The 288358-nt window shown below is 40.0% G+C and overlaps 2 protein-coding genes across 11 annotated transcripts; one reads left to right on the top strand and one right to left on the bottom strand.

Moving 5' to 3' along the window:
- Window positions 1–129225: 129225 nt before the first annotated feature.
- supt20 (SPT20 homolog, SAGA complex component) lies at window positions 129226–223335 on the top strand. Of its 9 annotated transcripts, XM_069891692.1 has the most exons (26): window positions 129226–129398; window positions 137301–137447; window positions 140894–140980; window positions 148180–148215; window positions 148322–148380; window positions 148467–148533; window positions 149383–149509; window positions 149748–149851; window positions 151470–151586; window positions 152202–152255; window positions 159704–159843; window positions 164340–164496; window positions 164588–164644; window positions 165551–165622; window positions 168300–168466; window positions 170889–170921; window positions 171012–171129; window positions 184832–184940; window positions 186203–186358; window positions 196014–196326; window positions 201681–201835; window positions 205148–205206; window positions 217831–217950; window positions 220606–220705; window positions 221533–221636; window positions 222499–223335. In XM_069891692.1, the coding sequence occupies exons 3-26, from the start codon at window positions 140978–140980 to the stop codon at window positions 222619–222621; spliced, it is 2550 nt and encodes an 849-aa protein (XP_069747793.1). In that variant the 5' UTR covers window positions 129226–129398; window positions 137301–137447; window positions 140894–140977; the 3' UTR covers window positions 222622–223335. The 9 variants fall into 9 exon arrangements, with proteins under 9 accessions (XP_069747793.1, XP_069747795.1, XP_069747792.1 ...); XM_069891694.1 differs by lacking the exon at window positions 137301–137447 and having other exon boundaries at window positions 184835–184940; XM_069891691.1 differs by lacking the exon at window positions 137301–137447.
- Window positions 222769–285602, bottom strand: exosc8 (exosome component 8). 2 transcript variants are annotated; one of them, XM_069891702.1, is made up of 11 exons: window positions 285433–285602; window positions 280030–280066; window positions 279787–279850; window positions 256333–256406; window positions 251281–251326; window positions 241976–242081; window positions 241789–241834; window positions 231442–231538; window positions 229308–229428; window positions 224417–224523; window positions 222769–222987 (listed from the first exon to the last, which is right to left on the bottom strand). In XM_069891702.1, exons 1-11 carry the CDS (start codon window positions 285435–285437, stop codon window positions 222851–222853), a joined length of 840 nt encoding a protein of 279 aa, XP_069747803.1. In that variant the 5' UTR covers window positions 285438–285602; the 3' UTR covers window positions 222769–222850. The 2 variants fall into 2 exon arrangements, with proteins under 2 accessions (XP_069747803.1, XP_069747802.1); XM_069891701.1 differs by lacking the exon at window positions 285433–285602 and adding an exon at window positions 285184–285303.
- Between the last annotated feature and the right edge of the window lie 2756 nt (window positions 285603–288358).

Here is a 288358-nt window from a genome sequence, read left to right as displayed (position 1 = left end):
AGGACAGAGCTGCTGTGAATAATGTCAGGCTCAATGCTCCCAGGACTTGTCCCACTGAAGCAAGGTTTGGTCATGGTCTGTAAATCGCATCCAGTAGCAAGTGTTTAATTAAAATCATACATACTGAAAACAAATAACTACTAATGATAGAAATCTAAACTGAAAAAAAAAAAATCGCTGGGAATACTCAGACAACATCTGTGTAGAGAGAAAAAAAACCCCAGAGTCCACGACCCACCATCAGCACTGTTTCAGGTCATTAAATTTAGGTCATTAAATTTGCCTTATTCCCATTATTGCTCAGTCACCTGAAACATCAAATCTTTTTCTCTCCCGCAGATGCTCCCTGACATACTGAATATTTCCAACATTGTGCTTTTGTTTTAAATTCACACACTGCTCTCTGTGCCTCACTTCCAGAATGACATCATCCATCCAAAACATGTGTGCCCCACCACACACTCACCCTTTTCCAACAATAATATTCATGCCTAGAAATTGATGCACTAAAGAAACGATGGATGTATGCTAAAGGGCAATTGCAATATTGGGCCAAAGTATATACTAGAATCGTGCACTAAAATGGAAACTGTGCCATTACCACCAGGATGTCCATGAAAAGCTTGTACCATGCTGATCACTAGAAAGGGCCTCACACTTCAAATACTCATGACAACCACTGAACAGGTGCACAAAAAATTACTCTTGATTGGAAGAAACTCTAGGGGGAACAGAGAGAAGGTAATCTGCTGTGGGTCTGAGCAAGCTCCATCCGGACATGCTTCCAGCTCCACACCCATACATTGGTCTAATCCGATTGAGATCTACAGTGTGGGTGTCTTCAGGGGATTGCAAAGTGTGGGATGGTAAAGAAGGCAAAAGAATCAATATGTAGTTCCAATTTGATTTCTATAAAACGACTGTATTAAAAATAAAAGAACAACCAGTGATACAGTTTCCATTATTCCAACTGCTGAAACCTTAGGCTATGAGAAAGACATTTATCAATATTTCATTGTCAATTTTGGGAGTGTTGAACAAAAGTTACAGGTTGTGCTAAAGGCTCTAATTTAAGCCAGAAATTGAACCAAATCATCAGAAATCCAAAAGTGAACCACGTGTGTAAGTGCCCAGGCCTACTTCTCAATGGATGCACGTTCACTAACACAATCCAACAAAGGTCAAATCTATGTTACATGTTATTTGTGGATTTGCCAACATCTCCATTTCTTAAGCTACAGATTTCATAGCGACCAGCTATTCAACCAGGAAGGCACATCATGCATTATAAGGTACCACTGACATCCTACCCAATCTTAAGAAAGGGAAGTCAGTGCTAGAATTTGATGAGAAGCTGATAAAGTTGGCATAGAGAGAGGCTAGATGGTACAAAAGGGTGGAAGTGGGGAAGAGGGCAGAAGAATCCAGTGGGGAGATGGGGATGGAGGGGGTTAGAACCAAAGAGGAGTGAGCATGAGAATGGATGGGGATTGTGTGAGGGTGGCTGGGCAAGGGCCAAAAAAAAATAGAGGAAGAAAGGGGAAGAACAGAAGCCAAGTCAAGTGAACTTTATTTATCGTTTATACCATGCTGGCGCAGCAGGACAAGATAGTATTTTCCAGGACCACAGAGCATATTTACATAAATACTAGGAAAGCAGTTAACACATTAAAATATTAAGGTACTAAGACATATACACTGCAAGTCCACGGTGCAGACTGCACATCTGCGCTGGGAGTTCAGGAGCCCAGTTGGCATTGGGGAAAAAAAGCTGTTTCCCACTCTGGACATAAAGGCCCAAGTGCTACAGTACCTCCTGCCAGATGGCAGAAGGGAGAAAAGTTTACATGCGGCATGTGTGGAATCTTTCACAATGTTTATTGCTTTTCACCTGCATCGATGGTAGTAGATGACCTTCATGCTCAGAATGGTGTTTTCCATCGATTTCACTATCTTCTGTAGGGTCTTGGTACAGCTTCCAAACCAGGCAGTGAGACAGTTGCACAGGATGCTCTCAATACATCCTCTGTAGAATGTAGTGAAGATGGAGGGTGGGAGATAGACTTTCCTCAGTCTTCGCAGGAAGTAGAGGTGGTGCTGGGCTTTCTTTGCTATGGAGCTCGTATAAGGGGTACAGAAGAAGAGGGGCTCATTATTCAAAATTAGAATATTTTACACTCATATCACTGAGCTGTAGACTGCCAAGGCAGAATATGAGGTGTTGCTCCTCTAGTTTACATTGGGCCTCACTCTGACAGAGGAGAAGAGCCAGGACAGACAGTTTGGTGTGGGAATGGGAATAGATGGCCATTGCAGACAGAGTGTAATGGTCCTCAGTCTGCATTTGGTGTCACCAATGTAGAGAAGGCTTCATCAGGAGAACTAAATATAATAGATAATGGTAAAAGAAGTGCACATGAAGCTTTGCCTCACATGGAAGGGCTATTTAGAAGCTGGATGATGGTTGGGGAGCATGTGTTACACTTCATACGATTTCAAGCAAACATACCAGGATGATGGAGATGTGAGTTGGGAGGTATGAGCAAACAAATTATGGAGAGAGTGGTCTGCAGAAAAGGGTGGGGAGGGGTAATTGTCAAGTTGATGGAGGAAGATATGTTGAAGGTGGAGGGTGGTGGAGTGAAAGTGAGGAAAAAAAGAACCTGGTCTCTCCCTGTTCTGTTTGGGGGAAAGGGGTAAGAGTAGAATTCCAAGCACGATGAAGGAATTATGGAGATTGACCACAGTAGAGGGGAAGCCACATTGCTTGAAAAAGAAGGATATTTCAGATGCCTTGGAATGGAAGGCCTCAACTTGAGAGCAGATATGCGATGGCAGAGAAACTGGGAGAAGAGATTGCATCCTGACAGGAGACCATGTGGGAAGAGGGATCTGTGGGAGTCAGCAGGTTTGTATAAAACGTCAGTACATACCTTGTCTCCTGAGATGGAGAATCTAGAAAGTTATCAGAAATGGTCCAAGTGAGTGCACTGGAGGTGAGGTAGAAAGTTGATAAAATTGCCGACTTCTGCATGCATATAAGAAGCATCCCCAATCCAGTCGTCAATGTAAAACAGAAGAAGAGTTGGGAGGTGGTGCCAGGATTCCATCATCAAATTTCATTTGATAAAACTCTCGTGAAGAGCCTTAGATCATAGTCTTACACTGAGGATATATCCAAAGGGGTGTCACAGTGACACAGCAGTTGGTGGTGCTATCACAGGGCTCCAAGAACATTGGGTGGATTGTCCGCGTACCTGCTGTATTCACCTCACTTTCCATCTGATGCTTCTCTTTCCTCTGGTATCTTCCAAAGCTACACTTTTCAGTGTGTTTTGATGTGCATCTTGATGCTTCATTATCTGTGTTAAAGATGGCTTTATATCTGCAGGTGTGTTTGATGACCAGACACACAAGTGTAGTTTATATAGAACAAACAGACAAACAGCACAGAAGTAAGACTGCAATTCTTTCCTAAATTCTGTCCATAACATTTTCATATTTTATTACCTCCTGCTCATGCTCCAAATGAATCCATTTCCATCCTATCGCTTGTCTTTCCTCCACCTTGGGCTTCGTGTATTTCTTATGAATTGTCTCACAAATCTGAGTTTTTTTGAAAGCTGACAAGGGCAAAGCTTTAAATGTTGTACATATAGATTTCAGCAAGGCATTTCATAAGATTCTGCATGGTAAACTGCTACAGCGCACACTCCAGATTTTATTCAAGGTGATCCAAGGTGAACGCACACAAGCCGGTGGGACCGGACAACATACCTGGTCGAGTGCTGAAGGACTGCACAGATCAATTGACGGAGGTCTTCAGGAACATCAACATTTCACTGCAGCAGTCCATCGTTCCTGCAAGGTTCAAGACAGCTACCATCATCCCGGTACCCAAGAGGGCGACAATAACAGGCCTCAATAACTACCGCCCCATGGCACTAACTTCCATTGTTTTGAGTGTCGAGTGATGGAACTCATCAAAGCACACCTCCCGGAGATGCTGGATGCATTTCAATTTGCCTACAGAAGAAACCATTCCACAGATGATGCTCTAGCTTTGTCCCTTCATTCCAACATGCCACACCTGGAGAATGACGCCTCGTACTTCAGCTCAGTGTTTAATACGATCATTCCCCAGAGGCTAGTTGAAAAGCTGTTCTTGCTGGGACTCAACACCTCTCTCAGTAACTGGATCCTAACAGAAAGCACAGTCTGTCCAGGTTGGTTATAGACATCGAGCACCGTCACACTGAGCACTGGCGTACCTCAGGTCTGTGGTGCTTTGCAAGGGGTTACTGCTCCCCTGGAGTCTTCAACCCCTCCTGGTCCCTGCCCAGCATAGGCACTGTCATTTTGGGCACAGACCTTCAGGATTTTAAAAATAAATACCATTGGTTCCTTTACAAGCTGTTTAAAGCATGTATGGAGCTGTCAATATAGGGACCAGGTGAGAGGACCCTGCAGAACAGCGCACATCTCTGCTCCTGTTTTTCTGGGTCCATGCCAGTGGCAGTGCTACCATTTTTTCCTGTATAGTATAAAATTTTACGTATAAGGGTGTTGATGAGGCCCCATTTAGATTATTGTATTCAGTTTTGGTCAGTGTGCTGCCAGAATTTTGTTGTCCGTAATGATTTATGAGGACGTTGCCAGGACCCAGAGATCTGTGATTTTACAGGCTGAGGCTTTATTCCTTGGAGCACAAGGGGATGGGGGATGATCACACAGAGGTGTACAAAGTCACGAGAGGAATAGGTCAGTGAATATACAGAGTCTTTTGTCCAGAGTAGGGGAATTGGTAACCAGAGGACATGGTTTAAGATGAGGGATAACTTTTATTTATTTTTACACAGGGTGGTGCATAGAACAGACTGGTTGAGGCAGGTGCCATTGTAACATTTAAGAAAAATTTAGATGGATACGTGCATATGTTAATATTGAGGGACATGGGCCAAACACATGAGTCATTATGTTTAGCGTGGAAAAGTTGGGGCAAAAGGCCTGTTTTCATGTTGTTTGTGACAAGGATTTTATGACTGTGAGTGCAGGAAAAGAGATGTGCTCCTACACTTATATACTGGGCATGGTGAAACCATACTCTGAGAATTAACTACAGTTAGAGGGATGTGAGCCAAACACAGGCAGGTGGAACTGATGTTGATTGGGGTGGGTAAGTTGGCCAAAGGGTCAGTTTCCATGCTGTATAACTCTATAACCATTCCACCTTTATTATGAGAATTAATTTGTATTTGGTATCATTTAATGAAAGCCAACAGGAAACATACTGTAATCTACAGGAACAATGAATTGCTGGTGAGACAGCATCTAAGTCTGAAATGTTGACTGACCATTTCTATCCATAGAAACCGCCTGACCTCGGCAATATTTTGTCTGCTCAAGATCCCAGTTAGTCCTCGGAAACACAAGTATAAAACCATCTCATAATAGACTAAACTTTCAATCTCATCTGTATTTTATAGATTAGATTAGATGAAAACTTAATGTTTAGTCACAAGCTGAGCAAACATGCTTTTCAAATAAGATCAGCAAACAAAGGCGTTAATTTGTACAAAGATATGGCTGCAATTTTTCTGATCTCCTGTCTCTCGTTATAAACTTTTGTTGGTTGGGAGATAGTTCACAAAAGGTTTAGACATTGCAGAATTAAATGCTATTGTTTGCACAAGTGCAGCAGTCATTAATAAAATGCACATCAAACATCAAAACAGTATACGTGTATCCTGACAAAGTTAGAGAAAGTACACCAGAGAATTCCTGTTCAACCCAACTCTACAATAACTGAACATTATACAATAACAGCACAGTGGATTCATGCTGCCTCACTGAACACCTTTTTGTCCTCATGTGCCTTCTGGGGTCATGTTATTCAGGAAGCATTGGGATAAATGACTTCCAGCAGATGAAACAAACTTTACAGTTTACCTTAACAAGAATGCTATTTAATCAATGATTACTTCCCTAATTGTTTTAAGAGATGGCCAACATACATTGCATGGTAAACCAACCAAATGGCAGAAAATTCATTCTGCAACTAAAAGTAATCTAACTTATTGGCTAAAATATCAAGAAAAGAAAACGTTAAAATGCATACAAAACTAACAATCTTTAGATTTTTAACACTTTGGACTCTGACCATTTTTAACCTTTCATAATATATTCTCCGGACTGGGTCAATGGATAAACCTTTACAGCATGAACACCAATACAAACCAGCTGGTAGTTTGGTATAAAACCAGTCGAGAAAAACTGAGAGACAGAGTCCAAAGGGTTAATAAAATAATTCAGCTTGTTGGTAGTCCCGGAAAACCGGGACACTGAGTCCAAAGGGTTAATAATGTAATTCACCCTCAGCTCACAGTTGAGATGACAAATTACCGATATATCTTCATTCATAAACTGGATGTACAACAGCTTTAATTTTTGAATATCAGTATGTTATCTAAGATTTCCTTTGCAAAATCTGCTAACTTGCACAAAAATGGACCCATAAGGACAAAGATTGAGATTCTGGTCACAAACAGACTGTTGTCACAGGTGCAGCACACTTGCATTTGAAAAAATTTAAACCCATCTGCTCCAATAAGCAGTGATCAGTGTGAAGTTCAACTCAGAACCATGTTAAATGTTGCAACAAAGTTCAGGGAAGCTTCCTTCCTGTTAGCAATGACAAAACAATGGTCTCATATCATCCAAGCTTAATATTTTAAGGAACTGCTTATTTATCTGGCTCCAACAGTGTAGATGGTCCACGAAATATTTCAATTTGGATTGTAATAGCCGCCAAAGTGAAACTAAACCATTCCTCCTGAGTTGGTGGAAAGAGGCAGAGATTGACAGAACCAGAAAAGGGATGGCAGATGACGCTATCACAAAGTAAATTCAGCATTTTGCTGGGATTGGGCAGTATTATCCGCCTTAAAGTTGTCTAGAATGTGCTGGAATGAGGGGCACAACTCTGCAACTCTCTTCACAGTGACATTGCAAAGAGGGAATCTCAGGAAACTTTAATGTAACAGAAAATAGATTTGATTTTTCTACTAAAAGACAGTTGTAAATTCAGAGGAATGATCAGCTGTTTGAAGGATCAAAAAATTGCAAGTAACAAGGGGCAAGGTCTGGACAGGCTTTAAACATGAAAATCCTAATTATGTCATTTTGTGAGGTTAAAACCAGTGGAGCGCAAGAGTGATCAGCATACAAGATATGGAGTAGATTAAATACATACTGTATATCAAATGATCTGGTTTTAACGTGTTAAATGGGAGATCAGACAGCAAGGCAAACATATCAGGAAGACACAAAGCAATGGATATAGAGCATATAGTTGAAAAAGTGGCTAGAGGTGAGGGTGTAGTGTCAGTAAGTTATATGATATTCAGAACAATTCCAATTATCTGAAATCGGATTCTCCAAAATCTTCATTTATCCAATTTTTTAAACATTTTGGATAAATGAGGCTATCATAAACAAATCAGAAATCCTCATTTATCTGAAACTTTTTCAGAGCCGAACTGATCTCACAGGTTGAAAAAAAATTCACTTGACATGAAATTAGAATGACGATTGTCCTTGATTCATGTAACTCCCTCCCCTCTCTCTTTCCATTTCTTTTTTTATCTTCCCTTATTTACTTTTCTCTCCAACTCTCCCTCTCAAACTGTGTATCACTGTCTCCCAGCCAGAAGCGGTCGGAAGAATCCCCTGTCCCGGCATCATCAAGGAGAGGAGCCTCCCAGACAGGAGCGGAACCCTGGGCTCAGTGTTCCCTCCCCTCCTCTCCTATCGTCTTCTTTCCCTCCAAATCCTCCCCTTGGCTTACATCCCCATGTGCAGTAGGCCTAGGGGAAGATTTGGAATCAGGACTCTGGTGTGGGGATTGCCAGTGACTGGGGAGACTGGAGCCCACCGACTTACCAGTGAGTGTTCCACCACCCTGGCAAGCCTCCCCAGAGATCAGCAGCGGCGATGGGATCAGCAGTGGCAGTTGGGTGGTCTCGGTGATCAGTGGCTGTGTTAGGTGCGTTTTGGTGATTGGATGCAGGTGCCATTTTTTTAAATGAAAATTGAACATTATTTTAATGCTTAAAAAGTCTTCCCTTGTTTGTTGTTGTTTAAACATTGATATGTGATTTGCTGTTGTTACTGGGCTTTTTAAAAAAAAATGGCTAGTTCTCCAAAAAAAAGCAGTTATCTGACATAGGCCCGGTCCTGACCATTTTGGATAATTGGAGTTGTTCTGTACACACAATTAAAAGTACATACTCACTTTGTCTACAACATAAAATGGTATTGGCCTTCTTTATTCTTCTCCAAAAACACCATTTTTCATCTTCCATAAAACACCTCTCACCAAAGTCCTCCTGCCTTTGTCATTGGCTCTCAACAGGCCGGTGACTATGACGCTCCTAATCTCCTCCCCCTCCGACCCTGCACATGCAGGTGGTCCATCGTGCTGTTCGCACTCCCTCATTCTGACCCACACATGTGCATCACTGCTCTGGCCTTTCTGCAGCAGAGACTGACTCAACTCCCGACTCGCGCACGTACGTGACCGCGAAAGCCCCCCACCACACCTCAGCCCCCCGAGCCATGCTAGGAGGCAACTGACTGGATCTGTTCCACAATGTAAAGGGATAGAGGGCTGACATTCCAGCCCGATTAGGTCTGTTATTGCAAGGCAGTTGGTGGTAGAGGTCCAGATGCTTCTTCAGTATTGGTAATGAGGAAGAAAGCAGGTTGTCAATGTATGGCGGCTTCACACAGTAAATGGAGACAGAATCAGCCAGGTGACAACCTTTGAAGGATAACAAATGTAGCTCACTCGCATACAAATGCTGTGGTCCACAATACAGTGATTCTTCAAGTCCACCAGCAGGGAAAAAGGTGACAGAAAATACACTCCCACAATAGAATTTGCTACATTTATGACTGTGAAAACCCACCAAAATGGCTTACTGCGAATGAAATCCAGTATGAGTGACCTCTGGCCATCTGAACATGAGAATCATTTGCAGCGGACATAACACAGGATAATATTAAGGTGTGCGCACTCTTGAGGAGAAATGTCTGCTCTGCAATCCACAAGAAGTTGAGCACCCGAGTGATGGTCTTTGAGGAAATGATGGCAGTTGAATTGCCCATGAGCAACTGTTGCCTCTACTGTCAGGTCTTGTCGTTTCCCAGTTGCCATTTGTAGAAGTCTCAAGGTTGTGATGCGCTGTGGTAGCAGCAAGCAGACACAAAACACAAAAGACTGTACTACAGGCTTTATTCTGCTAAAAGTCTGTACACACCAGTTTCAGCTGTGGTGGCTCCCTAGTGACTGGTTCAGGAGGGGCCGGCTCAGGCTTATATTCGAGTCGGCTGATTGACAGCCGGCCAGGTGGTCCTTCTGCAGGTACAGAGATTGCCTCCTGCAGTAGGCTCATGGTCATATCACCACAAAGCTGGCTGCCATGACCAGACTGCAACCAGTGGCAGATTAACCATTAAGCTGAGTACGCTTAAGCCTAGGGTTCCAGAAGGGAGGGGGGGAGTTGCCGAGAGCAAAATAAAAGGTTTAATTGAGTGTGCTTGTGAATATTTTGGATGATATATCAGTACTTTTGCACACATTTTTATATCTGGAATATTACAAATACTAATTTGTTTTCTAAATTAGGCTCATAACACAAATATTTAGAAGTAATGCTTTTAGGACTTCATACTCCAGCCAAGAGATTGTATTTACCATGATGATGTTATTACATCACGAGTTGGCGTTAACATGTGCATATACTGGTTAAAGATAGAGAGCGAAGCCTATTGGAACATGGATGGCAGCGGCGAACAGCTATACTCCCGGCCCAAGTATGTGACCGTGACAAGTGGGTTTTTCTGTACCTGCGCAACGGGTTGTGGCCTTCTCTACATCGTTGGCTAGAAGAGCCATCTTATTCAAATAGAAAGACTCTCAACCTCCAACACCGTTTAAATGGTTCTCTCATATTATGTCATGTTTAAGTTCAGAAAAAAATTAGATATCATGTATTTGATTCATCGGTGAAATTTGTAGATAAATGGTGACCTTTTATGTCTCATTTTAATTTGATGTAAATGTTTTTAAATGTGATTAGATATCGTCTTACCTTTATTTCTTAATTCACGATATGAATCAAAAGCTACAAAATATAAGTAAATCTCAAGATAAGCTGTTCAGGTGGGTTTTCTTTGTCAGTTTTTTTTAAATAGAGTAGGTTAGGTGTTTTTTTTTAATATATATAATAATTTTGATATCTTTTCTGTCTTCATCCAGTGCAGTGGAGGGGGGACCGAATTATACTGTTTGAAGTTTTAAATATACACACACACACACACACACACACGATAGTGTATTTTCAGTTTCATTCCCTTCAATTTATTGTATTTATTATAAAAACCACTAAAAAAGATTGAAAAAGAAAGACAAGTGATTTTGCAATGGTAGAGTACATTTTTGAGTTGGAAAGAACATGAAGTTGAATATTTAGCTTTGGATCAAACAGAATACTGGTGTTTGAATGAACTAGATTTATCCAGAGCCTGTGGCTGGTAAGGGACTGGAAGGTATGGTTAAAAAAAAACTGTCAACCTTTCTAGCAGGGCTTAAGACTTACTGAGGAAATAGCATGTTACTTAACAAAGTATAACAGTCAAATAATGCAATAGCATAAACCACAGAGGGATTTAAATTGCTGTTTGAAGAGTTACAGATGGACATCAAATTCCATTAACTATCCTTACTTTAGCCTTCCTCCAAATGGGCTTGTTCAAGAAAACACGATGTACATGAGGTGTTTGGTTCACGGCAGAAACAACAGTCAGATCACCTTTATCACATCAAGATTACGTTGTGAACATCAAGAAACCACAGAAGATAAGAAATCTGAAAGTCAGAAAATGTAGTACATCAGGCAGCATTTTTAGAAAGAGACGCTTTTTTTTTCCCCATTTCCATGGGTGGGCTGCTGCAGGAGCACAGAAGGCTTTAAAAAGCAGCGGAAGAGGTAGGTGCACATTAAAATTTCTCCTTCGGATAATTAGCTGTAGCCAATAAAAAGAGGGGAAGTTTTTATGGGAGACTTCAGCTTCCCTAATATTGACTGGCACATCCTGACTGCAAGAGGGATAGATAGGGCACAGTATGTAGACCAGCTGACTAGAGGAGAGGCCATACTGGATCTAGTTTAGCATAGTTATGGACAAGGATAAAAGCAGACAAATGGGAAAGTGTTCAATTGGGGAAGGGCTAATTGCAATGGGATGAGGCAGGAACTAGAGAGAGTAAATTGGAAATGGATGTTCATGGGAGAAAACACTGAAGTAATGTGATGTTTAGGGACCACTTACACATGGTTCTGGAGAAGTTTATCCCACTGAGACAGGGAAGATGTGACAGGAAAATGGAACTGTGGCTGACATAAACCGTGAGGCAGCTAACAGTAAGGAAGAAGGAAGCAAAAAAACAGAAAGGGAACATGAAAATTATATTGTACCCAGGAAGGAACTTACTTAAAAAAGGACTTAGGAGAGCTTGAAGGGGGCATGAGAAGGCCATGGCAAGTAGGATTAAGGAGAATCCTAAGGGGTTCTATGTATATGTGAAGAACGGAAGGATGACGAGAATGAAGGTGGGGCTGATTCTGGAAAAGGAAGTAACATGTGCTTGGAGGCGGAGGAAGTTGGGGAGGTCCTCAATTAACACTTTGCTTCAGTATTCACCAGAGAAAATGACCTTGATCAAGGTGAAGTCAGAATAGAACAGGTTTGTGTGCTGAACCATCTTGAGATTATGTAAGCATTGGATCTTCTTAAAAATATTAAGATTGACAAGTCCCCGGAGCCAGATGCAATATAAACCAGGTTGCTGTGGGAAGGGAGGGAACAGATACCTGGGGCATTGGCTACGATCTTTGAGTCCTCCTTGACCACAATGGAGGTACCAGAGAATTGGAGAATGGCAATTGTGTTCACCTTGTTTAAACAAGGTGATAGGGAGAATCATGGAAATTATAGATTGGTGAGTCTTGTGTCTATTGTGTGTAAACTATTGGAGAGAATTCTTAAGGAAGGATTTATGAGCATTTGGAGAAGTGCAGTCTTCTCAGAGATGGTCAGCATTATATTGTGAGGAAAGGTCATGCATCACGAGCCTAATTGAGTTCGTTGAGGAGGTAACAAAAGAAATTTATGAAGGTAGGGTGGTAGATGTGGTATATATGGATTTTAGTAAGGAGACTTGTTCAGAACGTTGAGAGGTATGGATCCTTGACTGTGTGGATTTTAAAAAATTGCCTTACCTGTAGAAAGCAATGCATATTAGTGAACCGAAAGTATTCTGCCCGAAAGGTCAGTGACTTGTGGATTTCCACAGGGATCTGTTCTGGGACCCCTGACTTATGTGATTTTTAATTACCTAGATGAAGAAACAGAAGGATTGGTAAGTTTGCAAATGATACGAATGTTGGAGGAGTTGAGGGTGGTACTGAAGGTTGTCATAGGATACTAAAGGATATAGACAGGATGCAGAGTTGGGTGGAATTGTGGCAGATGGGAGTTCAACTTGGATAAGTGTGAGGTGATGCATTTTGGAAGGTCAAACCTGAAGGCTGAGTACAGGGTTAATGGTCGGATACTTAACAGTGTGGAGAAACAGAGGTATCTTGGGGTTCAAATCCATACATATTTCAAGGTTGTATCGCAGGTTGATTGGATAGTTAAGAAGGCCTATGGGATGCTGGGCTTCATAAGTCTGGGATTGAATTCAAGAGTTGCGGAGTCATTGCAATTCTATGAATCTCTGGTGAGACCACATTTAGAGTATTGTGTTCAGTTCTGGTCACCTTATTATAGAAAGGATGTGCAAGCAATGGAGAGATTGCTGAGGAAATTTTCCAGATTTTTGCCTGGATTGTAAAATAAGTCTTATGAGGCAAGGTTAGCAGTGCTGGGACTTTTCTCTTTGGAGCGATGAAGGATGAGAGGAGACTTGATAGAGGTCTACAAGATTATGAGAGGCAGAGATAAGGTAAACAGCCAGCGCCTTTTTCCCCAGAGCAGGAGTAACAAACATCTGGACAAGGTGAAGGGAGGAAAGTTTGGGGGAGACAACAGGGGTAAGTTTTTTTTTAAACTCAGAGTTGGAGGTGCCTAGATTGCTTTGTCAGGGGTGGTGGTGGAGTCTGAAATGTTGGGGGCACTTAAGAGACTCTTAGGCACATTGATGAAAGAAAAAGAGGTTATAAAGTAGGAAGGGTTTAGTGTTTTGAGTACAGGCCCTTCAGCCTAACATTGAGGGCTGAAGGGCCTGTACTCAGGGCTAGATTAAGCCCAACTGATGCCCTAAGCACAGTCCAACAATGGTTCTCTCTCAACCCTTCCATTGTCTAACTGACATTGATTCAATAAGTGCTGAATGTGAAATAACTGATTAAAAATTCAATTTTCTTCCAGGCCGGACCCCACAACTATATTAAATCTAACCTGGATATACAATTTTTTTTCATTTATTTTTCCCCTCCCCCCAACCTCTTTGTGGTGCCCAAGTTCAGCTGCACCATGGTAAATCCAGCTCTGGAAAAAACTCTGTCGTGCCCCCTTCCCTTGGTGACCTAAGCACGTGCTTATTTTTCTTAATGATTAATCCAGTCCTGCCTGTACAATGCTGCAATGTTCTATGTTAAATGCAGTTAATATTTCAGATTCAAGACACGATGTCAGAATGAAAAGAACAAATAACTTTTCAACATCTGCTCTGGCATCATTTCTGACAGCAAGCATGTTTTATTTTCAATAATTAAAACCTTATAAAGTTGGACAACATGAATTCAGAAGGGAAAGATTCTACCTGACCAATTTCTAACATTTTTCAAGAAGTGAATGTCATGGGTGCCAAGCACATTTGGAAGTGCTGCAAGAAAAAATACTGCTGTTTAAAATTAAAGTGGTAAAGGTTAGGACTAATACTCAGGAAATTGGTTTAAAAAAATAACTGGAAGATTTAAGAAGTTGATTTGATCCATATCTTAACTTTTCCTATAAGGTAACCTTCATTAGAGGGAGGGCATAGATAAGATTTAGTTTTAGGTGTTTTTTTTCTTTTTATTCTTTTTTTTAGATTAACTTGTTAAATATAGGTTGTCATAGATAATATCATTAAATTAGACAGAACATACCTTTTGTTTAGATCAAAGGATTTAGATCAAAGGATTGTCTAATGTAGTTTTACTTAATTTTATATCCATATGTATATGATATGACTTGCTATTTGTTTTATTAATAGACTTTGTATATAGGATTTATATGTTAATCTCAATAAAGATATTTTAAAAAGAAAAAATGTTTAAAAATTGATTTAATGCTCTTGGATTTCGGGCAACATGGGCCCATATTTATTTTTCATCTCCAAGTGGCCAGAAGGCAATATGAATAAACATTTTCTTTTATTAATTCCAAGTGTATTAACGTAGTCAGAAAGGCTGCAGAAACATTAAAAAATAAGATTAGGAGTAATTTCAGCTATTCAATATGACAATGGACGTTCATCCAAATACAGGACCCCGTTCCTGCTTTCTCTCCATATCCCTCAATCTCTTTAGCAAGATAAAATTAATCTAACTCAGTCTTAATTATATTTAATGTTTTGGCTTCAACTGCCTGCTGTGCTAGAAAACTTCAAAGGTTTACAATTCTTGGATTGAACAAATTTGTCCTCATTATAATTCAAAATACAGTAAAAATCCCAAGAATCCAGAATTAAAGCAACTGTCAAAAAAATTGAGGGAATAAATAAATAAATACATTTAAAATAAATAAAAATTGAAATAAAAGTTTAAAATTGTAAAAATAAATTTTCATAATCCCTTGGTGAAAATGGAGCAAACCTTTAGGCATGCCGCTCGTCACAGGCTTCCATCCTGACAGACAGTTGTCCACCATGACCCTCTGCTGTCTCTCCTCCAGCCACCTCTGAACCCATCTTACTATTTCTCTATTAATCCCTAGTGACTGAACCTTCCTTACTAACCTTTCATGTGGAACCTTATCAAAAGTTTTGCTAAAATCCAGATAGACTACATCAACTGCCCTACCTTCATCCACCTTTCTTGCCACTTCTTCGAAAAACTCAACAAGGTTCGTCAAATATGACTTCCCCTCCACAAACCCATGCTGGGTGCTCCTGATCAATCCTGCCTATCCAGATATTTATACACACCATTTCTAAGAATACCCTCCATAACTTTCCCTACCACCGAAGTCAAGCTTATAATTACTTGGCCGACACCTTGTTCCTTTTTTAAACAATGGAACTACATTAGCAACCCTCCAATCGTGCGGCACCACACCCTCCTCCAGTGATCGTTGAAAAATCACTGACAGTGCCTCCGCTATTTGCACCCTGACCTCCCTTAACATCCTAGGGAAAATCCCATCAGGACCAGGAGACTTATCCATTTTTACTGACCCTAGAAGCTCCAAAACCCTCTCTTTACTAATCCCTATCTTTTCCATAACTAAGCCATTTGCCTCACATAGCTCACATAGTCTGATGTCCTTTCCCTTTGTGAACACAGATGAGAAAAAAATTGTTTAATTATCTCTCCCATCTGATACGGTTCCTTGCACAGTTCACCGCTCTCATTTTCCAGCGGTCCTATTCTATCCTTAACCCTCCTTTTATTATTCACATATCTGTAAAAGCTCTTAGGATTCACTTTACCTTATACCTTATCAGCTATTGACACCTCATACTTTCTTTTTGTCTAATTTCCTTTTTAAGAATTTTTCTAAAATCTATGTAATAATCATAATCATACACCTTATCAAATTTTTCTTCTTAGATTTAGTATATGACCCCCTCTTATCCCAAACCAACTTCCTATTTTTTCCAGAAAACCACGGTTCCCTTGAACTTTTGGCCTTGCCTTTCGATCTGACTGGCATGTAAAGATCCTGTACTCTCAATATCTCTTCTTTAAATAGCCTCCAAATCTCCTCCACATCCTTTCCAGAAAAAAGATCAGCCCATACAATTTTCTGCAAATCCCTATTCATTTCTTCAAATCTGGCCTTCCCCCACTCAAAGACCTTCAACCTCAGACCTGACCTATACCTTTCCATATTTAAGTTGAAGCGAATGGACCCATGATTACTGGATCCAAAGTTCTCACCAACGCACACTTCCGTCACCTGTCCTATTCTGTTACCTAATAATAGATCTAACACTACCTCCTCTCTAGTGGGCACCTCAATGTACTGCTGTAAAAAACAATCCTGAATACATTGTACAAAGTCTAAGTCATCCTGCCCTCACACTGATTGTGTTTCCCAATCAATTTTAGGAAAATTGAAATCCCCAACTATCACAACCCTATTTCTACTACACAACTCAGCCATTTCCCTGTACATTTGCTCTTCCAGTTCCCTATCCTCTTTTGGTGGATAATATACCCCTATATTTGTAGCCTCACCTTTCGTATTTTTTAGTTCAACCCACAGAGCCTCCCGCGATGAGTCCTTCAGTCTATTTTGCCTCAGCACTCCTGTAATATCTTCCCTGACAAGCAACGCCACACCTCCCCCCCGTACCCTGCCAATTCTGTCACATCTAAAGCAGCGAAATCCCGGAATATTTAACTGCCAGTCGCAACCTTCCTTCAACCATGTCTCACTAATTACTATCACATTATAACGCCACGTGTCAATCCACACCATTAGTTCATCCACCTTGTTTAGCACGCTCCTTGCATCGAAATAAATGCATCTCAGAGATCTTCCACATTTAACTTTCTGCCTCTCACCCTCTCTACAATTGTTACGATGGCCACTATTTATTACCTGCTGCTGTCCCACCTCCAGTTTGTGTGAAAAAAACTTTTTTCTTTGCCTAAAGACTCTGTTCTCGCTCTCCTCCCTGACATGAATCCTTGCCCCCAACATTATTAGTTTAAAGCCCTAGCAAATGCCCCTGCCAGGAGACTGGTCCCTCTGGGATTTAGATGTAATCCATCCTTACAGTATAGATCCCATCTCCCCCAGAAACGGTCCCAGTGGTCCAAGAACTGAAAACCCTGTCTTTTACTCCACCCCTTCAGCCACACATTCAATCTCCACCTATTTTTGCATGTCTCCATCCACTATTTTCTTAAACATTACAATAGTACCTATCACAACCACCTCCTTCAGCAGCCCATTTCATACAGTCATCACCCTCTGTGTAAGCACTTGTAAGATTTTAAATTTTATTTACAGCACAGTAGAAGCTGATCTGCCCATTTAAACCCACTCCTTCCAATTACACCCAAATTAACCTACAACTCCGTGCATTGTGGAGGGAGGGAGGAAACCAGAGCACCCAGAGAAAATCCATACAGACACTGGGAGAACATACAAATTCCTAATAGGCAGAGCCAGTTTTGAACCATGTTGCTGGCGCTGTAATAGTATTGTGCTAACCATGCCACCTCTCCTTCTCTTGTGCACAAAGGAATGAAGCCCGAGACTGCTTAAACTCAGGCCTCCAAATTCCTGGCAGCATTCTCACAAATCTTCTCTGCACAATCTTCAGCTTGACAACATCAGTATTGTAGCACGGTGTCCAAAACTGCACACAATGCTCCAAATGAAGCCTCACCAAATGCCATGCTGAAATCCATGTAGATAACTCTGCATTTGTTAACCTTCTTGGTCACTTCTTCAAAAGACTCAATGGGACTTGTTTGCAACTTCCCATTTACAAATCTGTGCTGACTATTCCTCTCAGCCTTTGTCCATCCAGGCGCATGTATATTTTCCCTCTTACTCGAGCAACTCACCAACCACAGATGTTTGGCTCACTGGCTTGCAGTTCTCAAGTTTTTCCCTGCAGCCCTTCTTGAAGAGGCACCACATCTGCCACCCTCCAGTCTTCTGGCATATCCTCTTTCTGTGATGAATCTATTATTTGGTCTCCTAACCATCTGCTAAACTTGTGACCTTACTTTCATCGTATAGCACAAAAATACCCAGATTCTGCTGCAATCCCTTTTTACAAATCTGACAATGATCAGATAATAATTTGCCTTCTCATTTTTTAGCACCAAAGTAGATAAGATGACATTTGTCTACTTTGTACTGCATCAAGCAGATGCACTTACTCATCCTATCCAAATCACACTTGAATCTCTGTGCTCGTCTTCACAGCTTACTCTACCACCCAGATCAGTGGCATTTGCAAATGTTTAATTTCCTTAATTCAATCTATATATGAATATATATTATAGCTTATTAATGTGGAATGCCATGTGTCATTTAGAGCAGAGAGAATTAGTAGGCTCCTTTCCCAAAAACCTGTTCATGAACCAACATTTCACCAGCTTTAATGATAAAACATAGCCAATTTGAAACACTTAAAGTCACAATTTGCATTTTGCCTGTTTGTTACTCCATACAAGATGTGCAAGAAATCCATTTCCTACATTTTTTTGAGTCAACCCATCTGAAGAGTACACTGAACCAAAGTTTCAAAAAATGCAATTCAAACTTTCCCTGTTCGGCCAAATTCAGATCGTTCATTTCGATAGGTCAAATTTGAAGGTGGAATACAATGTTAGTGGGAGGACTCTGAGCAGTATGGACAAACAGATATCTTGGGGTTGATAGTAACATCAATAAGAAGGCACGTGGTGTGTTGGGCTTCAATAACCGTGGGATTGAGTTCCAGAGCCATGAGGTAATGTTGAAGCTGTATAGCACCTTAGTAAGACCCATTTTAAATATTGTGTTCAGTTCTGGTCACCTCACCAAAGTAAGGATGTGGATGAAAAGAGTGCAGAGGTGATTTACAAGGATGCAGCCTGGATAGGAGAGGGTGCTTTATAAGGATATGTTTAGTGAACTTGGTCTTTTTTTCTTGGAGCAACAGAGGACAGGGGCATATAAGATGATGAGAGCCATCAATCAGGCAGATGGTCAAAGGCTTTTTCCCAGGTCTGAAATGGCTAAAATGAGGGGCGTAGTTTTAAGGTGCTTGGGAGTAATACCTGGCCAAGGGGGTGGGGGCTGGGAGGAGGGATGGGGTAAGAGATGTTTTTCCCAGAGTGGTGGGTGCATAAAATGCGATACAAACAATGGTGGTGGAGGCAAGTACAATCTGATCTTTCAGGAGCCCATTAGATAAGTACATGGAACTGAAAGAAATGGAGGGTTATGCAGTAGGGAAATTCTAGGCAGAGTAGGTTATTAGATCACAACAACACTATGGGCCAAAAGGCCTGTATGGTGCTATGTTCGATGTTCACTATTCACCATAGAGAAGGACATGGATGATAATGTGGAGAATGCTCATATTTAAGGGCATTTTGAGATCCAGAAAGAGGTAGAGCTCATTCTTTTGAGGTGCATTAAAGTGGATAAATCCACAATGCCCAATGGGGTAATATCTCAGATTATTGAAGAGATCACTGGGACCTTAAAGATATTCATTGGCAACAGCTAAAGTTCCAGTGGATTGGAGTTAACATTGTGCCTTTGTTCAAGAAGGGAAATAAGGACAATCCTGGAAATATTAGGATGGTAAGCCTCACAAGCTATTAGAAAGAATATTTAGGGATTGGATTTATGGACATTGGGAAAAATATGGTCAGATTAGGAACAGTTAGAATAGTGAGGTCAGATCACGTCTTATGAATTTCAATTAGTTTTTTTTGAGAAGTTGACAAAGACTGTTGATGAGGGTAGAGCAAGGGATGTTGAATACATGAACTTGGTAAGGCATTTAACAATGTCCCTCATGATTGGCTGATCCAGAGTGAAATGATAGTTTGGATACAGAATTGGCTGGCTCATTTAGGGAGGTGGTGGTTGGCTGTTCTTCTGGCTGAGGCCCACGACCAGTGGTGTTCCACAGGGATCAGTGTTGGAAACTCTTGCTTGTGATTAATACAAATTACTTGGATGGAAATAGAAGTAGGTGGGTTAGTAAGTTAGCAGATGACAAAGATTGGTGGAGTTGTGGACAGTTCAGTGCTCTATTAGAGAAATAGCAGATTAAGTTTAATCTGGACGAGTGTTAGGTGCTGCCATTTGAAGTCAAATGTAACGGGAAAGCAGACAGTTAATTGCAGGTCTCTTAAATGCATTAATATATTGAGGGATCTGGGGATTTATGTCTATGCCTCATTGAAAGTAATCATAAAAGTAAATCGAATGGCAAAGAATATACTTGCCTTCAGTATGCAGGGCATTGAGTCTAAGATAAAGAAAGTTGGGTTGCAGCTATAAAAAACTTTGCCAAGGCCACACTTGGAGCACTGTGTGCACTTTTAGTCACCACATTACAAGGAGGATGTGGAGACTGGTCAGGATACAAAGAGACTTGGACTATAAGACATAGGAGCAGAAATAGGCTATTCAGCTCATCAAATTTGCCATATTATTGTCATGAGCAAATCCATTTTCCCACTCAGCCCCACTGCCCAACCTTCTCCCTGTAACATATGATGCCCTGGCTAATCAAAAACCTATCAATCTCTGCCTTAAATACACCCAATGACTTGGTTCCACAACCACCTGTGGCAACACATTCCATAGATTCACCACCCTGGCTGAAGAAATTGCTCTGCATCTCTGTTCTAAGTAGATGTTCTTCAATCCTGAACTTGCGTCCTTTGCAGAAGGTTGCTTAGTTTAGAGGATATAAGCTGTAAGGAAAGGTTGGATAAATTTGGTTTGTTTTATCTGGAGCACAGAGCCCAAAGGGAGACCTGATAGACATTTAGCAAATTATGAAAGGCACAGACAGGCAGAATCTTTTATTAAGGGTATGGTGGAAGCAGACATGATAGTAGTATTTAAGAGGCTTCCAGATAGACACATGCATATGTAGGGATTGAAGACTTTATTTAAAATTTTATATATATGTAGGGATTGGAGGGATATTGATCATGTGCAGTGAGAACAGAATTAATTTAATTCAACATCATGGACTGAAGAACCAATTCACGTAATGAACAGTTCTAGATTCTAAGTTGTTGCAAACCACAATTTTGCAACCATCGTATTTGATCCTTTGGAAGGGGCACTTATGAATAGCTCACAACTGATTCAAAATATTTACCAATGAGTGCAATCCAACACAAAAGCATTTGATGTTGGTATTTATTTTTGAAAATCACTTCTTTTATATATTATAGTTAAGGGCTCATTCAGCAAAAAAAAAAAAAAAAAATTCATTTTCATATACTGTATTATGTGATACAAATTAAATCTTGGGTAATCAACAGCATTACATTTAAATGTAATCCCTCCAGCACATTGAAGATTTATTTTTGGCTCTGTTTTTTTATTTCCATTGAGTAAGCTCTTGGCTACTAACATTCTACAGATTTTCTTGTTTTCTGTGGTATACAGTATTTATTGTGTTCACATTTAATGCATCAATTTTCACATTACACCATTCTTTCAACAGCAATATTTATTCAAAAATTATAAATATTTTAAATTTTTGTATGGATAAACTCATTTAATAAAAATAAATAGTTTGTGGAAAAAAGTTTTAATTTCACCTCTAATGCATTTGTAGCTTGTTTTCTCATTTTATATCTAACTTCTCAATTGTTGTTTTTCTCTGTGACATTTCCGACTTTAAAGTGTGCTCATATATTTAACCTTTTTTTAAAAAATCTGCTTCTTACTGATGAGGTGCAAGTGATGTAAGAGACCATAAGAGAAGACCGAATCAATGACAATTACTTTAATTGCATTGCAGGATATCAAATCAGAATCTGCTCTTTGCATCCAAAACCGAGGAGCAATTGAAACTGTCAGAACTGGTGAGCACTACCTCAAGTTATAATATCCATCAGCCATTGGAATAATATTTTAAGCCTTAGAATAATATTCTAAGATGTTTTAGTAGACAAAGGATTGCTGGAGAAACTCAGCCAGTCAGACAGCATCCATGGGTAGAAATGGTCAGTCAACAGTTTTTTGAGTCTGTTCACCAGTTCCTCCAACAACTCTTTGTCTGCTTGAGATTCCAGCATTGCAGCTTTTGTGTTTCTTTTCTTTCAATGTTCCCTTCCTAGTAGAAGGCAGCAATTGTCAGAAATTGATGATGTTTCATTGCAGTTCCTACTCGCTGATTAAACCAGAGAGAGCAGGTAATCTTTAAATTCTCCTGACAGGTTTCATGAACTCTAGAGCTCCTTCAATTTATTCTTGCCTTCTGCACACTGCCTTTTCCTCTCCATTTTCCACATTACAAACTTCCTTTTTGGCTTTCAGAACGCTTTGAGTACATTATCATTCAATACTGCATATAGATTCCCAGCACTTCCTTTTGTAATTCAATGTTTTTCCACATTTGTGGACTCTTTCAAGTTTTAAATTTATTTGTTACAAAATACTTAGTACAGTGAGAAGGGATCTTCTGCCAATCAATTAATAGGTTATCTCTATCATTCAATTGTTTAAAGAGTATGATTTACAGAGTATAGGATTACAATGAAAAGAAAGATCAAGTAGCACAAGGCAAGGGCAGCATGACTGTAATGTTATAGGGTTTATTTAGGAGCGTGATGTCTGTTGGCAATAAACTATTTAAAGTTTATTGGTATGCATTTTCATTCTTTCCTTTGATGGGAGGATGAAGAAGTTAGTGTGTCCAGATGGGATTAGTCTGTCAGTGTAGATGGAGGCTTATGGAAGGGAGAGAGTTTACATAATGTCCTGAGCTGCATTCATCATCTTCTGCAGCTTCATCCGATCTACAGCAGAGCAGTTCCTACACTGCAATGTGATGCATCCAGAAAGTATGCTTTGAAGGAGCTGTAGAGTTCATGAAACGTGTCAGGAGAAGGCAGAAGTTGATGAGGGCCAGAGAAAATGCTAAATTTCCTTAGTCATCAAAGAAAGTAGAGGTGTTATTGTGTTTTCTTGGCTGCCGCATCTACGTGCTTGACTCAGGTCAAGTCATAGGGTGTATAGAACTTGAAGTTCTCTATGCTTTCAGAACAATTAATGTGGACAGGGGAGTGAACTCTGATCCCTTTCCTGAAGTCAACGATCATCTTCATCTTACTGATGTTGAGACAGAGGTTGTTATCTTGTCACCATGCCACTTGACTTTCAGTCTTGTTCCTGTATTCCATCTCATCATTCTCTTTTTTCCTCTTCCTTCCATTATTATGTCAGCAAGAGCAAGTGTGTCATAGGTCTCCTCAGCTGACTTTCTTGTCACCACAGAGATAACATTATTATTTTGTAGGAGGGAGGGGAAGGGGTGGAGAGAAGAGACTATGCTTTTACATTCTAAACAATAAAGTCACTGGCCAGGAGGCAAAAAAAAAGACATTTCAAATAAGGTTCTTTGAGGAAGTTACCTTATTTGATGGCATACAAGACCACCCCTCCACCATCCTATTTCAGCAGGGAATATTGTTAGGAGTTCAGAAGACCCCAAAACCCAACAGCAATAGATATTCACCAAGACCAATGGTTTCTTAAACAAAAGTTGCTTTTAATAATCTTTAAACATGAAAACAGGATCACACTTTAACTTATCACTATTAACTTAACCTAACTTTAACCCCCTTCTAATACTAAGCGCACGTATATGTAATGTGTGCAAGTTCAGAAAAGTTCTTTGATTCACAGTCCAATCTCACTTCTCATTCCTCCAAGTTAACTAGTTGCAGCCAATTCTTATACTGTGCACAGAATTTGACATTTATGAAGTTCACCAAGTTTAGGGTACTTGAAGGGTAAATGGTTATCATTCAGGAAAGTTCTTGTCAGTTTTCAGAGAGATTTGTTGTTCGCTGGACACCCACAACTAATTCCTTTTAATCAGCCACTTCAGTATCTTTCCAAAGATACTTGTCCCATCAGGGTTTTCCAGATGATATCCTCTTTCTTTCAGGTCACCACATAGTTCCTTTTTGCTTTTCTTATTTCAAGTGAAACATTATGTAGCCAGTGCTCTCCTCTTGTATGAACCACAAGGGCTTTGACCAGGCTGAACGAAGCACTCACAACCAGTCTTACAAATGGGGTTTCTCCCACAAGCTTGCCAGCTTGTCCTGTTCCAGTCCCAGCTGCTGACTGTAAAACTGCAGAATTGATCTCTCTCTCTCTCTCTCTCTCCCTCTCTGAAAAGCCATTCACTCTGCTTGCAAAAAAAAAATGTCCCTCTTAGAGCAGCAAACAGCACTACCAGACAACCTGCAGCTCTGAACCTACTCCTCTGAGTTCGTTCATCTGTTGCTTTTCAAAACAATACATTAATAAAGTCTCTTGGGCAATTTACAAAGCTTTTGCAAAGGCTGTTGGAGCTAGCCTGTCTAGCTTGAGCAGAGCTCCAGTATTTTAAATGAGATGTTTTGAAGTGTTTGTATGTGACTTACACTAAAAAACCTGTCCCAATTTATCTCCAAAAAGCATATCCATAATCTGTCACAATATTAAGAATTTTTATAGCAACAGCACAGGAGCACTTGGGGGCAGGGGGGTGGGAAGTTGGCATTATGGTCAGCTGCACTCGGGGGTTAGGGTTACGAGCGGCGGCACTTGGGGGGCCTTCAAGTGGTGCCTTGGGCCCTAGGGAGAACCCTCTCCCTGATACTAGGCCCTGGCAGCAATACTGGGCAGACAGCAGGGGGATCCTTCCCTCCCTGATACCAGTGCCAGGCAGCAAATATAGGTGCTCAGCAGGGGATCCCTCCCTGATATCAGGGACAGGTGGCAATACCATGCTCTCCAAAATGTCACCCTCTCACACAAGACATGGAGGTGGGGGGGGGGGGGGAAGTTGAGGGCAATTTTTGGGGGAAAAAGTGGATCCTATATGCTGTCAAATATAGCACTCAATTTTGTTGGTCAGTAAGAATTGCTCCTTTTGGGAAAGTCCAATACTTTGCCGTTATGTAGATACACATATCAATTGAACTCCACATTTTGGAGTATTCAACAAAGCAGTGAACCAGTGGCTGTATTTGTCAATGAATTTCACTCATGAAAAATGTGACCATTCCAAGAATATGCCCAGACGACACCCTAGTAGCATTACACAGATCCCCCAAATGTCTGAAATGGGAGAAACATTATTGTCAACTGTGTCCTTTCAGGGCTTTAATTGCAAGAGGGTGAAAGAACATTCTGATGACCCTGAAAGATTTCAGGATATTGGAGGCAGGTCCTGTTCACAATTATGGAAAAAAAACAAATTTTTTCTTTGCCAAAACAACAATTGATTCTCCATTCTTGAGACATCAAGCTAAAGCTCTTCCAACAACTTCAGTTGCCAATATGCACAAATTATTAAGGCCCCCCCCCCCCCCCCACTGTCAGCACACTAAGCTGCTTGAAGATTATCTTTGCCAGAGTTACAGCCAACACCAAGAATCACCCCAGCAGGAACAGATTCAGATTTAAGTGACAGGCTTGAAAAATATTAAAATTGTCATCTTAATGCCATTGATGCAATGTAAATAGCAATGTAATAGCAATGTAAATAGCATGTACTATTGAGATTTTCCATTTATGATGGAGTGTAGAGTCCCTGGTAATGTTGTTTAGTATCTCACTTAAAGAATGCACAGCACGTCATTCCTCACAGACAATGCCATAGCCTTGTCCCTTCACTTGAGCTGGCCAACTTGGAGAACGATGCCTCGTAGGCCAGGCTGCTGTTCACTGACTTCAGCTCAGCGTTTAATATGATAATTCTCCAGGGGTTGGTGGAGGTTGACCTCCACAGGACTCAACGCCCCCCTGTAATTGGAGAGAACCATAGTACACTTCAGCACAGAAAACAAGCTATTCAGATCTTCTAGTCTGTACCAAAACACAATTCTGCTAGACCCATTGACCTGCACCCAGCCCACCACCCTCCAGACCTCTCCCATCCAGTTCTCTATCCAATTTATTCTTAAAACTTGTTTGTCCATATTTACATCAGATAACAGCTTGTTCCATTCTCTGAGTGAAGAGGTTGCCCCTAAACTTTATCCCCTTTCACCCTAAAGCCATGTCCTCTCGTATTTATCTCTCTTAATCTGTGAAAAGAGCCTGCTCACATTTACTGTCTGTACCCCTCATCATTTTGTACACCCTCTACCAAATCTCCCTTCATTCTTCTACACTCCTAGGAATAAAGTCTCTCTATATAATTCAAGCCAAACAATCCTAATAACTTCCTTGGGAATATTCACAGGACCTTTTTTTAAAAATACAAGACATTTCTTTTTTCAATATTTTTATTGAATTTTATATAATAGTCCATGTAATGATGCATAAAACTAACTCAAACTGTATTAGTGCACAATAGGTCAGAGAAAAAAATTCTCATGCAACGGTATTATTTGAAAGCAAATTGAAAAGAAAATATACAATTTGCTAATCTGAACCCCAAACCAATCCTAAATTGCATGACAATATAGAAAAACTGCCAGTAGAATTAAGAAATGCATAATCACAAAGAGCATGATTAAGATTAGAGACTGTGAAAATAATTCAAAAAAGAACCGCAAAGAATAAGAAACTTTAAATTCGATCCACTTGTGGAACATCTTATTCTCTCCAAGGTTAAATTTGACATCATATTATGTAGCCATTGATTATGAGTGGGCAGGACAGCATCTTTCCATCAGATCAAAATGATTTGCAATAAGAGAGGCAAAAGGCTAATACATGGCATTGAAATGATTTCAATTTCACTACCCTCTATTCAACCATTCCAAACAAAGCCACCAATGGGTCTAGTGAAAGGTTAACATTAATAATTATTGATAAAATACAAAATACCTCTTCCCAATATTTGGCAAAGGTCAAACAAGGCCAAAACATATGAATTAATGATCCATCCTCGGTCTTACATCGACTACAGAAAGTTATTAGGGTAAATACTAGCTAATTTAACTTTAGACATACAAGGTCTATACACAATTTTGAATTGTGATAGTAACAGGCACAAAGAGAAGACGTATTAACCAACTTAAAAATGGAGATCGAAGAATCATCAGAAATAGAAATATGGTGTCCTGCTCCCATGTCTTTCTAATTTTAATCCACTGAAGCTGGTCTTGATTGTAAATGGTTTCCTTCAAATTCATTACAGGAACCTGCAAGAATTTTGAAGATTGAGAATAGAGAAAGTGTCTAATCGACAAATACATAAAAAGTGAGAATGTGGTAAATTAAATTTAAAAGATATTTGCAAGATTATTATCAATAAAAAAATCAAAATCATTTAATACCATTTCAGCCATTGCTGAAAAACAGAATCCATCAAAGGTTGAAAAAAAATACTTGGATAAAATAGGACTGAAAAGAAGAAACCTTTAAAGCCCAAAATGTTTTCTGAACTGAAACCAAATCCTCATTGTATGTTTAAATCACTAGATTATCTCCTCTATTTTTTGTGTGTCAGCCTTACATTTTTGAGAATAGGTGTTTCAATCAAGAAGCTAAATGCCTCTTGCTGGACTTGTGGTTTTTAAAAATTACTAATAAAAATAAACACTTACTCCATCTCAAAAAGCCCCAAGATATTTCACTCCAAACTATTTCCAGTAAGAATTGACAGGTCAATGTGGACATTAGTTTTGAAAATGATCTACAGGACTGTATATTCAGCCTAAGCTCCCTGAACAGCATACAAACACGAGAACTTAATAGTTTCAATTCTTTTAACCTTTTTAAAATATTGTAAGTTTTCTGTGTGTTCCTTCAAGGTCTTCCCTCAAATAACTGGATAGATGACTTCTGGATTCGTAGAGCCAGTGATGACGGTCTTGAAATAAGAAATTGATTACTCAGGGCAGAGGTGAAATTTTGTCATTCTCTCATTGAGAAGTTTGAAGGTTCAAATGTTGAGGTATACAAGACAGAGATTAACAGATTCCTGGAAATTGAGGGAATAGGTTTAGTGCGGAGGTAAAAGATCGTGCAGAATTCAATGGTGAAGCAGGAATGAGGGCCAAATAGCACATGCCTCCTTTCTTTTCCCAAGTTCTTTTTGGCATCTCATCACAAGTACTTTAAACAATGCCTTCCCTGTGGTAGGCATGAAAGCAGCTGTGAACACAAAGCATTTATTGCTCTATTTGTCTGACTTTTAATGAAGCCTGGGAATTGTCTCAACATGGAAACAAAGGCTAGAAAATTGAGTTTCAGGAAGGTGAGACCCTTGGACATGCTTTAGATTTAAAGATAGGTTAAAAGATTGCTGTTATTGAACCTATCTAATTTGTTAATCTGCCTTTCCGGAGGGAAGCTATGTGCAACCAGCCAAAGAGACCATAGAATAGTACCGCACAAGAACATACTTTTCAGCCCACCATGAATCTGCTGAACCTGAAGCCAAATTAAACTAAATTTTTGCTGCTTTCACAAACTACGTTCGCTCTATTCCCTCCATATTCATGCATCTACCTTGAAATCTCTCAACTATCACATCGGTTTCAATCATGACCCACAGCAGCCCATTCCAGGCTGTACAAAAGCTTGCCCCACACAAATCCTTTAAACTTCATCCCATCCTCCGATATTAACCTAGGAGTCCATTTGTTGAAGTTGTCTTCTGGAGATGATCACATTTTTAGCCACATTAATCTCCTCCAACCAACCCATTTTATAATCGCCACATTTCCAGATAAAACTACAATGTGATGATAGACATTACAGATATATCACATACTAATAATAAATATTCAGCTTCACACCACCCAGTAGAGCACTGAAAGGGACTTCATATCAATCATACTGACAACTCTTAGCATGGCTGCTCATGGATCATTGAAGAAACAGATAATACATCAGCCATTATGTGGAGCAGACCTGATGAGCTAAATGGTCCAGTTATGCTCTGAAGTCTTGATGTTAGATCACTAAAGAAAGGCAAGTATACAGACCCTGGTAATGAATTTTCTGAGATCATTTTGGATAGCTGGTTTGAACCAGAAGTCACATAGAATCCAAAACTGGGAATCTCCAGCACACTCTAGCCGAAAATCAGATGGAAGGATCAGAAATCGGAATCAAGAAGCAAACAATAAAAATACAAAAACAAGATTTTCATTCCATGATTTGCATTTTCAGGGGTTACCAGAAAAGTACATTTTGAGGAACTTAACTTGCAAGATTCTATTGTAAATAGCACAATCCCTCAATAATTTCAGTACAACAAAATCCTTCGTTTGATTAGAAAAATGGCATTTTCTGTACTGTAATATTATAAAGTATTGGCTTTGCAACATTGTTTTACTGGCTGTTCTTGAGCTTGACCTTGAATGATCAGGATTTCTATTTTCTAATCTTTAGGGAGTTATTACACCCATTCATCAACTCAAAAGCTAGTCTGAAAGATATGGAGTCTCTGTGGTGCTGATCAAAGATAATGGGGTGCTGTTCTCAGTAGAACATCATCTCAGGGAACTAGCAATTTGATCAGTGACAACACCATTTCAATGTCTGCAAAGTAAGAGGAAGGCAGGGAACCATGCAGAGGGGGCTCAGAAACTGCTGAAAGCAAATTAAAACACTGGAAACCCTATTTCAACATGCTGGCCTTCTACAATATTCCTGCCCAAGAGATGAAGAGCAGCATTGTACCAGGACTTATGATTAAAGAAACTATAATTTTGCTCACCAACAACAGAAGCTTATTAGAATATGGGGATAACTCAGTGTAACCATAGAAGGCATGGACACTACTACAAAAGACGTGCCACTGCTCTCCTTCATGACTAAGTACCCCAGTCACAAATGTTTCCAATATTATACAAAGAGGTGAAAGGACAAATAATCCCTCTCTGCTCCAATACATTGATGATCCCCATCTTTGATAAGCTTCATTCTCTTTCTGTTTACCAGAAAATTAATAGGCTATATAGGTGTGGTGATACATATGACTGTCAATGGGTGGCTTTCGCTTTCTCTTTCTCCCCCTCCCCCCCCCCACCCGCAGGTGACTCACTCCCTGGTAACTCTTCCTCTTGTGATCCTGGAATAAAGGTCAACCTCCTTCTCCATGTCCTCAGTCAAGCAATTGGAATCAGCCCAGCTACAAGTCTATCATCCCTCACTCTATGGCTTTGGAGTCATTGATAGAGCGTATCAATAGGTTCAGGAACAATTGATACCCCTCCACCATCATACTCCTAAACAACAAACTCAAAGACTCAGACAAGGTCCTTTGCTTTTCATATTATTACTACTGAATTTTTTTTTTTTTTTACTGTATTGCAGTTTGCTTACATTTCTTCCTTTGTTTAGATTTTGTCTATGTATCTTTTTCTTGAATGTTCACTATCGAAAAGTAAAAATCCTGCCTGCAGGAAAAAGAATTTCAGGGTTGTAAATGAAGTGATGTTTGTGCTGACAATAAATCTGAACTTTGAACTATTGCTATGACAACCCAAATCTTACCTCCAGGATCAATAGCTTGAATGTTATGCGTCCACCTTCCAATCTCCTCCTCCTGAAAACACATCTAAACCTCTGATGCCTGATTCTTTTCTCACCATTTTATTCACTCATCGAATCCGTTCTCATGAACCTTCTTGTACAACTGCAACTAGAATTTTTAATTCTTACCCTTCAAAGCCACTATATTACCTATAAATTTTGCTCCTTTCCACTCAGAGTCCACCATTTCTCCTCTCAGGCCTATTACATACATTACCCACTCCCATTCATGTTTAAACCACCAGACCTTGTGCTCCAAACTAAAGAACCTTCTTTCCAAACTTTATCCCTTATACTTCTGTTTTCCATTGACATGACCCCCTGAAACCAACTTAATAGATCACACATTCTATTTGATCAAAGCTGTCCTAATGTGCCCTTCCTTGGTTCCATGGCCACTTCTATCAGATCACAATTCGATAAAGCAACTGAGAATGATATTATTCTATATTGTTGTAAGTTATCTTAATGATTATTGTGGTTCATCCTCAACATTCATTGGAGCAACTTCATCTCCAACATCGAAGTACTTGAGATGGCAGAGGCCGACAGCATCGAATCCACGCTGCTGAAGATCCAACTGCGCTGGGTAGGTCACGCCTCCAGAATGGAGGACCATCGCCTTCCCAAGATCGTGTTATATGGCGAGCTCTCCACTGGCCACCGAGACAGAGGTGCACCAAAGAAGAGGTACAAGGACTGCCTAAAGAAAGCTCTTGGTGCCTGCCACATTGACCATCGCCAGTGGGCTGATATCACCTCACAGTTCGGTGGGTAGCAACCTCCTTTGAAGAAGACCGCAGAGCCCACCTCACTGTCAAAAGACAACGGAGGAAAAACCCAACACCCAACCCACCAATTTTCCTTTGCAACCGTGTCTGCCTGTCCCGCATCGGACTTGTCAGCCACAAACGAGCCTGCAGCTGACGTGGACATTACCCCTCCATAAATCTTCATTCGTGAAGCCAAGCCAAAGACAAAGAAGATTGTGGAACATTTGTTTATCATGCTTTCATAATCCTTCAATTTACTACTACTTTGCTTCAATTGGTAATTTGTGAAGTATTCTGGTTTTTCTCTGAAAAAGCTTTCATATGTTCAAACCAGGGACAGAAGTCCTATGGACTGGGCAGAGGTGGGAGGCAAATTCAAAACACATTTGTTCTGTACATCACTGGCAGAAAAAGTTGCTGACGAATGAATGATAGAGAATGTTAGGCACTCGGGTTCATTGGCAGAAAGATGCCTGTAGAATTCAGTTTTTGTTTTCTTGTCACTTTCCATGTCCCTTTGCAGTTCAGCAACTCTGGTACTCTTCAAGACAGAAAATATCTGTGACAGTTTACAGAAACCAATGTGTGGTATTCTCCTGATGGTGAGTCTTGACTTTCATATCTGAAATATTGCTGGCAGACAAGAAGGTTTTCAGATTATTGATTTCTGCCTAATTTATCTTTTCTTTTCCAACCCATTCTTATTTATCAATTTTGGTCCTTAATCTGGAATATTTGCCAAGTCCTGATCCACCTGGAGAACAATGCCTCATACACTCAGCTGCTGCTCATTGACTTCATCTCAGCATTTAATATGATCGTTCCCCAGAAGCTGGTAGAGAATCTGTCCTCGAACTGACTCAACAACCCCCTCTGTAACTGGATTCTGGACTTCTGTCCAGGACAGTAGCAGAACATCAAGCACCATCACACTGAGCACTGATGCACCTCAGGGCTGAGCGTACACCCCACTTCTGTTCATGCTATTGACCAATGACTGCAATGCCAAATCCAGCTCCAACAGGGTCATTAAGTTTGCAGATGACCCCACAGTCGTTGGCCTCATCAGCAACAATGATGAGTCGCACTACAGAGAAGAGGTGGAAAATCTCATTGTATGGTATGAGAGTCTCAACGTGGACAAGACGATGGAGATTATTGTGGACTTTAAGAGGACCAGGAATGACCACCCTTCACTTCACATCAATAACTCTGTAGTGGAGAGAGTACCAAGTTCCTTGGAGTGCATTTAAGGAATGATCTATCATGGACACACATCTCCTCACTTGACAGGAAGGCACAGCATCAATTGCACTTCCTGTGAAGACAAAAGCAGGCATGGTACTGGCTACCGTCATGCAACATTCTACAGGAGCTCTATCAAGAGTGTCCTGACTGGCTGTATCATACTTTGGTACAGTTGCTGCAGAGAGGTCAATCCACAGAATCTCAAGAGCAGCAGAGTTGATCACTGTAGTCTTCCTCCACCCTATCAACAATCTACCGGGATTGTTGTCTGAAGAGGGCGTGCAAATTTGTTGAGATCACCTTCCACCCCACACACAGCATTTTTCGACTAATCTTAATGGGAAAGAGAAACAGGAGCATCAGAGCCAGCACCACCAGGGTGAGAAACAGCTTTTTCCCCAAGAGCGGTGAGAATGCTGAGCAATCAAAGGAACTGCTCACACTAACCATCCAAGACTCTAACATATACAAAATAAAATTTATTTATTTATTTGTATACACGAATTCTTGTCCTGCATACGTATTGTTTATTTGTATGCATGTTATGTCTGATTTTGTGTCTACATCGAAGACTGCCATTTCATGAGGTTGTACTCGTGCAATCAGATGACAATAAACTTGACTTGAAATTTGGAGTAATGTGTGCAGCATTAGTCTTCCAGCTACAGGAAAGATATCAATAAGATTGAAAGATGGTTTGGGTGTGGGTCAATGGGACAGGCTGGGATAAACAGTTCCACGTGGACGAGATGGGCTGAAGGCCCTGTTTCTGTGCTGTGGAATAATGGGAGGAGAAAGTTTGTTTCTATTTCACCTCTTTGACTGACACTCAGATTCATTATGGTATCTGGATAATTTTCACTTGGAAATTCAAGGACAATAAAAGAATCAATGTCAAGATTTCTCCTTTCTCCAATAATTCTGACATTAGGAAAGGTTCAGTGTTCTGACATCGGGAAAGATTGAACTCTGAGCATAATCTCTCCTTGCAATCCACCTCAGTGTTTTCACTTTATTAATAGGCTTCAAACAACTCAGTAGCTTAAGTTTACTAAGGTCTTGTTCTGCTTTTAAGAAAACCGTTGATGCCACAATTTTGCTATCAAACTCATTGAACTAAAAAGTTCCCACACAATGTCACAATCCATTCCAATGAGAATCTTTAAAGAGAAAAACAGAATTAATGTTTCGGTTACATGACTTTTTAAATCAGAACTGGGAATAATTAGAAATAAAACACAAGGCATTGAATAAAGGGAGGGAAGAAGAAATGAAAGGAAAGGTTTGTAGTACAATAAACATCTGATTAAGTGATAAAACAGCATTGTGCAAAGAACAAAAAGCTAGAAAAGGAGCAAATTGAAAATAATATGGAACAGTACAACATAGGAACACACCCTTTGTCCCACATGTCTGGGCTGAACATGATGTCCAAATCAAACCAAAGATCTGCTACTTTCACCTGATAGGTATCCTTCCATGCTCTTCACATACACACATCTATCTGGAATCCTCTAAAATACTACTATTAGATCTGCTTCCACCACTTCATCTGGCAGCCTGTTCCAGCATCTCCCACTGTGTGTGTAAAATAGAAGTATTTGCCGTGGACATCTTCCTAAAATTTCCTCCCCTCCCCTCAAGCATTGCGTGTGATGCTTTTGCCATGGGGGGAAAAAGATTTTGAATGTCCACCTATCATGATTTTATACACCTCTAATAGGTCACTCTCCAACTTCCTACGCTCAAGAGAAAACAACTTTGTCCAGTCTCTCTGCATAACTCAACCTGACAACCTCTTCTGTACCTTTTCCAAAGCTTCTACATTCCTCCTGTAACAATATTCAAAGTCTAACCTAATTAAAGGTGCAATATGACCAGAGTACTTTGATACTCACTGCTGCTTCCAATGAAGCCAAGCCATATGGTGCACCTTCTTTACCATCCCATCTACTTGTATGGCCACTTTCATTGAGCTATGGATCCTGACCCCCAGATTCCCCTGCACATCAATACTTAACATTAAGTGTATACCCTTACATTTGATCTCCCAAAGTGTCAACCCTCACACTTGTCACGATTAAATTCCCATCTGCCATTTCTATGTTGAAATCTATAACTGATCTATATCCTGCTATATCATTTGATAACCCTCTGCACGGTTTATAATTCTACCAATGTTTGTATATGCAGCAAACTTTCTAACCCACCCAGCTACATTTTCATTCAATTCATTCATGTGCATATCAACAGGGGTCACAACACCAATCCCTGCAGACCATCATTGATCACAGGCCTCCAGCCCAACCAATACCATTCCACTGCTACCCTTTATTTATTTGTTTTTTTTGGGTTTTTTTTTAAGAGCCAACTAATTACATATTTGACAGCAATACAAGACCCACTGCCCCCACCAAAAAAAATCCCCAAAAATAAACCCACACCAGGTCTCGTATGCCAAGTTGAAATTGAGCAGGTCGTCAGCTACTCGCCCAGGTTCAAGAAACCCACAGAAGTGCTATGGCCGTTCAGGAAGTGGGCCCGCAGCTTAGTGGACCATCTTCTCTTGGGTGGCCCATGCTTTCCAGAGTCGTCGCTCACTTCCCCCGGTGAGAAGGCTGACCACGGCAGGCCTCACAAGCAGCTCAAGAGGAATCCATTTGCCAACTTACCTATAAATACAGTTTAAAAAAAACCTTAATATTCCCTACTGAAATGAGAGGTGGGGGTGTGAAACTTGTATGCCCATGGGTCTTACATGCCCACAATATCAACACCATGGATCTCATACATCTGCAACTTCTGAATCAGTCTACCATGAGAGACTTGGTCAAATGCCTTACTAAAATCCATGTAGACATCCATCGTATCCCTACCCTCATTAACTATCTTTGTCACCTGCTCAAAAACTCAATCAGATTGTAAGACAGGACCTGCCCTTCACAAACCCATGTTGACTGTCCCCAATCGGAGCATGATTTTCCAAGTATGCACAAATCATATTCTTAAGTAACCTTTCCAATAGTCTCCATACTTTTCCTGCATGAGTAAAAGTACAAAATTAACCACCCTCAAGTCCTCTGCAAATTCACCTGTGACTAAAAATGATGCAAAGATATTTATCAAGACCCAGCAATCTCTTAAGGATCAGAATTTATTGTCATGAACAAATCACAAAATTCCTTGCTTTGCAGCAGCGTCACAGTCCAAACATTCATCTAAACCACCTCACAACAATAAAAATAGACCACAAAAAGTCAAAGGAAGGTAGTGCTTCAGTTCATTGATCATTCACGAATCTGATGTAAGCAGGGATGATGTTGTCCTTGTGCCGCTGAATACTTGTCTTTAAGCTTCTGTACCTCCCCCCCTCCCCCCCATGGTAGCAGAGTGAAGAGGGCATGCCCTGGATGGCATCCTTGAGGATGGAGGCTGCTTTCTTAAGACACCACCTCTTGTAAATGTCCTCAATGGAGTGAAGTCTGGTTCGCATGATGTTGTAGGCCGAGAAAACAACCTTCCAGTTTTTTCTTGTCCTGAGCATTGTCCATACTAGACAGTGGTGAAACCAGCCAGAATGCTCTCCACAGTATATATGTAGAAGTTTTCCAGAGTCTTCAATGACATACCAAATCTCTTCGAACACCTAACAAAGTATAGCCACTGGTGAGCCTTCTTCATGATTGCATCAACATGGAGGCTCTTCACTTGCCTCTTTCAATAACCAGGGATAACCATCAGGCCCAGGGGACACCCACCTAATGCATCTGACTCTAAGCACAAGTTCCCTCCTTTCTCGGTAAGTAGTCCTGTCCTCTCCCTTGTCATTCTCTTACTATTAATGCAAGAAGAAAATACCTTGAAATTCTCTTTAATCCTGCATGCCAAGAACACCTTCTGGCTGCTTTGGCCTTTCTAATGCCTGCTTGAGCTCTTTCCTGCAATCTTAATATTCCTCCAGGACCTCATTTGTTAATAGCTTCCTGAACCTTCCATTTGCCTTCTTCTTCTTGACCAAGTTCACAATCTTTCTCCCATCCAAGTTTCTCTTACCTTGCTATTCCTGGCTTCCTTTTGCACTGGAACATTCTAGTCCTGAGCTTAGATGAGTTGATCCCTCAACAACTGCCACATGCTAGTTTTGGGCTTGCTTGATAACAGCTGTTTTCAATTAACTCCCCCTAGCTCCTGTCTAATCATATATAATTTGCATTCTCCCAATTGAGTATTCTTCTGCAAGGCCTGAGGCCCAATGCAAAATTATTTAAGTCTTCAAAGATAAGTGAAAAAAATGCTTGAAGTGTCACTAAAAATGCTGGTCCTCTGAAAGTTGAATGCAATGATGAGTTTGGAAAGCTGTAACGTAAATGGTCAGAAGAAAACACCCTGTCTCTTAGGCTTTGTTGAAACAAAAGGGTCAGAGTGGGAATGGGGTAGAAAACAAAGATACAGTGGATTAAATTACCAGACAGGTAATGTTACAATCCAGAAATTAGAATTCAAATCTAAATTCAATTAATAATGTGAAATTTGAAACAAAAAGCCTTGTAAAAATAACATCTGACTCTCTGATACACTGAGGGAACAAAATCGATCATCTGACCCATCAACATGGCTGATTCTAGCAAAGCTTTTCAAGGATAATTAGAATACTGGTTTTGCCAGTATTTTCCATATCCTGAAAAATGAATACATTTTAAAAATCGTTAGAGACAATAACTCAAATTCATAGGGATCAAATCTGTAGATTTATTAGTGCTGTTCTGTGAACTAGTCATGAAATGTCTGTTGGATCCCCAATGTAGAGGAAACTGCATCATGAGCAAAGAAGCACAGTAGCACAGCAGAGTACAAGCCTAATCTTTGCTTTGTGTAGTGTTTGCACAGGTTCTTTCTAGAGTTGCACAGGTGTCCTCCAGATGCTCAAGTTTCATCTTATATTGCAAACATTCAATGGTTGGTTAATTTACAGCTGTATATCACCCCATACTAAAGTTCAACTCCGATTATCCGTAATGGTCAGGATTGGGCCTATTTTGGATAGTCTGTAGCAAGTTGCTGCAGCAGTGAGTGTAAGAATGACACACACTCAATTCAGTTATTGACAAGTTTGGTTTATTGTACTCTCTATCCCTGATTATATAGGCCCAGTTTTCCACCATTGTGTCTGGTTTTAACCACCGTTGTCGGCAGGAGTGATGTCAGTGGCACTGATTGGTCAATGTTCCTGCCGTGCGAGCAATCAGCTGAGGAGAAAGGCCATTAGCCTATTCAGGCCTTGTGCGATCACCACGTTTAACTACCATTTTATGTGTCAAGCCGCCTCCCAGAAGCAGGCCACTACACCACACCCCCCCCCATCCAAATCCAGCAATCCAAGTATTGACCTTTACCTTTGGCAGCCTGGTGCCTATGTGTGCTGGCTTGAGGCAGTAGATAGTGAAAGTCTCTTCCTTACCGCCAATATCCAACACGCATGTGAACCCATTGTGCCTGGTCACTCAGTAAGGTCACAGGTGTTGAAATCCTCCTTTGGTTCTATGTGGATACCCAGGAGGACTCATGGTACCATATATGTTCAATGCGGTCCCTTAAGTCGAGCCATCAGACCTGCCTTCAGGTGCCTGTGGAACCACTCTACAAACCTGTTGGCCTGTGGGTGATATGCTGTTGTGTGGTGGAGTTAGGTTCCCAGAAGGTTGGCCAGTTCCACCCAAAGCCCTGAGATGAATTATGCACCCCTATCAAAAGTCATATGCTTCGGTACTCCAAACTTTGCCACCCAGGTGTTGATCTGGCATAGGATTCGTTAGTTGTTTCCCCCAATGGAACCATTTCTGGCCACCTTGTCGACCATGGTCAAAAGATACCTTGCCCTTCAGGAGACTGGCAGTGGTCCTACAATGTCAATATGGATGTGACTGAACCTTTGCCTTGATGGTTTGAAGATTTGGGGAGGTGCTTTGGTGTGTGTTTGCACCTTTGACACCTGACAGAGTGCAGTTCTTGCCCCATTGACTAACCTGCTTATGGAGGCCAAGCCAGATGAACCTGCTGGCTACCATCTTGACAGTGGTTCTGATGGCCAGGTGTGCCTAGTCGTGCACTGTTGAAAGCCTGCCATCTTCAGGATGCCAGTTTGATGGGGTGGGGTTTTCCCATGTTGCATAGAAGCGTCTGGTTGCCTGGGCCAATGGTGACATCCTTTAGCCTGAGCCCTGAGACCGCCGAAATCTCAGGGTCTGTCTGTTGTGCTTTGAACAGAGCCGCATAATCTATCCCCTGGGATAGGGTCTGGATGGCCTGAATCGCCGGTCATGGCAATGCATTGGCCACTACATTGGTTTTACCAGTGATGTGTTCTCTGTCTGTGGTAAACTCGGATATGTAGGACAGATGTCTTTGTTGCGTGGCTGACCACGGGTCTGATACTTTGTTGAAGGCAAAGGTTAGCGGATTGTGGTCTGTGAAGACTTTGATAAAAAGTATCTAAAGTGTCGGATTGCCAGGTATAGTGCTAAGGATTTGCAATCGAAGGCTCTGTATTTGAGTTCAGGTGGCCAGAGGTGTCTGCTAAAAAATGGCAGGGGTGCCAATGTCGTTCATTCAAGCACACCGCTGACCACCATGTTGGAGGTGTCTACTGTGAGGGCAATCAGGACATCTATCTTAGGGTGCACCAGAAGTGTAGCATTGGCAAGTGCGTCTTTTGCTTTTTGGAATGCCTCTGATGCTTCCTTGTCCCAGATGACCTCTTTTCATTTCCCTGCCATGAGTGTGAATAGGGGGCACATGATGCATGCTGCTGCCAGTATGAAATGGTGATAAAAATTGATCATACCAGCAAATTCCTGGAGGTTCTTCACCATGTGGAGTTTAGTGAAACACCTGATGGCCTCTACTTTTTTAGGCAAAGGTGTCGCCCCTTGACTGTTGTTTCTGTGGCCCAGAAAGTTAATTGTCTCTAGCTGGAACTGATAATTTGTGCTCTTTGCAATTGCAGCTGGCTATTGGGATATCGTCCAGATAAATGAACTCAAACCTGAGGTCCCGGCCTACTGCATCCATGAGTCTCTGGAAGGTCTGAGCTTCATTCTTGAGCTTGAAGGGTGATGATCACAATTTTAGAGATGTCATCGGGAAGAACCCATATTTGATGATAGCCCCAGATAAGGTCGACCTTGGAAAATATTCGCGCCCCTTGTAGATTTGCAGTGAAATCCTGTATTGGTGGTACAGGATATCTGTCTAGTGTGGTGGCTTTATTGAGGCAGCAGTAGTCTCCACATGGCCTCCACCCTCCCACTGCCTTTGTTAGGGGGGAGGCCTAGGGATTGTCGGAATGCCGCAACATTCCTAGTTCCTCCATTTTTATGAATTCCTCTTTTGTGAGGTTGAGCTTCTCGGGAGGAAGGTGGCATGCCCTGGATTGGAGTCGCTGTCAGGATGTGGTGCCCTACCCCATGCTTGGGTTTGGCTGAGGTAAACTGGGGGTGTCATGATGGAAGGGGATTTGCCCAGGATGCATGTGAACTCGTTTTTGGATACAGTGACAGAGTTAAGATAGGGGGCCCAAAGTCTGGCCTCACCCAGGGAGAAAGTCTGGAAAGTCCTGGCATGTACCAACTGCCACCCTTTGAAGTCCACTAGCAGAGAGTGGGCTCAGAGGAGTGGTTGTACCACCACCACCAGTGTAAATGTCCATGTGAACCAGCTGTTACCAAAACAGAGTGGGATGGTGCGGGTGCCGAAGGGCCTTATGCTGTTTGCCATCCTCAGGGTCAGGGCTGGTTTCGTAAGCTGAGGGGGGAAGGACGTTAACCTCAGCACCCGTGTCGACTAGGAACCGCCATCCTGAGAGGGAGTCACAGACGTGGAGGAGACTGCCTCGTTGACCATCCGTCGTAGCCATTAGCAACAGATGGCCACGGTGTTTCCCTGAAATGCGCAGGGGGGAGGAGGCATTGGCGGGCCTCCATACCCCATCTCTGATGGTAGAAGCAGTACTGATCAATGGGGGAGTCCACTTGCCTTTCTGATAGTTGGTGTGGCCTTAGCGTTCTCTGCAAATGTGGTCTAGCAACCTGTTCCACCATGGATCTGCCATCCCTTTTTGCTCTCCAGAGCATGTCGGCGAGTAGTGACTTTCCTGAGATCGCTGAAGTCCTCATCGGTGAGCAGCAGTCGGATATCTTGAGGCAGCTGTTCCAGAAAAACCTGTTCCCCAAGCCATCCATGTGCAACAGTTGGGCAGCACGCTCATGCCGTGAGAGTCCGAAAGTTTGAGTTAAAAGCTCTTTAAGGGCTTCATATTTGCCTTGTTCTGGAGGCTGCCGTAGGAAATTGACAACTTGTGCTGCTGTCTCCTGGTTGAGAGAGCTTACCACATAGTAGTACTTCGTGGCATTGGCAGAGATCTGTTGGAGCTGGAACTGGGCTTTGGCCTGCTCGAGCCACACCAGTGGCTGCGCTGTCCAGAATGTCGGCAGTTTCAAGGAAACTGCGTGTAGGGTTGACTGGTCGGTCATCTTCGGGACCAAATGCCATTTGGGCCGATTGTGGTCACCAGTGTAGCGAGTTGCTGCAGCAGAGAGTGGAAGAATGACACACATTCAATGCAGTTATAGACAAGGCTTGTTTATTGGACTCTCTGCTTATATAGGCCCAGTTTTCCTGCTATTATTGGTGGGAGTGACATCACCAGCTTTACGGTTGTTGATTGGTTGATGTTCCCACTATGTGGGCAGTCAGTCGAGGAGAAAGGCCATTAGCCTGTGCAGGCCTCGTGTGATCACTATGTTCGACCACCACTTTGTGTGTACGGCCACCTCCTGGGTAGCAGGCCGCTACAAGACGATACTTTTGGATAACTCGTCATTTTTTTAAAAACAGCCCAGTAGCGACAGAAAATCACTTGTAACAGTGTTTAAACGACCACCAACAAGGGAAGGCTTTTAAACATGAAATAATGTTTACTTCTTACCAAAAAACAACCTGAACAAAATTAGAAAAATCCAACACAAAAACTCAAAATTCTACTGAGAGGCTTTTCCAAATTTTTTCAACCTGTGATGTCAGTGAGGCTTTGAAAAATGTTGGATAACTGAGGATTTCTGATTATTTCAGATATCCTTATTTATCTGGAAAAGATTTCGGAGCCGAGCAGACGTCACTTCTGGGTCCAAAAAAATTTTGGATAACTGAGGATTTTGGATAATCCGATTTTAGTTAATTGGAGTTGTATTCTCTAAATAAAATAGCAAAACAAGTTAGGGAGAATTGATGGGCTAAAGAGAGGGTGCATAAGTTGCGTGGGCTCAGGAGAGTAGGAAAATAGGAGGTGAAACTGCTTGGATTGCTCCCATTTTAAGCCAGCATTGACTTAAGGCTGTAGTTGAATGGCATTATGAGTATAGGAAAACAGTATACCAAATTGAAAGAAATTAATTACTGCTGCACATGGAAAGAGCATTTGGAGACCTGAACGTAGCAAAAGGGTAACTATAGTATTCTATGGGAAGAGGAACATGTATCTGCAGAAATTTGTCCTGACCACAATGATGTTTTTGGGACCTTGCTGTGTGCATATGAATTGCATCTTTACTATGTTATATAATTTGATGAAAAATGTTTGGGCCAGCCTAGGCTTTGGAAATCATAATATAAATGCCAACCTATCAACTCAAATGTCATGTGCTAATTACCACTCATTCCCCATTTGCACTGAGATCATATTTAAAAGCTTTTCTTAAATTATATATTTTTTAATTTACACGGACAGGAGGGTAACAGACCATATCGGCACACGAGCGCATGTTGCCCAATTACAGCCCTGGTACATTTATGAATGGTGGGAGGAAACTGGAGCTCCTGGTGAAAACCCATGCAGACATGGGGAGAACGTACAAACTACTGACAGACTGCGTGGAATTCGAACCCCAGTCCTGATCGCTGGCTCTATAACAGGGTTGCACTAAATGTGCCGATTTTAAGGGTTCCAGCACCAACACACATTTCCATGTTAAATGCAATCTTGGCAAATAAAGTCATCAATGGTTTCATCAGGATGAATAGTGAAAAAAAAGACAGGCAAGCAGGAATACTTTGTTGTCTGATGACAACATCCAAAATTTCCAAGAATCAATAAATTTCAGAAAAAGTAGGTGAGAGAAAAAAATGCAAGGGCTCGTGATTATCTTATTTCAGTTCATGGAATTTTGTGTGTGAAATGGTTGCCATATTTCCCTATTCAAACTTGGCTTCAATCTCTTTGGTTGTTAAGCACTTTTCAGTCTTCCTAAGAAAGAACTTTATGGACACAAGTCCTTCCTTCAATTCATTGAAGTTACCATCAAATATCAAGCACAATTCTTCCATCTGGTGGTTGTTTTTGTAATGTGGCCAGAGTTTCACCTCATTTTTGCTTCACACTAAAAATTAATTTTATCCATCACAAGATAATTTACTAGTACGTGTTGACAGAGTGAACAGCCACACCTGCAAACTCAATGGATTTGAGAGAATCTCCAGTGATTTAGGAAAACTGTCAGAAGACCAGCAAACCTCCTCTTGACTATGAATGGGACAATCACACCACCAAAACTCACATAACCAATACTGAGATAGGGCTATGTTCAACAGTAAAAATATTGCAGATTTTTCTTTAAAATAGTCCCTGTTCATATTTTGTGGAGCCAGCATTTCATCAACCATCCAGGAAGTTCCTTGCTGAACAGGTCCCGTATCCTCTGCAAAGATCACATGCCAAAAACTCTCCTAATCAACACCAAGGGCCCGTACAAAAGCCAACAGAAAATCTGCAAGCAAATTTAAATATAATGAAATGTTGGTTGCATCCCATTCACTGCTGAGAGCAAAATTTGGCCAATTTCAAACTGAAAGTCATATTAAGCGAGAATGGAAAATGTTCTTAAAGATGATAACAGAAGCAGATTAAATAAAGGTCTGAAGGAATATAATGAGACAAAGAATGACCTCTATTGGAATTGCAGAGCAGTACAACTCAGACAGATGAATGGAAAGTTGTCTGGAAGGAACATCTTAAAAAAAGGCTTAAGCTCCAGCCATGAAAAAATAATAAAACCTAAATTGGCCAAACAGCTTTTATGGGCTCATTAGAAGTCCCAAAATGATGGAAAAGATAGCAGGTATCAAACAGAATAAAAGTTTTAATCACCATTTGTCATTAGAAAGAGTGCTGATAGCCATATGGGCAGATTCTTCTGGACTGTCAAAGTCAAATAATTCAATAGATGTATTTAAGATGGAGGCAGATATATCTTTGAAAGACCAAGGAAATGAGATCTAACTCAAAAGAGGAAATGAGGCCTGGGTAGATCAGTCTTGATCATTTGAACAGTGAGATTACATACATACAGTATGGTAACAGGCCCTTTCGGCACACAAGCCCGTGTACCCTCTGGACCTACAACTCCTGATACACTTTAAACGGTGGGAGGGAACTTGAACACCCTGAGGAATCCATGCAGATAGGAGTAGAATGTACCCCTAGAAGTCCTTACCGACAGTGCAAGATTCAAACCCTAGCCATGATCGCTGGTGCTGTAACGGCGTTGCACTAAAAACTACACGAACCATGGCACCTCCAGGTTGTAAAGAGGGACCAAATGATTTTCTCCTGCCCCTGTTTTCCTCTGTTCATTTATGCCCAACCCATCTGAGATCTACGATGAGACTCTCTCACAGATGAAGAGGGAGTCAGTGCCTCATAGAAGGAAAACAAATTGAGTCCTTGACACTAGTACGTATGAATCCATTCCACAAGAAACAATCCAGAACAACCTCATCACCACCCATAAAAATATAAGAAATAGGATTTGGCTGTCTTCACATTACCCTTAAATCACTGTATTTGCAAAGTTTTATCTAATTCTGTCTTAAATATATTTAATGAGGCACCCTCTACTGCTTCCATGGGCAAAACATTCAAAAGATTCATGACTCTCCCTGAGTCTTTGTCACATAGTTTTATTGTTATATACCAGTGGAAACAACTTTCCTGTCTCTATCTTAACTATCCTTCTCAGAATGTTATATTTCTTTATTAGATCCTCTCTCATTATTCTGAATTCAGTGAGTACAGTTCCAGGTAACTGAATCTTTCCTCACAATTTAACACCCTCATCTCTGGAGTCAACCTGATGAACCACCTCTGCACTGCCTCTGAAGCTAATATATCCTTTCCCAAGTAAGGAGACCAGAACTGCACACAGTACTCCAGGAGCAACCTTGCTAGTAGTTTGTACAGTTGCAGAAGAACTTCCCTGCTCTTAAATTCAATCCCTCTGACAATGAAGGCTAACATTCCATTTGCCTTCCTTTTTTATATTTTTTTTATTTTTCACACTATGAACCATACTAACCAAAGTACACACAAACATTTCCCTCTTGAATATACACAGTGTCATTTTCTCCCCTTTTTCCTCCCTCCCTTCCCTCCCTCCTTCACCCCCCCCCTCACCCACTCAAAGTTCAACCTATATGATACATTAAACCCATTAAACAATGTCATCACACAATGAAAATAAACAAGAAATTTGTGTCATCTACTTTTACACACTGGGTCAGTTCATTTCGTCTTCTTCTCCTTCTGTCATTTTAGGTGGTGGAGGTCCGCGGTAGGACTTCTCTGTTGTGTTCCATGTACGGTTCCCAAATTTGTTCAAATACTGTAATGTTATTTCTTAAATTATACATTATTTTTTCCAATGGAATACATTTATTAATTTCTATGTACCATTGCTGTATTCTCAGGCTATCTTCTAATTTCCAGGTTGACAATATATATATTCTTGATAACCTGCAGCACCTCCAAACCAACATTTTGTGATTTGAACACAGGCACTCCCAGTCTCTCAATTCTGACACCATTTTAATAATAATCTGATCTTCTATCTTTCCTTTTAACGTGGATGTCCTTTCAATTATCAACATTATACTCCATCTGCCACACTTATCTACTCACCTAACCTATCTATATCTCTTGGCAGACTCTCCAATTCGTTTGTCGGATTTCCTTTTCAACTCAATTTGATGTCATCACCAAACTTAGTACACTGAGTGAAAAGTTACAGGCCCAGCAATGGGCCATACAGTGCTCTGTTCAGCACTGATTTCCAGCCAAAGAACCTCTCATTTATCCAAACTCTATCTTCTATTGATTGGCCAATAAATTCCCTCCAACTTAATTCTTATGTCATGATGATGTCTTTTATGCAGCACCGAATCAAATGCCAAAGGATGTGCAGATCCCTCTACACTTTAGAATTCTGCAGTCTTTCACTTTATAGATTAACATATCTTTTACTCTTGGCAATAAGGAACTTTTCACATTCTCTCGTTATACTTCATGATCCACAACAGTAAGTGATCACTTGAGATATTTCTATCTCTTTGCAGGCTCCTCAAGTCATCTTCACAACTTACTTTCCTAATCATATATGTTTCATCAACAAATTTAGCAACCATATCTTCAGTCCCTTCACCCAATCCATTATATAAATGGCTCTAAGAAATAAAAGTGGTTCCCCATTCTCCATCTTGCCATTGACTTCTTCCATCTCCCATTGTATGATCATCAACATTCCCTAACTCTTCTAAGCATCAGCTAAAGCAGCCATTCTCAATGGCAGCCCTACAACTGACTCCACCCCACCCCCCACATCTGGGGGCCTGTGGTGGTACACCACCAGCCTACTGTAGGGCGCAACCTCTGTACCTGCAGGAGTGTATGGGGACAGGGGAACACCTGGCCAGCTGTCAATCAGTCGATCTGAATGGATCAAGCCCCACCCGGTCGGGTGTCAATCACCCTCCGGGATATAAGCCTGCCCCGGCCTCCCGAGGCCTCACGCAGAGTTGCTGCAGCCACAGCCAGCCTGGCTCCGTGGAGGTCTTTGTGGATTAAAGCCTGTTGTACAGTCTTTACCTTGTGTGTGTCTGATTCTGTCTAACAGTGCACCACAGGGCCACAGCACATTTAAGTTAAAGCCTTGTTTTCTTTTCACCTTCATCATTCTTTCTTGAGACCACATTTTGGCAAGTCAGATCACTTGGCTGTGCTCCTACCTTCATACAAACAAAGCCTAAAAAGAGATGCTCTGGAGATCAGGATAGCTAGAAGGTAGTTGTAGGAGGCTAAAGAATGGTTACAGGATTTTCCTGAGTCAGCGGATTGGGCGGTGTTCAATGACTCAGCTAAGGATCTGAACATTTACACCAGGGCTGTCACAGACTTCATTAAAACAGTGTGCCCCTACCAAATCATTCAGGGTTTTCCCCAACCAAAAGCCCTGGATGAACAATGAAATCTGGAGTAAAAACACAAAGCTGGAGAAACTCAGCAGGTCAAGCAGTGTCCTTTATATAGCAGAGGTAAAAATACATAACTGATGTTTCGGGCTTGAGCCCTTCATCAAGGTATGGAAAAATGTCGGCAGGATCCAAGAAAATGGTGGCAGTAGTGAGATTGGAGAGATTGGAGAGCTCCTGTTGAAAAGATTAGAAAAGAAAGATTAAGATGTAGAATTTCCCCCAGAAGAACCCACAGAAGAGAGATAGAATAGTTTAGAATGCGGTGAAGAAACAAAGAAATGGAGAAAAAAGGCAAAAGTGGCAAGAGGAGAGAGTGAAAATAATTTACCTCATGGCAGAGAAAACAAAGTCGAGGAGGGGTATAGAGCGCATCGAAAGAATCAAAGGCTTGTTGATCCAAACCAAGGCTTTTATTAATTAGAAGACTGGAGCTTATCACATGTAGGTTGACCAGTCCAGAATGACCTGGTATGGCTAGGAGCAACCCTTTAAGACCTGCCAGTAGGCATGGCTACACTCTCAGCCAATCACAATCCTACACTATCATCTTATCATATACACATTGGTGATAAAATCTGTACTATCACATTCACCCCTTCTTTGAGAACTGACCCCAGGGTGGATGGAGGGCTGTAAAAGCAAAAAAGGGCCCGGTGGAGGTTAGGGGCCTGACCATCTGGCATGACTGCCGTGGTGCCGAGATTGGGGTCGCTGGAGTCGTGTTGCCACAGGGTCATCGGGTGCGGCCACTGCTTCGCTCAATTCCCCAACGGCACTGTCAACAGTCTGGCCTGAGCTGGTGGGGTGGTGCTGGTCCCTCTGTTCGAGCACATGACTTGGAGAAGAAGGATTTGGGGGAGGTTGGGTTGGAAGCACTGCTGGGCCTGATGCGGCTTGGGCTAGGTCCCTTACCAAGACTGTGTCCTCCTGCCCGTCCGGGTACTCAATGTAGGTATAATGCGGGTTCTCGTGGAGCAGAGTCACTCGGTTAACCAAGGGGTAATTCTTTGAGTACCGGACATGGCATCGCAGGAAGATCGGCCCGGGAACCGTGAGCCACACCGGTATAGTTGTTCCCGATTCGGATTTCCTCGGGAAAGAGAACATCCTTTCATGGGGAGTGGCATTGGTCGCGGTGCATAGGAGGGAGTGGATGGAGTGTAGGGCACTAGTGAGCATGTCCTGCTAGTGAGAGGTGGGGAGACTTTTGGACCAGAGGGCAAGCGTAACTGCTTTTCAGAAGGTGGCATTCTCTCTTTTGACCTGCCCATTACCACGTGGGTTACAGCTGGTGGTCCTGCTTGAAGCAATACCACTCTCCAGAAGGTACTGCCACAGCTCCGCGCTCATAAACGAGGACCCCCTGCCACTGTGGATGTAACTGGGGTACCCGAAGATGGCGAAGATGCTGTGCAGGGCCTCTATAACTGAAGAGGCGGTAATGTCCGAGCAGGGCACAGTAAACGGGAAGCGGGAGTACTTCTCAATGGCCGTAAGGATGTAGGTATGATGACTGGTCGACGATAGGGGCCCCTTGAAGTCCACATTGTGACGCTCAAAGGGGCGGGTGGCTCTGATGACGTGGGTGCTCTCCGGACGGAAGAAGTGGGGCTTGCACTCAGTGCACACCGGGCAGGCTCGGGTCATGGAGCGAATCTCTTCAACCATGTAGGGCAGGTTGCGAGCTTTGACTAAGTACACGAACCTAATGACCCCTGGATGACAGAGGTCCTCATGGAGTCTCTCCAGCCTATCCAGTTGTATGTTGGCACGTCCCCCTGGAGAGCGCATCTGGCGGGTTGTTGAGTTTACCAGGCCAATACAGTATGTCATAATTAAAGGTGGAGAGTCCGATTCAACACCTGGCGATTTTGTCATTCTTGATCTTACCTCGCTGGGTATTGCTAAACATGAAGGATACTGTGCTTTGGTCGGTCAGCAGTGTAAAATGCCTGCCAGTGAGGTAGAGTTTCCAATGATGTACTGCTTCGACTATGGCCTGGGCCTCCTTCTCGACAGAGGAGTGTTGACTCTCAGGACCCTGGAGGTTTCTGGAGAAGAAGGCTACGGGCCAGCCGGCCTGGTTCCAAGTGGCTGCCAATGCAAAGTCAGACGCATCTCTTTCGACTTGGAATGGAATGGACTCATCAATGACGTGCAGCATTGCAGCAGTGATGTCCGATTTGATGCTGTCGAAGGGCGCTCTGACTTCGGTTGACAGGGGGAAGGAGGTGATCTTAATGAGTGGCCGTGCCTTGTCGGCATAGTGTGGAACCCATTGGGCATAGTAGGAGAAAAAACCCAGGCAGCATCTGAGTGCCTTCTGGGTGTGGGGGGGAGGGGAGGAGAAAGTCCATGAGGGGACGCATATGGTCAGGAACCGGCATGACCATCCCGTTCTCCACCACACAACCCAGAATTGCGAGCCGAGTGTCCAGAAGACACACTTGTCGAAATTGTAGGTCAAGTTCAGCTGAGTTGCAGTCTGAAAAAATTTCTCAAGGTTAGCATAATGATCATCCGTGTCATGGCCACAGATCATGACATTGTCCAGATATGGGAAAGTAGGATCGGTAGTTGATGATAGGCCGAACATAAGTCAATGGTGGAAAATACACGGTATTGGGCGATCTGATTCACCACATCCGTGATCCGTGGAAGGGGGTACGCATCCAGGAGTGTGAAGCAGTTGATTGTCTGGCTGTAGTCAACCACCATTCGCTACTTCTCCCCGTTTTTAACAACCACCACCTGGGCCCTCCAGGAACTCAAGCTAGGTTTGATAATGCCATCGTTTAGCAGTCTGCGCACCTCGCTTGTGATAAATTTCCTGTCTTCATAACTATATTGCCGGCTTTTGGTGGCCAAAGGCTTCCAGCCAGGGATGAGGTTTGCAAAGAGCGCTGGCGGAGCAACTCTGAGAGGTCACAGGTGAGGCCCTAGGGCGTGGGGGCGGGTGGCTCGGGCTGCCGCTGGCAGGAGGCTTCTGGGGTAGAGTGGTTACAGACAGAGAGTGGAGCGTGAAGCCCCCCAAAGTGCAGGGAAATGGTTCGGAACTGGCACTAAAAATCCAGCCTCAGCAATACAGGGGCGCACAGTTGGGGAAGGACTAATAGTTTGAAGTCTGGTCACCACACAATACCCCTTTATCCCGTCGAGTGCAATCTGGTCGCCAATGAAATCCTCTGGGCAGTGGGGAGAATAGCCAGTCCGCAACGGTGGGCCAGGTCTGGGCGGATAAAACTGTCAGTTGACCCTGAGTCAAATAAGCAATTGGTACGGTGTCCAAGCACTTTAATCAGTTCCATTGCTTTTGTGAGGGGATGGGGACAGTTCTGGTCTAGGGTTACTGATGCAGTGACTTGTAATGGGGACAGTGGAGTCCTACGTGATGACGTCATACAACGTGTGCATGGTGACGTCACAGAAACAGTCAGGCCGGAGCAGTCAGCATCGAGGAGTTGGTGCTGCTGCCTGCAGCCTGCTGGGGGTATCGGCCAGCCAACGGTAAGTGCTAGGGGTCGCTGCTTGCTGTTGGCAGTGGGGCAGTCAGTCGGGCGGTCAGCGGTGGAGGGTACTGGGTTGGTAGCATTGATCATGGTGGTGTTTCCCTGGTCGGCAGCATCAGTAGCGGTGGTGGGCGCTCGCGGCGGCGGGTACCTGGTCGGCTGCCTCAGTGATGGTAGGTCCCCAGTCAGCAGCCTCGGTGGTGGCAGGTCCCCGGTCGGCAGTATTGGTGGGTGTGGTGTGTCCTTGGTCAGCAGCGGCGGCGGATCCCTAGTTGGCAGCGTCGGTAGTGGCAGCGACGGGCTCAGCAGTGATGGCGACGGCAGGTCTCTGGTCGGCAGTGGTGGTGGCCATTGAAGTTGGTCCTGGGGCCTGGTTGGACGTTGCTTCATGAGGGAGAGTGAAGCAGGCCAATGTCATTGCGGCGAGGGTGGGTTGTACTTTCCGCGCTCAGCGTCTGCCTCGTGACGTCAGGCACTGCCGTGCGGTGGAGCCCTTGCTCTCATTGGATGAGAGCTCTGAGGAAGAAATGTTTGAATGGAAGGGTGGCGGTTGGGCTTCACACGAGGCACTGTGGCCATTTTGGAGTGACAAACTACAGCAAATTGGTCGTTTTTAAGGCACTTCTGGCACCTGGCTTTTCTCGTCGGGCACTGGAACCTGCTGTGCTTGTCCCTCCTGCAGAAATAACACTTCAGGGTCGCATCAGGCAGCGTAGCGGCAGCCGACAGGCCGTCAGTGTGCCGGGGGGTAGTAGGGTTGAGGGAGGGCATCCTACTCACATCAGAGTGTGGGGTCCAGCGCTGAGAGTACACGTCCATACTTAAGACCGCATCCTCCATTGTTTCTGTGATCCGGATCACATCCTCTAGGTTTTCTCCCCCATGCTCTAGCAGGCCCTGCCTCACCTCATTCGATCGGACCCTGGCCACGTAGGCATCCCGAATGAGATTGTCTGTGTTCTCCGCAGCAGTTCTGTCTGTGCAGGCACAGTCCCTGCCCATTGCCCTTAGTGCTTGAATATAAGCTCTACAGGACTCACCAGGCTGTTGCCTCGTTGTCGCTAGTTTGTACCAAGCGTGGACCCTATTCACCAGTCGCTCGTTGAGCCCTTTCAGCACCTTCATGGCTGCGGCATAAGTGGTCGCGTCCTGGATGCTCTGGTAGACTCTTGAGGACACCATAGTCATCATTATCAGTAGTCGATGGTTGTCCTCTGTGACGGCAGGGTCAGAGAGTTGAATGTTTCAAAGCACCTCACCCAGTGCTTAAAGTCATTCGAGGCTATAGGCGACTGGGGGTTCAATGTCGAGGTGTTCCAGCCGTAGCATATGCTCCATCCCTTTAAAACTTTCTAGTTTATAAAATTTTAGGGCGCGTCGAAAGAATCAAAGGCTTGTTGATCCAAACCAAGGCTTTTATTAACTAGAAGACTGGAGCGTATCACATGTAGGTCGACCAGTCCAGAATGACCTGGTCTGGCTAGGAGCAACCCTTTAAGACCTGCCAGGAGGCGTGGCTACACTCTCAGCCAATCACAGTCATCCTACACTACAATCTATACATATACTTATTGGTGATAGAATCTGTACTATCACAAGGGGACGACCCAGAGGACGAGGATGGCAACGGCTGCAATGATGGCACCCAAGCAGGGGCCTCCCCATCGAGAGGAGAACACACAGGATGAGGTGAGTGAGGGCAATCTGAAAGAGTCTAGCCCAGGAAGGCACCCCGAGAAGACTGTGATTGAGACAGCAGGAGCACTGTCGGGTGTAAGAGGTTCAGTAGCTCAGGATGGAAGAAGTTAGGCCAGGACAGAGAGGACGGCAACAGCAGTAACGCCAATAACGATGATGACAGGGAGCCTCGAAGCTCGAGGTAAAGGGAGCTGAGCTGAAAAGGAGAGGGCGACGATATCAGGCATGGTGATATGAGGGCAATGGATCTGGCCTGAGGTTGAGATGGCGGTGACGACAACACCAGAGGAAAGCCCAGAGGCGCAAGGCTGGAGGAGACAGGCCAAGACAGAAATAGTGGTGACATTGGCAGTTGGCGAAAAGAAGGAGCCCACGAGCTGGGAAGAGAAATACAAGAGAGAGCGAGGACTTACCTGGCGGACTCCAGGGGCGATGCAGTCAGAGAGAGAGATCAGCAGGAAAGACGCATGGTGAGGTGACCCTGGAGTTGGAAAGTAAGGTGTAGGAGGAGGAAGAAGAGGAAGAGCGAGAGGCTAAAAGAAAGACAGCATATGGAAGTGGAAGACAGCATATGGAAGACGGCTTGATGCCAGCAAAATATTGGAGGCCATTGGACAAATTTAAAAGGACTTTGAGGACACTGGTGGCAGGGCAAGGGGCAATTAAAGAAAGGCTAGATATCTTAATGGAAAGGGTAACAGAAACAGAGGAGAGAATTGAGAGGGTAGAGGAAAGATTGGATGGGGGAGAACAAAATGGTTGCGTGAGGAAAAGATAGGGTAAAGATGTGGGAGAGAGGATAGACATGTTAGAAAATATTAATAGGAGGAACATGATTAAGATTGGGGTGAAGGAGTGTAAGGAGGGGAGAGACACAGTGGAATTTCTGCAAAAGTAAATCCTGAATGTACTGAGGAAGGAAAAAATGGGAAATAATTTGGAAATAGAATGGACCCATTGGTCTCTCACTCCGTGCCCAGGGCCACATCAACAGCCACGCTCTATCCTGGTGAAACTCCTGAGCTATCAGGATAGAGAGAGGATTTAGCAGGCAGTGGCAGTGGGGGTGGGGGGGGGGAAACAAGGGGAGTCTGGTGGAATATGAGGGAAAGGAGGGTGAGAAGGTCTTATTCTACCCAAACATAAGTACGACATTGTTCAAATGCAGAGGGAATTTGACCTGGCAAAAAGATCTTGAAACAAAAAGGAATTGAGTTTACCCTCCTTCACCCAGCAATACTGATGATAGTAAGGGCAGGAGGACTTTGTAAGATCCCTGCCACTGCTTCAAGACTAAATGTAAATGTAAATAAAGGGGAAAGAGGAATTCAGGGGAAGAAAAGAATGTAAATATTGAAAGTGTGAGGACTTCGGGAGGGTTATGTTTCATTACATAGTGTCAATGTTTGAAGGGGATTGTATATGTTAAGTAAAGAAGAGATATGGGGAGCTCATAGAAAGGGAGGGAAGTAGCTGGAGGATGGGTGCATTGTCCACTTCTCAAAATGGGAGGTGGGGGTTGGATTGGTACCAATAGCTTGGTTATTGGTGCCGGGGTTGGTAGAGGTCAATTGGGGGGGTGGGGGGGTGGAAGAGAAAGAAGAGGATGTTTTCTTCTGGAGGGGTTTTTGTTTTGTTTTGGAATGTGTGTTTTAATTTTGTTAATTTATTTAGTTTTTGTTTGGAGCCTGATCGCCTGTGCCAAGGATTTACGGAGGAGAATCAGGACAGAGGCTAAGTATCAGGGGATAAACAGGAGGGGGAAGGCAATAGACAATAGACAATAGACAATAGACAATAGACAATAGACAATAGGAGCTGGAGTAGGCCATTTGGCCCGTCGGGCCAGCACCACCATTCATAATAGAGTGGTCTGAAAGCAATGGATAAGTCAATTAAATTTGTTCGTTTAAATGTAAATGGTATAAACGGGTAAATTGAGAGAAAAAGAGTCTTGGCGCATCTAAAAAAGATGCAGGTGGACATGATGTTTTTCCAGGAGACCCACCTTAAAGAACAAGAGCATTTAAAGTTAAAGAGGGGGTGGTGGGTGGTTCAGGTGGCAATGTCCTCCTTCAATTCCAGGGCCAGGGGAGTGGCCATTTTAATAGGAAGAATGTTCCATTGATGATCAAGGATATAATCGCGGACTCAGTGGGGTGATTCGTAATGATGCATTGTCAAATATACTCGAAACCCTGGACATTTATGAATATTTACACCCCAAATTTTGATGACAAAAATTTATACAGGAAATATTTTTGAAAGTATCAGAAGGGTGTTAGAATGTTTTGATTGGAGGGTATTTTAATTTTTGTCTGGATCTGGTCATGGACAAGTCAGCAAAGTATGTTACAAAGGCCAGGGCAGATAAGTCCACCCTGTAGTTGATGAAAAACCTTTATCTTGTATATGTCTGGAGAAGGCTGAATCCGAGAGAAAGGGATTACTCCTTTTACTCAAGACAACATATTCCTACACTAGAATTGATTTATTTTTGGCATCAGCTCAATTGGAGGGTAGGATAGTGGAAACAAAGTACATGGTGCAGCTACTGTCGGACTACTCTCCCTTGATTTTTATGCATCATAATGCCAGATAAGCAGGCCTTGATGTATAGATGGCACCTAAGTACGCTGCTGTTGGGAAAACCAGAATTTTGTAGCTTTGTTATGGCCCAGATAAAATTGTTCTGTGAGATGGACTTCCCCTCTACTGAGGACAACTTCTTAATAAGGGACACATTCAAGGCTTATTTAAGGGGCCAGACCATTGGATATACAAAAAGGATCAAAAATGCCCTAGAACAGGAGATAGATCAATTGTAAAGGATTATCAAAGAGCGGGTACAGAAGAAAAATATAGGAATTTGTTGAATAAAAAGCTCAAATATAATATATTACAAACATATAAAATATAAAAATTGACTTTAAGATCTAAACAGCAGTATTATGAGCTGGGGGAGAGGGCCCACAAACATTTGTCCTGGCAGGTGAGGGCGGAAGAGGCCTCAAGAACAATTAATGCAATTCAAACAGGGAAGGCAAGATCTCATATAACCCAAAAGAAATAAACAATACATTTGGAAGATTTTACAAGGAATTATATAAATCGGAATCAAGGGTTGATCCTACCAAATTAGACAATTTCTTGCCCTCATTGAACCTACCAAATTTGGAACAGGAAGGGCAAGAGGGGCTGAGTGCCCCTTTCTCTAAAGAGGAGATTGCATAGACCCTGAGCTCTTTGCAGGCTGGCAAATCACCGGTGAGGATAGTTTCCCCGCTGAATTTTATAGAGTTCAAAGATCTGATAATACCCATTTCTATGAAGATGGTGGATCAGGCAGTGGAGACACATACCCTCAGGGAGTCTTTCTCCACAGCAATCATCACAGTGACTCCCATTGAGCCCCACCTCATATAGATCTATCATGTTATTAAACACATTATAAAATCATTGCAAAAGCATTGGATAATAGGTTAGCAGAATATTTACTGAAATGAATAAATCCAGATCAAGATGGATTTGTAGCAAGGATTTGTAGCAAACAATATAGTTAAATTGCTTAATATAGTATATCTGCTACAGTCAGGAGTGGATGTGGGAGTGGCTGTAGCTCTGGATGGGGAGAATGCCTTTGACAGACTGAAGTGGGTGTTTTTGTTCAAGGTACTGAAGATGTTTGAATTGCGTCAAACATTTATTAATTTGGGTGAAGACACTAAACCATAAACCCCGAGCAAAATTTATTACAAATGGGCAGATGTCTCCAGTGTTTCCATTGAGTAGGTCCAGTAGGCAGGGTCTCCTGTCTCCAGCGCTGTACATACTGGCCACTGACAGAAGCCATTCAGCAGGATCCAGACATAAGGGGGTTCAGGGTGGGCCAGGTGGAACACAAAATCAAACTTCTTGCTGATGATGTGTTAGTGTATTTGACAGACCCCAAAGGGTCATTGCCCAGGTTGAAGACCACACTGAAGAATTAGGGGAAGGTCTTGGGGTATAAGGTAAATCTGAACAAAAGTAAAATTATGCCTTTGACGAATGGGGATTATAGACAATATCAACAGGGAAGTCAATTTAAATGGATTCAAGAGGGCATTAGTAATTGGGGGTAAAAATAGATAAAGATTTACGTAACTTATACAAACTTAATTATCTCCCTTTGCTCCAGAAGATTGAGGAGGACCCTGATAGTTGGAGGACTCTGCCCATAACATTAGTGGGCAGAGGTAACTGCATCAGAATTAAGATGATGACAAGGCTCCAGTATCTTTTTCAATCATTACCCATTTCATTGTCCCAGGGTTTCTTTAAGACACTTGGCGAGTGTGTCAGAAGGTTCCTGTGGAATGGTAAAATGGCTAGAATCTCCATGGAAATCTTGACATATTACAGGGGGATTACAGGGGGGGGAGGTGTTAAAATTACCAGATTTCAAAAAATATTATTGAGCAGCCCAGGCAAGTTTTATCACCTCACTCTTTGAGCGAGGGTCCCATCCCCCTTCCTGGGCACGAATTGGATTTTAAGTGGTAGGTGAAAAGATAGCAGGAGAATTTATATACAAATGGGACAATAAATTAATTTCAAAGAAAACAAATATCCCCATACTAGAGCATAAAATTCAGATATGGCAAAGGATGAATCAATGTATTGGATGGGTGGTGGGGATATTTCCTAAAACACCTTTAACCCAGAATAAGTTAATACCCTTGACTCTGGGATATAAAATCCTGGACACCTGGTGCTAGAAAGGGATCAGGTGTATTGACGACTGTTAAAAATGAAGGTAGCTCATGTCATTCAAGCAGTTGAGCAACAAATATAGTTTGTCTAATAGAACATTCTTCTGCCATCTGCAAATAAGATCTTTCTTAAGGGAAAAATTAGGACCATCTATGACCCTGCCTAGATGTAGCAATGTGGAGATTCTAATTCGACAGGGAATGTTTTACATATTCCAAAATGAGCGCCCGAAGCTGGGCTTACACAGATTGAGGGAGATATGAGAGCTGGACTTGGGCACATAATCAATGAAGAATGGTGGCAAGACCTATGTCTGGATAGCATGACTGGGATCATTAATGCCAGATATAGGTTGGTGCAATACAACATCTGTACTTCACATCACAAAAATTACATAAATCAAAGCCAGAAATTTTAGAAAGGTGTTTTAGGTGTTGTGTGGAGATTAGAACCTTTGACCACTCCACCAGGCTATGTACAAGGGTGAGATCCTTCTGGGTGGACCTCGGTAACATTCCGAAAAAAATTACAAAGATAGATTTTCCACAAGATCTGGAGTTGTACCTTCTGGGAGATATTAGGGACGTGAGTTTTAGACTGCCAAAAATCAAATTTGGTTTGTGAAGATCGCCTTGGGGGTAGCCAGGAAGTTATAGTGTTTAAATTGGAAATCTGACACCCAATTAAAAACCACACGATGAAATATGGAAATACAGATTTGCATTCCCTTGGAGAAAATCACTTACAATCTAAGGGGGAAACATGACATATTAGTTAAAGTGTGGCAACTCTACATGGGCATGTAGATTGACTAGTTCCCCCTCCCTTCAAAATGTGTCCCAGCAGGGAAAGGTGTGGAGTGAAGGAAGTGGGGCATGGTGCAGGCAACATGCATTTTTTTTAGTTTTTTTTATTCCTTACCTTTGTTATTTCATTAGCTAGGTTGTTTTTTCTTAGGTTTCAGTGCGGACTGTGAGCCCCACTAGTATTTGTCTTTGTATAATTTGTATGATTATGTTTTGGGGCAAGGAATGGGGAGGGGGTATAAATACAGACTCTGTACATTATATGAATGTTGAAAAAGATTGTATTGGCTGTTTGAATTGCTTTATGAGTCTATGAAAACCAAAAATATTCAAAAAAAAGAAAAAATATCACCAGGCATCTGAACAAAAGAGGAGGGAGGGCTCCAAACATGCCTTTAAAGTGAAGCAACTCTTTACTTGTGCATCCGCAGGACTGATGTACTGCATCCAGTGCTCCCTTTCTGGCCTTCTCAACATCGGAGAGACTGGTGCAGATTGGGAGATCGGTTCGCTGAGCACCTTAGCTCTCTCCTCACCAGTGACAAAGACCTCCCAGTAGTCAACCATTTCATTTCTGTGTCACACTCACACATTTGTCCATGGCCTTATGCTTGTCCAAGACAACCCGCAAATTGGAGGAACAACACTTGATTTTCCATCTTGGAACTCTCCAGCCAGATGGCATTAACATCGACTTTTCCAGTTTCTGCTAACCTGCTCTCCTCTTCCTCCTCCCGTTCCCTTCCCCTTTCCAGTTCTCCTCCCTTCCTTCTCTTCTATTCACCTCACCATCTCTCCTCCCCTTGATCGCTGCTGTCCCCTCCCCCCCTTTTCTCTTATCATCTCCTGCCTTTGCAACCACACCTCCCCCTATCATTTTGTTTTGACACCTGCCAACATTTCTTCATACCTTGATGAAGGGCTCAACATCAGTTATGTGTTTTTCATTTTTCTACATAACAAACACTGCTTGACCAGCTGAGTTTCTCCAGCATTGTGTTTTTACTTCAACCATGGTGTCTACAGATTTTCGTGATTTACCAATTAAATCTAGAACCTGCTGAGAGACAATCACAGGCATTTAAGTCCAGAGATCCAGATCACTTCAGAAGGAGCAGGTATGACCTATGAAAAGCTATCTCCTAGGCAAAGTGGAGATTCCAGATGAAAATGAAAACAACAAAGGATACCCAACAGCTGTGGCAGGGCCTAAATGACATATCTGCTACAAAACCAAATCTGGTGCAGTAGCAGAAGGCAAAGCTTCACTCGAAGAGGAACTCAATGCCTTCTATGCCCGATTTCACCACAGTAACAACAAAGAATCAACTCTCAACACCCCACATCCCCTGATGATCCCATCCTGTCTGTATCTGAGGATGACGTGCGTGTTGTCTTCAGGAGAGTGAACCTGAGGAAAGCATCTCATCCGGACGGAGTACCTGGCCGAATATTAAAAATCTGTGCTGACCAATTTACCAATGTATTCACGGGTATCTTCAATATCTCACTCCAGCAAGGCGTGATACCCACCTGCTTCAAACAGGCGTCAATCATACCGATGCTCAAGAAGTATGCAGTAACCTGCCTTAATGACTATCGACCAGCAGCACTTACATCAACAGTGATGAAGGGTTACGAAATTCTGGTGTTGAAACATATCAGCTCCTATCTGAGTGCTGATGTGGATACATTCCATCTTGCCTATTGTAGCAATATATCTTTGGCGGATGTCATCTCACTGGCTCTACACAAAGCCCTGGAACACCTGATAGTATACTTCAGGATGCTCTTTCTCGGCTAAAGTTCAACATTTAACACCACCATCCCCTCAAAACTGATCAGCAAACTCTGACCTGGGACTCAATACCCCACTGTGTAATTGGATCATGCATTTCCTCACTTCCAGACCACAATCAGTGAGGATTGGTAAGACCATCTCCTCCACAATCTCCATCAGTGCCGGAGCACTACAGAGTGCATTCTTAGCCCCATGCACTACTCACTTTACACCTATTTCTGTATGGCAATAACACCATCTACAAATTTGCGGACGATACCACGGTAGTCGGTTATATAAAGAAAGATGATGAGTCAGCATACAGGAGGAAGATTGAAAACTTGGCTAAATGGTGCACCAAAACAATCTTGCACTCAATGTCACCAAAACCAAGGAGCTGATTGTTGACTTCAGGAAGGGAAAACCATTTTCCTTTGTGTGAAAATATTATTTTATGGTTTTATTGTATTGTATATGTTAATTATTTGTGGGTATTGGAGGGGGTGGGTAGAGGGGAGGGGGGAAAGTGGGGGGGGGAGGGAAGAAAAGACCACCATGTACATTAAATGAGATAGATTTGTACATATTTTGGTTGATATGGTTTACAGTGTGAAAAATAAAAAAATATTTAAAAAAAGGAAGGGAAAACCAGAGGAGTATAATCATTGGGGAATCAGAGGTGGAGAGGGTGAGCAAATTTAAGTTCTTGGGAGTCATTATCTCAGAGAATCTTTTGTGGACCCAACACACTAATGGCATCAGAAAGAAAGCACATCAGTGCCTCTACTTCCTCAGGAGTTTGTGGAGGGTTTGTATGAACCCTGGCAAATTTCTACAGATGTGTGGCGGGAAGTGGGCTGACCAACAGCATCATGGTCTGGTATGGGGACAAAAATACCAATAGAGCGTAAAGCCCTCCAAAAGGTAATGGACAAAGCCCAGAACATCACAGATAAAATCCTCCCCACTATCAAGAACATCTACAGGGACCGCTGTCATCAGAGAGCAGCGGCAATCATCAAGGATCCACACCACCCAGCACACACTCTGTTTTCACTGCTGCCATCAAGAAAGAGGTTTAAGTGCCCCAAGACTCACACCACCAGGTTTAGGAACAGCTGCTACCCCTCCACCATCAGACACCTCAACAACAAACTCAATCAGGGACTCATTTGAGGACTCTTACCTGTGCACTTTATTTATTTATTTTATTCTCTCTGAATTGCACAGTTTGTTTATATTCATTGTCTGTTTACAGTTCTTTATTTGTTTCTGCTGGAGAAAGAATCTCAGGATTGTGTTATGTCATGTATGTGCTCTAAACATCAATGCGAAATCTGAAAATCTAATTTTTTTTAGCATTTTTATATAGTCGGTAGGAAAGAATTACAGAAGAAACCAAAAGTTGACTGCTTCATGGGGAAGGGGGCTTGTAAACTTTGAGCAGATTACTAAGGATGTCATAGCCAAAAAAAGTTGAGAATGGCTGAGCTAAAACATACTTTATGTTCTAGACGTCCCACTGCCACGCGCAACAGAATCTCAATACTCTGGCCTGCTCATAAGGTTCAGCAAACTTTAACTAAACCTTCACCCACATTACTTTTCACCCATTGAACTCAAAGATAGAACTGCATTGCAATTGGATGAGTTAAAAGTAAAAATGTCAGCCTGAACAATTTTCTGTCATTGTAGATGCTAACCTATGGTAATTATTTTCTAAAAGAGAGACACAATACAAGATATTTACTCTCTGTCTAAAACATGGATAATTCAACCATTAATGCTTACATTAACAAAGCTTTACTGAAGGAAACCAATCATTTGAGAAAAATCAACTCGACTTATAACACACTCAGGGGCCATTCAAAACATTACAGCAAATTTTCCATGAGGCTTATGGGCCACACACAGCATCTCAAGAAATGTCTTAAATATTTATGTCTGAGTGTTTGCAGATGTAGCTGCACTGAGCTAGGTTAGAATTAGAACTGGAAATGTACTGTGGGATGGCATGGTCAGATTTCTATGAAGTTCACTCAAGTCAAAGAAGTATAAAGCATAGAAATAGGCCCTTTGGTTCAACTCATAAACAAGTTGCATTTTTGTTCCATTTGACTATTTTCTTCAAAGCTTAGTTCCCAAAATACAACAAACATTCTTAAGTCACAGAGTTCAAACAACTGAGAGCACCATGTAATCTAAGATCAATCAGATAGGTACTGAAAGCATGGGAAATCCCAGTCATAAATATAAGGGGTACTTTTTGTTTGCAACCAACTTTTTTGTACTGAATAACAAAACAAATTAAATCTTGCTAATTCTCCACCTTTGACTTACCCAACTCGATTCAGAATATAGATAACAGGACATAATCACAGTAGGGAATGTTAACTTTCCAAATATTCACTGGGAAAGTCATCGTGCATAAGGTTTGGATGGTGAGATTTGTCGAAATGTGTTCAGGAATGTTTCCTCCAGAAATTAATATAGTCCTAGATGGGAGAGAGCATCTAGTCTTGGAAAATTGGAACGAAATGTGGTTGAGTCTTTGGGATCCTGCGACTATTGTTTTATTAGGTTTAAGATAGTTATGGAGAGAGACAGGCCAGGGCCACTAGTTAAAATTCTTAATTGGGCAAGGCCAACTTTGAAGGTTTAAGATGAGAATGACCTCAAATTAATTGGAACAGGTTGTTTGAAGGAAGAGGAATATGGTATGCTTTTAAAAGTGTGCTGACAAGAATCCGGGACATATTAGAGTGAAGGGACAAACATGCAAGCATTAGAGAAACTTGATGAAGAAGGTAATTCATGCTCTGGTCAAGGGCAAGAAGGAGGCATGGAAGAGGTAAAACAGCCGGGATCAAGTGTATGCCTGGAGCAGTTTCTGGAACTGAGGATCAAGCTTAAAAAAGAAATCAGGAGGGCAAAAAAAAAGGAACAGGAGCAATATTCCCTTAATTTTCAGTAGTCAGTGTACGCAAAAATTTTGTATTGTGCAAATTTCTTTCCTGTGATAAAAGTATGTGCACGCTTTAAATTGTTTCAAGATCATTTTGGCACAGCCTCTCTCTCTCGTGGCTAATAAAACTGTATTGGCGTGGTTTAATATAATACAAGTAGGACTGGATTCTATGAAGTAACGTATTTAGTTAAGATTTTATTCTAGAACTTTGAATCAAGAATCAGGATTTATTGTCATGAACAAGTCACAAAATTCAGTGTTTTGCGGCAGCGTCATCGGGCAAACAATCATATTATGAACTATCTTACAACAACAATAGTAATAATATAAAACTAGGTAACTAACCTTTTGTGCACGCATTAGTTTCCTTTGTATGCTGATTGCAAAATGTGTTTGCAAGCACACCCATGCCAGCTTAGAGGTTACAGTGGACAGGAAATAGTTCTGGCAGATAATACTATGGATAAACTGAAGAAATTTTTTTAAGAGCATAAAGGGAATAAAGGGTAACCTGGGGGAAAAAATTGGACCTCTCAGAAATGAATGCATTCAACTCTGTCTGGATCCACAAAAAGATAACGAGCATTTTCTCTTCTGTTTTGTCTGTGAGGGAAGTCATGAGGATTTGAGAATTTGGGACAGTTAATGGTACTGTCTTGACAACAGTTAGTATTATGCTTGAGTACATGTTAAAGGTTCAGATGTGTATGAAGGTAGATAAATCTCCATGGCATGATCAGACACATCTCAGGACATTGTCATAAGCAAGAAAGAAAATTGCAGCTCCCTGGCTGCGATTGATGAGTTGTCACTAAGTACACATGAGGTGCCAGAAAATTGGAAGATGGAAAATGTTGTGCTTCTGTTCAAGAAAAGCTGCAGGGAAAAGTCTGGGAGCCTAACATCTGTGGCTGGTAAGTTACCAAAGAGTATTTGGAAGGAGAAGATGCACAGTATATCCACTGAAAAGGATGAGGCCTGAATAAGGATAGTCAACTCAATTTTGTAAGTAGCAAGTCATGTCTCACAAATATGGCTGAGTTTTTTTTTTAAGATATAACCCAAAAGATTGACAAACACAGAGCTGTAGACATTGTACAAAAAGATTCTGCAAGGCATTCGATAAGGCTCTGCACAGGCGGATGTTCTGAAACATTAGATTACATAGGATCCAATGAGGGAGGGCAGAATGGTTAGAAAATTTACTTCACGAAAGAAAACAGAGGATGACAGTGCAAGTTTGTTTTTCAAACTGGATGCCTATGCCCAATGGTGGGTCACATGGTTTGATCCTGGGCCATTACTGTTTATCATCCATATCAATGATTTGTATGAAAACATGCATGGACTGGTGAGCAGGTTTATGGTTGACACTAAAGTATCTGGTATTGTAGGATGTGAAGATGATGGCCAATGTTTGCAGCAGGATATTGATCAGTTGAGCAGGTGGGTAGAGGAATGGTTGATGGAATTTAATACAGAGAAATGTAAGGTGTTGCATTTTGGGAAGTCTAAAAGGACTTATGCAGTGAATGGTAGAGATGTGGGGAATGTTGCAGAGCAGAGGGATCTAGAAGAAGAGCTACATAGCACATTGAAAGTGGGGTTACAGGTGGAAAAAGTGGTCATCAAGGCTTTTGGTACATTGGTCATGTTACAGTTGTTCAAGACAATAGTGAGGCTCCATTTCAAGTATTGTGCTCAGTTTTGGTCATCATGTGCAGGAAAGATGTTGTCAAGCTGGAGAAGGTGCATGCAAGATTTATGATGATGTGGCCAGGACTTGGAGGCCTAAGATTATGCAGGCTCGGGGTTTATTCCTTGGAGTGCAGGAGGATAAGGAAATCCATTCCAGATATGCATCATTCTCTTACATTTAAAAAAAAAATCACCTCAACTTTCCTCCATTCACCTTAAACATATCTCCTCTGGTATTGGCCATTGCATCCCGGGGTAAAAGCTGGTGTCTGTCCACTCTATCTATGCCTCTCATAAGCTTATTCACCTCCATTTAGTTGCCTCTCATCCTCCGTTGCTGCAAAGCGAAAATCCCTCGCTCCTCAACCTTCCTTCATGAGATATTCTCCAATCTAAGCAGCATCCTGCCAAATCTCCTCTGCACCTTTAACAAAGCTACCTCATCCTTCCTGTAATGAGGAGACTATAAATGTGGTTTAAGTGTGGTTTAACCAGAGGTTTATAAAGCTGCAATATTACCTTGTGATTCTTGAACTCAATCCCCTGACTAATGAAGGCCAGAACAACATATGCCTTCTTTAGTGCCTTCCATGCAAACCTTGAGGGATCTAGTTCAAGTTCAAGCTTATTATCATCCAATTGAATAAGTACAACCCAACACAACAGTGTTCTCCATTTCTCGGTGCAAAAACATGCAAATACTCATCCAAACATAACATACATACAAATGAAATATATGCAGTATGTATATAGATATATAAAAATAGTTCATATGAGCACTTCATTTCAGTTCCCACTGCTCGTGAGAATAGGCTGTTTCTCAGCCTAGTGTTTCTGGTTCTGAGACTTCTGAATATCTTCCCTGATTGGAGTAGCTGAAAGATGCTATGTGCAGTGGTAAGGAGTCCTCAACAATTTTATAAACACACTTCAAACAACAATCACATGAGATCATGTCAACGGAGGGGATAAACCTCAGTGATCATCTCTGCCCCTATAATGGTCCTGTAGATTGATCTCTGATCCAATACTCAGCAGCAGGGGTGTCCAAACTATGGTCCATGAGCTAACTGTGGCCTGTTGCCCAGGGCAAATTTTAAAAATAAAATGAAATATGGCCCATTAGAACATAGACTCTAACAATAAATTTAGATTTCAGATCTGAAATCTGAAATTGCACTGTATGTACATTGCATTTCTTAGTTTCAACACTAGGTGTCGCTGCCATTTTGAACAAATACTAGACCAACTGTTGAAATGTTACTCATTGGTGAAAACATTTAACTCAGTTAAAAAAAAAATTGTTTATCTCAGTTGATTAATCATGGCAGAACCAAAAAAAAAACAGAAAATAGCAAGGAAGTGCTGAAAATTTCAGACATGGTTGGAAAATAAATACTTTTCTCACAGAAGTTAAGGGGAAAATGTGTTTGTTTGATTTGAAAGGATTCTGTTAACATTAATAGCCTGTCTTTAATGGCCTATCTGCAGATTTACACATTGCATCATAAGGTGGACAGTTGGGCCAAGAACTGAATTCCCTGAGAGTTGTGGAGGAAGGTTGGAGACTGCCTTCTTGATCTCCTGTTCTTATTTTGCATCCAGTTTTTTTTATTTTGAGACTCAGGTTATTATTCTTGCACCATATCACCACTATTTTCCACCTCTACGAACTTGGACCCCATAATCCCCCCTGTTCCTCCACACTGTGAGAATCTTACCATTAACTTCATGTTCCAATTTCAAATTGAATTCAAAGTGTATCATCTCACTCTTTTCCTAATTGAATTTCAACTGCCATTCTGCTCATTTCCACAAACGTAAGACATAGGAGCAGAAATAGGCTATTCAGTCAATCAAGTCTGCCCCGCCATTCAATCATGAGCTGATCCATTTTCCCACTCAGCCCAACTCCCCAGCCTTCTCCTTATAGCCTTTGATGCCCAGGCTAATCAAGAACCAATCATTACTGCCTTAAATACCTTGGTTCCACAACTGTCTATGGCAATAAATTCCACAGATTCACCATCCTCTGGCAAAAGAAATTCCTCTGCATCTCTGTTCTAACTGGACACCATCAATCTTGAAGTTGTTCCCTAGACTTTTCCACCATGGGAAACAACCTTTCCTGATCTACTCTGTCCATTCTTTTCAACAGTTGAAATGTTTCAATGAGATACCCCCTCATTCTCCTAAATTCCAATGAGTACAGGCCAAGCGGTCCTCATACGATAACCCTTTCAGTCCCGGGATCATCCTTTTGAATTTCTGTTGAACTGTCTCTAATGACAGCACATCCATTTTTAAATGAGGAGCCCAATATTGCTCACAATACTCCAAGTGAGATCTCACCAGTGCCTTTTGAAGCCTCAACATCACATCCTTTCTCTTATATTCTATTCTTCTTAAAATGAATGCCAGCATAGCATTTGCCTTCCTCACAGCCAGCTCGACCTGCAAGTTTACCTTCAAGGTATCTTGCATGAGAACTCACTGGTCCCTTTGCATTTGGGAATTTTTGATTTTCTCTCCATTTGGAAAATAGTTTGCTCATTTATTTCTTCTACCAAAGTGCATGACTGCATACTTTCTGACATTGCATTTTATTTATCGCTTCTCTTCCCATTCTCCTCATCTGTCTAAATCCTTCTATAGGCCCCCAGTTTTCTCAACACTACCTGCTCCTCCATTTACCTTCATACCATCTGCAAGCTTAGCCACAAAGCCATTTATTCCATAATCTAAATCATTGATTTCCAACATAAAAATAAGTGGCACACAACACCGACCCCTACAGAACACCACTAGCAACTGGCAGCCAATCAGAATATGATCCCTGTATTTTGTCTCTGTTTCCTGATAATCAGTCAATCCTCTACTCATGCTTGTATGTTTCCTGTTACACCATGGGCTCTTATCTTGTCAAGAAGCTTCATGTGTAGCACCTTGTCAAAGGCCTTCTTAAAATCCAAATAAACAACATCATTTGCATCTCCCTTCACCAGCCTACTTGTCACTTCAAAGAATTCCAGTAGGTGTGTCAAGTCAGAATTTCCCTTAAGGATACCATGCTGGTTTTGGCCTATCCTATCATGTGACTCCAAGTACTCTGTAACCTCATCCTTGATAATTGACTTCCACATCTTCCCAACCATTGACATCAGATGAACGGGTCTATACTTTCCTTTCTGCTGCCTCCTCCTTTCTTGAATAGCGGGAGGATGACATTTGTGATTTTCCAATTCTCCGAGATTATGCCAGAATCTAACTGATCTCTGAAAGTTCATTACCAATACCTCCATAATCTCTACCACTACTTCTTTCGCAACCTGAGAGTCAAACTATCTCATCTGGGAGACTTATCTATCCTTACACCATTCATCTTTCTGAGCACCTTCTTTCTTGTAATAGTAACTGTACTCATTTTCCTTCCATGATACCCTTAGACATTTGGCATATTGCTAATATCTTCCATAGTGAAGACTAATGCAAAATACTCGTATAGTTCCTCTACCATCTTGTTACCTTCCATTATTTCTTAAATGTCATTTTCTAGTGGTCCTATATCTTCACTTAACTCTTTTAATTTTTATATACTTGAAGATTTTTGCTAGCCTACATCATCTTTTCCCTCATTAGATTTTTAGTTGCCTTCTGCAAGTTTTTTAAAACTTCCCAATCCTCTATCTTCCCACTAATTTTTGCTTCCCTGACTTTTCCATTTGAATAATTCTTCTGTTTTGGTCTGTATTTATCCTGCACCTTCCTCATTTCTTGCAGAAATTCATCCATTCCTGCTCTGGTGTCCTCTCTACTAGTGCCCCCCTCCTACTTTGGCTAGTTCTGCTTTTTCTTGCCATTGCAATTCCCTTTACTCCACTGAAACACCGACACATCTGACTTTAGTTTCTCCTTGTTAAATCTCAAATTGAACTCAATCATATTGTGATCACACACCCCACCACCCACCCACCCCCACCCCCACTCAATGATTCCTTTGGTCACAACATCACACCTGCCATATATGTAGCAGGTTTTTTTTTTGCTGCTTGTATTTAAATACAAAACCATTAGCCCTTATATTTTACATTTTTGGATTCTGTGTCCCTGTTACATTTAAATTCATTCCCATGGCTGCCATTTTGCCCTACCTGTCTGCCCTTCCACACAAACTCCCTAAATGTGCGCCGCCATCTCTTCCTCTGTCTCTTCACTTGAGTTTCCACTTCCTTATGAATCTAGTTTAAACCACCCCAGCCCCCACCCAACAGCATTAGAAAACATCCCTACCAGGATCTGGAGTCCCCTTCAGTTCAAATGCAACCCGTCCCACTTGTACAGGTCACCCCATACCTAAAAAAGATTCCAATGATCCAAGAACTTGAAACTCTGCCCAATCTCATCAGCCATTAATTTTTCTGCACTATCTTCCTATTCTGACCTTCCCTAGCTTCTGGCACCAGAAGTAATCCAGAGATTACCACTTTGGAGGACCTTCTATCAACCCCTTTCCTAACTGCCTAAATCTATATTGCAGAACCTCTACCCCACTCCTGTTTATGTCATTGGTACCAATATGTATCACAACCTTTGGCTGCTCACCCTCCCCTTGAAGAATATTCTGCAACCTGGACCCAAGCACCCGCGAGGCAACACACTACCCTGGAGTCTCCTTTGTAGCCACAGAATCTCCTATCTGTTCCCCTAACTAATGAGTCCCCTATAACTATTGCTCTGCCTGACTTCACCTTCTTCCTCTGAGGCTTAGACCCAACTACAGTGCTAATGGTCTGGCTGCCACCTTGCCCAGATAGGGGCATGTGCCTCAGCAGTATCCAAAGGGGTATGCTTGTTGCTGAGAAGAATGGCCATGGGGTGCTTCACAGACTGCCTCTTCCCTTTCCATTTCCTAACAGTCACCCATTTACCTGCCTCCTGCATCTTAGATGTGACCGCCTTTCTATTGCTTTTGTCTATCACCCCCTCTGCCTCGAAAACGATGCGGAGTTCATTCAGCTCCAGTTCCATAACACGGTCCGTAAGGAGCTGCAGCTGGATGCACTTTTTGCAGGCTTAGTCATCAGGTATGCTTGTGATTTTCCAGATTTCCCACATCCTGTCTTTCTCCCCTTCTGCACTATGCACAATGCTTTCAATCCTCATGTTACTAACCCACCCCTTTCTTTCTCATCCAAATCATTTTTATAAATTACAAAGAGCAGGGGTCCTAGTACAGACACGTACAAAACTCCTCAAGTAATCGATCACCAGGCAAAATACTTCGGCTTTCTTGGGGTAAGCAAATTCCAGATCCATACAACCAAGTTTCCATGAATCCTATGCCTGGTCTATAATTCCCAGGATTATCCTTATTGCCTTTCTCAGACAACAGAATATTTGCCACTTTCCAATTCTCTGGTACTATTCCAATAGCCAGGGAGGATGCAAATATCATCAACACCCAAACAATCTCTTCCCATGCTTCCATAATCACCTGGGATATATCGTGTTCAACTCCTAATGTTTTTCAGAAACTCCAGCATCACCTCTTTCTTAACCACAACATGCTCCAGCACATTAGTGTATTCTTTGTTCACCTCAAATTTATCAAGATCCACCTCCCTGGTGAACATTGAGGCCAAGTATTCATGAAGGTCTTTTCCCTACTGCAGTTGTGTAATGAATTACAGTAGCAGGCATGTTTCCCCTTTTAACCTTGAGTGGGCTAACCATCACTCTAATCATACTCTTTTTCTTAATTTGCATGAGGAACACTTGGGTTTTTCCTTAATCCTACTTATAAGGTGTTCTCATGTTCTCTTCTAGTTCTCCCAAGTCCCTTCTTAAATTCCTTCCTAGCTACCTTGTAATTCTCAAGAGACCTGCTTTATTTTTGCTTCTTAAACCTTAAGTGTACTACCTTCTTCATCTTTAATCACCCTTCAAACATGATTCCTTTACCCTATCATCCTTTCCCTCTCTCAGTGGGACAAACTTGTCCAGAACCCTATGCATGCACTCCTTAAAAATCCCCCACATAATTGCTGTGCATTTCCTGGAGAATATCTCCTCATAATTTATGCTTAAATTCCTATCTAATATCATAATTATCCCTCCTTCAGTTAAATGCTTTCCCATGTCATCTGCTCCTATATTTCTTTGAATAAACTATCAAATTAGAAATTTCCTGCGCCATGATGTCACATCCACTTTGATTTCAATTTGACAAGCCATGAACAGCTCTGCTCTCAGATCCAGGAATTCACCCCATCATCCACCCTATCTCAGTCATCTGTACAGTTCAAACTGTACACATTAAATTTAAATTTTGTATTAAATTTTTTAAATTAAATTTAAATATACAGTACAGTAACAGGCCATTTTGGCCCATGAGTCTGTGCCACCCAATTTACACCCCATTAACCGACACCCCTGGTACATTTTGAATGGTGGGACGAAACCAGAGCCCTCGGAGAAAACCCACACAGACACGGGGAGAACATACAAACTCCTTACAGACAGCATGGGATTCAATGCTGTAAATGTGTTGTGCTAACCGTTACTTCAACCGTGCTGCCCACATATCTGGCAAATTCTCCCAGGGAACCAATTTCATGCACACGTCTCAAGAGCTCTTGCTAAAAATTGGCTTAAGCTTCTTTCTGTTGTGAATGAGCAGGTGGCAGTTTTTAAATGTTTGGCAATTACCCAGTTACCACATCAAACCAAATTTTAAAAGTTCCTTTTTTTTAATCAAGAGTCCAGGAACTGAAACCTTATCCCAACTCCATGTCTCAGTGGTAAATCTATTTTGAACCAGGTTAGGCAATGCATTTCTTCCTGGCTATCTGGATGCAAGAAATTTATGTGGAATCTAAAATGCATGTAACAAAGGAGATAATGATATCATGAGTACAAAAAATAGTAAGTTCATATTTTCATTTTGTCCTATTAATAGTAAAATTCGATTTTATGCTTTTGTTATATATTTTAAATCAGGTTTTAGTTTAGTAATGGAAGGAAAAATTACTATACAAAATTTAGATGCTTTGCAACTTCAACCCTCCTACCAGCATAATCTTGGAAGAGATTCATTAAAATACTGGGGGTATGCTTTATTTTCAATGGGGTTGCTATTTTGGATGAATTGTTGTCAAGGCTCAAGTCTTATGTACTCAAGTAGCAATTAAATATTTTGCTTTCACATTGATTGGCCATTCTTTTGTTCTGAGTTTTTAATCTCAAACTGTAATTCATTACACAACTCAACAGGGAAGCAACACTGCTGTGTACTTGCTTTGCTCTAATAGCTAATGAAAACAGTTTTGGTTTATTATCCAAATATATTTTAAAAACTATCATAATCCTTTTGAAGAAATACTGTTTTTAATTGTTACACCACCTTGTGTCTATTGCAGTAAAAAGAAACATACTGCTGCATTAAAATGCCAAGAATTTATGGGATTATGGAATGCATGGTACTTGAAGAGGCATATGAAAATTTGTAAAAATTTTATCTTCAGTCCAATTTAAATGTACCTAAATTTTGAACCACACAATCCAGGAATATCTTAGAGCTTTGATTCTTGTCGTGCAATTAAACCTTGTTCCCATTGGTGGTAATTTGCTGAAATTAGCCTCCATATTTTGGGGAGAGGTAAAAAGAGAATTTCTGCTCATGACTGCTATCCAATAAGCTCTATTAAAATTTTCATACATGTAAAATTTACTAAAAATGACTGAAAGTATGCATAAAAACAGAATTTATTGTGCATGAACTATGCTTGCATTAGATAACCAAACCCCAAATTGTGTCAGAAATTGACTAATCACTTTCTGACACAATATTCACCTTTTGCACTAACACTCTTGAGTGATATGAGCTTGTAATGGCTCTTGAAATACCTGAAGGGACCATTATTCAAAGGAGCCCAGTTCTCAGCAGCTCGTAATATTGAAGTAGGCTGCCCCATGCTGGAAACAGTTTTATATTAAGCATAGAAACTAATCAAAAGTGACATAATCAATACTTCTCACTACATACATATGTGACCCATTGCTCATGCAGTAATGTTTATAAAATTTATAAATTATAAATTTTATAAACTTGGACATAGAACACAATATGCTATAGGGGGAAGGAACTAGAAAGCCTCTCTCTTTTTTTGAATATTTTATTTAAGATTTCCACGTGTAGTAGTTATAATTATTATAATACGATATCAATAAACAAATTAAAATTACATACATGATGGTTTTCACTCCCCCACCCCCAAAAATCCCAAACCCCCTACCTCCCAACCACCTCCCTCATTAAAAAAAATATAACTTTATAGGTATAAAAAGAATAAAAAGCAAAATAAAAGTCTTTTGATTGCAAAAAAAGATGTCGTCCAGCACAAATCTCCAGATCTATCATAAACACTCAGATGAGAATCTCAGGGGTCTAGAGGCATAGAAAGGACATCATTACAAAATTTAATCCCATTATTTGGGTATACAGGTGCCAAATTTGTAAAAACATAGGGTATTTATTCCTTAAATTATAGATAATTTTTTTCCAAAGAAATACAACTTTGAATTTTGGCATGCCACCTTGGCATAGCCAAAGATATATCAGATTTCCAAGTGATTGCAATACATTTCCTCGCTACTACTAATGCTAATTTAAGAAATTCTAATTGGTAGATTGATCATTTTAGTTTAGGTCTTGTACCTTCAATAATTCCTAATAAAAATAAATCAGGACTTTGCAGAAATGCAATTCCTATAACTTGTTCCAAAAAATTATGCAAATCTGCCCAAAGGGGCCTTACTTTAGGACAAGACCACATTGAATGTTTAAAAGATCCTACATCTTCACCACAACTAGAACATTGATCCAATAAATCTGATTTCAATCTGTTCAACTTCTGTGGTGTAAGATATAGCTGATGTTAAAAGTGTATTGGACTAGTCTATATCTTACATTAATAGTATTAGTCATACAATCCCTACACACATTCTCCCATATTTGTTCGTCAATTGTAATATTTAAATCTGATTCCCATCTTTGTCTAAATAAATAAACTCCTGGTTTGGGAGTTCCTGCTTGTAATAATGAATATACCAAAGAAGTCAATTTTTTAACAATTCCACTCCTAATAAGAAGTTCTGCTTTGGTACAACTAGATAAAAACATAATTCATCCAAGCTTATCCCTCAGATATCCTCTTAAATGAAAATAATTTAAAAAGTGTATTATGGGGTATGGCATATTTATTCCTCAATTGCTCAAATGACATTAATTGACCTCTTTCATAACAATCTTCTACATTAACAATCCCTTTACGAAACCATATGTTCAAGAACTGATTATCCCTTGAGAAAGCTATGAGGATTTTAGATCAAAGGCATTTTAGGCAATATAGACCCTCGCACCAGTATCATCATTTATTTTATTCCAAATATTAAACAAATGTTTTAATAATGATGTCTCCTTGTCAGCAACATCAATTTCAGTTCCCACTTATATATAAATTCTTCTGGTTTCCTTTCTCCTATTTTATTCAATTCTATATTTTATTAATCCATGTCGAATTTTTACTTTCATTTGCACCACTTGTTAATAACTTCTAAAGTTAGGAAGCTATAGACCTCCCAGTTCATATCTCCAATGTTAACTTTTCTATAGAAACCCTTAACATTTTACCTTTCCAAAGGAATTTCTTTACATGTTTATTTAATTCTTGGAAGGTTTTTTGAGCTATTAAGATAGGAAATGTTTGAAAAAGTTATTGTATTCTTGAAAATATATTCATCTTTATATAATTCACCCTTTTCCAACTAAAGTTATAGGTAAATTAATTCATTTTTTAAGTCTTCCTCAGTCTTTTTAAGAAATGATAAATTATTCAATTTATACAAGTTCTTCAAATTACTATCCATGCGTATACCAAAATATTTAATACTTTCTTTTGGCCATTTAAACTGAGTATCCCTTTGACATTGAGTAAAATCACCTTCCATTAATGCATAATTTATCCCAATTTACTTTATAACAAGAAACTTTTTCATGTTCTTCTAATTGAGCATGTAATCTTCGTAAGGATGGCTCAGGGTCAGTCAAATATATTCGTAATATGCTGTTCAAGAAATCTCTCACGGATGCATTCTACAAAGTACCCCTCAAGCCTGCCTTGACCAACTTGATTTTCCCAATATGCAAGTTAAAAGTCCTCAAGACAACTGCTGTTTCATTCTTACATGCATTCAGATATTTCTTGGTACATGGCTGTGCCACTATAGTGTTATTATTTGCTAGCCCACACACAACTTCCAACAGTGATCATTTCCATTTATTAATCCTAATCTCAATCCAGATGAATCCAATATTTTGGTCTCTAGATCTTGCATCTTCTCTCACTATTGCACTGATCTCATTCATAATTAAGAGTGGTACCCCATGTCCCCACATCCCTTACTTTCTTGCCTATCATCCCACATTACCTGCTACCTTTGGATATTTAATTCCCAATCATTTTCACCCTGTAACTATGTTTCTGTAATGACCACTAACTCATACCCCTTTGTACTGATTTGTGCCACAAGTTTTGAATACTATGGGCATTCAGATGAAGTGCCATAGCACTCATACTTCTTTTAAAATACACCTTTTGCATTTGACTTGTTTTTGCTCTGCTCTTACTTTTCTCTTTTCTCACTTTTGCTTTGGTCTCTGCTTCACTTCCCTCATCTTTCTACCTGAATTCTCATCCTCCTGCCATATTAGTTTAAACACCCCCCAATAACACCAGCAAACAATTTCCCAAGGACATTGATCTCTATCTTGGGCAGCTGCAGATTGTCTGGTTTGTACCGATTTTACCACTCCCAATGCCTCAAGAATCTGAAACCCTCCTCCTGTACCTCTGCACAAGCCACATATTCATCCTACTTATTCTGCTATTCCTTCTCTGACTAGCATGTAGTCCAGAGATTTTCCATGGCAGGGGTGCTCATGATGGAATGGTGGAGCAGACTTGATGGGCTGAATGGCCTATCACTACTCCTATATCTATTAGTTTTAAGGATGTCTAAAACAGAGGGTGCACATATAAGGTGAGAGGGTTATTGGTTGACCTTAACATTGTATGCACTCAGAGATCTCCATTCTTCCAAAGTGCATCACTTTTCTGGATTGAACTGCATCTGCCATTTCTCCACCCACTCTACATCCTGTTGTAATCTATCACAACCTTCTACACTATCCATAACACCTCTAACCTTTCTGTCATCTGCATACTTACTGACCAAACCCCTACACTTCATGATCCAAGTCATTTATAAAAATCACAGAGCATGGGTCCCAAACAGATCCCTGCAGAATACCACTCGTCGCTGACCTCCAGGCAGAATTTGCTTCATCTACTACCACTCTGTCTTCTGTGGGCAAGCCAAATCCAAATTCATGCACCAAAGTTTCCTTGGATCCCATGCTTCCTGAGTTTCTACAATAGGGAACCTTGTCAAATACCTTACTAAAATCCATACACCAAACTCATTCCCTTTAGTTTTATAAACATACAACAGGCAACTGTTTTCTACATTTTACCTTGTCTAAGCTCCACACAATTTGCATACCTCTATCAGTCCCTCCTCAGACTCCTCTGCTCCAAGGAAAATAAACCAAAAGACCGTAACATATGAGCAGAAGTAGGCCAATTGGCACATTGGATCCACTCCGCCATTCCATCATGAGCTGATCCATTCTCCCACTCAACCCCAATCCCCATAACCATTGGGAGCCTGACTATTCAGAAACCTATCGATTTCTGCCAATTTGGCCTCCATAGCCCCATAGTAGCAAATTTCAGAGGTTCACCACTCTCTGGCTAAAGAAATTCCTCTGCATCTCTGTTTTAAAAGGGAGCCCTTCAATCTTAAAGTTGTACCCTCTTCAAGTTCAAGTTTATTTATTGTCCAATTGTGACAGTACAACCCAACGAAACAGCATTCTCTGCTTCAAGGTGCAAAAACAGACAAATGGTACATATACACAGAACCTATGTACATATTTGATATACATATATTAAAATAAATATTATCAATAAATAGTTAGATCATAGGGAGATACTTTAGCAGTCTCACTGCCTGTTTGAAGAAACTATTCCTCAGCCTGGTGGAATTGACTCTTAATACTTTTGTATCTCATTCTCAACAGGAGTAGCTTGAAGATGTGTATGGGGTAGCAGAGGTTCTTATAATTTTTTCCATCTCTCTTTTAACAATGATCCTGGTCAATCTCATCAATGGTGGGGGGGGGGGGGAGAAAGTGGGAGGGAGACCTCAGTGATCCTCCCTGCTACTTGTATGGTTGTGTAGATTAACCTCCAATCTGATGTGTAGAGCTCGTCGAAAGAACCAAAGACTTGTTGATCCAAACCAAGGCTTTTATTAGCAAAAGACCGGAGCTCTTCACAGGTGGCCGACCAGTCCGGAATGATCCGACCTGGCTAGGGACACAACCCTTTAAGGCCCAAACAATAGGTGTGGCTTAGCTCTCAGCCAATCGCTGTAAGCACAGTCTAGATACAGTAACTATATACACTATGTACATTGGTGATAGATCTGTACTATCACATGATGCTTTACAGCAACTGTACAACACTGATGCAACCAACCAGGATGCTCTCGATAGAGCTCCTGTAGAAAGTTGACTGCCTCAGCCTTTCAAGCAAGTGCAGTCACTGTGGCACATTCCTGACAAGTGAGGTGATGATGTGTGTCCTCTTGTCCTAGACTCCCCTACCATGGGAAACATCTTTGCCACATCTACTCTGCTCAGGGCTTTCAACTTTCAAAATCCTTCCACGAGGTCCCTCCTGTGGTGTCAACACTGTGTGTATGTATTTTGTAAGCTGGCCCACCCCCTGAACCTGTGACTCCTCCATGTTGCACCCAAACTCTTCCCTCAATACCTGCCATGGAACTGGGTCAGCAACATATGAAAGGTGTTGATGTCTTAAGGTGATTAAAGCCTATTAATCACAACTTTCTGTCTAATGTGGTTGATTGATAGTGCTACAATTTAATGACCTTAAACTTTTGGGCCATGGACAAGGCAATACGGGTGGATAAACTGGACACCGACCCTAAAGATCCAAAGGCCTCAGTTCAATTTAATCAATGGTTGATTTGCCTCAACACTTCCATGAGATGCAATGACGTGCAGAGTGAGGAAGACAAATGAGATCTACTCTTCACTCAGTTCAGTTACCGAGTTTTCCAGATGATAAGGGACTGCACTACTTACTCAGCTGCAATGGAGCTCCTGCAGAAACAGTATCGGATCCTGACTAACGTCATCCATGCCAAATTCCTCCTGGGCAGTCGAAGACAAGCACTGGTGAGTCAGTCGACAAGTACATGTGGGTCCTGTGGGAGCTGGGATGAGCTTGCAACTGCAGAGAAGTCTCTACTGCTGCCTATCTAGAAGGCCTCATAAGCAATGCATGTGTGGCTGGATTCAACTCTGAGCACAACACAATGCCCCAACCCCAGACTGAACAACCTACAGTCCTATTAACCCTCCGCAGCCACGGGAGGCACAGCGTGTTGTGCAAGACATTACCCAGGAATGAGCAGCTGAACCACAGCATACCTTACAATGGTCACAGCGACAGATGAGACCACCAGACAGGCTGAGCCTGTAATGAACATTGAACCACTTCACCCTGCCGGACTTTGTTTCAAAAGAAGGGGTGAATGTAGAGCAACTACTATATGTATGTTTGGCCGCTCCCTGAACCTACAACTCCTGGCCTCCCCTACCCCCCAGAAATCCCTATAAAGGCTGTTACACCAAAATTCTTCCCTCAGTACCTGCCTTGGAACCGGGCCAGCAACATGTAAGATGTATTGATGTCTTAAGGTGATTAAAGGCTATTAGTCATAACTCTCTAATGTGGTTGATTGATAGTGCTACACCTCCTCATTCTTCTGAACTCCAAGTTACAGACCAAGAGCATCAAATGTTCCTGTGACATTCCCCCCATTTTCCCATTCATTTTATTTGTGTGTGACTGTCCCTTTAAGAGACCAAGTTTAGCAAAAGTTTGCAGGTTTCAGAAAGTAATTGTGAACCAGCAGACTTTAGAGACAGCGTGTTCCTTACTTGATACATTTTGCACAGTGAAGGGGAGAAGCCCTGAAGCAGAGTCCATGTCACCAGCTTCTTTAAAAAGTCAGTACACATTCTGTTCAAGAGGCCATGTTAAGAAGACAACACAAGAGAAACATCTCTTCAACCTGCTTTGTGGGATTGAGAAACCCACTTGCCTCATTATGTAGCTATAGACAGAATTGTCAAATTTCCTACTTTTGCTGACTGAGGGATGAGAAACTGCTTCGACTGAATGGTATCTGTTATACACTGAGGAAACCTGGCATTATTTTATGCTAGAGTATGAACACTAACACTGTAAGAGCCACATCACACTTGAGAGTGGTGCATGCGCGGTGAGAGTCATTATATCTATACACGACCCAGTAGCTGAATGTGAGTAAAGAAATGTGCTGCAAACTTATAAGTTCATCTACTGTTTATTAAGACTTCAGATGGTATGACCCGGGCACATGGAGGCAGCGGTAGGATCGATCAAAACCTGCACCATATAGAAAAAAATCTGAAATAAACACAGAGAGAAGGAAACAAAGAAAAAGCACCATTATCTGATTATCAGAGTCGGAGAAGAAAATGGCTGCCACTGCAGTAGGAGTGCACTCAGTAATGGACGGGGAAACCGATGACATCATAGAAGCCATCAAAAAGTTCAAGTAGAAGTGCAACGTGGCATTCAAATGTTTCCTCAAGGGAGCTACACTAGAGGAAAAGGTTAGTTAATTCCTTCTTTGGACAGGGGAGCGAGGACTAAATCTGTTTAATAGCTGGGTGCTGGCTGAAGAGGAAGAAAATAACCCAGAAAGGATATTTTAAAAGTTTTCCTCTCATCTGGAACCACGATCCAACCATAGAATAAAGCAATACAAGTTCTAGGGATTAAAACAAGAGCTTGATGAGTCGGTAGATAATTTCCTCACAAGGCTAAAGAATATTGCTGTGAAATGCAAATTCAAAGAAATATAGGCAAGAATAGTCGACCAACTAATTTGGGAAAGCACTCATCCCAAAGTGCAGAAAGCTCTCATAGGAAAAGATATCTTGAAACAAGCAGATGCTGTAGATGTAGCTCGGGCCTTTGAGGCCACCAGGAGGCAAATGCAATCCCTCTCTGTGCAGGCCAACACGCAGCACAGTGATAGAAGGTTCAATGCCATAAAGCACACACAGAGAAAGCCGCAGACATCTGAGAACTGTAAGAGGTGCAGCAGACTACACCCCTTTGATGACCGCAAGAAAGGCCCATATGGTTCGAAGTGCAGGACCTGTGGGAAGGTCAGTCACTGGGAAAAGATGCGTGGGTCTGGCATGAAAAGAGAGAGAAAACAAGAATACAGAAGGAAAGTACACCAGGTCGAGGGAAGAAACAGCAGTGACTCCGACAAACTGACGCTCAACATCAAAACAATACTCCTACATGAGACATCTAAGAAAGGGAAGAGAGAAAAAAATTAATTGCACATCACGATCCAAGTGAAGAGAAATATCAGAAACAAACCAACAACATTCAACTTGAAAAAAAAGTTGGACACTGGATCACAAAGCAACATCCTCCCGCTCAGACTGTACCGTCAGATGTTCCCTGAGAGCACTAGAAGCTGTAAATGTCACACTCACAGCCTACGTGGCCCCATAATTAAACAACTAGGAAAAGTCCAAATAAAAGGCAGACATAAAGAAAAAAGCATCATATGCACATTCTTCATGGTTGATGCTGACAGACCAGAAATCCTAGGCCTGAATAGTTGTCAGGAATTACAGCTGATCTCTGTAAACAATGAGATCAGGGAGAAGGAAGTGTCCAAGAGCATCAATAGCGACATTCCGTTTGAGCAACGTCCTCCAGTCACAAACAAGGCTGAGCTCATGGACATGCTTTGATGACACAGCGGGTGCTTCAGAAATTTTGAATACCACATAACCATAGACCCAGAATGCAAACTAATAATCTATGCTCCATGGAAGGTGCCAATAAAGCTGAAACAAAGGCTAGAGTAGGAGCTTGAAGAAACGGAAGAAAAACGAGTGATAGCGAAAGTGTTAGAGCCAACCGACTGGGTGAATTCCATTGTAATAAAGGAAAACACGAATGGCCGCCTGAAGATAAGTCTGGATCCCAAAGACTTAAACCAAGCAATCAAAAGAGGTCACTATCCAACACCAATAATGATGAACTAACAAGATCCAAAGTCTTTATAAACCTAGATACAAAGAATGGATATTGGAATGTGAAGCTGGATGAAGAATCGACACTGCTCACAATGTTCAATACTCCATTCAGCCAATACAAGTTCCTGCAACTACCTTTAGGCCGAAAGGTGAGCCAACATCTTCCAGCAAAAGATAGATGAGACCTATAGGGGATGCAAGGGCGCTGTCAGCACTGCAGATAACATCCAGATCTTTGGTATAGATGGGAAAACCCACAACCTTCATCTACACAAAGCCATGGAGAGAACTAGAGGGGCCGGCATCAAACTCCATGCAGACAAATGCATCATTAGGAGAAGGAGTGCCAATTCTTCGGAGTAGATAACACACCTGATGGGGTCAGGCCAAGCCCAGAGAAGGTAACAGCCATTGCTGAAATGGATCACCCAAAGGACATAAAGGAACTAAGAAGCTTCCTCGGCCTGGTCCAGTACATGAGTTCCTTCACCCCACACATGGCAGACAACACAGCCAACCTCAGAGAGTTGCTGAAATAGAATGTGGAGTTACAGTGGTCTGCAGAGAAAAAGAACTGAGCTACTATGTCAGAAAAAAAGCTGTCACATTACAAGTAGACACTTCCATCAGAGGCCTTGGGGCAGCATTGGTGCAGGATGGAAAACCGATAACCTTTGCCTCAAAAGCCCTGACAACAGCAGAGACCTGAAATGCCAATATCGAAAGGGAGCTGTTGGCAGTTATATGGATGAGAAAAATTCCACAAATTTTATGGTAGACAGTGATCATTACCTGCTGGAACACATCCAGAAAAAGACCCTCAGCAAGGCCAGACTACAGAGGCCACTCCTCTGGCTCTCATGGTATGACTTCAACTTGAAGTACAGACCAGGGAAGGAAATGGTGCTCATTTATGCCTTATCACATCTTTCCACAAACAAAAAATATGAAACAAAAGACATGGCAATCAAGGTACATCACCTCGTCAGAGTCATCAGTAACAAACTAAACCTGATTAAAGAAGAAACTGCAAAAAAACGAAACGCTGCAGCTGCTCTCGCAACAGGTGATACAGGGATGGCCAGAAAGGATAAAGCAGGAGCAGCCTACAATACGTCAGTATTCGTCTATCTGGGACGACATATCCCTGGAGAACAGTGTACTGCTGGCAGGGTCTCAGCTGATAATACCAGAGAAAAGAAATTCTCCAGAAAATACACCAAGGCCACACGGGAATGGAGAAATGCAAACTTAGAGCAAAGTCAGCAGTTTACAGGACAGGTCTGTATAAGGTCATCGAAAAAATAGTGGCTACATGTCCAGCATGCCAGAAATACAGAAATACACAACAAAAGGAAGAAATGATTCTCGCTGAAATACTCGCCAGGCCCTGGCACATTGTGGGAGCAGACCTATTTACAGAAAACCAAGACTGGTATCTCATTGTGTCCTGTTACTAATATGTGTCCAAATTCCCTTTCATCAGGAAAATGAAGGACCTGAGAGCACCAACCATCACTGCTGCAGTACGAGAGCTCTTCATGGAACAGGGGATACCCGAACAAGAGATATATGACAATGGGACCCAATTCACATTGCGTGAATTCAGAGAAATAGCTGCAGAATATGGGTTCATCATCACCATATTACCACAAGGGCCATGGATTCATTGAGTGGCATGTGGAGACAATTAAACACACTCTCATTAAGTGTCAAGAGACAAAGGAAGACCCTTACCTTGCTCTTCAGTCACTGTGAGCAACACCTTTGAGACCCAACATGAAGTCCCCAGCAGAGCTTCTGAATGGCAGAAAGTACAAGACCACCTTGCCAAGCAAAATCTATCCACCAGACAACCAAGAGGAAATAAGAAGAAAGTTGACTAACATACAAGAGGAAAGTTGTCAACATTATAACAAATATGCACAAACATTACCCTTCACAGGGCAGCATGTGCATATTCAAGAGCCAGTGATTAAAAACCTGGAGTCCACCAAAGATTGTTAGAAAAGCTGAAATGCCAAGGTCATACATCATTGTGACAGAATCTGGCAGGCAACTGAGACAGAACAGGACCCACATTCGCCCGACACCAGAACTGACACAAAAAGCACGAGAAGCATCAGCAGCTTCTGTAATTCCAACAGCTTGTGAGGGAACACGGGGCAAAACCCCAACCAGCAACGACTGCACAGCAAGCAGCAGGAGAACTGTAGAACCAAACACTGGCTATAAGGTCTACAAGGTGGAGAGGCAACATCTTACCACTAGTGCGATTCCACTGAAAAGAATATAGAACTGCAAATGTGCAAATAGAATAGTTAATTCTTAATTGCAATTGCAGATAAAGAAGCAGTAACGATTTATTTTTAAGAAATCTTAAATTGTAATAATTTTAAAAATGTTAATTTTTTTTAAGAAGGAGGGATATTATATACTGATGAAAGCTGGGACTATTTTATGCTAGAGCATGAACATTAACACGGTAAGAGCCACATCACACAAAAGTGGCACATGCGCGGTGAGAGACATTGTATCTATACGTGACCCAGTAGCCTGATGTGAATAAAGAAATGTGCTGTAAACTTACAAGCCTTTCTAGTGTTTATCAAGACTTCAGATGGTACAACCCGGACACAACAGTCTCCACAACAGTATACAGTATGTTTCCGAATATCTGAAACACTCAGGACTGGACATGTATCAGTTAACTGCATTTTTCGGACAACTGAGAAATGGCTTTAAGCAGCCCAGTAGCGTCAGCAGAAAACTTGTATCAGCCGTTGCCAATCCCAGACACAGCCCCATTGCCGTCACTGAACCTTTTCTCTTAGTTGGTCTCTGTTGCTCCAACTGCAGATGTACTACTCCAACTGCCATTCTGAACTGCTGTTCTGAACGTTCCATTCTCTCTGTTTTCACAGCTCAACCCAGCTGCACAAGTCACACAGAATTCCCAGCAGAATTTCAACCTTTATGTCAGTCCACAGTCCAAAAAGTCAGACAATGGTCAATAATACCACCCAACCACAAAGAAAATTTTGGGCTGCAAGGACAAAATTTCATCAATTAATTAAGGTATCACAACCATAATATAAAGCAAAACACTGTTTATACACACACACACACATACAGAAACTAATTTAATTTACAAAATTTAGTATATAGAAAGACAATCAGCAATCACATTATCCTTCCATTTATGGGTGTTATCATCAAATCATAATCTTGTAAAATTAAACTCCAATTTAACAAGCGTCTATTCTTATTGTTCAGAAAAGAAACAATGGATTATGATCAGTATACACTATAAGCGGTTTTTGAGCTGCAAAAATGTAAACATCAAAATGTAGAGCCAACATAACAGCTAACAACTCTTTCTTGGTGGTGGAATAATTCTTCTGACGATCATTAAACTTCATCGAGAAGTAGGATACAGGATGGACAATATAATCATCATTCTTCTTCTGTAACAGCACCGTACCCACAGCTTCATCACTGGCATCCACAGCTAAAGAAAATGTTTTCACTAAGTCAAATGACTTAAGCACAGGTTGGTGGCATAAAATTGCCTTCAGTTTTACAAATGATTCTTGGCAACATTTTGATCAGACACATTTTTCTTCCTTCCTAAGTAGTTTTGTTAGAGGTAGAATTATATCTGCAAAGTTTTTACAAAACTTGCAATAGTAGCCAATCATTCCCAGGAACCTTCAAAGGGTTTTCTTACTAATTGGAACAGAGGACTCAGAGATAATCAAAACCTTTGCCTCAACTGGTGCCAACTGCCCCTGTCCTACAACATAACCCAGATAAGTAACAGTCACATGACCAAATTCACTTTTACTTAAATTACTGAGATTTGCTTTTGAAAGTTGATTAAACAATTCTTCTAACTCAAGGATATGCTCTTCCCATGTGTCACTAATTATAACTATCTCATCAATGTAAGCACCTGTGTGCTTCAACCCATGAATTACAGCATTAACCATTTTTTTTTAATGTCCCAGAGCATTCTTCATTCCAGAGGGCACGACATAGTAATCATACTGCCCAGAAAGTGTTACAAATGCAGAAATACCTTTGCCCCTATCTGTTAAAGGAACACACCAGTAACCTTTCAGCAAGTCAATTTTAGTAAGAAATTTTGCCTTTCCCATGTTGCCCATACAATCATCCACTCTAGGAATAAGATAAGCATCTGTCTTTGTCAAAGTATTGACCTTCCTACAGTCATTCTGGCTTAGGCACTAAAACACAAGGTGAACTCCAATTTGAAATAGACTTTCTAATTATACCATTCTTCAACATGTGGTCAATTTCCTGATCTGCTACTCTGCACTTTTCCACGTTCACCAGATAGGGATGTTGTTTAATAGGTTTAGCATCATCTACATCAACATCATTGTAAGTTAGGGAAATTTTCTGAAGTACATCTGGAAATAAATTCTCAAATTTTAAAAGTAACTGTCTCATTTTTTTTCTGAAATTTGGAGATGAGCTAACTTTGTTTCGAGGTCCTGCAAAATCATAGAATTTTCCAACCTCAGGCTTATCAATTTTTGAGTTCCATGACCTTCTCTGAAACTCATTCCATTTGTCTCATCATTATCCTGGTTGATAACCATCACGTCTAGTGAAGGTTTAATCTCACCGTGAAGCACCTGCTCAAAATAGGGCTTAATCATGTTTACGTGACAGACCTGAGTTTCTCACCTGCGATTAGTTGTTTCAATAATATAAGTGACCTCGTTAATTTTAGACTTAACTTCATAGGGTCCTGAAATCCTAGCCCTAAGAGGATTTGAATGTTTAAAATTTCTTATCTTTGCCTTGCAATCATACCGAAGCTTCATCTTCTATTGAGTGGCCTTTAAATTCTCCTTTGCCATTTCACAAACTTTATTTAACCAATCTTTAAACTTAAAGGCATAATTCAACAAATTTAAATGCATATCATTTAATAACAGGAAAGGACCTCTCACCTCATGTCCAAAAACCAACTCCAATGGATGAAAACCAAGTGATTCTTGGACACACTCCCTCACTGCAAATAAAAGCAAATGAACCACCCCTTCATCCCAATCATTTTCATTCTCAAAACAATAAGTTCTCATCATGTTTTTCAGGGTCCATTCAAACCTCTCCAAAGCCCCTTGAATCTCTGGATGATATGCAGAAGATATGATCTGCTTAACTCTCAATTCATAAATTACTTGTTTGAATAAGCCTTACATAAAATTACACCCTTGATCTAACTGAATTTCTTGAGGCAGGTCAACTTGAAAAACTTTAACAAAGCCTGAATAATTGCATTTGCTTTAATGTTTCTCAGAAGAATGGCCTCTGGAAACCTTGTGGCTGCACACATAATTGTCAACAAATATTGATTCTCAGATTTAGTTTTTAGCAATGGGCCAGCACAGTCCAAAATCACTTTTGAGAAAGGCTCACCAAAAGCAGGGATAAGTTGTAAAGGTACCTCTGGGAGATCTTGATTATGTTTACCCACCACCTGACAAGTGTGACATGCCCACCAAAAGTTTACAACATCCTTCCTTAAACTGTTTCATCGTTTGATCCATAATTTTCTTCACCCCAAGGTGAGCATCAAATGGTGTGCAATGAGCCAAAGTTATAATTTCATCCCTATATACTTTAGGGATTGCAGCCTTCTGCACTACTGCCCAATCTTCACTGGTAGGAACATCCTTTGGTCTCCACCTCCTCATCAATACTCCATCTTTGACATAAGAATCCACTGGCACTTTATTAATCTCCTCATCAGAGAGAGCCTTATCCCTCACCTCAGCAAGATCAGGATCTTCATTTTGCCTTGGTATCAATTCCTGTCTGGATAACGACAAATCTGTACTCTTAGGTTTACTATGAGTGTTTGAGTCTAATCTTTGGCTTGGCTTCGCGGACGAAGATTTATGGAGGTCTAATAGTACTGACAATAACCACACCAGCAATGCGAGCTTTAATAAACTAATATGTATACTAAGAGGTCTTGTCTCTCTGCAAGACAAACCTGGAAGGCTAGACTGTAGCTCTGGACTATTTTATGGACAAGGTCACTAGGGTGACCCCTGGTGACCTAGTCTTTTCTCTTTCTTCTTTTGCTTGGCTTCGCGGACGAAGATTTATGGAGGGGGTAAAAAGTCCACGTCAGCTGCAGGCTCGTTTGTGGCTGACAAGTCCGATGCGGGACAGGCAGACACAATTGCAGCGGTTGCAGGGGAAAATTGGTGGGTTGGGGTTGGGTGTTGGGTTTTTCCTCCTTTGCCTTTTGTCAGTGAGGTAGGCTCTGCGGTCTTCTTCAAAGGAGGTTGCTGCCCGCCAAACTGTGAGGCGCCAAGATGCACGGTTTGAGGTGATATCAGCCCACTGGCGGTGGTCAATGTGGCAGGCACCAAGAGATTTCTTTAGGCAGTCCTTGTACCTTTTCTTTGGTGCACCTCTGTCACGGTGGCCAGTGGAGAGCTCGCCATATAACACGATCTTGGGAAGGCGATGGTCCTCCATTCTGGAGACTAGGGTGACCCCTGGTGACCTAGTGGTGTAATTACATATCACCACACTAATAAAGGAGATTGCTCATCCTTTATCAGGTCATTTCCACCTGGATGATGTTTTTGACTATCACAGACTTTTGTTGCCTGTTTAATCATTTTTCACAGCCTTATTTCCATTGACTATTTTTTTAGACATTGCCCTTGTTATAGCACAGGCAGGATAAATATCAGAGTCCCTCTCTGACTCTTCAATAATTGGCTTAGGTTACATTTATACTGCAGGAACAACCTTCCTCTCCACCAAGTCATTGCCTAGCAACAGTGAGATTCCTTCCATTGGCAAATAGGTTCATTAACCAAGGCTGATTTTAACACTATTCTGTGCAAAGGAATGGGCTCAGTATCATCTCCAATACCTCTAATCAAATTTATTTTCTGGTGTCAGTTTCTTTACCAAATTCCAAAACACTGTCTAACACAAATGACTGAGCAGCCCCAGAATCTCACAAGATTTTCACTGGCACTCTTTTTAACCCTTCTTTAACTGAAACCAAACCTTCAGTCACAAAATGTTTGAATACATTCCTAATTTTATTAGTAACTTTGGAAATCTCTTGGTTTTTATACCTCTTCTCACATTGAATGCAAGTATTTGGTGCTACCTGTTTTTTCTCTCTTCTTTTTCACAGGACAATGTGCTATCAGGAACACATCTTTTAATCTCCTCAATTATTATCAATTCTTCCAATTGACTATAATCATTGTTTACCGTCTTCGATGTGCATCACTGGTCAAAGCATACAACCTTTTTATAAGCAAAATCTGTATCAGATTGAGTTGTTAAATCATTTTTTATCTTTTGGAATTTTTAGAATTAAATAGTTGTTATTTTTTAAATTCCTGAACTTTTGTCTGTAAGCCTCTGGAATTAACTCATAAGCCTGGAGTTTTTTTCACAATTTCATAATTAGCACCTTGCTCTGTGGTCGGGGCAGAATAAGCTTATTGAGCTTTTCCTTTAATCACACTTTGTAACATAAGAGACCATTTGTTTTGTGGCCAAGCCACTTTCTCAAGGTGCTGAAAATATTTATCTATCTCAGCTTCCTCAAATGGAAGAACTAACCTAACTTCTCTACTGGCCATAAACCCTTCACCAAGACCAAGTATTTGATCTCGGGTCCCTTCTTTTCTCCTCTCATTTTCCATTCTGATCTTTTCCAGCTCATGTAGCCTAATTTTCTCATATGCCTTTAGTTCTAATACCTTCAGTTCCATTTGTATATCCAATTTCTTCTGTTTCTCAGCTGCCTCCAATTCTAATTTCTTTAATTCCAACTGTATTTTCTCATAATTTTTGCTCTTGGGAAACTGCTCTAACATTTCTTTGTCAAACTTTCCTTCTTCTATGTAGTATTTTGCAATTTTCCTCCCAAACTCCACCATTTTCATTTGTGGTTCTACTGAAGCAATTACCAACTTGTTGACAAGAGTCACCAACTTGTACTTTTTAGCCTTTTTCAAATTCTCAAGAGAGGATAATGCTAAAAAATTCCTCTATATCCATGACGGCTGGTTTATTGCTGTTGATTTCACACGTACTCTAGCTTTTAATTATTTTTAACCAAAGGAATTTCCTAGCCTAGACTGGAATTTCCTCAATCACCAAATTCCAGCTTTATTCAGACTCAGATGACTGATCACTAACCAATCAACATCAGCTCACAAATTTGTTTAGATCCCTTGAATAAGCCCCCATTTTGTTACACCTCAAACCAGCATCAACAGAAGACACAATTCAAAAGGGTTAAATAATAACTCTAAATTTATTTGTGATATTAATAGTATAATGTCTTAACCCAATTAACTCCACTATAAGTAACTATAACTAATATACAGATATATTTTCATAAAAGGTGTGTATGTAAAAAAAATAACCCAGACCATTGCAGACTATGTCCAATATTCAAAAATAGAAAAATCCCCCCTCCAAAACCCCCAGGTCAGTCAGTCAAGTAAGTCAGTTTGAAAACACAGTCCACAGAATTCAATCCCAAAGCTCAATGTCCAAATTCAGTTCCCCCAACTGAATAACAAAAGGACGTCGTATTGAACATTGGAGAGAAAAGAGACTGATGTGAAGTTGCCATAAGTTTACGTATTCTTTTACAAGGCCTCCTTGGATGACTTCCCTCGGTTCTCAAATTGTGGTTTTTAATCCTTCATTATCTCATGAGGCATGTGCCATTCACACATCTCTCTTGGATGGTCTCCGCCACTCCAACTGCAGTTCTGCTGCTCTGAACTGCCGTTCCAAATGTTCATTTTTCTCTCTCCGTCTGTACAGCTTGACCCAGCTGCACCACAAGCCACACGGAGTTCCCAGCAGAATTCCATCCTCATGAAGTCAGTCCACAGCTCAAAAGGTCAGTCTATGGTCCAAAACAGCACTAACAGCGAGTCAGAGTCCTACTTGAGCACAGAGGGTTAAAAAAATGTTCAACTTGTGAGGTCATGTCATCTGCCGAAATTCTTTTCAGCTAACAAAAAATTTTGGTAGTAGTTTTTGGATAATCGGAAATATACCATACTTCTTGCTGAGGGGAATGGCCAGGGATGCTATGCAATGACTGCCTAATCCCATCCCCTCTCCTAACAATCACCTAGTTACCTGTCTCTTGCCTCTTGGGTGTTACTTTCTCCTTATAGTTTCTGCCTATCACTCCCTTGAATGATGCAGAGTTCATCCAGCTCCACATCCCTAACAAGGTCTGCAGTTGGATGCACCTCTTGCAGATGTAGTCATCAGGGCACATGTGCTGTCCCAGATTACCCAAATCTTGAAATTTGAGTACAGTACAGTACCCAATATCTGAAATGCTTTTTGGGCCAGATGTTTTTCAGATTTTGTGGGATTTATTTTGGTTTTTGGAACAATGAAACTAAGCAGCACAGTAGCGTCAGCAGAATACTTGTGGTTAAACAACAACAACAAACCAAGGCAGGCTTTTTGAGTGCCGACGTGACACCACAAGTATCTGCAGGCCTTTTTCCCATTTTCAATTATATCTTTGTATACCAGAGCTCTGCTTTTATTAAAATGATGCCAACAGAGCATCAGAGTCCCACATGGACAAGTAAGGTGGTGAATTTTTTTCAACTTGTAACATAATGTCAGTGCTAAAGAAAATGTCAGTTTTTAGATATTTTTCATTTTTGGATCTTCAGATACAGGGTGCTCGACCTGTCTATCATTCCCATATCTAGATTCTCCACTACCTACCACTGTTCACTCTAAGCTGTGCGCATGTATGTATGCGCATACATTTAGCAAGCAGCACACAAAGGAAATTAATGTGCACACAAAACTGAATAAAGTTCAAAATATAGAATAAAATCTTAAGTAAATACATTACTTCATAGAATGAAGTCATGCTTGTATTATATTAAAACATGCCAATACAGTTTTATTGGCCATGAGAGATAGGCTGTGACAACATGATCTTGAAACAATTTCAAGTATACATTTGCACAAGCCTTCAGTGCGCACATACTTTTGTTACAGGAAAAGAAATTGCACGGCGTAAGATTTTTGCTCACACTGACGACTAAAAATTAAAGGGAACATTATTCCCTGGAGCATAGAAGGTTGAGGGGTGATTTGATAGAGGTATTCAAAAGTATAAGGGGAAGCAGTGAGATCGATGGTAATATTCCAAGAAATGTTGGATGGATAGATAGATGGACACGATAGGTGTGGAGGGTTATGGGCTGAATGCAGGTTAGTGGGACTGGGTGGGAGAAGATGTTCAGCACGGACTAGTAGGGCCGAACTGATTTGTTTCTGTGCTGTAAATGGTTATATGGCTACTTTATTGCTGCCTTCTCTGGCTTTGTTTGTAAAGATCTACCTGACCTTTCCTGTAGCACAACCTCAGACTCTGCTTGCAGATGCCTCTCGAGCCAAAGCCTCGAACTCAGCCAATATCAATGGGGGCCCTATGTGCAACTCCCCACTGCCCTCCTAAATAAAGTAAAAACTTTACTTTCTTTTCATTTCACGTAACTAATTTTTTATGTTATTGGTAAAAGAGAAGTACAAAAGAAACCAAAACTTGAGTGCTTCAGAGGGAAGGAGGCCATAAACTTTGAGTAGAGTCCTACAGGGGGGGCCACATAGACAACAAAAGGATGAGAATGGCTGCTCTAACTCAGCAGTCCTACACTGGGCCACTCTCACACTGGTGGCTCTGCTTGTGTCTGCTTTACCTTTAGTTGTTCCTGCCAATGAATTGTGATTCAATTGGTCCGCTAAAGCGCCGAGCCCTGCAATTGCTCCTTTTGAACTCTTCTCTCTCTCTGCATAACTCTCTTTCCTTGCAATTCAATTGGTCTGCTAAAAAGCCAGCCTATTCCATCTGTCCTTGTATCTGAAATATTAGAGCCCAGGTAATATTCTGGTGAAACATACAATGCCAAAATTTTGAGTGAAAAATTAGAAGCTGGAGGGACTCAGCTGGTCAGGCAGCATCCATAGGGAGAAATGGTCATGACTTTCCTCTCCCTTTTTCAATACAATCACATTCTTTCTACTCCATAGCAACTAAAACTGGAGACAGCACTTGAGTTGCTCCCTAACCAATGTTTTATAAAGATATACATTCTTGTTCTAGCCCTGACAAATCAAAGCAAATTTCCTGTATGCCATCTTCACCACCTAATCTATCCATACTGCCATCCTCAGGAATCCTTGGAGTTATATATCGAGTTTTTTTTATTCCTCAATACTCTCTGGGTTCCTACTATTTCTTTGTGTTCAAACATTATTAATGCTTCCAAATTACATTATCTCACACCTAAGATTAAATCCCATCTCCCAATGCTCTACATCCTACCAATTATTTCATATTTAAATAAAAAAACTAATTTACAAGAATATGAATTACTTTTAGATTTGATTTGCTAGATTCTTTGTTGTTATTAGACATCCTTGAAAAGCTTGATTTTAAAATAACCAACTCCAACAACACACTCTAAATTGCATCAGTGACAAGAATGCCAATGGAACATTACAGCACAGTACAGGCACCTCGGCCCACGATGTTGTGCCGACATATAGACCCAAAAAAACTCTCCTGACCTCATAAACCTCAATTTTTTCTTTCATCCATGTGTCTGTCTAAAAGCGTCTTAAATGCCCCTATTGTTTCAGCCTCTATCACCACCCCTGGCAATGCATGCTGAGACATTAACACAATCCTGGAGCCAGAAATGGTAGAGCAAGAAATATCTGTTTGACTCCTTGATTCTTAACATCTGCTCTCGTGCTAACTTTCTCATAAGTCCTATGTACATCATCCTATTTCTTTAAATTATTTATTTCTTCAAATCTTATTCTGCATCAACTTCAATAATCATTTGTGTTATATTGCCTCTCATGTGAAAAACATATATTCTTTACAATTCAAGCATAACTATAATATATTAAAAGCGCATAGAATATATTTAAAATCAATGCTCACTTGCCCTGACAAAATTAACGAGTATAGAGTTACATCATCTATTTGACTTTCACATATAAATCGCACACAGCCAAGAGGTTTTCATATGGCAGTCTGTGATGATGTAATCAGTGGCTAGACGAAAAATGTTTTCCTACGAAGGAAATCACACATATAAAGCAAAAAATCTGCACTACAGATGTGTAATTTTGTATGTGTGTTAGAGAGAACGGAGACAGACAGAGACAGAGAAAGGGAGTGGAAAGAGAATGGGAGAGAGGGGGAGAGAGAGACAGAGGGGGGGGAGAAAAAGAGAGAGACAGAGAGGGGAAAAGAGAGAGACAGAGGGGAAATGACAAGATGGGAGAAGAGAGAGACAGAGAGGGGAAAAGAGAGATAGAGGGAGGGAAAAGTCAGAGATGGGAAAGAGACAGAGAGAGGGGGAAAAGAGAGAGGGGAAAACAAAAGACAGAGAGGGGAAGGAGAGAGACAGATGGGAAGAGAGACAGAAAGGGGAAAAGAGAGAGGGGAGATAAAAGAGAGACACAGAGAGGAGAAGGGAGAGAGGAATGAGAAAGAAAAAGAGAGGAATGAAGGAATGGGAGGTAGGAAAGAAAGAGATAAACAGAAGAAAGAGAGAAGAGAGAGGAATCACACATGGAATTAGTTCCCTGTTGTAACTGATAACCAAATAATGTTATTTCAGAATTGCATAACAAGCCCACATATAAAATAAATGAAAGGGCTAACCCACAGTTCACACATCCACACATGCTTAGTGACCTGATATGATATTCTAAAGCTGAGAATCATTATCGATACAATCAGTATTGCAGTAGCATTGACTAACAAAAGTGTAACCACCAAATAACAAAATGCTGATTTTGGTTCAATAGAAAATGGCGTCAGAATCAGAATTCATTGTCATGAACATGTCATGAAATTTGTTGTTTTTCAGTAGCATTATGGGTGCAAGATTGCTATAAGTTACTTTTTTTAAACAAATAAATAGATTAGAGCACAAGACGAGAACATAAGGTAGTGTCTGTAGTGGATTGTTCATTCAGAACTGTGATGGCAGAGGGGAAGAAGCTGTTTCTGCAGCGCTCAGTGTTCATCTTCATGCTGCTAAACCTCTTTTCTGATGGTAATATTGAGAAGGGGGCATGGCCTGGGTGGTGAGGGTCCTTGAGGTTAGAGGCTGCTTTCTTTTTTAAATTTTTTTAAATTCTATAAATGTTATTAATAAACAATTAAACAAAACAATAAATGTATTAATTTTATAAAATTTCATTTATTACATGATGATTATAACCCCTTCCTTTCCCTCCCATACCCTCCCTCCCCATATCCTTTACCCTCCCAAAAAATAAAATAAAATATATGAAAAGAATATATAGTAATATAAAATAAAGAACAGAAAGATAGCATCATGATTTGCTCAGAGGATCGCTTCCAACAGACAAGACTCTAACAAAGTTCATATGATCAATTTAAGGAAGAAGATTAACACAAATCTTGAGAAGCTGGAAGAAAATCTCTACATATTTATATATAAAATTGCATATACGGGCTCCAAACTTGCAAAAATATACCCTATTTATTTCTCAAATTATATGTCATTTTCTCCAAGGGAATACAGCTTTGAATTTCTGCATTCCATCTTCCCATACCTAAATATGAATCCGATTTCCAAGTCATAGCAATACATTTCCTTGCCACTGTTAATGCTATTTTAACAAATTTCATTTGATATATTGATAGTTTCAACTTAGGTCTTGTTCTTTTTATATTTCCTAATAGAAATAAATCTGGGTTCTGTGGAATACAATGCCCATAACTTGTTCTAAGAAATTTCCTAAATCCACCCAAAAAGGTTGTACCTTGGGACATGACCAAGTTGAATGCAAGAAAGTACCTATCTCTTCACCACTCTTAAAACATTGATCTGATAAATTGGATTTCATTCAATTCAATTTTTGTGGTGTTAAGTATAACTGATGTAAAATAATTGTATTGAATTAATCTATATCTTACATTAATAACATTTGTCATGCAACCATTGTGATATTCAAATCCAATTCCCATTTCTGTCTAGATTTATACACTCCCTGTTTAATAGTTCCTGTCTGCAATAAAAGGTACATTGCAGAAGTAAATTTCTGTATTTCCTCTCCTAATAAAAGTTTCCACCTCACTTCAAGTAGATAACAGCATCATTGGACCTAACTTTTCCCACAAACATCCTCTCAGTTGAAAATAACAAAAAAGAGTATTGTTAGTTATTCTGTATTTATTCTTTAATTGTTCAAATGACATCAAGTGACCTTGTTCATAACAATATTCAATATTTTTAATATCGTAACCGAACCAAATATTTAAAAATAGATTGTCCTTTAAAAAAAGTACAAGTTGATTTTGATTCAAAGCCATCTTTGGCAATATACTTCCTTTTATTCCAATTTCATCATTTATCTTGTTCCAAATAGTAATCAAATGTTTTAGCAATGGTGTTTCTTTAACATCAGTTAATGATTTTGAATCCAATTTATATATAAATTCCTCTGCAAATCTCTCTCCTATTTTATCCAATTCTATTTTAACCCATGCTGGTTTTTCTATTCCTTCAAGAAAAAGAAGAAAGAAATCTCATTTGAACCACTTGATAATAGTCTTTAAAATTAGGGAACTGTAGGCCTCCCAGTTCATATTTCCAGGTTAATCTTTTTAAAGAAACTCTTGTCATTTTTCTTTTCCAAAGAAATTTCCTTACATGTTTATTTAATTCTTGAAAAAAAAACTTTTGTGCTAATAATATAGGTAAAGTTTGAAAAAGATATTGTGTTTGTGGGAATATATTCATTTTAATACAATTAACTCTTCCTACTAACCTTATAAGTAAAATCAACCATTTGTAACCACTGATGTTGCAGTGAGTAATTCAAGTGGAGAGAGTAATGAGACACAGTTGAGAGGAAGTTCAAACAAAACTGTTTACTTTACAGACACGTGCAACCTTTATAAAAACCCCTCATCACATGGCCAGATAACGTTACCACGTCGTGACGCCATAACGTTTGGCTGCCAGTTTGCTGGAACTTGTAGTGCCACTACATGCCCACTCCTCCCCAGAACTGGCTCAGAAAGGTCCAGTTCATTTGTCTTTGGCAGCCAGCCACACCGTGGAACTATTGGGTGAGGCACAGGCTGTTCTAAGTCAATGTGTGAAGATTTTAACCAGTCCACTGTGAATGTTTGAGGTTGTAAAGTCTTGTAGGTGGAGCACAGGATAGCGGTCTGCTATTGTTGCATCATTTAGGTGTCTGTAATTGTCGTAGGATCTCTAGGATCCCATAGCTTTGGGCACCATATGCAATGGTGACGCCCTTGGGCTATTTGACCTGCATATTATACCTAACTCTTCCATTTTAGTGAACTGCTGTTTCGCAAGACGCAACTTTTCAGACGGCTGTCAATAGGCTCTGGCATATACAGGCGGTCCTTGGGTCAAACTATGGTGGCTTACATCATGTTTCACAGTAGCAGTGGAGAACTGGGGAGTGATAACATCAGCAACATCTTCGATGGTAAATTCATTCTTCGTACATTTGAGGGTGTACAAGTGCGGGAAGGGTAACCATGAATCTCCGAGGTGGAAGGTTTGGAAAATTGTGCTGTCCACCAAGTGGCGTCCTTTCATATCCATCATTAGGGATTGGGCGCGGAGGAAGTCTACTCCCAGCAACAGCTGGGACATGGCAGCAAGAGTGAACCTCCATGTAAACTTGCTGCTGCCGAATTTCACAGTCAGGTTCTTAACCCGTATCTATGGACAGTGCTGTTATTTACAGCTGTGAGGTTGGGACCTACTCCTCTGGTACGAGTGTCAAACCCTGAAGGAGGAAGGACGCTAACCTCTGAACCAGTGTCCGTGAGGAATTTTCACACCGAGAGCTTGGCCCAAACATAAAGCAGGCTGTTTTGGTGCCCAGCCATCATAGTCATTATCAATGGCTGGCCTGGGCATTTCCCAAGAAACCATAAGGAGCAAATCCACTATGGTACAAGTCAGATGGATTCTACCACAAATGATTGATTCTGACAGCAAAAGTAAAAATTACCTCCATTATATATCACACTTACTTCCTTAATCATAGCCTCCAGACCTCAATCAGTGTAGATTGGCTTCTCCACAATTTTCATTAGCACTGGAGCACCACAGGGGTGAATACTTAGCCCCCTGCTCAAAACCCTTTACTCCTAGGACTGCATGGCTCAGTACAACTATACTATTTACAAATTTGGTGATACATCAGAGGTGGGCTTTATAAAAAGTGAACTAGCATACAGGAAGGAGATTGAAAACTTGGGGCTGAATGATGTACTAACAACAACCTCTCACTCAATGTCACCAAAGCTAAGGAGCTGATTGTAAACTTTGGAAGGGGAAAACTAGAAGTGTATGATCCATTGACCATTGGAGAATAAGAGGTGGAGAGGGTGAGCAAATTTAAATTCCTAGAACCAACATACTCAGGAAACATAAAGAAAGTATAGCAGCACCTCTACTTTCTCAGGAGTTTGTGGAGGTTTGGTATGCCATTGGAGACCTTGGCAAACTTCTACAGATGTGTAGTGGAAAGTGTGCTGACCAGCTGCATCATGGCCTGGTGTGGGATAACAATACCTCTGAGCAGAAAGCCCTACAAAAGGTAGTGGACATAATACAATACATCACAGACAAAACTCTCCCCACCATCAAGAAAATCTAAATGGAACACTGCCTTCAGAGAGCACCAGTAATCATCAAGGATCCACGCCAACCAGGACATGCTCTGTGCTTGCTGCTGCCATCAAGAAAGAGGTATAAGCTCCACAAGATTCATACCACCAGATTCAGGAACAGTTGCTAACCCTCCACCATCAGACTTCAAAACATTCCCAATCAGAGACTCATTTAAAGACTTACTTTGCACATTATTTGTTACTTAATATTTATTTTCTTCTGTATTTGCCCAATCAATTTGTTTATATTTCCTTCTTTTTTTACATTTCTCCCTTTAGTATACATATTTTTTTTCTTGAGTACAGTTTACACTACTGATAAGTAGAAATTCTGCCTGTCTTGCAGGAAAAGGAATATACTCTGACTATAAATTTGAACTTGATTGTCATTTGAAAAAAATATATAAATTTGGTTCTATTTTTCACTATTTTAGTATTGTGGCTGTGGTACAAGAGTGCAGCTTTTGGCAACTAAAAATATGAATGGTACATTGTCTCAATTTTCTCCATATGAGCATGGTGAATATCAGAAAAGTCTACACTCTGATGCACAATTCTAGATCAATAAATATCAATTCCAAATCACTTCCTTCAAATTCCTATTATGTAAATAACTTGTTTACCACCAAAACCTACTATGTATGTGTGATCTCCGTCCAAGCAAGGATGTTGCAATCAATTAATTATCTTGGTGTTTTGTATTGAATATAATTAGTCTATAGTAATATCATAATTAACATGCAAACAATTTAGATGAAATACAACATTTTTAAATTTATCTCTGTTACATAGACTGCAAGTCACATGGTTATACAACCCGGAAGCAAACTTTGGGCCCAAAGTTTATGCCAACCAAGGTTCCTACCTGAGCTCACCTTTTTTGCCTGCATTTAGCCTGTGGACTTATTTAAGTTCCTTTTAAACAGTACACTTGCTTCTCCCTCCATTACTTCCTCTGATATCATGTTTTATATACACACCACCTTCTGTGTGAAAAACATTTCACTTCACCTTAAACCTATGCCTTCTAGTTTTAGAATTCCTTACCCTGGTGAAAATAAAACTGTGACTACCTACCCTATCAATGCCCCTCCTTAAGGTCACACCAGGAAAGAGTCCCAACCTATCCAGTCACTCCTTACATCCTAAGCGTTCCTTCTGAATCTTTTCTGCACTCTCTCCCTGTGATTGTGTTGAATAGAACTGCAGTCTCACCAATGTCGTGCAACTGTAATGTGACATCCCACCTCTTGTACTCAGTCTCCCAACTGATGAAAGCTATCTCCACCATCCTGTCTACCTATTTCACCATTTCCAGGGAATTATGAACTTCTACCCCTAGATTCCCCTGTTCAATGAAATTTCCCAGGGCTCTGCCATTCACAGCATATGTCGTCCCCTGGTTTAACTTCACAAAATACATCACTTCACACTTTTCTGAGTTAAATTTAATCTTCGCTTCCTTTTCCCACTTACCCAACTGGTAACCTTGTACTGCTGTCATAAATCTCGTTGTATAACTTGTACAATGACAATAAAAAGCTGATTATCATTATTATTATTATTATTCTTAGTTCCTGCCAGAAACTTAATCAATCTTCTCACTGTCATGGTACCACCAATTTTCAAACCATCCAAAACCTTATTAACCATACCACCTCCATTTTTGTCTAAAACATGAATAGATGTGAAAAACAGTAAGGGACCCAGCACCGATCTCTGAAGCACACATCTGCCACAGACCTCCAATTTGAAAAAAAAGCCTTCCACTGCTATCCTGTGTCTTCAATGGCCAAACTTACTGCTTAACTCAATTTGGATCCCAGGTGCACAAATTTTAATTGGGACTTTTTTTTTGTAAAATGAATAGATCAATAATGTATTGGAGTTCTTGTCAAGGAGAACATTACTTACCAAAATACTTTAAAAGTTTATCATACCAGAATACAAACCAAACTCACATTGTCTCATCACTGTTCAATGAGAGCAAAGGAAGAGTGCCAGGCAAATTATTATGATTGGCTTGAGTGATGAATCCTGGAGCCTGGTTTCACACATACATTATATCCTGCAAGAAAAATTATTCAGCAAAGCCTTAGCCAATAACAATTTAAATTAAATCCAAAATTGGTTTCATTTATTTTGTTGTTCTACCTGGATACTGTGTATAAAGTATGAATTGAAAACGTTAACAATGAATAGGTTTTTTATAAGAACTTTAAGAGCAAAATTGGCAATGTCAAATATCCAAAAAATCTAACGTATAATTTCTTAATCAAATTCATTGAATACAAAGAAAGATTCTGTTTCTTCAACAGTTCCCAGGATCAAGGGTGACTTACTTTCACTCCAATTCTGGAGGTTCTAAGGTGGCTAACATGGTCAGGAATTGATCGATGGGGATTGATGAGCCTATTTTTGGCAGTTGTTGAGATCCTTCTGCTGTTTGAACTAAGATTTTGTAAGCTCCTGACAATTTTACTCATGGTTCACAGTGCCAGCCCAAATACTCTTTCCCTACTTTGGACAGTTTTGAGAACATCCTTGAATCATTTCTGGTAATCTCTTGGCTTGATGGAGCTATGCACATAATGTCTTTTTCAAGAATTGTTATTGAGCAGGTGAACAACATGTTCAAAAAGCCATGTTTGAAGGACTTTGGCAATTTCCCTGTGGAACACAGCAAGGAAACCTCTCTTTGGTTATCACAATCCAATTTTGCGCACTTTTTGAAGCTGGTCCTGTCTGCAGCATCTGTGAGGTCCACTGGCAGGACCTCCTCTTCTCAGCTATAGGAGATGAGGTTATAAATAGATTTCGAGTATAGTTGGAATTAACAACCTATATCATGACTGTCTACAAATTGCTGGACTCTCTCCAATTTTTCCATCTTTATGTAGCTATAGAACTATTCCTCTTCTTTTTTAGACATCAGGTTGTAAACTAAGGAGGGTTGGCATTAATTAATTTATCTTACAGATTCCCATGGTCATTCTCTTCATACCAGATCCACCACTTTCTAGAAGTGAAGACAAGGCACAGATGCTACTTCTGGTAGACTAAGAGAAATTCAGAGATTGTAAACAACATGCACCTTCTGTTAATTTGGTGTCATCAAATTGTCTTTGAGGCATAGTCTGAGGAGAGGTATCCTTGTCAGCTCCTCGAGATCTTCAACATAGTGGTAAACCATTGTTATGCTATGATTGGCTGCTCCCGGCTAGATATGCCTCCCGAGACCGATCCTACCCATAGCCCTTTGCATGCTCCCCATTCCACTCTGCCTTGATCAGTCAATGAGGATGATAGCTATTCCAGTATATTACCTGAAACCTGAGAAGTTCAACATCTACCCTTGATCGCTGGTCGCCCCAAACATGTTTGAATTCTGGCTACATTGTTTTGAGGACTTTCTGGCAGCGGCTGTGGACATTATCACCACGGATGCTAACCAACTAAGACTACTCTTCTCACAAGTCTAATCCCAAGTATTCCCAATGATCAGCTCGAACCCGGCAGCTATGGAGATCCTGAGGGCCCAATTCGTAAGAAAGTAAATGAAGTCTACGCCAGGCACCTCCTGGCCACCAGAAAGCAGTGACCTGGGGAATCAAGCAATGAGTACCTGCGGGCCCTCCGGAGCTTATGCAGAACATGCAACTGTAAAGCTTTGATGGCCACCCAGAACCCTGAGGACCTCATATGGGATATTTATGCTTAGAGACTCCTGGAACAAAAGGTACTTGATCTACAGAGAGCGATTGAGCTGACAGAGACACTGGAGGTGGCCCTCCAAAATTTGGGCACCATTATCCTGGGATGGTGCTTATCCTGTGCTGTGAGCAAATGGTCGTTCATACTGTCCCACTCCTCTAGTGACATGACTTTGGCCACCGTTACGGGTGATCTCCCCAATTACTACTTCTGCGGGCAGGGTAAGCACCCGAGGAAACACTGCCCTGCCAAGGATGTGGTATGCACTAGGCACATGAAAAAAGGGATATTATGCCAAAGTTTGCCAGTCAAAACTGTGCAAAACCTAGCAGTGCCACATGCATACAGTCAACACTCTGGACAGCGCGATCAGTGCTATCTCCTCTATGAACCAGTGATGCCATGTGCGAATCATGGAGGCTGCCATCTTGGACTATTTGGCTAATGCCATCTTCTCAGGCACACAACACCAGGAGGGAACAGTGATCTTGGGATCAAGGGCGACCAAATAGACAGTGACTCTATACTGGCCTCAATCACCCTGAACCAAGAGGAACCACATGAACTCGCCAGGTCCATGATAGATGTCCAGGTAAATGGGGCTGTTACCAACTGTTTATTTGATAGAGGAAGTACAGAAAGTTTTGTCCACCCCAATAGCACTAAGCACCTATCCCTTAAAGTATGCCCCACCAAATACAAGATATTACTCGCATCCAAATAACACACACAACAGCCATCCATGGGTCCTGCGTGGTGACCCTAACCATTGGAGGTATAGTTTACAAACATTTCAGGCAACTTTTCATGCCACAACTCTGTGCCCCCTTGCTACTGGGGCTGGACTTCCAGTGCCAACTTCAGAAAGTTACATTGAAACTTGATGGGCCCCATCCCCTCCTTCCTCACCATTTGCAATGAACAATTCACAGACGGCCCTCTGCATGCAACCTGTAGCCTCTCAACCCTCAAGTTCGACCCCCCCCCCACCACTGTTCACCATCCTCACCCACGACTGCAAGCTGGTGGTCACCAGGAATAGGAAGTACTGTGTGCCAGACAAGGTGTTCATTAAGTCGGAGGTTCAGTGCTTGTTAGGCAAGGACATCATTGAGGCCAGTAATAGCCCTTAGAGGACCCAGGTGGTTGTGGTAAAGAACGGAGCAAAGAATAGGATGGTCACAGACTACAGCTTGATGCATATCTCCTTCCCCACATAGCCAATATGGGCAACAATATGGGTATTCTCCACGAATGACCTGAAGTCGGCACATCACCAACTCCCATCCGCCTGGAGGACCGCCAGCATACTGCATTCAAGGCAAATGGCCACCTCTAACACTTCCTCCCGGTCCTTTTTGGCGTCACAAATGGGGTCTCCATCTTCCAGCAAGAGATGGGCTGCATAGTGGACCACTATAATCTGCAGTCCACCTTTCCATACCTAGATAATGTAACCATCTGCGGCCACAACCTGCAAGATCATGATGCAAATCTCTGTATGTTCCTCTGGGCAGAAAAATGCCTGAATCTTACTTATGACAAGGACAAATGTGTGACAACACGACCAGCCATCCTCAGCTGCGTGGTCAAGAATAGTATAATTGGCCCCAATCCTGACTGCGTGCATCTGTTGTTGGAGCTACCTTTCCCACATACCCTCAAAGCATTGAAGAGGTGCCTCAGGTTCTTATATTATGCTCAATGGGTCCCCAACTATGCAGACAAGATTCACCCATTGGTCAAAGCCACCACATTTTCCCTGCCGACAGAGGCCCAAGTTGCATTGGAATGCATCAAAGACGTCATCGCCAAAGCAGCCATGTATGCCATAAATGAGTCTACACTGTTCCAAGTGGAGGGTGATGTGTCTGACTTTGATCTGGCTGCCACACTTAACCAAGCGAGCAGATCCATCACCTTTTTCTCACACACCCTCCAGGACCTTGAAATTGGTCACTCCTCCATCAAAAAGGAGGCCCAGACCATCGTGGAGGCAGTGCACTACTAGAGGCACTACCTCACCAGAAATCAATTCACTCTCCTCACGGACCACAAACATATTATTATGCAAGTTTAATAATAAGCAAAGGGGCAAAATCAAGACGATAAGATCTTCAGGTAACTGTCCACTTACAATTACGACATCCTCTACCAGTCTGGCAAACTTAATGAGTCCCCAGATGCTCTATCTCGTGGGACTTGTGCCAGTGTCCAAGTGGACAAACTGCAGACTCTCCATAATAACCTTTGTCACCCTGGAGTAACTAAGTCTTTCCATTTTATCAAAGCTCAGAGGCAACCATATTCCTTTGAAAATGTCCGGACAATGACTAAAAACTGTCAGGTCTACGCCGAAAGCAAACCACAATTATACTGACCAGACAAGGTCAATGAAGATCAAAGCTACCCACCCATATGAGCACCTATGCATTGATTTCAAGAGGCCCATCTCCTCCTCCAACTGGAATGTTTACTTCCTTACAATCATCAACAAATATTCGTTTCCCTTTCGCCATCCCATGTCTGGACATGATCACAGCCACAATTATCAAGGCCCTCCGCAATATCTTCACACTCTTTAGGTACCCCGACTTCATCCACAGTGGCCATGGGCTCTCATTCATGAGTGATGAGCTGCGGCAGTACCTGGTGGCCAGGGGCATCGCCACGAGCAGGACCACTAGCAACAACCCTAGGGTTAGCAGGCAAGTGGAAAGGGAGAATGCCATGGTGTGGCACTGAGATCACAGGGCTTCCTGTCTCCCAATAGCAAGAAGCCTCCCAGACACATTCTACTCCATTTGGACACTTTTATGTACAGCCACTAACAACACACCTCATAAACAGATGTTTGCTCTCCCGAGAAAGTCTGTGTCAGGGACTATGCTGCCCCCCTGTCTTACCTCCCCGAGGCTGGTTTTGCTCCAGAAGCACACCAGGCAATCTAAGTCTGAACCTCTGGTCAAGAGGGTCCACCTCCTCCACAGTGACCCCCCCATATGCTGATGTTGTCTTTCCTGACAGGTGTGAGGACTCGGTCTTGATCCAGGATCTGGCACCATTGGGCACCTTTCCGACACCACTGACCACCAACAGACACTTTCCCCCACTTCTCCCTGAGCATGTGGCTGACCACTCTCCACCCCTGGCTACTGTTGTCACCAATGATGCACTGGCATCACACTCCCTTACGCCCTCTCCTTTTCTCCCACCTCAACAAACTGTAACCGATGACAACAGGCCAACCCCACGAGCTGCTCAGGTCACTACGGCAGTGCCTCAACTATTACCATGTCGTTCACTGTAAAATATATATTTGTTTCATTTTTTTTCTCACCTGGCAGGACTCTTCTTAAAAAGGAGGGGTGAATGTGGTAAACCACTGTTATGCTATGTTGGCTGCTGCAGGCTGGACATGCCTTCTGAGACCATTCTTACCTATGGCCTTTGCATGCACCCCATTCCCCTCTGTCTTGATCAGTCAATGAGGTTGATGGCTGTTCCAGTTTATCATTAATAAAAAGCCTGTCAGTTTCACAACTTCAGTTTTTTGTGATTATTGATGGTGCATCAAACATTAAATTTCTTCTGGCAATTTTTCTGATCCCATTGCTGTTTTTGAGCAAGGCTAATGGAAATAACAGAAAATGGGCAGTGGCCAGTCATGGTGCAGATAATGCAGAGATCCTTGCAGTCTTTCACTCAGAAAATGACATAAACTGACATCACCTGGATTAGGGTCATGGCTGTAGGACCTTATGTTCACCCCCTGACAAACCATGTTAATGATTAGGTCAAGACTGCATTCCAAGCATCATATTAGAAGGATTCCTTTGAAGTTAGAGTTCCTTATTTCAGAGCAGCAGGGACCCAGGTTTGTACCAGAATCTGTGTTTTATCTGTCTAGAGTTGGCATAGTCTCACTTGTCTGTGTGGGTTTCCGTAAGGTTCTCTAGTTTCCTCCCACATCCTATGTGGTGTAAGGTTAATTGCTTACAATAAATTATCCTTTATTGCAGTTAATAGGTAAGTTGGAGAAGAATCAAAAGGAGAATGTGTGTGTGTGTGTGTGTGTGTGTGTGTGTGTGTGTGTGTGTGTGTGTGAGAGAGAGAGAGAATGAGTGAGTGAGAGAGAGGAGAGGAAGGTGCAGAGAGGGATATAACAAGTTGTAGGGATACAGGGAAATGAAAGGATGAATGGATTTAATGGGACTGCTCTGTTGGCATAAAGAATAAGTGAATAGCCTCCTTCTTTCTTGTTCCAAGTTCTACATATTGAAAAGTTGAAAGGTGCTATGAAATGAGCTTGAAGTACTTCTACTTTCATGGAGGGTTGGAGTGGGAAAATTCAAAATATATTTGAAGGCCAGAGCATTCCCAGAGATACTTTCATTAGAATAAAAGTCCAAAGAATCCAGATTCTATTATGAATTATAATTATGGGCAATTTGAAAGGTGCTATAAGATTTATGTAATGGAATGAGTGACACAGAAGTAAAAAAGGTTTAATTATATTAGATATTAACCATATGAAAGAGGTTAGACTAATTATTTTCCCTCGGGTAAAAGCATCATATATTCGAGGTCATGAATTTATGTGAGGAGGGTGGGTGGGGGGCAAGGTTTAAGGGAGATGTATGGAAGCTTGGAAATGTTTGCCAGGAGTAGTGGTGAAAGCATTTTAGAAGCTTCTAGATAGACACATGAATATAAAGGAAATGGAAGGACATCTATCACGTGCAAGGGCTGAGTTTTTAGTTTAAATTGGACATATCTATCTATAGATAGATGTATTCTTAGAATCTTTCTTTTTCAATTCTCTCATTGTAATTTGGGAATTGGATTAAGAGTTTTGTTTTAGTTGTGTAATTACAATTTTGTGAAATAAACTTACAGTTATAATCTGTATATTTCAGTAGCTATCTAAGGATTTATATGATTCTATTAGAGACCATGTCTCTAAGCCAAAATTTCAGGTGAAGTGTGAATATGGATACTCTTTGTGTGGACTGCTTCCCAAGGGGAGTGGATTCCTAAATATTTTTATAACAAAGGTTCCTTTATTCCCATGTAACAATGCATTAACAATGTAATATACATATCAGCCGTAATGCAAACAAAGAGTCACTGTAAGCACTGACTGGCGCCCCTAACAAAAGGAAAACAAGAAACAAAGAATCCCTTCAGAGACACTGACTCTCCGCGGATTTGCCTCCTGCACTCCCACAGCCACTTCAGCCGCGGACTCAAATTCAAACCATCTTCAACCCAAGCTCCAGATCCAAACCTCCAATAGGATCAGGAAGCTTTCAGCACACAAGGTCCTTTAGGAGTCCTTCTTGCCCTCAACACCCGCTCGAATCCCAGTTCCGATACATTGTTCCCAAAAGCCAGTCTCCAGCAGCCTGCTACCTGTGTGGGTCTTTCAACCACAGGTCACCAGTAGCCTGCAAGCCTGGTGACTCCTTCGAATGTAATTTGCCAACCTCTCACAGCCTTGTGGATCCTGGAACCACTGAGCCCCTCGCTGGTCCATTTACATCAGGGTTTCCCAACCAAGGGTTCTCACACCCCTTGGAAGTGCGAGATAGCATTCCAGGGGGTGCAAGATAGTATTCCAGGGGGTGTGAGATAGCATTCCAGGGGGTGCGAGATAGCATTCCAGGGGGTGCGAGATAGCATTCCAGGGGGTGCGAGATAATATTTCTGTTTTTTTTGTTTATATTAAGGGTACTATCCTATATATTCAAGATAAAAATATCAATTTTTTTTTAAAGTCCAAATTAAAGATGGGGATGTCCTCTTTTTTCACTATTCAATAGAATGAGATTCTCTATGAATTTTAGCGCGTTTCGACGCACTGTTTCCTTTTAAATGGCATCACCCTATAACTTTTTTTTAATTGGTACATTTAAAATGGGGGCCAAACTTGTTGTTTCGTGTTTTGTAGTGAATTACATTCGATTTTTATCTTATTATTTATTTGTGTTATGTAAATTATTAATTAACCCTTCATTATGTCAAAGAGGAGGAAATGAAATGATGATTATGTGCAGTTTGGTTTCACTTGCACTGGAACAACTGAGGATCTGCAAAAACCCCAGTGCATGCTTTGTGATGCTGTCTTTTCAAACGCAAATTTGAAGCCATCTAAGCTGCAGGAAAACTTCAACAACCGGCATGGTGGAGCAGATGTTGCAGGCCATGATGTTGAAAAAGCTAAAAGGGCCTGCTTTGATTCTCAAGCAACCCTTGCAAAATTAAGTTTTATATCTGCTGACAAACCACTGCTGATGGCTTCATATCACGTGGCGTATAAAGTAGATAAATCCAAGAAGCCCATACAATTTCAGAAGAGGTGATAAAACAGTGTGCATTAAAAATGGCAACAATTGTTCTGGGAAAAGAAGTCTCAAACAAGCTTAAATTAGTGCCGTTATCAAATAATGTTATTCAGAGCCGAATTGGTGATTTGAGTTTGGACATTTTGGACCAAGTTATTGCAGATATCAGGGCTAGTCCCTTGAAAATCTCTCTCCAGTTGGACAAAACAACTGATGTTGCAAATTGCAGTCAACTCATCGCATTAGTGAGGTATGTCCATGATGGTGTCATAATGGAAGATTTCCTGTTCTGTGAAGATCTGAAAACAAGCACAAGAGGAAAAGATGTCTTCCAGTATGTGAAGGACTTCATTGCAAAATATGACTTAGATATCCAAATTATTGGTTCTGTGTGTACCGACGTTGCCCCTGCTATGCTAGGAAATAAAATTCCACATTTGCAAGGTATCCACTGTTTTCTTCATCGACATGCTTTGGCATCAAAAACATTGCCTCCAAAGTTGAAAAAGGTCCTTGACACTTCTGTGAAGACCATCAACTGGATTAGGGGTCGTGTTCTGAACCACCGGATCTTCAAGTCGCTTTGTGAAGATTTTGGAAGTGAGCATTCAGTTTTGGTTTTCCACACGGAAGTCCGCTGGATGTCTCGTGGGAGAGCTTTAATGCGCTTCTTCGAACTGCAAGAAGAAGTCAAAGCTTTTCTGAAGGAACGTGACTATGATCTGCCCGGAGAAATGGAATCACAAGAATTCAACCAAATTCTAGCCTATTTGAGTGATATTTTCACTCGTATGAATGACCTGAGTGTATCTATTCAAGGGAAAAACATAAACATATTGAAATGCTACGAAAAGTTAAATGCTTTCAAAGAAAAGTTACATCTTTGGTGTCGACGAGTTAAAAGAGGGAATTTTTCAAATTTTCCAACACTTGAAGAAATGGTTGATGACGATGAGTCCCTAATTCCAAGTGTGTATGAAGAAATTGTGGATCATTTGGAAATACTATCAAAATGATAGATATTTTGGAGGATGAGAATTGGAAACTTCTGAAGAATGGATTATAAATCCATACTCCTTCAATTTGGATAATATGTTGGATGATGAAGAGCTGAAGGAAGATCTTATTGAACTGCGCACAAATAGTGTTCTTGAAAGGCAGTTTGAAAGCAAAACTTTGGAACAATATTGGTGTTCGGCAATGGGTATGTTTCCAAGACTTTGTGAAAAAGCACTAACTGCTCATCCCATTCACGACGACATACTTATGTGAGTCTGGATTTAGGGCCCTTTTGTCAATCAAGACAAAATCTAGCAATCGCTTGGGTGCACAGGCAGACACGCAGATTACTATCAGCAACAAAGTGCCACGTTTTGAAAAACTCTTAAGCAATAAACAGGAACAAAAGAGTCATTAAATTAAAATTGGCTTATGAACATTTGAACATTAATTCTTTAATTTTTTTAAACAAATTTCATGCATGGATGAAAATTTAATTTTTTTGTAGGGTTTGTGCAACTTTTAAGTTGTTGTAATATTTTTTTATTTTCCATACGTTTCATTTTTGTTTATATATTATTAAAAATTGATTATACAAATTTGTTTTGGTAACCTTCACCTTTATTCTTAAATAAATTATTACTTTAAGGGGTGCGAGAATATATTAAAATCTTTTAGGGATGCGGGGCATAAAAAAGGTTGGGAACCATTGGTTTACATGGTGGGGGGGGGGGGGGTTCTTCTGTTTCTGTGTCCTGTGCCAGTCTGCTGCTCCCTTGAAATCCCCCTCTTATACAGGCACCCCCATCTTGGGCACACATCCCATGGCTGCAGGCTTTAAAAATAAAGCACTGTTGGCACCTTTAACAGGCCGTTTAAAGCCTGTACAGAGTTGTCGGCAACAGGACTGGGAAGTTGGACCCTGTGGTGCAGTGTTGTGTCTCTGCTTCCCATTCTCCTGGGTCTGCACCAGGAGGAGCACTGCCATTACAGCAGTTCCGGCAGCGCCACCATATTTTTTTATCGTTTTGTGGCCAAAACCAACAGCATAATTGCTCATCAATAAATGCTGCTTATTGTCAGTTCAACGTAAATTTTAATTTAAACTCATTTGCACTTTGAAAGAAAATAGCCGTTTATTTTAATGACAAAGAGTCATTAGGATTGCTATTCTCATTGAAGCACATCTTCATAAGGGAAAAGCCCCATCTCCTTTCCAATAGGTATGGGCCTATCACTGATCTGGAGATAGAAAGGAAACACTAGGTGGTTAATGCAAATTCAACCACCCAAAATCTCTCATCCCCTTCAAGAAAGTAAGATTAAAATTGAATTCCGGCCCCAAACTGGACTCCAAGTTATTCTGTCTGTCAAAGAAAAGGTCAGAAAACGTGAGTCACATCTGTTAGAATCATTTGCTGCAAACATTCCTGAAGAATTGCCATTCATAATAAATTAGCCTAAACAAACAATAAAGGATATAAATGTTCTATATTGACTGATCTGTTGGGTGAGTTAATTCCTCTCAATTTCAGTGTTGGGCCAGGATGCCTGATAGATTTGTCACAGCTGTTTACTGGATATCAAAAATGTACAAGCTAAAGTTATTTGGTCTCGCTTTATTGATGACCTTGCCCTTATCATGTGTTCTGAGATACGTCCTCTGCAGATTTGTAGAAACAAACTATGGCAGATCAATGTCAATAAGGCAATTGAAATGTTGAGATCCTTTACAGGGTAGCCACAAACTGCCATCACTCATTGGAATTCTTAATCTATTTGTTTTTCTGATCTGTATGTGGAGGTTTTTATCTCGCATGAGAAATTTCTTTCTAAATCCTGGCACGAGGTTTTAGGCAGAATGAACATACCTAATGATATTCTCATATATTCTCATAGGGACCCTGAGGGGACTCTCTTTTGCTTCTCTTTCTCTAACTGTAGGAGGTGCCTCAGGAGACAAAGTCAAATTCTGTGTATTACTGCATTGTTTTTTTTTTACATGACAATAAGGAATATTGAATCTTGAGATTAAACCCCAACCCCTCTCAGTAAATTCTGATCACAAATTATATCCCACTCCTCCCTCACACTGAATTCTGGGGTCACAAACTAAGTCCTTTTAATGATAACAGCTACTCTCAAATTAAAAGCAATATCCTGTAAAACAATGCATCAAGCTCGTACTGCACGGTACAAACAAGACCTTAAAAGATAAATTCACATGGATGCAGACTGCACTTTATGTTATTGCTGGACATTGCATATAAAGATGGATGTAAAATTCCAAAAGAAAATGTAGAAAATGTAATATTTATTTGAATGGTTCCAAGAACTTCAGTTACAAGGATAGAGTTGAGAAGCTGAGGTTAGATTAGAGAAGCTTGAGACTTCTGAAAGATCCATTAATTTTCACAGGTCTGAATAGAGTAAGTTGAAAGAAGCTACTCATAATAGCAGAAGAGTAAATGTCTAAAGGACATTGATGAGAGCAGATGAAGACCCAAGGATAGCATGAAGGAAAACCTCTACATGGTGAGTAGTTATTAATGCACCATCAACGACTCCAAAAGACTGAGCAAAACTGATAGGCTTTTATTTGCAATAGAATGAAGGCACATCCATGCTGGTTGACTGTCCTGAATTGAGGAAGGGGCTGAGGAACAGTCACCTTTATTCAGAAATCTATAGGAGGCGCCAGAGGTAAGCCAAACAAAGTGAGGGGAGGGTTCTTTGAAATCAACACTCAGACGTTCAGAGAGTGGGTGGCGTTATATCAATTGCTCTCTGTCTGGCCAGTAGAAATATGGTTTGCACTCTGCACAGACTTGGCAGATTTTGGTCATCTCTTCGATGGAGTAAGGAAGGTTTTAGGCTTTGACGAAGTGGAAGAACCAGGTGACTCCAGGCTGACAGAGATAATTGTGGGGGGTTTGTGTGCTGGCATAGGTTCCGCGGGATAGAGCATCTAGGGGCCAGTACAAGATATCGTAATTGTAGATGGAAAGTTCAATTCTCTACCTCAATATCTCATCATTCTTGATTTTACCTCACTGCTGGTTATTGAACATGAATGCAACTGCACGTTGGTCAGTTAGCAAGGAAAATTGTTTTCCAGTGAGATAGTGTCTCGAGTACCGTACCACCTCAACAATGGCTTGGGCCTCCTTCTCAACAGAGGAATGTCAAAATTCAGGGCCCTGGAGGATGCAGGAAAAGAAAGGTACAGGACTGCCCACCTGATTAAGAGTGTCAGATACAACAAACTCTGATGCATTGCTCTCCACCTGGAATGGGATGGATTCATCCACAACATACATCGTGGCATTGGCAATGTCTTCCTTGATGCAGTAGAAGGCTGTACAGGCCTCTGGTGTTAGGGGCAAAGAGGTGGATTTAACAAGGCTGTGGGCCTTCTCCACATTGTTGGGAATCCAGTGGGCTGAGTAAAAGAAAAAGTCCAGGAACCTTTTCAGGGCCTTGAGGTTGTGGGGGCAGGGGGAGTTCCAAAAGCAGTCAGGGTCGAGACCAATGACTCCATTCTCGATGACACAGCTAAGGATGGCAAGACAGGTTGTGTGAAATATGCATTTAGCCTTATTGTATGTGAAGTTAAGGAGTTTGGCGATGTGGAGGAATTTTTGAAGAATGGCATCATGATCCTGCAGGTCGTAACCACAGGTGGCGATGTTGTTGAGATATGGGAATGTGGCCTGCAGCTTGTACTGATCTACCATGAGGACCATTTCCCACTGGAAGACTGAGACCCCCTTGATGACGCAGAAGGAAGTTCTCAAGAAATGAAAGAGGCAGCCATCTGCCTTGAACCCAACATATTGGTGATCCTTCCGGGCTGATGGGGAGCTGACGAAATGCTGATTTTGGGTCGATGGTACAGAAGACACAATATTGTGGGATTTGGTTAACCATATCGGATATACAGGGAAAGGGGCACACATCTAGTTTTGTATACCATTTAATGGTCTGTCTATAGTCGATGACCATCCTGCTTTTTTCCCCATTCCTCACCAAGAACTGGTAATCACTGCACCTCTGCCCTAATAAAAGCTCTATCCCCAGCAACGTACCACCTACTTTTGGTGGTGACAGGTTTAGTCGGTGGTGAGGTTGGTGAACAGCAATGGTGGGGGTGATTTTGAGGGTGGAGAGTCTGCAGGTTGTATGCAATGAGTAATCAGGTTATTGGCTGTGTGCGGTGGGGGAGGAGGCTGAAGGGTAGATGGAGTGTAGTGGGTGATTTAAAAACAGCTGCCTACAGACAATAGGGGTATATGGGGCCCATCATACTCTATTGTCACACTTTTAAGGTGACATTGAAAGTCCAGTCCCATGGCACGGCAACACAGAGCTGTGGAACCACCAGGAGTTTAAAGTTTTTGTAGTCTGTTCCCTGCATGGTTAGAGTCACTACATAGTAGCCGCGGGCATCCACCATACGTGATCTTGAGGCCAAGGAGACTTTTCAGCTTACTGGCCTACCATGAGGGAGTAGCACTGCATCGTGTCCGAGGTGGATGAAGCTCTCCGTGCTCCTACTATCAAATAGGCAACTTGTGACGTGGCCATTTAACTAAATGTCCATCATCGATCTGGCGAGTTGGTGGGGAGTTTCCTGGTCGAGTGTGATGGAAGGCAGTGTTGGACCGCTGCTTGTCACTATGTTGGAGAATCCAAGATGGTGGTCCCCATGGTCTGCACGCAGTGATGCTGGATACAAAGATGGTGCCCAAGATGGCAGTCCCATGATTTGCATGTGGCACCGCTAGTTCCCGGGGATGGTGGCTCCAAGATGGTGGCCCCCATGTGGCCCTACTAGGGAGGTGGGATGGTTTTGATCTGTACACTTTATCATAGTGCTCTTTCTTCCCGCAGCTGGACCAAACTGCCTTTTGCTGGGCAGCGTTCCTCGGGTGTTTGCCCAGGCTGCAGAAGTAGCACTTTGGGTGCTCACAGAGTACACTGGCCATGGTCAGGTCACTGGTGAGACATAGGATCACTGGCAGAACGTGACAGTAGTGACTCATCCCAAGTTGGCGGCATGCGGAGAAATCACAAGGCAGCCAAATTGCTGGTTGAGAAGGCCTCCATATTCTGATGGACCACATCCAGTGTGTCTGTCAATTTGACCACAGTCCGCAGATTGAGTTCATTTTGCTTTAGTAGTCTCTGGTGGATGCAATTGGACCTGATGCCTGCGACATAGGCATCTCTAATCAGGACCTCCATGTAGTCCACAGCCATTATGGCCTTACATTCGCAGGCCGTCCGATGGTTCCCAGGGCTCAGAAATACTCGGCATTCAACTCCCCAGGTCGTTATTTTTAGGTCAATAGGATATGGTGTAAACCTTGTTGGCCTTTCAAGATGTCCATTGTCTCCAGATACATGGCGTCTCTGATCATTGAGTACACCAGGGGCCTAACTCAGGAGTGCAATACCAGTAGTTTGTTGTTTTCCAACTGAACAATGGCTGATGATGCCTCCAGGAAAGCATCGAAACACCACAGCCAGATTTCAAAGTTGGTAGATACCTTGGGTGATTGAGGGTTGATTCCCAGCTTCTCTTGTGATAGAGTATTTAGAGGTGGTTTGGGAGGAATTATTAGAGCAGGTTGCACACAAACATTTTAAAACACAGAATATTTACAGGACTTTTGCAGAATGCCTTTTGCAGGAGGCAACAAAGTATCGACATTCAGCTTGCCTGGGATCTTGTGATCTTTGCAGGCAGCAGAGAAGAATTTTGCTCTCAGAGAGGGATGGTGTGAAAAAGAGAGGAGAGAGAGAGAAATCTGTTCCAGAGGGACAAGTTAGCAAATTCTGCCTGGTCAAAGGAGAAGGCTAGCAGTGTGAAAGGTGACCTGAAAGAAAGAGGAGAAACCTGAAAGGGGGCAAGTTTCATTAGCAAGACTGATTGAGAAGGAATCAGTTGCGGATGCCCTGGAAAAGGAATCTCTCTCTGAAACCAGCAAGAACCCTCCTGAGTGGTAACCATTTGCCTGTTAAGCTCCAAAGACTGGTGAACTTTTTTAATGCTAACTTCTGAGCACAGTACAAGAATTGCCTGCAACCAATGAGATTGGACTGTGATCCAAAGAACTTTTCTAATCTTAAATATACATTACACACATCTATGCTTAATATTAAAGGGGGCATTAACTAGTTAGGTAGGTTAAGAAATAAGTTAAAGTTTAATTCTGTTTTCTTGTTCAAGTATAATTAAAATCAACTTTTGTTTAAGTAACCCTGTGTTGTGGTGCATATCTATTGCTGCTAGTTTTTGGGGTCCTCTGGACTCCGTAACATCCTGGCTTCAGAATTTGCTCCATTATCAAGAGTATTGCGAATAAAATTGAAACACCATCAATGACTCCAAAAGACTGAAGATGAGCAAAACTGATAGGCTTTTATTGGCAATAGAATGAAGGCACATCCATGCTGGTCGACTGCCCCGAATTGAGGAGGGGGCTGAGGAACAGTCACCTTTATTCAGGAGTCTATGGGTGTGTGCCCAGACTGATAAATATATATACCACAGTTATCATCTGGAATGTATTACCTTTAAGGTATATAAATTTAGATGTAATATTGCTTTGATCATCTCCTTTATTGTCACATGTACAGTGAGAAGGATTTTTTTTCCCACAAACAGTCTAGCAAGTCACCTCTGATAACTCTGACATCCATGCAGCTTTCCAAATTAGTATGGATCAATTAGTACATAGCAAGGGTAGCATGAGTTTGTCCAGACATTTGATGATTGTGGGAAAGAAACTGTCTTTAAGCTATGCTGGCTGATCATACCTTGCACTCTGTGATAATGCGCATACACTGCCATAGACACCTCGCATCCGTGATGTTCTCATGGGACTTGAGCCTGGTACAGTACCGCTTCTTGGCTTCCCCATCAGTCTTCCAAAGGTCATATTCGCATTTCTTATTAAAACGTCCAGTCTCCAGGCATCAATGCTTCTTATTTTGCCTTCAGGAGACACGAGAGTTGTTTAAATATTTGAAGATTTAAAAAAAGATTACTAGCAACGAGGAAAGAGCAGAGGAATAAGACTAACTTGATTATTCTACACAGAATACAACGTACCTACAGACAAATATATACACAATACATATATAAAAATAAATAAATATTGCTTAATAAATAGTAGAGTCTCAGAGGGATTCTATGAGCAGTTTATTTAGTCATTTAGCAATCTCACTGCCTGTGGAAAGAAGCTGTTTCTCGACCTGGTGGTTCTGGTTCTGATATATATCTATTTTCTGACAGGAGTAACTGGAAAATGCTGTTTACTGGATAGTAGGGGTCCTCAATGATTTTGCACACGCTCTTCAAACAATGGGGTGGCATGGTTGGTGTAGTGGTTAGAGTAATGCCTTTACAACGCCAGCGATTGGGACCGGCGTGTTCAGATCACGTGCTGTCTGTAAGGAGTTTGTACATTCTCCCCGTGTCTGTGTGGGTTTTCTCCAGAGGCTCCGGTTTCCTCCCACCGCAGTGTGCAGGTTAATTGGATGTAAATGGGGTGGCAGGGATTCGTGGGCCAAAATAACCTGTTACAATGCTGTATGTCTAAAAAAAATTTATTTACATTTTTTTTAAATTAAAAAACAATCCCAGTAGATCACGTTGATGGTAGGGGGGCGGGGGAGGGTAGAATGGAGGGTAGATCTTCTCTGCTGCTCTTATGATCCTGTGGATTGACCTACGATCCCATGTTCTACAGCAACCGGACCATATCGTGATGCAACTGGCCAAGATGCTCTCAACAGAGTTCCTGTAGAAAGCAGAAAGGATGGTGGCTGGTAACCTTGCCCACCTCAGTCTTCTCAGGAAGTGCAGTCATTGTTGCTCCTTCCAGACTAGTGAAGAGATGTTGTGTGTCCAGGATAGGTCATTTGTTAAGTGGACTCTGAGGAATTTGGTGCTCTCTACTCTCCACTACCGTTAATAATGTGTAGTGAAAGATAGTCGCTCCTCGTCTTCCTGAAGTCCATGTAGCAGTAGCTCTCCATTCCAAAAGGATATTAGTGAACGATGAATTTTTGCAATAATCTGATGGATTTGTGATTGCCATTATTAATGATAGCTTTCTATCCCAGTTTAATTAATAATCATTTACCAGTTTTCTGGATAACTTTTCCAGAACATAATATGTGGTTAGTATCAGAACAAACTATCTGTCCAAATCTCTTTCAGAGGAAGGCTGCTCTCATCCAATCCACCCTAAATTTGAATTCTTGCAATGAATTCAGTTTGGAAATGTTTGTCCATTTCTTTTTTATTCATGGTGGATCTATTTTATTTATTTTTCAGGATCTGGACATCACTGAAAATTCCAGCATTGACTGACCTCCCCAAATACTTGTTAAAAAGATGATTATGAGCGACCTACAAAATGAATGATTTGTTATTCTTAGAGGGCATTTAAGATTCAACCACATAGTTTTGTAACTTAATTCTCAGTAAAATCTGGTCATAATCTAGTCAAAGGAAACTGTGATTAAGTTGTTCTCGTTCTTTTGTTTATACTGCTGGTCATACATCAGTTCCTGGAAAGAATTTGGATAACATTAGGCCATTTCAGTTCGGGCCTCTACCTGGAGACCGGCTACAGGGCGGATCGAAAATCTGGAATTTACCATTCAGACTGCAGCCCAAAAAGGCTGCTCCAGCATCCCATTCAAAGGAGAGGCACCTTGTAGCTCCCTCTGTATCCCCGTGGAAATGGGCCGACTGGTACCATACTGTATCCATCATCAAAATGCAGCAGAGCAATGGCCGTCTTCCCTACCCATAATCCCCCATGCAGTTGAAACAGCTCTATGGTTCCCAAAAGTTACAGCTACATGGGGGACTACGGGTAGGGAAGATGGCCATAACTCCGCCGCATTTTGAGCCACAGAGAACGGCCCTGAAGGCCAAGTGGCCCAGTGTGGCTGTACCAGCCCGCACCAGCTGCCCTCTGATGGTCCCCGCTGCCCTGACTGCTCCCACTATCCCGATGTTCCCCATTGCCCCGACTCCTGCCTCTACCCCGCTGGTCTCCGCTGCCTCATCGGTCCTCATGGAGGGAGAGGGATAAGTGGGGAGATGGGTCGCGGGCTGACGGCATAATCAGCCCTCCCAAAACAGCCACCTAGCGCAGCTGCCAATTCAGATCAATCGACAGAGGGCTGCGCTGCAGAGATGATCCCTCTTAGAGAGGGGTTGGATTATGTGGCTCAGAGACCACCTCCACACATTCAGAGAGGTAGGTCATGAGGCGTTTTGGCAGATTTTTTCCATCTTTACATCCCAAGTTTTTGGCTATCTGAAATGGCCTATTAAGCTTTCCAATGCTACATGTGTCCTGTTTTGGTTCTTAGGAATAAGGCAGACTTATTGTAGATCTCTCATATGAGAAATCTAATTTATAGAGTACAGCTGGGGAGAGTTGGACATTTCACCCACCCTCCACAATGTATGGGGTGGTTGGTTAACTGGGTGTACAGGCAGCACAGGTTTCATGGGACGGAAGGGCTTTCTACTGTGGTGTGTCATTAAAATTAAATTTTATAAAATAAAGACAATTAACCTGATGTTATTTTACAGAAATAGACAAGATGATAAATACCATGGAAAAGTATATCAGGAATGCTATTCTAAATTTAAAACAGTGCAAGACAGAAGATTACAAATTTCAAATACTAAAATGTAATTTTAAGACTGTGCTCCCATGCAGAGAGTTATCAACATGTGTAATCAATTGCAGAGAGTAATAGGGCAAAATATGCAAAGAAACATTTAAGAACCAACTAGACACAGGAAGAGCAAAACAAGGAAGTCTGCAGATGCTGTGATTGTAGATTACTACACAAAAGAACTGGAGAAACTCAGCAGGTCATGTAGCACTTTTATGGCAAGGATACACAACCAATGTTTTGGGGTTGAACCTTTTGTCAAGACACAGGAAGGGTAGATGTGCAGGATTTTCATGGACATAATTTTTTGAAAATGCAAGTTAACTATTGTACCTGATCCATTACTCAACATGAAGTCACAAGGAGTGAAATTAAAGTGGAATTGCCATCCTCACCGAAAGCATCGCTAGTTAAAGAAAATCTCAAGAAATTGTTGCAGTGTAATGTATTTACCAGCCAACTCTCAACAAATAAATTTGTACCACACTTCACAAAACAAATGACTCGCTGCATGAAATATGTTCTCGTGTTCAGGACACGCATTTTTATAGCAATGGACAAAAATGATATAGGGCCTTAACATTTCTCAGAGGTTGTGCCAGTCCTTCACTGCAACTGGAAAGAAATCAATGTGAAACAGCAGGGATCCCTAGGGAAATAGCACTCTACAACATTCCTCATTGCCTTTTAAAGATGGGATCCCTGTGCACCACTTACCTGTCAGACAAAAGCTACTTTCAGAAACTTTGATTGTTGTAGTCTATTGTTGAGTAGACATCCAAACCAGGCAAGTTTATTTTTGTCACTTATGACATTTTGTAAATTTGTAACAGTGTGAGATTTGACTAAGTGAAGTAAAACTCACTTTGCGCAGCATCAACGATCTATCTTGGCTCCAACTCAGAAACCATAAACAATCCCAGGAATTAGTAATCATTATTTGGTAGAAATAAGATTTGGCCAGCTTAAAGTCAGATATTCTTAAAGAATGCACAACTGCATCATGCATAAACAAAAAAGGGACCACCTTTGTCATCATTTTCTGGAAGCAGTGATTAAATTGGAATCAATTAATTGTAGCTATTGGAGAAGTTCCTGGAACAGAATAGTTTAGAACATATTTTTCCAATTGGCTCCCGCTGATTAACCAGATGCAGTCACTCAGCATACTTTTACTGGCAATTCTTTCTTCCACTATTTTCCAATTCAGATGGCTTAAATCAGGTGTCTGCTCATGTATAAAATATATACAGGAGTTAATCACTCCAGCCTATTACATAATTAAATGGCATCATGGCTTTAAACAAGAAAATCTGAAGATGTGGGGTCTAATGCAATACACAAAGGTGCTGGAGAATCTTAGCAGGCAATGCAGCATCCATAGGAAGTAAAAGGCAGTCAGTGTTTCAGGCCCGAGCCCTTCGTCGTAAATGTAGAAAAAACAGGTGGATGCCTGAATAAAAGGTGGGAGGCAGAGGAGAAGGGGGGAAGAGGAGGAGGTGAGGAGCACAGGCTAACAGGTTAAGAGGTGGATACAGATGAGTGAGTAGGAGAAAGAAGCTGAGAAGTGATAAAGGGAGAGGGCTGAAAGCTAAGGGTAGCTGTGATTAGAAGGGCGGGGAGCTGGAGGAAAGGAGGGTAGAAAAAGAGAGAGACTGGGAGAAGAGATTAATGGTAATTGGAGAAGTCTAGTTGGAGACTGCTGTGATGGAATACAAGATGTTGTTCCTCCAATGTGTGGGTGGCCTTAGTGTGACAATGGTATGTGGAATTAAAACGGTTGTCCAATCATCATGACTGACATCTTTGTTACCTTGTTATTCTAATCTACCCCTTTAGCATTATACCCTGCTACATTTTTACAAGAGTCTGTGTAACTCTGCCTTTAAAAAATTCAAAGTTTCTGCTTCTAGTGACTTTCCAGAAAGAGAATTCCAAAGATGCATGACCCACTGACAGAAAAAGTTTGTCTTCCTTGGTTTTAGACAGTGACCTCCACATTAATTGAAACGTTCATTACGCTCACCTCTTAAGACTATTCAGGATTTGGCAATGTTTCAATCAAGTCCCACGCTCTGGCAGATACAAGTCTCGCTTATCTACCCATTCCACCCATTAAACAGATATTTTAAAAAATCCCAATCTTAAGGCTTGCATAGTTTGTACATTTTAAATCTATATTCATTGTCCAAATTACAAATCTTAAATCTTGTATTATTCCAGGCCCGAGACAGAATTGAGGCAGGAACTATAATGGTTGGAAGAAAGTTAATATTGTGTCTGATCCCATGTGGATTGTAATAGGAGACTGAAAAATTCAACAGAGGTAAAAGCTGACAATCTGTACTCCACAAAGAAAATTAGAGAATAAATTGGGGATAGGATTATATATTGAAAGTGTCACTGGATTGAAATTTCCCTTTGACTCTGCCTCTCGTGTGTTGATAAATGGTTGAATCTACAGGGAACTTTATGGGAGTGGATGAGAGTAGGATTAATATAAATAGGTGCTTGATGGTCAGCGCAGAGCCAGTGGACTTTTTTTCGGTGCCTTTTCTCTCTCTGTGACAATTGTATATACAGGTATTACAAAATACCTACTTCTTTCTGATTAATGTTGTTTAACTATTGTGTCAAATCAATATATAATCACAGAGAGTGAGGTTCTGAAGGGTTTCTTACTTCATTTTGATCTGAACCAAGGTTAGTTTAGAATTGTAGAGCTCGTCGAAAGAACCAAAGACTTGTTGATCCAAACCAAGGCTTTTATTAGCAAAAGACCGGAGCTCTTCACAGGTGGCCGACCAGTCCGGAATGATCCGACCTGGCTAGGGACACAACCCTTTAAGGCCCAGACAATAGGTGTGGCTTAGCTCTCAGCCAATCGCTGTAAGCACAGTCTAGATACAGTAACTATATACACTATGTACATTGGTGATAGATCTGTACTATCACAAGAATTATTTAAATATTTCTGATTTCATATAATTATTTTAATGAGGAATCACTTCTTCAAAGATAGACCCTCGGGACTGAAAATAACTTGCTCCCACTTTTGTTTTTCTGAGTTCTGTGGTGATTTTTCTATTTGGATGGGTGAAAATCATTCACATAATCAGCCTCCATCTCCAATCCTCACACCATGACACCTGTGAATACATATTACCGGGAGTTTAAAGAAAAAAGAAAAACTGTGGTCAATATGGATGGATCATCATCACATGTGAGGTTATCTGTGCCTTAAAGGTGGATATGAACAATAATTACCATTGTCCCATTTAGTACTTGTAGATCATGAACAACATGGGATTGAAACAGAACAAAAACAAGAATTAGATACATTGTCAAGTTCATTGTGGGTTGTTTCATTAGCCACAGCAAAGATAGGTACAACATAGAACCATATATGGTTATATTTACATGGAGGGGAGAGGATTGGAGGGGTATGGACCAGGTGCTGGTCAGTGGGATTAGGAGGGTAGGGATTTTTCCGGCATGGACTAGTAGGGCCAAACTGGCCTGTTCTGTGCTGTATTTGATTATATGGTTATATTTAACATGTATTAAATGAAGTGTACAGAACTTCTTACATTTAAAAAATGCATTCATGCTCAAGTCCAACAGAATGCAGAATAAATGTCTTCTATGAATGTGAGAAAAAGCACACATAATAGCAGAGGTTAAATTTGAGCTCCAATCAAATTTTATAATCAAAAGTTGAGCCTCAAGATATAAACAGTAGAACATTGCAAATAGCTACTTGTACCCTATTATTTGTTATATTGAACCCTCTGTGGCGGCGCTCATCCTCATGGCGAAACCGCCCCACTTGTATTGCCACGTGGCGGGGCAGCCATGGGTAAATGGCGTCATCCGAGGTTTCTCTCTGACTCCAGTATCCCTTCCAGCGCGCACCCTGGGCAGCGATTATGATGTCACAATGCACCAGGTGACTGAGCTCATGCTGCCCTTATAGGGGCGTGCTGAATTGGAATAAAAACAATTGTTAGCGACCCTCAATGTGGTGGCTGTGTCTCTCACTGCTCACACCGCCACAGTGGTGACCCCAACAAACCCAGACGTATTTCTGGACTCCTGAACAACATGGATTCGGCAGAGCTTAACGCTGTCTCCATCAAGTTTCTCCCCTTTTGGATCCACCAACCGAGAATGTGGTTCAGGCAGGCAGAAGCACAGTTTCAACTCCGCAACATCTCCACAGACGCCACAATGTTTTACTACGTCATGAGCACTCTGGACCAAGATAAGGGGATGAGGGTAGACGACATCATCCATCACACCCCGGCTGTGGGCAAGTTCACCACCCTTAAAAATCTGCTGCTGGGAACTTTTGGGATCACTCCCCCAGCAACGGGCTTCCAGGCTCCTACACCTGGATGGGGACTGTAGTCCTTTGGCGGTGATGGACGAGATGGTGGCCCTGGCGGAAGACCACAAGCGTTGTTTTCTCTTCTGCCAAATATTCCTGGAGCAAATGCCAGAGGACATTCGGCTGCATCTTACGGACGAGGACTTCTCAGACTTGAGAAAGGCAGCAGCCCGTGTGGACGCCCCCTGGCTCACGAAGAGGATTACATAGATAAATAGTAAATAAATAGGAGGACCATCGCCTTCCCAAGATCGTGTTATATGGCGAGCTCTCCACTGGCCACCGTGACAGAGGTGCACCAAAGAAGAGGTACAAGGACTACCTAAAGAAATCTCTTGGTGTCTGCCACATTGACCACCGCCAGTGGGCTGATATCGCCTCAAACCGTGCATCTTGGCGCCTCACAGTTCGGCGTGCAGCAACCTCCTTTGAAGAAGACCGCAGAGCCCACCTCACTGACAAAAGACAAAGGAGGAAAAACCCAACACCCAACCCCAACCAACCAATTTTCCCCTGCAACCGTGTCTGCCTGTCCCTCATCGGACTTGTCAGCCACAAACGAGCCTGCAGCTGACGTGCACATTTACCCCTCCATAAATCTTCGTCCGCGAAGCCAAGCCAAAGAAGAAGAAAGTATTATTCAAACCGTAAACATAAACTACTCAATAAAATATCTATATCCTTCTATGCAAAGCTTCCACTAAATTAGTTGTTTTTAAAAACATTCTGTTTTTCTTTTCTAGAAAAGTGGATGATCTAAGTTTTGCTATTGTATTTTATGACTTGGCTCCTGTTCGATGTGTTATTACTTGCTGATAATCCAAAAATTTCCACTCCCTGGTTCCCCTTTATCTAATCTGATAGTTACTAGGCAAAAAAAATCTAACAAACATTATTTCTCTTTCATTGGGTTCTATTGTGATTTTCTAAATGCCTTGTTACCATTTTCTTTATACTAGATTTCAGCATTTTCTTAACTAATAATTTCAGAACTAAATTACTACTTATTAATAAACTCATTTCTGATGATCATTCCTCCATTATAAGGCAAGGGAAGATAGTTAAGGAAAATTGTGCTGAAAAGAACCAAGAGCATCCTAGATTTAAATTGAATTTTACAGAAGAAAGCAAAAAGCAGTTACATTTGCCAATATTTATCTATTCATTAGCTACAACACTGAAAAGTCTCTTAAAATAAATTAAGCATGCATAAAGTAGATCTGGTATCACCTCTTCAACCATAGATGATAAATATAAAAGATGGATAGATAATAATTATTCACAGTTCGAGTCAGTGCAAGAAAAATACAATTGTTTTAATTGTGTAGACAGATCTTTTTGTGGTGACAGAATAGTTTATGGCTATGGATGATAGTTATTAAGGACACCACAACATTTTCTGAGCATAAGGTCATGGTATTTAATGAGTACAGAAATTATTGAGTTCAAATCCTTTTGTTTCACCGACTATGGTGATTCTTCCATTTTAAATTATTAAAGCAAGAAGGAATATAGATTGGAGATGGAGAAGCTGTTTGGGTGGTGCTAGAAGAATAATTTTGCTCTCAATATCAACAAGACCAAGAAGCTCATTGTGGATCTTATGAAGGGAAGGCCAAGGGGAGTACACACCTATCCTCATTGAGGGGACAGAAGTGGAGAGGGTTAGAATCTTCAAATTCCCAGGAGTCTACATATTGGAGGACGTTTTCTGGAGCCAAATTCAAGTATGAGTTTATTATCATCTGACTGTACATATTCAACCAGACAAAACAGTGTTTCTCCACACCACAGTGCACAGACATAAACACACAATACACAACACATAATCACATATATACACAAAGATTTATTTTAAATATATATATATAAAATTCTGGGATGATTCGCTCAGTTACAAGAGACTGATCATCAGTCTCACATCTAACACATGGAAACAACCATGAAGGAATCACACCATTGTCTCCACTTTCCAATTTTGTTTAAGATTTGGCATGTTGTCAAATACTCTATTGAAACTCTACAGGTGAACTGTTGAAATTATATTGACTGGTTGCATCATGGCCTGCTTTAGTAATCGAAGTGCCCAGAAATGCATTAGATTACAGAAGTAGTAAACATAGTTAAATCCATCACAGGCTCCAACTTCCCATCTATTGAAGATGTTTGTCCATGTAAAGTGCTGTCACAAATGTGACAGATTATGTTATATTTTATATTGTATGAAGATATGTTTTAAAGGAGATAAATTGTGGGTTTTTTAATGTACGTCACAAACAATACGAACATTTCAAAACAGATTTCATTTAAAATGCAAGAGCTTGGCCCAAGCCAGACAGTCCAGGCTCCCAGTGCCTTTGTAAAGACAATGGAAATTGCTCTGCTAAAGGACTTCACAAGTAGGTGTTAATCGGACATGTGTGGAGTAATGGATTATTGTTTTGGAAAGCAACAGATGAATGGACTCAGAAGATTGGGTCTGGTGCCGCAGTCTGTCTGAATGCATTTTGCTGTTCTAGGAAGGCCATGTGGATTTGCAAGCAGAGAAAGTCAAACAAGTTTTTCTCTAGTGTGACAAAGAGAGAGAGAGACTGTTGGTTTTCTGCAGTGGCTTTTGGAAGCTGGTTTTGAAACCCCATTTTGAAGACGGGTTGTGATTCAAAGCCCTTATGGTCCATACAAGAGGAGATGGCTAGCTGTATAAATGATTTGCCTGAGATAAGGGAAACAGAAAAGGAACTCTGTGGTGACATGAAAGAAAGAGGTCATCATCTGGAAAACCCTGATGGGGCAAGTTTCTTCAGCAAGATACTGAAGTGGCTGATCGGAAGGTATCAGTTGTATGTGTCCAACGAGCAACAAATCTCTCTCTGAAAACCAAAAAAAACCTTCCTAAGTGGAACCAGCAGTAACCATTTACCTTTCAAGCACCAAAACCTGGTTAAAATTCATAAATGTTAAATTCTGTGTGCAGTATAAGAATTGCCTGATACTGGTGAACTTGGAGGAATGAGAAGTGAGATTGGACTGTGAATCAAAGAACTTTTCTGAACTTATACACACATTACATACATGTGCACTTAGAGTTAGAAGGGGGTTAATAGTAATGTCAAAATTTGATCCTGTTTTTATGTTTCAAGAAAATTAAAAGTAACTTTTGTTTAAGTGACCATTTGTCTTGCTGAATTTCTATGGCTGCTGGGTTTTGGGGTCCTCTGGGCCCGCCACACAAGAATGCAGCCAATATCATAATGGACTCCTATAATTCTGATTACAACCAATCAGGCATTTGAAACCTTCCTGTACCAAGCTAACCATAAACTATTCCATCTCCACAAAACGATCAGTCTGCACAATTAAAACCAATTGTATTTTTCTTGCACTAACTCAAAATGTGAATAATTATTATCTATCCATCTTTTATACTTATTATCTCCTTCTTTCCTGGGGTAATTCAATGTATACTATTAGTTTTCTTGTAAAAACTTGCTGTTTGGCTACAGCAAGAATGCCATTGTGTATGACAATAAACTCATTATTATTAATATTTGGAAAAACAATTTCTAATACTATGTTTAATGCAAAATACATTGACTTTAATGGAACCGATTTTCAAAAAGAAACAAAAATTGTAACCTTAGTTCTTATATTCCTCCTTTTATCTCTTGGTAATTAGTTGGAGAAATGAAAATAAACAACTTATGCAGGAAGAACATAAGTCACAACTTCTATGAAAAAAACATAGCTTTCAGATGTTGGGAACCACTCTTAAATTGTAGCTGGCAACATACCATGAAACTCTCTAGATATTCCCCTTCGTCGTTGAAGTGTCTTTCACTTTAGACATGAGAGTTGTTGCGACTGGAGCCTGAAAAATTAACCAAGAACAAAAGGATTGGTATCCCTTTATTGTTAAAGGTGGAGAGGGTGAGTCAGTTCATGGAAGGTACTATTGTTATGAGCCCAGAGGACCTCAAAACCCAGCAGCAATAGATATTCACCAAGACAAATGGTTACTTAAACAAAAGTTGCTTTTAATTATTTTTAAACATGAAAACAGAATCATGCTTTAACTTATCACTATTGACTTAACTAACCTAACTTAACCCCCTTCTAATTCTAAATGCACGTGTATGTAATGTGTGTGTAAGTTCATAAAGGTTCTTTGATTCACAGTCCAATCTCACTTCTCATTCTTTCAAGTTTACTGGTTGCAGGTAATTCTTATACTGTGCACACAATTTAACATTTATGAAGTTCACCAGGCTTTGTTGCTTAAAAGGTAAATGGTTACCGTTCAGGAAAGTTCTTATCGGTTTTCAGAGAGAGAATTGTTGTACACTGGACACCCACAACTGATTCCTTTTTAATCAACCATTTCAGTGTCTTGCCAACGAAACTTGCCCCCTCAGGGTTCTCCAGGTGATAACCTCTTTCTTTCAGGTCACCAGAGTTCCTTTTTGTTTCTCTTATTCCAAGTAAAACATTAGACAGCCAGTCTTCTCATGAACCACAGGGGCTTTGACCAGGCTAAGCGCTCACAACCTGTCTTCCAAATGGGGTATTCCTCAAACTTGCCAGCTTGTCCTGTTCCAGTCCTAGCTACTGCTGTCTGTCTGTCTCTCTCTCACAGAGAAAACCTGTTTTACTCTCTCTGCTTGCAAAACCACATGACCCTCCTAGAACACCGAGTTCTACTCCAGACAGAATGCGTCTTCGACAAGTTCTTTCATCTGTTGCCTGTTTGTAGTAAACAACAATCCATTAGTGAAGTCTCTTGGGCACTCTCCAAAGCTTTTGCAAAGGCTCTGAGGCCCTGACATGTCTAGCATGAGCAGAGCTCCAGTATTTTATATAAGATCTGTTTTAAAGTGTTTGTTAGTGAACTACATTAAAAAAACCTGCCCCAATTTATCTCCCAAAAACATATCTATATTCTGTCACACTATCTTGGAGGATCTTTTCAACACACTAATGGCATCATGAAGAAAGCACATCAGTGCCTCTGCTTCCTCAGGAGTTTGCAGAGGTTTGGCATGACATCGGAAACCCTGACAAATCTCTACAGTTGTGTGGCAGAAAGTGTGCTGACTGGCTGCATCACGGTCAGGTATGGGGACGTCAATGGCCAAGCGTAAAGCCCTGCAAAAGTTAATGGACAGCCGAGGACATCAGAGGTAAAAACCATCCCCCACCCTCAAGAACATCTCCTGCAAACACTGCCATTGGACAGCAGCCGAATCGTCAACGATCCACACCACTCAGCACACGTTCTGTTCTCACTGCTACCATCAGGAAAGAAGTATAGGTACCACAAGACTCGCACCATCAGGTTCAGGAACTCCACCATCAGACTCTTCAACAACAAACTCGATCAGCGACTAATTTAAGAACTCTTGTGTTTTGTTGATTTTTCTCTCTCTCGGCACTGTTGTTTACATTTATTTACTTATTTGCATGTACATGTTGTCTGTTTCCTTTGGTCACTGCAACGAAGTGATAATTCTGCCTCACCCACCGGAAAAAATAATTTCAGGGTTGGATATGATATACTCTTTTATATATATATATATATATATATATATATATAGTTGCCCATTCAGAGCCAGCTCTTCAGCGCTTGACGTCCTGCTTTGCGGAAACTGCCAAAATGTTTGGCCTGGAAGTCAGCCTGAAGAAAACTGAGGTCCTCCATCAGCCAGCTCCCCACCATGACTACCAGCCCCCCCACATCTCCATCGGGCACACAAAACTCAAAACGGTCAACCAGTTTACCTATCTCGGCTGCACCATTTCATCAGATGCAAGGATCGACAATGAGATAGACAACAGACTCGCCAAGGCAAATAGCGCCTTTGGAAGACTACACAAAAGAGTCTGGAAAAACAACCAACTGAAAAACCTCACAAAGATAAGCGTATACAGAGCCGTTGTCATACCCACACTCCTGTTCGGCTCCGAATCATGAGTCCTCTACCGGCACCACCTACGGCTCCTAGAACGCTTCCACCAGCGTTGTCTCCGCTCCATCCTCAACATCCATTGGAGCGCTTACACCCCTAATGTCGAAGTACTCGAGATGGCAGAGGTCGACAGCATCGAGTCCACGCTTATGAAGATCCAGCTGCGCTGGATGGGTCACGTCTCCAGAATGGAGGACCATCGCCTTCCCAAGATCGTATTATATGGCGAGCTCTCCACTGGCCACCGTGACAGAGGTGCACCAAAGAAAAGGTACAAGGACTGCCTAAAGAAATCTCTTGGTGCCTGCCACATTGACCACCGCCAGTGGGCTGATAACGCCTCAAACCGTGCATCTTGGCGCCTCACAGTTTGGCGGGCAACAACCTCCTTTGAAGAAGACCGCAGAGCCCACCTCACTGACAAAAGGCAAAGGAGGAAAAACCCAACACCCAACCCCAACCAACCAATTTTCCCTTGCAACCGCTGCAATCGTGTCTGCCTGTCCCGCATCGGACTTGTCAGCCACAAACGAGCCTGCAGCTGACGTGGACTTTTTTTACCCCCTCCATAAATCTTCGTCCGCGAAGCCAAGCCAAAGAAAAAGATATATATATATGTATATAAAAGTACTCCATTTATGCATTTGAATACACCCTTGAAGAGGTGAACTAGGTGACATTAGATGGGGCAACTTGACCAATTCGTCCCTTTTTCAGACCACAAAGGTTCTCCGATGTCATGCTGTGTTTAACAGTTCAGATCTATTTTTTTAAGTGAAGCTGGAAGCTTTTCTGCTCCTCGGCCCTTGTCATGGCCTTCCTCCATCTGCAGCCCCTGCACGAATGCCTCCCGGCCGCAGGGCTCCACCTCCTGGCTCCTCACCGGAAGTGCGGTCCCACCGGCGCAAAATGGCCGCCTCGGAGGCTGGCGGTTGAATCCATCGAGCAACAGCTTCGGAGCGAAATATTTATGTGCATTTAAAAAAAAATTCATCGCGGCAAGGCATTGACAACTCAAAACACCCCGTCAATAGTGGAAGATGGCACGGGAACCGGCAAGTCAGCTTTTCGTACCGTGTGCGTTGGGACCGGGGGGGGTGGTGCGGCGGTTGGAGCAACGCTCGTTGTCCCTTCATTAACTGGGCGCCAGGACCTTTTCATGAGAATAGAACGACGGGGACCTGTCCGAAGGAGGCGGTCGAAGCCTTCCCTTGTCCGGTGGCCGGTCTGGTCTGAGAGGAGGAGGGAGGGAGGAGGAGGAGGGAGGAGGAGGAGGGAGGGAGGAGGAGGGAGGGAGGAGGAGGAGGGAGGGAGGAAGGGGCTTGGGGGGGGGGTGTGTTTGTGTCTGTATCGCCCCCTAGTGGCATGGAGGACGCAGCGGGCAGATGCTGACGCGCTCTCTGTGTTGGCCACTCAGAAATCTGGACATGGCTCAATCAAAATGAGGTGCGAGATGAGCTGGAAATCAGATGCCATTGCATCTAACCTGGTTCCCAACAGTAACAATAACTATTATGTTCCACCTTGCATATAATATTCAGCATAATATTCCATGTAGGTATCCAAAAGCCAAGCAGAATAATCATTGAATTTACAGGCAATCCCACCCTGATCCAATTCCACTGTTTACAAGTGTCTTCTAACTATTCACCCTATACCCTATTCCTGGTGGTAGTCTCCAGCCACTTTCAGGTGCTCAGACGCAGATAATGTGCCGGCGGACGCGGTGGGGGGAGTGCAGCTGGGACGTTCAGGTGGCCGCGGGGAAGACGCCTTTCTGTCACCTGAATGTGCCGGCTGAAGGAGAGCCGCGTCTGAGCAAACACCGGACTGTGGCCGTAGTCCCACTGCTGCTTTCAGGTGCAACGGGGGATTCTCGGAGCCGGATGTCAGAAATAAAACTTCTCACACATGAGTCTCTTTAAAACTGATGACACGACAAGCTTTATTTACAAGTCTGCAGAGTTGGACTCAACTGGCTTCTCACCAGTTAAGCCCCGATACATACAGTGCATTGATTTTTATACCCTTGTTGTTTGCCCTTCCCCTACTTATTAATACTGTTTTAATTGGTTAGTATTGCAAAAGCATTCTAAGTACAACTGCATTTTTAATTATCACGTTCGTTACGTACGCTGCGAACTCTACATACACTAAATTCTGTTTCTCACCCTTCTTATCAATCTTTTGTCTCCTGCATGTCTCTCACTATGACCATGGAAAGATATGTTTAAAAAAACATATCCAGCTGAACCTTTTGTCCTTGGCTGCTAGTAAGCTCCCTGTCCGTTCTGGCTTCCCTTTTTATGATTAAACATCACATTTTAACTTAAACCATTTTAACCTAAATTCTCTATATATAACAATCCACCCCTTTCTCTCTTTAAAATGTGTGTATGCAAAACCAGAGTCCATCAGGGCATGGTGGGCCTGAGTCACCCTTCCAACCGTTAAGAGGGAAAGGAGTGGTATTAGGAATCTGTATATAATGACCCATATTATTTCCTTCTTATTACGGGGTAACGGCATTCTAGTGATTCCCGCAATCCGTTCAGGGGTAATCCGTTTCTGTCCTTTACTTATCTGGTGTCCCAGATATACCACAGTTCTCTCAACGAACTGTAACTTGTTCCTGGACACCCGTAGACCCTTTTTCCCCAGATAATTCAAGAGTCTAATTGTATCTCCCCTCATTTCTTGTTCCTTGGGTCCTGATAATAGTAAATCGTCCACATACTGCATTAGTTGGGAATCATCAGATTGTGGATAGTCCGCCAGGATTTGTTCTAGCATTTGTCCAAACAGGTTCGGAGATTCAGTGAACCCTTGGGGCAATACAGTCCACCGAAGCTGTCTCCGTCTACCTGTCCATGGATTTTCCCATTCAAACGCGAACATATCTCTACTTTCCTCTTCTAATGGACACGTCCAGAAGGCATCCTTCAAGTCGATAACACTAAACCACTCATGGTCTGGGGGAATCCGACTCATAATAGTATAGGGATTAGGCACCACTGGGTGGTGGGTCTGAACAATAGCATTCAAACTTCTTAGATCCTGAACTAGGCGATAGGATCCATCTGACTTTTTCACTGGGAGTATAGGGGTGTTATAAGGTGACATGCATTCTTCTAATAGTCCGTCTCGTATTAGAGTCTCAATTACCGGCTGTAGCCCTTTTCTCCCTTCCAAAGAAATAAGATACTGACGTTTCCTTACCGACTGATGACCTGGTATTAATGTGACATGTAAAGGTGGGATGTCCAGACCTCCTCGATTTCCCTCCTTATACCAGACTCTCTCGTCAATCTGCCGTTCATCCTCTTCCTTTAGAGCACAGAGGTGGACTCGCACTTCTCCGTCCACAGGGAGAGCACCCAAACATAGGAGAGCCTGTAAGTCCCTTCCTAGGAGGTTAAATCCAGCCGACGGTAACAACAAGAGGTCTTGTACCCCTTCTCTTTCTTCCAGTTTCACTGTTACTTGGGGAATTATTGATACCATTCTGGGAGCCCCTTCTATCCCAGAAATTTTCAAATTACTTTTTACAGGTTCAGTCCCGATTGGCACAGTTATTACACTACTTCGTTCCGCTCCTGAGTCCACCATAAACACCACCTCTTCTCCCTTGGGACCAATTTTTAGTTTTACCAGGGGTTCCCTCTTATACTTGGTCCCTAACATTTGGAACCCCTGACCCCCCTAATCTTCTTCCATAAGTTCGAGGGCACGCAATTCCCTCTTGTATCGGGGGCATTCCCTCTTAAAGTGTCCTTCCTCATTGCAGTAATAGCACTTAACGAACCTCCGGGGTCTTCCCTCTCTTGGATATCTTGGATTGTTTAGAGGAAGGTTTTGTTTTCTTTCCCCTCTGGATTCGGCATTCATCTGTCGGATAGTCTGTACCATAACCTTTGTCGCCCTCTTTTGATCTTCTTCTTCTCTCTGCACATATACTTTTTGCGCCTTTTTTAACAGGTCGCTTAGGGGTTTTTCGCTCCAGTCCTCCTCCTTTTCTAGTTTCTTTCTAATGTCCTGCCATGATTTGGAAACAAATTCAATTCGAATAAGCTGTTCACCCATTGGTGTACTAGGGTCCACGCCCGCATACTGTTGGACATTCTTTCTCACCCTCTCCAAAAAATCAGTAGGGGACTCGTCTTTCCCCTGGTGGTTCCCAAATGCCTTGGTGAAATTGTGACCCTTTGGCACAGCCTCCCGTATCTCTTTAATTGTCCACTCTCTATATTGTCTCATACTTGCCAATCCCTCGGGTGTTCGTTTGTCCCACCTGGGTTCATTTAAGGGATATTTTTGTTCATGGGGTCTGGGGTCCCCAGGTTGTTCATATTCCCACATGAGGAGGGCAGCCCGTCGAATCATCTGCCTCTCCTGGGGTGAGAATAATGTTCCCATTATTGCCTGCATCTCTTCCCACGTATATGTGTTTGGTCCCAGGAATTGGTCGAGCTGTTCGGCCAGTCCTATAGGATCTTCCAATAACTTTTTCATTTCTTTCTTAAATCCCCGCACCTCTGTACTAGTTAGGGGAACATTCACATATCCCGTTCCCCCTCCCGGTCCTCCCATAGGAACTTCCCTCAGGGGATTTAGGCTTATTGAAAACTTTGATGGTCCTGGACCAGTCTGGGATCTTGTCCAGGGTCGGTTTACCGGTGGAAGTTTAGGGTCCGACTCCCTTAATTCATTCTTTTTTTCCCGGCCCCTTTCGGGGCAATCAGATTCATCACCTTTCCCCTCCGGTAATGAGCTTTCCTCGGGCGCAGTAGGCACCGGGGGAATATAAGGAGGGGGAAGGTTGTCCAGAGGTTCCCACTTCTTTTCTCCCGCTACCCTCAATTTAAAACATTTTGTTAAGGATCCTGGCCAGGGAACCCAACAAAATGCATATGCTGACTCTTCTTGATTCACCTTTGGTCTCGAATTTACATATATGTTTAATGCTTGTCTAACCCAATCCTCATCAGATCCAAATTTCGGCCACCAGACCGAGGAACCTTTAATAGGTTGTTTCGACCAAAGGAGACAATATTGAACCATCTTTTTCTTGTTTTTGTCTCGATATCTTTTACTATCCCAATTTTCAAACATTCTCCCCAAAGGGCTGTCAAGGGGAACTCCCAGGAATTGTCCTGAATTTTCAGACGAGCCCTTAGATTTTGATCCTCCCATTTTCCCACCTAGATCCGTTTATCGTTGCTGAGGACCCTCTCATTCTGGACCCTACTCCCTTCTTCTCAGACGCCTCGTCGGAGGTACTGTCCCTCCTTCGGTTACCACTGAGGTTTCCCTGGGGTCGACCCCTCTCTTCTCGGCACTTCGTCGGAGGTGCTGTCCCTCCTTCGGTTACCGCCGAGGTTTCCCTGGGGTCTATCCTAGAGTCCCACGACAGGATCCTCACGCCACGACAAAAGCTCTATACCTGATCTATTACGTTAGGTTTTTTTATCCTAACAGGTGTATCCCGTTACACCTGTTACCCAATCCCCACACCACAATCGTAAGTCGTCACTTACCGGTGTCTTCTCGGGGATTGAACCGTCACATTTCTCCTCTCCGTCTTGTCGTGTCACCTTGTCCGGATACCACTCGCTCAAGCCGCCCGAAGCGACGAGCAAGGGACTAGGAGCCGCTGAACTCAGCGGGGTGCACCACCTCCGATGTCCCTCTTCTCGCCTCCCCTCACGGCTGGAGTGTAGATCCCGGACGAGCCCCCATTTGTCAGAAATAAAACTTCTCACACATGAGTCTCTTTAAAACTGATGACACGACAAGCTTTATTTACAAGTCTGCAGAGTTGGACTCAACTGGCTTCTCACCAGTTAAGCCCCGATACATACAGTGCATTGATTTTTATACCCTTGTTGTTTGCCCTTCCCCTACTTATTAATACTGTTTTAATTGGTTAGTATTGCAAAAGCATTCTAAGTACAACTGCATTTTTAATTATCACGTTCGTTACGTACGCTGCGAACTCTACATACACTAAATTCTGTTTCTCACCCTTCTTATCAATCTTTTGTCTCCTGCATGTCTCTCACTATGACCATGAAAAGATATGTTTAAAAAAACATGTCCAGCTGAACCTTTTGTCCTTGGCTGCTAGTAAGCTCCCTGTCCGTTCTGGCTTCCCTTTTTATGATTAATCATCACATTTTAACTTAAGCCATTTTAACCTAAATTCTCTATATATAACACCGGAGATTATACCTACAGGAGGAGGGTTAGGTAAATGCTCCTCCTGGCTGGGTTCTCCACTTTCGGGTGGCCACCCGACAGCCGCATTGGGGTAGAATATGCGGCTTTACATCAGGGTATTTTGGCCGCCTGAAAGTGCCTTCGGTCTTTGCCAGTCTCCCTACTCCACCTCTCCCACACTTCTGTCCAGTATCCTAATACCTCTTCTCATCCCCAACTCCTTGCTTGTGATCTCCTCTTCCTACCTTGGTCTCAAAAAAGGATCTCAACCCAAAACATTGTCCATTTCTCAATGTGGATGCTGCCTGAGCTGTTGAATTCCTGTATCTCTGTGTAAGAATTTTGTATCATTCAAGAAGGGGGGAAGGGGAGGCAGCGGACAGAAAATTAGCCTGACCTCAGTGGTTGGGCAGATGTTGGAGTCAATTATCAAGGAATAGGTTACGGAGTACTTGGAGGCACATGGTAGGTTAGGCCAAAACCAATGTGGTTTCCTTAAGGGAAAATCTTGCTTGACAAACCTTATGGAATTTTTAGAGGTGACAAGCAGACTAGGTAAAGGAGATGCAGTGGATAATGGGTATTTGGATTTTCAAAAGCCCACACATAAGGCTACTTAACAAGATGAGAGCCCATGGTAGAAGAGCTAACATGGGTAAAGCATTGGCTGATTCAGAATACAGGGATCATATTCTGGTTGACTGCCAGATGCTAGTGGTGTTCCACAGGGTTTGGTGTTGTATACCAATGATTCAGATTGTGGAATGAATAGCTTTGTGGCCAAGTTTGTAGGTGTTACAAAGGTAGGTGGAGAAGGTGGTGGTGTTAAGGAAACAGGAAGTCTGTAGAAGGTCTTAGATGAACTGGAAGAATAGACCGAGAAATGGTAAATGAAATACTATGTTGGAAAGTGTATGCTCTTGCACTTTGGTAGAAAAAAAATTAATGGACAGACTATATTCTAAATGGGAATAAAATTGAAAATATGCAAATGGACCTCGATGTCCTCATGTAGGATATCATGTATATCTGAAAGTAAACTTGCTCATTGAGTCGGTGGTGAAGAAGGCAAATGCATTGGTGGCATTCATTTCAAGAGGGAAATGAGAGCAGAGATGTCATATTCAAGTTTTATAAAGCACTTGTGAGATCTCGGGGTATTGTGAGCTGTTTTGGGCTCCTCATTAAAGAAGGGGTATGCTGACATTGGAGAGGGTTCAGAGGAGGTTCACAAGGATGATTCCAATAATGAAAGGATTATCATTTGAGAAACATTTGACAGCTCTTGGCGTGGACTTGTTGCAATTTAGGAGAATGAGAGATTATCTCATTGAAACATTATGAATGTTGAAAGGCGTGGACAGAGTAGATGTAGAAAGGTTGTTTCCCATGGTGGGAGAGTCCTAGACAAGAGGGCACAACAGGATTGAAAGAGAGAGATGCAGAGGAATTTCTTTAGCCACAGGGTGGTAAATCTATGGGATCTGTTGCACGGGTGGTTGTGGAGGCCAGGTTATTGGGTGTATTTAAGGCAGAAGTTCTTGATTATGGGGAGAAGGCCAGGTAGTGGGGAAATGGATCAGCTCATGATTAAATGGCAGGGCATGCTCATTGGGTGGAATAGCCCATTTCTGCTCCTACGCCTTATGGTCATGTGTTTTATAAACTGGAGAGTATAGTCCCTACAGTGTGCTGAATCTCTCTTCAGAGAAGAATCCTCCTGAATTCAGGAATCAGTCTAATATTCCTTAGATTACATCCATTCATCACAATGGAAAAAGGTGCTTGATTTATTTTGGTTTTATTATTTCCAAAATTTCTTAAAATTACAATTCTTGTAATTATTTACAATATTTAATGAAATAGATTGATAAAATATTTTTACTATTGAAGTCATTTAAAAATATTTCATTGGCTTTGGCAGCCCACTAATGTCAGAGTGATATAGGATATGGTCCGATTATAATGCTGAACCTTTTTCACCATTTGCGGCCCTTAGGGAAAGTCTCTTGGTAGATGCTGGAAGACACCACATTCAGCCCTCTGCATTTTGACAATAGGTGCAAGAGTAAGCCATTCGGCCCTTTGAGCCAGCATCGCCATTCACTGTGATCATGACTGATCATCCACATTCAGAACTCCATTCCTGCCTTCTCCCCCTATCCCTTGAAAGCATCCAGAGAATTGGCCTCCACTGCCTTCTGAGGCAGTTTTTCCTCAATTCCATTCTAAATGGCCTACCCCTTATTCTTAAATTGTGGCTTTTAGTTCTGGATTCCTCCAACATCAGGAACATGTTTCCTGCCTCTAGCATGTTCAATCCCTTAATAATCTCATATGTTTCAATCAAATCCCCGCTCATCCTTCTTTCTTTCTTTTCCAATCTTTTTATTATTATTATAATTTATAAACACATACAGTTCAAAGAGATATGAAAAATACATAGTAAATAACGAATTAATACAGAGATATTAAACAATAATATTGCAGAATAAAAATATATCATTAAAAAAATTTTTTTGATCAGTTTAGAGTATGAACTATCTCTAAAAAAGATATAATTAATAAAAATATATAAAAAAAGAGAGAAAAAAAAACCCCAAAAAGGAAGAAAAAACAAATCTGAATTAAAAACTTAAAAAAATTTTTAAAAATACCTACCGATATAGCTAAACCACGCCGATCACTCCAATCTCATCTAGCAGCCCAATTATCATACATATCCTTCTAAATTTCAGTGTATTCAAGCTCAGTTGCTCCAATTTTTCAACATATGACAGTCCTGCCATCCCAGCGATTAACCTTGTGAATCTACACTCCACTCCATCAATAGCAAGAATGTCCTTCCTCAAACCTGGAGACCAAAACTGCACACAATACTCCAGGTGTGGTCTCAATTTCAGTTTCCATTGTATTAGCACTAAGGCCAATTACAAAAGTAATTAAAAGAGGGCAGAAATTATAGAATGTTTAGAAATTACTTTTGGATAATGTGCAAAATCTGTATATGTATTTATGGAAATCATTTTGTGCTTTATGCAACTGGCAGAACAATAATTAAGTTGTACAAATGTAACATATAATATGCTTTGGAATTTGTGTTTAGTGAATAAAGTAACCACAGAAATATGCAGAAATCTCGCACCTTGAATCGCATGGAATACCATTGTATATCTCTAGTTTCTTTTCTGATAAACTTGTATAAATCAGCAACTCCAATTTATTTATCTGATGACTTACAAGAAAAGACATTGTTATGTTAAATGATTAGATGATGTTGCAGGTTATGGCAATGTAAAACAAAACTATGGGAAGGCTATACTTTGGTGAAATTAATGTGAAATATGAAATGTAAGAGATAAAAGAAGGAATCATCCATTTAATTTCTCATGCCTGCTGCACCATTCAATATGCAGGGGAGCAGGCATGAGAAATTAATGGATGATTCCTCTTAATTCACTTCTGACCTCAATCAATCCAAACCTCGCACTATCTGTGTTACTTCCTGTAACCAGGAAGTACAGTGGTACTTACCTACTGTAAATTGTCCTTTGTGTGAGTGATATAATCTCCAATAAGTTGAGGGGAAAGTGGGGAGAATAAATTGGGATTAGTGTTAATGAGTGCTTGATGGTTTGTGAAGACTCAGTAGGCCAAAGGATCTCTTTTTGTGCTCTTTAACTAAGTGCCATTTTCTATCAATAGTGCACTTTTTATTCAGTTTCTAAAAAAAAAATGTAATTCTCTGTTTTGAATACACTCAGTGATTCAGCATTCTTGGCTGAAGTAACTGCTTCGAATCACAGTACTGAAGAGCCAACATTATTTTGCAATTGATTTTTGAAACTTTAGCCAAAGGAGACATCAGTCCTGTGAAGCCCTTCCTTGGCTCCCTCGTCCACTCCTCCCTTTGACTGCAGGAAATGTAACATTTGTACCTACACATACACCTCCTCCCTCACCACTACTTGGGGCTGCAAACAGTCCTTCGAAGTGAAGCAAAACTTCACTTGTAAATCTCCATCTGGTGCTCCATTGTAGCGTCTACATCGAAGAGAAGGAACGCAGACTGGGAGATCACTTCAGTGAGCATCTTTGCTCTGTCTGCTGCAATAGCTGGGATCTCCCAGAGGCAGTCCATTTCATTTCCCTGCTTCATTCCCATGCCTACATGTCTGTCCATGGTCTCATGCACTGCTAGACTGAGAACACCTGCAAACTGGAGGAGCAGCACCTCATATTTCGTCTGAGCACCCATCAACCAGATGGCATTAAAATCGATTTCTCCGGTTTCTATTAGCTCCCCTATCCTCCGTCTCCTCCCTTCCCCCTATCCTTATGTCTCCTTTCCTATGCTTTGTGTGTCTCTCTTTCCATGTCTCCTTCAGGTCTGCATTCACAAAGCCACCCCATTCCCTTGATCTATTCTCACTTTTCCTTTCCAATCCTCCAATCCTTGTCCAAAAATGCCTATTGGTCTGTGCTCCACCCCTGCCCTTTCTTCCCTCCTCCCCCAGCCTTTTTTATTCAGGCATCTGCCTGCATTTTGCTCATTCTTTAAAGAAGGGCTCAGGCCCAAATCATTGACCTTCTATGGATGTGTGCTGCCTGACATGTTGAGTTCCTTCTATATTTTTTGTTTTACTACAATCACAGCATCTGCATATTTCATGTTTCACTCTAATTTTGTTTAATACCTTATTGTGTGGTATCTTATCAAATGTCCAGACCTGCCACATGAACTAGTTCACTGCCAATTATAAATTCAAAATCTGCAAATTACTCAAATGTAAATTCCCATTTATAAATCTACATTGATTCTATCCAAGTCTCTTATTTTCCATGCTACTACTTCGCTAACAACAGATTCTAGCATTTTGCTTGCTATTGATGCCCAGCTGTTTGCTTTCTTCTTTCCTAAATAGGTTACATTTGCCAACTTCTAGATTCTATGGAATTTTGGAAGATGAAACCTAGTTTATCCATAACGATGGCCACCTCTTTCAGAACCTTAGGATTCAGGTCATCAGATTCAGGAGATTTATTGAGTGTTCAGGCCAATTAGTTTTCTAATAACTTTTGTTTTTTTTTAGTTTCTTTGAGCTCTTCATTCACTCTAGCAGTGTCATTCTCCACTGATTTTGTAAGTTTGTTTTGTGCCTTCGATAATTATTTTTTCTTCCATTTCCGTATTCCCTACTATAATTTCTCCTTTCTCAGTCTGTCAGGGACACGCGTTCAAACTTTAACAACTTTTTTTTTACAGGAAACTCTTTTCATGTTTCTCAGAATGTTCATGTTTAATATTTTTTAAATTTAGACATAAAGCATGGTAATAGGCCATTTCGGACCATGAGTCCATGCCACCCAATTTATACCTAATTAACCCCGGTACATTTTGAACAGTGGGAGGAAACTGGAACACCTGGGTGAAAACCTATGCAGACACGGGGAGAACATACAAACTCCTTACAGGCAGCACAAGATTTGAACCCCAGTCCCTATCGATGGCGCTGTAAAGGCATTGCACTTATCGCTATGTTCAATTTTTACTTGTGAATACCTTCATTCTTTCTTGAAATCTGAAATGTCCCCAATCTTCTTTGCTTTTTTTTGTAAAATTTATAAGCTTTTTCATTGGTGGTGATGTTTGCTTTGACTTTAGCTAGATGACCTTCCCTGTTTACATTTTTTTGCATTATATATGTCACTTGTACACCATGCTGTCATTCTTTAATGTTGTTCATTGTTTGTTTACTGATATATCTTGTAAAGCAATGTCCTGATCTATTATAGCCAACCCACATCATTTCCTTTTCGTGCATCCCACTCTCGATTTTTTTTAAATCTATTTGTAAATTCACTTAAAACATGTAATTTATTTTTTTTATTTCAGTCCCCACAAATAAACACTTAATCAGACTCAAATTTAAATGAGTAATGGTAAATGCTATGTTTAAATGCTGTTGAATGTACAGTACTGACTGACAAAATAAATGGCCACGTTGTGCAGCTTCATTTACTAGACTCAATTCATCATTCATTAGTCCCAAGTATCAGTAAGTGTCGAGAAGTGCTTGTTTACGGGAAGATTAAATCAACAGGTGCAATGGATTAGCCAAAGTTTACTAATGGAATTATTTGAAGGAACCAAAAGAAAAATGTGCAGTTATATGTAACTTCACTGAATATTCAAAATAATTAACTAATAAATTCGCCAATTTGTATTTTTCATTCATTTTGTTATATTTATCGGTGGTTTATAATGAGAATTGCCATTTTTGATGCTTTGTTGAAACCCCAGCAAAATAATGAATTTTGCTTTCCACAGAATTCAAGATCCGTCAGAGAACTTTGACTTCCTGCCTGCATTTATGACTTCCTTTTTGATACGCAGGGCCTAATTTATTTCATAATGGTGAGTGTTATTCCAATTAAGGAACTTTATTGTTAACCCATGAATTGAAACAATGGCAAATTAATTTTCTTAAAGTTATTCTGATTTATAAATTGATTTTGATAAAGGAATTAAGTTGATATAAAGATTTCAGGAAATATACTTAATTATTTTGAAATAAGACCAGCAGGTCACAGGGAGAGCCTCTGTAGCATTCTCTGGCACAAGTCAGCATTTTAAATGCAAATATCTTGTTTTTTGTAATTCTTTATTTATCACACTATGAACCATATCAACCAATATATTTACAGATGCATCTCTTTAAATATTCACAGTGACATTTTCTCTTTTTTTCCCCCATCCCTCCCTTCCCCCTTCCCAACTCCCTCCAAAAACAGTAAATATTGGACATATAAAATACAATAAAACAATATCTTTATACAAAAGGAATACAAACAAAAAAAGACGTATCATCTACTTATTCACATTAAATCTGATCGTGTTTATCTTCTTATCATTTTAGGTGGTGGCAGACCTAGGCCTGCTCTTTCTATTATGTTCCATATATGGTTCCCAGGTTTTTTCAAACATTGTAACTTTGTCTTTTAAATGATGTGATTTTTTTTCCCCAATGGAATACACTTAAACTTGGTTATATATTCCATTAATGTTTATAGTTATAAGGTCCAACGTGGCCATCTTATATCTTTATTTTCACTTCTTTTCCGCCTCTTCACCACCTCCATCCCTTTTTTCCATTACTGTTTTTTGTTTTCTTTTTTAATCTCAATATATGACAATGCATTTAAGAGATAATCCCCACAAGCAATAACCCTTTAACCCCAAATGAACCTCCCCTCCTTGGATTGCCCCTTGTCCCTTTTTTTTTTTTTTTTTTTTAAATTTTTTATTTTTCACACCATAAATCACAATAGCCATGATATACACTTTTTCTTTTCCACACATTTACAGTGACTTTTTCTCCCTCCCCCCTCCCTCCTCCCAAGCCACCCCCCCATCCCTCCCCCCTCTCATCCATTTTAGTTATACAATCTAGGTTGCATTAATTCAGTTAGACAATGTTGTCATTCAACAAAAATACACCAGAAATTCTACTGAGTCCATTTTTTTCTTCTCTTCTCCTTCCATCAACTTAGGTAATGTTTGTTCCCGGTAGGTTTTCGCTATTGTATTTAATGTAAGGCTCCCATACTTGTTCGAATATTTCAATATTATTTCTTAAACTATATGTTATTTTTTCTAATGGAATACATTTATTCATTTCTATATACCATTGTTGTATTTTCAAATTATCTTCCAATTTCCAGGTTGACATAATACATTTTTTTGCTACAGCTAGGGCTATCTTAACAAATCTTTTTTGTGCATCCTCCAAGTCAATTCCAAATTCTTTATTTAAGGAGGAATCCCCATTCAGATGGCAAACGCAGGCAATAAGATACCTAGGTGTGCAAATAAACAAAAATCTAGGCCAATTATATAAACTCAATTACAATCCACTAATGAAAAAACTACAGGACGATTTAGAGCATTGGAAAGAGCTACCACTAACACTGATAGGAAGGATAAACTGTATTAAAATGAACATTTTTCCAAGGATACTATACTTATTTCAGGCATTGCCAATACAACTGACAGAAAAATTCTTCAAAGAGTTAAAGAAAATAATAAGGAGATTTTTATGGAGAGGGGGGAAACCGAGGATAGCACTAGACAAATTAACAGAATGGTATAAACAAGGAGGCTTACAATTGCCAAACTTCAAAAATTATTATAGAGCCGCACAATTAAGGTACCTATCAGATTTTTATCAAACAAGGGAAAAACCAGACTGGACGAGACTAGAATTAGATAAAATAGGGGAAAAGATACCTGAACACATATTATATAAATGGGACGAAAAATTGGTACAACATAGAACTTCTCCAGTATTACACCATCTCCTCAATATATGGAAGAAGATACATGTAGAAAGAAATAAAATAAATTACCAAATACCAAAACTAATATTGACGCAAAATAAGCTACTCCCTTTTACAATAGACAACCTTGCCTTTAGAAAATGGGAAAAAAAAGGGATTAAAAGAATAGAAAATTGTTTTTCAGGAAGTAGATTCTTATCCTTTGAACAAATGAGAGATAAGTACAATATAACGGGAGATACAGCGCTGGCATATTACCAACTGAGATCCTACTTGAAAGATAAATTAGGAAGCAACTTGAGTTTACCAGAGGGAAGTAACCTTGAATATGTGATTACAGATACAATGTTAATCAAAAGATTTATAAAAAATATGTATATTAAACTGCAAGAAAAGGAAAATGAGGAAACAAATGGTAAAACTAAACAAAAATGGGAACAAGATTTAAATATAAAGATAAAAAAGGAAACATGGGAGAAGTTATGCTCTGGAACGATGAGAAATACAATAAATACGAGGCTGCGTATGATACAATATAATTGGTTACACAGACTATACATTACACCGCAAAAGTTAAATAAATGGGACCCAACAGTATCTGATAGATGTTTTCGATGTAAAAAAGAAAGGGGAACAACAATTCATGCAATCTGGACATGTGAGAGAGTAGAAAAATTTTGGGATGATCTCAATCAGATATTAAATAAAATAACAGAAAACAATATACCAAAGAATCCAGAGATCTTTCTCCTAAGATTGCCCCTTGTCCCTTGACGGCAACCACAACTCCCCTTTTCATTCGGTTTACGAACTACTCGCAAGCATCAACCGATTTCGCAGTGACCATTATTCTCCCACCCCAGCCCCCCCAGAGAACACTATTTTTCCATACTTATAACAAAGCTCTCTCTTTTTTTCCCCATTCTTCCCCTTCTCTTATCCATCTTTAAATCTTTAGATATACGTTATCTTTACTTTATATTTTTACATATTTTTGTATATTTTCTTGCCAGTCATCCTTCTTGTCACTCCTCCTCCTCCTCCTCCTCTCTTCTCCTGTCCTGCAAATGCTCAGCAAATTCTTGGGTTTTCTTTGGGTCCGAGAAGAGTCTATTCCATTCCCCAGGAATAAATACTTTGAGTACTGCTGGATGTCTCAATATAAAGTTATACCCTTTCTTCCATAAGATTGTTTTCACCGTGTTGAATTCCTTCCTCTTTTTTAAAAGTTTGAAGCTTATGTCCGGGTAAAAAAATATTTTTTGTCCCTTATATTCCAACAGCTTATTGTCTTCTCTAACCTTCTTTCTTGCCTGCTCCAGTATGTTTTCTTTTGTCGTATATCTTAGAAATTTTACCAATATGGATCTCGGTTTTTGATGTAGTGGCGGTTTCGGTACTAGCGCTCTATGCGCCCTTTCGATTTCTATTTCTTCATGTAAATCTGTCGTTCCCAGCACCTTCAGGATCCATCCTTTTATAAATTCCGTCATATCTGACCGTTCTTTTTATGTTGTTTCGCTTACTGTAGTTTTCCAAAACGTCAATTTTTTATGACAATAAATCTTGTCTCTTTAATTTTTTTTCACTCTCTTCCAACTTCCCTCTTAAATCATTTATCTCTATTTCTACAGCAGCTTCTCGTTCCTCCGCATTTTCTACTCTTTTCCCTATTTCAGTCATGTCCAACTCTAAGCTTTGCATTCTGTCTTCAGCTCTTTTCATTTTTTCTTTTGATTGAACTAAATTCTAATTATAGCCATTCTTTTAATGACCTCATTTGTTCTTCGAAAAAGGCTTTATCTAAACTTTGTCCTTCTATTTTACCTTCTTCTTTCCTTTGAAATTCTTGGTCTTCTTCCTCCTCTTCTTCTGTGTCCGTATCTATGACTGTGTCATCTTCTCTTCTCTTTGTATCTGTGTATCTTCATCCTTCTCTGGTGAGCTGCTTCTGTATCCTTGTTGGGCCTCCAGTTGCTGTGTCTCCTGTTGTTGGGCCCCCAGCTGCTGTGTCTACTGTTGTTGGGCCTCCTGCTGCAGGTTGACCCGTTGTTGGGCCTCCCGCTGCAGGTCAACCCGCCGCTGGGCCCCCTGCTGCAGGGCCGACCCACTGCTGGGCCTCCTGCCGCAGATCGTCCCCCTGCCGATTGCCCTGTTGCCGCTCACCTTCTTCCAGCCCTTCATTCTCACCACTCTTCTTTTCTTCTTTCTTGCTCCCCCAGCCGAACACCCAGATACTGGGCGTCTCTCAGCTGGCCGCTCCCCAGCTGGCCGCTCCCCAGTTGAGTCCCCCTCCCGCCAGCATTAACCTTTTCTTTTGCTTGTGCACTGTGCACGCGCAACTCTTCGTGTATGCGCAGTTGCGCACCTCTTCTTGACTCTGAGAGCCATTTTTGAAGTCTGCAAGTCGGAAGGACACCGCTCCTCTGGGGACTCACCAACACTGGAGATCAGCCGCTCCTCTCCACAGTGGCTCTCTGCTCCGACGTGCAGGTAAGGCCTTCTTTCTTCTCCAGTGATTTTCTTTCTTCCGTTTTCACTGTTATTCTTAATTTTTCTCTTTTGGGTGCCATCTTCTGTCTCTTCTCTGTAACTTTATCTTTCTCTTCCTATATTTTATGTTTATTGAGCTCTGTTTTTCCTTTTCTCTGAAGAGGGCTGGTTCCACCCGACCAGCCACTACTCCATCATGTGACTCCCCCAAATGCAAGTATCTGGAGGAATGGCTCTCATGTCCAAAAAAGTTAATGGCAGAGGCTCTCCTTCCCACACTATCCATGAACAATTTGAATGCTTGCACGTCCATTGACTTTTCCCTTCTTTATGTCTTTCCATAATTTCCCTCAAACTCTCATTGTGTATTGAGATCATCTGATGTAAAGCCTGGATGAATTGCTATTTTCTTCAGTTAGAATTTGGGAAGACTAAAGAGATTACATATTCTGTACCTTTGTCACCAATTCTATCCCCCCAACCACTGTGGCTGATCTATTCACATGTAAGCCAATTATTTCACAGACTCATACTCAAACCCTACTTCTTGCTTATTATAGCGCCACCAAATTCCACCTCAGTAACATTGATTACCTCAACCCTATCAGCCCATCAGCCTACTGTACCATTGTTCCCTTTCCACTAAACTACTAATCTGCCAGCACCTTTTGTGGAGTTCCATAAATTTAGATCTTTCTCCTGGATTTTGTTCACTTAAAAATGCTTTAACCAAGTCTATTCTCATCCAAAACAATTTTTTAAGATATGTTCATTTTTAAAATTTTTTTTTATTTTTCACATATCCATACCATATCAGTCAAAATACATACAAACATTTCCCTCTTAAATATACACAGTGGCATTTTCTCCCCTTTTTCCCCCCCTACCTTCCCTCCCCCCTCCAAACCCATTAAACATTTAACATATACAATACAATAAACCCATTAAACAATGTCATCACACAATGAAAATAAACAAGAAAATTGTGTCATCTACTTTTACACACTGGATCAAGTCATTTTGTCTTCTTATCATTTTAGGGGGTGGAGGTCCGAGGCAAGCCTTCTCTATTATGTTCCATGTACAGTTCCCAAATTTGTTCAAATAATGTGACTTTATTTTTTTAATTCTATGTTATTTTTTCCAATGGAATACATTTCTTCATTTCTATGTACCATTGCTGTACTCTCAGGCTCTCTTCTGATTTCCAAGTTGACATTATACATTTTTTTGCTACAGCTATGGCTATCATAATAAATCTTTTTTGCGCTTCATCCAGTTTGAGGCCTAATTCTTTACTTCTTATATTACTTAGAAGAAAGTTCTCTGGATTTTTTGGTATGTTGCTTTTTGTGATTTTATTTAATACCTGATTTAGATCTTCCCAAATCTTTTTCACTTTTTCACATGCCCAAATTGCATGTACTGTTGTTCCCATTTCCTTCTTACAGCGAAAATATATATCTGATAATGTTGGATCCCATTTTTTTAACTTTTGGGGTGTGATATATAACCTGTGTAACCAATTATACTGTATCATACATAACCTTGTGTTTATTATATTCTTCATAGTTCCAAAGCATAACTTTTCCCATGTTTCATTTTTTATGTTTAAATCTTTTTCCCACTTTTGTTTGGGTTTATAGGTTATTTCATCATTTTCCTTCTCTTGTAGCTTGATGTACATGTTCGTTATAAATCTTTTTATTATCATTGTTTCTGTAATCACATATTCAAAGCTGCTTCCTTCTGGTAATCTCAGTCTGTTTCCCAATTTATCCTTTAAGTAGACTTTCAGTTACCAACTACCAAAATGATTATTGATGCAAAATTAGCTAATCCCTTTTACAATAGTTAACCTTTCCTTTAGAGAATGGGAGAGAAAAGGAATTAAAAGAATAGAAAATTGTTTTTTGGGAAATAATTTATTAACATTTGAACAAACAAAGTACAAATATGGAATAACTCATGGTACAATGGTTGCATACCACCAACTGAAAGATATGTTCATTTGAAGGTCTGAATGCATCTGTTTCAGGTGTGTTGTGTTTGCATTCATTCACACAGCATTTTTGTCATGTAAATATTTAACACAGAAGAACTTGAGACTGCTGTATTTACACTAATTTTTAAATCTTATCCTATGTACTTGCCTCAATTTATGAAAGGAAATGAATATAAGCTATTATCTTATTTCTTCCTGATTATTTAATTAATAGTTGCTATAAGAAAGAAATTCTTTGCATTGACCTGAAATTTCTTCCTGGGAACCCTTTAAGTTACTTGGTTGTGTAAATTTATTTTCAACAGTAACATGTTCTATTGTAATCCTAAAATGTATGATTTTTAGATAAATTGCACATTCCAGTTTGGTCCTGATGGAAATCAAGGATTAATCTATGTTCAATTGACAATGCTGATTTTGATTCATGAGATATAATCAAGCAATGGAATAGAAACAATTTTTATCTTTTTCACTACAACCAGTAAACCATTTGAAAATATTGTTCCTTCTCAAATCTTCAGAGGAATTCTCGGGAAGGAAAACAACATGCCAGAAATGTTCTTGTAGATTTATAGAAAAGAAAAACATTGTTCTTTGGACTGTTTTCCTAATTTCTCTTTAAAGTCTCTTATCTATTATTAGGACAGCAAATAATTTGGGATGCCCTATCTTGAACAGTAAATATTTTGAGAAAAAAAGGGATCCTCAGAACTTATTGTAGAGGATTTCAAGTTGTCTCACCTCTAAATTTCCTTACTAAAAACATTTTTCTTCTGCAGTATCACGCCTTGGAGTATGCAGTGGATCGTGCAGAGGTGAGTCATTTACACCACTCCTCTATTCTGCTGTGTATTATTGCACTGTATCTTTTACTTGGTTTGATTATTCCTTATAAATCACGATTTTTAAAAACTTTTTCAGTATATAATTGGATGTGCCAGGCAACGACCTCCAAAAAGAAGGCATTCATCCAGTGGAAGGTAGTATTTTATAATTAAAATATTTTATAGATGTTTCTGACTTAGAAAATTTGAAACAACTGATTTTTAAAAATTTATTACCTTAGGAAATCCGTACTTCAGAAACTATATGATTTGTACATGGAAGAATGTGAAAAAGAGCCAGAGCTGAAGGTACCTTTAATACATGCCCTCATTTGTAGTTCATTTTTCAAAGATCTGCTTGTAAATTTTCAGAAAACATTTTTTTAATCATCAAAAATTTAAATTTTGTACTTTTGTCAACTGTACATACAAATGAAAGTTTTGTAAATAGTTGGCAAGAAGAAAAAGTAGTATTCCATTTTTAATTTTACAATAATGGTTTCCACACAGCTAAAGGAATTTATGAATTCCTTGTATCTTGAAAAAACTTACTCATCTTAAAATTAGTTATTTTCTAGTTGATATCTCCTGGAAGACTGCATGACTGTATGGTTCGATGAACAATGTAGATTTAAAACATTGCCAGCTGAATTCCTGATCTATCCTCAGTTAACTACTGTCAACTGCTGGATCCTATTGACTGTCCACAAATCTTGTTGTCAGCATTACTAAAATGATCAACATTCCTGATGGTATGTAGGAATGTGCTCCCAAAGTATATTCGGAGATTTTGAAGGAATGGTAGCTTTGATTAGGCCTTGAACGTAGAGGTAGTCTTCTATACCTTCTTCCTGAAGGTTGCAGTAAGAAGTTGTGACCAAGGTGATGTTAGGTACTTTCTTGAGGCAACGCCTCACATAGATTCTTCAGTGGATGGAAGGTCAGAGCCTGTGATGCTTATATTAACTAAAAAGAGAATATTTCTGGGCATTACATTATATTTGTTTAATATCCTATATATACTTGCAAGTGAAGGTATTCTATATGCCTGAATGCTAAATTGCTTTTAAAAGAATGTATTATTAATAATAATGTAACAATGCAAGTGGTGATATTAAGCTGGGTTTTTTTTAATCTGGATTTCTGATTAATTCTCAGAAATTAAGGCGAAATGTTAATCTGCTGGAAAAGCTGGTCATGCAAGAAAGAGTATCATGTCTTGTGGTAAATTTATATCCAGGAAATGAAGGATATTCACTGATGCTCCGAGGAAAAAATGGTTCAGGTACTGTGTTTAACTGTTGTAGGTTGTTGATCATATGCGCTAAGTAAATAACGTGGAGAAAGTATCCATGCATTATTATTAGTGAGTTTCTTCTGGGCTCTTCTAGATAGAAAAATATTAAAACACACTTGGGTAATTAATGCACACACCTCTGCATAGATTTCTTAAAAGTAGGCTACATAAATTTTAATAATTGGAATGTTGACATCTTTGTAATTCATTCTTGTAATAAATTCAGATTCAGAAACAATCCGATTGCCTTATGAGGAGGGGGAGCTGCTAGAGTATTTGGATGCAGAAGAGCTACCGCCAATTCTTGTGGATCTTTTGGAAAAATCTCAGGTGAGGTTAATTATATCGGAGTAGGAACTATATGATCAATTCCAGTAGAATTCTGTGTGGGAGAGATGGTTAAAAGGGCATTCATTTATTATTGCATAAGATATTAGCCGAGATTTGATGGACAGCAGCAAGGCCAGGGTACTTGCTGCAGGTGATGAAGAGGGTGAACTCTGTGGCATGGACTTGCCCTTTTCCAAAATTGACTGCAGCATTCATGACCCTAAGTTGGAGGCTGAAATATCAATACCTGGTTAAAAAAACAAACAGGTTTTGTATTTTGAATTGCATATTTGAGGGATACATTCAACATATTTTTGATAATGGCAGCAGAGAAATTATAATCAATATTTGTGGCTTAGTATGCTATTTCAATTAAATTGAATATTACACAACAGTAATATTCTGTTTATACAACAGAATATCAATAATAGTTTGACATAAACACGTTAAACAGTTTGTAAACAACTGATCATCCAAGCTAGTGTATTTTAGGGTGTAGTTGCTTCTTTCCTGCTTGTATTCTAGTAGGAGTTATCTGAGAGGCTTAGCCAAGCTACCATTAGGTATTTCCATCAGATACTTTTGGCCATCTGTTCTGAATAGAAATTAATTGGCAATCAATCCCAGAATAATTATTTGCTATTGGCACCAAATCCTGTTAGCAAGTGACATCAGAAGGTTTCATATGGCACTTGACCCAATCTTCTGGTCAACGGATAATGAGGTTGAGAAAATTTTTGATTAAGTACATTGAGTAAAACGATCTGATTTTCTCACAAGCTGCTTTTTGATTTTCAAAATGTACTCAGTACTGTATTTTTATGCATGTAACACACACGTTATATGTGTATTTTACAAACCAGGCACCACCTCCCGCCTCCCCCCCATGCGTTATATGCGTGTGCGCGCTATATGAGAATATTTTTACATGTTGTAAGAATGTGCACAATTAATAGCGGGCGTAGGAAAGTTGAACCAGCAATTAATTTATAGTGGGTGTGAGAATATAATAGTGGCATTGAAAGAATACGCACAATTTATAGCAGGCGTGGGAAAAATGCAAATTGCTTTGGAATTTAGACTGAGAACACTTTGGAATTTACACCTATGCGGTACATGCATGTGCATAAGTAAAAATTTGGTATTTTGCTGCAGAGAAAAGGATTTTATGTTTTTAATTAAAATCAGAGAAAATGTGATTCCTCACTGGCATAAGGTCATAAGTAATGGAGCTGGTATTTTGCAGTCATTAAGAATTTCCAAAAATTTGCTTACATTTGGATGGTCAGGTCTTAACTTTTTCTTGGGCTGTTTAACAGCCATCTATTTTAGATTTGACACCCTTGCTGAAATCTGAGACTCTTGGCATAATGAAGACGTAGGGGAGTTTTGGAGAAGCATGGCAGCTGGAAAGGCAAAATCTTGCACGTGTAATACTGAAATATACAGTCTGGTTTACACTTTCATATCATTGAACACTGATAGGCTCACTATTGTTCGTAAGCAAAATCTGGCAAATTTCAACAAAGTTATTTCAATTTTATTTTGATTAAAATCAGCCCCATTTCATTAACTTGATGGAGTAAAAAAAATTATTAACATTTTATTTTCCTTATAGGTGAATATATTTCACTGTGGATGTGTCATAGCTGAGGTTCGAGATTATAGGCAGTCTGGTCATGTGAAAACACTTTTATATCAAAGCAGGCACATTCTACTTCGTCCCACAATGCAGGTAATAAATTGTTGCTGTTGGAAGCATTTCCTTCGATCCACCATCCTCCTCCCTCCCATTCCTTCCCACCCAAAACCCAGTAAAGACTTCTTTTCAACAAACTTAGTACTTTAATTCAACAAAAATGTTTCTGTGGGGGCAAAAAAGAGCCTTTTTTTCCCTACTGTCTGCAAAATATTGTTTTATGTTGGAGTTCCTTTCACATTCAACTGCATTTTGTGTTTGAATGTGTAGCATCAGTCTTCTTATTGTATTTTGGGAGACATAATGTGAATTGATAACAAGAGAAACAGTATACAGGTATGTGCAATTCAGCCGAGATTATTATTTCATCAAGACTGGAAGACCTTTCTGATTTTCCATTCATCTCTATATTTTTTGAATCCCAGATAATTCAGTCATTTGTAGTGTCTTGAAACTGCTAAGCCTAGCAAGATTAAATAAGGCATTTCTTGTTCTGACCTGCAGCTTTTAAAATTACACTTTTATAAAAAAACAATGTTAAAGATTGTAAAATAATCTGCAACTTTAACTGTGCCCCTCTGAATGTGATATCACCTCAAGTTCAAGTGTTCTCATCTGTCAGATATTTATTATGACTTTTTTTCTCTGTAGAGTTTAATTTCTGATGTTCATGCAATAACAAGTGACAACAACAAGTGGACACAGGTAAATTGTGTGGCACGATGATCTATTATAAGGAAGTGTTTATTTTGTAGACCGGTCTTGTCACAATTCCAAAACAGATGATGTTCTGTTTTACGATAATGCAAATTAATTATCATCACCCCCCGCCGCCTCATTTGTCTCTTTTTTTTAAACTTTATTTAAAGGTTTTATCACAGGAATAAAAAGAAAAATTACATTTAAAGAAAAGATATAAAATAAAATAATATAGTTACAATACAACATTAATAACCTAACTTAATTCAATCTAACCCCCCCTACATATACAAGAACTAAAAATCTATATATATATATATATATATAAAAAAACCACCCTTCCCCTCCCCCAAAATAGAGTGAAGAAAAATAATAAAAAAAAGATTTATCAGATCTAAAATATCACATCTAAGAACATACTTAAATCAAACTTAATTGCATATACTTAACAAATGGAGTCCACTTCAACTTATAAAAAGACATCTTATCTTGGATTGAAAAAGATATCCTTTCCATAATTAAACAAGACTTCATCTCTAAATACCACCTGTCCAAAATTAGTATATTTCTATCTTTCCAAGTATACGCTATACATTTCTTGGCCATTGCTAAAGCTAAATAGATAAAAGAAATCTGATAATCATTTAATCCTAAATCAATTAATGATTGCATATTCCCTAATAAAAATATATCAGGATCTAATACAACACAAATATTATATAATCTATTAAATATAGATTGAATACCTTTCCAAAACTGTTGCAATCGGTCACAGAACCAGACAGTATGTAAAAAAGTACTGGCTGTCTGGTCACAACAAAAATAAATATTGCATCCGAGGAAAAATATTCATTTTTATAGTATTAATCCTCCCCAATAAACCTAAAGGTAAGTCCTTCCACCTAATCAAGTCTAATTTAATCTTTTTTTATTAAGGGAAGGTAATTAATTGAATATAAATCTTGATATTCTGTATTGACATTAATTCCCAAATATTTAATTTGTTTTGTCCACTTCAATTTTGTAATATTTTTATATATCGAATAATCATCTTTACAAATTGACAAAATTTCACTTTTGGCCCAATTTACGTTATAACCAGATAATTGACCATAATTTTCTAAAGATTCTTGAATTGCTGGTAAAGAAATATCAGAGTCCACCAGGTATAATAAAACATCATCTGCAAATAAATTAATCTTATATTCTTCATTCAAAACTCTCTTACCCTTAACATTTTCATTTTGATGTATTAACTGTACCAAAGGTTCAATAACTATAGCAAATAAAGCAGGTAACAATGGACATCCTTGTCTAGTAGACCTTGTTAAATCAAAAGATTCTGAGATCTGTCCATTAGTAGCAACTCTAGCCTTCGGACTATTATATAAAGCCTTTATCAATCCAATAAACGAAGAACCAAAACAAAATTTCTCAAGTACTTTAAATAAAAACTTTCATTCCACTCTATTAAAAGCCTTTTCTGCATCTAATGAAACCACTATTGGATAATTCATTTGAAATTTAAATTTATTTATCAAAGTAATTAGTCGCAAAATATTATCAGACGCATATCTATTTTTTATAAATCATGTTTGATCTTTATGTATTATTTTAGGTAAATATTGAGCCAATCTATTAGCCATAACTTTAGCTACAATTTTATAATCTACGTTTAACAACGATATTGGTCGATAAGAAGAAACCTGTAAAGGATCTTTATCTTTTTTTGGTATAACCGTAATTATTGCATTAGAACAAGATTCAGGTAATTGAAAAGTTTTATAAATTTGCTGTATTACATTCTTATAAATAGAAGATATATCAACATAAAAAGTTTTATAAAATTCTATAGAGAACCCATCTTCACCGGGTGCCTTTCCATTTGGCATATCTCTTATAGCCATTTCAATTTCATTTTCTGTAAAAGATTTATCCAACTCTTGTCTATCTTCTTGATTCAGCTGTGGCAAATTAATATTTTTCAAAAAAGAATCTATTGCATCTTCACTTACATCTTTACACTCAGACATATATAACTTTTTATAAAAATTGCAAAATTCCTCATTAATTTCTTTTTGTCTAAAAGTAATACCCGATTTTTTTCTAATTACTGGTATAATCCTAGATAACTGCCATGATAAAACTTTATGAGCTTTCTCGCCCCATTCATAAAACTTATATTTAGTTCGATTCATTAAACATTCAAATCGATATGTTTGTAATTCATTATACTTTAATTTTAAATTAGTTAACTGGTTCTTTTGCATTTCAGTAGCATTTTTTTGAAATTCTTTTTCACTAACAGTTATCTTTTTCTCTAAATCTTCAATCTCGCTAATTCTCTCTTTCTTTACTTTAGATGCATAACTAATAATTTGACCTCGTAAAAAAGCTTTCATTGCATCCCATAAAACAAAATGACTAGAAACAGAGTTAACATTATTACTAATAAAATCCTCAATTTGTTTTTTTAAATAACTAATAAATTCTGGTTTTTGTAATAACATAGTGTTAAATCTCCATCTTGGAGTTCTCTGAACATCTTGTGAACTCTGATATTCTAGTAATAATAATGAATGATCTAAGACCAACCTTGCCTTATAATCCACAGATATAACCTTATCCTGCAAAAGTGTTGAAATTAAAAAATAATCAATTCTTGAAAAGGAATTATGACGAGAAGAATAAAAAGAAAAATCTTTCTCTGTAGGGTTAAGTCTTCACCAGATATCATTAACAATGGCGTGAAGCAAGGCTGTGTTCTCGCACCAACCCTCTTTTCAATCTTCTTCAGCATGATGCTGAACCAAGCCATGAAAGACCCCAACAATGAAGACGCTGTTTACATCCGGTACCGCACGGATGGCAGTCTCTTCAATCTGAGGCGCCTGCAAGCTCACACCAAGACACAAGAGAAACTTGTCCGTGAACTACTCTTTGCAGATGATGCCGCTTTAGTTGCCCATTCAGAGCCAGCTCTTCAGCGCTTGACGTCCTGCTTTGCGGAAACTGCCAAAATGTTTGGCCTGGAAGTCAGCCTGAAGAAAACTGAGGTCCTCCATCAGCCAGCTCCCCACCATGACTACCAGCCCCCCCACATCTCCATCGGGCACACAAAACTCAAAACGGTCAACCAGTTTACCTATCTCGGCTGCACCATTTCATCAGATGCAAGGATCGACAATGAGATAGACAACAGACTCGCCAAGGCAAATAGCGCCTTTGGAAGACTACACAAAAGAGTCTGGAAAAACAACCAACTGAAAAACCTCACAAAGATAAGCGTATACAGAGCCGTTGTCATACCCACACTCCTGTTCGGCTCCGAATCATGGGTCCTCTACCGGCACCACCTACGGCTCCTAGAACGCTTCCACCAGCGTTGTCTCCGCTCCATCCTCAACATCCATTGGAGCGCTCACACCCCTAACGTCGAGGTACTCGAGATGGCAGAGGTCGACAGCATCGAGTCCACGCTGCTGAAGATCCAGCTGCGCTGGATGGGTCACGTCTCCAGAATGGAGGACCATCGCCTTCCCAAGATCGTATTATATGGCGAGCTCTCCACTGGCCACCGTGACAGAGGTGCACCAAAGAAAAGGTACAAGGACTGCCTAAAGAAATCTCTTGGTGCCTGCCACATTGACCACCGCCAATGGGCTGATAACGCCTTAAACCGTGCATCTTGGCGCCTCACAGTTTGGCGGGCAGCAGCCTCCTTTGAAGAAGACCGCAGAGCCCACCTCACTGACAAAAGGCAAAGGAGGAAAAACCCAACACCCAACCCCAACCAACCAATTTTCCCTTGCAACCGCTGCAATCGTGTCTGCCTGTCCCGCATCGGACTTGTCAGCCACAAACGAGCCTGCAGCTGACGTGGACTTTTTACCCCCTCCATAAATCTTCGTCCGCGAAGCCAAGCCAAAGAAGAAAAAAAGAGATATCAACTAAATTCAAATCTTTCATCATATTAGTCACTTGTACTGCCATCTTAGATTTCTTAATTATTCTTGGATACTTGTCCAATAAAGGCTCCAATACCACATTTAAATCTCCCCCAATCATCACATTAGAATTTGCTTGTCCAAGTAATAAAGACACATCTACAATAAAAGCTGTATCTTCAACATTTGGAGCATAAACATCAAGCAGAGTCCAAGCCTCATTAAAAATTGTACAATTCAGTTTTAATAATCTTCCTCCATTTTTCTCTTCATTCTGTAACTGAAATGGTAAATTCTTATGTACCAGAATTGCCACTCCTTTCGCCTTTGAATTAAATGAAGAATAGAAAACTTGTCCAACCCATTCACGTTTAAGTTTCAAATGTTCCTTATCTGTTAAATGAGTTTCCTGAAAAAAAGCCACATCAGCTTTTAATTTTTTTAAGTAAGCAAGTACTTTCTTACGCTTAATAGGATTATTTAAACCCTGAACATTAAGAGGCAAACTTAAGTTTCGACATTACTTACAATAACACAAAGAAAAAGAAGCGAAAAAAGAAAAGAAAAAAAGGAAAAAAAAAGAAAAACACCCCCTCCCCTTATCCCCTCCTAAAACTACAAAAAGAGGAAAAAAAAATTTAAAATAATAATTTAAAAAAACTTCACTCCTTAATCCAAAAATTGATGAAAAAAAAAACAGGTAGGAGGTTGCAACCACCTCCTCCTGTCTCAACCGCTCAATGCGGTAACTCCCACAAGGTAATGGGTGTGAGATAACTCACACGTAGCTGATGACTTCTGGAAAATAATGCCCGCCCAGCTCCCTCTCCCAACTCCCGTTTCACGTTAAACTATCATCATTATCTGAAATCTTCTCAGAATTTTTTATTTTTAATCAGCTTTATCACTCCGACCACCATTGTTTCCATTTCTTCTTGGAATTCGGTTCCCATCTTGCGTCTCCACTCTCCTTGGAGACCGTGGTGGACTACGTCTTTCCTGAAATTGCGTAATTGGCAACAATTGAGCAAAGTCCATAGCTTCCTTAGGATTATCAAAAAATTTTGGTTGATAGCCATCTTGAAAAATCTTCAATACTGCAGGGTATCTAAATGTTGCTTTATATCCTTTTTTCCACAACACTTCTTTCACAGGATTAAATTCACGTCGTTGAAACATAACTTCTTGACTCAAATCCGGATTTAAAAAAACACGATTGTTCTGAACCATCAAGGGAGATCCTCTTTGTTGTGCGTTTCTTATAGCCACACGCAAAATTGTCTCTCTATCATAATAATTTAAACAACGAACCAGAACAGGTCTTGGATTTTGTCCTGAAAAAGGTTTTCTTCTCAAAGCTCTATGGGCACATTCCAATATTAAGCCTTCCGGAAACTTACCTTGTCCTAACACTTGTGGAATCCATTCAGTGAAAAATTTTCTTGGATCTGATCCTTCCATATCTTCTGGCAAACCAAAGATTTTTATATTATTCCGTCTAGATTGATTCTCCAAATAATCAACCTTTTTCGCTAAATTTTTATTCTGAATTTGTAAAGTTTCAATTGTTTTATTTACATCTTGTATTTGATGTCGTACCTCGACTATGCCTTGGTCACAAACATCAAGTCTTTCATTCGTTTCAAGCTTAAAAGCTCCATAATCAACCATCTGTTGAGTATTAATGTCCACCAAAGTATTAAGCTTAGTATTAACTTGAACTAAAGCCTTACCTATTTCTTTTATTGTGGAGGATAACTTAGATTCAAGATTCTTAATAAGCATATCTACTGGAATAGATTCAGGCACAGGCTGTTTCTGTGTAGCCAAAGGGTCTTCTATTCCTTCCCTTGATTTAACTGCTTTTCTTACAGTATAACTGCGTGTGGAAACCCCTGCCACAACCTCCTCAGCAGTATCTAGAGGCTGATGGCCAGGGTTATCCTTAACCCATATTATATCAAATGCCTTCATTACATCGATGTCTGTTGAAGTCTTCATTACTGGTGGTGCATTTCGCAGCGCCACCGCTACATCAATCGGTAGACGTCTTTTCAGAGTCGGGTCTTCAGCTGGCAGCGTCCCAGCTGCTCTAGCTGTCAAAGATTCACTGACAGCGCTCACAGCGGGCGTTGATTCACACGCACTCGCCTGGCTAGCCCTTTGTTCCAAGGGCTGCCGGGTGCCATCTTTAAAGAGCCCTACCGATAAAGAGCGGAGCTCCGTTGGCGAATCTTGTACCTCTCTTCCTGGATCCATTCCACGCTGAGTCCTGGCTTCTTGTAAACAGGTAGGCTCAGATAACCTCGGGAAATGCAGTTTCTTAACGATCTGTTGCCGTTTTTTTTACTTATTTTCAGCAGTTGTACCATTAGAAACTAATTCAACACCTCTAACTATTTCTAGACTTTTAAAAAGTTTTAATGGGCATTTATAGACAAAACAATAACAAAGAGTCAGGAGAGGACTGGAAGGCACGTCTGTTCCTTACGCCATCTTGCCACGCCCCCCCCCCCCGCCTCATTTGTCTCAATCTATTTGTTGTTTTTGAGTGGACCATTCTTCTCTTGCATGTCTCCATCATCAAGCTGGGCATTACAGCACTTGACTGGTTAACTTATCTATCCACCTGCATTAAACAATTATTCTCAGTGGCCTCTTTTCCTTTTTCTACACCGTTTTTCCAGTATCTCTTAAGGATCTAACTTTGGCTCCTCCTTTTTCTCATCTCCTGTCATGTCTTCAGCAATAGCATCCAATGACACTGCGTCACTTTCCAGATATACCTCACTGAAACTCATCTTTCCACTACTTCCTTCAACTATTTCGCTCTTTCCCAATCGATAGAGTGCTTCATTTGCATCCAAATTTGGTTAAGCAGAAATTTCTTTTAGCTTCATATTATGCATACCAAAATAATTGCCTTGGCTTTCCACTGCAATCATTTGCTTTGTCTCCCTTCTCCAATTTGGGAACTTTGCTACTGAGCAGGGCTACACACCTTTTAGATATTAGATTTAACCTGAACTCAGCTTCAGACCACATATCTAAGATATTTGCAATCCTCCAATTTAATTTTAATAATTTCATATTGGTACCTTTAGCTACCTTAACTCCATGTTTTGGTCTTCCCTCCCTTCATATCTTTCCCTGTGTTCCTTCCTGTTTTAAGGAATTCACTAGATGTTCACCTCTTTCCAGGCTATTGGCTGCCCTGATCATTTCTTTTTGTGGACTTGTGCTGTAATTTGTTAATGCTTCTGCAAAGCATCTTAGGATGTTTTTTTCATTTTGAGTTGCTGTACAAACAAAAGTTGTTATTGTAATGGTAGACAATTACTGAACAATTTTGAAGGCTCTATAGTTTATTCAAAAGACAGAAAAAATATGAACTCTTTAAAACTTGGTCTATACCTATTTGATTTTTCAACATGCTGTTTGCCCTATTATTTATTTGTTTAAAACTGTGCAGTTTTGTTCATAAAGTTGATCTTTTTTATGATGCAGGATGACAAGTTGGTCCTTGAAAGTCAGTTGGTGCTCCATACAGCTGAGCCACTTTGTCTCGATCCTTCCTTCACTGTAACATGCACAACCAATAAACTTCTTTACAACAAACAGAAGATGAATACGAGACCAATGAAAAGGTGGGTAACATTTTGAATAATGTTATGTTTCGATATCTAATTGTTGTTCCAGATTCTTCCATTTTCCCCTAATTAACGCCTTGGAATTATTCTTTAAACTCAAAATAATCTGATCCATTTGTGAGCAAACTAATGTACTGCTCCTCTATTCTTGGGTATAAAATAGATAAATACATGTGCTTTTTAAATCAGCCACAGTAGCACAAATCCAGTAAAGTTGAGTGTTTGCATCATGGCAAGAAGTGAGGAATGACACAGAAGAGGAATTGTTTTTATGGCTGAAATATCTGTTGAGGGAGATGACTGGACAGAAGATGGCCACGGGCACCAGGTCAATGGCAATGAGCCTGGCAGAGTGGTGCAAAAGAAGGAAAAGGAGAAATGCCGTAGTTATTGGGGACTCCATTGTCAGGGGTACAGACAGGACGTTCTGTGAGCCAGATAAGTATACCCACATGGTGTGCTGCCTCCCTGGTGCAAGGGTACGAGATATCACTAATCGGGTCCAAAATATTCTGAGAGGAGAGGGAGAGCAGCCTGATGTCTTGGTACATGTGGGTACAAACGACATTGACAAGAAAATGGAGGAGGTAATGAAAAGGGATTACAGTGACCTGGGACAAAAGCTGAAAGACAGGAACGCTAGGGTGGTGATCTCAGGATTACTACCTGTTCCAAATGCAAGTGATGAAAAGAATGTGAGGATAAGGAAAATGAACGTGTGGCTGAGGGGCTGGTGTATAAGACAAGGATTTGGCTTCTTGGATCATTGGGATCTCTTTTGGGGAAAGCATGATCTTTACAAGGACGGGTTGCACCTAAATCCAAAAGGTGTCAACATTTTGGCAGGTATGTTTGGTACAGCAGTGGGGCAAGGTTTAAACTAATTTGGCAGGGGTATGGGAACCAGAATGATAGGGAAAAGGGAAGGGAAGATAAAGTAATGGCCAGGAAAAGTAATGTTGGGAGGAGAAAGTAAAAAATCAGATGGTGCAGTGAGTTTTCGGGTCAATTATAGTGTTAAGAAAATTACAAAGAAAAATAGTGGGCAGAAAAATCAAAAGAAAAGGTTTCAGAAGTTACTAGATATTAAAAGGACAAAGAGCATAAGGGCACTTTATCTGAATGCCCGCAATATTAGAAATAAGGTTAGTGAACTTGAGGCGCAAATCAGTACCCATGCCTATGATTTGGTAGCCATCACGGAAACATGGCTACAAGGTGACCCTAAATGGGAATTAAAGTTTCAAGGGTATCAGGTGGTGCAAAGAGATAAACAGGATGGTAAGGGAGGTGGAGTTGCACTCTTAATCAAAGATGAGCTCTAGGCAATAGTGAAGGATGTTATAAGATCTAAAGAGCATAATGTTGAGTCCATTTGGGTAGAGATAAAGAATAACAAAGGGAAAAAATTATTGGTGGGTGTTATCTATCGCCCACCAAATAACAATAGTTTAGTGGCACAGGAAATAAATAGATAAGTGAGGCATGTAATAATGATACGGCAGTAGTCATGGGGGACTTTAACTTCCACATAGATTGGGAACATCAAGTTGGTCGTGGGAGTCTGGAAGAGGACTTCATAGAATGCATCCGTGATGACTTTCTTGAGCAGCATGTTAAGGAACCAACAAGAGAAAATGCTCTCCTGGATCTAGTGTTGTGCAATGAGAGAGGTAGAGTAAATGATGTAATAGTCAGAGACCATCTGGGAAATAGCGATCATAGTTTCTCATTCAGATGGAAGGGGAAATAGTTAGATCTAAAACTAATATATTATGTTTAAACAGGGGTGACTACCATAGGATGAGGGAGGAATTGGGCAGAGTGGACTGGGAGCACAGGCTAATTGATGAAACAGTTGAGGAACAGTGGAAGATTTTCAAAGAAATATTTTGTAATGCTCAACAAAAATATATTCCGGTCAGGGAAAAGGGCAGCAAGGGAGGGAAAAATCAACCGTGGTTAACAAAGGAAATAAAGGAGAGTATAAAATTGAAGGCGCAGATGTACAAAGCTGCAAAGAGCAATGGGAAACTGGAAGATTGGGAAAACTTTAAGAGACAACAAGGGGTTACAAAGCGGGTAATAAGAAATGGGAAAAAGGATTATGAAAGTAAATTGGACCAAAATATAAAAACAGAAAGCAAAAAATTTTATAAATATATAAAACGGAAGAGGGTGGCCAGAGTTAACATGGGACCCTTGGAGGATGAGAAAGGAAAACTGGTAGCAAAAAATGAGGAAATGGCCGAGGCATTAAACAAATATTTTGTGTCAGTCTTCACGGTGGAAGACACGTCCAGCATGCACAAGTGCGGAGTTAAAGATGCAAATGTTGGGGAGGGCCTTGATAAAATAGTTGTTACAAAGGAAGTAGTGATGGAGAAACTAATGGGACTAAAGCCAGACAAATCACCTGGTCCTGATGATATGCATCCAAGGGTTCTGAAGGAAATGGCAGAAGTTATAGTTGATGCATTGGTGGTCATATACCAAAATTCCTTGGATTCTGGGAAGGTCTCGGCAGACTGGAAGACAGCAAATGTCACGCCACTTTTTAAGAAGGGACGTAGGCAGAAGACTGGAAATTATCGGCCAATTAGCTTGACGTCTGTAGTTGGAAAAATGCTTGAAGCCATCATTAAAGATGAAATAGTGAAACTTTTGGAACGTAAGGGTTCAATCAGGCAGACGCAGCATGGTTTTAGAAAGGGAAGATCTTGTTTGACAAACTTGTTAGGATTCTTTGAGGATATAATGGGTGCGGTGGATAGAGGGGAACAGGTTGATGATGTATATTTGGATTTCCAGAAAGCATTTGATAAGGTGCCGCACAAGAGACTTATCAGTAAGTTACAGGAAAGTGGAGTCCGGGGAAGTATATTGGCCTGGATTGAAAATTGGTTGTCTGACAGGAGGCAGAGAGTCGAGATAAATGGGAGTTTTTCAGGTTGGCAGAGAGTGGTAAGTGGGGTGCCGCAGGGGTTGGTGTTAGGCCCATAACTGTTCATCATTTACATTGATGACTTGGAGGAGGGGACAAAATGTGGTGTAGCCAAGTTTGCGGATGACACCAAATTGAGTGGAAGAGCAAATTGTAATGAGGATGTGGAGAGTCTGCAGAGGGATATAGTTAAGCTGGATGAGTGGGCAAAGGTCTGGCAGATGGAGTACAATGTTAGTAAATGTGAGGTTATCCACTTTGGCAAGAAAAATAAAAGAGCTGAATATCATTTAAAGGATGAAAAACTACAGCATGCTGTTGTGCAGAGGGACTTGGGAGGGCTTGTGCATGAATCACAAAAAGTTAGGTTACAGGTGCAGCAGGTTATTAAGAAGGCAAATGGAATGTTGGCCTTCATCGCTAGAGGAATTGAATTCAGGAGTAGGGAGGTAATGTTGCAACTGTATAAGGTACTGGTGAGACCGTACCTGGAGTACTGTGTCCAGTTCTGGTCTCCATATTTGAGGAAAGATATATTGGCTTTGGAGACAGTCCAGAGGAGGTTTACTCGGTTGATCCCTGGGATGAAGGGGTTGACTTATGAAAGATTAAATCATCTAGGATTGTATTCAGTCGAGTTCAGAAGAATGAGAGGAGATCTTATAGAAACACATAGGATTGTGAAGGGTATGGATAGGATAGATGTAGGAAGGTTTTTTGAGCTGGCCGGGGAAACTAAAACGAGAGGGCACAGTCTCAAGATTCGGGGGAGTAGATTTAGGACAGAGATGAGGAAAAATAGTTTTTTCCAGAGAGTAGTGAATGTTTGGAATTCTCTAACCAGGGAAGTGGTTGAGGCTGCCTCATTAAACATATTTAAAATTTGGTTAGATAAATTTTTATATGATAGAGGAATTAGGGGATATGGGGAGAAGGCAGGTAGGTGGAGTTAGGTCATAAATTAGATCAGCCATGATTGTATTGAATGGCGGAGCAGGCTCGATGGGCCATTTTTGGCCTACTCCTGTTCCTACTTCCTATGTTCCTATGTCGTATTGCCATGATCGTATTGAATGGCGGAGCAGGCTCGATGGGCCATTTTTGGCCTACTCCTGTTCCTACTTCCTATGTTCCTATGTTCCTATGTTCCTATATCAATGGTTGAGACTAAGTCCCTGTTACTATTCTTGAGCAGAAGATAATAGCTGGGTATTCCAAAGAGTTTTGAGTTCTTACAGTTGAGCTTTCTACTGAGCTATATCCTGCAGCTAGGAAAAAAGAGGCAAGGATGATGAACTCCACATATTCAAAGTTTCACCAAAAGGAAGTAATTTAAGCAAGACCAACTGCAGGCCATCTGTTTTTACTACTTTTCTAATACCATATTACTTACAATGGGGGTACAAAATTCTTTCTAGGTCCCACTTCTTTAGATGGCTCCATCTAAATATTTGTGAAAAAGGTTTTGAATTTACAGTTCTGTTTTGTTTTCATATTTATTTGTTGGTATTGGGTCTCTGCAAGAGCTAACTTTGGCTGTTTTCAATAGGAATATGAAGCGATATTCTCGGCCGGCATTAAATAAACAACAGGAGATAGCCCAATGCACACCATCACCTCATCTAAAGTTGTTTGATTATTTACAAAAGAGAAAGGAAAGAAAGCCTGTGCTACCTGTTGACCTTAAAATCTCAAGAGCTGGAAATGTATGTCTTCTTTAATTTTTCAAACAATAAATCTTCTCAACTATTCAACCTGCATATGACTCAAACAATTTCTTCTGTTCTCTCATGGCAGTGCGTTGATTTGTGGAAGCAGAATCCTTGCCAGCTTACAGCTCCATCTGAAATTGATGTAAGCCTGTCTTACTTTTAGAATATCAAGAATATTATATCCCAAAAATCGCTTGGAAATCATTGCATCTCCAGTGGTTATATGGCATTGTCGTTGATAGCAGCAATTTGAGGGAATGAAGAGTAAATTCATGAGCTTAAACAAGAAAATTTGCAGGCGCTGGTGTTGACAGAAACTCAACAGGCCTCACATCATTCAAAGGAAATAAAAGGCAATATTTACCACATTATTTACTGTCAGACTCAGTAAACCAAAAAAAAGACCATTTTTCCATCAACTTTCCCAGCAAAGTAGATCTGTGCAAATACAAATTAATTCATTTTGGAGATTTTAAAACTGTTGAATCATGTTATTAACACTAAAAATGGAAAGATATCTCACCCAGAGATATCGGTCAACCGTGAAAATCAGTCCTGCAGGAAGCAGCTTTGTTCATAGATATACAGTATGTGTGTTTCTTTATGATTTTCACAATACACTTTTTCTTTTCCATGTTTTCGTACCTACTTTGGGACTACTTTGCCATACTTAAATTTTCTTGGCATACTTTATTTTATCTCCTTAAATTTCAAAAATTATAGTCCATTGGATCTGAAATAGGTTGATACGTAATTAACAATTTACATTTCTGGCAGTTGGCTAGTGGCGCCTCTTTGTGGGCCTGATTGGCAAACAAACGTTAATTAAGTTGTATATTTAAACACATGATCATAAACGAATCTTGGGGGTTTTTCTCTTTAAATACCTTTACATCCTTGAACATGTTTTGGTGAATTTTAATTGATAGATTTTTATATTTTTGGGGGGTGGTGTAAGGAGAGTGACTCATTTATCGTGTAGAGGTAATAATGTGAAAAGCTTTCTGTATTTTTGTTAATTTTGGTTTCATATTTGGCACTTGTGTAGGTGGAAAAGTATGCAAAGGTGGAAAAAATTAGCAGATCTGATGACCTGCAAGCAGTAGTCTGGCCACCCCATGTAAGTACTGCAGTTATTTAACTATTTTGTTCAGATATCCCTTGAGACAACTTCACTTACCAGAACTTATTTCCAATTACAGCTCAAAATGTAGCAATTGATTTCATTGGGAATATAGAACATTGTAAACCTTTGCTTCTAATTTAGCTATTTGGATTTTTTGAAAGTAAATTTTCAAAATCTTGTCAACTGGTTTAGAGTAGCAATTCTCAAAGGAGCCACAGCACATTTAAGAGGGGGCCCTGGAATGAAATCATGAAATATTTTATGTATATTTTAGGAGAGAAGTATAAAAGAAACTAACTAAACCTGATTGCTTCACAGTGAAGGGGGCCAAAGCTTAAAAAAAAGGTTGCGAATGGCTGATTTGGATCATCAATAAATCATAATGTATTTAAAAATAAATATAATTATTCCATTTTATGAAAATGAAATTACAAAGTTGAAGGCAATAAACATTATTAAAATTGAGTAGCAGTTACCAGTGTGTGATTTGTCTATATAGATGATTGCTAATGTAATTATGTTTTCTTGTGTTTTTATTTGCACGAGTAAATTATTCAGTTGTGTCTTAGGACACCTGAACTGAAGTACATCACTTTAATGAGTTCTTTGTATATTCTTACCAAATGTTTGTGTGTCTTGATTTTTTTTTGTACTCTTCCAATAGAATATTTTAGAGTTCTGGAATATTCATTTGTAGGAAGAAGGAATTAGTGACAAAGGGTTATGAATTTTCAAATAAAGATGTTTTAGAACTGCAACAATACATGTTCCACAGTGTCATAGTTGGTCGCAGAAGGGAAGCTAGAACACAGAAATGACTCCAAAATTAAATGGATTTGCTTTTATAGCAACTTAATAGTATTCAGACTGCAAAAGGTGTAGAAATTAGGGACAGATTAAAGAAGCTCTCAAGAGTAGAACTATAAAATACTGCAGCACGGATACAGGCCTTTTGATCCTTTTATCTGTGCCGTACTATTTTTTTGTCTAGTTCCATTGACTTGCACCCAGACCATATCTGTCCATCTTCTTCCCATTCATATACCTGTTGAAATTTTTCTTAAATGTTAAAATTGAGCGTGCATTTACCAATTCAGCTCGCATTTCGTTGTACACTCTAACCACTCTTAGAGTGATGAAGTTCCCCCTAATATTCCCTTTAAAGTTTTTCCCTGTCACCCTTAACTCTAGTTTTTTTTCGCTTCTATCCTCAAGTGGAAAAAGCCTGCTTGCATTTACACTTAACTATACCATTCATAATTGTGTATACCTCTTATCATATCTCCCCTCAGTCAAGTAATACATTTCTAACCTGTTTATCCTTTTCCCCAGTTCTTCAAGTCCTGGCAACATTCTTGTAACTCTCCTCTGCACCCTTTCAGTCTTACTGATATCCTTGCTGTATTTAGTGACCAAAAATGTACACAATACTCCAAATTTGGCCTTACCAATGCCTTATGCAACTTCACCATAATATTCCTAGTCCTTTATTCAATACTCTTGATTTATTACTTTGATTTATCAATGTGTCAAAAGCTCTCTTTCAGCCACTATTAACCCATGGTGCTACTTTCAGGGAATTGTGTATCTGTATTCCTAGATGCCTCAGTTCTACTTGTTATGAGCCCAGAGGACCCCAAAACCCAGCAGCAACAGAAATTCACAAAGACAAATTGTTACTTATACAAAAGTTGCTTTTAATTATCTTTAAACATGAAAACAGGATCAAACTCTAACTTATTACTAATAACTTACTTAACCTAACTTAATCCTCTTCTAATTCTAAACACACATGTATGTTGCTTTTGAAAAGCAACAGATGAAAGAACTCAGAGGAGTAGGTTTGGAGCCGCAGGTTGTCTGAGAGTGCTGCTTGCTGTTCTAAGGGAGTCATATGGTTTTTTGCAAGTGGAGAGGGAGTCAAACAGGCTTTTCTCTGTGAGAGAGAGAGAGATCAGTTCTGCATCTTTACAGTTCAGCAACAACAGCTGGGGTGTTATTAGGAATAATATTCAGTAGTCCAGAAAATACACTAAGTTTGGCACCACCAAAACCTGAAGATATTTAATATTCAGGCTTTTGTTGTGTTGGTTGTTGGTACAGGTACAAGATGCTTTATCGGGAACCCTTGGGGAACAGTGTGTTCCGAATTTCAGATTTTTCCAAATTGCGGAAAGCCCACCCGAATTATGCTGCCGTATCCACCCCCACCCCCTTCTAGTCGCCTGGCCGCCTCCCCCAACCGCCGGTCCTACGGCCGCCCGGATGTCTCCCCCGACTATCGGTCCCTCGGCCGTGTCCCCTGACCGCCACCCCCTTGGCTGCCCGGATGTCTCTCCCAACCGTCGATCCCCCGACCGCCAGTCCCTCGGCTGCCTCCGACGCCACTCCCTCAGCCGCCCGGCATTCTCCCCCGACCACCAGTCCCTTGGCCGCCTCCCCCAACCGCCGGTCCCTCTGCCGCCCGGCAGTCCCCCCCAGCCGCTAATCCCCATTTGTCAAATTTTGGAGCTTTCCGGATTTTAGATGTCCGGATAAAGGATCGTGTACCTGTAGAAAAGTAAGAATTTCAGTTTTACTGGTAATATTTGAATTTATATCTTATTTTAGATCTATTGTTTTATTTAACGAATTCAGTAAAAGCTGGCATATATTTATTGCATTCTTTCAGGAAACAAATGCTGAATACATTTTTGAGTGGGAAGGGACAGATCAAGTTCATGCATCCAAATTAACAATTTACCAGACTCCAGACGACCCCCTATTTTATGGTAAGATACAAATGATGAAGGACCCCAAACCAGAGGAAGAGAACAAACATTTGGTTCCTCATATCCCGTAAGTAAAAATGAATAAATGGAGAATTGAAATGGGAAGTTGTGTGAATGCATAATCCATGTTTTTAAGTAAACCTTTTTATGCTCAATATTCAAAACCAGTGAACCCAAAGTATATTGTTTATGTTAATGAACGATATGGAAAGTAGTCTATCAAATTTACTTTTCATCGAATATACTATGAAATTAGATCACATACATTTTCTGTGGTGTTACTTGTTAATAATATTTGCAGTACGTAAATGACTGAAATTGAATATCCTCGTGACCTTTTAAGATATTTCATTTCCAAGATAGTACCCCTATTTTTGTCATTTTCTGCATTTCAAAGCCAACATTGAACAGAGGCATGGTTGGGACGTTGCATTTTTGTCTTAATAATTTTAATCTGATGCTGGATTTCTGCTAGTAGTAGAAGTTTTGTTTTGTGTTTCCTGAGCATTCTGAATGCTTTTCAAAATTCATTAGTAAAATCAAAGTTCAGTATAAAAATGAGCTCTTGATTACCTGATTGCTGTTTCAATAAAACAAGGAATGGAAATGCTGCATTTTTTTTTAATACCTGAGGAATGGAACCAGATGCCTTTGACCCGATTTGCCCCTGTAAGTGTTCATAAATTTTCTTATTGTACTCCTTACAATAGCTTTCTTTGTATGGATAAACTGTGCTTCGTCAGACCATACTTCCATCATTTCTTCCCAGCTTTTATCATTCACTCTACCCTACTACTGAATAACAATGCCTTCATCCTCTGGTCACTCCATCCAGAAGACTCTTACAGCCTATCTATATCCTTGAATCCATTCTTTTACGTTTGAATGTATCTGTTGTCAGAACTACTCTTGTAGAAATAACAGGGATTTTAAATGATGTATCTGCTGACTGGAGGTTTCTGAAGAACTTGTGAGGTTCTTTGGGTGTGCCTATGGGATATGTGGAGTTTCCTTTTTTTTATTCAGCAGAGATGACTATAATCTACAAGTGAAAATTAAATATATATTTCTTGAGCAAATAAAGAACTCAGCAGGCCAGACAGCGTCTATGGGAAGACTAAAGGGGAAGGGGTAATATTACAAATGTAAAAGGGAAAGGAGCTGGGGAGGGACCTCGAAGTGAAGAGGTGGGTAGAGGGAAAGACTGCTAGGAAGGAGGAGGTAACAAAAGTTGGGGAGGGGGAAAGTAAGTATAGGAGTTGGTAGAAAAGAAATGGAAACAGTGGAACCCAAATGGGGTAAGGGGGGTTTAAGTAATTTTAGATTATTCTAATTTGGGGTAAACCCCCTTCACCTCATTCGGGTTCCACTGTTTCCATCTCATCCTTACCCACTTATGTATTTACATTTTTCTCCCCCTTCCCCCATTTATTTGTCACCCCTCCACACCCCCCCCCCCCCTTCCATTGCCTCCGCTAATTCTGCTCAAATAATTGCATTTTCACTGAAAGGTCAGGAGCAGCAAGTGAGGTTATCGATACCTCCGTCACCGACTTGAGTTGCAAATACATTATCATTCTTGACATATATTATCTGCTTTGAAAAAAATAGCTGTTTTCCCTTTCTTTATCAATGTCATGGGTATCCTTAGCCAAATTTTAAAAGACTCCCAATCCTTGGGCTTTTTGGAGTATTCCCACATTGGCCTTTTAACCTCCTTGGTGGAGTTTAGTTTTTAGAAAGTTTAGTCCCAATAGTTGTTACAATGAAAATTTGCCACATTACGTTTATATTGACAATCTTTTTTTTTTCTTTGGCTTGGCTTCGCGGACGAAGATTTATGATACCAAGTGTCCAGTGAACAATAGATACAGACTAAAAGAAATTTTAATTTTTTCAAAATATCTATAATATTTCCTTGTGGATGAGTGTGATATTTTGTCCAGAAAATTGATAAAAATGGAAGGTTTTAAGAATTGTAATGCTGCAACAAATTTCCAACCATATCTAAACTTAATTTGGTTATATAAAAATGGCCTTAGTAGTTTGTACTTGCAAATATAATTTGTATGAAAGAAAAAAATCAATTTGTCTCATGAAATGTAACCCCCCCCGCCCCTGCAGAAAGCAGCTAGTTTGCCCCACACATATGAAATAATTAAACATTGGGGTAGTTGTTCTTTGCTCAGTTAATTGAGGAAAGAATATTCACTACCATTCTAACTTTAATTATTGTTTGATATCTATGGGATCTTTTTAAGCTCACATGATCTGACATATGGCTGTCAGCTTCTAATTGTATTTGAAAGTTTTCATCTCAATACCGAACTAAAATGTTGGCTTTGGATAATTGCAAATGCTGTTTCAAGGCTTTAAACCGCATAACCATGTGTGTTGAACTTTATGTATGTTCATGTCATTCATTTACATCTGTAATACCTCTTCTGATCCCCTGAATCTCAACTGTAAAATGTTGTTTTATACACCAGGTTCCCTATAGGTACAAAAGCAGAAGCTGACAGGTGAGTGGCATTGGCTTTCTTCTCCACTTACTGTACTTAACAGTTTATGGCAGGATTTAATGTGTTAAAATGCATCTTGTTAAACTGCAGGTTTGTAAAGCAGTATTTTGAGGTTTTGCAGCAGGATACCAAGTGTCCAGTGAAGATTTCCCATAATTCAGCTGGCTCATTGAGTCAGAGCTACTTGTCTCCTGGGAAAGAAATTGAGGTGGGTACACAGTGGTATGTTTTACATGGAAAAGTTTGCATGAGTGTTCAGAATAATTGTTTTAATTTCCCTATTAGTCATCATATTAAGTTCATTGCACATGAGCTCCCATTTAAATAGAAAGTGGATGTTATTGCTCTAATTTTTTGACAAAAATTATAGTTCAGAGGATGAATGTAATTTATTGTTTTAAGTAATTGAATCTGAAGTGGTCAGCTCCCCAGCCTCAAGCTGTCTAGCATACAACATCACTGAATGAAAAAAAGACATCAGTCCTTGTACGAGGTTCTGATGCCACTCGTCATGATTGTTGTTTACCTAATTACAATGAATGGATGCACTGAAATTCTCATTTGATTCAGCTACAAGGGTACATCAAATCCACGATCAAACAATAAATATAAATCAAATTGCTGCACAAGAGGGAAAAAAGGGTAATTAAATTTAAAAAAAAGGATCAATATTCATAGGACTGATGAATATAGCAGTGTTGGAAATTCCAGAACAAGATACTTTTACCATTTTAAAATAAGAACTCAAAGGTGATTTCATTTTGGAAGTGTCTCTTTCAGAGTTAATTACTGCACTAAAATCATTACTTGATCAATAAAATTAGCTGATATTGAAGGAAATAATATTGAAAAATGGCAAAGAAGACACTGAAAGAAACAGCAGAAGTTATAGTAAAGGCATTTGTGATCATTTATCAAAATTCTGAGAACTTGGGGTAGATCCTGGTAGTAAACGTCACACCGCTGTTTTAATAAGAGTGCAGGAAATAGGCAGGTAACAAGAGACCAGTTAACTTACCACCTGTAAGGGAAAATGTTTGAAGCTATCATTAACAAAGATAGCTGGATGGAAATGGCTCCATGAGGCCAGCACAGCATGGTTTCAGGAAGGCAAGGTCTTGTTTGACAAATTTGCTGGAGTTCTTTGAGGATATAACGAGTACAGTGAAAAGAGGAACAAGTGGATGTTGTACACTTGAATTTCCAGAAGGCATTTGTTAAGTTGTGCCTAAAAGACTTCTCAATAAGATGAGAATGCATGGATTTGGTGATAAAGTTTTAACATAAATAGAGGATTGATTAACCACTGGAATAGTTGGGAAAAATGGGTATTTCTCTGATTGGCAACCAATGGTGACTGGAGTATGGCGGGGTCGATGCTAGACCCACAACTGTTCACGACGTACGTTAATGATTTAGAAGAGGGAATCAAATGTATTATATCTAAGTGTGGTGATATCATACATTGGAGTGGAAAATCAAATTGTGCAGTGGATTTGGAGAGTTTGCAAAGAGATATGGATTGGTAAACTGGTAGAAGGAGTTAAATGTTAGTAAGTGTGAGGCATTCTACTTTGGAAGGAAAATGGTAATCAGCATTATTTAGATTGCATCATGCTGTTCTGCAGAGTTTTGGAAGTGCTGGTACATGGATCAAGTGTAGCAGGTTATCAAGAAAGTGAATGGAATGTTGACTTTCATTTCAAATTGATTGAAAGGAGTGTCTGCTGCAACTGTACATGGTACAAGCAAGGCTGAATCTGGAGTACAGTGTACATTTTTGGGGTCCTGCTTGAGAAAAGATATGCAGGTATACCCTGTTTTATGAATACAGGTACACGATCCTTTATCTGGACATCTAAAATCCAGAAAACTCCAAAATCTGGCAAGTGGGGAGAGATGCGGCAGCGTGAGTCGGGCGGGCGGAAGACCGGCAGCGCGAGTCGGGCAGGTGAGGGACTGGCAGTGTGAGTCGGGTGGGCAAGGAGGTGGGGGGGGAGATGGCAGGGTGACTGGAAGGGGGTGGGGATGGATACGGCAGCACAATTTGGGTGGGCTTAAATCTGGCTTTCTGAAATCTGGAAAAATCCAAAATTCGGAACACACTATCCCCCAAGGGTTCCGGATAAAGGATCGTGTACCTGTACTTGTTTTACACATATTCGCTTTTATGAATAAACCTGTGTTCGCTACCCAAAAGAAATTTGAATGGGTTTTTGCTTTTACGAAAGTAGCCTTCAATAGTAGTGAATGGGTCCTCACTTTACACTATTTCGGCTTACAAAAGTTTTCATAGGAACACTCTACTTTTATAAAGTGGGGTAAACCTGCACTGGCTTTGCAGTCAGTGTAGAGAAAGGTTTACTAGATTGATGCAAGAGATAGGGAGTAGGTAGCCTATGCGAAGAGATTGAGTCACCTGGAATTCAGAAGAATGAGAGAGGAGATCTTACAGAAACTTAAAATTATTAAATGGATCGATAAGAAGAGGCCAGCAAAGTTGTTTTCCGCTGGTAGATGAGACCAGAATTAAGGAACACAGCCTCAAGATTCGGATTAAATTTAGGACAGAGTGAAGAGGAACTGCTTTTCACAGAAAATAGTGAATCTGTGGAATTCTCTGACCAACAAAGCAGTAGAAGCTGCCTCATTAAATTTATTTAGACATTTTTGTTCACAGTAGGGGAATTAAAGATTTTGAGGAAAAAGGTGGCTTTTTGGAGCTGAGGTCACTTTTAGAGCAGCTAAGATCTTATTGAATAGCAAAGATGGGATATTCCTCTTCAAATTTCTTATCATCTTATAATCTGAGAATGTAGATTTCTTTTAGTCCAAATAATGTACAAGGCTGATACTGTTCAACATGTTCATATGTAAATACTGTTCTTATGGATAATATAAAAACCAATATTTCTTCAGTCAGCATTGTTCCACTAATTAAAGCAAAAAGTACAAGAAACTCTGTTGGTTAGACAGCATCTCTGGTGAGAGAAACAGAGTTAATGTTTTAGGTTAATGATATTTCCTCTGAACAGGATATTGAGTGCTGAAGGTGTAGTGTGCCAAGTCAGACGATGTAGTTTCCTTGATATTTGTTGGAAAAGTGTAGGAGGTCAAGGAAAGAGGGGATTGAATGGGCTTCAGAATTAACATGACAGAAAATCTAGAAGCTCAGGGTCACCTTTGTCAATTGAAGGAAGAAGTTTTTCAAAATAGAAGTCTTCATTGAAGTTTTGTTTCTCTGATATAGAAGATTCAATATTTTGAGCTCAAAAAGCCGTACACTTAAAATTTTGCATTCACATTTCCCACATTTATTTTTAACCTTTTCTGAAGACTTAATTTGCTTACTCTTTAGACATGATATAGACAATTTTACCAACACCATCATCACATGTCTCTAACCCATCAAGTACCTTCCATTCTGTTTTTTCTTTCCATATCTAGTTTCTCTTCTCTCATATTTTTCCAAATTCTCATGGAGCCATAGAATTGTACAGCATTAAAACAGTCCATGTGGCCCACTTCTATGCTGACTTATCATACCTACCTACAGAGTTATCTCTTGCCAACATTCATTCCTCCTCCATCAATGCCCTACTCATTCAGGTGCTTGTCAGGATGCCTCTTAAATGTGTAATGCTGGTGCCTGCCTCCAGCACCACCTCTGGGAGCTCATTCCAGACACCGACTACTCTTTGCGTGGAAAAATGTCTCTCTCAGGTCCTCTAAACCTCCTTCTTCTTATCTAAAACCTATGCCCCCTAGTTTTATACAGGCCAACTGTGGAAACAGACTCAGGCTCTCCACCCTAAGTATGCCTCTTGTCATTTTATATACCTTTGACATGTCATCACTCAGCCTCATTCGCTCTGGGGAAAACAGACACAGCCTATTCAGTCTCTCTTTGTAGCTCAAGCCCTCCTATCCAGGCATTATCCTTGAATCTTTTTTGCATCCTCTCTAGCTTAATCATATTTTTAATGTAGTGTGGTAACCAAACCTGCACACATTACTCTTACATGCATCCGATACTAATTTTGTACTCAATGCCAGTATGCCATACTCTTTTATCACTACTCTGTCTACCTCTTTTGCTACCTTTTGGGAACTATGTCCTTGTACCTGAGGTGTTTCTGTTCAACAGGGCCTGCCATTCACTGTGTATACCCTGCCTTGGTTTAATTTCCCAAAATGCATCACTTTGTAGAATCATACATCACAGAAACAGGCCCAGCTTATCCATGCCAAACATTGTGCCCTTCTACTTTAGTCCCACTTGCCCCCATTAGGCCCATACCCCTCCCATCCATATAATTATCCAAGAGTTTTTTAAAGGAAGCTAATGTACTTGTCCCTACCACTTTGTCTGTCAGCTCATTCCATATATCCACCACCTCTAAGTGAAGGATTGTTCCCTCAATTTCTGTCTTAATCCCACCACCTTCACCTTATAGTTATGACTTTTCACCTTGGATCCTCCTAGCTTAGTAAACAGACTGACACTATTCACCTTGTCAATGCCTCTCAAGATTTTATAGACCTCAGTACAAATTCCCTCTCAGCCTCCTATATTCTAAAGAAAACAGGCCCAATTTTTCAGTCTCTCAGGATAACTCAGCTTCCATAATTGTGGTAACAACTTTGGAAGCATCTTCTGAACAGCTAAACCACAAAATACACAATATTCCAAGTGTGGCCTCACCAAAGTCTTGTATAACATCAACATGACATCCCTACACTTTAGTGCCTCAACTGATAAAGAGAAGAGTCCCAAATGCTCTCTGCACTACTCACAGCCTGGAGTCTCAAATGGGCACGCAACAGGTGTGCACATCATTCCATCCTATAAGGTGAAAAATGGCAGTATCATTAACCATGATAGGCTTCTGCTGGATGAGCATTCAGTGCTCAATTTAAAAGAAAAATCAATGAAGAACCATTGCAAGGCCCTACAGACCATGGCAAATCTGTGTACCCACTCTCTGAGGCTGACATGAACAGAACCTTGAGAAGGGTGAATCCTCAGAAAATGTCTGGCCATGTCCTTCAAACTTGTGTGAAGCAACTGGTTGGAGTTTTTACGGAGATTTTCAGAGGTCCCCACGTGCTTCAAAAGGACATCATGATTCCAGTGCACAAGAAGAACAAGATAACGTGCCTTAATGCCTCAATAACTATTAGCCAACAGCACAGACATCTACCATGACGAAGTGCTTTGAGAGAATAGTTATGGAGTGAATTGTCACCTATCTCATAAAGGACCTAGATGCACTTCAATTCACCTGTTGACTCAACAGGTCAAAAGCAGATGCCATCTCAATGGCCCTCCACTCTACATCAGATGACGTGGACCGCAGAACCACCTGTATCTGATAGTTGTTCATTGACTACAACTCTGCATTCAACACTCATACCTGCAAAACATATGACCAAGCAAAAGTATCTGGGACTCTGCCATTCTGCAACTGGATTCTTCCACATCAGCAGACTCCAATCATTGTGGATTATGAACATCATCTCTTCCACACTATTATCAACACAAGGATAACCCAAGGCTGCATGCTTAATTCCCTACTCAATTTGCTGTACACCAAGTTCAGCTCCAACTCAATCAACAGGTTCACGGACGACACCACCATTGTTGGCTGAATAACTGGAAATTATGAGTCAGAATGAGACAGAGAACCTGGTTGGGTGGCGTCAGAACTCTTAATGTCACCCAGAACAAGGAGCTAATTGTTGATGTTAGGAAGGAGAGGCCGAAGGATCCACACGCCTCTCTGCATTGATGGAACAGAATTGGAGAGGGTCAGAATCTTCCAAGTTCTTGGGAGTCCACATTTCAGAAGATATTTCGTGGAGCCAGCATATCAAGTCAACCATGAAGAAGGCGGGGGTGGGGGAACACAATATCATGTGATGACGTAGGTTTAGGATGCTGAATCTTAAACCTCCTGATATTCAGTTTAAAAATATCGAAAAAGTACTGTTCTAATTAAATAAACTCCACTGAAAAGTTTTTTTAAAACTATTCAGCAAATTTACAAGTATGGGAATGAAAAAGGACAAAGTCACTGCCGACCTACCTGAACCATGCAAGAGAGGAGGTCAAAACGGTTGGTGAGGCCTGTGACGGCTCTGGAGCCGAGAGCTAGTGTTTCAGCAGCTCCCAGGGTGAATGGGCAGCTTCTACGGCCACAGCAAGGTGTGCCACACCCAGTGGAACAGGATGATAGCACTGAAGAGAATGGAACCGCAAGTTGAGCAGGCCTGTCCAAATCAGTGTAGGAGATAGAGGACTCATCATTGAGAAGATCAGGGCAACAAAAACGATGCACTGGAAGGGACAAGTCACGCTGCAAAATTCCCAGCCAAAGTGAGTAAGTTGACATACTTTAAAAAATTAGAAACATGAGGAAAGATATGAACGATGAAGTGAAAAAAAAGAAACAAGTAAAGTAACAGAGGCTATGAATAAAATGAATGAGATATGGGTGAGATAAGTGAAGAAGTTTTAAAAAAAAAGAGAGGATGTGGATCAAGTGGAAGATAGACTATCACAGGTGAAGAAAAATGCTTTGACCATGGTTAATCAACAACTCTGTCAAAAAGTGGATGCTTTGGAAAATTATAATAGAAGAAATAATATTTAAAAAAGGGGTTTGAAAGATTTCAGAGGTACTCAGGCAAGAGAACTTTGTGAGTGATATTGAGATTGAAAGACTTCATAGAGCCCTTCGAAAGAAACCAGCTCCAGATCAAAACCCACATTCAGTTCTGATGAAAATCCTGTGTTATCAAGACATGGAAAAAAATCTTGAGAATTGCTGCTCAAAAACCACAACAAAGACAAGGTGTACTGGAATACAAGGGAAGAAAAATCTTATTTTTCCCTAATACAAGTGGAGATTTATTGAAAAGGAGGAAATAATTTAACCCTGTTAAGAAAACATATGGGGGAAAAAGGATATTATTGGGTGTTCTAGCACCCTGCAACTTTGAAAATCTCCTTGCCAAATGGTCAAAATAAATTCTTTGTGAACCACATAGAAGCAGAGGAATTTGTGGAGAGCTTGCCAAGACTACACACTGGATGAAGATTTTGAACCAAGTGTTGCATTTAAATTTAAGGATAGATAATAATTTCAATCTATTAAAATTATCAATTTATTTCAGTGATTTTTTTTTTCAATTGAATATGGAGTTAAACTGTATATGAAATGATTGATTCAAAACTGTAAGATAAAAAACCAGGAGGGTGAGGGAGGTGGAGGAGGGTTGCCAACTGCTACTGAAATGTGACTGAAATGTCCCAGCCCATAAAATAGAGGGAAATTGTGTTGTTTTTAGTAGCAATACGAGCCAGGGGGATATATCTTATTATATAGTATTACATTCAGGGATTTGTTTTCTTTAACTGTTTCTGTATTCTTTCTTCTATCTGGATTGTCAGGAGGGACACACAAGGGTACAATGGATGATGAGTACTGGAGTTATGCAGAGGAGATTCGCGGGAAGTAATGTGAATAACAATATTAAGATGAATAAGGTGCTTTTTTGTGTATTTTTTAAAAATGGGAGCGAATATAGCTTTCCTAAAATAAAAGCATCTAATAGAAAAAGAACATATGAAATTGAAAAAGGACATGTACTTTCATCGTCCTTTAATTCAATTTCAAGAGAAGTTGCCATTTTGATTAAGAAAAATCTTCCAGTAGATATTCAACATGTTGAAACCGATCCAGCAGGTAGATTTGTAATGATACATTGTCAAATATTTTCCAAATTATGGACTCTTTTAAATATATCTACTCCCAATATTGATGAGAAGTTTATACAAACATTTTTCAATTTAGCAAACACACATGAAAATGTAATAGTAGGAGGAGACTTTAATTTCTGTTTAGACCCTTTTTTAGATGTCAGAAAAGAGGAACAATAAGAACTAAAGCTGCTAAGACAACTCTGACATTAATGAAGGATTTGAATTTGATAGATATATGGAGGAGGGTGCATCCCACAGAAAAAGATCACTCCTTTTATTCAAACAGGCATGATTTGTATTCTAGAATAGATTTATTCTTACTTTCAGCACAACTTCAAGGTAGAATAATTAATGTGGAATATAAAACAAGAATATTGTCAGATCATTCACCACTATTAATGCGGATTGAAATGCCTGATAAAGAGAGATCTGTATATAGATGGAGGTAAAACACTTCACTGTTAAAGAGATCAGATTTCTGTGATTTTTATGTTAGAACACAAGTTCAATTGTGATGCTAACTTAAACTCGGTGAATGATGAGTTTGTGATATGGGGCGCATTGAAAGCTTATTTAAGAGGACAAATAATAAGTTTTACTTCTAAAGTAAATGAGGGAAATAGATCAATTAGAAAAAAATAATGGTGATGGAGAAAGATTTACAAGTAAGAAGTTCAGAAGTTAGACAATTAATTAATAATTAACACTTTACAGACTTATAGAACAGAAAAAGCAATAACAAGAACAAAACAAAGATATTATGAACTAGGTGAAAGTTTGCATAAAGTATTAGTGTGGCAATTAAAAGCAGAACAAACCTTAAGAACAATAAATGCCATTCAGAAACAATCTAACATTTGTTATAAACCTCAAGATATAAATGAATCTTTCAAAAAAAATTATTCTAAATTATGTATTTCGGAATCTTTAAAAGATGATAATAAAATTGATAGGTATCTATCACAGATAAATTTACCAATGTTATTTTTGGAAGAACAAATGAAACTGAATACCCCCATTGATCAGTCAGAAGTAAAAGAAGCAAAGTAATAAATCTCTGGGGGAAAACTGTTTTCCATCTGAATTTTATAAGGAATTTAAAAATGTATTAATCCCTATCTTTATGGAAATGATAGAACAAGCATATGCAACTCGTACACTACCTGAATCTTTTTCAACAACAATAATTAGAATGATTACAAAAAGATAGAGATCAGAGCAACCAATTTCTTTATTAAATGTAGATTATAATTTTTTTGTGAAAATTTTGGCAAACAGAATAAATAAATTACTCCCCAAATTAATACAGCCTATTTGGTCAGTATTTATTAAAAATAGGTTAGCTGCTAATAATGTAGTGAGATTACTGAGTATTATTCATTTAGCGCAAAAAAAAAGGAGATTTCAGTTTGGGCGTTGCATTAGACACAGAAAAAGCATTTGATAGATTGGAATGAGACTTTTTTAGTTAAAGTATTGGAAAAATTTGGATTTGGACCAACTTTCATAAACTGGATTAAAGTAACCAATCCAAAAGCTAATGGACAGATATCTGCTTAGTTTCAATTACAGAGATCTAGTAGATGAGGATGTCCTTTATCACCAGCCCTATTTGTTTTAGCGCTCGAGCCACTGTTGGAGATAATTAGACAAGGTACAGAAATCAAGGGGTTTGGAGTTGGTCAAGAAGAACATAAGATCATTTTATTTGCAAATATATTGATATATTTGACTGATCCTGAGCCGTCTTTAAGACAATTACATCTTAGATTAGAAGGATCAGATTATCAAATAAATTGGGATAAGACTGAAATTATACCATTTACAAAAGGAGATTACACATCGTTTCAAAGAAATACCCAATTTAAATAGCCAAAAAATGGGATTAAGTATTTAGGGATCTGGACAGATGAGAACTTAAAGATTTTGTATAAATTGAATTATTTATCTTTGCTTCATAAAGTTGAAGATTTGAAAAAATGGATGACTTTAGTTGGAAGAGTTAACTGTATAAATATTAATATGTTTCCAAGAATTCAGGATCTATTTCAAGCCCTACTTGTTTCAATACCTCAAAAAAATTTTTAGGAACTTAATAAATATGTGACAAAATTTCTTTGGAAAGGGAAAATGTCACAGGTATCTATGCAAATGGACTACAATTCCCTAATTTTAAGAATTATTTTAGAGCAGCTCAAATGAGATTTATTGCATCTTTTTGAAGGACAAAATATACCAGGTTGGGTTAAAATAGAATTAGACAAAATTGGAGAGAAAACAGCCAAAGAATTTAGTTATAAATTAAATTCAAAACTAATGACAGGTATGAAAAAAACACCTTATTAAAACAACCCCTCCGACTCAAAACAGTTTGATACCTTTTTCAAAGAATAATCAATTTCTGAAGCTGTGCTTTGACAAAAGAATATTGAAGATTGTTATGAACAAGGTCAGTTAATGTCTTTTCCACAACTAAGGAATAAATACCGATAGCTATAAATGCACTTTTATTTGGCTATTTTCAAATAAAAAGGTACTTGAGAGATAAATTAGGATCTGAATGATTATTACCCCCATGTCGTGAAGTGGAAACTTATCAGATGAGGAAATGTACAAAAATTTACTTCTGCAATGTACCTTTTGTTACAAAGAGCAACTCCTAAACCTGGGCTTTATAAATCTAAACAATAATGGGAACAAGATTTGAATATTACAATTGATGATCAAATATGGACAGATTTATGTAAAGATTGTATGGCCAATACAATTAATATATGATACAGATTGGTACAATATAATTTTATCCATCAATTATACATTACACAGTGAAAGTTACATAAAATAAAATCACTTTTATCAAATAAATGTTTTAGATGTAGTGAAGAAGGTACTTTTATGCATTCTACATGGTCATATGCAAAGCTGAGACATTTTTGGATTGACATAGGGAAACTAGAGCAAATTTACTGGTATTTCTACAAAATTATGATTTTTTTTAGGGAACATAGAAGGAACCTAAATTGAGGTTGTCATTAAGTCAAAAGAAATTTGTTAAAATTATGTTGGGCAGCAGCAATAAAATATATCACAGTTATTTGGAAATCAAATTCACATTTAGGGAAAGATCGATTGAATGCAGAAATTCAGAGTTGTCCATTAGAAAAAATTACATATAATTCGAGAAATAAATGCAGTATATTTTTGAAAACCTGGCACCAAGATTTGCAAAAGGTGTAAATATTTAATATTATTTCTTCCGATCACTGAAGCCTGCAATAATTCGTAAATGAATAGATATTGAATGAATCCCTAGTGCCATGCAGTCTCTCCAAGAACAATCCAAGTTTCTTTACTCCTTTACTTTCTATTTTTTATGTTACTATATAATTTGATTATGTAAACAATGTTTTCTATTGTTTTAGGGAGTTGGGGTTAGGGTGGGATTGTTAAGGGGAGGGGTATATAATCAATATCTTGTAGTTAGAAGTATTATATTCAAACATGACAAATATATAAAAATGAATATAACTTATTTGTATGAAAAATTAAAAATAAAGTATTAAAAAAACCATGAGGAAAGTGCATCGATGCTTCTACCTTCTAAGGAGTCAGAGGAGATTTGGCCATGATCAGCCATGATCGTATTGAATGGCAGAGCAGGCTCGATGGGCCATTTTTGGCCTACTCCTGTTCCTACTTCCTATGTTCCTATGTTGGCAAGTTGTCAGATCTGCTATTAAAGCTACAGGCACATTGTGGAAAGTATACTGACTGGTTGCATCACAGCCTGGAAACCAGAAGGCTGCAGACAAAGAGTCAGATCCACCATAGTCAACAACTTTGCATCTATTGCAAACATCTCTGTGTGGCGGTGCCTCAAGAAAGCAGCAACATCATAAAGGACTCCCATCAATATGGTCACAACGTCTTTTCACTGGCTACCTTTGCAGAGGTACAAAAGCTTGAAAACCAGCTCCAGATTCAAGAATAGTTTCTTTCCAACAGCTAACATATTCTTGAACCTTGCCTTATTACACTAATTGTAGACTGGTATATCAGCACAAAGAACAATCTAAACTATTGCAAGTCCTTTTTTTTGCACTTAGATTACTGTGATTATTTATTATCTATCTTGTAGTTATTGTATTTTTAAATTTACTATTATAGTTTTGCTTTACAGATATATCTTTGGCTGCAGGAAGTAGGAATTTTGGGGCATATTGTACATCATACAGTGTTTTTGACAATAAACTCATCAATCCCTTCTTTAAAGAACTGTGTGCCTGTATCCCAGGTCCTTTGCTCCATCACATTTGGGGCACTACCATTAACAGATTCAGTCCCTTGTTCAATTTACCCAAACATAGCAGTTGCAATTCTCAGAGTTGAACTGCATCTGCCATTCATTAGCTCAGTTTCACATTTGATCTAGGTCTCATTATAACTTAGCTAACTTAATTGCTGTCACCATATTTTCATGTCATCATTAAATTTACTCACCTTGCCACAGACATCCTTGTCCAAATCATTTATGTGTATAAGAAAAAGCAAGGGTCCTAGTATCAAACACAGGCACTCCAATGGTCACAATCGTCCAGTTGGAAAGTCTGCCCTCTGTAACCACTCTAGGACACTGATTTTAAAAAAACCCTTTTTTTAATCCAGTTGGCTAGCTGGCCTCCTATCCTTTCCTTACCAACCTACAATGTGGGATTTTATCAAACGTTACACTAAAATCCATATGAATACAATCAACTGCCTTGCCCTTGTCTATTTCAATTGTTGATAAATTCTATCTTGCAGAATCCTCACCAGACGTTTCCATACCATTAACATTAGCTGACAGACCTTCTTAAATAACAGCACCACATCTGCCATCCTCCAGTCTTCTGGAACTTCTATCCTCAGCAATGAGTTAAAAATGTCTGTCAAGACTCTGAAAATTTCCTTCCGATGTTCTGGCATATACCTGATCTGGACCTGGAAATTTATCCTCTCTGATATGATCCATGACTACTAATACCTCTTCACTACTGATGCAAATAATGGCCTCAGCTATCTTTAGTTGCCTCCCTCACCTTACAGTCTTCCTTATTCAAAGTAAACATTCACAAAGTATTTATTTAAGATCTTCCCCATCTCTGCCTCTACACATTGATGCCAATCTTGATCCTTAAGGGGACTTATTCTTTCTCTCGTGACTTTTATGTTCTTAATCTACTTTTTTAATCTTTTTGGATTCAACCCATATACTGTATGCCAAAGCCATCTCAGAACCTCTTAGCCCTCCTTATTTCCTTCTTCGCTTTGTTCCTACATTGCTTGTATTCTTCAAGATCTTTCCTCAACCCTGTTGGCTTGTATCTGATATATGCATTTTTTTTCTAGTAGATGTTGAATTCCATCTGTTAATTCTTTGTCAGCTTTCCCAATTTGTCTATATCCTGTTATAACCTTGTCAAGTCAAGTTTATTTACATCTCACTGTACAAATACAACTCAACGAAAGTTCTCCAATCCTCAGTGCAAAATGCCCAGACATACAACAAGACATAATAGACATAAAACAATACATATGCAAGACATGTATTTCATCTATACAAACAAATAAATGGTGTTTCATGAATATGAGAGCCTTGGATGGTTAGTGTAATCAATTCCTTAAGTCGTTCAGCATTCTCACTGCCGTGGGAAGAAACAAGTCTCTCTCTGCTTGGAGGTGCTGGCTCTGATACTCCTGTATCTTTCCTGAAGGGAGCAGCTGAAAGATGCTGTGCAGGGTGGAAAGGGTCCTCAATTATTTTGCGCGCCCTCTTCAGATGGAAGGTTATAGACCTGAAACATGAACAGTGCTTCTCTCTCCACACATGCTGCCTCATCTGAATCCAGGATTTTCGTTAAGAAATAATTGGAATCTTCAATCTTCAATTAAGATTTTCATTAAAAATGTGCTTCAGTATATATGATATAACTTGTGATGTTGGAACTAAATGTTCACTTTGATTGTCCAAGTTAAAAAATACCATGATGTCTTAAAAATTTGAATTTATATACTCTATAAATTCTGTAATAAATCTGAATTTATATACTCTATAAATTCTGTATCAATTAAACTTTGATTAGCCATGGTTTTTTTTTTGTAGCAGTCTGAAGAAATTTCTGGATCTGTCCAGTCTTCTGTACTGGGAAAGGGCGTAAAGCACAGACCTCCACCCATTAAGCTCCCAAGTTGTTCCAGTGGCAGTTCTTCAGGTAAATCCTTCAGACTGAATTGTTCATTTACAAACCTCATGCCATCTCTTCTGATTATACATGTACCCATAAAGCAATTTTTGCTGATACATTTGGAAAATATTTGTTACTAAATTGGATACTATATAGGTTTGTAATTTCATATTGCCATTTTAAATATGAAGCCTTTTGCTCTTTTATTTACTATATTTGTGGCTAAATAGTTCCCTTTTTATTCTTCTTTGCTTCCAGGTCTTTTCTGACTTAGTTACTGCTACTGCACATACAAATAGTCATTGTAATGTTAATTAAAGCAGCATTAATTTTGCAGACCATCAGCTCCATCATTGATTACCATTGTACAAATGTAATTTGTGATATTTCCCTGTAACTGCAACAATGGCCATGGCTGAATTTTTTTGGTTGTTATCTAATAATCTGGTTCCTCAAAATGGCATTTAGATTATTTTTTTAAAAGGATATGTTTTAATAAGAGTATTTGCAATTAATGTAACAAACCTTGTAATATAGTTAAAATTGTACCTTCAAAATAAATGAACATATTAAAAGAATGAGAAAGTTTTTTTCTTTCAAATCTGTAAAATTTGTTTTATTATTATACGAAATGTATTAGTTTTCTGATGAGGTAAAATGTTTTAAAGAGTGACCTTGTATCCATAACAAAAATATAGAAGTGTAAAGACAGTAGTGTTAGTCACACAGGATTTTTTTTTGATGAGATGTCTTGCCCAATGTTAGTCCATTCCAGTCCAGTCCAATGGCATACGTGACCAAGGATTAGAACTTTTCTGTGCTTGAATTATATATGTTAAATAATATACTAAAATACCAGTTTTAAAATTAATCTGTTTTGCCAATAAGTGCCCCATCATTTGTACACCCTGTTTGTCAAGGGTTTGGGAGTGATATTGAGAAGAAAAAAACAAATTTTAGAGATGTGTTTTATGACAAAGGAGGAATGGTTTGGTAAGCAAGAAGATGAAAGTAAGTAGGAGATAATCAAAAGATGAAATAGATTTATTTGGCCAAAAAGTATATTTCTGTTCATTAAATTTTCAACAACTCAGAGATTGAAAAGCCACAAAACTAATCCATCAACTTTTGGAAGAAATAATGCTTTGGTTGTCTTGAAGATGGATTTCCATGAGAAAACCAAGTTAAAACAGGGGAATGGAAAATGAAGAGATTATTTGCCCAGAGCACAGTAGTGATTTTTTTTTCCAAGTGTTTGGACTAAAATCTATTTGTGTACACTATTTTAGGAAATGTCTTTGGTCCATTGCAACCAAGTGGCCATTTGAAGTCCACAACTCCCCCTCCAACCACTACCAAAAGTTCTAATCTGTCTAGAAAACAATCAGTGGATCAAGTCAACATGCTCTCACCACCTGCCATGTCTCCTGTGGGCTCGTCGCAAAGTGAGTGGAATAACTAGCAACAAATATGTGGCTAGTTCACTGTTAATGATGTGCATAGGCATCAATAAACTAAATTGTTTAAAAATGGCTTTTCCCTAAGAATACTTTTATTGTGTTGAATGTGTGCCAGATTTAACTGTATAATTTACTTAACCTTGATGTATATAATTGTATAATATAGCGTTTGAATGTTTGTGTACTCAGATCAGTTAAAGTGAAAATAAACAAGTGCTGTAGTTGACAAATTAAGCTTTTACAGTTTAATGTGATGGAAAAAGCAGTGATAAATTCAAAGCATCGCATCACTTAAGATCTTGTTCAGTAAAACAGGGCTAATGCATTAATTCAGCATATTGCTATAACTGCAGAAAACATGTTCATCCTTAGCGTTAATAAAACGTATTATAAATTTTAATTGTTTAATATCTGCAGGAAAAAAACATCAACATATTTATTTTGCACCTTTAAAATATTGCAGGATGCTTATCAGGTTGTATTGAACCCAAACCCATTGTAGGAGCCAAATGCGCTCTACTTACTTTTGTTGGGTTGGTTGTGGATATTGGCGGTGTCCTGGGGTCTGAGGGCTGCATGTCTAGCCGCTGCCATTGACGCTGCCCTCTTCCAGCAGCACGCAACATCCATGCGTGCATTATTCTCTTCGGACGGTTGGCGCACGCGCGGTGGGTTTCACATACTGGGGACGGTTGGAACAGGTGTGGGAGATTGGGCACAAATTCTGGATCGATAGAGACAAGGAGGGTGAGTGAGGCTCGCATATTTTCTGTTGACCATCACCACAGATTAAACGTTTATTATTGATCGTTCGTCACAGATGTCATTGTAATAGATGGTTTCCACATAGACATTACTACATGGAATATTAGGACTACTTTATAATAAATCGTTACAAATCTTTATGTTCATCAATAAACCGTTAAAAAACTCATGTGGACTTAGTAGTGGATTATATCGAAACACGTCACAGTAAAGAGTCCCATCTAGCCTCCAAGTGGCTTTTATGGATAGTAGTCATTACACCCATTAATGTTTTTAAAGAGCATATTAAAGGTGATAAGAGATTGAGAGGTTAAATAGAAAGCAAAAGATTTTGAAAACTATCCAAGTGAAAATTTTGGAGAAATAAAAATCAATAAAATAGAACATTACAGTTAGAGAATCCAGTCATCACAGAGGATTGTAGATTTTGCTAAGGTTGCTTAGGAAGAGAGGGCAAAATATTGGAGAGACTTGAAAACGTTAATGAGTATTTTTAAAAAGACGTGTTATTGGAATCACTAAATCTGCAAGTGCTGTGGATGTAACTCTGGTTTTCAATTCAGAAGATTATTAACATTCACAACAGGATGAAATTTGTGTTATTCAGTGGGTTTGAAACATTGGCTGGAATACCTTACGTTTTATCTATCTGTTCCAATAGTTCAAGTCAACATTAAGTTCTACAGATCTGCTTGACTAAGAGTCAGAATGACTCTCCTAACCAGTGACAGCTCAATCACATTTGGCTGTTTACAGAATGTTATCAGTAGAAAATGGCTACCATAATCATAATTACACATTGGGATAATTCACAGTACAGTGCTTTGAAGTGTTTAAGCATGAATAGTCCTATATTAAATACAGTGATTTATTTCATTGTACATATTTTGCAGCCAAGATTTTCATTTTTTGTTTCAATTAACTTGTAAGTAGTTGTACTTTCACACAATTGCATCAAACTTCTCTTACCAATTCAGGGAACAAAGAAACATATTAAGGCTGACAATTAATTATCATTAATGCTTGAAAATAACACATTCGTTTTTTAACATGTTAATCACATGCATTAATGCAAAATAGTTTCACTGAACTTTTCAAAAACATCAAAAATCTCCCACAATTCCTTCCACTGACTATGTGGACTAGCGCATATTGCCTTAGGTGTCATATTATCCCCATCCTGGCTACTACCTTCGTAACTCTCTCTACCACATCCAATTTTGCCCACCCCACATTAATTGCAGATTCCAATTGTCAGACCATCCCTCAGCACTGCTGCTTTTGGATATGGAGAAGAGCAGTGCACTCCAACTCAGCCTGCATTAATTTTGTACATCATGTTTGTACATCATGTTTGGCATAGCCAAACGGTTCTAGGTTTTATAGTTTTAAAAGGAGAGCCTTACATGACCCTTAACCACCTATTCTCATGCTTTTTTCATCTGTGGCCCCCTCTTGGACTCTGCTCCAAGTTTATGGTTTCCCCTTCCCTGTGAAGCACTCAGGTTTTAATTTCTTCTGTACTTCTCTGCTACCAACAATATATTAAAAAAATTAATGTAATGTGGGCTTTTACTTACATGTGCTGTGTGCCCCTCACCACCACCACCCTCCCCCCCAAAAAAAAGTCCAGAACTGCAGTAACAAGCATAGTGTCCAACTTCTGCCTAATGAAACAAGAGCACCTGAGAGAAATGGAGCAGAAAGATTTGTGGAAGAATGAGGGTAGGATAGAAGAAGAATTGGGTAAGGAGAAAGGAGGGAAATAATCAGAGGAGGTGCAAATGCCTGACTTTCCCAGTGTCAAGATTCCTTCAGTTGATGCCCATGGCATGATCTCTCTCTCTCTCTCTCTCTCTCCCCTCCCCCACTTTTCCCTCTGTCTCCCCTTCTCTTTTCCCTCACTCTCTCTGTTCCCTCTCATCTACCCCTGATAAACATTTCATGTGGACTTTAACATGTATATTCAATCATACTTTAACAGTCATTAATGTGCATTGTTCTTAAATAGTTGGAATAATCACAAATAATATTTTTATTTGCTGGATAGCCTATTCAAAACTAAGAAATGCCATACTTGTTTTCTTTGTGAAAATACATCTGACACTTGTTAAAATAAATTGTCCTGCAGAAAATTCAGTACAGTCATAGTGTAAGGTATTAAATTATCATCATCTCAATTTATAGGGCTACAGTTTATGCATTAATGTAATTGCATGTTAATTTTGTGGCATCCAATGTGTGTGCGCCCTTAGCGCTGTATTTTTCTACACCTGTGTGGAAAATGAATCCATTTTCCCTCAATAGAATTTTTTTTCTATTTAGGGTCACAGTCTTTCATTTGACTATTGAAATCTTCATATTTTCTATAGAGCAACACAATTACAAATGCCATGTGGAATTAGTGAGAAGGAAGGTACATATATTAAAACTAGAAGGAATATTGTCATGTGTCCAGTGCTTGATTTGCTATAAAATATTACTAAATCTTATTATCTTAAAATGCGATTATTTTCTCTGCAAGAGAAGACCTGTATTGCTAGGGCTTTGAGTATTAATCAGCATTAGTCCTTGGATACTTTTCCAAAATATAGTAAATATCTTGAGTATTGCTGAGTCAAAGAGCTCATACTTAATCCCAACTGTGACATTGTGAGGCAGGTAAACATGATAGTGAGAGGATGTTGTTAAATGTAAACGATCAGATCAAATTTCCAAAGGCAGAGGGTTATTAGGTTAATTGGTCACACGGATGTACGTGGGAAGCACAGGCTCATGTGCCAGAAGGGCCTCTTTACATGCTGTATTTATTTGTGGATTCAGTTGATGCAACTTTCAAATATACTCTTAGTCATTATAAATTCAACATATAAGATTTGACACACTAAATTTAAATTTCTCATATTCAGTCTCTCAGGTGTTATTATCAAATATCCTAACCAGTTCTGCCACAGAATTTTCCCACTCCTTGGTCAGTGTGGGAATAATGTGTGGAATTAAAATGGTTGGCCACTGAAAGGTCTCTGTTACTGCAGTGGACGGAGCAAAAGTGCTCAATGTAACTATCTCCCAGTCTGCATCCAGTCTTTCCAATGTAGAAGAGGCCACACCAGGAGCCCCAGACGCAGTAGATGACCCCTGCAGATTCACAAGTGAAGAGCCCAGAATGGTGGTGAGGGAAGTGATATGGACAGAAGTGTAGTACTTCTTACAGTCACAGGGGTAGGTACTGACAGGGTGATTAATGAGAAGGGATGAGTGGACAAGGGAGTCCCAGAAGGAGTGGTCCTTGCGGAAAGAGGAGAGGTTTGAGGGTTGGTGAGATTATGTTATAGGTGGGAGAAATCGCAGAGGATAATATGTTGGATGTGGAGGATGTTATGTGGGTGAGGACAAGGTGACTGCTGTCCTTGTTGTGTCTTGGGATGGAGGGGGCCAGGATAGATGTGCAGGAAATAGAGAAGATGTGGGAAAGGGCTGAGTTGATGGCAGTAGAGGGGAAGCCACGTTTGGAGGACATCTTGGATGATCTGGAATTGAAGGCCTTGTCCTTGGAGCAGATGCGATGGAGGTGGAGGATTTGAGAGAAAGGAATAGAATCCTTACAGGGGATAGTATGTGAAGAGATGTAGTCAGGTAACAGTGGGAGTTAGTAGTTTTGTAGAAAATATCTGTAGAGACTTTGTTTCCAGAGATGGAGACAGAGACATCAAGAAGGAGGAGAGTGTTGCCAGAAATAGACCAAGTGAATTTGAGGTCAGGGTGTAGCATGGACTGCTCCACATAGCCAACAAAAAGACAGGCATAGCTGGGACCCATGCAGGTATCCATGGCTACCCTTTTGATGTTGAAAGTGAGATGAGCCAAAGGAGAAGATATTGAGGGTGAGAACAAGTTCTGCTGGCCTGAGGATTACAGGATGGAAGGGGAGTAGTTGGGTCTGTGGCTACAAAAAAAAACGAAGGGTTTTGAGACCTTCATTATAGAGATTGGACGCCCATGGTGAAAATGAGGCAGTTGAGTCCAGGGAACTAGAAGTTGTTGAAGTGATGGAGGGCATGTAGATATTGCGGATGTTGGTAGGCTGGACTGGGAATGTGGGGGACGGGGGGGGGGGGGGTTGGAGTTGCGGTCAGATGATACCAGGACAGGAGCATGTGGAAACAAAACCAGGCCAATTGGGTTTGAGGATTTTGGGTGCGTGACAGAACCAGCTGTGGAGAGTTGGGAAACAATGAGGGATGGAAACTGTGGGAGGGAGATGACCGGAAGTCAGGTCACTGACTGTGCGTGAAACAGTGGTTTGATGTTTCTTGGTCGGTAAATCACAGGACGTATCTGAGAGCTGTCCTCTGGCCTCAGCAAGGTAGAAGTCAGTGCACAGACCACAACAGCACCACCCTTGTGTGCAGGTTTGATAGTGAGGTTGGGATTGATGTGGAGAGAGTGGAGGACAGTACATTCCAAGGGAGTGAGATTAGAATAAGTGAGGGGAGTGGTGAAGTCGAGATGATTGATGTCTTGGTGGCAGTTGGAAATAAAAAGATCCAAACTAGGTAAAAGGCCAGAATAGGGTGTCCAAGAGGAGGAAGAAGGCTTGAGGTGGGAGAAAGGGTCTTTAGTAGGTTTGGAGAATCCTGATTGAAGAAGTAGGCATGCAGACAATGGAAGAAGAGTTCGGCATCATGGCGTGCACAGAACTTGTTGAGGTGTGTGTGAAGAGGGACAAAGGTAAGGCCTCTACTGAGGACAGAGCATTCCTTCTCAGAGGGAAAGGTTAGAGTGGGGGTCAATGGGGTGGAATATATGGCAGCACATCCTTGTCCTGTGTGAACATCTCTGAAAGTTGGATGTTGAGAATTTCCATGCTTTGATTTAAAAACACGTGCACTGAAATCCAGAGAAAGGTAAATCATTAAAAGTTAACACAAAATTTAAAGCAACCTATTTTTTTTTTAATCAAATTTTCTTTCCCAAACCTTGCACACAAATAATGCAAATAACTCTTTTCATGAAACTTTACCAATACAAATTACAACATGTATATTTATGCTATCTTCAATAAACATTTTCCAGTCTTAGAGATGATATTGACTCTTCAATTCACTACAATTTATGCCTCATTTTATTCGGCAATAATTTATAAAATTTATATTTGTCTTGTACTATTTCAGTTACATAAAATATATGTATAGAATAAAAATTATTGGGTGGAATACCTACATCCCTGAAGTTACAATAATCGTAACTCATTTTTCTCTAAGTTCATAAAAATAGGGTACAAACTTGGATTTAATTGCCTTTATATTTAGTTTGTTAGCTAAGCTTAATTTACACTGAATGGAATATCTAGCTTCCAGTGTGAATGCATGCCATGTATTTAACAAAGTGGCCTTCTGCAGCAGGTTACTTTTCTACAAATTTGGACTGACATTTTTCTGCTCTGGAGCTAAATTGCCTTGTGCAAATATAATTGTTTTGGAATAGTGGAAATGCCCACAAAAATGTTTAATCTCTGATTGTTTTGTAGCAATATTTATTTGTTAATGTGACAGGAAATAGCAATTAAAGTTTAGTCATTTTCTCCTGTCACCAAGACACATTGGTGAGCATTTTGTGGACATTGATGGTGGTAGAACCAAATTGGGTTCTATTGTCAAAGTGACATTTCCTACTGGAGCAGATTTGTGATCTATTTAACCATGAACAAAAAGAGTGTTCAGTGGGGCTTGCAGTTAGGAATAAGGTAATTGGGGGTAGAAGTTGATTTCTTGTCTTCACAAAGTTTGTGTTGAGATGTGTACTTCCCTCCCGACATTTGGTATTGACCTTAGACTGTATGTCAGAAAGGACAGTGAATACAAAACATTACTTCAGGACTCTGTTTGTATCAGCTGTCAAAGACTGGCAACAACTCCCCATTCTAAATAGAACTTAACATTGATTTGTTAAGTGCTTTGTCCCTTCATCACCACTAGTCAAGTGAAATGAACAATTTTCTTAGTACACTTGGTGGCCATGTATATACCAAAAAGAATGTCCTATAACTCTGTCTTGGCATATTCACCTCAGTCTTGCAGGATTGGCTCTTCAAAATTTGCCATCATGTAATACTGTGTAGGGTGTATTATTAATAAAATATTTGCCAACAATACAATCATTCATTAAATGAAAATCTACTCTTCTGAATATCTTCCTTCCACCCCTACTTTAGGGAACTTTTACATTTTCAACCAACTTTATTTATGTACTTCTGTCAATTTTTTTTTTCAAATCTTTGGTTGATAGCTTAAATAGCTTTACATTGCTTCTTGCACAATGGAATGAATACTGACAGGATTGTTGATTACTTTCAAACCCTGTCTGCCTTTTGTGATACATTTAATAGACTATTAATGTCTGGAGAGGCTCTTGTCAAATGCACTTGTATTGCAAGTGACTGAGCTCAAATATCTTATTTGGATACCAGTCACATTTCAGTTTGATCATCACTGATTAATTCTGACACCTGCGAAACCTAAATCTGAGATTCTCTGAGCATCTGATTGGTTATTAAAAAAATTGGATCTTGTAATACTTATGGAGCCGAGTATTTCATTGCTTAATTAAGTTTCTAGAATTTTTGCTTTCTGAAACTTTGCCTCAAATGCCTTTCAATGACTGTTTATTGTGGTTTGAAAAAAAGGTCATAGATTTAATCTACACACTTGAGAGAGGCAACAATTTTGTCTGGTGATACAAAAGCTATGAAAATAATCTATGTGCGTCCATTGATCAAGAATACGTTGTTTTCATTATAATTGAATGATTGTTCTTGAATAATATATTGAAATGGTTTTAACATAATTACATAATAAAAAAACAACAAACCTAAAATCAAAAACAGAAAATACTAAAAATATGCAGCAAATCTGTCAGCACCTGCAGAGAGAATAGAGATTAACCTTTTTGGAAAAAATAATTTTACAGAATTGAGGTACTACTGTAAGCAGGTGAACAGATTAATATATCCATTAAAAACTGCAATGTGGAAGTGTGCAGTGTACAGAGACAGTGTAAAGGAATCAAGAATGGAACAATAACAGTTCATCATGGTCGAGTAACGACAAATCAATAAGAAATTAAAGAAACTGATCATTTCAAACAGAGAAGTAGATGTTATCGGAAAAACCAAGGGCAGGGATAGATATCCTCTGTGCACAAATTATTTGGAGCTTAAGAACAACGGAAAAGCCAAAAATTTGACAGATACCATCCAAAAAAAAATTCTACAGTGTCATTGGTATGATGAACAAGGCCAGTAATAAGCCAGAATAAGAATGGGGAGAAGTAGAGGGAGCAAGAGATAGATTTTCATTCACAGACAAATTAAGTTATTGTGGAAAATTATCATTTAATCTGCATGTGTACATTAAGAAAGCTGCAATCTTTCCCCCCCCACCGCCTCATCAGTTAAAAGATGAGTGAGCAGCACTTGATTAAATAATGTCTAATAACTTGTGCTCGCTCACAGATTGGAAATTACCTCACTCTTGCATATATTTTGACTACAATTTTCTGACTAACTAAAACCTTCTGAAATTGGATTTATAATTACAGCATTTCAGAACAATTGTTAATGTACTGAAAAGATAGACCTGCATGGAGTCTTTGAATTCTATAGTTAGATCACAACTTCTTGAATTTGTAGAATTAACTAATCACAAGGACAAGCAACCCCACCCCAATGTGGAATTAAATGAATAAAGCTCCAGTGCACTTGTCGCAGACAGCAGACTTTAACATGGATTTTATCTGAAGCCTGCCCCTGGTAGTTAGAGTCAGGTGACTCAGGCAGTTAATGTTGAAAAGCTCAGATCAGCAGGAAGCTTCACTTCAACTAGGCAGTCTAGGGGGATGGTACTATTGATTGGAGTTCCACACAGTACATGCAGGAGTGAGTAGGAAATTTACAACTAATTAGTTTTTTTTTTCCACACACTTATTTGATAGAAGGTTACTAAAAATAGCATGAATCCGCTTATTTAACATTGACATGACATGGTTTTTAAATGATGCAAATGTTTGTTCAGATCTCTTTAAAGTAGTATTTGTGTAAACTTTAAATATAAACAAATTGATTCCTTTGTTGTTAAAATATATTACAAAGAATGCAAATTTTGCATGTTAGACCACGGTCCTAAATAAAAATTGGCTACATATGTTCCTTGCTTTTTAGAAGTGAAATTTAGAAGAGCTTTAATAACATTGATATGTGCAATTATTGTGAAAGATGTATTCTTATTTATGGTGGAAGCTGTTCTCAACAATAATCTGTAAAATTATATTAATTTTATTTTATAATCACTAAAATTTATCCATAGTACATACATATTTTGCTTCTTTTGCATGTATGACCACTATGGGATATGTATTAACTGCAGGATTACCATTGGGACAGTGTGTAAGCTTAATTAACCCAATAGTGTTCAATGTATGGCAAGTATATTAAAAAAAATACAAAAACTTATACTCTCTTTTAAATATTTAATTATTTCAATGTTCATAAGTGATGGATAATAATTGCAGTTATTGAATTAGGTTTGGGCTTAATTTCTTTAAAGCAGTGTAAGATTTGTTTCAAAGCATAGCTTTCTTAGTTGTACGCTGTAGCTGCATTTTGTAAAACTATTGTATCACTCAAAATAAATGGAAAATGTATTTATTTACAGTTTGCATATGGCCTTGAAGTATACTTGAGAGCCATGCAATTGCAAGTCACTATATTTAAAAATTTGAAATGCTCTTTCTCCCTCAGCATTAACATTAAATGCTTTATTTATTTACATCAGTTTTAAAGTAATAACCTGGCACTTTTTCTTTTCTCAATGAGCAGGATCTGGGACACCCAAGCCATCTACCCCTACACCAACCAACACCCCTTCATCAACTCCACACCCTTCTGATGTTCAAACCCCAACATCTGCAGCCACTCCCACAGCTACCCCTTCTATACAAGAAGCAGGCCTCAACCCACAGACCCTTTTAACCCCTTTTGCCCAACAGCAGTTGGCTCTCAGTCAAGCTTTGCCAGTAATGTCCATTCCTCTTTCTACTATGGTAACTTCCATTACAACAGGGAGTCCATCCACTCAAGTGATGACAAACCCAGCAGGTCTCAACTTCATCAATGTAGTGGGCTCTGTTTGGTAAGGAAATTTATAAATCTTTCAAAACATTTTGATTGAATGCATTAGAGATGGTATTAAAGTGTTTTTTTTTTAAATTTGTATTCAATTTTGATTTTTATTGCCGCACATTCTGACAATGGATAGTTATCCACTGTAAATTTAAATTTGTGTACTACAGGAACACATCCAGAAATAAATAGACTGTGGATGTCTTTAAAGATTTTTCTTATTGCTTTAATAATACATAACTGTCATATCACTCCATTCCAATGCTATTTTGCCTTATCTTTATAGCATTTAGTTGCTTAAAGTAAGTTCGGTAATTTTCCTCAAGTTTATCTTGCTTTGTTTATTTTGGTAATTTCAAAATGATAATGAAATTTAATTTTCCATTCACTTTAAGGGACCTAGGGAGCCAAAAAATGCAAGTTTCTTTAAGAATCTATCAATATCTTCAGACCTGAAAGAGCATAATGCGACTTAATTTTATCCACAAGATATTTTCTTGGCTCAACTCAATGGGCTAAATACTAAAAGTGCAGTACTGGCCTAATCCCAGAACTGAGTTAGTTAACTATCTCCGGTCACATTTGCTTTTCAGGCATCTTCACTGCTGTCACGTTTTATTGGACCATTTTTATCAGAAATTATACCTTTTGATTTTCCGCCACTTACTGATCAACACTGACTCTTTGAACGAGTAATGTGTGGATTTGGTGAGAAAAATAGAGAGTGTGACTATTTCCTTTCATTACCCCTGTCACCTGATTGTTTCAAACTATTCCCACCTATCTACCTAACATCACATTTAAACAGACTGCCTAATTTCCAACCATAATTATCAACCTTAACCCCATCACTTTTGTAATCTAGCTCAAAACTACCAACTCAGTTTTTGACTCTGGCCATTTTTTAACCTTTCATGACATATACTGTACTCCAGACTGAGTCCATGAGTAGACCTTTACAGTACAAACTAGCTGGTGGTTGGGTATAAAACCAGTTCCAGAAAACTAGGACACGGAGTCCAAAGGGATAATGCTCAACAATAAAATCTCAAATGTCTTGTCTCAGCACTTTGATCCCCAAAAACAACTTTTGATTAGTCGTTTGCTCCATTTTCACCAACTGCCTTTTTCCATTTTGGCATACTATCTTGTAGTTCTATCTCTAAAAACACAGAAATGTTAGAGGAACTCAGCAGGTCTCCCAGCGTCCATAGGAGGTAAGGATGTATAACTGATGTTTTGGGCCTGAGCCCTATTTCAAGATATGAGTTAAAAGCAGGCAGGTTCTTGAATTAAAAGACTGTAGTGAAGGAAAAAAAAAAGCAGAAGAAGAACACAGACAAAGTTCAAATTTTGTCAGAGTACATACATGACATCACATACAACCTTGAGATTCTTTTTCCTGCGGGTCAGGCTGAATTTCTACTTATCGGTAACAGTAAAGTGCACTCAAGAAAAAAGATACATATTCAGAAGAATGACATTTAAACAAAGAAATGTAAACCAACTGTGCAATACAGAAAAAAATAAATATTCAGTAATAAATAATGTGCAAAGAGTCCTTAAATGAATCTCTGAGTTTGATCTTTAGGAGTCTAATGGGGGAGGGGTAGCAACTGTACCTGAGCCTGGTGGTACGTTCTTGTGGCATCGATACCTCTTTCCCGATGGCAGAAGTGAGAACTGAGCATGTCCTGGGTGGTGTGATTGCTGCTGCTCTCTGATGGCAGCTTTCCATGTACATTTTCTTGACAGTGGAGAGAATTTTGCCTGATGTACTGAGCTGTGTCCACTATTCTTTTGTAGGGCTTTCTGCTCAGAGATAGTGGTGGCCCCATGCCAAGCTGTGATGCAGCTGGTCGGCACTTTTAAGCCACACATCTCGAACTTTGCCAATGTTTACGACGTCATACCAAACCTCTGCAAACCCCTGAGGTAGTAGAGGTGCTGACATTTATGTGTTGGACAGGGAAGGTCCTCCAAGATAGTATCTCAGAGGAATTTAAATTTGCTCACCCTCTCCACCTCTGATTTTCCCCCAATGATCACTAGATCATACCGCCCAACATCAGTGAGAAAAGCCTACTTGCATTTACCAAATTTACACCCTTCATAATTTTGTATACCTTTATCAATCTCCCCTCATTCTCTGTTCAAATGAAGTCCCAACCCTCTCAAACTCTGCCTACAAACCCAGCCCTTCAAGTCTAGGATCAGAATTTTAGATACTGCCTAATCTGAATTTTTTTTTCAGAATTTTGTTTTGTTTTGTTTCATATTTCCTGGATGTGCAGACCTTTCCTTTGTTTTGGTGTTCAATTTGTCGTGTTTCAGACCACACCTTCCTTATACTGCTATATCTTAGTTATTTTCTCCAGCTTTTACATCCTTTCAACACAGCATTTATCATACCCTCAGGTATTGATCAACCCTTAGGCTTTTGACCTTTTTGACTTACCCTAAAGTCGATGATTATTTCTTGGCTATGTTCAACAAAGTTGCCTTGGGAAATCTTTTATTGAGTTGCAACCTGGTACATTACAACATCTTTGCATTTAGCTTTGCTGTTCAGCCATTTTGCAGGCATGTAATGTAACCCAAGAAAAATATAGTTTTCCCCCTAAGTATCATGATTAATGCATTTTGCTTGAAAATGACTAAGTAGTTCCTGTTAAGCATTTGTAACAAAAATGTTTCTTTTTAAAAAGGCCATTTCTATTCAAGTTTATAGGAAAGTCATGTTTGACGAACCTTGTTGAGTTTTTTGAGGAGGTGACAAAAAAGGTGGATGAAGGTAGAGCGGTGGATGTGATCTATTTGGATTTTAGTAAGGCTTTTGATAAGGTTCCGTGTGGAAGGCTAATAAGGAAGGTTCAGTCACTAGGAATTAGTAGAGAGATTGTGACATGGGTTCAGAGGTGGCTGGAAGAAAGACAGCAGAGAGTCATGGTGGATGACTGTCTGTCAGGTTGAAAGCCTGTGACAAGTGGGATGCCTCAGGGATCGGTGCTGGGTCCCTTGTTTATCATTTATATTAATGATTTAGAGGAGGGTGTGGTTAACTGGGTAAGCAAATATGCGGATGATAATAAAATAGAGTGAGTGGTGGATAGTGAGGTAGATTTCCTTGATTACAGAAGGATCTGGTTTGTTTGGAAGAGTGGGCTGAAAGATGGCAAATGGAATTCAATGTAGACAAGTGTGAGGTGCTGCATTTTGGTAAAAATAACCAGAATAGGACATATGCAGTTAAGGGGAGGGCATTGAGGCACACAGAGGAGCAGAGGGACCTGGGGATTATGGTACAGATTTCAAATGAAAGTGGATTCCCATGTAGACAGGGTGGTTAAGAAGGCATATATGCTGGCCTTCATAAATCATAGTATAAGAGTATAGGAGCTGAGAGGTGATGCTGCGGCTGTTTAAGGCATGGGTGAGGCCTGGTTTGGAGTACTGTGCTCAGTTCTGGTCTCCAAATTATAGAAAGGATATAGATAGGTGGAAAGGGTGCAGAGAAGGTTTACAAGGATGTTGCCTGGCTTACAGCATCTGGATTACAGGGAGAGATTAAGGAGACTGGGACTTTATTCATTGGAATGTAGACGAATGAGAGGGGACTTGATAGAGGTATTTAAAATTATGAAAGGAATTTATAGATAAACAGACTCTTTCCCCTGAGGGCAGGGGAGGTTGGAACAAGAGGGTATGAGTTAAGGTTAAGGGAGAAAAACTTTAGGAGAAATACTTTCACTCGGCGAGTGGTGGCAGAATGGAATGATCTAGCAAAAGATATAATTGCGGCAGGGTCCCTTCTGTCATTTAAGTGAAGGTTGGATGAGTACATGGAGGTGAGGGGGTTGGAGAGTTATGGTCGGAGAGCAGCAGGGTTGAGCTAGTGGAGTTGTTCTAATGAACCGGTGTGGACTCGAAGGGCCAACATGGCCTGTTTCCGTGCCGTAAATGGTTATATAGTCTATTTTTTTTAAATCAAATGATCTTCTATATTGTATTAGACACCTGCAATGCAAAATGGATGATGATTGAGGAAGATTAGATTACTTGTACATTTAAAGATGTTCCATGTAGGAAAATCTCAAGCTTTCTCTCAGAAGTGATTTTTGGAGTCAATGAACTTAGAGCATAAAGATCCTCAGAGCTTAAGAGAGTGAAAGCATGTTTGTATTTGTGCAGTTAGAGAATTTGCAGTTGATTTGTTAATAAATTATCAATGCACACTATCATATTGTGTGAAATCTTCAGAGACTTGCGCATACATTGTGAACTCAAATCTGGAAACTGCTGTCATTGACACTTTGCCTCTCACAGGTTGAGCTAATGCAGTCTTCATAGATGTCATCAGTGCAGAATCCCTGATTTAATGTGAACTTCAGCTCCCTGCAGTATCATATCCTTGCTATTAAAACCACTAAAAATAGGATTGTAATGGCACACCAAATTAAGATTTTAATCACTGTTGACTAGCTTTGACATTACAAGCCTGTGTGATGAATATTAAACATATAATTATCTTTGTTATTTAAAAAGAATGGTATATATTGATACGACTATTCCTTCTTTGGAAATAATGATGAGTGTCGTACAATCACCATATATTCGTCATTTTATAATGTCTTTTTAAAAATGTATAAATCAGAAGAAGTTCGATCATTGTTCTGCCAATTCTGAGAATAGTTATAATCATCATGTAATAATACAGAAAATGTAATTTTACACAAAATTTCCTTTTGGCTGCCATAGGTATTGCCCGGTTCACCTTGTAGAAAGATAGTAAAAGTTGCAACAGACAGTCCCTTCAGAGGCCCTGAGTGTTCATGGATTTGCCTCCAGTGCTCCTGGAGCTTTTGCAGCCACCCAGATCCCTGTTTGATCCATTGGCAACCTGAGCTCCAGACCCAAACCTGTGACACAATCAGGAAACCTTCAGAGCCCAAGGCCTTTTGGGAGCCCTTCTTGCCATCAACACCCTCCCATGAGCCAGTCTCCAGCAGCCCACAGAAAATTTTCTTAAGTAGATAATTGCATTTACTACCATAAATGGTCTTCATCAAATTGTGTTGAATAATATTCTTCCTCAAAAGGCATTCCTAGATTCTAATGACGCTCTCAGCACTCTTTCTGATGTCGATGACCCTACATAAAGATGACACCACTACTGGTCAGTTTTCACTTAATGTCAACACCAAGTGGGATTCATTTTCTGTAACTACATTAGGTTTGAACTTTTCTGATTCTTCATCTTTACTGTACATAGCGTGCTTTCTGTAAAATGAATGCAGAAAAAGTGGTTGAATAGCTGAAAAAAAGAGACATTTGGACAAGGTTTTTGTTTTTTTTTCCTTCCAGTGGAGCACAAACATTAATGAGTGTTTCAAATCCCATGCTGGGGAGCAATTCTGGTGCCATAACCCCTACTGGTATAAATCTGAGCAGCATTATACCACCAGCAGGACTGGTGCCAAGCTCTCTCCCAGCTGCCATGCAATCTGCAGCTCATGCAGGTTAGTACTAAATGAGATTAAACTGTTAATAAAGTATTTTGAACGATTAACATCCTGCTCTGGTTATCTTTGTGTTCAATATATTTCAGGAGTGGTTTGTCCAAGTCTGGTCTTCTTACTTGAGAAAGGATATACAGGCTTTGGAGGCTGTAAAGATGAGCTTCACTAGGTTGTTTCCAGAAATGAAGGATTGTCTTATGTGGAGAGATTGAGTAGCCTGACTATATTCATTGGTATTTACAAGGATGCAGGATTATCTTAAAAAGACATATATATGAAAGGATTAGATAGATAGAAGCAGGGGTGTTTCTCCCATGGAGACTAGAACTAGGGGACATAGCCTTAAGATTCAGAGGAGTAGATTTACAATAGGAAGTTGTGCATTTGTGAAATGCTCTACCCAAGGAAACAGGAGAGGCTGCCTCATTGAATATACTTAAGACAGATAGATATTTGAAAAATAGGAATGTAAGGTTTTGGTGCTAGCAGGTAATGGAGCTGAGTCTACGGCCATATCAGCCAGGATCTTGTCGAATAGCAGAGCAGGGTCAATGGGTCAGACTGCAGCATTCTCAGCATTGTGTAGGATCCACTTTAATAATAGTATTACAGAAAATTATGCTTCTGAGGCAGCCCTATATGAAGTAAATAAAGCAAGAAAAAAAATCTTTGAATTTGTTCAGTTAATTTTAAAGCTGGTTTTCTCACCTAATGCAGACACTGTTCATGAAAAGCCACAAAAAAAATTGGCAGATCTGGAAAACTGTAATAAAAGCAGAGAATGCCAAAATACTCAATAGGTCAGACAGCATCTGATGAATGTTGCGAGACCTTCTGAATATGTCCAACATTCTGTTTTAATGTCAGATTGCTTTTTCTCGATAGGTATTCTGAGACACGTGTTATAACTCCTCTCATACAGTACCTTAGAAAATCTCAACAGCCATTTGTTTCATATATTGCAAACATTCAAGTCAAGCTGCCTTCAAAGCAGCTGATGGACACCTCATGAATAGGTAAATCCTCTGTTACTGTCAAGTCGCAGGGAAGAAGCCCTACTGGGTGGTTAAACAGAATTCCATAATGTCCATATTGGCTGGCCGGACACCTCAGTTTTTAATTGATATTTAAGACAGATATTGGCAAGGCAGCACTGTCAATACGAAACAATCTTCGCAACTTTGCTGAGGATTACAGTTGAGATTTAGCTTCAATATGATATGACTGCACATAAGATATGGGTATGATAAAGATCTTCCAATAAATGTATAATGCTCTATGAGATAGTAAAGAGAGAGGTCAGTTTTGACTGGTTAGTTTTAGTTGTTCAGATCACAAAGCTTGGCTTGATCAGATAGGTCTTGGAGCTTTATAATAAATCTGGTATGAAACCAAAGGAGTTCTCTACATTACTTCATAATGATGTCTCTATGTACTTTTAATTGAATTTATTCTAGATTGTATTTGATTCAAAAAAGACCTTATCACTTTTGTAATCAGAGTTCTGTTACAGGGTTTCTTGGAGGATTGAGCATAAATAAGTAGCCTGAGAAAACAGACCAGAATGTTAATTGGAACTGAAAGGGTTAAAAGATTACCACAGAGATCATTGGGCTGGGTTGGTATTCCCTTAAATCAGTGGTTCTCAACCTTTTCTTCCACTCACATACCATATGAAGTAATCCCTTACAAACACAGAGCACCTATGGCATTGCATGGGATGTGAAGTGGAAAGAAAAAATTGAGAATCTCTGCCTGAAGTAAAGAAGATTAGGAGATTTAGGGATTTGATGAGGTAGATGTTGATGAGCTTCATTCTTGAGTGAAATAAACCAAAAGAAAGGAGCAAAACATTAAAATCAGAGTTACCAAATTAGGCAAGAAATTACAATGCACTTTCAACAAAGGGTGGTGGAAACATCGGCCTTCAAGGGGCTGGCTAAATTTAATTGACTAAGGTCAGTACATTTTTCTTAGCTAAGGACATTAAGGGATATTGAACAAAGGGGGGTAAATGAAGTTGAGGCAAGGATCAACATGAACTAAATGAACAGAGCAAAATGGTTGACTCTTATAGTATTCCAGTTAATTCAGTCCTGACTTCCTCCAACTGGGTGACAAAGAACATAGAGTTGCTGAAATTTAGGACAGCTTTTAGTTTGTTTTTGTGAGAGTTGTTCAGTGAGGTTAGCTGAGTATCTGGATAATTGACTGCAGAATTTTGGACATAAATATTAAACTGTCTCTAATAAGTGTCTAGATTTAGATTATAGTTTTCTATTTTTGTTAAAGTTCAAATTAAATTGTACTGATTTTCAAAATCACTATGTACAATTTTTAAATAAAGTAATTCAAGATATGTTTGAAGTCTCTTCAAATTTCTGATTCTTGATTGCTTATGTAGTGCCCCTAATCTGAAAACACAAAGTGTAATGTTTATTCTGCCCAATGGCATCAGCTGAAAGGTCTGTGAAGTCGATGACTGAATTAGTGCAATCATTGCTCTGATCCCCTGCAGTCAGAACTTCTTTAGGTCCAAATTGAAATGCAGAAGTCATTAAAAAGTGAATTGTTAATTTCAACAATATAAGACACATGAAAGGTTAGTTTAAAAAAAGAACTGGGAGCTTTTAATTTCCTGGTTTACCATGTGAGATTTATTCATTGGGATCGGGTGCTGAACCTACTTGATTTCATCATTGCTGCTAAATGGCAAAAGTCTCCAGTGCTTGATGGCGGAATAAAATTACCATTAATAAGTATGAATCCACATCTATGAGATCACAATGTTCACGGTCACTTCACTCCATAAATGTTTAATATAACCTTCTGATTATAAATTTGAATCCACAGTAAATTACTCTTAACTTTTGGATACAATTATATTTTATTTCAAAGTAGCGAAAATGATCATTTTGTAATTAGATGTGTATAAGTCTCATCGTAAATTTTATGATCTGATAAGAGTTCAAGTAAAAAAGCAGAACTCCTGTCTCAGCTTTAACAAAGATGTTGCACATTTTTGCTTAGATCAGAACAATCCTATAAACCTTAGCTACTTTTCCTAATGCTAAAACCTTTACAGCATTTATTTACTCATGTTGATCACAAGATATACGGCAACTTTCTTAATAAATCCAAGTAATTTGATTTAGCTACAGAGAGAGATGAACTGGCCTAGAATACCTTTAACTTGTAGGTTTTTTGGCTCCAGATGAATAGTACATGTATCTGCAAAAAGAAAAAGGCCTTGCATCTAAACATCAAGTCACTTAATTCCTCAAAGCTAATATTTTACTGTTTTCTCTGCAGGTGGTTCATTTGTTGGTTTAAAAAATGCTCCTGGTTTCAGACCTCTGAATTTGCTTCAGGTAGGGTTACTTTATTATAGCGTATTCCAATATTGTCATTCATCAACCTGAACATACTCACTCTTTTGGTTATGCATTATATTTATCTACAGCAGTTCATGTTTCAAACTTGTATTTTCAGTAGCAGAATATGGCATATTTATAATGGCAAATAAAATATCATTTTTGGTCTAAAATTAATCTTTCACTTGAAATTCAGATTTCTTAATAGCACCACCATGTTCTTGATAATTTTGTATATTTTATCAGCACAAAATGAGAATAAAATGCAGTTCAAATAAATCCCCTCCTATTTTTCCAATTCCATGAGTACACTATTTTAAGTGTGGCACACACTTGTGATTGTTTTGTTAATAAGACCATCTTTTCTTGACCAACATTTGTTCTGTGTAAATTTGATACTCCTATATTCAGCTCACTGACTTGCCAACATTCCTTATTCTAATGCCTTAAAATCCAAACCAGATGTAAATAGTAACCTGTATTTACCAGAGGTAGATAACTTTATTCATCAAAATAATTTCAAATTTAGAAAATCCTACAGACAACATTCCTGTGATTTCTGAAATCGGATAGTAAGGTTATGACCAGATCATTGGATTTATCATTTGTGTTTAGGTCTGGATCCATTGTGGGCATGTACTTTGTGGCTAATCCATGGACAAATCATCTTGGATGTGATTCTCAGTTATTCTCATGTAATTCATTCTTTACGTTCAATATGACTCCATATATTTTATCCATGTGTGAACTGTTCTGATAAATTTTATTTAAACGTGTCCTCAGATCTTTCTTACTTTTACTTGGATCATCCCTACCACATCTGACAAGGTACAGGTAATTTGGACCATGTGAAGCAAGTCACCTGCTGAAAGTAGCACACACGATTTCCCAACCAAGTGTCACACTGTGTTCCAATCTAATGTCATATGTGAGGTTGAATGAACCCAACTTCAACAGTACATAATCTAACATTGTAATTTCAATGAAAGTAAGTCCATCTCAGAGCTTATTCCAGAATCTTCAGTGTTACTTATAACAACAGGATGGCATATATGTAGATTTTCCTCTCTCAGGATGACATATATGTAGATTTTCCTCTCTCAGGATGACATATATGTAGATTTTCCTCTCTCAGGATGGCATATATGTAGATTTTCCTCTCTCAGGATGGCATATATGTAGATTTTCCTCTCTCAGGATGGCATATATGTAGATTTTCCTCTCTCAGGATGGCATAAATGTAGATTTTCCTCTCTCAGGATGGCATATATGTAGATTTTCCTCTCTCAGGATGGCATATATGTAGATTTTCCTCTCTCAGGATGGCATATATGTAGATATTCCTCTCTCAGGATGGCATATATGTAGCTTTTCCTCTCTCAGGATGGCATATATGTAGCTTTTCCTCTCTCAGGATGGCATATATGTAGATTTTCCTCTCTCAGGATGGCATATATGATGTAGATTTTCCTCTCTCAGGATGGCATATATGATGTAGATTTTCCTCTCTGAGGATGGTATATATGATGTAGATTTTCCTCTCTGAGGATGGCATATATGATGTAAATTTTCCTCTCTCAGGATGGCATATATAATGTAGATTTTCCTCTCTCAGGATGGCACATATGTAGATTTTCCTCTCTCAGGATGGCATATATGATGTAGATTTTCCTCTCTCAGGATGGCATATATGATGTAGATTTTCCTCTCTCAGGATGGCTTATATGATGTAGATTTTCCTCTCTCAGGATGGCATATATGATGTAGATTTTCCTCTCTCAGGATGGCATATATGATGTAGATTTTCCTCTCCCAGGATGGCACATATGTAGATTTTCCTCTCTCAGGATGGCATATATGATGTAGATTTTCCTCTCTCAGGATGGCATATATGATGTAGATTTTCCTCTCCCAGGATGGCACATATGTAGATTTTCCTCTCAGGATGGCATATATGTAGACTTTCCTCTCTCAGGATGGCATATATGTAGATTTTCCTCTCAGGGTGGCATATATGTAGATTTTCCTCTCTCAGGGTGGCATATATGTAGATTTTCCTCTCAGGATGGCATATATGTAGATTTTCCTCTCTCAAGAGGCATTCTTGAGTATTTCCTGATTTGGCACCAATTCTGCCTTTTTTTGCCTTCTATGTGTACAGACATACTTTGCTTTTCATCATAATGCTTAACTTTTTATTTAAATAAAGATTCTAGTTTATTGATCTTTACGATTTTATGCATAACCTGAAAAAATGTATGCATGCATAGAATAAATCAGTTGATTGTTTTTGATGCATGTTGCCATTCTTGCAATTAAATTGGTTGGCCTCTTTCACCAATTTTTCTACCCGTGACCACTTGCTACTCCTGCATGCAACTCCTCCCTCACTACTATTCAGGGTCACAAACAGTCCTTCCACATGAAGCAACACTTCACTTGTGAATCTGTGGGTGTCATTCACCGCATCAGCAGCCTCCTCTACATCAGGGAGACTAGCAAGGACGTCCCACAGACCAACTCTTAATTCTGCACACCGTTGCCACATTGACGTGTCTGTCACTAGGCTCACATACTGCCAAATCGAGGCCACTTTCAAAATGGAGAAACAATGCCTCATATTCAGTCTTGGCAGCCTCCAAGCAACACCTGTTTTTCAACATTCCCGATGAAAGGCTGAAGCCTGAAATGTTGGTTACCTTTTACATCCTCTGCATTTTTGTGTATTGCTCTAGACGCTAACATTGTACAGACTTCCTTGATAACATAAAATGAACTTTAAAAAAAGAGGAAGTAACATTAATCTATTTCCAGATAAATTTGCATGCGAGTGATATGTTTTGAAAGCTGTTATACAAAAGATTGCTCAATTAGAACAGTGGCAGCTGATCACACGGTGAATGATTGATCTCTCAACGAGGACGTATGTAAATACAATTCTAGATGGCACTGGAGGCAACTTTGCTACAAGTATCCAGATAGCAATAAAGCCTGAGTGTATTTCAAAATTTATTGAATTGGTTTTTTAAATATAATGTTTACATTCCTTGTACTCTTCCAAAAATTGCATTATTTCAAAATAAATTCTATCCACAAATCCAAAATTCTATTAAATACAATGTTTTAGGTTCAGTTAGCTGCAAATGTGTCCATCAGTTTTGAATACTACAAAGATAAAATTTTGGAAAATGATTTATTATTGCAGTCATAAACACTCTTTGCACTGAATGATCAGGAACTTTAGCATAACAATTTTTCACAAGAGAACCCCACCAACTCCCCAAAAATCTGTTCCTGTACCCATTAAATCTTCAGAATGTATCGAGACATGCTATGTGTAGACACACCAACAACTTTCTGTTGCCCACTAAGTTTTGAGAAACTGATGCACCATATGAATCTACCATAAAATAGCACCACACAAATGTACACATTGAATGGTTCAAAGAGCATTATACACTGCTCCCTTTTTAAAGCAACAGTGGGGAGATACTTCAGGAATAACAATAATACATTGAGTTTAGAATTTCCTGACAGGCTTTGATGTTGAGTATATTTTTAGACAGTTTGATTCTGGAACTAAACTGAAAAATTCTGTTTGTCAGCGTGGTTGGATTTGATCATGTCATTAATTTATACTGGATCTAACTGAGACACAACTTCATGTTCAAGATCACAACTTGGTTCAACTCCAATAGAGATCATTTATTTAAACAACATGAGGCCTTTGGATTTGGTGACCAATTTCATCCAAACAGCTCTTGGATTCACAATCTTGTACTATCATTCCTACCTCTTATCGGTGTGAGCTCAGAATGCTAGATGGTCTAAGGACATAGACATGCTTATTTTGTTTAGAACTGCTTTATTGGTGACAAGAGCCATTTTTAACTCCACAACTTCTGCCTCAGATGGCAAATTTGTTTGAATAAACCCTAAGTATGCTTAGAAATTCCTTTTCATCAAGAGCTCCACAGTTTTATAGAGTTGATCAGAATCAGGTTTATTGTCATGAACATGTCTCGAAATTTGTTGTTTCACGGCAGCAGTACTGTGTATTACAGATGAAAAAATTGCTATAAATTACATTACTGTAAACACACTATTTAAAAATAAATAAGTGAGTGCAAAACTAAGAGGAAAAAAAAGTGAGGTGGTGCCTGTGGTTCATTGTCCATTTAAAAGTCTGATGGTGAAGAGGACGAAACTGTTTTTATATCGGGTGTTCATCTTCAGGCTCATACCTACTTCCTGATGGTAACAGTGAGAAGAGGACATGGCCTGGGTGGTGAGTGTCCTTGAGGATAGAGGCTGCTTTCTTGAGACATGATTATAGATGTCCTTAATGGAATAAAGACTAATGCCCATGATGGCACTGGCTGAGTTCACAACCCCTCTGTAGCCTTTTTTGGCACCTCCATACCAGACAGGTGATGCAGCCAGTCAAAATACTCTTCACAATACACCTGTAGAAATTTGCAAGACATTGTGCTTGGTGACATACCAAATCTCCTCATTCTCCTAACGAAATACCGCTTTCATGTTTGCCTTGATATGATGACCCCAGGATAGATCTTCAGAGATGTTAACACCCTGGAATATGAAGTTGTTTACCCTCTCCACTGCTGATCCCTTGATAAGGAGTGGTTTGTATTCTCGTGGTTTCCCCTTCCTGAAGTCCACAATCAGTTCCTTAATTTTGCTAATGTTAAGTGCAAGATTGTTGCGACACCACTCAACTAGCTGATGTCTCACTCCTGTTTGCTTCCTCATTGTCGTCTGTGATTTTATTTTGCCAACAACCTGGTGTTATCAGCAAATTTATAGATTGTGATTGTTAAGGTGCACCTGTGTTGATTGTCAGTGAGGAGGAGACGTTGTTATTGATCTGCACTGACTGTGGCCTTCCAGTTGCAGAGGGAGGATCAGAGACCCAGTTTTTGAAGCTTGCTGAACAGCACTGAGGGAATGAAGGTGTAATCTCTTTTCAAAAGGTTTGCTTTCTGAATAAAAATTGGGAATTTTTAAGACAACTTCAAGCTGAAAACAAAAATAATTTAATATTTGCTGTCTCAAGTAGGAAGTTAGAGAAACATTAAATTTACTTTTATTTAACTTATTAAATGATGCTGATACATTGTGTTAGTTTAACTGACCTAAAAATGTTTTGCCGTTGATTTTCATTTGTATTCCTAATCTGATGCCTCTCGTGTCAGTGTCCAATAATAGTCGGCCAGCATTGATGGATCCCAGTTGCCCTGATACCGCTTTTCCATGGTTGCAATGTCCTGGTGAAATCATGTTCATTACCGACTTGCACCAAGATCAGCAGGGAAGAGGTCCAAGTGCCAATTCTGAAATATGAATTTTAAATGACATGTTGCACTTCAGGGTTTTGGATGCTTGAAGCAGGTTGTCATTCAGCTGGATGTCGTTTGGTGCTCTGTAGTTGCCAAGAAACTTCTCAACAACATCTCTAAATGTCTTCCAAACATACCCAGGTCCAAGACAGCACCTGTACTGAGTACATGCCCAGGCATGCTTGGACTAACCAAAATGGCCTCCTTTGTGGGCAATATACTAGTAGACTTAAAATATGGCAGGAAATCACAAAAATAGGTTATATCTTTAAAAAAATGTGTGATAGGAACATTTTCACAGTGATCCATAAAATACACCCAGTAGTGTTCAGGAATCAAAATCTTCATTGTCCAATGTAATTGATGAAAAGCAGCCTGATGTACATGTTGCTGTTGTCCAAGTGATCGTTGGCTGATTGGAGAGCCAGTGAGATTGCATCTTCTGTGGAATGGTTGTCCAATGTAATTGATGAAAAGCAGCCTGATGTACATGTTGCTATTGTCCAAGTGATTGTTGGCTGAGTGGAGAGCCAGTCTTTAATTCTGGACATGATGTGAGTGCTACTGGTGACAGTGGTTGAGGCAGCTCCCTCTGCTCTTCTTGGGGCTCCTTCTCTACTTAACCAAGAAATCATTCAAACAGTGAGTATTGAAAATACATTCTTGAGAACTTTCTAAATTAGGCTGCTACATTTGAGGCCAAAAGGTGTGAAGGAACGAAAGTAAAGCTTGCAAAGTGATACATCAAAACAAAGCCATTGTCTGACACTTGTTTTTCTCGTGACGTACAAATTCATTTGCATGATTCTGAGTGAAGCGCATAGATTCGTGTAGACACGTGGTGTAGATGAATCCGTGTACTTCATTTCACTTTCCTTCACTATTAATTAGTCAGAAGAGAAGTTATTCCCTTTCTCAGAAATTTACATGTCATCTCTGAAAAGGTTGAGCAGTTTGGTGGGTTATTTATAGTTCACACGGCAATTATTTTGGGTCAGTAAATAAAGCTTTTTTTAATAACAGTATAAATGTTTCCTTCATGTCTGTTCCTATGGTCAGTATGAATTTTTTTGTTCAAAATAAGAAGTACAGGTGTAACCTTTCTGGCTATCCCAGCACCATGCCAGAGGTGCTTTGTGATTAGTAAGGGATTACTTAAAGTGGTATGTGATTGATGGGGGGAAAACCACTGCCATAGGGTATCCTTGTCTATTGGAAGAGGCCTTTCTATAAATTGTTGACTACATTACTGTTTACTATCTTTGTCAGCCTCAATTCTGCAAAAGCAGGGAATAGCCAGTTTTGTGAACACAATTGATCCTACTTACAGTGTGAATAATTCTTGTGATGTGGAGAGCAGATTCTGTTTGTCATCACTGGTTTGATTTATTGTGTCTCAGTAGTCACCTCAACCATATTTTCTTGTCTACCTGAGGCACAACCACAACTCAGTATTGCTAGCTTTTGCAGATATGCCATTTTGTTCTGCCTCTCCAGTACCTTCTCACCTTGACTCTAAAGCACACAAGATTGGTTTTGGCTTGTAATTAACATTTTGCATTTAAATCTGAAGAAAATAACCAAATTTACTCCAGTCAATAGAGTTCACTTTGAACATAATTGTCATACCTTTCCAACACTGTAACAAGATGATACTCCAAAGAACCAACAGTGAAAACATTCTTCCAATCGATCACAGGTTGTCCCAACCAGTTCTTTTTCATTCAATTTGACCATTTTCATTGTTTGCAGAGATGATTAGTGGTGTAGCAGTAGTTAATCTACCACTCAACACACAAAAACACTATAGCACCAAAGGTACAATCCAAAAAGTCACCAAATTTTTTTTTAAATCAAATCCTTTACTTCCCTCAGCTTTTTTTGAACAGCTTTGAATGAATTAATTTTCACAACATCTTGGAACAGACTTGTTTTGTCTTGTATAGTGCAGGAAGATATGCTACTCTACCAACTGTTTCTGGCCTACTCTCTGACATGAGCTTTCAATTTTATTCTGATCATGAGTGGAGAGTTTAATTTCAAATAATTATGATAAAAAAATAAACAGTACCTTTTGAAATATTCCAAAATAAGCTTCAAGAAGGACTCTTATTGTTGACTGATTATCCACATATATCTAAAATGTTGAATGCCATGTATTTAATAGTAATTATATTAAATAATAAAAGAGCAACACCCTTTAAACAAATTAACTTGGAATGAACAAAAGGAGTCTTTTTAAATTTCCAAAGCATTATTTTGGACTATGAAAATTTTCATGTTTTCTCCTTTAACAGTAAATCTAGTTTTTCATTAACCATTGAATCTTTCCTTTGACCCATGTTTTTGCTATCATTTCATTACCCTTGTGGAAACTGCTTTTTCTATATATCATGACAAGGTAGTTTAATAGCCCATCTCCAAATTCCTTTGGAAGATGATTATTTCCAATTGGTTATGTTAATTATTTTATTTTATCATTAAATTTTGAGACTGTAGATTAAACCCTGTTGTGGCCAAGACATTTTGTGAGTTTTCTTTACAAAATGGAATCTTAGACAGTTTAGACCAGTGTTCATTCAATTTAAGAAGCTCTCAGAAAATGTATTGTCCTTTCTGCATGTATTATTATACTGAGTTCATTGGGAGCAGTTTTAATACAGTACTTGGATCAAACAAATACTTATTTAATATATAAAATTTGTCAATGTGCAGGTGAATATATGACCAATAAGATAAACCATTGGGGTTAAGAATATGGTTCTAGGGCAGGAGGGCCATGTACAGGAGTGGAGCCAGTATTATTTTGTGAGGTAAATCACTTTTGGATAAAGGTTTCAAAATAATTTGGTAAAACAATTGAGATGAAGCACTGTATAGAAGTAATGTGGAGTGGAAAGCAGTAATAGAATAAAGACTATTTCAGAAATAAGTGAGTTCAGTTAGGAGGAATACAATGGAAACTGAAATGGGTTAGAACATGTGTGAACTTGTGAGCCGAGGTAGATTGTGAGGTTCTGGCAGAAGGTCACAACAGCTATTTAATAGTCAGTAACTGAAATCTGGTTCAACAGGATTGTGAAGAATGCCTGTGGTAATGGAGTATTCAGGGAAGATTGAAACAAAAACCAAAGGGTTGTGATAGAATTGATAAAGTATATTGGTCGATGTTGTTGAGGGTACCAGAGGTACTGGGGAGATATTAGACTAATGGATGTCAGCTATCATTTAATGGGAAATGGTGATCGTTAAATGAGATTTTCAATAGAATGTTTGGTACAAGTGCCTTCATTCACACAAGGGAGAAAGGAACTATATACTAAGCAAAAGTTCCCCAGTTCTTACTTTGTATGTACTTGTGCAATTATAGATGTAGAGATTTAAATTAAATAAAGTGAATTTCATAATTAGTGATGAATCAAGCTGAAAACATGAAGAACAGACACAAATTTAAGGAAATAAAGTGACTGCATTAAGATAGGTCATTGGTAACACAAAAGAAACTCAAATGTCTTCTATAAGCAAATAAATGGTTGAAAGGTAATGAGAGAAAAGCAAGGCTCATTTAGAGGTCAAAAACAATTTTGTAGCAGGAGTACATGAGATATGCATCAAATCCAGAATATTTCCAAATGATCCAGCAAAATAATGGATGATTTTTAAAAAAAACTTAAAAATGTTCAATGTAAAAATAATTGATTTTGTTCAATAAGGATACATCCTCTTTGCAGAGACTCTGGTACCATCTCCCATTTCTCCTAAGAGAAAGCTTTAGTGCTGATGGACTAGAGTTCACAAATGTTTCAATCAACCTAACCAATAAGATAGACAGTGCCTCAAAGGTTATGGGGAGAAGGCTAAATGGGAAAATGGATCAGCTCATGATTAAGCAGTGGCTCAGACTTGATGGGCTGAATTTCTGCTCTGGTCTTATGGTAATAAAGAACAAAATTAATTATTATCTCAATATATGGGTTAATAAGTAATTCATTTACCTCATCAATTTCTTTTCTCATCAGATTTCAGGAGATTCGTAGATTAAACAAATTTGATATCCATAACGTTGCTTTGTGGGGAAAAGAACATTTTAATGAGCCAAAGCAAACAAAAATAAAAAAAAGGGTCTGATTTAGTGTTGCAAACCCCAACTGAAAATGACTCAGCAATTAGGATTACATGAGGTTCATTGATTGATACATTTCACATCTGATTAAAGTGCAACCTGCTCAAAAACAAGACCCAGGATTTTCTTCGGGAGGTATTAGGATAAGCCTAAACTGAAAATCTAATGGGTGATTTGACTAGCAGACATTCAATCTTTCAACAAATTTATTGTAACTTAAATTTAGATGTGTGAAGGACTAATGGTAGCTCGATTATAATTGCTCAAATACAAAACTTCACATTCATAACAAAAGATCAAAGGAAGTCCACTCTGAAGAAATGCATCATTCTTTTTTAACTAGAACATAAGAAATAGTAGCAGCCCGCCATCTGGCTGTTGAATGTGCTCCACCATTCAATAAGATCATGACTGATCAGGCTATGGACTCAACTCCACCTACATGTCTTTTCTCCATATCTTTAATTCCCCAACAAAGCAAAAGTCTTACTGAATTGAAAATATATTTAATGAAGCAGACTACTTATTTCTTGGGCAGATAATTCCACAGATTAATTACTCTTGGAAAAGGAGTTCCTCCTCAACACTGTTCTATATCTTCTCCCCCATATTTTGAGGCAACGTGCTTAGTTCTAATTTCACCAACCATTGGAAACAACTTTCCTGCCTCTATCTTATCCCTTTCATAATTTAACATTTCTATAGGATCCCCTTTCATTCTTCGGAATTCAAGCAAGTAAAGCTCCAAGTGGCTCAGTCTCTCTTCATAGGTTAATCAACCTGGTGAACCTCCTCTGCACAACCTCCAAACCTAGTATACGTTTTCTCAAGTGAGGAGACCAAGATGACACATAAGAGTCCAGGTGTGGCCTCCCCAGTACCCTGTACAACCCAGCACAACCTCTATTCTGACATTCAACCTCCTGCCCCCCGCACCCCCCCCCCCAAAAGAAATGAAAGCCAATGTTTTATAGGCCTTCTTGATAACCTGTGGCCCAGCAAATCAACTTTCTGCAATTCATGCACCAGCACTCTCAAGTCCCTCTGTACAACAGCATGCTGCAATCTTTCACTATTTAAATAATCTGGTCTTCTATTTTTCCTTCAGACAACCTCAGATTTACTATCTTGTTCTCCATCTGCTAGACCCTTGCCTACTCACTTAACCAATCCATCTCTTTGAGGTCTTTCCACATCTTCTGCATAATTTGTCCTTGTGCAATTTGGATTCATCAACATACTTGGGTATGCTATACTTGGTCCCCTCTTTTAAATGGTTAATGTACATTGTGAACAGTTACGGTCCTAGCACTGACCCCTGTGGCACTCTGCTCACCACTGAATACCAGCCAGAGAAACACCCATTTTTCCCAACTCTCTGCTTTATATTGATAAACCAATCCTCTATGCATGCTAATACTTTATCCCCAACTCTGCATATCCTTGCCTTATGGCTAGGTCCTTTATGCAGCTCCTTGTTGAACACCTGGAAATTCAAGTATACAGCATCCACTTGTTCCCTTTAACCTACACTTCCTGAATCCATGCTGTTTGCCTGATGAACAATTTCTATCCAGATGTTTCTCCATTTTGTTTCTTAATGATATCTTCAAGCATTTCCCTGATTAGACATTAAGCTAACTGGCCTGTACAATGGTATGACATTCACTGTCTTCCAATTCACTAGGACCTGCCCAGAGTTCGGAGTACCTTGGTAAATTATCACAAATGACTTCACGTTATATAACTCCTGCCATTTTGTTCAGTACCAAGGGACTTAATCTATCTGTGGAACCACTAGTCTGCTCAGCATTACCACTTTAGTGATGGCGTTTGTAGTAAAATCACCACCTCTCACCACATCTATATCATCTCTCATTGGCATGTTAGATGTGTGCTCAACCTTGACATAAAATGAACGTTCAAAGCCTCAGCCATTTCTGCATTACCCAATATTAATTTCCCCTTCTCGTTTTGCAAAGGACGTGTGTTCACTTAAGTCATCCTTTCCAACTTTATATAATTATAAAAAAAATCTTTTTTATATTTGTCGCAAGTATATATTTGTAATCCATCTTCTTTTTCATTATTGCTTGAACAGTGAACCTTTGTCGTTTTTGAAGTTTTCTCATTCTTCTAGTTTCCCATTACTTCTGGTGACTTTGTATGCATAAGCTTTTAGTTTCACACCACCTTTTATTTCTTTGATTATCCAAGGATGGCTCTCCCCTTCCTTGCTTTTAACTGGAAGATACTTTTCATGAGCATATGAAAATACTCTGAAAGTCTTCCTCTCTTCAACTATCCATCCATATAGTCTGTGTTAATAGTCTACGCTACCCAACTCCTCCCTCAACCCATTGTAGTCTCCATTAGGTTTTATTGAACTATTGCACTGTCCACTTGCATGAGAAATTTAGTCATACTGTGATCACTTTTTCTGAGAGGATCGCTAACTACAAGATCATTAATTTCATCTGTCTCATTCCACAGGCTCATGACAGCATGTCCCCTTGTAGATTCAGTAACATGCTGTTCTTTGGTAACCACAGCTTAAGCATTCAAGAACATGCATCCCTTCTCTCAAAAGTGAACACACACACCCAAGAAATTGTATTTTGAAAAAATGCATACTTGTCTCCATAAACAAATTTGTATAACATCCAGTAGAGTGTTGAATAGCTTTAAATTTCTGTTTACTGATCTGATTCACTAACAGAAATGCAGGAAGAACTCAGCAATGGAAAGGGTTATCATTTAAGTTTGGGGCTCCATCTCAGAACTAAACCTGATTCTCTAATATCCTTCTAGTTGGACCCCCCCCCCCCCACCAAGTTAGACTGTCTCCTGCAGTTTATGTTCTAATCTGAAAAACCACAAACCACTCAATTTAGATCAAGTTTGGTTGAGAAGTAGATATCAGAGGTTCCTGTCACAAATCTTTTAAAAAAATATTTTGAGAAACTCAGTGCGAGTTGTCATTGGCTGGGCATTTTGAATAGTGGTAATTTGTTTTAACAGTGAGATCTTAATGAAGCACTTCTGTACCCAGAAGGGTGTAATTATAAAAATAATACCGTATAATCCAAATTTAGATAGTGGTTTTGTCTTTATTTTACATTTTTAATCCTATCCCAGCTGTCAAGTGGCCCACCAGTGATCTTCAATCCACTACAACAGCAACCGCTCCCTCAGTTCTCTCAGCTACAACCAACCCAGCAGTCTGCAACTTCCAGCCCTCAACAGCAGGGAGAACAGGTGCATTTTCTTTGTTATAAAACTGTAAATCAAGTCACTGATACTTAACAGACCACAGGGTACAGTTGAACAATGCAGCTAAATTAATTTTTAAAATTTGAGATAATAAATGGTGGACAAGTGAAAACTGAAATTATTGGGCTACCAGTATGCAATTTCCCCATAGTTTGTATAACAAACAATAATATTGAGTCCTGGCACATGCCCAGCCTAAAATGTAAAATTAGAAACAAGGATGTTTGATGCATAGGAATTTTTAATAATATCTCATGGTTTGATTTGCAACAATGGTAGTAAAAAAAAAATGCCATTTGGTAATTTCATTTTGCAATTCATCAGAAGCCTTAACTTTTTAAATATTTCTATGTCTAGAAAAAATAATTACAACTATATTTTTAACCAATTCTAAAATCTAAAAGCATTGGATTACATTTTAATCATTACTTCATTAATAATTGGTGGACTGCATTTTGATTATCAAGCAATATTAAATCATTATTAATTAATTAATATAATTTATAAATTTGTACATTGTGATTCCAATCAAAATTATTGATTAGATTAAATTGAAAACTATTTTATTTTCAATACATATTTTGCTGTTTAGTGAAGGTGGTGAACTATTGGTCAAAATTAACTAATTTGGTGTGATCTAGAATGAAATTTGGTGTGCAAACACATCCAAATAGTGAAACAATAGAGGCACAAAAATGTCTTAATTTACATAATTTATAAGGTAACAAAAGCATTATTAATTTTGAAGGCATCATATTAAATATTTTTAAAGTGCCACGCAACATTTTTAAGTAGGGCTGACATTTTTCATTACTATTGATGACCAAAGACCAACCTTTTACATATCCATTACAATTGTTTTGGTAATTAACACCATTGCAACATTTTAGTTTTAAAATGTGTTTATTTAATCCAGATCTTGTGCATAAACTATTGACCAATTAGTTTTGTTTATGAGCAAAGAATATGTTAGCCTTAATGGGACTATAAATTAGTTGGGTTGAGAGAAGCTGCAAACTGAGTATATTCATGGATCTTAATGCATGACTTTGAATGTATGAGCATTTATTATTATTTATGCAATTGCAATTTATTTCCAAAATATAGCTCTTTAAATGGCCAAAACCCCTTTTGTTTTTTGGCAAAATAAACCTAAGAACTAAATAAATATAGTAGTGGCATCCAATGATAGTATTTTGTGTTTTCTAAACGAGAGCAGCACTACTTGTGTGACGGATATTTATTCAGATATTGATTTGGCAGTTCACTCTTTAAACTGTGAATTTTATGAATTTTAAAATAAAATGATAAAAGGCAACTGAGATTTAAAAAAAACATTGGGGGGAAAAAATAATTGAAGCACCAAATGGTGTCATTGCAAAAGAAGATTGACTGTATAGTCCAGTAATTTCTCTGCCTCAAGCCTCTTGTGTTGTATCAGCTCTCTGCCTACTAAGAGATTAACTGAAAAATGAATTTCCAGACAAGTTTCAATTTCTATCACCCTCCCCCTAAACCTTCCAAGTTTTTGCTCAAGTAGGCTGCTCTAGTCAATAGCAATGATTTATTTAAATTAAGTCACCTTGATAGTTAGCTTGATGTAGGATACTCTTAGTTACAAGGACTTTACAGTATGTTATTAAATCCACAAAAAAAATGCAGCAGTACCAATGGCAGACATTCAAGGCAGATGGTTGAAGCTGCTTCATTTGTGTTCGCTTGGTTAAGATGGGTTACGGTATTGCTTCATAAAATGCATGATGCTTTTTTTTTTACCATCTTTGTTGCACATCTAGGATTGTCTTTCATGTTTCCTCCTAAATCTCTCAACCTTAAGAGCTTGGCAGTCCAGTTTATTCAAGATTGACAGCTCTCTGAATGTTAAAAACATTAAGGAATGTATGCATTGTGCAGGAAGGTTCAGGTAGAAGACCACATGATCATATTGAATGGTGGATCAAGCCAAATGGTTTTCTCTTCTCACATTCTTCATACATACCGATGAAATCCCACCTTTCAAATAGACTGTTGCTTGAGGTTTGTAGGTTGCTCATCACGCACCATCTCAGATAGGATTGCTAATTTCTAAGAATCCACTTCCCTCCCCCCCCCCCCCCAGTCATTTTTTTTTAAAAGGATTTGAACTACATTATAATGAAGATGCTTTTTTTTCTGAAGAACTACTACCTGAAAGACTTGCTTATTGCTGGGAGATCCAAATGTATTGGAGTTCAGAAATATCTTACTATTACAGTAGTTTGTAATCATGATTCATCAACCAAACCTGAATGGAATTACATATAGCTTTTGTAAGCTTGATTGGATTCATTTGTTTGGTAAAATATTGGAAAAGGGTGCATGTAATGTTGAGTTATTGTCAGGTTGTTCCAAATCCAAAGTCCAGAAAGTTTTACTATTGACAGTGTATTTAACAAAATAGCAATACTTTCAGGAAAATAATTTTTAGGTCTCCCATCAGTTGTTTAAATTTTCCCACTTTTATGGTGATCAGTGTTCGTTTGGTGCATTGAGGTTGAATTTCTTGAGAGATTTAATCTAGAATTTGTTGAAATATCAATTCCACAATACCTCACACTAATGCATAGAACTCAGATATAGGAACTCTGTTCTGTCCAGCAGAATTCTGACCAGGCTCCATCTAGCCAGGAACAGGCTCTGACAGCTCAGCAGACTGCAGTCATCAACCTGGCAGCAGGTTTTGTGCCTCCACAGGCTGCAGGTACATGCTATAAAACTTTCATCTTCAAGCTTAATTTCCTCACTACCTCACTTCTGTCTTGAAAAAAATTCTTCCAGAAATGTCACTGACTTTCGAACTGCCTTGTATTTTGCACTTTTGCTAAACTATTGCTTTTTCCTTATAGTCTTATAATGGCACTTCCAGTGAGATACAGATTGCTTGACAAAGTGCACTAAAGAAAAGGGACGGCACCAAGCTGAATGCATGGATTTAACCTTTTCTCCTTGGTCTTACCCACTCTTCACCATCCCATCAAAAATCAATTACCTGGTTTAACAATTCCTCAGCGAGTTTTAGGGAGTACACCACTCAACTGACATTTCTCTGTCATTTTCTAATATCGATAGTATGAAAATCTGACTAATCAGTTAGCAAGCATGCATTTTTCCTACAAATTGTAACCATTTAATCTTGTCTACCGATTGTGCTGAATTGGAATTAAAATGCACTTTAAAACTAGATTGAATGGAACCAAACAAATACGCCAAAATTAAAGTCGGCTCCAATAAATTGAGGCACGTGCTTTTCAATCAAATACAGTCATCACAACAGGGTGACTGGTCTGAATTTCCACAAGTGTTCATTCGGATACTTCCAACTGAGAAAATAGATAAATGAAAAACTTTGAATATTTAAAAAGTTACATACCTTTTCTCTTACTACATTCCATAGGTAACTGTCTCTGATACAAACTACGAGGTGAATTCTACTGATCCCCTTTGTTACAATCTTTTCCTATCCTGACTTCCTCCCTCATTTGATCCTCTTGTTGTCCCTCCCTTTTCTCCTACCTGTCTCCTCAGTAGTATTGTCTCGGCTTGGCTCTGCTGTGAACCGACCTGGGCAAAGCCTTCCTCAACAGAGACTCCACCAGCATCAACAAGCCCTCCAGCAGCAGCAACAGATACAAGTAATCCGCAACTTGGCTGGTCACACGAAATTTTTAAAAATTCTCAGCTCCAAAATAAAGAAAGGAGAAAAGTCAGAGGGGCTACCCAAAACACTAAAACAATTAAATGCTTGAATCTGAGAGGGTTGGAAGTTGGAAAACAAATTGGGTGATCACGTTGTAATATCTCATCTCTTTGGAGCATTGAATTTACATTGACATCTTCGCCATCCACCTCTTTCTCTTGTATTTACTCTCAAGAAGTGCTTGTGGCACGTTGAAATCTAAGAACTGCTGCAGGCAATGGTGCAAGAACACCTTTCTCACATCTTTTACCAAGAAGGATTTTGGCATGCTTGCAGCTGGAAAATTTTTCATCCTTTTATACATTAAGTGGACAAAATGAATTGTGAAATGGCCTTTCCAGAAAAAAAATCCTCATGCTCAATATTTTTATTGCACTTTGTGGTGGGTTATATTGGTGTACCGTTGTATAACTTGGGATAGACCACTCCAATAATACTGAGATGCCTCTTAGTTGCTGACTTGCCGCGGTTCTGTTAACAGCCACATTTGCATCTAACTAGAAGTACTAAAAGCGCCTTTAGATCAGACATTGACTAACAAGCATGCATTTAGCTCTGCTGGAACAAGGGTTTGTGTGTCAACTTGTCTTAGCTCTTCTGTGCCACGGGTGCTGCTTGACTGTAGTCATTATGTTTGTGGGTTTAATTTTCTTCTCCTGTTTCCATCCTAAAACATTTCCCAAATGTTTAATACTGAGTCATCTCTTTGACGTTGAGAGGTATCAGGTTGATTCATTTGAAACTTTTTCGAGCCTTACAGTTGTGGTCTTCTTCTCTTCCCCTTTCTTCTCTGACAGCAGTTGCGATATTTGCAGCATCAAATGGCTATAGCGGTTCAAGTTCTACAGCAGCAGCACCGTTCAAGCAACCAGTCAACAAATAAAAGGAAAAGAGGAACTCCAACTCCTCCAAAATCATGAACCATCTCACGGTTCTACTTTAAGGCTGCTTCTCCAACTTACTTTTTGTGGTGGTGAATGTTTTTTTTTTAAATATTTTTAAAACAAAACCCATCCATGGTGTATATAGTATAATCTTTTGTTTCAGTAAGAATCATTTTTCTGAACTTGAGTTTAAAAACATGTATATATTTATTGGAAAGAAAAAAAAGAATTGGTTTATTGTACAGCCAAACGTTCACTTGCAGGTTTAACTGTGCTCGCTCACACTGAGTATGGGTGTTACACTTTTTAACACTTCAGTGAGCAGCTGATGAACTTCTCTGTGTCTTGTCTGTGCACGAACAATGCAGTCCTGGAGCTTTTCACTGGAGAGAACACTTCCACCTCCATATGGAAAAAGAAAAGGATAATTTGCAAAAAACAAAAATCAGGTTCATGTTTTTGATGTAGAAAAAATCCAAAGAAGGGCAGACATTTTAAAGCCAATTCTGTTAATGAATAAGATTGGGATTGGATACTTTAGTATTAGGTTGACTGCAAATCTTTTGAAAAAGTGGTTAGGACTTGAAGAATTTATAAAACAGTGTTAAAACTTTAAAACAAATGTGCAGATTGATCAACAATTATACAATACAACTGGACTAATGTTCAGATAGTTTTAACTCACAGATTTCCAATGCTTAAAGTAATTGCACTTGAGTGAATAAAAATTCCAGAACTTTGCCTCAAAAATATTTCTATGGGTGAAAACCTAGGCTTTTTCATTGCAAATTTTTTTCTGTCTATTTTACCAAGTGTTAACTAGACATGTGATTTTCAAGCAATGCAAAATTACAAGAATCAGGTCGTGGTGTGGGGGACACAGCAAGGGAGAGAATGAAAGAAGATCAATCTGCGAACCCAACAATGAAGAGGGAGAACATGCAGAACTCTGAAAATGTGGAAAAAGTAGTTTTAAGAGAAAGATATAGTGGGTCCTGGTATTTCTGGTGTGGATCAATTGGGGATGGAAGAGAGGAAAATCACCTGATGAATTGCAACACATGAAATTGGAGAAAATGTCAGATAGGAAATACTACTTTTTAGTATTGGCTTCCTGGAGGATGGTATTGAAAGATGACTTTACAGAGTTTGGGACTGTAAAAGATCCCATCATTTGACACATGAAGAAAGGAATATCAAGTTGCAGAGATTTTGTTTAATTTGGTGTCATGTTCAGCATTGGGACTGTAAGCCAAAGGGCCTGTTCGTTCCTTTGTTGAGAATAAACACACGAGTTAGATCAGATACAAAGTCAAGTTGAGAGGGGCAGAAATCAGGAGTGACATAGGCTTTGGAGGTTAACTGGAACTAAAAAGTTCCATTAAGGGTCAACTGATGCAGTGAGATTGTAAGCTATTATTTTCAGGCTAAAGCACCCAGGTAATGAAAAAATTACTTTGCACTCACTTTCATTCTTTCAAGAAAGAATATATTTTTTGTATATTACTTGATTGTTTATATTTTAAAACATAAGCATCCAGATCTTTATCATCTCAGTTCATTGGCCACTATTCCAGTTATATTTTAGTGGTAATAAGTACAATATTATTTTTGAGATTCCTATGCAGAATTCTTTTCCCAAGGCACTGTTGTAATTCCAGACTCTTCGATGCATTACTGCCTTTAGTAAAGGTAGATTAATCACTGAAGCAGTTAATGAGGGGCATGTGAATGCATCTTTCAGTAGGTGCAAGATCCCAGACCAAAATATCCAACAAAAGTCTCCACCAAATTGATGACTTACTAAAACTAACACTACATGTAAGCATACCTGGTTTATGTAAGGCACAAAGTCTACCCTCCTCATCGATTACTATAGTAGCCATTCCTGTTGCCAAGGCCTCCTCCTCAGCTGTAGGATCTACAATAAATATTGTGCTTTTACAGAAAAAAAGAAAAATATTTCAGAAGACAATTCAAGCCATATGATCAAATCATATATATTATGGACTTATACAAATTGGTAACTTGAATCAAGTTATCAATAGTTGGAAATACAGTATGGCCCATGCAAACCAGTTGCACATCAATTAATCTACTAATCCTTTACGTCTGGAACGTTTGAGGAAACCGGAGCAAATATGGAGAATGCACAAACTCCTTACAGGCAGAAAAGGATTCAAACCAGGGTTGCTGGCATTGTAATACTGATGCCCTAACCTCTAAGCCAGGGGTTCCCATCCTTTTTGTTCCTCTGTACCCCTTGGCCATTTTTATAGGATCCCATGTACCCCTAAAAATTAAGGATTAAACAAACATGACATTGTGCAACCTGGCTGCAGATTACAACACCGTGTATTGTACAGTAGGGGTTATTCTCTCAGACCCAATGTACCCCCTGAAAAGTGCAAATGTACCGCTGGGGTTACATGTACCCCAGGTTGGGAACCCCTGCTCTAAGCTAACTGTGCTAATAGTAGTTTAGAATAGTTAATTATACTGCAGATTTATAAAACTGTCTTCAAAGTAATATGCATGTTAAAATATTAATTACACTGACAAAGAAATGTTCACCAGTCAAAAAGATATATCCTGACTGTATTGCACACATCCATATTACCAACTAGCATCAGTGGGGCATTTATTTGAGAGGTCTTTTTCATTCATTTAGTTTTTAAATAAAAACCATCGTAATAGAGGTTAGTATTTTGGATATTGGCCATCCATCTCCAGGATTCAGATCAGTGTTATAGTTAAAAGCTCACTTTTTTATATTACCCATGAAACCTCAATCCACTTTCGAGTACAGTCATACCTTGTATAACATGGTTAAGACATCCCAAGCAAGTTCAGTGTTATGGAAGCCCGCACTGTTCAAAGCATTATTATAATGCACTTCAATGTAATACATTCCAATCCTATAGTTATTCTTTTATCTAGAACTCTTATGCAAACGTACATAAAATATTTAAAAGGGATATACAAAACTGAAAAATGCCCAAGATCTTTATTGGCAATAAGTGAACCTTGCTTATTTAAGAAAATATTTGTCTAATGTACAGTACTTTCCACTTCTTCAGTTTCAGCTCCGACAAAGTCAGCCTTATTGTTCATCGTGCACAATCTGTCAGGTGAGGAGGGGGTGGAGTGAAGGCGGTCTCGGGGGCTGCGGAGACGCAGAGCTAAGTGATTGTCGAACGCCTGCCTTCTGCTCGGGACAGGGACTGACCATGTTATATCAAAATCCGCACTATTTAAAACCGTGTTATACAGGGTATGCATGTTTTTAATTGTAAACTCAAAATATGATATTTAAATATCACCGCTAATAGAACCCAAGAGGTTAAAACAGTGGTTCTCAACCTTTTTCTTTTCACTCACATAGCACTTTAAGTAATCCCTATGCCATCAGTGCTCTGTGATTAGTAAGGGATTGATTAAGGTGGTACGTGAGTGGGAAGGAAAGGTTGAGAATCATTGCTCTCGATCCAATTGTTACTGAAATATTTTGCTTGAGAAAAATTGTCATTGTCCTATTTCCTTTGGAGTTATGAAATTGCACATAACGAGTCAATTAGGTATGATTAAAACAGTGGTTTTCAAACTTTTTCTTTCCACCCACATACGACCTTAAGCAATCCCTTACTAATCACAGAGCATCTATGGCATAGGGAATAAAGTGGTATGTGAGTGGAAAGAAAAAGGTTGAGAACCACTGCATTAAAAGCTGATAATATGAAGGACTGCAATGCCTGTTAGACACTAGAGGGTGCCAAAATCACCAAAATTGTTCATATTTGAACTAGTCTTTGAAAACAATCACCTCTTTGAGAATCAGATTTTTTTTCTGTGGGTATTCATTTGCAAAATGGGTATTTATTACTCAGCCTTCACTGTCTTTAATGTGGAGGTAAACCATCTTTATTAAATAGTCCTTTTAGTGAAGGTGCTTCCACACTTTAGTTATTTTAAGATTTAAATCTGAGACTGTCAAAGAAACTGCAAGGTAGGATGGTGGAGAAGATGCAGGAGGTCATCTTCACATGAACCCAGCTCTCCTTTTTTCTTTTTGGCAGTAAAGGGCTCTGACATGGGAGGTGGGGTGTAGTAGCACTGCCAAGCAATTAAAATACAGTACATATTCCACCTTTGAGTCAGTGGCAGACACTTTATGTTTCGAGTTATAAATAAGGTGCCAACCAAACAGCCTAGTGCAGAGCTGCTTATATTATTGGACCTGCACGTGACCAGAAAACTGAGAATATATTTTTAAGATTCATAACTTCCATGTGAGAGGATTTTGGATATAATTTATCTCAAATTATGGTGTGTGACCAACTCATCTAGTCACAGTTTTACTATGGCTGGCAAAATTATACTTCAGGCCAATGAAGACATCAAGGATATTGCAGTGAAGTATTCAGTGATATCAACACTGTTGAATGGCAGGGAAATGTTATATGGGATGTGAATTAGAGAACAAACTCTACCTATTTGGTATTCCAAAGTGCTTTATAATCAAGAGATTACTTCTGAAACAGTTATGGAAAGAAATACAGCAACTGATTTGCACACAACATGCTATCACAATAGCAAATGAATGGATAATTGCTTATTGCATGAGGGTAACACAAAAGCCATGATCATGAAAGAACCCTGCTTCTTCAATTAGTATCATGTTAAAATTTACCTAAAGTGGATGGAACTTTGGTTTAAGTTTCATGCAGTAGCAAACACTTCCACTGGCACATTTTTGCAGTGGTAGTGTACTGTAGGCAAACTTCATGTGGAGTAAAGTGTGAATCCCCAACTTTGATTCAACAGCATGTGTTATCATCTGAGCTAAACATTTTTGCCAAATGACAGTAAAATTTTCCAAAACTGTAGTAACAAAGTTGCTGAAGTTGTTTTAAACCATATTAACCATTAAATACCAAATTTAGTAAAATTTTACAAATATGTTTGAAATAATCTACTGTTTTCAAACGTCAGCTTTATTCCATTTTGTGTTTCAAAATAAAAGAATCTCTGCCAATCATGCGGAGTAAATTGATCAAATTTACTCAGATTAGCAAATTGAGAGGTACTTGAATTTGAGGAAGAAGCACAAGAAACATCTGCATAAAGTATGTACATTGATTTTTAAAAAGCAAGAGGTGGTAAGTATCCCATACATATCTGTAGACAGGAAAGGTAAAAATGGTCATTTATTTGAACTCAATATATTATGATATTTGCTATAAATATGAATAAAGTTAGCTCATATAAGAGGTCTTTGTAGATTTCACGCTCAACATAACTGCTAGGTAACAAGGACAAGTGCACGGAATTGTGATGAAAGAGGAAACCAGAAGTCATGTTATTTAAACTCTAAAGTGCATTAGTCAAACCATTCATTCAATGCTATGCAAGAAAATGCTCTACTCAGTACATGAAGTTAGCATCTCTGGAAAGAGATAAAAGTTAAGAGCTTAAGTTGCTGATCTTTAACAGAGCTGAGAAATATGTTTGTGAATCGTATCCTACCGAGGTCAGTGACTAGCCGAGTTCTGCAGGGATATGTTCTGGGACCCCTGCTCTTCGTGATTTTTATAAATGATCTGGACAAAGATGTGGAAGGATGGGTCAGTAAGTTTACAGATGACACAAAGGTTGGAGGTGTTAAAACTAGAGGAGAAGGTTGTCGCAGGTTACAACTGTATGTAGGCAGAATGCAGAGTTGGACAGCGAAGTGGCAGATGGAGTTCAATCTGAATAAGTGTGAAGTGATGCACTTTGGAAGGCTGAACATGAAGATGGAGTGTACGGTTAATGATAGGATTCTTAATGATGAGTAAGAAGAGAGAGACCATGGGGTCAAAAACCATAGATCTCTTAAGTTGCTGCACAAGTAGATAGGGTAGTAAAGAAGGCTTATGTTATGCTAGCCTTCATTAGTTTGGGGATTGAGTTCAAGAACCATGAGATAACACTCTTAGGAACATGGATGAAAGAAAAATAAGGGTTTTGTATGTTTGTAAGGTAGGGAAGGTTTAGATTGTTGAGTTGGTTTATATAGATTGGGACAACATCGTGTGCTGTAATGTTCTATGCAAAAAGGGTGGAAACCAAGGAAGGAAAACAATACATCTACGATATGAAGGGCTAAAGGGATTAAATGACAAAAACACTGAAGGTTTTTTTAAATAGATTTTAAAAAGCTAATAAATGATAAAATCTAGTAAAAATCAAAAACATGAAATTATCAAGACAGGAAATAAAATCCATCAATTTTTAAAATGCAAAACAGCTATGTTGGCTGAAAGACTTGTCAGAAGTGGTGTTTTTCAGGCATATGTTCAACTTTATTGGAACAATATCACAGAGTGGGATAGATTACATCAGTGGCAACTACATCAGGATTCCCTTCACAGACTGAACATCTCTTCAATATCTGCATCTGGTTTCCATAGTGTGGAAATAACCTTGTCAGAAGTACTATATCCAGTTTGCTTGAACAGATGTGGTACAAGTTCAGCACTAGTTTGGAACATGGTTTTGCCCTTGATGGCAGAAGAGGAAACCTGAAGAATGTGTTTGTTCAACATTGCTTATCAAGAAAAAGGATAAATTCAAGTCTCAGATCTCAAAGAAAACCTGCAGGCACTTAAGGCAATAAATACACTGTCATCTCTCAAAGGTAACTTTGGAGTGTAAAATAAAACTAATGTAAAGTAACTCACTCATCAAAAATGGCAAAAGATGTAGCAACTAGGTGCTTTTTGATACTCAGATGATTTTTCTGTTTCATGTTAACTTCTGCCAAACCTGTTTCTTCATTAATCAATACTGATGGCAACTGGACTGTAGGGGAATAAAATTATTAACCATCATGTAGAAAATGAATCACTTAATAAGGAAATAAAAAATTAGATTGAAATAAGTCTACAAAAATGTTTCAATTGCTACATTCTGTCATACTGACCCGTAATTCTCTCAAAGCCACAATGCAATATAAATCGCATGCTTAATGCCCAAACACTTGAATATTTTTCATTTTAAGTTGTGAAGTATGTTAGCAGTTTGTAGTAGAGAATTCCACATCCAAACTGATAAAAGTAAATAAAACTTCACTTGCTCTTAAAAATTATTGAATTTTACATTTTTGATAAAATTAAGAAATAGTTTAGAAAAGGAATAAAAGGTCACATCTACAGGAAAAGAAGTGGCAAGGAACAATTCAATATAATTTCCATCTTGTGGAAAAATAACAAGAAAATGAGGTAAGTACATACAAAAAAAATTGCAAACATTTCCAACAGTTAACTACTCTAAATCTAACAGCTTCTAAAATACATTAAAAGTGAATGTAATATTTTTCCACTCCACAAACAAACTCCTGAATTGCGCATCAGAATTAAGCAAATGTTTGACACAGCAAGATAATATTAAAAGGATTGCCTGCTTTTAGTTTTACAAAAATTGTGATGCAATGGATTAATTAAATATATGCTTATAAAAGGGATTAGAATTGGGTTAGCTGTTGGGTTGCATGCATTTCACAGACCCAGCCTTAGGTGCAAACAGAAGGTTCTGGGCTTTAGGAACACTTGCAAACAAAGCCTGGAAACTGCAACATTTGCAAACTGAAACATCAGGAGGAGAGGGGCAGAGAACCAGAGAGGAGTTAGCAGGAGCCAATCTGAGAAAAGGCTGGACAGAAGAGGAACCTGCTGAAAAAGGCTCCTTTTACAAGACTGGGCAGAGTTCTGAAGTAAAGCACTGAAATTTGCTTGAATGTAATGACTTTGATTCTGTGCATAGAATTGAAGATTACTGGAAACTAGCCTTGGAAACATGGACAGTGGAAGATTTCAAGGACTTTCTTGAAAACACATTACACACACGCGCTTAGATTAGGTTGGGGGGGGTTGTGTAAATAACTTACATGTTCTATACCCAGAGAATTAAACTAATTTTGTTTAAGGAACCATTGCTTTATTGTATTCCTATTGCTGCTGGTATATGGGGTTCACTGAACTCATAACAAAATTAAAAATATGCAAGGGGAATGTATTTCAAGATTTCCAAGCGAGTTGCAGTCATCAAGTGGATGTGGAGCAGGTCCTCCACTTGAATTAATGCCTAAATTGTACAGCATACATTTGTCAAGAAAAATTAAATAAATTACTGTATTTGACAGCATAACAGACCATTTATTTCCAAAAAAATTGGCTCAAAGATATCCCCCAGGTCTTTTGTGTGAAGTTGAAATTAGCGTGATTCCCACTGTTCACCCAGTGTTGCTGCCTGGCCCCAGTATCAGGAAGGGAGGGATCTCCCACTGTCCACTGACTATTGCTGCCTGGCCCCAGTACCAGGGAGTGATACCCCATTGTCCACTCTCTATTGCTGCCTGGCCCCAGTACCAGGGACTGATTGCCCGCTGTCAAGTCGGCATTGCCACAATGGCCGCTGAGTTGCCGGCTACTTCAAGAGGCCCACGGATGTGCTGTGTATGTTCAAGAAGTGGGCTTGCAGCTTTGCAGGCTGCCCTTAGGTAGCCTCTGCTTTCCAGAGCAACCACCACAGTTCACTTCCACTTGTGAGAAGGACAACCATGCAGCCCCTGCTAACAGTGCAAAGTGCAGGAGGAACCCGTTCGCCAACGCTCGCAGATTGCCGGTGGGGATGGGCAGCCTACCAAGGAGAAGCTGCACAACAGTGAGTGGCAACATTCTGTTAACCCGTACACATGCTAAAAAACATTCTTAATATTCCCTGCTGGAAAGGCTTTGGGGGTGGGGGGGGGGGGGGGGGGTCTTATATGACTATGCTGTTAAGTACAGTACATATTTTCTAATTAGGTATGCTCACCATTTTTCAGTCCCGCTAATAGTGCTGTTATACAGGCATCCAGTAAGTTTCCATCATAATCTAAGCACATCATGTCACAATAAAGAACCCAGGCAAGCTGAAACAAAAAGAAATACATCAAAACTCAAATTCCAAATAATGTTAATGCTTTCTACAGGCCTTGAACTCACTTGTCTAATTAAAATGATGTGAAATAGTGAAAATTGGGTTCCACAAATACATGTAGAAAACATTCTTATGATAATTTAATCTCCCCTTGTTGCATTTAAATTATGCAAGAAAAAAATTGAAGGTTTCTGCTAATTACTGTCTAATAAATCCTGGTAAATTACAAGAATGGGAGATCATACAGAACAGAACTGAGTGTAATGCCACTAGAACTAAATAAATATCCATCACCCAAGTATATAAATGATTAGTGCTCAAGTAGGATACACAAAAGTTAAGTGCTACAGAGAGAAATTTTATTACCCAACTGGCAGGTCAATCAACAATCCTCAGACATCTTGCTCATAAATGAAATAGAAAATGCTGGAAAAGGATGCACGGAGTCTTAGACCTGGTTTCTCCTTGCTGTTCATTTCTTGTTGAGTGTTTCTAGCATTTTCTATTTAGCTTGTGCAGGGAAATAGTTAACGTCAGGTTGCTGACCTTTCATCTTCCGAAAGCTCATTGACTTGAAACTCTTCTTTCTATATAGGTTGTCTGTGTCCTGTTTTGAGTATTTACAACCTCTAATATTTTCCATTTGGTATTTGCACAGATTTGGAAAATAATGAGCTCACACTCACAACTAATTTATGGCATGGACTTTCCAAGAAGAAACCATGCACATTAATATGTGTATGAAATCACCAGTTTCTGACAACCTATGCATTAATTACATGAGAAAGAGCTCATAATGACTGTAAAAAAAAGTCACAGATATTCAATGATGCAATCACAGGGATTTGTTAATCCCAGCATTCTTCATAATAAAATACAAGATAGTCATTTTGCAAACAATAAACCCAAGAAATCCCAGGCACAAGAAGGGAGATTAAGCATAGGCCAGTTTTGGTCCACTTCCTATTAACCAAAGAATGAAGAAATGGAAAGAGGACAGTCTCCTGTTCACCAAATATGTCTATTTTAATCAACAGTATTCCTAACAATTGGCCCAAATTTGCATATATCTAAAGTGGAATCCTTGTTTAAACCCTTGCCATTTGGTTTTCAATTCTCTGAAAGTATTGCAAAAGCTATGATAAGCATCGTTGACAATATAGGTATACCCTGCTTTACAAAACTAGAGCGTCCCTATGAAACCTATCATAAGCTGAAATGGAGAAAAGCGAAAACCCATTTAAATTTCTTTCGGGTAGTGAACACAGGTTTTGTCAAAGCAAATTTCCGTACAGCGAGTATTTGTAAAGAAAGATGTACCTGTATCCCAGAATTCAACAGTCCCCTAACATGGAACTGCACTCATTTGTTTCTCCCAAATCATTAGTAACTTAATGAATGAATATACGCAACTTTATAGAAGTGGGATAATTCAGATGGAGTTACGACTAATGTATGCAAAATATTAGCTTGCGTGAACATCGTGAAAGACTTAGGTATTACAGTAGAATACCTTACTTTTTTCAACGTGAATTGGTGATTTAGACCTAAATGTAAAGATGAAAGATGAAAATAATCCATTGGCTATGTAATCGACAAGGTGAAGAGCATTTTTAAACTATAAGAAGACATAAATAGTCCTGTCAGTTAAATGGCAAAAGGATTTTAATCCAGAGAAGTGTAAAATAATATATTCAGGAAAAAATATGAAATAAGTGGAAGGATTTTGAGTCATGTGTAGGAAAGGAGGGACTTTCACAGATCCTTAAGGCTAGCAGAATGAGTTAAAAGGGTAGTTTAATGTCACACATGGTGCTTTCCTTTATTCCCCAAATCACAGAATACAAAAGCAAGGAAGTTTTGCTCTCACAGTATACAATAATAATGAGGCCACAGGTTGAGTAATCCAGAATTCTGGTCACTGCAAGAAAGATGTGATTGAACTGGAGGCTGAATGGAAAATTTGCAAGGATATTAACAGGACTGGAAAAACTGAGGAAAGATCGGGGAAACCTGGAATTGTTTTCTTCGAGGGTTTCTCCCCCATTAGAGAGTAATCAAGGTACAAACCAAATACAATTACAAAAGGCCAAATGGCTTATGTGTCATAACGTTTTTACCACGTGCTATGGCAGGATGCTGAAGTAAGACACACACACGAAGATTTGCACCCTCTGTGGCGGCCTTCTCTACATCGGAGAGACCGGTCGCAGATTAGGAAATCGCTCCGCCCAGCACCTCTTCTCTGTCCGCAATGAAAGCAACCTCCCTGTTGCCAACCATTTCAATTCTGAGTCACACTCTCAAGCTCACATGTCTGTCCATGGCCTTTCACACGACCCCACCCTGACCACCCGCAGATTGGAGGAACAACACCTCATTTTTAGTCTGGACACCCTCTAACCCCAGGGCATGAACATGGAGTTCACTGAATTCCACTAATCAGTTTGCCTTTCCCCCCCTCACTTTTATCTAGTTATTCCAGTTCCTACTTCCTTTCTCTCTCCACCTAGCCTAGACTCCTCCCCCTGCTTCCTGCAGTCCTTCCCCCCCCCCACCCTCACCAACCCCCTTCTATCATCTCCCTCCCTCACCACTCTCCCCCTACCTATCATCTCCCACCCTCGCCACCCCCCCCCCCCCTTTGCCCTTTTGTTCGGACATCTCTCATGTTCCCCCACACTTTGATGAATGGCTCAAGCCTGAAACGTTGGAGATGTATCTTCACCTTTGCTACATAAAGGCACTGTTTGACCTGCTGAGTTTCTCCAGCATTTGTGTGTTTTTTCAAACAATCTGTGTTTTACCCCATGAATAAGGTATAATCAGTTCTGCTTTATTGAATGGTTTGTCCTGCCTTATATAGGCCTACTTGTGCAACCGCTTCCAGCAGAAATGACACCATGGGCTTGCTGGCTGCCAATTGATCAGCGTTCCTGCCAATGTTCGAGGTTTCCTGCTACGTGTGGCCTACAGTCCAGGGAAAAGGGCCATTCAGTCCTTGCAGGATCAAAGCATTCAACCACCATCTTGTGTGCCGGAATACCTATTAGGTAGCGGGCCACCTCATGAACCCCCACCCCACCCCCCTGAAGAATCGGCGATCCAGGAGCTGTCTCAGGTTTTGGGTGGCCTGCCTCTATGGCGCAGAGGTGGTGGGGTTATCGGTTGACTGGTGTCCAAATGTGCTGGTTTGAGGCATCAATAGTAAAAGTCTCTTCCTTGCTGCCTAATGTCCAGCAATATCCTGTTGTCTTTGATCACCTGGTAGGGTCCCTCGGACGACCGCTGTAGCGTAGTCCAGGGTGCTGCCCGTCATATGAAGACTTGCTTACAGCTTTTCAGGTCCCTGGGTAGGAACGTTTTGGGCTGACCTTGCGCTGAGGACTGTACCGGGGCCAGCGTGTCCAGTCGTTCCCTCACTCTTTCAAGGGTTGCAGCTGGTGGTTTATCCATGTCCATGATGGCCACCAGGAATTCCCTGGAGATAATTAGGGGTGTGCCTTACACTATTTCTGCCGCTGAGGCATTTAAATCCTCCTTTGGTGCGGTATGGATTCCCAGGAGGACCCATGGTACTTCATCAGTCCAATTCAGTCCTTGAGCCTGGTCATCAGGGCTGCCTTTAGGTGCCTGTGGTACCTCTCCACCAACCCTGGAGATGGTATCCCATGATGTGGTGGAGCTGGGTCTGCAGGAAGCTGGCCAGGGTTGCCCAGAGCCCTGAGGTGAATTGTGCACACTAGTCCGATGTTAGGTGCTCCGGGACTCTGAACCATGCCACTCATCCGTTTATAAGGACTCAGGATCAGATCTGTTGAGGTTTCCACCAGCAGGACTGCCTCTGGCCACCTTGTGAAGCAGTCTACCATCTTTAACAGGTACTGCGCTCCCTGTGACACCACAGGGGTCCTACAACGGTTATATGAATGAATGGACATCCGTCGTGCTTGCTTGAATGGCTGGAGGGGGAGGGGCGCTTTGACAATTGTTTGCACCTTTGACAACTGGCAGCATCTGTGCAGGTTTTGGCCAAATGACTGACCTGTTTGCGGAGTCCATGCCAAACAAACCTATTGGCCTCCATCTTAACAGTGGTCCTGATGGCTGGGTGCACTGCCTCGAACACTGGTCATCTCCAAGCCACTGGGATGATGGGGTGAAGCTTGCCAGTCGAAATGTCACACAGGAGAGCTTGGTTGCTAGGGCCGATGCAGATATCTTCTAGCTTGAGTCCCATTACCAACGTCCTGTACACAGGGATATTGGGGTCTGTCTGCTGTACCTGGGCCAGGGTCAGTATCGCCTGGATAGTCAGCCAAGATAACGTGTCAGCCACCATGTTGATCTTTCCAGCAATATGCTTGATATCCGTGGTGAACTCAGATATGTAGGAGAGGTGCCTTTGCTGCCTGGCTGACCATGAGTCTGATACTTTATTAAAGGCAAAGGTCAACAGCATGTGATCCGTAAAAACCTTGAATTGCCTTCGCTCCAGAAAATACCTAAAATGTCGGACCACTAGGTACAATGCCAGGAGTTCATGGTCAAAGACACTGTTCTTGAGCTCGGGAGGCCGGAGGTGCCTTCTGAGGAAGGCTAGGGGCTGCCACTGTCCATCGACCAATTGCTCAAGAACCCCCCACCCCGACCATGGCATTGGATGCCTCCACCATGAGGGCACCAGAAGCATCCCATTGGCCAGAGCGTCTTTGGCCTTCCGGAAAGCTTCTGACACTTCTTCGTTCCATTTGACCTCTCTCTTTTTCCCTGCCATGAGTGAGAATAATGGCTGCATGATGTGGGCTCCCACCAGTATGAGGCGGTGGTAGAAATTAATCATACTGGTGAACTCCTGGAGACCGATCACCATGTGTGGCTTGGTGAAACCCCTGGCGGTCTCTACCTTTTCAGGCATAGCTGTTGTCCCCACGTCTATTAATCCTGCAGCCCATGAAGTCTATCATCTCTTGCCTAAAATGGTTGATGGTCAGGCTAAATTCAATGAGGCAGGTGCCTTACGTGGGCTGCATGTTCTTTGCGGATGCGGCTGGCCATCAGGGTGTTGTCCGAGAAAATGAACTCAAACCTGAGATCCCGGCCCACCACGTCCATCAGCCTCTGGAATATCTGAGCCACGTTTTTTACCCAAAGGGCATCCTAAGGAACTCAAACAAACCAAAGGGCATGATAATGACGATTTCAGCAATGTCCTCAGGGGGGATCGGGATCTGGTGATAGCCCCCGATGAGTCAACATTGGAAAATATCCGTGCCCCCTGTAAGTTTGCAGTAAAGTCCTGTATGTGGGGCACAGGATACCTGTCCAGTGTGGTAGCCTTGTTAAGGCAGCGGTAATCCCCACACAGTCTCCATCCCCCTGCTGCTTTCTGTACCATGTGCAGGGGGGATGCCCCGGAGCTGTCGGACTGCTCTTCCGTCTTTTGGAACTCTTCCTTAGTAAGGTTGAGTTTCTTGGGGGGGAGGCAGTGTGCCCTGGTGTGGAGAGTGGGGGCCCTTAGTGAGAATGTGGTGCTGTACCCCATGTTTTAGTTCCACTGAGGTAAACTGTGGCATCATGATAGAGGGGAATTCTGTCAGGATGTGTGCAAACCCGTTGTAGGAGGCGGAGATGGAATGTAGGTGGGGGCAGGTAATTTTGCCTCCCCCAGGGAGAAAGTTTGGAAAGTCTTAGCGTGTATTAGTCACCGCCCCTTGAGGTCCACTTACAGGCAGTGAGCCCTGAGGAAGTCTGCTCCCAGGAGTAGTTGTTGCATTGCCACCAGGGTGAATGTCCACGTGAACCAGCTATCCCCAAAGTGAAGTGATATGGTGTGGATGCTGAAGGTTCTTATAATGGAATTGTTTGCTCTCCTTAGGGATGAGCCCGACTTCCTGTTATGGGTGTCAGAGGTTGAGGAAGGCAGGACGATGATCTCGCACAACCCCCCCCCCCCCCACCCACCATGTTGACTAGGAACCATCGATCTGATAGGAAGTTCCTCATGTGGAGGAGGCTGTCATGTTTACCAGCCGCTGTGTTTCCCTGAAATGCCCGGGGGGGGGGGGGGGGGGGGGTGGTCAGCATCGACAGGCCTCCGAAACCCACCACTGGTGATAGAAGCAGTACTGCTCACTGAGGGTGTCAATGGCCCGTTGGTTGGCTGTGGCGGTCTCGTCATCCGCTGTGTGTGAGGCCTTGCGACTTATTCCACCATGACACTAGTGTCTCTTTTTGCCCCCTAAAGCATGTCCACTCATGCTGTGACCTTCCTGTGGTCGCTGAAATGCTCCTCAGCAAGCAGCAGTCAGATATCCTCTGGTAGTTGCTCCCGGAATATCTGCTCAAAGAGCAGGCAAGGTTTGTGCCCATCAGTTAAAGCTAACAATATAAAATTCTGGCAGGAGTGGACAGAGTGGATGCAGATGGGATGTTTCCAATGATGGGAAAATCCAGAACCCGGGGCCATGGTTTGAGGATAATAGGCAAACCATTTAGGACCAAGATGAGGAGGAATTTCTTTACCCAGAGGGTGGTGAATCTGTGGAATTCATTGCCACTGAGGGCAGTAGAGGCAGGTTCATTAAATATATTTAAGAGGGAATTAGATATATTTCTTCAGTATAAGGGTATTAAAGGTTACGGAGAGAAGGCGGGGACGGGGTACTGAACTTTAAGATCAGCCATGATCTCGTTGAATGGCGGAGAAGGCTCGAAGGGTCGAATGACCTACTCCTGCTCCTATCTTCTATGTTTCTATGTTTCCTGAGGGCGGAAGGAGTCCTGTCCCTCAAACCGCCCATGTGCGACAGTCAGGCAATGTGCTTGCACTTCAAGAGGCCAAAGGTGCGGCCTAACAGCTCTTTTAGGACCACATATTTGCCTTGCTCCGGAGGCTACCGCAGGAAATAGCTGATCCTGGTGGCTGTATCTTGGTCGAGTAAGCTCAGCACGTAGTAGTACCTCATGGCATCGGATGTGATCTGTTGTAGCTGGAACTGGTCGTGAGCCTGCTTGAACCACGCCAGCAGCTGCGAAAGCCAGAATTTCGGCAGTTTCAGCGAAACTGCATTGAGTATTGCTTGTTCTTCCATTGCTGGGTCCAAAAAGCCATTTAGTCTGGTTGGAGTCACCAATGTAGGCATGCTATGGCAGGGCACTGAAGACACACTCATGAGGAAGGTACAGTCAGTACTACTTAATTGAATAGTTTGCCTTGCCTTATATAGGCCTCCTGGGCCTAGTTGTTCCACCACTTCTGACGGAAATGACGTCACAGGGTTACCGGCCGCCAATTGGTCAGCATTCCCACCAGTGCTCATCGTTTCCCGCCACGTGGCCTGAAGTCTGGGGAGAAAGGCCATTTAGTTGGCGTAGTCCTTGCGGGATCGCCACGTTCGACCGCTATCTTAGGTGCTGGGATGCCTATCAGGTATCCTTTGATACTCATGACAAACTAGGTTCCCTCTCTACCCAATATATCCCACTCCTTGGCAATTATCTGATACTGATCCAATCTTTGTGTCAGAGTTGATCACAAATTTGTCCATTTCAAGACTGCCTATTCATTTCATGGTATCAGATGACTCCTGCCCTGCCTCAATTCATCCTCTGCTAAAACCCTCAAAAATCCCTTTGTTTCCTTCAGAGACTATTCCAAGGCATTTTTCACGTGCCATCCTCATTCTACTTTCCGTAAATATAAAATTTCCCCAAAGGAAGGCCACACACGTCCTAAAATCACACCATGTCCTCTTTGCTCTTCACTCATCTTTACTGACCCACAGTGGATATTGTTAAACAATGCTTCAAAAGACCTTGATTATTTTGTTCCTGATCATTAGGCAGACTCATCATTCCTTATTTTTCCCCAATCACTTCCAGCCACAGAATTCTCCACCTCTTCTACCTCCCCCATTATTGTACTTCAGCACATCCACAAGTCATCCTATTATTAGCATCCATACATTCAAGTATCGTCGCAAAGTCCTGAAATTCTGCTACCCCTCCCAAAAACTGCATTCCTGTAGAAATTATAACTTTATGCCACTTGCTCATTTATGCAAAGAGTTGTTGTTACAACATTTTTGCACCTTTCTGAAGCTTCTTCACTCAAAGTATCCCCTTCTTTATGTCACATAACCACCTTAGCCAAATATCTTGGAAAGATATTCGTTTCAAATAGCCATTTTAAGGTACAGAATTATGGTTCCATAAGATCCCCTTCAGTCTATGAAGCATCACGATACAACACAAAATTTAAAACATATTAACCAAACAGTAATTTTCTACCTTACATTCCAGTCACATTTTGTTACATCTGAAGTAAACAAAAGCTTTAGCCTTCTTTTCCCATGCTAAATTATTTATACCTTAAAAGTATCGGGTGTAATGTGATTTGAGGCATCCTGACAATGAAAAGCCAATAGATTTTTATAATAATAGCTAACAAAATAACATAAATAATACTGTTTCAGGATTTTCAAACTGTTTATCCAGCTCAAATTGGGATGTAACTCAATAGAGCTAGTATCTGGATACAAGCAAGAGGGAAACACAATTGAAGTCTTGATGTCTATGCTAAACCTTAGGTTGCTTCTGCATGAAAAGATTGAGTAGCAGATGACAATCAGGCTCCTAATGCACCTCACCAATTCACATGAATTTTAACAGGGTCAGATGGTGAGACTTGAATGGTATGTGTTTGTTCAATGCAGGTAGGAGGAGCACTCGTGCTCCTCTTAAAAGTAAACATGTCAAAGATTTTTCCTTTCTTCTGGTTTAGTTACTTATAACCCTCAACAAGTTGGTGTCTTTGGGATACAAAGTCCACGCAATTCCAACCAGTTTCGAGGTGGAATCCTAAAGCCAAAAATTAGAACTCTATTTGAAATACAGGGCATCTGATGCCCATTTTAGCATGTCCTTTACACATGACTGATTGAGAGTCAATGCATTTCTGGGGGAAATGACCATGAGAGATGGCAACAACATATTAACCTTAATTCCAGCCTTAATTTTTCACATATCAGGTAAAACCTATTTGGTTTATTTTCCTAATTGTATTTTTAAATTGGCATCCAAGGCTGACAATCCTATTTTTGATTCTTCTGAAAAATAGTTTCTTTCAGATACCAACAAGTTTTAAATAAGCGATTACAGTAAAGTCCCCATTATCCAGCACCTATGGGGATTGTAGATGCCTAACTAATAACACCTACATTAAAAATACACAGTTTAAAAGACTAAAGACAGTGCAAAATGTAATTTGGGAAAAAAAATAATAGTCTTTAATTATGTAAAGTTCACTTTAATCAAGTAATCCCCGCAACGTACAGAATTTAAATTAGAACCCTGGTGCTATAACAGTATTGCGCTAGCTGCTACGCTAACCACGCCACCATCATAATTAAACCTCCCTTCCCCAAATTTACAGATAAAGCCTTACTGATACATGTATACCTAATACTAATAAAGATATACCGTAGACTCATACTAGGCAGGTTTAAAGAGAGATTTTGGGAGAGTCGCCCCCAGCGGCTTCGACCGGCTCTTTGTTCTGGTATCCCGGTCAGGTCCTCAGCGCAACCCTACTCACCCCCACGCCAGTGTCCGGGTCAGGCACTCAGCGCACCTTCCCCACACTGGCAAACCTGACTCACCTCCATGCAAATTTCCTGGTAAGGCCTTCAGCCCTCCTTCCTTAAAATTCGAACTCCAGTCACGACCACTGTAAGAGCATTGCATTAGCCACTACGCTAACCGTACCGCCATCATATAATTACAGATAAAGCCTTACTAATATACTTAATACTAATAATGACTCTTACCAGGCAGGGATAGGGATACACTTTGGGAGAGTCACCCCAACGGTGAGCAACATCAGACAGGGTACCTCCGTTTTATTCACACAACTTTATTCAAACAGCTGCTGCGGGCAGGGCAAGTCCAGGGTGCTCCACTCACTGAATGTTTGCTCCCAAGGGTTTGTGTGTTGCCTTGGAGAACATTTACTTCTTCAATTTTAAACTTTTATTTCTTATTTATTCTTCTACTTTATTTATTTATTTCCTCCAAAAAAAAATTTTGCAGGTTGTTTTGAGTTTCTGGTTGAGTGAGTGCCAGATAATGGGCACATTACTGTATTTGAAAGCAAACACTGGCAAATTAATCTTATGAATAAATTAAATTTTAAATGTAAAATATTTAAATTCAAAAATGCAGATAAACAATGTTTCTTACCTTTCCTTTCTCAATACAGAGATCCTCCTTCTGTATAATTTCAGAGCTATATTTTGAAAAAGATCAAAAGCATAACTGAATTGCTCCAAATATATTAATTTGCCATACTACTACACTATTAGATCTTAATTAAAATTGAAAATGCAAAATTAATTTGAAAAATTATAGGCACAATTAAAATTCTTACTTTTCTATGACATCGAAAATAAATTGACTTGCAGCTTGTGCTTGTTCCCCGGGAGGGCCAGGTCGAAATCTTGAGGAACATAAGGGTGGTAAATCTACATTTGGTACTGCAATGAAAAGCAATATTAAGTAATTTAATTTAACCAACTCTAATGCATTAATGTTTTTCAACACAAATTTGTGATTAAAAAAGGCCAACCTCTATTTTATTAAAGTCACTCAACGACAGTGGAGAGGTCAAAATTGGAATAAAAAAGATAAACTTTAACTATGTAGCCTCTTATCACTAACTTAACACACTTTAAGCAATTGACAAGTTATTTCCAAAGTGCTTCACTATTCACATCCACTACCAAACTGCACCCCACCTTCAGAGCAGAAACCTATTTGGTGGTAGTATTGATCAAATAATAAATAATGAGAAATCAAAGGTCTTCCTGCTCTTCCAATAATGCCCAAAATATTCTGCACTCCTGAAAAGGTACCAATCAAATTCACGTATTAACTCATCTCAGCATTAGAAATGTCTGACAATGTGACATTTCCTAAATTCTATACCGAAGTTTCAGCCTAAACCAAAAGCTCAAACTCCAGAGGTCACAACCCATCTCAAAACAAAATTGTGGAAGATTGCTTGACCAAAGAACTACCTTAGTAACTGCATTTGAACATTGAAAAATTACAGCTTTTGATCAAATATGAAAACAGAATTCTAGCACATTTGGATCGAATTTTTAATATCTGTATGCTTCTGTTTCCCAATCAACACATCAAATAAAACTCTGCATGAATCTGTCAAAACAGAGATATTAACAAGAATAATTGTACCAATATTCCCTGTTCAGTTGACATGTGGGAATATAAAAGTAGAAGGCTGTTCAAGTACTCAAAATGTAATAGTGATCATGTGGATCAGCACCAATGCCAGGGAGCTGCCAAGGCATTATTTTGTACAAAATACTTTTACTACCTATTTAAAATATTTCAATTAACTTTTAAGACCCAACAGAAGCTTACCCCCTGAAATTTGTGTTAAGGCTGAATAATAAAATGAGGCTTCTTTTGTGTTCTGGAGAAACTATGAGCATAGTTTGAAGTTCCAATATCTAACGTACAGAGTCAAAAGAACAGAGACAAGACACATATGACTTGATAGAGTGAAATCTAAAACTCAAGTGGTTTATTCTCATAGAACATGGACCAAGTGGTGGTCAAGTCACATTCCAAGGCAGTTCAGTCATAGCTGAACAGAGCTTACATTTTACCATATATGGACTTTCTTTGGGTACTAATTATGCAACAGATCATTGCCATAAAACAATGAGGATAATGGCTTATCATAATTGCATAGACACGAGATATTTATATCAGCATGAATGACTTACAGAATACTACATCTTCATGACCTTTTCTAATATGCAGTCAGTACACAGTATCAAAGCAATTTATGGGATTGTATGGAAAATAAACCTGAGTGTGGTTTTTGAGACAGAAGAATGGGACAAAATTTGTATAAATATCAAAATAATGTCAAGAGACCTTAGAGTGCACCTAATTCAGTTTTAGATTAGGCACCATTTTTATTGGATTCCAGCAAGGTTATATAGATTAGGGTTGAAAAATACCCCTGAATGCCAGCACTGTGAGGCGTATAAAGGGGTCTTTACATGCGCTTTGGTCTTGTCCCAGAATTCAGGAATTTTGGATTATGATACATAAGTATATTGGTGAAGTTTCAGGTGTTCAAATTCATTTTTGCCCCAGACTCTTTATCTTGGGAGACACACACACACACACAAGTTATTTGGGGATTAATACTCTCAAAATTGGATTCAGACAAATTTAATGGTAGGAAGACAAATTATCTTCGAGGTTGGGAGAATTTGGGGGACCATCATTTCAGAAGTGGGCCTCAGAAATGACCAAAGTGGCAGCGTTTGAATGCAGGTCCTTACAGTACAAACAGTTTGATAAATTGGACATCGATATACAAAAAAGGGGGCAAAGATCTAGGTTTCCTGGGGGTGAAATAGTGATGAATGCTGTGGTGAACCACATTAATGAACAGCAGTTTTTTTCTGTTATTAGAGGTGTAAATAGACACACATGGTTATTATATTGCTATTTTTTGCTGCCATGTTTGTTTTTATTATTCTTCACAATGTACGTTGATCCGCCAATGTGAGATCCCATCCATGCATACGCAGCCATTACATCCATGACTTGTGAATAACAGTGAGCGTTTTCTCGTGCCGGGGCAAAAAAGCGCTACAATAGTGTAAGAATGCAGGAGAGCGTTCCACAAATGGAATCAAATCCCGAACCGAATAAGTCCTCCTTTGGAGGTGAGCAGAAAAAATTCCAGGATGACTGGTGGGACATTCCCGGGTCCCGATGAAGAGAGGCCCCAATGTAGCCCTCCAGACGTATTGGTGTATAGGAAAAGGTCCGGGTCCCAATAAGGGGCTGAAGCTGAGGCCGGGTGGCAAGAGCCTGAGGAGGAAGGTCTCCAAGAAAAGCCTCTGTAGCACTTCGACGGCACCAAAGATCCAGCGGGCCTGCCGGGGCACAGTGACCCAGCTGAGGAGTAGCAAGGCCAATCTACCTCTGCTGAGGGTAGGATCAGGCGGCAATGGCCTACCTTCACTGAAGGTGGGGCCCAAGGCTGGCTGCACTGACCTGGCTTCGTGGAAGTCAGGGTCTTGAAAATCAGGCAGTGGTACCGTCATGTCGCTGCATGAGGCGATTGGACCACAGTACATCAAGCTGCAGCGAAGGGGAGTATCCCGCACAAGAGCAGGTAGGACCTTATCTAAACCTAATGAATTGCCTACCGAAGCCGCCCGCTCGACAGGTGAGAATAACTACCAGCTGAAGAAAAAGCCCAGAGAAGGGCATCGTTTCTGCACGAAGGGCACCTGCTCAATCAGGGTCCGAGAGTAAGGCCAGAGAGCAGAGCCTTCTACCAATGACAAAATTATAAATCGTCTTGATAAATTGGAAGAACTGGTGTTGACCATGGTGAGTAAATTTCCAACACCATCAGAGCAGAGGGAGAACCTTTATGATTATACATGGGATGACGATGAAGGGTCTGTAATGGAGGCCGAGTCACCCAAATCCCTGTACACTGCTCAGGCAAGTCAGGATGAAAGCTATATACCGGCGATTGCCGCAAAGTTTGCAGTACCGAAGGGTATCGGCCAGCTGCTAGAGGATGATATTGCGGGGTCAATAACTTATATGGTATCAAATGCCTTTCAGGAGACGGTTCTAGAAGAATCCATCAAAAAATACCCCTGCCCTATTAATTGCCCTCTGTTGGAGGTACCTAAGGTAAACCCTGTGATGTGGGACAATTTGAACATTCCCACATGGCCAAAAGACATGCAATTGCAAAGACTACAGAGGTCAATGGTAGAAGGTATCAATGTATTCGCACAAACATTCTCATATGATTTATCAAAGACCCAGCAAGATGCTTTGGGCCCGTTATCCCATGCAAACTATGAACTTAATGCCTTCAAGAAGGAGCTGATTAAGTCCGACCTAAATGTAAGATACGCTCATTTGTACAGACCATCTAACCCTGTAATGAAATTTCTATTTGACGACAATCTCAGCAAACAGGTGAAAGATTTGAATGAGCAGCAGAGGGCAGCGGCTTGCGTGGTCAGAGGTCCGAGAGCACAAACAAGACAAACTGTTATGTTTCAACCCTATCGCAGGTAAGCGGGGGAATTTAAGCAGGTAACCCAAGGTGAGCATCCCGCTCCAAGCGGCAACAGTCAGCAGGCCTTTTTTAGGGCAATGCCTTCTGTGGAGACAATGGTAACAGAATTTTCCCGCTCAAAGTGCTTCGCAGAGGTGGGCCCAGAATCCACCAGCCAACAGACAAATTGAGTCCAGGAAGTGAATGCTACACAAAAACAGTTGAATGCATGGCTTTAATGGTTGGCGGTTGATTAACACTATTCTGTGACAGATGGTGTAATATTACCACTGAAGCTTCTATTCGGCAGACAGTGAAGGGATATAAAATTGAATTTGATCTTCAAAAACACCCTCCAATGAGGAAGGGTCTATATACATACATACGCAGACCGCAACTGATGGAGGCTATACATGCCGAGATCATGCCATTAAAAAAGAAAAAACTGTGACAGATTATGTTATACTTTATATTGTATAAGGATATGTTTTAAAGGAGATAAATTGTGGTTGTTTTTTTTAGTTAGGTCATACACAATTACAAACACTTCAATACAAATCTCATTCAAAATACCAGAGCTCTGCTCAAGCCAGACAGTCCAGGCTCTGAGTGCCTTTGCAAAAATTTTGAAGAATGCCTTTAAGGACTTCACAAGTAGGTGTTAACTAGATATGCTGTGGAGTAATGGATTATTGTTTTGGAAAGCAACAGATGAACGGACTTCGAAGATTAGGTCTCGTGCCATAGTCTGCCTGAGTGCAGTTGGTTGATTTAAGAGGGTCATGTGGTTTTCTCTGAGTGAGAGAGAGAGAGAATTCAGTTCTACAACAGCAGCTGGAACTGGAACAGGACAAGCTAGCAAGCTTGTGGAAAAGCCCCATTTTGGAAAATGGGTTGTGAGTTTTTAGTTTAGCCTGTTCAAAGCCCTTGTGGTCCTTACAAGAGGAAATAAGGTAAACAAAAAGGAATTCTGTGGTGACCTGGAAGTAAGAGGTTATCATCTGGAAAACCCTGTTGGGGCAATTTTCTTCGGCAAGACAAGCTAATCGGAACGATTCAGTTTGTGTCCAACGAGCAACAAATCTCTCTCTGAAAACCGACAAGAACCTTCCTGAGCGGTAACCATTTACCTTTCAAGCACCAAAACCTGGTGAAATTCATAAATGTTAAATTCTGTGCTCAGTATAAGAATTGCCTGATACCAGTCAACTTGGGAGGAGTGAGAAGTGAAATTGGACTGTGAATCAAAGAACTTTTCTGAATTTACACACACACATTACATGCAGGTACGTGCGGTTAGCATTAGAAGGGGGTTAAGTTAGCTTAAGTAAGTTAATAGTAGTAAGTTAGAGTTTGATCCTGTTTTCATCTTTAAAGATAATTAAAAGCAACTTTTGATTAAATAGTCATTTGTCTTGGTGAATTTCTATTGCTGCTGGGTTTTGTGGTCCTCTGGGCCCATAACAGAACATTGTAGTCATGAAAAACATGAGTATATATCGAACATCTTCACACAACCTAAAAGAAGTGGCGACACTAGAATGATACAGGATCTATCGGATCTAACAAATATGTTTTGCACAGGCATTTTAAAATGGATGACATATATTCTGTGATGCCGCTGTTACATAAGGTCTATTACATGGCCTCGATAGGTTTGCAAGACGCATACTATTCGGTCGTGATCTGCCCACAGAACAGGAAATTCATGAAATTCACCTGGAAGGGAGTTATGGCAGTATAAGGCTTTGCTGAATGGGCTGAGCTCGATGCCCAGGGTATTTACCAAGTTACTGAAGCCATTGATTGCAAGGTTCAGGAAAGAGGGGCACATGGTAATGGGTTACCTAGACGATATCTTTATTGCTGGCAGATCACTCAAGGAAACAAAAATGGCAGTAGAAGCCACCTCGAGATTATTAAGCCATGTGGGGTTTCTTATACATCCCGAGAAATCAGTGATAGTACCTACTAAGAGGCTAAAATTCCTTGGCTTTATTACTGATACACAAACCATGAAAGTTACCCTGCCCGAGGATAAAGTGCCAGAGATTATGAAAGCCTGCAGAGAGCTCATGACAGAATCTCGTCCCTCCATAAGAAAGGTGGTCAGGTTCATTGGAAAATTGGTGGCGGCCTTCCCGGTGGTACAATATGGTCCACTAAATTACAGGTTCCTGGAAAGGAACTAAATCTCAGCTCTTAAGGCAGCTAGGGGACATTTTGACAGGCCCAAGAGATTAACCAAAGAGGTCAGATCCAATCTTAGTGTGGAGGATCAACAATATCTCGCTGGCTTACGTGAGGATCGAGCTCAGAAAGGTGGACCAGGAGATCAGGTCAGACGCTAGTGGCGAAGGTTGGAGGGAGATGGTCAGACAGAGAGCTCAGGGAGGCCTCAAAATCCCATATCAATTATTTGGAAATGCTGACGGGCTTATTAGCACTGAAGTTATTCTATGTGAGGGAAGCTGACATTCATGTATTGCTGAGATGGGATAACACTTCAGCAGTAGCCTACCTGAATAATATGGGAGGTCTCAAATCTGCCTTCTGTGTCAAGCTAGCCATTGAGACTTGGCACTGGTGCATTCAAAGAAATATTTGGATTACAGCTGCCTACCTGCTGGGTCGGATTAAACACCCAGGTGGACCTAATGTCCAGGAAATTTAATGATAGCTCTGAGTGGGCTCTGGTGAAGAAATACTTTAAACTGCTAGCAGACACCTTTGGCATGCCGGAGATAGATTTGTTCATGTCCCAACTGAATATTCAGGTTCTGAGGTATGTGTACTGGCTGTCAGATCCCCAAAAGGAGGCCATTGTCATCTTTTCCCTAGATTGGGCTAAATATAACTTTTATGTGTTCCCCCCGTTCACTTTGGTGGCAAAGTGTCTGAATAAGATATAGGAGGACGAGGCCACGGGATTGCTAGTAGTGTCAAATTGGCCTTCCCAATTTTGGATCCCCTCACTATGAAGGCTTATAGTGGGGAGACTGTTAGTATTCCCAAAAAACAAAGGTCTGCTAATCTAACCAGTTCAGTCAAAGGTATCTCATCCATGGTCTCATTTAAGTTTGTTAGGTTGCAGGATCGAAGATTGAGGATCAACATAAACACTCTGCAGCCTTGAACTCTGGACATTGTGCGGGCATCTTGGAGAAAATCTACACAAAAACTGTATGCCTCCAATGAGGGGGAAATGGAAAAAGTATTGCACCCAAAATGGACTGAATGAACAGTCAGCCTCTATCGGAGGCAATTTGAGTTTCCTAACTGATATATTTTATGTGAAGGGGGCCAGCTAAGCTGCAGTAAATACAGCAAAAAGCATACTGGCATCTTTCTTGATGCTCCAGGACTCTGAGCATGCGATGATGAACCACCCCCTGATCAAAAGATTCATGAAAGGAGTGTTTCACTTGTGACCTCTGTACCCAGATATAAAGAAATTTGGGATGAATAGATTGTTTTGGACTATTTAAGACTATTGTCGTCAACTTTCAGTTTAAGTTGTTGATCATGTTAGTGGCCTTGACATCGGCCCAGAGGATACAAACTTTGTCTAGTATTCATATGAACTATATCCGTTGGGAGGAGGACTGTGCAAGCATTTAAATTACAGGCATTCTGAAACATAACAGGCAAGGGAGAATTGGGACAAAATTCTCATTGTATGCATACAGAGAGGACGAATGGTTATGTGTGTTGGATTGTTTAAGAAGATACATTGTATATACAAAACATATTAGGCTAAATGAGAAATACCTTTTTATGTTATAAATAACTGCATCAGTGGGCTACCTCCCAGACGTTGGCCAGATGACTGTGGGAGGTCATGAGAGTGGCTGGAGTAGATATTACTCAGTTTGGAACCCACTCAACAAGAGCAGCAGCAACCTCGACTGCCAATAGGGCCGAGGTTCCTATATGGGATATCCTCCACCAAACAGAATGGAGTAATGAGAGAACCTTTAATAGGTTCTACAATAAACCTTTAAATTCAGAGGGGCAGAGTTTTACGGTCTCCATCCTACACGTGGCAGATGGACAACAGCTGCAGACAGGGGACCCATTGAACTGATTATGGTCTGTCGGATCACCCAAAGGGGATAAGCCACTAGGCTACAAACTCACACGTTGGCGAACTAACGTACATTACAAGGAATAATGGAACATTAAACGAGCACTTAACTGTGCGAAGTTTGATGATTATTATTCGAGCAATGGGAGTTGGTGAGTCAACATGCCCACCTCTCACTCCCTTTCTTGATTACAGCTAAAGATGTTTGTTATGTAATAAATAATGTTCAGACACGTTTGTGTTATGGTTGATTCATCCAGTTTAGGTTCAGTTCCCCCCTCCAGACTGTAAAGGAATGGCTAAGCATGCACGGATGGGATCTCACATTAAATCACCAACTCCCATTGCTCGAATAATAATCATCAAACTTCGCACAGTTAAGTGCTCGTTTAATGTTCCATTATTCTTCGTAATCTTCAATTTAAGGATAAGTTTATGTTTTTTTAACTTATGATTTACATAACTTTAATACTGACTCAAGGGTTTGGGGAAACGTTTAAAGAACTCAATAAAATTTAAATCGTAAAAAAATTTTCAATGAACAAAAAAAATCAACAATCTCCCAGCGAGGAACTATTCCAGATTTCCACTTCTTTTTGTATAAAAGGATTATTCTGCAGCATCTATGTTCCTCCTTATTCTGTACTCCTCCATCAAAGTACAGGAATATCTCAGTACCTCTCCTACTTAATCTTTTACTTTCAGAAATACCCCTATTATATTATTCTTTGACCATTCAATCTCCAGATTTGGGCCACTGTCTTTATAACCAATATACATGTCCTTACTTCATATACATTTTCTGATCTTCCTTGCCCAAGATTAAGTACATCAGGCCTTTAATTATAGTCTATATCTGTGTATCAATCATCAAAGATTTGCACATCTGAATACCGCTCTCTTCCTATTGAAAGCATATTCCAATCTGTCTAACCCAAAGGTGATGATCTGATATTGTCTCACACTGAATTTCATCGGTCATTATTTTACCCATTTACTCAGCTTGTTTCTATCCTATAATAACTTACTGCTCCCATTTGCATAACATACCATTTCTCTGAAATCAGTATCAAAAAATTGAGGCAGTAAATCTTAAGCTTCAACTCCAACATATAACTAACTAATCGTCAATATCATGTTCTGAAAGCTTGTTTCCATTTTTGTAAAGGATGGGGAATTTCAATTTCCATAATCAGTCATATATTTATGACAATGTTACCAATGTGCATTTAAACAAATTAAGATAAATAAAACTAGAAGCAGCAAAGTAAAACATATAATAGTCATCCCTCAATGGGAATTGCATACATGCTACAAAATTAATCAATCATCTACTATTGTTTGATCTATCAATTCATAATCGCAGTCAATGTCACACACAAAAAAAACCCAGCAGGCTTAATCATTTCACAGTAAGAATAAAACATCACACAGGAATAAAGTATGGATATACCATTGAAATGTTATAGACTGAACTGTGATTAACTTCTTTTCATCATTAACTCACCGATATACCCTTTATTTGGAGCATCCACTGTTGGAGTTGCAAATTCCTGTAAAATAAAAGTGTTTTTTCATATTTCACATAATAAAGTATTCTGCTCTATGGATTAAAATAATGCCTAAATATCCATGCAATTTTAATTAAAAATACTTTAATGCTGTGCAACCAATCACAAAATAATGTGATGTCATGTACGTACTCTGAGAATAAATTTGAATTTAGAACAATAGTAAATTATTGGATATAAATTTAAACTCTGATGCTACTAGAATGTGTTTAGTTCTCAGTTCTCAAACCCAATTTGGCATTTTATTTCCTTTCTGTGCTGTTGTTAATTGAAGTAGTCAGCAAAATAAAGTCCATCGACAAAGACATTATTAGCCATCTGAGTACCTCATCAAGATATTACAGAATGAAATACACTTCCATCCAGTCTCACAGGGCAATACTTTCAATCTAAAATACAACATTGTGCAAAACAGAATTCATTGCAATACAGCTTCCTAGCAATCTCTACCCTGAATTTCTACTCTTATAAAATGGGATGTTGAGTCTATACAAAGTAGAGAAATTCATACATACATTAAAAACCATGGTATCTGGAATCAAGCAACTGATAGCCTCAAACAACCAGCAAAAAATATTGAGTAAAATACATTTTAAAAATTGAAATAAATAATAAAATAATAAGTTTTTTTAAAAATGTTGAAAATTGTTAAAATAAATGTTCTCTGATGTAACACATAAACCTTTGGGGAAGATGAGAGCAAATATTCAGCCAGCGGAGTGCCTTGTTCGTGCTTTGTTCACAGCAGCTGTTTGAATAAAATTGTGTGAAACAATAATGGTGTCACCCAGAATAAAGAGCTGGTTGATGCCACTCGCCATTGGAGTGAATCTCTTAAAGTGTCTCCTTATCCTGCTTAGTAAGTCTCCCTAGTCAGAGGCTTTTTTCTGTAAATTTGGGGGAAGGGAGTATTCATTATCTATAATATCGTTGTTAATTTTTTGGTTTGGTAGAGGGAGAGAAACCTCCAGTTGCAGCAATGGTTAAATGTTTTCAAAGAATGTGACTGAAAATAAAGTAAAATGTATTCATGCAAGTGAAGTATGTTCAGTACAAATGCAGTATAGATTTATTTAAACTGATTATTCTCCAAAACCTTGGCAATAATTTTATAATCTACATTCAAAAAAGAAATAGGTCTCTAAGTCCCTGCTTTTAGTGGGTCTCTATGCTTCTTAAGGATAACTGTAGTAATTGTTCTAGAAAAAGAACAATTCCGGGAAAGAGCCAGTCTCCATCACCTGTTTCAATACATCCATCAATAAATGAATTAATAAGTCTTGAAATTCTTTATAAAATTCAGAAGTAAAACCATCGTTCCCTGGAGACTTCCCACCAGGCAGAGATCAAAGTGCTTCCATCACTTCTTTAACAATAAAAGATGCATCTAGATCCTTAATATCCATATCCTTCAAAGGTAAAACTAAATCAGACAAAAAATTATAAATTTTAGCTTCATCTTCCAATACTTCAGAGATACACAATTTCTCATAAAATGTATGAAACTCATCATTAATCATTGAATCAGGTCTGAAAGCATTTACTGTTCTAGAAGCTTGTTCCGTTTTCAACTGTCACACTAAAACTTTATGAGCTCTCTCACCCAACTCATATCACTGCTTAGATCCCTGTAATAATTTCTCAAACTTATGTTTGTAAAAAGTTATACCGTAATATCTAATTAACTAAACGTACTTTCTTAACTTCCATAGAATTTTGTTGTAAATCCTTTTCCAAAATCTCTATCTCCTTCTCCTTCTCCAATTTACATATGTTGTTCTTAATTTTAGCAGTATAACTAATAATTTGTCCCCACAAATAAGCTTTCAAAGCATCCCATAAAACAAATTTACTATCAAATGAACCTACATTTATTTTCAAAAATAACTGTATTTGATCCCTTATAAATTTAGTAAATTCAAGATTTCTCAACAATAAAGAATTAAATCTCTCCAATGATAAACATTCTCCACTCTCTCTGAACCAGTACACATAATTAATAACAAAAAGTGATCAGATAAAATCCTAGTCTTATATTCAGCTTTAAAAACTCACCCTTGTAATTATGCATATATTTAAAATAAATCTATTCCAGAATAAGAATCGTGTCAAGATGAATAAAATGAAAAATTTTTCTCCTAAGAATTTAATTTTCTCCATATATCTACCAAATTCATATCCTTCATTAATACCATTAACCGTTTAGCCATCTTAGTTCTAATTATCAATTTTGGAGATTTATCTAATAATGGATCGAAACAACAATTAAAATCACCCCCTACCATAATTTTATCATACGCCTGACTTAAGAAAAGAATCCATCATAAATTGCTCATCATCTATGTTAGGGGCATAAACATTCATTTAAGTCAAAAAATTTACAATTAACAGTTTTGATTCATGTAGATCAGGTGGGTTTTATTAAAAATCAATATTCAGCAGATAATATTATAAAATTGATTTCTTTAATTAATGTTTCTCAGGAGTAATCTGGCCAACCCATGGTAATTTCTCGATGCAGAAAAGGCCTTTGATAGGGTGGAATAGAGTTTTTTTGTTTAAAATTTTGGAGAAGTTCAATTTTTGGGCCTCTTTTTATTGGTTGGAAAAAATCCTACTGCTAGGGTTGTGACAAATGGACAGGTATCTTCACTTTTTATGTTATCTAGATCGACCAGACAAGGCTGTCTCTTGTCACCAGCTCTATTTGCATTGGTTATTGAACCCTTGGCTCAGATGATAAGGGTATTAAGGTGAAAACAGATGAGTATAAAATAAATTTGTTTGCAGATGATGTTTTGATATATTTAACATAACCTTTGTTGTCTTTGGGAAATCTGCATGATAGATTGGAGCAGTATGTCAAAGTGTCGGGATATAAAATTAATTGGGAAAAGAGTGAAATTATGCCTTGAGCTGAAATGGATTATTCGCTTTGTAAACATAATGTGAAATTTAAGTGGTCTGGCCAGATTAAATATTTATATATCATAATAGATAATAATTTTAATAATTTATATGAGCTAAATTATTTACCTTTATTGTCTAAAATTAAATACAATTTAGATCGGTGGAAAGATTTACCTATAACATTAATAGGACGTGTTAATTGTTTCAAAATGAATATCTTTGCCCAAATTCAATATCTTTTTCAATCTATCCCTTGCAAGATTCCTCAAAAAGTTTTCAAAGATCTGATTGCTTTGGTGAGAAGGTTTTTGTGGAAAGGTAAAATGGTCAGGGTGTCACTACAGAAATTGACTTGAAAGGATGCATTAGGAGCGTTGCAACTTCCTAATTTTCAGCATTATTATGAATCGGCACAGTTGAAATTTATTAACAGCATGTTTGAAGTGGATAAACCTTTGATGTGGGCTGATATTGAATTATCTCAGATTGATGAGAAGAGGATGGATCAGTTTATTTATAGATGGAATTCTCAGTTATAACATAATTATAATTTGCCTGTGTTGAAACATTTAATGGAATTATGTACTAAAAAGAATGAAATTATAGGTACTCAAGGTAAAATTTTGGCCAAAATTTTGTTTCAAAACAAGCTCTTTGTTCCCACAACTTCAAAATTTAATCAAATTTTGAAGTTGTGGGAACAGAAACAAATTAAATTGGTAGAAGATTATTATGAAGCAGGATATTTTATTTTGTTTCAAAGAATGAAAGAGAAATAGGAAATATCTTCGAATACTCTTTTTTCTTATTATCAATTTGAAGCATTATTGTTGGATAATTTGGGGTGTACGTTACGGCTACCTACGCAGTTTAAATTTGAAATTCTATTTACTGATGGTAGTAAGAAAGGATTTACATCTGAGATGTATGCTTTATTGCAGAATAAAATGTTTAAGCCGGGTGTTTATAAATCGAAACTTAAATGGGAAAAAGATTTGTCCATATCTATTTCTCAAGATGACTGGATGACTTTATATGAGTATAGTATGACTAAAATTGTAAATATAAGATATAGATTGGTCCATTATAATTTTCTTTATCAGTTATACTTAACTCTGGAGAAATTAAGGAAATATAAGTTTATTTCTTCTGATTTATGTTTTCGATGTCAGAAGGAAGTTGGTTCTTTCTTACATTCTACTTGGCTATGTGAGACAGTGAGGCCTTTTTGGTACAGAACTAAGGAACTTTTAGAAGCTATTTTTTAATTTAAAATTTCACTTGATCCTTTGGTATTTTTATTGGGCTAAGTTTGGAGTTAAAATTGAATAAATTTCAAATCACTTTTTTGAGATTAGCTCTAGCTGTGCTAGGAAATGTTTGGCAATTACTTGGAAAAATTAGACTAATTTGAGTATTCAACGATCATATTTGGAAATGAGATCTTGTATTCCATTGGAAAAAAAAACATAATTTATGTAATAATTGTTTTTTTTTGTTAAAACTTGGAGCCCATATTTGGAATATATGGGGTTGAATTATTAATTTTCTTCCCACGCATTGATGGTGTTGCTCCAAACTATGGCAAACTGATTGAGAGTTTTGTTATGTGATCTCCTCTTCTTTCCTTCTTTTCTTTTTAGGGTAGTTTAGAGGGGAGTTGGGAGGGGTGGATGGGAGGTTGTAAGGGATAAAATGTTAAGTACTTGTTTGTACCTTTATTGTATGATTTATTATAATTATTAAATAAAAATATTTTTAAACTGTTTATTCTTAATGCAGGAGTATTAGGCATTGTAAGACTAAGTCTTAAGCAATTGGAAAATAAACTTATTCACCAATTCCCATAGGTGCAGGATACCAGGGGTTTTTACTGTGAATGGATTTTTTGGTATCTGGTTTAGAAGCTAAAGCTTTACATGAATTAGATACCCAACAAAAACTCAATGTGTATATTGTTTTCTCAAATTTAAGAAATAAATGATATGTTTTGGCCAAATGGTTATAAACAGTAATTGTATGAATATTCAGACATTTCTTCCCTCAGAATTTAATGCAAGTTATAGCTGAACTCTCACCACTTTGATGCCGCAAACAACTGTAGAATTCCCCAGCTTTACCAGTGCAGAACCATCTGCAGTTGTAATTGATCCTAAAATAAAATTTTAAAAAATCAAATTAACTCTCTCTGAACAATTGGTTTGGACCAGTTTTTTTTTTAAATGATCTTCTAATTCGAAGCGCACGTGTATGTAATGTGTGTATAAATAAGAAAAGTTCTTTGGTTCACAATTCAATCTCACTTCTTCTTCCAAGTTCTCTGGTTGCAGACAATCATCATACTGTGCACAGAATTTAGCATGTATAAAGTTCACCAGGCTTGGTGCTCAAAAGGTAAATGTTTACCGCTCAGGAAGAGGAAGGTTCTTGTAGGGTTTGCAGAGAGATATTTGTTGCTCCAGGATTTCCACAACTGAGGTAACACCACTAATCACCTCAGGGTCTCACTGATGAAACTTGCCCCATCAGGGTCTTCTAGATGGTAACCTCTTTCTTCAAGCTACCACAGAGTTCCATTCCTTCCTCTATTTCAAGAGAAACATCAGACAGATAGCACTTCCAGCCATCTACTGCTCTGGAACTTGCTTTCATCAGTTTCAAATGGTTTTCCCTGGATTGCACTTTTCAGTTACTGGTCAGTGTCCCACTCACTGACTGACTGAGCTGTTAAACTCTCTCTTTTCCAAATGAAACTCCAAAGAGAGCATGTGACTCATGTCTTGCAAAGCCCCCACCTTCCCCAGCAAAAAACTGGAGTTCTTTCTTCTGCTCCATCTGTTGTTACCTTAGGTAAACAATCCAGAATTGACCTTTCTGTGAGCTCTTTGCAGAAAGAGTACCGATAGACAGCATGACTCCAGCAAGACAATGGTCAAGCATTTTATGACAGTTCAATTAACACCTACTTGTGAAAGATGTTTACATTCTCCAGAGATCTTGCAATGTGAATTCTTCAGTCTTTCAAATAAGAAATAAGATCTGTTTTAAAATGTGTGTATGTATGTGACCTACTCTAAATCTTATAAATTCTCCCCAACTATTAATATTGTTACAAATGTAATGCCAATTTAGAGGAAGAGCGAATCCCTACTCAAAATTGCACACCTTACACTTTTCCGAGTTAAATTCCATTTGCAATTCCTTGCCCTAATTTCCTGATTCATCTAGATCCTGTTGTAATCTCAGATAACCTCTTGACTATCCACTCCAACCTTCAATTTTGGTGTCATCTGCAAACTTATTAATGCTGCATTGTCATCCAAGTTCTTAATATAGTTAACAACAATGGACCCAACACCAATCCCTGTGGCACATCACAGACCAATATAAATAACAGTCCTCCTCTACCAACTATCAAGCCCCTTCTGTATCCATTGAACCACAGAACATTACAGCACAGAAACAGGCCCTTTCAGCCTTTCTAGTATGTGCTGAACCATTTTTTTTTTGCCTAGTCCCACTGATCTGCACCCAGTCCCATAGCCCTCCATACCTCTCCTATCCATGTACTTGTCCAAATTCTTCTTAAATGTTCTTCTTAAACCCACATTCACCTCTTCAGCTGGCAGCTCGTTTCTACATTCCACTGCTCTCTGCGTGAAGAAGTTCCCCACATGTTCTTCTTAAACCTTTCCCTTTTCACTCTTAACCCATGTCCTCTGGTTTGTATCTCACCTACTCTCAGTGAAAAAAGCCTATCTACAATTACTGTCTATCCCCCTCATAAATTTAAATACCTCCATCAAATCTCCCCTCATTCTTCCACACTCCAGGGAAAAAAGTTTTAATCTGTTTAACCTTTTCCTGTGGCTTCCTTTTCATGAAGTCCAGGCAACATCGAGGTAAATCTTCTCTGCACTCTTTCTATCTTATTGATACCTTTCCTGTAGTTAGGTAATGAAAACTGCACACAATACTCCAAATTTGGCCTCACCAATGCCTTATACAACTTCACCATATCATCCCAATTCCCATACTCAATACTTTTGATTTATGAAGGCCAATATGCCAAAAGTTCTCTTTACAATTCTTTGCCCCTGTGACACTATTTTCAAGGAATTATGTATGTGTATTCCCAGATCCCTCTATTCTACTGCACTCCTCAGTGCTCTACCATTTACCATGTAGGTCTTTTCTTGGCTTGTCCTTCCAAAATGCAACACCTCACACTTGTCTGCATTAAATTCCATCTGCCATTTTTCAGGCCATTTTTCCAGCTGATCCAAATCCAATTAATTGAATTCCTGGATTCCATTCGAACTGATCTCCAGGATAGCCTACCATGCTAGAGATCTTGCTAAAATCCTACAAACAATGACTATTACCCTCGTCTCATCAATCTTTTTGGACAACTTTTCAAACAATGAAATTCATGACACACTATTTCTCATGCTCAAAGCCATTCTGCCCATCTCTGGTCAGTCCTTACCTTTCCAAATGCTTGAGAGTCCTGTCCTTTAGAATCCTAAGGAATTTACCCAAAATGAATGTTAAACTCATTAGTCTGTCCTTGCAGCTTTTGTTTTGAATAAAGGCATATTATCCACCCTCCAGACTTCCAGCTCCGAATCCATGACAAATTATGATACAAATATTCCTGCATTTTCTTCTCTGCCTTCCAAGAATACACTAGGCCCTGAGGATTTATGTGTTTTAAGACGCCCAGTAACTCCTCTTTTATCCTGGAGAAAGTCAGCAGGTCACGCAGCATCTATAGAAAGTAAAGGGTAACATTTTTTTCTGGACTGAGCTCTTTGTCAAGACATGAGCAAAAAGAAGAGGGAGGGGGGTAGAAAGGAGAGAATCAATCTTTCCACCTAGCTACATGAAAGATATCAATAAGATTGAAAGAGTGCAGAGATTTACTTGGATGTTGCTGGGACTTGAGGAATTGAGTTAAAGATAAAGGTTAAACAGGTTAGGATTTTATTCTATGAGTGTAGAAGAATGAGGTAAAATTTGATACAGGTGTACAAAATTGGGGGGAATTGACAGAATAAATGCAAGTAGGCTTTTTCCACTGAGATAGAGAGAAAATGGGATAAGGGTGAAAGCGAAAAAGTTTAAACAATTGGGGGAACCTTTTCACACAGAATAGTGGGTGCGTGAAACGAGCTGCCAACTGACTAAATTTTAACATTTAAAAAAAGTTGGACAGGTACATAGATGGGTTGGGGGAATATGGATTGGGTGCAGTTCAGTGGGTCTAGGCATAATAGTTCAGGAACAGACTAGAAGGCCCAAAAGGTCTGTTGTTGTGCTGTAATGTTCAGTGGTCCCGAGGGACAAGGGGAGGAGCACAGCTCAACAGACATGCGGTCATTGGTGGTTATAGGTGGGAGGGTAGAAAAAAAAGGCTGAGAAATAGACACTCAGGGAGGTGTATTATAGAAATTGCTGCCTGGGTGAAGAGCGCCCAAAAACTAATATAATGGAGCTCTCTAAATCCCTGGTGCAGCTCCACGAATCTTTCTAAATCTCCAGTGAGACCACACTTGGAATACTGTATTCAGTTCTGGTCACCTCATTATAGGAAGGATGTGTGTAAGTTATGGAGGGGAGATTTACCAGGATGTTGCCAGGATTGAAAATATGTCTTACGAGGTTAGCAGAACTAGGGCTTTTCTCTTTGGTGCGAAGAAGGATGAAATGTGACTTAAAAGAAGTCTACAAGATTATGAGAGACACAGAAAAATTAGATGCCCAGCACCTTTTTCCCAGGACAGGAGTAGCAAACACCAGAGGACATCTGTACAAAGTGAAGGGAGGAAAATTTAGGGGAGACATCAGGGGTAAGTTCATTTACACAGGGAGTTGTGGGTGCCTGGAATACCTTGCTAGGGATAGTGGTGGAGCCTGAAACATTAGGGTCATTTAAGAGACTTTTAGGCAGGCATATGAATGGAAGAAAAATAGATAGTCATGGAGTAGGGTGGGTTTAGTATTTTTTTCAGGAATACATGGGTCGGCATTTCATCAAGGGCCAAAGAGTCTGTACTGTGCTGCAGTGTTCTATGTTCTAATTGTCGAGATTTCCGGATTCTCGGGTGGCCTGGATTTCTGGCCAAAGGAAGTTGGCTAAACTGTAGGTAGAGCTAGGGGCTAGTATAATGTAGTCGGGCTCTACAACATGATGGGAAAACTGCAAAAGGAATAAATTAGCAAAAAGCTGACACACAAAATATGTCAGAGCAATGAAGGTCGCAGCAGCATCTGAGAGAACAATAGAGCACTTGTTGATATGCTCCTGCACTGATTGGCACCCTGAGACCGCATATGCGAGAAACTAGCTACTAGGTATTGATAAGCTCCCGTCTTATGATCGGTAAAATATTATACTGCAAGCATACTAACTTAGAGATACTTTGCATATGCGAGGCTCTAACTATTGGATATTAAAAGATGAGGTCTTTTTTGAATGGTGTAACATTATACAGTATGCTATGGATCAGGATTTAAAAAAATGTATTTTCGCTGTTCGGGGGGACTTTTGTCACTGACTCCTGAATGGTATTTCCTGAATGGTGGCAGTGAGTAAAAGTGACCCAATCTGCAGATCAAGGACCAACCAACCAAGTTGAAGTGAGTCGTTTCATGCAAGCACCCTGTGGACCAGAAATCCCCATTTGGTGTCAGAAGTCTGCCAACTTGCAAGCTTATCTCTCTTTTCTTTCTTGTGTCAGTAGGTGCCATTTTCCTATTATATTTCTAGCTTTCTCATTTGATATACACTTCCAAATCAACTGTTGTGCCTCTTTAATTAGTTCATCATCCCATGTACCTCCTAAAGGCCACCAATTTTACCTAATCTCTTATTCAAAGGCCCCCCCCCCACCTTTTCTATTTCCATATAGTCTTCTCATCTTTTGGATATTTCTCACACATTGTCTGTATTAAGGTCCCTTATCGGAGCTCCTATTCAACCATGGTCCCGGACCGCCAAGTTCCCCAAACTCTTAACTGAGCTCCCCGAGCTCTCACACTGATCCAACTTTTCACCGATCGGAACTCAGAGTCTCCAGTTACAGAAACATGCAAAAGTACCCGGTTCAGAGCAGAGAAAATGGAGAGGATAAGATATACTCACTCCGCGGGCCCATCTCTTGGTCTGCACCAGGAGCCCTCGCTTCGTTCCATCCACCAAAGATCTGATGAGTCTTTGGAACCCCACTTCTGACACCAAATATGGATTCCGGGTCCGCAGGGTGCTCACATGAAATGACTCTCAGAGGTTCCAATTCTGATCCTTGCAGAACACCACTAGTCACAGACTTCCAGTCAGAAAAACATTCCTGAACTACTGTCCACTATCAATATGTCCAAGCCAATTTTGTATTCGATTTACTAATTCACCATAGATCCCATGTGACTCAAGTTTCTAGACAAGTCAATCAGGAGAAACCTTGTCAGATACTTTAGTAAAGTCCATGCAGGCAATATCCACTCTTCTACTTCCATCATCTTTTCCACATCCTCAAAAAATTTGATCAAATTTGTGAGACAGAGCATCCCCAGCACAAAGTCATGACTTCTGTGCAAGTTTCCCTGGCATATGAATGTTCTACAATAATTTCCCTACTACTGATGTATGACTCACTTATTGATTACTTCTTGTTTTCCTGTGGTCTTTATTAACAAAGGAACAATATTGTTGATACGGAAACAGAGATATTAAGGCCCCAGCAATCTCCTCTCTTGCTTTCCTCAGTATCCTAGGATAAATCCCATCAAGCTCTTGGAACACATCCACCTTAATTCTTTGCAAGGCACCAACCAACTCTTTGTTCTTAATATTAAGATATTCTAGAACAGCCTTTTTTTTTGGCTATGGCCCCCTTAGAACACTGCTCAAAATGTATGAGACCCCTTCCCTATGAGGCAGTCAAGTTAAGTTGGTTTCTTCCATATTTTTCTCCTACCTACATAAAAATGCTTTGAGTTCAGTTTGTGTCTCCTCCCCCTTTTAAATGTCCTGTGGCCCCTAGGGTGGGTAGGGGTGGGAGGCATGGTGGATACATATGGCTCCATGCAAATGGTTGTTCTGGAATATCAGTATACCCTTCCCTAATCTCACTCTCATCCACATCCTTCTCCTTAAGAATATTGAGGCAAAGTACCCATTTCTTCACTCCATAGATTCTCTCCTTTAGCCACAAGTGGACCTACCCATTCCCTAACCACCCTCATGATCCTAATATAGGTACAAAATGCTTTGATGTTACTTTCATGGCTCCTTTTAGCCCTAATTTGTTGATCAAGTTCTTTCCTGTTTCCTTTATATTCCCAAAGGGCTTTGTCTGATTTCAGCCCCCATTTCTTATTGACTAAATGTGCCTTAATTTGATGAACTTAACATTTTAAGATGACAAGATGCAGCTACTGCTAAACTGAAATGGTTGTGAGATGCTTTTAAAGAGAATGATGAAATTAAATAGCTAGAAGCTGCCTTGTATACTGAAGATAAGGGTTGAATCTGCTGATAACACTGGTTGAATGGGATACCATTACTTGCTGAAGAATGCTGTTTCATTAAATGAAATGCAATTCCAAATTTGGAAAACTTTGATCAGTCTGAATTGTATACAAGTCCCTTTTTGTATTACACAAATTGAGTGGGCACTCAGAGCAAAGCATTATCAAGTAGAATACCGCTGAGTTCTGCCACTCCCATCCTGGATGAAAGTAATAAATGGTGTTCTGTTTAACTACCTTGTAAATTGTATTTTGTTACAGGGGAACAAACTTTAAAATTGGCATAGTCAGCAGGATCTTGTTGGGACCATCACTGAATAAGCGGCTACAACATTACTGGGACCAGAAGTGGAGAATTTTGAGCTCAAAGTCAGATCCCTTATGGCCAACCTCCCACAGAAGCTCCCAAGAACATTGTGGTCCCTCGTCAGACATTGATGTGGTTCTCTGCCGAGATCCCTTGTAAAATATTGGCCACAGGGTTCGAGTCCCTCTTCGTAATTGAATATTGGGGTTAGAGTCCCCTTTTGTGATGTGGTCAGGGTTAGAGTCCCCTTTCGTGATTTGTGGTGCTGAAGATCCAGCTGCGCTGGATGGGTCACGTCTCCAGAATGGAGGACCATCGCCTTCCCAAGATCGTGTTATATGGCGAGCTCTCCACTGGCCACCGTGACAGAGGTGCACCAAAGAAAAGGTACAAGGACTGCCTAAAGAAATCTCTTGGTGCCTGCCACATTGACCACCGCCAGTGGGCTGTTAACACCTCAAACCGTGCATCTTGGCACCTCACAGTTTGGCGGGCAGCAACCTCCTTTGAAGAAGACCGCAGAGCCCACCTCACTGACAAAAGGCAAAGGAGGAAAAACCCAACACCCAACCCCAACCAACCAATTTTCCCCTGCAACCGCTGCAACCGTGTCTGCCTGTCCCGCATCGGACTTGTCAGCCACAAACGAGCCTGCAGCTGACGTGGACTTTTTACCCCCTCCATAAATCTTCGTCCGCGAAGCCAAGCCAAAGAAGAAGGAAGTCCCCTGAGGGTTTGAGTCCCTCTTTTTGGTAGGGGTTAGAGTTTCCTTTCATGATACACAGGGTTAGAGTCCCTGTCGGTCCAGTAATAAAGGCACAGTTTAAGTACAAGGTTCAATTCCCTGTTGTAAGAGGTTTGACTGACTAAACTTTTGAATATGGGTAATAATTTTGATAAAAGCGATGGTGCAACACCTATACAACATATGTATTACTTAAATCCTAAGAACAGCAAAGATGATAGAGTTTTAAGTTATAAGTTGACAAAGCGATTGGGGGATGAAGTATAGCCCATAGGTGGTACGATAAAGAAGGCAGAAATGTTGATGTGGGAAAAGGGAGTCGGTGCTAAATGGAAAAGATTAATTAAAGAATGGAAACAGGAGACAGAGAAGAGGAGAGATAAAATTTGGAAGAATAATGTCTGTAAAAAAGGTATTGAGGTAAATGACAAAGATGGTAAATTGAAGGGGTGGAAAGTATTACAGGCAGAGTGTGTAATGGATAAATATTGGGAGGAATTTAGTAAGATTAGTTACATACATACACACATTTTAAAACAGATCTTATTTGAAATACTGAAGAATTCATATTCAGTAACATTGCAGGATCTCTGGAGAATGCTATGCACATTTCACAAGTAGGTGCTAATTGAAATGATGTCATGAAGTGAATAGACCATTGTTTGGAAGAGGAGACAAACTGGCTGTTTGCAAGTACTTACACGGTGCTCACAGAAAGGCCACTTCTGGGCTTTGTTTATCCAAGACAACAGATGGGAGCAGAAGGATAACTCCTGTTGTTTGCTGAAGAAGGTAGGGGTTTTTGCAAGTGAGAAAAATCACATGGGCTTTCTGGCAGTTGGCAGTTGGAGAGAGAGAGAGGGAGAGGAGACAAGCTCTCTCAGCCAGAGTGTGTGACACTGAAAGCAGCTGAACAGTGCAAGCCAGGAAGCTTGTTGAAAAAGAAAGCTCCAGAGCAGTGGATGGGCTGGAAGTGCTATCTGACTGATTTTCTCTTGGAATAAGTGGAACAGAAAGGAATTCTGTAGTAGCTTGAAAGAGGTTATCATCTGGAGAACCCTGATGGGGCAAGTAGACATTGATGCTCCTGTCCAATACCTTTTACCCTTATCGCAAACCCTGATGAGGAACCAATGGTAGAAATGCAGTTACGAGGGAACAGAGTTCCATTTTTGATTGATATCAGGGCAACATCCTCAACCCTGGATGAGGAGATGGTGGATTCTCTGCAGATCCCTCTTTCTAACAAAGAGACCAGGCTATCAAGATTGGATGGGAAGGCAAGGGTGTTCAGACTAACACAGCCAGGTGAACTGCATGATCACCTTTTCCATTACCCCTGGATTAGGGTGTAATCTAGCTTGAAGAGATTTGCTCATGGCGCTCAAAGCTGATATTTTGAGTTCTGATTATGCCATATGACTTAGGTGATAGGTCATATGATGCTGTCGGAACTCTTGACGCCTCAATGGTGGGCCGTGGACTTTGCACTTTTTGGTAATACTTTGGACCCACATGTAATCCTGTATTACAACCCCACGGCTGCAACACAGAAATGGCTGAGTATTTTGAACCATGCCTGGGGATGGTGGTATCAGTCCGAATGATAGGAGAGGTGTCTGGAGATCCTGGCATGGCAATAATAGTCCAGATGGGAAGCGACCTATAGAAACAAAGTAACTCACTAACCGCACCTCACATTACTACCTCAGTTAACCTTGGTCAAAGGAACAAAGGAGCTGGGACACCTCACTTACATGTTACAGAATGAAGCACAAAAGGAGGAATACAAGGAGCACCTCTCCCATGGAATGGTACGCAGACATCAGCTGCTCACCAAGGAAGAAAGCAATGAAGTATACTTTTCGTGGCCCACCTCTCGTGAGGTTGGCTTGACCAACTGCATGCTTGTAAGAGTAATGCTTAAAATTGGAGTTCAGCTTCCATTTGTACTATAGTATTCTCTTAAGCCAGAGGGTGCAGAAGAAGTGTGATCTCTGATTCGGTCACCAGCGAATCCTCGTTCCCTGCAACATGCCCATTTTCCCAGTACCGAAACCTGGGCACACGGAGTGGCAGTTAGTGTATGACCTCAGGGCAATCAACAAGATTGTGTTGCCCATGCATGCACTGGTTCCAAATCCAATTATAATCCTTAGCCAGATACCGGCCTCAGCTAAATTCTTCACAGTAATCAACTTACAAAACGCATTTTTTGCTGCACCAATACACCAAGACTCGCAGTTTCTATTCACCTTTACTTATGAAGGGTCCCAATACACCTGGACTCGTCTTAGTTTTAGCCAAACAGCTGAAGGGGCCTCCAGCAACTAGGAAATTCTACAGTAATACAATATGTAGATGACCTATTGCTTGCAAGCTCAGATCATGCCAGTAATGTGCTCCAGGTTCTACATTCCTGGGGGGGGGGGGGGGGGTACATCATACCCCGTTGAAAGATTACCGAAGGAAACAGTTGTTTTTGGGGATCCAACAGCGCGATGGAGAGAGCCCTGACACCTGATTGGGTGAAGCCCATTATCCTAGGCCTTGTAAACTTCTGCCGCCAATGGATTCCCGATGTGACACTGATGACAAAACACCTGACACCCCCTGCCTCCTCCAAATCACCATTGCCATTTCACCTAGATGAAGATCAGGAAAAGACTTTTGATTTCTTTAAGACTGCCCTCATGCAATAGGATGACCCCCCCTTACGACTGGCTATTCCAGCTGTATGTTACCATCAAGGACTGTGCTTCTGCAGTTCTTACGCAGTACCACGGTGACAGTCATCACCCAGTCTCCTATTACTTGACCTGCTTAGATGGTGTGGCTCAAGGCTACCCGCCCTGCACACAGACACTGCACAGTATACATGCTGTGGTATCCATTGCTTTCAACATCACTTTACATCAGCCTGTATTGCCGCTCTAATGAATATCGACCAAACCAAATATTTAAGCCAGGCATGGCTAAGATGCTACAAAGCCTCCTTGCTAAATAGTCCGTACCTAGAATTTCACCACTGCAGTACTATAAACCCTGCTTCCTTTCTTGAAGACCCAACGTACCACCTAGAAGCACCACCACTTGACTGCATTCAGGTAAATTAAATGTTGACATCTTTTCGAGTAGGTCTGTCAGATCAATCTCTTCATAATGCCATTCTAAATTTTTTTTGCTGATGGTTCCTCTACAATGGACCCACAGGTTGGCCAACGACTTTTGGGGTATGCTATAGTTACCGGCAAAGGAGAAACAGTTGAGGCAGCACGCTTTCAGGTCCCACTTCCTGCACAGCAAGCTGAACTTTCTGCCTGTATTCTAGGTAAAACTGAAAGATTGACCATCTACATTGTTACGGAATCCAGAGGACCCCAAAAACCAGCTCCAATAGATATGCACCACAATACAGAGTTACTTAAACAAAAGTAGCTTTTAATTATATTTGAACAAGAAAACATTTAAACTTAACTTACTACTTAACCTACTTACTTAACCTACCTAACCTACTTAATCCCCCCTCTAATACTAAGCACAGGTGTGTATAATGTGTATTTAAGATTAGAAAAGATTGGATCACAGTCCAATCTCACTGGTTGCAGGCAATTCTTGTACTGTGCACAGAAGTTAACATTAACAAAGTTCGCCAGTATTTGGTGCTTAACAGGCAAATGGTTACCACTCAGGACGGTTCTTGTTGGTTTTCTGAGAGAGATTCCTTTGGTTCCAGGACATCTGCACCTGATTCCTTTCCAATCTATCTTGCGACGAAACTTTCCCCCTTCAGGGTTCTCCAGATGATCCTCTTTCTTTCAGGTCACCTTTCAGACAGCTAGTCTTCTCCCTTGACTAGGCAGTCTTCCAAAAGTTTGCCAGCTTTGTCCTTCTCGAACTGATTTCTGTCTCCTTTCTCCCTGTTTCACACTCTCCCTCTCTAAGAGCAAAACTGTTCAGTCCGCCTGCCAAAATCACATGCTCTCCCAGGCAAGCTGTATGCTGCAACTTTGTTGCTCTTTTTGAAAAACATTCTCTGCAAAAGTCCTGTGCTTCAAAATGTTTGTGTGCAACCCACTCTAATAATCCTTCCCAAAACACCTCTAAATACTGTCACAACACAGACTCCAGTTATGCCTTTGATGCAGCCCATGACTTTGGTGCCCTCTGGCACCATAGAGACTACCTTACATCTACTGGAATGCCTGTTAAGAATCCTTCCTTTGTCCTTAACCTTATTAATGCACTCCAACAACAGGTTGCATTAGCCATTGTTAAATTTAGTGCCCACACAACGGGAGATAATCCAGTCTCCCAGGGAAATGCGGCAACAGATCAGGCGTCCAAACTCGCTGCCACCTCATAAGTATTATGAGTCTCCCCTCATACTACCACAGGGAGACAGAATCCTCATGGGAAGGACGGTCCTGCCAGACATGGACCAAGTACACAAAATGCAGAGGGACACCTCTGAGAGCGGTACGCACTGGACCCTTGGTTCAGGCCTCTCAGACAAGTTTGTGTATCTGATGTATTTTTACCCTTGTTGCTTGCATATTTTCAGTCTCTTACACAAGTGAGAAAGGAGGGAATGATGAGAATAGTGAAAGAGCCATGTTGGTGCCAAAAATTCTCCAGGAGGCACTTACCCCAATGCCAGATTTGTCAGAAAGCAAATCCCGGGTAATCAGTACAGGCGCCCCAGGGGGCTACACCAATACTAGTGGTTCTCAACCTTTTTCTTTCCACGCACATACCACTTTAAGTGCACTGTGATTAGTAGGGGATTACTTAAGGTGGTATGTGCATGGAAAGAAAAAGTTTGAAAACCACTGCTTTAATCGTACCCAAATGACTCATTATGTGCATGGTTTCATAACTCCAAAGGAAATGGACCAATAACAATTTTTCTCAAACAAAATATTTCAGTAACAATTGGGTCTAAAGCAGTGATTCTCAACCTTCCCTTCCTAATCACATACCACCTTAAGCAATATCACAGAGCACTGATGGCATAGGGATTAAAATAGTATGTGAATGGAAAGAAAAAGGTTGAGAACCACTGGTGTGTACAGATTGATTTATTGAAATGCTGAAGTTAAATGCTGTTCTGTTTAACTAACTTGTAAACTGTATTTTGTAACAAAGGACCAAACTTTTAAAAGGTGACCTTGTCATCCTACGATCCTGAATCTTGCCATTCATATCTTTTATCCTCAGAGGAACAAACTAATCCTGAACTCTAAACAACGAGCTTTTAAAAGATTCCTGTGATAGATGTGAATTTACCCTTAAATAGCTATTTCTTTTTCAGTGTCTGTCTATTACTGTTATAATTAGACTTACTTCAATTTAGCACTTTCACCCAAGGACTAGTCTCTTCTTTATCCATAACTATATTAAAGCATGCAGAATTATTAAATTTACATTCTGGTCAGTATAAGAAGTACTGAAATATCTTTCCTTTGAAGTTTATGGGATTTTGCAATGTGATATTTAGGTTCTCTGGCTTGGCTTCGCGGACGAAGATTTATGGAGGGGGTAAAAGTCCACGTCAGCTGCAGGCTCATTTGTGGCTAACAAGTCCGATGCGGGACAGGCAGACACGGTTGCAGCGGCTGCAGGGGAAAATTGGTTGGTTGGGGTTGGGTTATTTATATTTATTTATATTTAGGTTCTTTCTTTGGCTTGGCTTCGCGGACGAAGATTTATGGAGGGGGTAAAAAGTCCACGTCAGCTGCAGGCTCGTTTGTGGCTGACAAGTCCGATGCGGGACAGGCAGACACGATTGCAGCGGTTGCAGGGGAAAATTGGTGGGTTGGGGTTGGGTGTTGGGTTTTTCCTCCTTTGCCTTTTGTCAGTGAGGTAGGCTCTGCGGTCTTCTTCAAAGGAGGTTGCTGCCCGCCAAACTGTGAGGCGCCAAGATGCACGGTTGAGGCGATATCAGCCCACTGGCGGTGGTCAATGTGGCAGGCACCAAGAGATTTCTTTAGGCAGTCCTTGTACCTTTTCTTTGGTGCACCTCTGTCACGGTGGCCAGTGGAGAGCTCGCCATATAACACGATCTTGGGAAGGCGATGGTCCTCCATTCTGGAGACGTGACCCATCCAGCGCAGCTGGATCTTCAGCAGCGTGGACTCGATGCTGTCGACCTCTGCCATCTCGAGTACTTCGACGTTAGGGATGTAAGCGCTCCAATGGATGTTGAGGATGGAGCGGAGACAACGCTGGTGGAAGCGTTCTAGGAGCCGTAGGTGGTGCCGGTAGAGGACCCATGATTCGGAGCCGAACAGGAGTGTGGGTATGACAACGGCTCTGTATACGCTTATCTTTGTGAGGTTTTTCAGTTGGTTGTTTTTCCAGACTCTTTTGTGTAGTCTTCCAAAGGCGCTATTTGCCTTGGCGAGTCTGTTGTCTATCGCATTGTCGATCCTTGCATCTGATGAAATGGTGCAGCCGAGATAGGTAAACTGGTTGACCGTTTTGAGTTTTGTGTGCCCGATGGAGATGTGGGGGGGCTGGTAATCATGGTGGGGAGCTGGCTGATGGAGGACCTCAGTTTTCTTCAGGCTGACTTCCAGGCCAAACATTTTGGCAGTTTCCGCAAAGCAGGACGTCAAGCGCTGAAGAGCTGGCTCTGAATGGGCAACTAAAGCGGCATCGTCTGCAAAGAGTAGTTCACGGACAAGTTTCTCTTGTGTCTTGGTGTGAGCTTGCAGGCGCCTCAGATTGAAGAGACTGCCATCCGTGCGGTACCGGATGTAAACAGCGTCTTCATTGTTGGGGTCTTTCATGGCTTGGTTCAGCATCATGCTGAAGAAGATTGAAAAGAGGGTTGGTGCCAGAACACAGCCTTGCTTCACGCCATTGTTAATGGAGAAGGGTTCACAGGTTATATAACCTATATTTAGGTTACACAGTGTTTATACAACAATAATAATTGCATTTTAAATGTATTTTTTGGCAATATCTTGAAGAGCTGCCAATTGGCTCCTATATGTAGAAAAGTTATTTGGTGCTGGTACAGCAGGGGGGGGAAGAGAGAGAGAGAGAGAGAGAGAGAGAGAGAGAGAGAGAGAGAGAGAGAGAGAGAGAGAGAGAGAGGGGGGGGGGAGGGGGGGAGGGGGGGAGAGGGGGAGAGTCTCAGATGGGCAAGGGGGGGGGGGGGGAAGAGAGACGGCAGTGCAACCAGGTTGGGCGGGAGGGAGAGACGACAGCGCGACTCGGGTGGGCGAGGGGGGAGAGAGATGGCAGTGCGACTAGGTTGGGCAGGGGGAGAGGACAGAGAGGCGGCAGCGCAAATTGGGTGGGGGGGGAAGAGAGACAGGAGCACGACTCGGGTGGGTGCGGGGGAGGAGGGAGAGATGGCAGCGCGACTTGGGTGGGCGGGGTGGGAGAGATGGCAGCGCGTCACGGACAGCTGTGTAAGAGAGAGATGGCAGCACGACTCAGGTGGGCGGGGGGAGAGAGATGGCAACGCGACTTGGGTGGGCTGGGGAGAGACGGCAGTGTAACCTGGGTGGGTGAGGGGGAGAGAGAGAGACGCCAGCGCGACTGAACAGGGGTGGATATGGCAGCACAATTCGGGCGGGCTTAAATCTGGGGCAGCTGGCTTTTGTTCTGAAATCTGGAAAAATCTGAAATTCGGAACACACTGCCCCACAAGAGTTCCGGATAAAGGATTGTATACCTGTACAAAGTCACCATCAATCCATCACTCAAAACACCCGAATATCCAATGCCAAGGCAGAAGAATTGTTCCAAGCACTAAACAGAGGGCAAAAATTCACAAAACTAGATTTGTCACTGTAATGGAAGATTTAAACTGTGTTTTTTTTTTACTTCTGCAGCTACAAGACTGAGAATCTGCTTGTTATTTAGAATCAGCAGACATAATCTAATTTACACCTTTGGTTTGGTTTCGCGGATGAAGATTTATGGCTCGTTGGTGACTGACAAGTCCGATGTGAGACAGGCAGGCACGGTTGCAGTGGTTGCAAGGGAAAATTGGTTGTTTGGGGTTGGGTGTTGGGTTTTTCCTCCTTTGTCTTTTGTCAGTGAGGTGGGCTCTGCGGTCTTCTTCAAAGGAGGTTGCAGCCCGCCGAACTGTGAGGCACCAAGATGCACGGTTGGAGGCAATATCAGCCCACTGGCGGTGGTCAAATGTGGCAGGCACCAAGAGATTTCTTTAAGCAGTCCTTGTACCTCTTCTTTGGTGCACCTCTGTCTCAGTGGCCAGTGGAGAGCTCGCCATATAACACGATCTTGGGAAGGCGATGGTCCTCCATTCTGGAGACACACCTAAATTCCACCATGGGGCAGGATGCAGTTGAATCAGAAGACATTATCTAATTTACACTATGGGGTCCAGGGATGCATATGAATCAGTAGACATTATCCAACTTCCACCATGAAGCCCAGAGATGCAGTTTTCTTTTGTTGGTCGCAGACTGTCATGAGACCTTGAAGATAATTAAATCATTTGTTCAAGGAGATAAGATCTGAAGTAAACAACTTTTGGGTAATATTAGCCATGGTCCCGCTGCTGAAGTTTGAGACTCTCCGAGAGGTGGTAACATCTCTCAGCAAGAAGAACTTCTAGAGTCCAGCCAACGTCCCGGTCGGGGGAGGTGGAGAAGCTGCTACTGGGGCCCCGACAACCTACTACAAGTGTGCAGTCGTTGCCTCGCTTCAGCAGTTGGGACCAGTCCAGGTGTTGATAAGTATAATTGGGAAGGGCTTGCATATTGTAGTGTGAATTCAGCTTTAGATTTAGTAATAAAGCCTTGTATGAACTGAACTGCTCTCGGTGTGGGTGTGTGTGTGTGTGTGTGTGTCTATTTTCTTTCGGTAACTCAAACACTGTGACCAATCTAAAACCAACAAAATGAGAGGTATAAGTTTACTCAAGACAGTCACAAGCATATCAACAGATAGAATCGGACAAAAAAAAAATCAAGGGAATATGTGACAATCAATCCCCATCTGGGACTATTCACCTGTACACGGGCCTTATGGAATGTCAGCAGCACCTGTGATTTTTCAAGCAACAATGGACAAATAATTACATGGACTCTCAGTTGGGGGCTACCTGGATGATATCATGATCACGGGCCGAAACAAGAGTAAACACTTACAAAACATTGAAATGGTTTTTAACCAGACTACAAAAGACAAGTATGTCTTCACGCGCCCCTCAGTTTACAATCGACAGCAAGGGGGTGCAAATGAATCCAGCAGGAACAGAAGCCATTCGTAAGGCCCCATACCTAACCAACAAATCAGAATTACAGTCCTTCCTAGGACTTGTCAATCCATCGGTCAAATCATTACCAAAAACAAATCCCTAATAGGTCTACATTATGCAACCTGATGAACCAATAACTTTAAAAAAAGATAAAACATGGTACTGGAACACAGAAACTAAAAACACAATCGATCAACTAAAGGAAATACTAACATCAACAAATGAGGTGCTAATCCACTTCGACCCTAGTAAAGAAGTTACACTAGCCATGGATGCTTCACCTGTCGGACTAGGAGCCATACTATCCCAAATCACAGAAAAAGATGAGCAACCAGTAGCGTACGCTTCGCAAACATTAACCACAAGCGAACGCAATTACACCCAACTAGAAAAAGAAGGATTGGCTATAATTTTTGATGTAAAAAAATTCCACCAATATCTTTACGGAAAAAAAATTTACTCTGATCACAGACAACAAGCCTCTTAATTTAATCCTGGGGCCACACAAAGGTATACCAGTATTAGCTGCCACCAGAATTCAAAGATGGGCCATGCTACTAGCGGTGTATAACTATGATATAAAATATAAACCAGGAACACTCAACAGCCATGCAGATGCCTTATCACACATGCCACTACCCGAGACAGAACAATAAGGGAAATCATTAAATGGAGAGCAGAGGCAGCAGCTGTCAACCAAGAACAACTTCAACAACTGCCCATTACAGCCCAGATGATTGGAAAGGAAACCCAAAAAGAGGCAGCATTAAGCAAGATCCTATACTTCATCCTTAATGGATGTCCGGAATTTGAAGTCATCCCAGAAGATCCAAAACTTTACCACACACACTGCCATGATCAGTCGAAGAAGGATGTTTACTACAGGGTACCCGTACAATTACTCCAGCCAAATGGCAAACTACAATGTTATCAGAACTGCGCCACAACTATCCAGGAATGGTACAAATGAAGGAATTGGCTCAGATGAATGTCTGGTGGCCCTCCATAGACAGAGACATTGAAACAACAGTAAGAGAATGCAAAGTATGCCAGTAAATGCAGACAAAAATGCCGCAAGCCAGGCTAATCCATGGAAATGGCCATCCAAACCCAGGCATCGGATTCACGTGGATTTCGCTGGTCCATTCATGGGTTAAACTTTCCTAATAGCTGTGGACGCACAGTCCAAATGGCCAGTAGTTTCACAACTGAAAAACACCAAAGCAGATCTCACGATTGACTGCCTACGAGCTATCTTTGCCATTTACAGATTGTCTCATGAATTATTTACGGACAATGGGCCTCAATTTACATCAGAACATTTTTTTTTTAATTTGCACAATATCTTTTTATTTGTAGATCTTATTTTTCATTTGCATCAACATAAGTACAGTATTTATCCATATCATTAAAAAAATGTAATGCAAAAAGAATGCATAATTTCATATTTTCTCCCCCCATTCTCCCCAAAAAAGTAGGAAAGATAGAAGAAAAAACTGCCTGATAATCATATAGGTTCTTGATTAATTAAATTTCATATTTACAAAATGATCTTGAACCTTGAATTAACTAAGATAAGTTGGAGCAGGAGTGGCGGACGCTGTAGATGAAGTCAAGAGCAATAGAATCCATATAAGGTTTCAAAATCTTATCAAAATTTTCTGGTTGATTCCGTAAATTATAAGTTATTTTCTCTAATGACAAATGTCTAGTTTCGAAGTTACAACTATACATTTCTTTGCTATTGTTACACTTTAAAACTTCTGATAAGTATCTAACTTCAAATCAAAAATATCTCCTAATAAAAATATTTTGGGATCTTTCAAAACTTGCACTTCATAACTCATCCCAATAAAATACTTGCATTTTCCCAAAATTTTCCTACTTTTTTACAATGCCAATCTGCATGGAGAAAAGTTCCTACTTCTTTATTACATCTAAAACATTGATCAGAACAATTTGAATTAATTCCATGTAATTTACATGGAGTATAATATAATTGATGTCAAAAATTAAATTGCACCATTTGGTATCTAACATTAATTGTATTAGTTACACTTTCATGACAATTTTGGTCATACCTCTTGAATTTGTATATTTATATCTCTTTCCCATTTCAATTAGATTTAAATAAATCCTTTTTCTGCATAGTCTCTTACAATTTTATATACATATTAGTAATAAATCTTCTAATAAATGTATCAGTTATTAAATATTCAAATTGACTTTGTTCAGGTAATCTAAAATTTGTCCCTAACTTTCATTTTAAATATGATTTGTTGATAATAAGAAAAAATGGTATTATTTGGTATATACTTATCTTTCAATTGGTCAAAAGTTAAAAAAAAACCTAAAAAACAATCCTTTATCTTTTTTATTCCGCAATTATACCAAGTGTCAAAATAAACATTATTAACCATAAAAGGAATCAAAGGATTTTGGTTTAATAACATTCTAGTCAACTGATAATTCTTCATTTCTCCTTCTACATTCATTCCATATTTTAAGTACAGGTACACAATCCTTTATCCAGACATCTAAAATCCAGAAAGCTCCAAAATCCAACAAGTGGGGAGAGATATGGCAGCGCGAGTCGGGCCGGCGAGGGAGACCGGCACCGCGAGTCGGGCCGGCGAGGGAGACCGGCACCGCGAGTCGGGCCGGCGAGGGAGACCGGCACCGCGAGTCGGGCCGGCGAGGGAGACCGGCACCGCGAGTCGGGCCGGCGAGGGAGACCGGCACCGCGAGTCGGGCCGGCGAGGGAGACCGGCACCGCGAGTCGGGCCGGCGAGGGAGACCGGCACCGCGAGTCGGGCCGGCGAGGGAGACCGGCACCGCGAGTCGGGCCGGCGAGGGAGACCGGCACCGCGAGTCGGGCCGGCGAGGGAGACCGGCACCGCGAGTCGGGCCGGCGAGGGAGCGGAAGATGGCAGTGTGACTCGAAGGGGGTGGATACAGCAACACAATTCGGGGGGGCTTAAATCTAGCTTTTCAAAATCCGGAAAAATCCGAAATTCGGAACACACTGTCCCACAAGGGTTCCTGATAAAGGATTGAGTACCTGTATATGTTTCAAAATTGGTGTATCTATTTGCCCTCTCAACAATCTTTCATGCCATTTATGCAAAATATGCTTAGAACAATTTTCTCATTTCAATTTGAACTCACGCTGTCTTTTCATCAATCTGATAACAGAAGGACAAAAATTTAAGTTGAGCTGCTTTATAGAATTTTTTAAATTAGGCATTCGTAGTTCCCCCTGGTCATATTTCCATGTTAATTTTTCCAATGCCATCCTATGCACACAATTTATCCTTCCTATTAAAGAAATTGGCAAATCCTTCCATCTTATTAAATATTTTAAAATTTTCTTTAATAGAGGTACATAATTTAATTTAAATAAATTATTTAAATTCTTATCAATATTAATTGCTAGATATTTGATTGCCTCCTTCTGCCATTTAAATTTTGTTCTTTTCTTAACTTGAGTGTAACCTGTTTCAGTCATTGGCATTACTCCACTTTTATCAATATTTACTTTATAACCTGATATTAACCCGTACTTCGCCAATTGAACATATACTTTTTTTAATTAACTTTCAGGGTTTGTAAGATATATTACATCATCTCCAAAAAGGCTAATTTTATGTTTTTTATCATTTATCTTAAAAACCCTCAATCTCATTATCTCTGCTAATCAACTCTGCTAGAGGTTCTCTGGCCAACGCAAATAAAAAAGGGGATAGTCTAGATGATCTCTCCAATAAAAAAGATTTTGATATTTGTCTCTTTGTAATTACACTAGCTTTTTGGCAATTATATAATGCTCTTATCCAGTGGAAAGCTTCAATAGTTTAAATAAATAGTCCCATCTAAAGCCAAAACTACTGATGGTATTTTTCTTTTCTGTGCCATATTTAACAAACTTAAAAATCTAACAATATTGTCAGCTGAATTACTATTCTTAATAAAACCTGTTTGGTCCATATTAATCAATTTATGTAAACATTTAGCTAATCTGTTAGCTATTAGTTTAGAGAAAATGTTATAATATGTATTCAATAATGAAAATAGCCTATAGAAAGATGGAAGCAAAGTGTCCTTCCCCTTTTTTTGGAATAACTATTATTAATGCAGTTTTAAACGACTCAGGTAAATCACAAAGAGCTTCCATTTGGTCTAATAAACCCGTAAATATAGGAATCAATAGCTCTTTAAATTCTTTATAAAACTCCAGAGAAAAACCATCTTTGCCTGGTGCCTATGTCATATATTTCTGTAACTGTAAAAGGATATGTTAATTCAGCCTTCTCTTCTATATTTAATGGTGGCAAAATAATTTGTGACAAATATTCATCTATTTCATCTCCATCCTTTAAAGATTCCAATTGGTATAATTTCTTATAAAATTTCAAAAAAAACATCATTAATGCCCTTTGTTTTATGTAAGATGACCTGAATCTTCTTTTATCGCTATAATTCTTTTCGATAGTTGTTCAGTCTTCAAATGCCATGCTAAACCTTTATGCCCTCTATCTCCCAACTCATAATATTTTTGTCAGGTTCACCTTGTATCTCTGTCCACTCTATATGTTTGTATTATATTAATTTTTTTTTTTTAATCTGGTATTCTTCGTTTCTCATCATTTACTTGATTTTGCAATTTTTTTTCCAACTTTATTACTTCATTTTCCAAATGGTTAACTTCAGACATATATTCTTTTTTAACATTAACCGTATGTATAATTATTATTTGTCCTCTTAAATAAGCCTTCATAGAATCCAAACCACAAACTTATTGGTTACAAAATATTCATTAACGTTTAAAAAAACTTTATCTGTTGTCTTATAAATTTTAACAATGCAGTATTAAACCTCCATCTATAACTTGTATTTGCTCTTCCTCCAATAAAATTGACATAACCAAAGGTGATGATCAGGCAATATCCTTGCTTGATATTCAATATTTTGAAATTTAGCTTACAGTTGAGAGATTAAAAACATATCTATATGTGAATACGTCTTATGTCTAAAGGAATAAAATGAATAGTCTCCAACATCAGGATAATTTTCTTTCAACTGTCATCAAGTTTCATTTCATTCATAAAATTATTCACAAACTTTAACTACCTTGCTTTTAACCATAATTCCATCTGATCTGTCCAACTTCAATCAAAAGTAAAATGAAAGTCTCCTCCCATAATTATTTTCCCCTTTTTGCATTAGCTAATTGCATAAAAACATATTGTATAAAATTTCCATCATCTTATTTGGTGCAAATATATTCAAAGTCCAATATTCAGAATAAATTTTACAATCTACCATGACATATCTCCCCACTTTATCAGTAATTACATCCAATATTTTAATTCAGAAACTTTATTTATTACTATCACCACTCCCCAAGCTTTAGAATTAAATGAAGAAGACAATACAGTTCCGACCCAGTCTCTCTTTAATTTCACATGTTCTATTCCATTAAATGAGTTCTTGTAAAACAGCCACATCTATTATAGTTTTTTTCATATGGCTTAATAACCTTCTCTTTATCAGATTCTGAATTCCATTGATATTAATACTAATAAAAGACTATTTTCCCACCATTAGACACCAAAATTAAAACATATATCCATCCAGCATCCCCTTCCCCCTCCTATATAATATACCTCATATACAAATAGTCCAAGCTTTAAACAAAAAAGAAAAGATAAAGAAAGAAAAAGAGAATAAAAACATGCGGGAAAATCCCAGAGGTGCATGATGTTAAAGCGTCTCTACTCCCCTGATCTATGCGGGATGCAAGAAGTATCACATTAGTGCCCATGACTCCACAGTGGTCAGCATCATATTCTCCACTAACTCACTCAAAATACCATACCATCCCTTACATAGTCTTTTCAATAGACCTTATAATCCTTTAATCTTATCAAATACAATAAATCACGCACATTATAGGTTAAACCTTCCTACTCTTTTAAGCTCTCTCAAAACACAATATACTTTCAGTTACAGCAGAAATCTTTCCATTGTGCAATTAATTCTGGTATCAACAACCATCTGTTGGTCTTTAGCAGGCAATGAATCGGCATATACCTTTATTTCATTAGGCTCAGTAAAAAATCTATTCCTCCCTCCAGGGATGAATACTTTCAATACAGCTGGATATCTCAAAACAAAAGCATAGCCTTTTTTCCACAACACATCTTTAACCAGATTAAACTCTTGTCTTCAGCAATTCAAAACTCATGTCTGTATGAAAGAAAATCTTATTTCCATTATAAATCAAAGGTGATTGTCTTTCTTTAGTTTGCTTTGTTGTCAACTCCAATATCTTCTCTCTTACTTCATATTGAAGGAATCTGACAAGTATTGGACAGGACCTTTGGTCAGGCTGAGGTTTAGGTCTCAATGCCTTGTGGGCTCGTTCAATCTTCAAATCTACTTGAAATTCAGCCTGACCCAAAACTTCCGGTATCTATCATTGCAAAAAAAAATTTTCTATCTTGACCTTCATCTTTAAGCCCAACAATCTTAATATTATTCCGTCTGCTAAAATTTCAGGAAGCAAACCTTTTGGAAAACTTTGTTGTCCAGTGTAATCTAAAACTCTCATGAAGTCAATCAATGCACAAAGTTGGTCGAGTTTAGAAAGGTGACAAATGGAACTTTTACATATGAAGCGTTTAAGTGTGAATTCTCACCTATATTGAGAGTTGTTGTTCTGAATTCACCCAGTTCCCTTCCATCAGGTCGACAATTTTCTTTCTGCCAAATGTACAAATGCTCTTTAGGAGGTCCACTTAGAATTCGAATTTACAATATAAAAGCAGAACCGAGAGTCACATCACGTATTTTAAAAGGTTATGTATTTTATAACTGGCAGCCATCGAAAATTTAAATTCTTCATGTTTCATAAGTAGAGATTAAACTATGAAGTAGCCTACCAGAAATTTCCTGTAGTATTCCAAGGGTTCCACAGTTCTGACAAGGGATAAAGAGAAAGCAGGTCACTATATTATGTCACATGACCACACTGCCATTTTGTTAGTTATATCTTATATACTAACATTTTAATAGCACATCCTACCATTATCATTTACTGTTAATTCATAATATTACATTTATTTCTGAACTTCATTAAGCATATATATATTCACATATCCTTAAGGAGCAACATAAGCTTTTTTTTATCCTTCTATAATACCCATGGTTATGGAATAGCATTAACATATACAAAAACTGAGAATACATCTCATTAGTAGGCTATTAAATAAGTATTAAAGTAGATACTCTCCCATTTCCCGTGCAGAGACGGCGGCAGTCAACTGGGCTGCTGGATCCCGCAGGGAGCAGTGATGCAGCACTCCCACGGGGTACAGCTGCCCAGTCGACCGTCGTTGGCTCCACACGGGCTTTGAATGGCCCATTGTGGGAGCCGATGGGGGTTTCAGTTGAAATCCCACAACCACAGGTCAGCACTCAAGGTGGAAGCGCCTATTAATCGGCGGCAGCATCTTCGAAGGGCTGCAGTCTCCAAGGAAGCAGAGGACTGGAGCAGGGCACCAGAAGACAGGAAGAAGCAGCGCAGAAGACAGGTGACCACAGCGGCAGACCAGTGAGGGGGCTCTGTGGCTGAAGGACCAGTGCACATGGAGGGCTGCTGGCGACTCAAGCTGAGGAACCCATGGAAGCTGTGGGCTGCTAGAGAGTGCTGTCGGAAGACACATGCCAGGCTGCAGACTGCTGGAGACTGGCTCAAACTGGCTGGAGGGGTACCAGGTATCGGAACCAGGATCTGAGCAGGTGCAGAGGGCGCTGGAGGGATCCTGACTGTGTTAGAGGTTCAAATCTGGAGTTCGGTTGCCAATGGTTTGGACTGGACTCTGTGCGGCTGCAGAAGAGCTCGAGGCAAATCTATGGACACTCAGTGACTCTGGGGGGGCTCTCTTTTGCTTCTCTCTCTCTGGTTGCAAGTCTGACTGTAAGAAGTGCTTAGGCAACTCCTTCCACTGGTGAATCTGTCTGCCTTGCAGCAGGCAAAAATAAATTTCATTTAAGATAATTACTAAGATAATAAATTGAATCTTAAATTTCACTTAATGTACAAGCTGCACCATGGTATCAAAAGTAGAAGCAACATTAAAAATAACACTAAGTATTAAAAACAGAGAACACAGAAGTGAATGCTTTGAAGATGAGTCTCCAAATGTGAGCTTAAGCTTTTGATCACTGTTTCCACACATCAACAGATCAAATTAGAACTACTCCCATATTCACCCTCCACCTTTTCCTTATAATGATTCTGCTAATAACATATAACCATATAACAGTTTATGGCATGGAAACAGACTATTTCGGCCTTTCAAGTCCACTCGAACAACTCCACTAGATCCACCCACCTATTCTACATCCATAACCCTCCAACACCCCCCCCCCCCATCCATGTATATATCCAGCCTCCTGTCAAATGAAAGAATTGACTCTCATCTTAAAAAAAACATTAATCCATCATTAAAAAGGATGAAGTGTATTGTTTTACAATACAAGCTTATCTTTGACCCACTTCTGTGGAGCTTCATTCTGAACTAGATTGTTTGGTGTACCGCAGGACAGTGGCTGCAATTTAGACTCTTCCAGAATGCTGGAACGATCTCTGACAGGTACCAGCATTAAATTTCATCTGCCATTGTTCTAAATTCCTACTAACAATATCATCCTTAAGCTTGATTATCCTCCTTGCTATAAACATCACCACAACTTTTCAAGTTATTTGAAAACTTACTAGTCTCTTACATTGATATTCAAATGGTTAATGTATATAACAAAGAGTAACAGTATAATCGCTGGTCACAAACTTATAATCACAATAAAAACCTCCACAAGAACTCACTGCCTTTGATTACTGTGCCAATTTTGCATCCAATTTGCTAACTTACTGATGATAAATGTTTTGAGACCAGATTTTCATGTGGGACTTTATTCAAAAGCTTTACTGAAGAACAGACTATCTCAACCACATTACTCTCATCAATACATTTTGTTACTTCTTCGAAATATTCAATCAATGGTCAAGCATGATCTCCACCTAACAAATCAGTAGAGAGTCAGAGACATACAGCATAGAAATAGGGCCTGCATCCTCACCGACCACCTTCACCATCAACTACCCATTCAAAGTAATCCTACATTTATGTAGTTTTTTTTTCCATTCTCTCTACATTTTCATGCTATCTTTGATTGAAAGCCTGCTGTTCAAACTACAAATTAATCCCGTCTACCTGAATTTCTTCCACTATCTTCCCTTCCACTGACATTACTCACAGGCTTATAATTATCTGGCTTATCACTGCTGCCTTACAAAACGTATCAAATTTACCATATTTCAGTCATCTGGCATCACATCTGTGGCCATAAATCTCAAGATACCCAATACCTATGTTGTGTATTGTTATGAGCCCAGAGGACCCCAAAACCCAGCTACAATCGATATTCACCAAGACAAATGGTTACTTAAACAAAAGTTGCTTTTAATTATCTTTAAACATGAAAACAGAATCACACTTTAACTTTTCACTATTGACTTAACTAACCTAACTTAACCTTCTTCTAATTCTAAGTGCACGTGTATGTAATGTGTAAGTTTAGAAAAGTTCATTGATTCACAGTCCAATCTCACTTCTCATTCCTCCAAGTTCACTGGTTGCAGGCAATTCTTATACTGTGCACAGGATTTAATACTTATAAAGTTCACCAGGTTTTGCTGCTTGAAAGGTTAATGGTTACCACTCAGGAAGGTTCTTGTCGGTTTTCAGAGAGAGATTTGTTGTTCCAGGACATCCACAACTGATTTACTTCCATCAGCCACTTCAGTGTCTTGCTGACAAAACTTTTCCCCTCTGGGTTCTCCAGATGATAACCTCTTTCTTTCAGGTCACCACAGAGTGCCTTTTTGTTTCCCTTATTTCAAGTGAAACATTAGGCAGCCAGTCCTCTCCTCTTGCATGAACCACAAGGGCTTTGACCAGGCTGAACCAAGCACTCACATCCCATCTTCCAAATGGGGTTTTGCCAGCTTGTCCTGTTCCAGTCCCAGCTGCTGTTGCTGACTGTAACACTGTAGAACTGATCTGTGTATGTGTATCTCTCTCTCTCTCTTTCTGAGAGAAAGCCTCTTTGACTCTCTCTGCTTGAAAAACCACATGACCCTCTTAGAACAGCAATTTCCACTGCAGACACAAGGCAGCTCTGAAAAGCTCTTTCATCTGTTGCCTTTTTGTAAACAACAATCCATTAGTGAAGTCTCTTGGGCACTCTCCAAAGCTTCTTCAAAGACTCTGAGGCCCCGACATGTGTAGCATTAGCATAGCTCCAGTATTTCAAATAAGATCTATTTAAAAGTGTTTGTATGTTACCTACACTAACAAACTCTGTCACAGTACCATTCCTGGATGGTTGTAGTACAGCTCTGATAATATGCCGTTTTGCCTTTTGGCCAGGATAATTGTACGGGTACCCCAAAGCAAACATCCTTCTTCAACTGATAGTTCATGGCAGCGTGTGTAGTAAGCTTTTAGGACTTCTGGTATGAACTCAGATTCTGGCCATCCATTAAGGGTGAAGTTTAAGACTTTGCTTAACGTTGCCTCCTTTTGGGTTTCTTTGCCAATCATCGGGGCTGTAATGGGCAGTTGTTGTCGTTGTTCTTGGTTAATAGCTTCTGCTGTCCATTCAATAATTTCTTCTTTTTGTTCACCTTCGGGTAATGATAAGCGTGATAAGGCATCCACATGGCTGTTGACTGTTCCCGGTTTACGTTTTACCTTGTAGCTGTATGCAGCTAGTAGCATGGCCCATCTTTGAATTCTAGCTGCAGCTAATATTGGTATTCCTTTGTGGGGGCCCAGAATCAAACTTAGAGGTTTGTTGTCAGTGATTAGGATGAAAGTTCTTCTGTGGAGAAATTGGTGGAATCTTTTTACACCAAAAATTATCGCCAATCCTTCCTTTTCCAGTTGTGCATAATGTGTTTGTTTGCAGTTAATGTCCGTGAATCATATGCCACTGGTTGCTCACCCTTTTCTGTGATTTGGGACAGTACTGCTCCCAGTCCTAGTGGTGAAGCATCAATGGCTAGAGTCACTTCCTTGTATGGGTCATAGTGAATCAGCTTATTTGTTGACGTTAATATTTCTTTGAATCAATCGACTGTGTTTTTAGTTCAGCACAGGATCAAAGTACTCCGAGCATGTGGAAGAGGGGGGTAAAGACATGTCAATGTTTCAAGCTGCAGCTCTCTATCGAGATGTTACATCAACCCACGAATATTAAAAATTCTTTTCTCTTCTATATTCCACTATCCACACTGTATTTTATTGTACCATTACTAATCACTCGTCCACTTTTAATCACCCCACATTCCCATAATCTCCCTCAGATTCACGCACTCACCTACAATTTAGAACGGATAGTTAACCTTGGGCATAACTGGGACACCGAAGGAAACTCATGCAATGCAAACTCCAGGTAAGGAGATTCAACGTGAAATTATGAGGCAGTTGGCCCCACCGTGCCAACCAAGTTGAGCCACAAAACATAATGCTTTAAAAAAAAAGTCAATGTCTTTCGGCAGCGCTGCCAAAGGAACGGAACAATTTGTTCAATCTGATCGACAAAACAACAGTACATGATCACACGTCTCAGGGAAAAGCTCAAGTCAAAACTTTTAATTCATTCTCTTCCGCGTGAAATTCTGGCGTCCCAGCTCCAGTGAAGACAAGAGACACTGGAAAAGGTTAGGTTTAAACATCACCACCACTCCGCTTAAACTATCAAGCGCTGAAGAGGAACTCAATGAGAGGCCCCGCTCCCAAAACTAGAGCAGCAAATATAAAGCGATGGAAACACTCGGCATCGTTCGTGTGGGAAACGGAGTTGGCTTGTCAAATTTGACCTTTCATCCCAACCTGTCGGCCTCCACCCACACGCGATTCTGGACCGGGTTTCTCGCCTCTCCGCTGTTTTAGTCCTCGATGCCCACGTTTCCCGGCCCGCGCCCACTCGCCATGCCCCACACCACGTCCGCAGCCCAGTGAACCTACTTGAATCCAGCCGCCATCTTGCGCTGACGACACGTGACGGCAGCTCCTCGCTCTGCTCGGCGCCGCACATTCAACCCGCCGCCGAAAACCCGCCGCCGATCCCAAGCCGCACATTCAACCCGCCGCCGAAAACCCGCCGCCGATCCCAAGCCGCACATTCAACCCGCCGCCGAAAACCCGCCGCCGATCCCAAGCCGCACATTCAACACGCCGCCGATTCTCAACTCAGTTTCCAATACGACAGAATACCTCATCAAAGAATGTGCTCAATTCTTCGCAGGGATTTTTCTGTTGGATGTCTTGAAAAGAAGACATAGACTGATGCCGTGAGGGGCGAGATGTAAAGATTTATTTCACGTTCAATCCAAGCAAGGGTGGTGAAAGGCATTTGTGTCGATGGCCAGTCGGAACCTCCCCTAACTCCTTCCTTGGCTCCTCCCTGGATTTCCCAATAAAGGCTGGTGTTTCCGGACTTGTCCCCTCTTGCTCCTGTACCTGGAACCTGGCCAAGTCGTGTCTCAGTAATGCACAGGTTTTTGGTAATTAAAGCCGTTTAATCACTCCATCATGTCGTCGTGATTATTGTGTGCACCACAATTTAATGAACCAAAACAAAAGCCGTGGAAGCTTGGCAGACAGGACAACGCAGCAGCGATGGGGAAGATGCCTGGTCACCCAGCCCACAGACAGTGGGGTCGAGCCAACCATGTGGTGCAGTAGCAGACACATCCCTGGGGTCTGCATCAACTATTGCAGCAGGTAATGGGAGACGTTTGCTGGCTGACCATGCTCATGATTGATCCCATGGAACCCAACACAGATGTTACCTGCACGGGATGCAGACGTTCATGCGCCGCCACAACCTAAGGGATACTGAAGATAAATAAGTACGATCTCCTATTTGCTTCCGTGGGCAATCGGGCGTTTTGAATAATTAGAGACTGTCGAACATACAACGAGGCGATGGCCCTGCTGCAGAAGCAGTACGGGACCCCGACAAACCAAATGTTTGCGAGGTACAAATTAATGACCCAGCATCAAGCCCCTAGGGAGCCCTTCGCACAGTCCGCGCGGGCGATGAGAGCTGGTTAGAGCCTGTAGGTGTACCTTGGTGAGTGCCTCCAAGTATGCCGATGAGACAGACTGCTGACAAATATGCTATCGACCCAGGTCCGTCAAAGACTCCTGGAAAAAGATAACTGGACTTGGGAAGGCAATGGAGACTGCAGTGCAAAGCTGTGAGGCTTACACCGCCGGCGGTCCGGCATCCTCATCCGGCATTCCAATGTGGGCGCCTCCATATTGGAATATGACAGTAACAGCAGTGGCAGCGGGGGGGGGGGGGGGGGGGGGGGGGGGGTGGAGAGTGCAGGTTCTGCAGGCTGGCCAGGCACCTCTGGAAGTCCTGCCCGGCCAGGAACGCAGTGTGCTCAAATTGCAAAAAGAAAGGGCACTATGCTGGGGACAGCCCACTACCAGGAGTGCTGCATGCAATCCAAGGGATGGGTCACCATCTTGAGGGGAGCTGTCATTAAGACAACGATTTCTAACATCATTTCTGGCTTCGGATCAATGATCGCTAACTTCACCTTCGGACCCAGTCATGGGAGCAGCCAACTTCTGAGGTGCCAAGTCCAACATATTACCGACAGGAACAAATGGTACAATGGTGACTCTGAATTGGACCTAACCCTGGCCTCCATGAAGCTGGATCAGAACGGACCTCACCAGCTGGCTGATCGATGTTGAATATTAAGGTAAACGGTTGCGTCACAGGTTGTTTGTTTGGCATGGAATACTGAAAGTTTTATCCGTCCAGACTTAATAAAGCGCTGGCATCTAAAGCCCAGTCCTCAGAGACACGTGGATACTATCAGGTAGACTTAAGGGTGCGGGGCAGGAAGTATAGAGATTTTTAAATCATGGTAATGCCCAAACTCTGTGAGCCTGGGGTTAGACTTCCAGAGTCAGCTGGAAAGTGTAACGACGCAGTTTGACAGTCCATACCCTCCACACCCCCGATCACGGTGCAGAATGAGTAATTCAGCCCACCAATGAGAGCAAGCTGGGCAGTATGTGTGGGCTGTCCACCCTTCGGGACCCTCAGTCCCCACTATCTGAGCACTTATCAGAGTTTCGCAGACCACCAAAAGCAGGAGATAGAGCCCAGAGGACAGACAATTCATTAAAACCAAAGTCCAGAGGCTGTTGGCCAAAGGCATCATCGAGCCCAGCAACAGCTCCTGGTGAGCTCAGGTGCTGGTGGTAAAAGGAAGGGGGGGGTGGGGAGAAGAACTGGATGGTAATAGACTACAGCCAGACAGTGAATAGATTTACGTTACTGGATGCCTACCCTCTACACTGAATTGCTGACATGGTGAATGAGATAGCCCAATATAGGGTCTTCTCCATCATAGACCTTAAGTCGACATGCCATCAGATCCCAACCCATCCAGAGGACAGGCCCTACAGCTGACAGCTGTCTATCAGTTCCTCGGGGTGCCATTTGGTCTGACAAATGGGGTATCAGTGTTCCAAAGGGAGATGGACCGTATGGTGGACAATCACAAACTAAAGACAACGTTCCTGAATGTGGAGGAACACGATACAAATCTAAGGGAATTCCTCACCACGACAAAAACCCTAAACCTGATGTATAATCAGAAAAAGTGTGTGTTCCGCACTTCAAAGCTGGCGATACTAGGGTAAGTGGTTGAGGGAGCCTGGACCCCGAGAGAATGCACCCCCTTAGGGAACTCCCGTTGCCCCAGAACCTGAAAGCCCTGAAATGGTGCCTCTGGTTCTTTTCCTATTATGCCCAATGGGTCCCCAATTATGCAGACAAGATCTGGTCATTAGTGAAGACAATGGATTTTTTTCCCATCATTGGACGGTCATAAAGCCTTCGAGGGCATCGAGGATGAGATTGGCGATGCGTGCCAAGTGATGCCTCTGATGTTGCCCCAGCAGCCACACTGAATCAGGCAGGCAGGCCAGTGGCATTTTTCTCTAGAACACTCCAGGGCCCGGAACTCAGGCACTCGGCAATTGAGAAAGAGGCCCAAGCCATAATGGAAGCTGTGTGTCACTGGAGGCCTTATTTGGCTTTTATACCATTTACCCAGCTTATGGACCAGAGGGCCGTCGCATTTATGTTTAACAACTAACAGTGGGG

This window comes from Narcine bancroftii, chromosome 7 (genome assembly GCF_036971445.1).
Source record: "Narcine bancroftii isolate sNarBan1 chromosome 7, sNarBan1.hap1, whole genome shotgun sequence".
In the NCBI taxonomy this organism is placed as follows: Eukaryota; Metazoa; Chordata; class Chondrichthyes; order Torpediniformes; family Narcinidae; genus Narcine; species Narcine bancroftii.
Note: the sequence above shows the minus strand (reverse complement) of the source record. Positions and strands in the feature narration are given on the sequence as shown.

Excerpts from the sequence above, each read along its gene's own strand:
- exosc8 (XM_069891701.1), bottom strand. Across the intron at positions 242,082-251,280 it reads TCCAAATAAAGGGTATATCG|TACCAAATGTAGATTTACCA; the intron begins GTGAGTTAATGA and ends TTTTCATTGCAG. Across the intron at positions 229,429-231,441 it reads ATTAGCGGGACTGAAAAATG|TCCAGTTGCCATCAGTATTG; the intron begins GTGAGCATACCT and ends ATTCCCCTACAG.
- supt20 (XM_069891691.1), top strand. Across the intron at positions 186,359-196,013 it reads TCCTGTGGGCTCGTCGCAAA|GATCTGGGACACCCAAGCCA; the intron begins GTGAGTGGAATA and ends CTCAATGAGCAG. Across the intron at positions 221,637-222,498 it reads AGCAGCAGCAACAGATACAA|CAGTTGCGATATTTGCAGCA; the intron begins GTAATCCGCAAC and ends CTTCTCTGACAG.